The 281,264-nt window shown below is 38.2% G+C and overlaps 1 protein-coding gene across 12 annotated transcripts; it reads right to left on the reverse strand.

The window, feature by feature from the left end:
• Positions 1-55,931: 55,931 nt before the first annotated feature.
• On the reverse strand, positions 55,932-240,136 carry MEF2C (myocyte enhancer factor 2C). Of its 12 annotated transcripts, none has more exons than XM_088130273.1 (11): positions 239,700-240,136; positions 235,961-236,050; positions 168,504-168,697; positions 151,675-151,878; positions 114,829-114,972; positions 98,959-99,145; positions 93,126-93,173; positions 73,513-73,685; positions 69,546-69,675; positions 67,977-68,112; positions 55,932-61,714 (listed from the first exon to the last, which is right to left on the reverse strand). In XM_088130273.1, exons 3-11 carry the CDS (start codon positions 168,555-168,557, stop codon positions 61,393-61,395), a joined length of 1,398 nt encoding a protein of 465 aa, XP_087986399.1. In that variant the 5' UTR covers positions 168,558-168,697; positions 235,961-236,050; positions 239,700-240,136; the 3' UTR covers positions 55,932-61,392. The 12 variants fall into 12 exon arrangements, with proteins under 12 accessions (XP_087986399.1, XP_087986402.1, XP_025021527.1 ...); XM_088130276.1 differs by lacking the exons at positions 235,961-236,050; positions 239,700-240,136 and adding exons at positions 114,629-114,766; positions 227,892-228,512; XM_025165759.2 differs by lacking the exons at positions 235,961-236,050; positions 239,700-240,136 and adding exons at positions 227,892-227,944; positions 228,072-228,507.
• Positions 240,137-281,264: the final 41,128 nt, after the last annotated feature.

The raw sequence follows: 281,264 nt of genomic DNA on the forward strand, positions 1-281,264 counted from the left end.
AAAGAAATATTTCACCTATTACCCTTATAATGTCTACTTTTCATGCTATCAGTTGGTTTTAGGGCATGCTCAAACCAAGACACAGCCAATTATAACCATTATGAGTTTTCATTTCCAATTTTTAAGTGAAGGAAGCAAAAGAATTTGCAGTGAAGCATTATTGTGGCACCTCATTCTCTCTGGGCAGCAAGCATTCCAAGTGGAGATCTGTGGAGTCCCTTCAATAAAGCTCTCTCCCACCAGCTTGTTTGTAAGCTCAAACTTGTTAATATTCAAAGAGAAGCACCAAATGCCACAAACTGAAGAACTAACTGCACCAGACTTTCTAAGAAGTTATTCCTGTGATACGAATTGCTGGAGGTGTGTTTAGGGAGTAAAATGTTTACCCTGTTTGTTTATTTTCTGGATTATGTGAAGAGCAGTTTTACAACCTGAACCTCTCTACAAAGGATTACCCTACCAAACTGGGGGGTGGGGAGTTTGCTTGTCTGAAATAACTTTTAAATGAACACTTTTTAGTGGCTTTTTTGTTACGTGATGCATTGTACAGCCTAGCAATGATATTAGTTCTAGTGTGGGAAAATATTATAATTGAGATCTGGTAAGTTATTTGCAGACTTCAAGTTTTTCTTTACACTGTGCTGACATTTAGCATAGCCCCAGTGAGGAAAACAATACTGCCATTCATGGCTCTAGACGTAGGTTTCAATCGACTTAAGCGGGCACAATGAAACTTGGTCATTCACTGGTTACCCATATTGTGTTCTCAAATTTTCTCTCAGCAAAAGTATAATGACTCAGTATTGTATGGCCACATAGACAAGGGCTCAGAACAAGAGACACTAGTTTTGTCTGACGGTGTGAGAAAGTCGTGAAGGGATCTTTTCTTCCAGATGGTGTTAAATTCAGCTGCCTTTTTAACATTGGCCTTGCCCAGCAATCTGCTGCTCCCTTTTCAAAAGGAATCAGGCTTGGTTCCCACTAGTTAACATGCATACTCACGCAACCCTGGAACTTCACTCCCACTGTTTTACAATGCAATGGTATGCTAAATAAATTTGATCTGGGCTCTTCCAGTGTTAAAACTAGCCTTCAAAGGACTACTCAGATTATGTTTATACTTCTTTAGATTTAAATTGTATGTTTTCGGGCTATTTCAAACTCTAAAGAAAGATCCTGTTGCTAACAGTGAGAGACATATCATAAAATATGAACTTAATGAACTTTCCTTACAACTGCTAGAAGTTGGAATGTGTAAAATGCAAACTAAAATTATCTTAATTTGTACAAATTTTGTGGAAGAGAAATAATAAATAATAAAAAATAACATTAAAATGTATTTTATTGGTTGATACTCATGTAACATTAGCATGGTACAAAACAATTTTGATGTGACAATGGCTAACACAGAATTATTATATCATAAAGAAAAAAAATTAAGTGTGTTTTCCTTAACAAATTTACAGGAAAGACAATGATGTAAGTAAAAACTTATTTAGTAAAGTAAAAGTAATTTCACTCCATTTCATGTTTTTGGCTAAATAAAAGATTACCCTACATAATATCTTATTGCCTTAATTGAGCTTCTTGGAGAAAGAAAACCATGGACTTTGTAATATAAATGTTAATTGTAGTAGACAATAGCTCTAGGTAAACAGCACCCCTGGACGTGCAGTAAAGAAAAAGCAGAAAGGCACTTAACAATGAAAGGTTGGTTGCACAAACAGAACTTCTCAAGTAAATAAGCAAGAGACTGTTCTCTGGTGTCTACAGTAGCAAACTCTGGCACGTGCAGAGCTACTGTGCTTCATGGGACCTTTTATCAGCGGAGTGCCTCTCCAGTTCTCTTCAAAATTCTGTGCAAAGAATCACTATCTAAACTCCTTAAAATTTAGCTGCTGTAAGATTATTGATATCTGCAGGCCTGGTATAAAAATAATGTTTTTATGTCATTTGATATAAAACAAAAAGATAAAGTGCATCTCATTAATGTAACCTAGCCATTTAATTCTTCCTCACCACATACACATACACATAAGATTAGACATGTGTATGTTGCATCATTTCACATGTACCTTCTGTTTGGAGGGAGACATCAAACCAAAGTTGTGTTAAGATGTCAGATCAGTGCATGTTTGCTTGGGAGCAAGAGTTCCTCAGTAAATATGACTTATGAGTAGCTCATCAAGTAAAAGTTCGATTGAGCTGAGTTCAAGTCCTGATGGCTTCGCAGACTGAGGTCTTAGCCTACAATAGGGTGGCTCTGAGGAATCTGCATTTTCATCTGTGATAGATGAGGAATTTACAGTAACTGTTCGCTTTGAAATCAAAATTATTTAAAAGTTACATTTATTTACCACTCACCTACCCCCAAATTTCAGCAAAGTATAACAATTACAATAACAGGTTCTGTATAAAGGGAGGGACTGAGGGTGGGAATGCTGAAAATTTCCTAGGCCAAAACCTGTGCTGTGAATTTAACCAGGAAAAATATCTTTGCTTTTCACCAGTTCTTTGCTTTCTCTTTCCTGAGCTATAGAAAACATCCACGTGAGAAGCAGAGCTATATTTTATTAGGAGAAGCTGAAAGAGTGGTGATGGAACTAACAGGAACAGTCTGCAGTTCCAGAACAGTTGGGGTCCCTTTCTTGGGTGCCTGCAGATGGCTGTGGGTGGGAAATGCCTCTACTTTCTTAAGGGATGGAGATGAGTCTGTGGTGCACTTGATGTTTTTTTCATAGGGAGCCCCCAGCAGGGCTGTCTATCATAGGCTGCCGGGCCATAGCACTGCCACTTGCCCCTGAGCGTGGGAATGGGAGCATCCAGCCGTTCACATCTCAGCCATTCCGTTTAACAGAATCAATTAGGCAAGACCAGACCCTCAGATTTCCCCTCCCCCTTTCCTTTTATTCCTTTTTTTTTTTTTTTTTTGGTCAGGTCTATATACGTCCTAATTATTTCAGTTAAGGATGCCAAAGCAGTTTCCTGGATAGATCTGGCCATCCTTAAACAAGAAGAGAGGAGGCGCACACACGTGGGTTTGGGAGTTAATGTCACTTTCATTTCCAATGCTACCCGCAGAATAAGACACAGACTACTTTTTAACATTTTGACAAGGGGGGAGGCAATCGCGTCTCCATCACATCTTTCTGCTTCAGTAGCTTCCTCAAGGAAACCCTCTAGGAACAGAGAAGCATCTGTGCTTGAATTTTGAATAGGAGACCGATTTCCTTTTTTTTTTCCTATTTTTTTTTTAAATCAACCATAAGCTTCCTCCAAGCCCCCTGTAACATATACACACAGAAACACACATCTCCAATTTTGTGGTAGTCCTCCAAATCCTCAATAGATATTAATGTCACCTAATGCCATCCAAAAAAAATGTTGTGCTTCCCCATTGAAATAGCAATACTCCGAGCAATACTCCCAAACTGTTAAGCACATCTCACATAGAAGAGGAACACAGACACACATCTATTCAAAAATTGTTAAAATTATCTCAGATTCACACCAGGCCACAGCTTTATATTGCAAAATGCATCCTTGACATTTTAAAAGTGCATGAAAGGCTTCAGATCTATACAAACACCCAGAAGTAAGCCTCATTGCACTCAGTGGAACTTACTTCGGAGCACTCATGCATAGGATTGAGTGGGAAACAATCAAATTGCACTTTTAAGCAGGATCACCTTTCCCCACCCCACCCCTTCCCCACAGAACAGCAAAAACAAGACAAAAACAAAACTTGCACATGCATTTGTTTACCATGAGTACAATATCCTCTTTGCAGCGTATCGTTTATTCTTCACCATCTTGTGCCCTGGTATCTCCTACAGATATGTCTATATCGATACACATGTACATATATCTTTGGCACAGGCATGTCACTTGATTCTCTTTCTCCCTCTCTCTTGCCTTGATCTGCAGAAATGGGCCATTCAGTTAGCATCCTTGTTAGAGCTGGGTCTTTTATTGTCCCTTGCTGGAGACTTTCTCACTTCTTGAGCAGCACGAAGATCATGAAGGAGTTTTTACTTTCGGTTATCTAGCTTTATGAAGGCCAACACACTCATACAGCTAGATAACCAAAGATAACAACTCGCTTCCTCATATAGTCTGCAGTGCTTTCTGCCCTTCCTCACTAGAATCCAGACTGTTTCCACAAATAGACTTTTCCAAGACGACCTTGTGCCTTAAAATGCTCATCCTTTTAAAGCCATTGTGACCTGCTACAGTGCATTGGAACTATGTGTGCGCATCCCAAAGATATTGCCTTCAAAGTTTTACTCCAAACTTTCTTTCTTTCTCCCTCTTTTTCCTTTCCCTTCTCTCTCTCTCTCCTGCGCGCGCTCTCTCTCTTTTTCTCCTTTCAATCCAGTAATTTCCTGCAGCGATGGACCAACTATTCATCTGTTAATATCAGAAAATAAAACCAGCTATTAAGGTGCATCAAGCTGTTAAGAGTGTGAAGCATTCATCCCTCCACAGGCCTCTATTTGCATTGTAAATTGCTTCATTCTCAGGAAAGGGTCTTTAGCCTCTTATAAAGATGTAAAGCCATCGGCGATTTCCAGCGCAGAGAAAGGAAGAAGACGGGGAGGAAGGGAATCCCATTTCAGCAGGATTGGCAAGATGATGGTGCTGGTGCCGGCGCGGGTGGTGCGAGGATTCAGCTCTCCCTCCTGTTCCTTTTTTTTTTTTTTTTTTTTGGACTATGCATCACAGCGCCCTAAACATTCTTATTTTAACCAAATGGTGGCAGCAAATATCTTGCGGGTTTGGTTGGGGAGGGCTGGGGGGAAGCAACCTGGCAGATCCACGGTTTCTCCGGATTCCCAGAGCTGGGCATGAGAAGCTGCAGTCTTGCTGGCTTGCCGCTGCTGCTGCCCCCCGTCTGAAAAAAGGAGAAAAGGGCTATCATTGGAGGGCTTGAAGTGCCCAAATGTGGACCAGCCCGGCAAGGTCAGAGGTCCTGGACAGCAGGGGACCAAGGTAATGATGTCACGAGAAATTTCAAGTACACCCGGTTATTGATATGCATGAGAGATCAGCAATCTGACCCTTCCGCGCCATCAGTGAGAGCGGCGGCGGCGGCGGTGGCGGCGGCAGCATTTGGACCCGTTTACCTCTCCTCCCAGCCGGCGCGGCATCGCCTTCTCTAGCGCTACTGGGAGAAGAGAGGGTGGAACAGACAGAGGTTTCTATACGCCCGCGGCCTTTTACCTTCCTGGTTGCTAACGCAGATCGCTCTAACGTCCAAAAGACTGGAAGGATTTTCTCTCGCTCGCTCGCTCGCTCGCTCGCTCGCTCAGGATGGATACAAGCATTTCAGGCCGGGGGAGGGGGCAGAGAAAGAAGAGAAGCGCCTTTGCCTGCATTTCTCCTCTGACAGACTCTGCATGTGCTGTTCACGGAGATGTGTGACTGAACGAGGCTGTCCTTGGGCCTGCATTTCAGGGATTGGGAATTGGCGCTGCATTACGCAGCGAGTCCGGGTGTCACTGCACAGAGAATTCGCCCGCCTGTTCGCCTGCATCTCTTGCGCTTTTTAAATGGCTTTACTTCTCACTCCCTTTCCGTGGCTGCGAGCCGCCTCCGCGAGTATTGCGCCATGGCGCGCGTGTGCAACGGAGCCAGCTTGGGTGGCAATTGGGCTTGCTGCAAGCAGCGGGCTTCTCGTGCTTGGCTCCAGCTCTCCCTTTGCTAGCTAGTCTCTCGCCCCCCCCCCCAGACGCGCTGCTCTCGCCTGCCTCTACCCCTCCCACCTTAGAAATGCAACACAGGTAAACATGCGGCAGGGGGGAGCGACTAGCACTCCTTTGCCTCCTACTTCCATTTGTAGACGTGTCCTTAAAAGCAAAGCGGGGGAAAGGGCACTTGGGGTGGTTTTTTCAAACTTCCTAGGGTAGCTAGAAGCAAACCATGATGCCCTGAATAGAACTGGTGGAAATAATTAATATTCCATCCTCAGTGGTGGAAATGCCTTCTGTATGGTGCTTGGACTTGCTATTATCACCTCCTAATTTCTTAAAGGTTAAAAAGGGGGGGGGGACATCATCCTATGAATTATTTAGCTACGTATTTGGGATACGATTTTTTCCCCCAGTGTAAAGCACAAACATTAAGGCCTGTCTTGGTTATATGGGAAACAATGAATCTTACAACAAAGATTTGAGATATTTACTGTTCAAATTAATAAATGCACTGGAACGGCTGGACAATGCTCCCAGTAATAAATGATGGACATTTTAAAAATTCAGTAGGGCGATGCCTGCTTTACCTTCGTATAGGAACTGCACCTGCTGCCGCCACCATATCATAACAGAGACAGTGTGAAATCTGAATTGTTTAGAGGACATTTTCCTTCAGTGACCTACACTGTTTTACACCTGCACAGATTAGCATTTTCCTCCTCCAAGTATACCTGTTTATCACAGTCGGCCTTAGTCCCCCTTAACATATTTATGATATGTTACACGATATTTATGGAATTGCCTGTATATACTGGTATCTCTCTGCAGTTCTGCCATGAACTGCAAAGTAATCTCATTGAAGGCTGAAATATAGGGGTGATTGTGGAAGGGGAGACAAGCATTTCCAACACATACTGTTAAAAAGAGATAAATAAAAGTGGTCTAATTACTGTCTAAAGTTGGATATTGTCATATTCAGGGAAAAGCAAAGCAAAACAAAATTATGATAGAACAAGGTTCCATATTAATAGTTGAAAATGCTGTCTAAATGTTCCCAGGATGCCAAACAAGATGCTTCATAATCAATATGGAGTCAAAACACTGCTGTTTTTATAAAGTGTCCTTCCTATCTTGTTAATTATACACAGTGGAATGTCTGTCACAGATAAACCTGGGTAATGGCATCACTCTCATGTTGTGTAAGACTACATGAGATGCGAGGCTTGTGTTTTCCTATAGTACCATCTATAGTTGCATAAGTACTACCAGGGTTTTGACCAGCTGCTGGGCACCAATATATGGAAGAATACAGAAGAACACTGATCACATGGGGCAGTCTAATGAGCATTTCTGAAATGGTAGATACCACAGAACAAAGTCTTTTTCCTTCTCCCCCCCGCCCCCGCCCCACCCACCCTGTTATTTTGAAAAAACAAGAGGCAGGAGTATGAATGATCAGGCATATATTACATAGACCAGGCTTGGAAGATGATGGGGAGGGGAATGGGAATATAGTCAGCTAACATGTGGCTCTCAGTTCTTATGTTTATATGGGCATACAAATCAGCATATCCAAATGTGAGTACATACAGAGTTAATTATATTTAAAATAATTATTGTTCAAGAGGCAAGTCTAGCTTTACTATTTAATTTTCCTTTCTGATCTACTACACTCAAAGGGGTGGGGGGGGGAGCTATTCTCTTCCTGTACCTCCACTGTTTCCTGACTTTATTTGTTTGTCTGCATTTGTATAAGAGCCCCTCCTAAAGACAACTCTCATACCACTGGGGATCAAGACATGGCTCTTCCACATCTGCGTTGTTCTGCAAAGTAACAGATGTGATCCTGGTCCTCATGATGTGAAAGCAACTAACCTCACAGGTATGAACTTGCTGGTAATGAGTCTCCTAAAGGAAAGATTTTACTACTTCTTACTTGGTTGGCAACAGATCTAAAAGATCTTCACAAGGCCAATGGCATCTCCATCCTACATAAATTTACGATGAAGTCAGTCTATTAGTTTCAGTAAGATGGCCAAACAGGTATGTTCAGGACACAGGTATAAGTCAGAGTAAAAACATGTGATTTCTTGGATGTTGAATACTTTTTTGGACATATATTTTGCTTTTCTTTTTCAGCCATAAATACAAGGAAAAGGAGCAGCCTTAGTTAGGATGCCTTGACGCTACTAATCTAGTTGATGAAATTGTTATTATTATCAGAATTGCTGGGAAACTTTACTATCTTTAAAAGCATTTTTAAAATCTCACTGAAAATAGTGGCACGGCCATTTATAACCAATCGGCATTGTTGAAAAAAACTGCATCCTGAGAATCACAAGCAACACGTGCCTGTTCATCTCTCCAATAAAATTCTCTTAATGGTTTGGAGATTTAGATGTGATTGCCTAGCTTGTTTTCTAATCGCTTTACAGGTGTCCAGATGATCTTGACCTAAAGGCAAAGCATCCCATCAAAGCTTCTTTGGAATAAACAAGCCCTCTTATAAGAAAGCTGTTCCACCAGCTCCTCTGGTGGAGGACCAACATTCAGAGTTCAGGACGAACTCCTCTGCCCTCACCAACACTGCAGGAATGGTGGGGAAAGCCTGTTTCTGCTGCTGTCAAGTTGTTCTAATAGTTACAAGACTGATGGACTTTTTCACCCCTCCCCCACTAAATCCCAAATTCATATTTGATTCTTTTATATATAAACTACAGTCTAATGTTAAGAAGCCTGGCTATTTCTTTGTAAAATACATAACATTACATATATTTACATATCCCAATGTGACTGCTTTAAAAATAATAAACAAAGAAAGAACAATTCTATTATTTCTTTATGTGATTGCTGTTTCTGCTCTTTCTTCTCCAGTAGATCCCATCTATTCCTGCAATTTCCTGACACATAATAGCAAAGGCAGGATGCATGTGAGGAGCTGAAAATAAATGTATAATGGTTGCAACAAAAAGCCATTTGCAAAACATCTCTAAGAAGCAAGTATTTTGCTCTTTTTGTTGTTAATTACATGGAATATATATGATTCTTGTAGGAATATTATGCTTGCTATTTTAAAAAGAAATTACCTTTTTGTGTGATTGTCATTCCATGTGATTATCTCTGGATGTCTGCCTCTAAAATTAGATTGAAAGAAAAAAAAGAAAGAAGGGAATAGTCATTACAAAACAAAAACAACTAAAAAAACACACTGAAAAAAAGTCAATTTAAAGGAAAATCTCAGCTTTGTTAGAATCTATACCCAAGACCAGAATAGTAATGATTATCATAATAACAAAGACAAAATTAGTAACAACTAATTGGCTAAGTCTTTGAAAAGAACTATCAGGAATTTCTCCTGCACATCTTCAATGGAAATTAAGTAGCTGGGCAAGGTTATTACCCTGATGTCCTAAAATGCTCCTGTTCATTTTGACAGGTTTTAGACAAAACAATTTCTTCTAGATTGTGCTCCATAGCTCTTATCTGATAACCAAAACAGAAACTAGTGTTTATTTAAGATATCCGATCTTTCGTACAGTAAAAGAAAAAGAAAAAAACTCACGCATGTGTGCTTTTTTGTGTTTTGGTGCCTGAAGAGTTAAATGTTTCATTTGGAACATAAAATGAATCTTCAAAAGTAAACTCTTTAACTGGGATGTAAAGCTCAGAAATTGAGGATAGAAAGATCAAATTTGCTAACTTAGATTATGAAAATGCTTGGATATTGTGGAATGGTAGCCTGGAAAGGCCAAGGAACCTATATTTACAGGTTGAAGGCAGGTAGTTCTTGAAAAAAGGTCGGAGGCTCCACCTAGCCACCACTTTCAAAATATGCAAAATGCTTTTGCTCAGGGTTTTATGAGATCAGATCGCTCCTATTTTTATGGAAGGGTGTTTGGCTTTAAAGAGACAGAGGCTTGTCCCAATTATCTTACAAGAAGACATAGTGTTTGTGCATAGCATTTATGTGCCCTTCAAAATGCAGTTCACTTTTCTTCTCTGCATCATAGAACTCTATTACTAACAAATTTGTCCTAAGCAATACCAATTCCATTCAAAACATTCTTTTAACCTGACCATTTTCCTTTTGTCCGTGAACACTGAAATTTCATTTCAGCTTCCTCTCTCTGTTTTTGAAAATAAATCCTATTGCATAAGTGCAGTACAGTATACAGATTTGCGTAGCACAAAATCTGACAGTGCTTATAATAAGTCTTCTTCAAGGTAGGAAGAGATTGACTGCCCAGAGAGAAATTGCAGAGACCGCCTTCTGCTGGCCTCAGCATCAACCTGTTCGTAGCCTTCAACATTTGAAAAACCTGAAATGCTGACAGTCCATTCAGACTGACTCCTTTGAGGTTCAGGTTGATTTGGAATCCAGCCCCAGTGGATCTGACTTAATTCGAGCAATTTTATCAGTTCAAGTCAACTAAAAACAATTATATTGGCTTAACTACTTAATAAACTTATTATACACCTTTCTGAGCTTATGGGCAGAAAACCCATGCAGGCATTCCAGAGCTGACAACCTGAGTTGGCAATCTCACCCAGGGCTAATAAAAGCAATAAGAATATTGTCATTTGCTTCCAGAGGAGGAGATGGACTGCTGTTCCTTGAAGTTGCATGCAAAAGTAATAAATAATACCAATGTAGATTGGCCTGCATGTACAGTAGGCGACAATTGCACATTGTCATTCATCTGTTATTTTGTGAGCACCTCGGTGGGTGGATTAAAGATCTGTCTGCATCCCAGCCTGCATTGGTGGGATGCCCAGGTTAAGGTTTGGTTTTCTTACTGGGAATTCATTGATTGATTTTCATCAATCTATACTTTCTAAAAGTAGCTAAAGGATTATGATAACAACTTTGACAACAGCCTTTTCCTCATTGCTAATGTTTCTGTACAATTTAACCATTACCTTAAAAGTCAGAACCAAAATGGTCAAACAAGATCTGTAGATTTTAAGATACTACTATAAACTTCATTCAACTCTCATACAGCAAATAAATATGCACTGTAGGTTATATTTCCACGGCAGATATTCCTGTCCCAGTTATTTGCTGTTCCTGCTCCCCAACCTGAAGTCATTTTGTATGCTAATTAATAGTCCCTCATCCCAAAAAATGGCCAACAGGCTTCAACAGCACAAGTTCAAAACCATCCATTAATTACCAGAAGATCTCAAGTTAATTCATAAAGCTCACCACTTCTGTTAAGTCTTTTTCCCACTCTCCAGTGGACGTCAATGAGAGGTGTAACAATGCAACCTGTTTAGCGGAAACATCTCTCTCCCAAAACCTGACACATGGAGTTCACGTTCAGAGGGAGCCATCTCTCATGAATCAGAGGAACAGCTGTGGCATGAAGTTCTTACAAAGTGCATACACTTTCTGTCTTCCTCACTCGCCCTACTCCCAGCTCTGCCCGTATAACGACGGCTGATCCTGAAAAGTCGGCAGGACTACTTACTTTTCCGGTTTCTTCTCGTTCCAAAACAGAGCAGCACAGAAGGGGGAGGGAGAGTTCAGGAAGGAGGAATAAAGAGCTTTGTTTTGTTTTCTTTAAAAAGAAAAAAGGGAAAGGTCTGATTCCAGATAGAGGTGGATGTTGTGGAATCTTCGGCAGGCAGCAAAAACAAAACAAAACGAAGAACACCGCAGCCAAAACTTCCTGTTAATGGACATGAAACAGTTTCAAAGTCTTCCAAGAGTAGCACCTTCCTTTTTTCTTCATCTCTATTTGTCTCTGCTTGCTTTAATTCCATCGTCCAGCACTTGCAGGATTGATTCTAAAAATGCATCTTCCACCCAGCAGAAAATGAAGAGGGAATTTAAACCGACTCGTTTCGCCTCCTAATACGGCGTGCACAAAGCTCCAGAGTAGAAAGTGAAGCATTGTATGTGAGGCTCTCTGCAAGTTTTTTTTGGGGGGGGAGGGGGGTTGTCCGAGGTCTAGCCCAGCCCTCTCTGGTAAAGGAGGACGTGCTCTGAAATTCAACCAGTTCCCCAGCGCTTTTGTCGCTCGCGAACTGAAGCTCTATTGTTCGTCCATTGCCACGGTCTTTTTCAGTTCCTGCTATACGTTATGCGTTGCCAGAAATAATGAATTTGCATCAAGCCCTCTCTCAGTCCTCTTCTGACAGACGGAACAAATTAGAAATGTCTAGTCTAAACGGGAGCAATGGCTACATTTCCTATGGCAGTAGACGAGAAAGATGCATTTTGCGTGGATTTTCTCTCCCTTCCTTTCTTTTTCACTGCCCTTGTGCCAAAAGCAGCCTTTTACTTTTGCCCCCTGCTTCTGGTTTTAATATTTGCTTGATATATTTTGTTCTTTTCTTCCCCAAACATGTTTGTTTTATTTCTACTTTGAGGCGTCTGAGCTTTTATTATTTGTTCTTCTTCGTAAATCGCTAATTTAATGTGACTTTCTTTCCAGCAAATCTGTGCAACGCTCAGTACCGAAACTTGGGCGGATTTGATTGCTCCTATTTCTACAACAGTGATGTGTGCTCAATGGTTTTCGATAAAGCAGATAGCACACACGTCGCTTGTTGAGGGTTGGAGAGGGCACCTGTCTTATTCACCCAGACAGTGGAAACAGAATGAGCAACAGGGGAGGAAAGTGCAGGAAAGCCAGCCAGGGCAAGTGGCATGCTCGCGAACGCAAACATTGTAAATGTGTGTAAAATATGCAGCGTTGATTTTGTGAGTCTATGCTCCGTTTCGAGTGTCGAAGTAGTGCAGTGGGTATTTTGCGAGGGCAGAGGATGATCCCTCGTGTAAATTTGGTGCTCCAAAGATCTTTTGAAAATATATTAGCGTGAACTGGAAGTGATAAGGGTTCCGGGCCTGTAAAGAAAGCCAATTCGTTTGGCTTGTATTAGGTCGTTCTGTGGTGCTCTCTTTTAGAGCCCGTTGTGGGTCAGTTGTAGGTGTATCCTGAGAAGTCCGTTGCTGTGGGTTGGAGATGAGTGTCTGCGGGAAAGTGGGAGGCTGGCTGGGAGGAGCCTTGTAAAAAATATTCAAATAAACCTTTCGCATGGAAAGATGATTGCTGGGGGTGGGGGGTGGGGAGGAGAGGTAAGCTGATAATGAGAGACTGGGAGGGGGAGAGACGCCGCTTGGAACCTCAGACCTTCCTGCACTGGCGGGCACTTTCCCGCCAAATTTAGCCTAAGGAGACATTGGCACTCTGGCCCCTGATAGCGGCTTCCACCGCTCCCTCTGCACGTCTCCATCTCTAGAGGAGCATCCTGGCCGCGAACTTTCTGCTCCAGCCTAGAAAGGATGTTAGCACGGAACAGAGATAGACTATATTATTTGGGGGCGGGGGGGGGGGGGAGAGAGAGAGAGAAAAAAAAAGCGAGCGAGCGAGCGAACACCAGACACACCTGCACCGAACAAGCGCAGAAACTGAGGAAGAATCTAAGGGCCGAGTTTTGCATTCAGATTCAGGATTTATCCCAGTTACCTTTTAACTTTAAAGGTTCTTTCAAGCTAGTGACCCAGATAAATAGCTAGATTCTGAATTATGGAAAGAGGGGAAGGAAACGAGCTATGTTAGGTCTTGAGTTATTTTGCGCCCAATTTTGCTGGTAAATTTTGTACGAACGTCATGGATACATCAAAGAGATGGAAAAGAAAGCAGGTGACACTGACCGGAGGGTATCTCCAGCTTCTTTTGAAAGCAGAACCGGATAAACGCCAAGGATGCACCCAGGCTCCTGAATGAAAACTCGCCAATGCCCAGAAGCATAGCCATCTCTACAGATGTGTTGCAAGATGAGAGGCGGAGGGCGGGAGGAGAGACAATTTGCAAACCCCCTTCTCGCTACCCCTACCGCGCCCCACCCCACCCCACTTCGTTAGTTCCATTCCCTTTAAGCAAAATCCTGAGCGATTAACTACAGAAATCCTGGGTATCTTTACACTGAGTCTCTGGCACCGACCCTAGCCAGCTGCTTATGACATGTCCCGAAAGATGACCGCAACAACAAGCGACGGATACATCGGTGGAGAGGCAAAATTTGCGAGTCACTGGCCGCACCTCAGTGGATCATCTGTTCCTTCCCTCACTTTCTCTTCTCCCTCCACATGCGCAGAGTACCACCGGCTGGCTCCTCATCTTCCCCAGCCCCGCTTCGTACACTCAGCACAGGCATCTCTTTCATTCTGCCCAATAACGCCACCGCAGGCAGCGCGCGTGTGCTGGCCGGGCAGGCACCTACGCGGCCACGGTCCTGCTCTGCAGCCCCTTCTCTTCGGGAGAGAGAAGCCGCCGCCGCCGCCGCGTCCCACTTTCAGAAAGGAGAGGAGGGTGAGGGAGAAACGACGAGCTCGGCTCGGAGTAGTCCCTCTCCTCCCGCCCCCCTCCAAGTGTTGCATTGGGAGTGGGGTTGCCAAGTTATAAGAGAGTTAAACGCAAAGGTTTATTTTATTAGAGGGAGAAGCAGATGTTTTGTTCGGGGCTGTAGAACCGAGCCACATCCGGCAAATAAAGAATCTTGGATCGGGTTGGTATCTTCTCCAGACTCGTTCCTTGGTTCGGTTTTGGTTTTTTCCCTCCAGGCGGTTTCGCCGGCTGCCTTCGCCCCTCCGGTGCCAACAGCAGCGGCAGCCTCGGCTGCAGCTCTGCCTCGCCTCCTCCCTCCCCCCCTCCCTCTCCCCCCCCTCCTTTTTCTCTCTCCCGCTCGCTCGCTTCTCCGCTCTCATCCCAGCTTCACGTTCAAGGTTTAGCAGCGAGGTCACGTCCATTGACGTCAGCTTGAGTCTAACAGTACGTCCGGCTACATTTACATACATCAAGGAAATTAGGGCATTAAAAATATGCAAATCCTACTGCATGAAGAAGAGACTATAGATTCCCGGAGCGATCGCTTCCTTTCATGGAAGGTTTTAATTAAAGGAACAATTTAAAAAAAAAAAAAACGGGCGGGGGGAGAAAAAAAGCAGAGCTGACCAAACCGAGCCTTCCGTCCTAAAACAGCAACAACAACAACCCCCCAAAAATCAAAGCCAGCAAAAGCCCAAATGACCAAGATCTGCCAAGCACAAGGAAGATTTCTGCCGATCGGCTTCTGCCGCTGAAGGAAAGCGGCCGGCCTGCAGCGCTGCGCGGAGAAGAACAGGTGACAGGCAGGCGGCTTCAGCCAGACGCCTCTCTCTATGCATAATCAACGCCGCGCCATTCTGCTTTCCTCCTCTTGCTGCTGCTGCTGCTGCTGCTGCTGCTGCTGCTGCTGCTGCTGCTGCTGCTCCGGTTGGCTCCTGCATGCATTATTTTTAATACTGATGCATATGTAAAGGTATATTTGCATTTTTAAAACGTTTACTGGAAGTTAAGGTTTTTAGATTTCTTTTCTCTCTTCATATTTTTTTAAAAGCAAAACATTTATATTCATTTGTTTCATGTTGGCCTTTCTACTGTGGCGCTCTATAGATGCAGTTTGCTTTTGCTTCCTGCTTTTTCATTCTCTGCAGGGTTTTCAAAATATGTTTGGACATGGTTCCCTAACACAATGTCAAGCGTCAGAATCCTTTGCTTCGTCTTAAAAAGAGAAAACTCGCGTGTAATTAGGGGGGTGTGTGTGTGTGTGTACATGCATACATACATACATACATACATACATACATATATATATATATATATATATATGCATGTTTTGTTGATCAACTGTAAGGGCAGCAACTGGAGATTCAAAAGTTTGATTATAAATCTCATCATAGGCATAAAAATAAAAGAGAGGGCGGAGCATCTGGAAGCTTGCACAATAGGAATTGTTTAAAACGCTCTGGACAGTCTATAGGCACATTCTCCTTTGGCTTCAGAAGCCTTTCATTTCAAAATATTTTTTTAGAGATGTGCCCACACTGAGGGAAGAGAGATTTCTGTAAGGAGGACATTTTCAACCATGTTGTATATTGCCTTCTAACTGCGGTATATTATTATTGCATTTCATTTCATTTAAACTTGCCTGGCTTTATGCCAAGTACTACTTCTTGAGCGACAATGCATCTGAGATCTTGTTTATAAAATCAGTGTTTAATACGTGAGGGGAATATATACATACATACATACATACATACATACATATATATATATATATATATATAGTCTCCAAGGAAATTTCCATCTATACTGAAATATCATGTTGTTTGAGAAACATTATTTTGGAGGGTTTTTTTTTAAAAAAAATAGTAATTTAAAGTCACCCAACGTTTGCTCCAATTTAAACATTACTGTGTTTCCCAAGTCGTGTTTCTAAAATAATGCAGGATTGACACCCAGGAGAAAAAAAATGAACACACACTTACATTACATACCTATTTAAGCCAAATAAGTGCAAGCACATGCATAGGTCATTAGGCACAGCACGAATTACTTACCTGCACATATGCATAGGGTAAAAGTTAACTCTCCTCAAAGCCGACCACATATAGATTTTGAGAAAAGCCCAAGAGAGTGATTTTCGCTTTGTGTTATGCCTGTATTCCAATCTGCTCACTTTGAGCTTATGGTACATTCAGCCTTACCACCATCTCCAGTTTTACGTGCCCTAAAGTGCTCATATGATATGTCACCCAATAAAAAGTGGTCAGATGGCTATACGTAAACCATAAAGAAAGGGGTGGGAGAACCACATCTTGGTCTTCCATTAGATTAGTTCTTATCACATTATGTATAGAACAATACATTATAGGAAAGTATGCATGCGTGCATGTATGTTGTATGAATTGTGGGGACTCCAGCACTTACTACTCACCAAGCTGGCCCTCTCCACAGAACACTGGGGACATCTCGTTGATGGAGACAATCCCAACCTTCTCTAGTGACTAATTAAACCACGTGAACCATCTTAGCTGCCTATAGCTCTAGCCATGCACAGATCTAAAGAGGATAGTTGCACACGAGCACACTTACGTGGGAGTAATGATGTGTCTATTCGGGAGCCCATATGATATCATAGGCATTTGTTTGGGCGTCTACTCCATCACCCCCTCCTCACACCTCAGTCTAGGTGTTGTGCGATGATAAGTGCCCTAGAGATGCTTTGCTTATTGCTAACCGTAGCTCTCTCTCCCATCCCTGTCCCTTAGTCCTGGATTGTGTTCCTGCTTACCCTGGAGACGACAGCTCAGCTCGGTGGATGCTGGCGCTGCAAAAAAGATGCGCAGGGTCACCCGCTGTCCGTAATTCTTGTGCTCTATCTGAGCTTAGCTGTCTCGCTAATCGAGTGCCTGCTCCCCCACACCAACACACTTTCACACATACAACACACCCACACCGCCCTCTGTCCAGCTGAAATTACCATATAGAGGCCGCGTCCCGGCGAATCACAGCACCTGCGGGCGGCGATTGAAGGAACTCAGCAATCTGCACAAATCCCAACTCCTTCGCACGCTGCTCTCGCTGTGAAGGCCACTTCCTCGGCCCTCCTGCATCTCGCAGCCCCTCCCTCATATCCGCGTCTCCTCTTCACCCCCACCCCCACTCCACCCTGCGATCAGCACCTCAAGTGCTTGTGCCAGAGGGAGATCAAGGGACAGCTGCCTCGTCTAAGCCATATGCCACTTAAATTGGACGGCCATGAACAATAAATATCAAGTCACCCATTATAACGCATGGCAAATTGCTCACATCTAACTCTGTACCTCAGATTTAAAATATACAACTGTGTGATATCCATGTGTAAAAGTCACCCAGTGTTCATCCCATTGGTAACACCTTTCTCCCTTCATTTCTTATGACCAGGGACCACTTACTGGGAATTAGACATTGGTCTGAAGAAACAGAAACTAACCTATTAAGCTTTCATCTGAAATTATTCATAGGGGCCTCCAAAACAAAACCAAAAAACATTTTCATCTTTCAGGAGATTTCCCACCCTTTAAAACTATAATATTCTTAAAACACATTCAGCATCATATGACCCATGGACGCACAAGTTGTGTATTAACATACATTCCTTATAAGATTTGTAGGATACATTACTTTAGATTACAGCAAAAAAAGGGGGAAGATATCATTCTAGGAGCACACGCTGGGGTGGGAATAGGGGACCAGCAGCATTCCTAGTCCATAATGATGCTTGTTCTTAAGAACAACTAAAATGAATTATATTTTGAATACAAGCATACTATGCCAATCACTTTAACCCTACTTTGAAATTTGTCTCACGCTTCCTTATTTTCCTGTTCATAAATTGGAATCTCTTTTGCAAAAGGGACAATTAAAACACTTTATGAGATGTGAAGCACCTTCTAGGAATAATCTTCAAGAAATCACCCCAGCCTCCTGTTTAATAATAATTGCCACATGACATCTCAAGGCAAAATGCAAAAGGAAATGGGAGACGGTTTTCAAGTCTCTAGAAGTGAATCTAGATTTCTGATCCTTGAGAACTCACCAGCATACCAGAGAAATTTGGGAGGGGGAAAGTGTAGATGTGAACAAAGCTCTTTGTTAGAATTACATTTTAGTGAGTCAATAACATTGAGATTAATCAAAACATTTAAGGATAAGGTAACATGTATAAAGTGATCAATGCGGTTTTGATTGCAACCCCAACACTAACAGAAGAGGCGTCATTGTACGCATCTCTCCCTCTCTTTCTTTCTCTCTTTGTGTATTTGTGTGTGTACAGCCATCTATTGTTTCCTGGATTTCTGCTTTTTTTTTTTCTTACCAACCACCTAGCATGCTAAAAGAGGACAAGCACAGCTGAATTTAGAGAGAGACGGGGGCTCCAATGATGGTTCCCCCCCCCCCCCCACACACACACTAGCCTTCTGTTTCTCCATATATCCATAGCTGGGCTCACCCATAGAAGAGTAGGGCCTCCAGATAATGTCTCAGGCAATGAACACAACTTGTCCTGTCCTAGCAAGATGGTCAAGTGCCAGAGGTGAGCTCACTAAAGGCGATTTGCCACCTTAGAGGTAAGCGACCATACAGCATTCCTGGCCCGGTGAATGGCTCTTGATTACCCTATTCTGGCCAGCAGGGGGACAGCGACACCTACTGGCTGTCCATATAAATCATCTAGGCACGGATGGGAAAGATGAGTGCGTTTGACTAATCAAGGGAAAACAAGCGTTTAAATAGTTAATATCATCTTAGACTCCTAAGTATATCATATCCAACCAGGATGGGGAAAAGGAGTAAAATCAGCGCTTGCATTTAACAATTTCCCAACAAGATTTCAGTTGATCTCAGTGATTAAAACAAAAAAAAGCCATAGCATGTAATACATCAAATAACACCCAAGCTGATTGAGCCTCAATCAATTGTAACCTTGAAATACTAGATCTTTTGTAAAAACAAACAAGTAAACTAGTATTCAGGCAAGCAAAGCCAAGACAGGCCCCTGAATGTTAAAAGTTGTTCTCTTCCTTCTCTAATAGCCCCGAAAGATATGAGAAAGCCATTCAAAACCCTTCACTGTGCGGAAGGTCTCTCCGACGGAGGTGCGAAGGACAGAGTCGAAGCGCAAGGCGAGGAGGAGCAGACTCTGCAGAGCATCCTTGCCTCGCCCTTTTCGTGTGCTTAAGCTCACGATCTGTCCGGGCAGAACCTTTAGCGCGGCTTTCGAAACCGCGGGAAGTAAAAGGCAGGTTTTTCTCTTTAAAAAGGTATTTTCCCTGGGATTTTTGAATAATATTTCATGAGCTCGGGGAAGATAACATTAATATGGAAACTGTCTTCCTGTTCTCTGCTGGGGAAGTTGGAGATTCTTTATTGGCTCTTTCTTGCCACATCTCTGGAATAAAGGGGCGAACTCCTATTTGAAAGGCCGTCTGTAATGTTAGTGACTAAAAGACCGGCGAGATAATTGAGTAGACAAAAGGTCCTTAATACCTGGGACTTGCAGGAATACCTATGATTGGAACGTCTCTCTCATATATTTATTTTAATAGTTAATTAAACGTGTGTGAGGAAGGTGCGAGGAGACAGAAAGTGCCTCTAGGTTGGATAATAAATTCGTAACACAAATCCTTTTTTTTCTATGTCCAATTCAGTTTTCTCTAGGAGAAAATTTAAATCTTCCTGCACTCACAGTTAAGTGTGTGTTTAATTTTGGCTCTTCTAATTCTTTATCATTCTAAGGTTGAAATCTTAAGACACTCATAACAGGAATTAAATCTCATTGATACCAATGGGACTTACTGTGAGTAAGCATATCATAGATTTTTCTACATGTGTTTAAACTTGGATTTCTCCAGTTTACACTTGTGTGTGTCTTTACAGTTATATAAATGAAATATATGACAGAGAAAAAAGCCTATGTTCCACTGTGAGTATTGGGGTGTCATTTAATTACTTTTCATGCCTGTGTATGTGATCTCCTGCCATGCAGTCCTTTAAGGCATATGCTTTTTATTTGTTTGTTTGTTTGTGGGAAACATATCAAGGTGGGCTGATGATGGACCACATGTTCCAAGCAAACGTGCTTAGGATCACATGGAGTTAAACTGCTGAAGCCTATTGACATTAGGCAAAGAACCTTTCATTACACTGTGATTGTTCTAATGCTGTTCTTCAAGGGTCATTTGTGTACAAATCATAAACTAATTGCCCTTACTTAGACAAATGGAGAAATCTGATTTGTTGCTTGTCATATTGGTATCTGATCCTAAACATCTTTGGGTGGAAGAACGACTCCCTGATTTAAATAGTACTTGCTTGCAAGTAAATATATTTAGTAAAATATTTTAATTATTTTAATCAGTGGCCTAATTAAACTCATGTCAGACAGAAAGAAATAGCCAGAGCATTGTTCCCTTGTAACTGAAAAGTCCTGAGTACAGATGACTAGTGGGAGAAAGGTGACTGATTTCCCTGGAAGTGCCCTTTAAATTGAAGCAAACACACTGACTCCCAGAAAAGAATATGTTTGCACTCAGTTCTATCCTTTGCATATTTACTAATAATTTTTGCACAAAAATGGGTGAACTTGGCCTCCTATACCAGATTAAATTGGTTAAAATCCAAATGGTTTGCTTTAGATGGGTTTTTGGTGTTACTGATTTATACATTCCCTGATTTTCTTTCTAGTTAGTTAGTAAAAAATAAATAATTCATAATCCTTCAAAAGGAATATTGATTAGTGTTAGGAGATATTCTAGAAGACATTGTTTTAAAAAGATGCACTGTGTTGCTTTGAATTCAAAATTAACAAAAAATAGAAAAGTATCAATCTATTTCCATATTATAGGTTTGTGTAATCCTTGAAGTTTTTTTTTTAATTAAATATCTAAAAGTTGAGAAAGTGTTTTAATAAGAATTCCTCTGCTTCCTGATTTACACTCACTTTATTGGTTTAACAAGGAAACCACAAAGTGTTCAAGAGCCTTTACCCTAATAAGATGTCACCTTCAAAATCCACACTCTTTGTATGGGGCAGATTTCTCTCCAAGCTTTCAAATTGCTAATCAATGAAAAGAAACGAAGACAGACGATTACTTAAGAAGTGGTGGTGTATCAGCTCTCCCTGCTGAGATTTGCTATATGTAGATACAGCCCCATTACATAACTCCATGGGAGTGGCCGGCTCTTGCAGCCATTTTCAAAAGGCATCTCCTCCCTCTTTCCACAGTCCACCCCCCCTCCCCACAATCAATTCCCTGATTGTATTCTACCGGTGCAACCGATCCACGAATCAAATAATCCGCAATATTTGGGATTGCCTCTTCATTTTCAGCAGGCACACTTGGAGTTAAATTTCACTGAAAAGAAGCGAGGTTTAAAATTGACGTCGAAGAGCTGTTCAGCTTGTTTATAGCCTACTACCTTATGCATGTTTTCTCAGAAGTTTAATTGTAAGCACATTTGCCAAATGAATAGGCATTTAAATTTAAACGAGAAGACGAAGAGAGCAGCCCAGGCCCAACTGATCCGTGAATCACAGCGCTCCACTGAATACTCAGACGAAATCCTGGATTCCCCTTCTTTCCTTCAACTCACAGATTCACAGATCAAAGAAACAGCAATAACTGGACTTCAATGTCATCAAGAACACAGAACTTTCTCAGGACCAAATGGGCTTAAAGCCAGCATCCGAAAAGAGGACCATTTGCAAGCCTTCACTCCATGACACGGTTATCCATCCACCAACCCGGGACTCTGGCAGGCCAGCGCAGTCACTAACCTTTGCTCAAATGTCCCAGCGAGTTTAGGCTCCGGCCAAAATCACTGCCAAACCAAGCGAGAGTTTTGCGATGAATGACATCCATCCTGGACTCGAAACGAGGGATAGTCCTGTAAACTAGGCCAGAGAAGCAGCAAATCCGAAGGCTGCTTCCTAAATCGAAATTCCTGGCCTCTTCCCCAGGCCTGGCTGTGTGAATGCGCCGCTCCCGGGATGTGTGGTAAATAGCGCACGTGTTTGTCCTTAGAAAGGGAACCGACTCGTCCAGCCCGCAAATGTGGTTTGGTGGATTCCCCCCCACCCTTTCCAAGCCTATGATGAAGTTGCTACCGGCTGATCGCGCTTTGGAACTACTACTACGACTATTATTTTTATTAGCCATTCAATTAAAGAGTTTGCATTTCATAGCAAACAGGGTGAAAAAAACCCCACATTCCCAGCTTTCGCGAAGAGGAAGGAAGGAAGGAAGGAAGGAAGGAAGGAAGGAAGGAAGGAAGGAAGGAAGGAAGGAAGGAAGGAAGGAAGGAAGGAAGGAAGGAAGGAAGGAAGGAAGGAAGGAAGGAAGGAAGGAAGCAGTCACCCTTCAAGCTCTAAACCTTTTCCTGGAATTGTGGCTGCGCTGGCCAGTATCCGGGCCCACGAGAGAGAGTGGGACGGACGGATGGACCGAGCCAGACTAGGAGGTCCGGGAAGGAAGGAGGCAAGCGAAGGACCCTCCGCCTCGCCTGCTGTCGCCATCCTCCTCTGCCACTGCCCGGTTCTCGCCCGGAAGGCTCAGCACCCCCCACCCTTCTCCCCTTCCACACCGAGAAACCTGAAGCCGTCCCGGCTGCTAGTTCAGGCTGGCGCGGAACCAGAGCGAGAGGGCGCAGCACCGCGCCACCGTGTACTCACCTAGGCTGCAGCACTCGGCAGGGCCGGCATCGGCCGAGGCGCTCTCCCGAGCTGGCGGGGTGGCTTGGCGGGCGTCTCCTCAGCGCTTCTCTCTCTGACACCCCGCCCCCTGCGCCTACTCGGGGGGACTGACTTTCGCGAATCGAGCGCCGTTCATTCAGCACGAGCCAAGAGCCCGGTGTGCCTGCGTGCGTGCGTGCGTGTGTGTGTGCAATGCGCGCGAGAGCCGGAGCTACGAGGGAGGTGGCTTGGGGGCTGCCCCTCAGCGGGTGGCTGGGATATTACGCCCCTTCAGTAGCCCCCTCCTCGCCGGCATAAAATAACGCTCTGGGGGGGGGGAGAGAAAGGGAAGCAGCCCCGCGCCCAGTTTGAAGGCCCTCCAGAGCACGGGCGTGAGTGAAAAAGAGGATTTCGGAGAGTCTCTTTAAACGCCGCCGCCCCGCCCTCCTCCCCGCCCTGGCCTCGAGGCGCTCAGCCCCCAGAACTGAACTCCTCCAGCACGGCCCAAATCCCACGGAGGACTCGCCCACGTGAGTTGCGTGGAAGTGACCTTCGGCTCTTCCTTGAAAGCCGTCTGCTGAACAGATAGAACTTATTTTGGCGGTTCGCTCTTTCCTTTGCCCAAGCCAGCACGCGACAGCGCGGGGGCATCGAACTAAAGGCCAACTTCACCGCAGCCAGCCAGTATTTCCCGCCAAGAAGTCGGCTTCCCTCTCTCGCGTCGGTGGCGCCGCATCCGACCTTCTGAAGCCCCTTCCTCAGTGGTTAACCAGAAAAGGCGTGCTCTAGCAGGCCCGGCCTCTCGCCCTCCCTGGAGCCGGTTCTCTTTTTTCTTTTTATGGAAACGACGGCGAGGTTGACGCTGTCCTCGGGGCAGAACGCAAACAAAACCACGTTCGCATGTAGCACAAATGGGGGTGGGGGAGAATGGCATTTGGGGGGAATTTTCATCAGCCTCAAGTGACACCCCGGTTTGTGTCATTCCCCGGAATGTGTATATCTATGCGCGTGTGTATTTCCCCACGAGCGAGTTGAGAGGACGGCCTGCTTTGTGGAGACAGTTTCCCCCACCCCGAGGTGACTGAAGAGGGAGCCCTTTCAGAGGACCCCGCTACCACAGGTGAGCTCTCCCATCCGGGGTTGCTTCAGGATGGTGGCATTCAGACAACCGACCGTCCAACCTCAGCTTGTGTACCAATAACCTGCGTGGTCTAAACAGAAAAGCTCCCCAATCAGCCCAGGGTGCTCTTAATTGCCACAACTGGGCTTCCCTTCTCGTTCTGGACCAGCGAATTTGCGAGAGGCTGCTGGGCTTCCAAGGCGTCTCTTCTGGGGGTCTCAGGGCGAAGCAATTTCCAGAAGTTCCCCGTGTCTCTCCTTCCCGGAGCCCCCGAAATTTCTGCCCGCTTTGAGGAGCTTGCAGAATACACCCAATCTTCTTTCGAGTCCCTCCAGAAGGAAGCCCGGTGAGAAAACGGCAGCAGGAGGGATAGGTGTGAGAAGGGGAACCGTTTCACGTGGGGGAAATGGGCCTTCTGAACTCGAGGGCGAGCTTTGCGTCCCGCCTTCCTCCTGCCCTTCGCCCACACGTACTGCGCAACCCAACCCAAAGGTGTGGGGCACAACGCCCCGCCGATCTGAATGACCCCCCTCATTCATTCAGTTCAGTGTTAGGTCTTGATTGCGGCCTCCAATCAAGCCGGGCAAGTGTGCTTAGGATCCTGAAGCGAAGCCAGTCCGGCGGCTTGCTTCTCAGAAGGCAAAGGGTTGCTAGCCTTTGGATTGGAAGCAAATGTTATAGTGCGATCCTAGAACTGCGGGTCAGTGACTTTTTAAGCCGTAGCAAAGGGTATATAGGATGGCAACATTCTCTCTTTATTTTACTCGATCGAAAACGCAGTTGGAAAAAAAGTGAGAGCGAGCGCTGATAGGAGCAGATCCTATTGGTTTTTCAGATTCTCACTAAATCCTAAGGCATTTATAGTACACAAAATGAAGCTCTTAGCGGGAGCTTTCTTGCTTCTCCATGAACACCAACAGGCACACACACACCCAACCCTTTAGAAAATAAGCACAAAAGCCTCGCCTGTGTAGACACGTTAATTGCCTTTGTGATTTTCTGCATGAACTGCAAATGAGCGGCTAGGTTTCTACAGAAGATTAGTAGGCGTAAAAATACCTGCGTGCGTGCACACGGCAAGGCTTTCATGAGGCAACTCAAAATTTGAACATAACGCCCTTTCCGTAGTGGTCACTGTTACATCTCCCACAGTCTGTCTGTCCACAGTTTAGCCAAGAAAGGTGCATTGGGTTAATTCTCTCCTCTCTAATGTAAACTTTGTTTCAGAACAACTGTTACATTTGGCAAGAACGAGACGGTGGCCGGCATGAAGTTATGTTAGCAGCAATATTAGGTGTCGAAGGCGTGTGAACGCGTGCACGCTGCGAGAAATGTCAGTGTATTTCACGCTCAGATTCTAAGCGTATTTGCGCATGATTCCCCTTGTAAGGATGGGAGATGGGGATAGAGTTCAGTAGATTTTACTTTTACTTTCAAGCACAGGTGCTTCAGCCTTGATATCGCAGTCCCCTGAGGCTTTCTGACCCATCCCTTACAAAAGGGAGCAGGAAAACACCCTCTCCTCATCTCTGATTTAGCGCCACCCAGGCCCCACTGTGGCGGTACTTCATTGCTGCGATAGCGATAGAGTGCTGGTTGGATGACGCCAGATGACACCATGAAGAGATTGGGCCCGCCCCGCCGTGGTTCTACTTCGTCGTAAAAACGTTCCCTTCACCGCATAGAAGCAACCCTGACTTGGAATGTGCCATTTGTTTGAGGACCCTCCAAGAGAAATCCTCCATATGCGATCGTGCAACAATGACCTAACTCATTTGCATTGCACATATAACTGGCATTTCCACTGAATTACAGCTGAAAGTAATTCCCATGGATCTCGAGTAATAACATTGGGTTGCTTGTTACATCTGGAACATCTATTTAACAGCAGTTATTCTGCAGCAAACATGGTTCATTTCTATTATCAACCCAAAGTGGTTACACTGATTTCAATTTAAAAAAAAAAGAGTTTGGTTTTCTATAAATGGTTGGAGTACCCCCAAAAAGTGGAAGTTTTTGGCTGCAATGATCCTGTGTATATATTTCCTTGAGAATAACTCCTATTTAGCTCAAAAGGCCTTATTTCAATATAGTGAATAAAAAGGTTCCAGTGAACCCATGACAGTGGGCATTGCCCATAATACTTCCATTTGATCTTGATTTCTACATGAAAGTTATATAACCATGTTGCTGTTTCCTATCACAGTGTTACAATGCATTGTGAATAATAAAGTTTTGGAGACCTTTTTCTAATGCTGAATATCAGCCTGTGATTTGGGACCAAAAAGTCTATGCCAGAGCATATTACCTGGGAATAGGCCCCATTTAATACAGTGGGGTAAACATAGACCAGATTGTGCTGAGTGCGCAGTGACTTAGAAAACCTTCCACAGAAAGCAGGTGAGGTCATCTCTCCACAGTGCCATTTGAGCCGGAAGCAAAGTGTGATCCTATGCATGCTTTCTTTGGAACAAGACCCAAGTAAGTTGGGCCTTACTCTCAAGTAAGAATCCAAGAGCAAAAATAACTATTGCCCTTATTGATCTGCCTAAGGCTACCAGAAAATTAAATATTGAGAACTGATCCTGCCTTTGTTTTAGGACCCCAAAAGCCTAAATCTATCCCATAAACACCATTCAAATGCTAAATAGAAGGTGCCTTAAATGGACTGTAATTTTAGCAAGCAAAATGCTTTTGAGAGTGCAGCATGCAAACAAAAATGTGCAGTTTATTATTATTCAAGGACATAGTGCATGCAAGTCTCCTTAAATTTAACCCTTTGTGTCAATCCAATTAGCACTATAGTCCTACAGACAGGAACATTCCACTGCTTTCAGTGTCATCTACTAATTGGTGTAGCAAACTGGACTGCATGCAGCAGAAGGCAAGAAGCAACCCAGGAATTAGGAAGAGAAGATGCAAGTTTCTAGTCCTCAGTAATTTACGTAGAAATTTATTCAGTTTTAAGAAGATTCTAAAGTTGCAGTGAGATTGTAATCAGGTTTACTCAGGTTGTTTGTTTTACCATAGGTAGGAATTAGCCTTGCTTAAGAGGGCAAGAACTTACAGTCCACAAGACTTGTTATCTGATAAAGGGTTCCAGCATGATTAATAAAATATAATTGCACTCCAGCAATCTTGGTATAAGAAAATGGCCAATCTTCCTTTAATATGAGATTTGGAACATCTGGAGTAGGATGAATTACTTTTCATGGGACCAGTGCCTTTATTATTGCTCATACTGATATCAGTTTTTCCTATAGTAAATTATTGCTCTACTTTTCTTGTGTCACAGATTTTCCTAACTTCGTACCCTTATAAATGCATTGGATTCCTACTCTTTCCACCCCAACCAAGGGCCTGAAGATTGGAGATGATTGGCGTAGTAGCCCACCATACCTAGAGAGTGCCATGCTGTGAGTTGCTGTCTTTTCCAGAAGCAGCAGATTGGCACTAAGGGAAATGGACTCTGCATTAAATACTGTAGACCTTTGGTCTGATCTGAAAGGGATCTTCATGTACTTGTACATGCATGTGGAAAGAGTGCGTGGTGCATAGGTGTGAGAACACATTTGCCAACTGAAGGTTTCTTCCCAGAATGTTTATGTCCCAGCATTTTCTTCAATTTATTGTGCACTTCCTGCTTCTAAACTCTCTGGTACACCATTTCAAATGTTTTATTTTAGCCTTCACCAACCCAGTATTACCCAGATGTGTTGAGGCCAGAACTGAGACATTTGGCTTCAAAAATGGGAGGGACTGAGCCTGGGGTGAAGGTTAGTGAAGGTATGAATCACTGAAAAGTTGTTAAATGCAAGTCCTACTCATTTTAATGGGAACTATGTAGAACTAACAGAGGATCAGATGTTGTGCCTATCACTGTTGGCATAAATTTGCTAAGCCTATATATAAAATGTGCAGTATTTCTGATTTTATGCATAATTAATTTTATATATACTTTGCATAAAACTACACACACAGACACATGTACAAACACACACACACATACACAACACACGGTAATAATGAACAATTTAAAATGTTCTCCCTAACTTAACACGCTGTATATCAAAACATGTTATTAAGGCCAGATTTTTCTAAATTAATTCAAAGTAAACTCAGATGTTATCCTGGGCCTCTCAGGAACTTCTGAGAAGCAATATTGTACTTATTGCTTTACAATGGATCATAATATAAAACATATTAAAAGTTCAGCCCATTTTATTCAAACCTTGAGAATCAGCAGAATCATTTTTCTTTCTATTGTCCATAAAATTGCCAAATAACTAAATTAACTTGACTTCATACTGTCACCATCAATTGCATAATATTTCACTGAGCTGAAGTTGCCTTCTTTTTTAAAAAATGTCCTCCAAGTTAATTTTTCCCACTCTAGACTTAGGTTATTAATTGTCAAAGTACAACAGCAACCAAAACATGGGAAGTATCACATGTTCAGGTACCAGCCAGTTGATACAAACTGCTTTAAACTATTAAGAGAAATACTCTTGTTCCAATAATCACAGATTGCTAAACTGGTTCCTTTTGAACTGCCATAGGTGTGAAGGAGCCAGTATGGCCCCTATCTTCAGGCTAAATTCTTTGATTCCTTTTATCCCTGTTTGGCAGAGCAAACCTATTTACAGATCTCCTCAGACTGACTTCAGTAGGACCTATTCTCAGGTGAGTACTTATAAAATAAAGATGCCCCTCCTTAAACTTGACTCTTAGCTCAAAAAGTTATGCTGGATCAGATGTGGTTAATATTTGGAACAGAGACCACCAGAAAATCCCAGAACTGTAGTCTAAACCAGGTAATTGAAAAAAATCTGGCAAGAAGGCAGTACTTCGTTATTATTGCCAAGAAAAGTTAATGGAGGCGTCTATGAAGTCCTTAGGAATCCAGCTTAAATCAAAGGAGATGACCTCTTTCACAGAACATGTAGGTGGCAGCCTTAAGATGCCATCCTGAAACCACTAAGCCTTAGGGGGCTTCCTTCCAAGCTGACTTGTACAGAGCTGCCCTGTTTGGAGACCAAGCTACAGTTTCTAATAAAACCTAAGAAGTATTCAGGCAAGAATATTTCTAAAAGAGATTGACCAAATCATATTTTAGGTTTAGAATGACATTGGCAAGAACGTCAGGAGGAATGTCACGGTGAAAATATGTCACTGAGCCAGTGCAATTTATTTCCTTTAGAACTACTTATATAACTACAGTTATGTGAAAAAGTAAGTACCTCATTGAAATTTTGGACTTTTTCAACATAGTTCGACATACAGATATTTGATCTTCAATAATATTGATAGACAAAGGGGATATAATATAGCAAATGTCATGCACCATTTACATTTTGTAGCCCATTGTGTAATTTAAATAAATATAAATGCAAATTTTGCATGTGGAAAAAGTAAGTACACCCCTATATTGATCACTACCTCAAATATCTAAAATTAGAATCAGGTGCACCAGATCAGGTGCAAATGATTAGAACATCATTAGATAGGGACTGGGAGGAACCTGTCTTAGTTCAGACATTTAGTTTGATTTGCTCTTTGTTGTTGAAGTTTGTGTTATCACCATGTCTAGATCAACAGAGCTCTCTGAGCCTTCAGAAAAAAGGTTATAGCCTATGAGTCTGGGAAGGGATTTATTGCCAAACAATTGGACATCAATCATTCCACCGTCCAGGAGATCATCTACAAGTGGAGAGGATTTGAAACAACTGCCAACTTGCCCAGGTCAGGCCAAGCCATCCCAGCAAGTTCAGCCAACAGCAGAATGCAAGATGCTGAAAGAAGTCTCTAAGAACCCCAAAATTTCATCATGTGACCTATAAATAGCTGTCACCACTATTGATGTCAAAGTGCAATGAGTCCACCATTAGAAAGAAGCTGCACTTGGGAGGTGTGCCAGGAGGAAACCTTTGCTGTCCAGAAAGAACATCAGGGCAAGACTAAAATGTGTTTGTTAACACCTAGGCAAAAACTACGAGTTGTGCTCTTCTCAATAAGGCAAAGATTGAGTTATTTGGCCACAGCACCAGAAGATATGCTTGGTGAAAACCAAAGGCAGCATTTCACCAGAAGAACCTGATGCCAATTGTAAAGCACAGTGGTGGAAAGGTTATGGTTTGGGGCTGCTTTGTTGCACCAGGGTCTAGGCAGCTCACCAACATAGAACCCACTATGAATTCTTTATTGTATCAGAGGATGCTTGAGGATAATGTGAGACCATCTGTCAGAAGATTGAAGCTCAACTGAAAGTGGATCTTGCAACTTGACAAGAACCAAACATTCCAGTAAATCCACCAAGGAATGGCAGAAAAAAGTAAAGAAAAAAGAGAAGAGAAGAGAAGAGAAGAGAAGAGAAGAGAAGAGAAGAGAAGAGAAGAGAAGAGAAGAGAAAGAGGGTTCTGAAATGGCCAAGTCAAAGCCCAGATCTAAATCCCATCAGACAGGCTGTGCATGCAAGAAACCCCTCAAACATTTGACACAGCTGAAAAAATTCTGCATGGAGGAGTGGGAAAAAAATTCCTCCCAGTCAGTGTCAGAGACTGCTGGACAGTTATAAGAAACACCTACTTGAAGTTGTTTCTGCCAAAGGAGGCAATACCAGAGCCAAGGGTGTGTTTTGTTTTTCCACAGAAGAAAATGGCATATCTGTTAATTTTTGTTGAATAAATGATTGCAAAGTAAATTTTTCATAGTATTTTATTCAATTACATCACTTTTTGAATGAATACATACTGTTTGAATGAAGATAAAATATTGACATGTCCACATATGTCAAAAAAAGAAAAAAAAACTTTACAGGGGTGTACGCACTTTCTCTACATGCAAAATTTGCATTTATGTACACAGTGGACTACAAAATGTAAATGGTGCATGATATTTGCTATTTCCCCTTTATCTATCAGTATTGTCAAAATGAAGTTCAAATAATTGTATGCTGAAATATGTTGAAAAAGTAAAAAAAATTAAATGGAGTCTACTTGTTTTCATATGACTGCAGTAAAATCAGTCCAATTCACCAGTTAAATTGAGTAATTACTGTTACAATGTACATAGTAGGAGATCATCTGAAATGCATATGCTTCAGATAACCTCGGTTGGTTGAGGTTACTTGACAACTGACTTCACACAGAATACATCTGGATTAGCTGAGAAAACACTGATTTTGCTGAACAGCCCACTCCTGAAGGCTTAGGTCCAGGTGTGAGGGAAAAAGCTTCACGATAAAAGTGACCTAGGTTCCGTTTCTACTTCTGTCCCAGATTTAATTCTTTAACAAATTGTGTCGATGAAATTAAAATAAAAAATACATAACATTTTAAAATATTAAATTAGAAAAATAGATACCTGGTTTCAGGTGGACTAAAAGACACAATCCGATTTAGAGGTTCTCCTGCTTGAGTCCCACTGAAATTAACAGGAGCTGCGCAAGAACCGCAAAAGCCGCTGGGAGAGGGCCGTCTGGCACGCACCCGCTTCATTTCAGTGGGACTCCCGCAATAATCGCGCCCATGGCTTACCATCACCCCATATTTCCGAACTTCTTCAGATGGTCCTCTTCAGCCCTGGATCCGGCCAGACGCCTCGGACCTATCTTAAAGTCCGCTTCCACCGGGAGAAATATTAATTAGGGTCTACTAGAACTAGAGGATGAAATGCTTAACTCTGGGGGGGCAGTGAGAACGAGAGGATTGGTAAAAGAGCTTTTAATACCGCAAACTCCACTTGCAAGGTTTTTAAAAGTTTCCATGGGGTGGAGTAATTAATCTATATTTCCTTATTTATTTCTAGCGAAAAGCACATTTCTGCCAGCCTCGTAACAGTTTTCTTGAGGACACGCCCTTTTCCGTCTTCTCCCGTCTCTGCGGTTTGGGATCATGAATAAACGAGCTGTGTCCTACGGAAGGGAGCATCTGCTACGGTGCGATTCTGTTTTGTTATTTTTCTCACTTCTGAGACTGCGACATTAGGCTCGCTTAGGTAAATCTCATTAATTCGATAGAGCATATATCCTAAGAAAAAGGCATAGGATTGAGGTGGTTGTTACTCCCTCCCCAAAGAAGACGAGGCCTCTCCTCCGTTCTCGTTCTGCGCAAAGTTTCCAGTGTGGACACTGGTTCTCCTCCTCACCCCTCTCCCGCCCCGCCCCTATTAGCCGAATCAACGCTGCTTTTAAAGTCCCTAGTCAAAGGTTGTCAAGTCTCAAAGGGTTATTATTAAATCTCAAATAAAGGGGCCGCGATTTATTAGCCTGCATTTGATCGTTAAGTTTCCGAAATCAGTTTCATGTTAGATATGCATATGTCCCTCAACCATCATTAAAACAAAAACAAAAAAGAATGCTCTCGCGCGGTACATAAACCGGTTTAAGGTCTGGTGCACCCGCGATCCTCACCACCTACAAGGATATCCCGCTGAGAAATAGAGAGCTATCCAAAGAGCAACCTTTGAACTGCGTTCATTTTTGAGCTCCGTTGAAATCAGCGTTACATTGGTATAAAATGCATTTAAAGATCAAGGGTGACGTCATTAGAGTTAGCTTGATCCGTGTTCGCGGACATCCTTTGAGGCATCCGTGTTACGGATTAAACACTCCGGTCCTCCTTTGGGAGGATCGGATCCCCTGGCACCGGGGTTCTAAGAAGGTGCGTTAAAAGTGCTCCAGGGGAGTCGCCCGCCCGCTTTCAAAGGGGTGAAAATGGTGAAAAGATGGCACGAACCAAATCAAAGGCAGCAGATCTGCGCCCAGTTTGTTCTCCCTAGCAACGAGTAAAGAAAACTACTTCGGATTCCAGCTCGGTCAATATTGGTAGGATGGCGAGCTCGCATATACACCTACAAATACGCTCTTTAGGACTCTAGCAAAAGAGAAGGATCCAGGACCCTTATTTCCTTCGGCAGTTTGGGGACACGCCACCTGCGATATCCCCGCGTCTAATCGGCGACGGAATCCGGCGAGGCCCGAGCGGCCTTAATGAGACGGAGGAAGGTGTAGGAGGCTGCTTGCTCAGGGCTCTTGCGGGATCCAGCCCAAGGGCAAAGGCGCGACAGAAGGCAGGGCGGGTGTGGCTCGCGTGCCTCTCTCTAGCTCGGCTCGCCAAAGTGTGGAGGGGGCGGGGGAAAGGCAATTCCCCTCTCTTCACCAGACGGGCGCGCCCTAAGAGGCGCATCGTGCCTTGGTCGTGGGGAGAGGCCTCCGGAGCCCTGTTGCTGGGAATCGGGGAGCCAAACCCTTCCATCAGGCCCTGATTTGGGACTTCCTTCCCCGAAGAACAGCATCAGATGCCCTCAAGGCTTTCCAGATAGAAAAGAAGTAAAGCCCGGGGGCGGGGGCCGAGAACAGCCGGAAGCAGGCCTCGCACCCCGGCCGGGCTGCTCGCCTGACGCCCTTAAGCCGATTGGGAGGAAGCCGGCTCCTGGGCTGCCCGCGGGCGGAGCGGAGGGCCTGTGCCGCGGAACAGAGCCCAGGCCTGCGGGTGGGCGCGTTGCCTTGCGAGGGGAGCAGGGTCAGGGCGCAGGGAAACTCCGGGCAGGCTGACATCTGACCCCAGAGGGCTTGACCCAGCCAAGGCGCCCTCGGTCGGAGACAAACCGCGCCGGGCGGCTGACAGCCGGATGCCTTTGCTCTCGGAGGGAAATGCCGATGAATTGAGATCGAGCAGTAATTGACCCCGGGCCTCCGCCGACCCGCCCTGGGGACCGCCGCCCGCTCCGTCAGCGAAGGGGCCGCCGCGCTGATGGAGTTCCATTCAATAGCCCACGGCGCTGAGCGCCTCTCCCCCCGTTAGCTCCCGGCCTAGCGGAGGGAGCGCTCCGTCGAGGCTCTGCTTGCACATACACCCACCCAGCAGACAGGGAAAACCGCCGAACATGACCTGGCTGTGTCTCGGGCGGCGAAAGCTGCCAAGGGCGAAAGATTCGGCCGGCGGTTCTTGACCAAGTGCCAGAGACATGGTTTCCGAAGGGCCGGAACAGAAACGGAACCGGTGGCCCGCCCGACCCCACCCAGGACTTCGAAGCGCCAGAATTACCGTGACTGACTGAAATAAACGCACAGCTCCCCCCCCCCCCTTTTCCGGCTAACTACGAGCTTCCCGGCCTCTAGCGCGCACACGGCCTGCCTCAGAGCAGATGGAAGCTCGTAAGAGAAGGCAAAGGCCCAGAAGTTGCGAGAGAGGAATCGCCTCTGGTTGCTCTTCATCGCACACAGGCAGAGGGAAGTTTGGGGTTGGCCGGAGGGGGGCTTAAAGTTTGGGCGTTGCTTTTAATTCGAAGCTCGCTCGCTGTATCGCCAGGCACTGTAGGGAGAAGCAGCTTTTGCATCACCCCGAAGGGTCAGGGAGAGGCAAGCTGTCAGCAACGGGAAACAAATCCTGCCGCTTGGATGTTTTATGGAAGCCTTTTTCGTAATTAGAGTATGGAGATTAGTCGTCGGCCAATTTTAATGCGCGTCAGACGCTCGGCAGTTTGTGGCCTTTTTTGCAGAAGAGAGATCGAGAGCCCCCCTCCCCCCGCTCCCTCCTGCCCCGTCCCCCTCTGGTACCTGCGCCGGAGAAGAGAACTCGACGCCAGTAAATAAGCCCCAAAGTTAAAGACTGAGGAAACTGTACCTTAGTCAGTCAGACGCTCGGCTCCCGTTTTGTGAATGGCGAAGGATTTTTGTTTTTGATGGCATTTGAAAATTAGACGGGAATTAGTGTTTTTCTTTGTTCTACCCAAACCTTGCGTTTGCCCTGGGCTGAGAAACGTCGATTGATAGACTACGGCGTTAATTAATACGGTGCTAATTTGAGTTTAAAAAAAGGAAGGAGGTGGCACTCGGCGCAGGGAGACGGTGGTGGGACAGTGACCTCTAGTGGCCGAATCTGGGCTTGCAGGCCGGACTGGCCGCCGAGGTTCGGGAAGCTTTTGAGGCTTTTCCCAGCAGCAAGGAAACTTATAAACTCGGGAGAGAGAGGAAACTACGCAGCTCCGAAGAGTTTTAGCCTTCGCCTGCTTAGTTGCCACTTTTAAGGGGTCTTTAGGCGAGAGTCGAGCGCGTATCACACAGCTCTGCCGTAGGACAAACCGGCCCAGAACGCCGGGCGCACGCGGGCTCCAGCGACCTCAGAGCGAGGTCGCGTCGCCCCGTTCATTGGCCAGAGGCGGGCAGGCGGGGGCGGCCGGTGGCTTTTCCGGCCCAGGCGGCCCAGGTTCGGATCCTGCCATCAGCACCTTGACTTGGACCTGGAGGGGCGCTCCTTCACGTTTCTGCTCAGAGCGTCCCCGGCTCGGAGTTTCTTTTTCCATCCTAAGTGAGGATGAGTCTGTCTGAACTCCAGAGGAGGTGATTAATCTGCGCAAGACCGCGCTAAAACGCCTTTGAAATCGGAGAGCCGAGCCAAGTGGAAACAGGCACCCGCATTTTATTCGGTTTTATCTGGATTCCTAAACGTTTGAGGATTCGGGTGCTCAATCTAATTTTTGTATGTATGTATAAGTATATGTGTATGTATGTATGTATGTATGTATACACACACGCGCGCGCGCGCAAAGATACAGTTTTAATGATTGGGGCCCGCAAGGTGGTATTTATGCCAATTTGTTTTAAAATTAGAAAAATACAGCGCGAGGTTGATCAGGGACAGGCTTTAGTATTTCCCACTGAAGTCCACGGAGTTTCCTTCGGACACTGGCCGAGTGTCCGCTTCTCCTGAGAGAAGATCTTCGGGGAAGCGTATTTATTGTCATGGAGCTTCCTCCTAAAAAGGGCTGGATGCCGTCCTGAGAGAAGCGGAGGTCTTTCCGTTCGTGGTGCGGTGTCTTGCGATGTCGCAACGCAAACTGGTTTCTTTTGGGTCAAGATCCAGAGAAGTTGCAGCACTCTGGGGTCTCCCCTGGAGCAGCTGTAGTCTGTCAAACGTTCCCACTGGCAGACACGAGGTTTATCAGGGATTGTTTGGATTATCATAACCCGTTTGGCAGGCGGGAGGTTCTTAACTTGGAGGGGATCGAAATAACATTTGGAAAAACCAAGTGGTGATACAGGTTATTTTATCATTTCCATTATTTATTTTCGATTCCTCATGCATTAAGTTTATTCTCTATTTATATCTCCATCCACACGCACATGTGTATCCTTGTGGGTGTGTTTGTGCATGTGTATGAAAAAAAAATACCCAGCCACTTGTAGTGAAACGATTCTTTTATGAAATATTTTTTCAACCTAAATTCGCTAAGTTTCTCCGAGCCCTGAGGCGTCCTGCATCTCTCTCCTCTATTAGCGGAAGGCTCCCCCCGCCCCCCCGGCCGTCCTTTCTGGGCCAAGGGGTGCCTAGTTTAACCACGTCAAAATAAGGGTAGGGAAATGTGACTGACAAAGAGAAGGACCCCGATTAAAAGTAAGCAGGGAAGAAAAGTTTCAATAGTTCAGCACAAATTTATCCTCATGCTTAGTGAAAAAATTCCAAGTGCCTAGATCTCAAGCTCCAGTTTGCTGCACCTCAGGTCAATGGCATCTTTAAAGGATGTCATCCACCAGAACACCTATATCTAAAAATTAAGCATCCGAAATCCGTGGCAGTTTTCCAGATAATTGAAGCGAACGCCCACATATTCCAATTGCTTTCCCAAATATTTCCATTTCTAACTATTGGATCAATTATATAACTATTTGCTCTTAAAATGCATCTGGGCTGTGATTTCTTTGCAAATAGTCACAACAGCACCATAAATACTGATATCCTAAGGTCATACTTAATACAATAGTTGAGTTCAGATGTATTTGGTATAACCTTGGTTCAGTTTATTATCAACAATTTGCACAATATAACGTGGATTTGATGATATCAAGTATGTATATTAGACTCACATGGGATAAAAAAATAAAGTTGGGGGATGATATTGATCAGCTTGTTCCCGAGTGATATAAAACCGCTCATCACGGAGTAGGTCCCACTAAATTCAGTCAGGCTTGCTTTTGAACAGACATGCCTAACATGTCATTAAACGCGTATTGTATAACGGAAAAATAGGTCGATGCCTTTTCAGGCGGAATGCATCTTCTCTGAACATTAATATAAGGTGTCTGTGCTATAAAATATCTGTAGTCCCCTGGAAATAAAAAGAGGGAGGTAGACAGGCCTATTGGGTGTCAAAAACCGAGCGTGTGGACTGCAAGCAAGTTTCTACCGGAAGGAGCTGAATTAACGAGCGGGGCTAAAGGAAAGGAGGGCTCTGGGTGCAAACCGCTGGAAGATGGGGGCAAAACGTCAACGGAAGCGACCCATGTCACGAGCGCTAGGATCGATCGCCATTCCTTCGCTGACTGAGCTTATACTGGGAGAACTAGGGCTTCCTCAGCCGCATACTCTGCATTCCCACGACCCGGGAACGCTAAAGGCTGGGCTTGCTGACCGGGCGAAGCGAACGTGAGCCCGGCTGCTTTGGCTGGTCGCAGGTCCCTTGTGCCAACCCATCAGTGACAGCGAGTGGTGGGATTGCTTAAGGCAGCAGAGACCCGAAGACCCGCTTGCCTGGGGGCGGCGAAAGCTCTCTACTGAGCAGTAAGGGCACGTTTGGGAAGAGGCTGGGAACAAGGGCAGGGAAAAGCTGAAGCCCGAACTACTTTTTAGCGGAAAAGTCAAATCCCTCCTGCGCCCCCGGCCTCCCGCAGCTCAGGCCCCGCGGAGGCAGGAGCGAGGACGCTTTTATTCATCCTGACCCCCTCCAGAGGAGCCGAGAAGAGGATGCTGTGGGGCGCCTTCCAGAGAACTTCCTGTCACCCCAAGCCCTTAACCAGGGAAGATGCAACCTGTAGTCCAACCATTGTCCTTGAAAAGCATATTATTAGGACCATAAGAGCTGCATTGATTGGGTAGGGCATGATCGGATGAACTCATTTGGAGGGCACTGGGGTTGTTAAGGCTTTTCTAGGCCCACAAAAGATTTCAAGAAAGTGCTCTCTCTTCTGGAGAGCTGGAGACATCTAGCCACCCTGATGGCGACCAGCTGGCTGAGCCAAAGTCTAATGGCCAGAAATGCCAAAGTCAAAAGAGAAGCATGCCTGGAATTGCACAGATTCTCCAGAAACCATTGTGATATCTGGGGATTTGTTTTTCTCACTCACCTGAGACTAAGAGCCAATGAACATAGTGCAATTTAACTTCTCAGTGATGGGGATTGAACTTCTGAGTAAACACAATGCTCCAAACTTTGGAATGGGTTGCAGGGTGGGGGGGAATCGAGTTTTGCTGAATCTGATCTTGGGACCCATTAAGGAGAGAGATGTTGCCAGTTCCAGCCTATGCATGATTACTCAGAGGGTTCACAAAGGTGACTGCTTGGTCAGCTTTAAAATCCAGGTTGAGTTACACTTTGAGTATGTCAATTCAAAGTGACAGGATGAAGTGCACATTTGCAAGGTCCCCAGAAACAAAGGCAAAGGGTGGGAGAAAAATAATTGCTTCTTAACCAATGTCCACAGGATGTAGTCAAAAAAGTAAAATGGCAGCTTTGATCACATCATCATGGCTACCATCTTGACTTTTTTGATCACACCTTGTGGACACTCCTGTTCTCAACTCAGGTATTGACCTTTCATGACATTCTACAGATGGAATGGGGAAATGGATGACAGTCAGGCATTCCAGTTTTCCGGGGTCAAGGACTGGGAGAGTTTCAGGTTGCACCATCTATTCTCCCAAGGGCTGCCTAACTAAGATCAAAAGGGTGGTTGATCCCCCTTTTGACAAAAGTGAGTAGTTCCTTAGAACTGTCTGCAATCTTAGGTTGAAATACTTAGGTAGATGCAACATAGGGGTAAAGAAAATCCCTATTTCTCTTTCTCTCCCCCTTTCCCCAACATTGAGGATAAAATGGAAGAACCAGATTTTCAGACTTGTTCAAGAAATCATTAAGAACACACAACTGTTTTCCTCCCGTGCACATGGTGGGATTGATTTCCAGTGAAACTCCCATCATATATCAATGCCATTTCTTTCTGCCTTTCTCTTCAATGATAATTCAGTTTGATAAAAGAGGATTTGCACTTTCGAAGGAGAACAGCCTGCTGAGAAGTGGGTTTGTACTGCTGTTCCTTAATTCCAAATGAGGGTTGTGGGTGTGAAAGTCCCATCTCTCACTGTATCAGCTTCCCTCCAATGGTCTGCATTCTCTGGCTTTCAGTTCTTCAGTTTAATCACAAAACAAGAATCCATGACGAAATTCTTTCCATTGTCATTTTTGGATTGGGGTCTATGGGCAGCCAGGGTGGCTTCAGAGTGATAGAAAAAGGTACCGAGAAAAAAGATGTGGAGTAGCATTTCTGTATTTGAGCTACCAAAAAGAGAATTGCCAAGTTCCCAAAGTAATTCTCAAAAATGCAACTAAAAATAATTGAAATAAATATTCCAGCACTCTGAGAATAAAGTAGAAAAATCCAAGCTTGTATCAAGGGAAATAATGTTTTGGGGGAAAAAATGGCAAGGTAGATTCTGGCACAAGTTTTCGTAAGTGTCTTTATAACCATTGAAACCCAGAGCTGCTGTCCAGAGAATGCAAATACATTGCAATTGATGAGAGCCTTATGATGTTTTTTACCATGTGTTTATTTTATTGTTTATTTGCACCCTATTCTCTTAGGTTGCCTTCCATTATTTTCCAAAGCTGCTGCCTGTGAGATATGTGGGACTTCATTTCCCAGAATAATATAAAATTGTACACCCTGAACTGCAAAGTGAATGAAACGAAATGTAAAAAATAAATGCAGAAACCCATGCCCCCCATACCAGGCACCCTGAATTCTCCACTAAGACAGGTTAGATGTGGCCGGTATAAATTAAAGAAATTTAGTATGGTTACTATTTTCAGGAAAGGCAAAGAACTTGTCCAGTCCCTACATTCCTGCTCTACATCCAGGGGAAATCCTCATAAGTCACTGTCTAATTATCTCAGTATGGTTTCTGGTATTATCTTTATATGATCATATATTAAGTTCATATATTAAATTAGCATCCATAAAATACATACATTTTTTTAAACTAAAGCTGCAATTTCAGGCAGGATACTTATCCTTTTGTTCCAACAACACTTCCTTCAATACAGTATAACTACATTTAGTTCTTAGTGAAAGAGCCAGTTTGATGTAGTGGTTAAGGCATCAGGCTAGAAACTGGGAGATGGTGAGTTCTAGTCCTCCCTTAGGGACAAAGCTAGCTGGGCAACCCTGGGCCAGTCACTCTCTCTCTGCCCTAGGAATGAGGCAATGGCAAACCACTTCCAAAATCTTGCCACGAAAACTTCAGGGACTTGTCCAGGGAGTTACAAGGTGTCAATGCTGACTTGAAGGCACCAAGAAAAAAAAAGGTTTTATTAAAATTTTATCGAAGTATGAAGCTTTGAAGCTTTGAAATTAAAACTAACCCTGTTTCTCACCCATCATAACTTCCAAATGGGTAGATTTCAACTTCCAGAATTCTCAGCAAGGGCCATGCTGGCTGGGGAATTCTGGAAATTAAAGTCTCAGAACTTCCCATTTGGAAGTTCCCGAGACTGAGAAACTCCAATCATTACTTATTTTTTCCCTTAAATAATCTATTTTAAGTAATTCAAGGTATTTCAGCTCAGTTAGAGAAAAGTACTTCCATTTTATTGCAATTGTAGGCAATCTTTTGCAGCTGGGCTTGCATTATTTATTGTTGCTTGCACAGTCAGTCAGATGTTTAGACTGGATTTGGCATTTTTATCCACCTATTGAGTCCTTCCCAAGGACCTGGGATAGGTAGATGTTGTTTGACGGTGTTAAAGGTATCGTCACAGGATGTAAGCTGTTCCAAGCAAAGCTGCCTTTTGCAACTGACTGATGGTGATTTTGTCAATGCCAATGGTGTTAAGTGGTGCTCCCGATGTTTTGGAATTGCACCCAAGGCACCTATTATGATTGGTACTATCTTTGCTTTCTTTTGCCACAGTCATCCTACTTCTATTTGCAGGTCTTTATATTTGTGTTTTTCTCCAGTACTTTCTTTTCTATTCTGCTGTCTCCAGGTATTGTAATGTCCACTATCCAGACTTTTTTTGTCTTTCTTATCAACAGTTTTTAAGTCTGGGGTGTTGTGTGACAGGTGCTTGTCTGTTTGAATTCTAAAGTCCCAGAGCACTTTAGTTTCTTCATTTTCTATTACTTTGTCTGTTTTGTGGTCCCACCAGTTCTTGCTTGCAGGCAAATGGTATGTATGTATGTATGTATGTATGTATGTATGTATGTATGTATGTATTTATATTTTAAGTTAGTCTCTAAAGGCCATGGGGTATTGCAATGACACAGTGATATTCCTGGTGGCAAAGTCTTCTGAGCTTACTTTGAATACTTTGGAATTTGGGAAGTATGTGTTAATTTTAGCTATATAACAATGTATATTACTTGCTATTTCTTTGGAAAGCCCCTTCCCAACCCCACAATTTGAGCAACCACATTTCTGCATGTTCCCACTGAATTTCAGCAGTAACATTGCTCCTGGGAGTTATGGCTCTGTTTTCCTGAGAACGTATTCATAGTACATTCATTTTAGTGGGACAACCTGCATCTTAGGGATTCCTTTCTGTGACACGAATGCACTAATCTAGTAGCAAGGGATCTACTTGCTCACAGCAGAATATATGGACATCCTGGGCTTCATATTGTTCAGAGCTTTCTGCTTAGTGGGCATTAATTCTACAGGATTCCAGGGCAGAATCTTTCCCATTCAGCTGGTCTTCTCAGAACCATAAGCTTCTGTGAAAAGCCTTCACCACTGAAGTACAGCTCTCCCTACTAACAGAGATGTGCCTATAGATCTAGAGTCATACCCTGTAATGCTCAGAGCAAGACTTTGGATCCAGAGGCCATACTGCCAATTTATTTTGAAAACCTGAAGCCAAAATGCATGCCACATTTGGTTGCTATTCCTTTTGAAACAGTTGTGGGGGATCTGTGGCCCTCCAGAAGTTATAGAACTACAATTCACAGGTTCTGTCATTGTAGGCTCTGCTAGTTGGGATGCTGGGAGTAATAATTCAGCAAGGTCTGGAAGTCCAGGTGAAGCCATTGTTCATATCATAAGCAGGTTGTGATCTGTAGGTTCCAAATATTTAAAATAGATAAATACTGAGTTGCAAATATTTAGCCTTCATTCTTGGATATATTTCAATTTGTTGTGCTTTGGTATGCTAGGATTTCAGCTTTTGTTGTGTTTAGTCTTCAAACTTTCATAGGGCTGATAGAGAAATGTTCTGTCACTGGAGTGGTATAATTCTTCAACATGACTGTACCTTTGTTCATAAGCTATCCAATGAAAAAAATCACATGCTACCATCTCAAGACAATGACAACAAAGAGAGTACAGGTAGTCCCCGGGTTAAGAACGCCCAAGTTACATACGACTCATAGTTAAGAATGGGGCCTATTGTAGCAAAATTCAAGTTAAATGCACAGTGATTCAAGTTAAAATCACAATGGTTTGAGTTCATTACACAATACTACTTATATAGTACAGTATTATACAATAATATTGTTCTGGTTTGCATACAAATTTGACTTAAGGACAGACTTTGGGAACAGAACTCATTCTTAAACTGGGGACTACCTATACAAAATTAGAAAAACTTCCAATGGTAAGAACACTTTGACAGTGGAGCCAGTTGTCCAGGAGAGTGGTGAGTTCCCCTCACTGGCTGTGTTCACAATTCACAACCGTCCACTGAGAATGCTTTAATTTGGATTCCTAACCAAACAGAGCACTGAATTTAATGACGTAATTGGGTGCTTCTAATTTAATGTTTCTATGAAAACTAAGAGGGGTTTGCACATAGTTTAATAGATTCAGGGATAGAAAGCAGTTCATATGACTCCTAAAAGACTTCTTCTGAATCCTCTGGCTATAGAGGGGTGGGGAACATGTGGCTTCAGATGTTGCTGAACTCATTTGCAGCAGCCCAAGCTGGCATGGCCAATGTTGTGCAATGGTCACAGTTGTAATTCAGCAACATCTTGATGGGCCAATGGTTCCTCACCCAAGAATATAGATGACAGGAGAAAAGAGTTTAGAGAAAAGCTAGTCTGACTCTTTTCAGAGAACCTGCCATGGAAACACATTGATAATGATGCTCTAGCTAATAAAACAAACCATCAGTCTAAAGATCAAGCTAACAAGAGGTTTTCAGTAAGCGGATGGATTCTTCTCCATCAGCCTTCTTCAACCTGGTGGTTGGAACTACAATTCCCAGAATTCCCAAACAACACGACCAAAGAAAATCTGGGAATAGCCAGTCTCAATGTATCTGGGAGGTAAGAAGTAGGGAAAGACTATACTAGATGTTACTATTCAGGGAAGTATAAGTGAAAGCATGTTCTGATAAGTGTCACTGAGTCATGATCAGGTTCCTTTAAAAAAGGAAACAGGCTGTTGCAGTCCACATAAGATCTCGCAGAAGACATTAAAATTAATTGTGAGTTACTGCAGATATTATTTATTAGTTACTGAAAGTGTCAGTAAGCAGATCCTGTTTTATAAGTTAATACAGTTATTTACTACAACCAAATATCTCCCTTCCTTATTTACCTTGAGAGCTGGGTCAGGGATAATTGTATTACTTCCAAGAGAAAAAGCCTCCTCTTTACAAAAATAACATGCTTTGTGTTCCCAGTAGTATACAATATGGATTCAGTGGTCAGGCAGCAAAGTACATGCCCTGTTAACGATGACATCCTTTTTAACAACTCTTGATCATTTGGGGAATGCCACTCTCAGTTCCAGGGCTGTTATTGTTGTTACTGAACCAAGCTCACATGCTGTATATTTAAAAACTATGAAAGTGAATTCTGGGAAAGGCACAATTTCTCAAGATTGGCAGGGACATTGTGCATTTAGAGGCAAATGGGCAAACTATGGTGGGCTTTTGATGCTCTAGTCATGAATAGCAGTGGGATTCCAAAGGTACCAAAACAAGGAGTCGAACTGGGCAGAAATGGCCTTTTGAACTTCACCACATTTGGGAGCAGAGAAATTGGGAAGAAGAATTTTCCAGCTACTTGTCAAAGACAGAATTCCTGCTGAGTGACAGTAGCACAATGACACTAGTGCTGTTGCTGATAAAACTCAGTGGGAAGAGCTCCCTAATAATATCTTATTTTCCTTTAGGATTTAATTGAAGCGAAGGAAGCCAGAGAAACTGCAGACTCTAGAGACTTGATTGTACAATGATATGATATGCATCCTTGGTCTCCTTGCAAAGAATGCTGGAACGCAGTCATCCACCCCTGAGGATTTCTCCCAAATTCTCTTCTTCAAAAAAATCCTAAAGCAAACTTCTTTCACTACATTTAATGCAAACTGGTGGGTAAAAATGCAGGAAGATGTATCTTCCTGGCATTAGTGAAGAGCAATTGCAGGGACTGGATCAGCCAGAGATGAGGCATTCAGTCCATGGGGAAAAGTCATGTGTTGAAGGGGAGCAGATGTCAATAGAGACAGCTTGTCTGGCTGTTTGGATGCCAAATGTGTGGCATGAATCACTGGAGTGAGCTTGTCAACCAGCCTGTGAAGTTCAGTTGCATCTGGTTTGATTGTTTGTTAGGGAGAGGTGACATTTTGCTGTAGGCTGTGTTTACTGAAGAAAAAGAAACACTGCCAAGAACGGAGTCTGAAGCTCAGTTTTGCCCCCACTTCTTGTAAAAACTGGTTGCTAAGAAAAGATTTTTGTAAAATTGAAAATCCCATTTTTCTTTACAGACAAGTGGGGAATGCAAGCATGACAAAGGAAACCAACTTGATTCTCTTATGTAAGAAGAATCATGTTTCCCTTTAGAGGAGGTGCCCATCGCTAGCTGGCAGAACAACACACAATACAAAGTAATCAGAATTTATGGATTGAAAAGGGTTTAATTTCACTGATGCCTACTGAAAGCTAACTTCAATGCAAAGGGTTTGAATTCATTGGGTTATTTTATATGCTCCTGTAAATTTCCCTAATCTGATGCCCTCCAGAATTGTTGGACTAAGTCTTCTGTTATACTTCCAGTGATTCAGTGTGACTCAGCCTATGTGAATAAGTTCTGACTGAATTCAAATTGGAGACTGGAGTTTTGAAGAGAGTATGCTTTGCTTCAAGGTTGTGACTTCAGTGGTAATTCAAGCCAATTCAAGATTGGATCTGAAGTAAGATTCATCCAAGCTACAATGGGAAAATTTCAAAACGTCTTAAGCTACTTAATTTTTGGACAGAATGGAATGAGAAGATCAAACATGGCAGAACCTTTACAGGATACATAGCTTCAAAGGTCTGATAGATATATCATTTTAAAATACCCCTCCAGCCTTTCTTTTAAGGCTGAGAGAGTGAGGCAGAGAAAAGGAAAATGCAACAAGCCAGGGCATCCTGGGGGTGGTCAAAAAAGTCAAGATGGCAGCTGTAGCCATGTGATTGAAGCCCCACTTGTTTTTAAAATGCATCACATGCACACCACGCTTTAAAAGCAGGTGGGACTTTGATCACCTTATCGTGGCTTCCATCTTGACTTTTTTCTTCTCTGAAGATGCCTCTCCAGTACGCCAAGCCTCCAAACTGTCTGTCTAGCAAACCACTTCTGGAGACGTTGGCTGAAACAGTGCAGGATCATATTCCAATTTAAAAATCTACACTTGCACATCCACTTTAACAAATAAACTCTTATGTGTTTACTTTCTGTTCTGGAGTACCACAGACGTTTCCTTTGCTCTCTCTGAGCTCTGGGTTTTTGGGACTGCCATAAGGGCTGGCATAGCATCTTGGCAAGCTTGGCTCCTCATGGGAAAGATCTCTTTAATACCGCCTTGTGTTGGGCAATGGCACACTGAGTGGGGCATGCTGGCAAAGTTTGGCTTCATATGGCCGGAATTTGGAAGAATAAGAGCTGACCTGATCTCGTGGGCTTCGCTGCCTCTGATCCTGTTTGTCTGGGGTGCAAGGAGGGCTAGCATAGTTGTTTGGCAAGGTTGATCCCTTCTGGGAAAGACAGTATCAGGATTCAGATGTATCAAGTTGTGGCTTACTGGCTATACTCTATGTCAGTTAATTAGCAAGGATGGTGGAAACAACCAGAAAAGTAGGCAGTTTGTAGAGAAAGAAGATGGCATCAAACAAGTGCCATTCATAGACCTGCACCCACTCCATTCTTAAAAGCAGCAACTGTTCAAACCAGTGCCTATCATTGTAAGCTTGGGATTACACATTCCCTGTAATGTGAAAAAGCTTCAATTTGCCAGAGTCATGTAGAAAGCAAAAGTAAGGTTTAACTCAAGAATGGTGAGCTTGGACCCCATATTTGGAATGTTAAGAGCTGAGTTAAATGCCCAGGTCTGTTGGCAGGACCAGCACAGAGCAAGTGTAGCATTCTAATAGGACAAGACTGGGCAAAGCTGAGACTATTGATATTAAAAGCTGAGAAAGTGAATGAAGGCCAAGTGTATATTAGCCCTGCCACACCAAAAGAAATCTGATAAGCCAAGAGTTCAAGCGAAGGGAGACATCTCATTGTCTGTGTGCTCATGCCAATGTCAAACTGTCACACCATTCCATCCCACCCTCAACCAACTCGACACATGGAATTGGTTGCAACACTGTGTTGTGTATTAGAATCTCAGTGGTAGCAGAAAACCCACCAAATCTCCCAAATGCTTTGGAGCCTTCCAGTTGCAATTTCTTGCTTTGAAGCAGGTCCCCATTTTGATGTCTGGATATGCTTTGAAAAGATAATTTGATCAAAGCTTCTTAAAATAGAATTGCCAGTATGAAGCATTACATAGCCTTAACTAGCCTGCCATAGGTAATGGGAACTGCAGTCCTTCTAAGACCGCAATACTGGGAATAGAAGGTTGTATTTCTGGTAGAAAGTTGACATTAATGTAAACTTTGAATAGTAGTTGTTGTGAGTTCAGTTTGTTTTTATTGTAGATACAAGCTCCAGATATAGATTTACCTGAGTGAGCAGAAATCCTATTTTGTCAGGCATGAAGGTATAGACCAAACACATTTGCCTTAATCCTGGATAACAACTGGTGAAGATAACTAGGCTGAATGGGTGAAAGTTGCGTGTCTCTCATGTTTTCTTCACTGAAGTTTCCTTCAACCTGATGCTCTATAGACCTTTTTTCCCAACTGCACTGAACAACAGCACAATTATTGTTTGATAACACTAATACTTGGAAGGCAACATTTGTATTATGTCTTTTCAGCTATAGGGACATTACAAAGTGGCTGACTATAATTCAGAAAATAAAAATAAAATAAAAAGATAAACAACTCTTAAACAACTACATAGACCCAACCATGCAACGTCTTTTCAGCACCAAAGGAATATGGTTTTTTAGGATTCTCATAAAAAGTGAGGTTGTCATCCTAAGTCCTCTGGTTCTGCTTAGCTCAGGGCAATTATAATTATTCTGCAGGAGGTATATTCAGTATTGAAAACTTACAGTTGTTTTAATGCGGTGAACAAGTACAGTTCACCTCTGATGCCTTTTGGCTTATAATCTTGCTTCAGAGCCATGATGCCACCCCATCAACCACCTCCTGTATCCTGATCAGTGCTGTACAAGCCAAGATGGGATGGTCTTTGTAGGCAAAAAAGAAAAGGGATGAGTTAAAATGGTGAAAACACAATGATGATTTTGAGTGTAGTCATTCTGCCTCATAGAAACCAAATTTAGGAGACCAAGAGTAGAATGGGCTTATTAAGATTATTACCAAGTCTTGCAGATCTATCAAAACAGAAGGTCATTAATGTAACAGCACATGGAGAAAAGCGCATGATTATATTCAAAGCAAATCACAGCATTACTGCAATGCTAAAGGTGTAGATAATGCAAACAGTGGAGTAAGGTCACAACAGGCACCCCAATCTTCTAGACTGGCAGTATTCCTAGGGCTAAAAAGTAGTTTCCATTGCAGCTTCTCAAGCTAATCAGTGAGATTCCCAGAGGAGGAAGCAATACAAAATGGTTGTTGGAGGCAGCAGTAGCTCTGGGAAAATGGAAATCCAGGATAGGGTCAGTTGAATGAACAGCAAGATGTGGAAATGGTTCCTCAACATTTGAGAGGTCCAGAGTTGTACTAGCAAACTATGCTGAACCAGCAGGAAAATACTGTGCCAAAATTTGTCTTGCAATTTCTCAAACTCTTTCCCCCCCCCCTTGGAAAAACTATATGTCTATTTTTATACTGTATTTTCTGCCTGCTGGAGAATTTCTTTGACATTTTTCTTAGCCACTGTATTGCTGCTGCTGCTGGAGGTGCTAAACCCAATACTGTTGCCTGTTACATATCTTTCCATTACTGCAACACCTCCCTGCCTGTCCAGTCCATTGTCCCCTTTCCTAACAGAAAGTCAATACGGAGCTAACTCTTGCTTCCCTTATTTCTAAGTTCTTCTGTGCTATATAAAGTAGGGCTCCCTTCTCCTCCTATTCACTAATTAGGATTACATTTCAATATTTTGCTGGGTTAGCAGTACTTTTTTATACTCACTAATGGCTGGTTATTTGCTTTAGTTTCTAAGATCCTAGAATAGTGATCTATCTAATAGTAAGGATTCTTTTTTTTTAAAAAAAGGCTTGTTCAAGGTTTTTATTTATCACAGATCTTCTTTTAGACATCTTCCTAAAACTTACCATGTGACAAATCCATCTACCCTTCCCAGCACACATCTTTGGGTGAAGGAAGCAAGTTTTTAGAGGCCTCAGATGAATGGGATCGCCTTAATAAAATTGAAATATAAAGGAATGTGCAGCACCCTTGAAGCTGACTGGTTGTAAAGAATTTATCCAACTGGTGTGAACGGGGCTGTTTGTAAAAAGCCTCATCTCAAAGCCTCATCACAAACATCCCAATATACAAGGCATCTGTCTTGCAGTTCTTCCTGGCACCTTGAACTAACTTGTTTCTTCCCCTCAGGAAGGCTATTGTTTTCCTTGAAGATAATAGACAAGAAAAGGGGCAAATCCCCAAGGCATCTGCCTGGAAGGAGGATGAGATAAGAAATGGGGCAGAAAGTAATTTGAGATCTCTTGCTTACTGGCGTATGCCTGCATCATCACATGAGTATGTATGTATGCATCTTTTCCCCTTCCCCTTCTTGTAGAAATGTATAAATATCAGGGTATCCATTTGGCCTGCAGGGGAGTGTCTCCCTCTAACCCTTGGTGGGGTCCCCTCTAGTGTGCACTGTCTAACAAACACCGCAGTGAAGCTTTGATTATTTTCATTTGAGTCCTGTGTTTTGATTCCACAGAAACTGGTGTACCAGAGCTAGATGGCAAAACTCTGAATGACACCAAATGGCAATAAGCTTTCCTTGCTGCCATCTGATGCTCGTTCAGATTTTTGCAGCCCAAATCTGGAAGTTCTGCTATTCCCATGTAGCAATTATATGGGAAAGTAAGCACTGGCTTTGGAACCTGGAGTAATCTTGAAAACTGCATTTGTATTTCACTTATATCTCAGCCTGTGATCCTTCCTGTTGTTAACTAAATGACATATATCAAATATCCCGTGGCATCTGGAGCAAATCACACTAATGCTCAAATGATGACAGGCATAGAGGGACATCAACATAAAGGACTACTAATACTGATGACTATGAACTCTTGAATTATAGATAGTAAGTCTTATAACCTGATTACTAGGAAGCAACAGTGTAAGGGAGTTATCATCCTTCAATCCAGGTCTGTGAGCTTCCCAAATGCATTTAGTGGATCATTATGTCAGTGCTGGATTACATGGGCCTATGGCCTAAATCAACTGGACTCTTCTTACACTCTTATCTGGACAATCCTGAGCCTCTCCAGGGGATTATAGGATGAGAACTAAAGTTGACTTTTAATCATGAGTTTTTTTTTTCATGAGTAAAGTTTTTTTTTTTTTTTACTGATAATTGTTTTCTTTGACTATCAATATTTAATTCTAACACTGTTAATTTTCTGGTTTATTAGCCATTTTTTGGTTTTTGTTTAAAGGTATACATTCAACAGCTTGGAAACTCAATAAAGAAAGGCAGATGAAAACAATCTTTTTCTTTAGCTAGGCAATATGTATTGTGTGATAATATTGTATCAGTCCATTGAAAAGGGCAAAAGGTTGAGATTTCACTGCTATAAATATCTTCCAACTATTAGTTGGTTCCTTTGTATAGGTTCATACTCCCATAAGAACTCCTTTAACTGAATTTCTGAAAATGCCAGAGCATTTCTTTGCATCTTACTGCAGAACCTAGTTTTTAATTCTTATTGTTTCCCTCAATTGCCTTTGGATTTTTATTTCCTGATTAGATGGCACATCCTCAAGAATGGTAGTCAGGGGAAACTGGGAACCCAAGAAATGAGCAGGTATTGTGGAATGAAATGACAGCAACAACAAGGAATGGCCACTGAAGCCCAGCTGAGCAGCAGTTCAGTATGGAAAACAATGTCAAGTCAGATGCAGTATAATGTGATGGCAGGATTCAAATCAAAGAGGTATGGCAGGGCCATGTGTTCCAACTACAAAGAACTAGCAGCAGCATTCAAGTAGTAAAGAATTGGACAACTTCAAGATGAACAGCATGGCTGAAAAACTGATACAAAAGCAGCTGTATCAGTAGTTCATCTGCCCAGACTTGTAGAGGCTGCTATAGCTTTTCAAGAATATAACGTACCAAGTATAAAAGCATCTTTTTTATGTCCCACTGTGCATCCTGCAGCAGGCATTAGCCTCTTTAATGGAAAGTGTGTGTGTGTGTGTGTGTGTGTGTGTGTGTGTAGGTGTAAGTGCCTTATTTATTTTAAAGTGAAATGTGTGCTTCTAATGTTACAGTGTCCTGTGACTATCACCTTTGACAGGCTGGCAATTGTTTCCACATTTTAAACCATATCAGATCAATGTAGGCCTAGTAAGAGATACAAACCATCCTTGGCCTAAACAGGGCTTTGAGATGAAAGAATGGGCAGGCGTAGGTGCTGATGGTAGGTGCATGGGAAACTTGGGGCTCTAAAGTAGGGTGCCCATATGTCAGGGAGGACAGGGCCCTTACAGCTGTAACTGGGGTGGTGGGAGGAGGAATACAGAATTCCTTATGAAGCACAATGATTTGTAAATAACCTGAAATACGGGACAGAAGGCTGTGCAGCTAAAATGGCCTGGAAAATTATTGCTACTGTTCACAGGTGAAGATAACAATTCTAGAGTTATTTAGGCATTATCCCTACCCCCACCCACCATGCCAATATTAGGGTAGTTGGATAGAGAGAGTAGGAGCCAGGATGTCCATGGGGGCGGGGGTCAAAATGGTGTTCAGATCCCATGATTGCAGCCCTACCCCCATATATGTGCTTTAACATCATCACTTTTTTGACTACCTCATGGATGCCTCTGGTAGGGTCACATCTGCCAGGTCCATTCTGGCTGTTACATTTATACCGGTAGCACTCCCAGTTGTCTGTATTTGAAGAAAAATCTGTGTTCATAGGTTCCTGGGTTCTTTAGATTTCTAAATCATGGGTGCAGCCAATGTCCAAGACTATGAACAAAAGTTAATCCTAGCAATGATACCTTATTCATTTCTACAGTTCAGTTTTGGGTCTGCCCTTTTATGCATTTGGCTACTATGCACTAACTCAAGACAAATAAATTCTCTTCAACTTGGCTTTATCCTTTTCCTTCCGAGTTTATTCCTGGACGTCAACATAACTGAAAGCACTTCTTTAACCAGAATCAAACATTGAAAGATTGATAATTTATCCTCCTAAATAATACTACAGAACATGAAAATTCTCAGTCCTCAGAACATTTCTGGCTTTATAGAAGCTTCTCAAATTTTCCATGCGTTTGTTTCCCTGGTTGAATGTTTTTAGTGATTCACTACTGTAGTGCACTTGATGCAGAAACAAGAGGAGTGACATTGTACTGTGAAAAGAGTAATGTAATTCAGATAGAAATGCAATGTACATGGCCAGGAGATGTATGTGCCAGTTGTTGATGAACAAATTTAGGGATTCTTTCTTACAATTCTTTGTTTTTAGGCCAGATTTAGCCAGGATAGTCTTTCAAGCAGAGTACTATCTTTGGTAAAAATAAGAGATAGGACCATTCTGGTTCCAGCTGAGGCCTGCTGTGGAACAACACATAACAGCTTATTCTGTAAGGAAGCCATGCAACCCAAAATTTGTATAGAAAGTTGCATTGGCACCTTAATAAGACAGCCATTTCTATATCCTTCTCCATGAAGGCTGGTGGTGATAGGGAAAGCCCGCTACTGGGTCTGCAATTCTGAGATTTTGCCAGGCATTCTTGTAGCCGGTGCCTATGGAACCGTCAAGCTATTAAACCCATAGTGAACCATGGTTTATGGCATAAGCACAGATTTCTGAGTTTACTGATGTACAAAATCATAAATTAACTTGAAGGTTCAGGTCTGTAAAATATGGTAGGTTAAAATACAGCTGCCTGGTTTGTGGTTCAGTGTGTCATGGAAATGCAGCCTGTGTGACTGATCAAGAATGGGAACAATGTGTTGGTTGCCTTGTTAAGAATAGAAGCATTTGGCTGCCTAAGGCAAATCAACAAATATAAGGCTATCATATATGAGCTGCAAAAATCTGGCAGCAAAGGATTTACAAGAGTTTTCTGTAGGTCTTTGCTGTCATGCAGTGGTTATGTGGATTTCTGCACCTGAACTATGGGAAGAATTGTAAAAAATAGCACCCTTCAAATTTGCTGCTTTTCAACAACAACAAAAAGAGTACTTCATATGGTTTGGTTCATCATGATGAAAAATTGACACCTTAAATAAAAAAAGTGAGGAGGTTACTTTTCTCTGCCTAATATCAAAACTGCAATTTTATACTCACTTAGCCCAATTGAATTCCAGCTGTTTCTGTAGAAGTCTCTGCATGTCTGAACAGAAGTAACTCTCTATATTATTTCCTAGTAAAAGTGCTTAATATTACAGCATTTGAGATTATTGAGCAAAAACATGTTTGCCTGACACACATGAAAAAGGGGCAAAGTGTTAATCATGTAGTTGCATCTGCCATCTTGATGTTTTGACCCCTCCTCCTGCCCTCTGCAGATGACCCTGCATGTCTTGCCCTACGTTTAAATGTTCAGAACAGAGCCAACAGCATAAGATTCTAGAAACTTGTTCAGGAACATACATTAATCCTGTTACACTAATGTGGTATAGAGGTGTGCTATTTATTTATCAATGATTGTATCTCCAATTGTTGCAGCTTTCTGCTCAATTACAGTGTGACAGTATATTGGAGAACCAGAGATTCAATTTGCCATTTAGTTATGATGCTTCATGAGTGATAGCAGATCTATCAGCCTACTTTACAATGCAGGATTATTGCAGGATAAAATGAAAGGGTGGGAGGGAGGAGAAGCATATATTCTTCTTTGAATATTCTGGAAAAGATATAATTGTAATAAATACAGAGAATGCTCTGTACCATAATGAAGATTTCTGATGTTTTCTTATGGGGATTACCCTTTTCCAACCAGAAAGCCTGTAGATGTATTGATGTGGACTTCTATAATTTCTAGCCAACATGCTGAAGACATCTAGTTTGTAAAAGATTCTCTCTGTTCTTGTTCAGCTACATGAAAGATAAATTTACCTATTCAGCAAAACAAGTCATAAAACTTTCCTTGAGTATTTTAGATGGAAGATGAACGGGGCTGTAGCTAACATGCTGTAATCAGCCCAATCTGACCAGATCATTGACATAATACTTAGGTTATGGCAGAAAAGCAGCTGATGGAACCATCAAGCTATTATGTATTGAACAGTGGAAGTTGCTTAGTTGACCGTTCCCTCACTTTTTTAGAAAGAATTGCCTATAAAAGTGCATCTAATAAATACTGTAGCTATATCCCTTCTCCTAATATGCCTTTCTCATTCCAAATATGTACAACTCATATCCCCTTGTACCCTGAATTGGTTCTGCTCAAGGAAATATTTGTCATGTGTACATTTGATATAATTTCTTGATTATGTGCTCAAGGCCTGGTTCTTTAGCACCAAGTAGAATTACAAAGACTTTCCAAGATCCATCCAGGGCATATATGGTATAGTGTCAGCCCATACTGGAAACTACAGATAAACTATGCATTTATTTTTGGGTGAATGGATCCAATTCAGTTTTCATATATTTCAAAATTAATGCACAGTGCTAAGAAATGGATTCTCATTCACAATATTCTCTATTTTTTTTTTTTTTGATAAAGGGTGTGTTTCCTGTATAGGTGTGACAGCAAAACATTGAGATCAATGGTTACTCCTAGAGACTTAATTTTTCTAAATTATAATCTGACAATGAGATATTTGGGGCCCTGCGGGGCTCTTCCCATTAAGAATGTCTCAGGAACATGCAACAGCTAGGACACGCGGTAAAAAATGGCAGCCAGTAGGAACCAGTTGCTTTTACCACCGTTATTACACACCCACTGAAGATGGTGAGACAATTCAAGCCAGGTGAAATTATAGCTTGAATGAAACTATTATATTTAATGTAATTAACTAATTAGTTACTTTAATAACTAAAGAAATAAAAATGACCAAAAAGAGCAACAAATACTTGAACCTCAGATCTTGGCTACTGTATGTGGGGAAAAAAAATCACAAGAGATATAGGAAGGAGAACTCTTGGGGAGAGATAAGGGGAAAGAGGAAATGGAAGAAGCAAAAAAGGGCTGTATCATAGAAGTGTCTGGTGGGAGTTGCAAGGTGCAGAAATATTTGGCTTCTGGTCTATTGCCTCACTAGGCTTCAAAGCTTGGCCGGCCCACTTAGGATTTCAAGTAAGCAAAGTACAGATCTCTGGAAAAATTGCTTGCTTTCTATTTGCTGCCAGCCAGTTTGTCAAAACACTATGGAGTATGTTTTGAAAAAGTGTGTTTTAGGCAGTTAATTACACATTAGCCCCAGAATTATCTGCACATTGCTGCCAATAACTTCCTGGGACCTTATAAAAGGGAAGCAACAGAAATGCCTGTTGGCCACCTTGCTTGATCTCTTGCTTGATCCAGAAAAACAAGAGCTTGAACTTCCCCAACTCTAAGAGACTCTGTAGTATTTACTTGCATAGTGAAATCTCTGAGTAACAGCTTCCAATCAATTTCTAGAATCTGTTGAAAGTACCAGTCTTGATCTTTAAAGTATTAAATGAGACCGGAGAACTTCAAGGATTGCTTTTCCTCAGGTATAACTACTTGGATGCTGACATCACCTTCAAGTGCCCTTTTCTAGATGCTTTTCCCATGGAAGGTGTCAGATGCTACTCGGAAGTCACTTTTGATAGACTGTTGCAGACTCTCCATAGAGATTTACAGTACACTTACTTTGCTGCCAAAGATCTTAGAAAAAAATATTTCCCAAGACATTTACAGCTTTTTAAAAATTTTAAACATCTGTTTACACTTTCTGGTGTCATTTCAGAATCAGTTTTAATAGACCTTGATTGCTATAACAAGTTTAACTGTTGATTTATTTTAATATTTAGATATTGTAATGCTCTGAAAATGTATTACATTGACAGGGTATTAATATTGCCGTTAATATTGGATCTTCCAAATGAAAAATGTTGCTGCTATTATAGCTCATTATTTCTTTTGGAAAGGTAAGAGCAGATTATCTCCCAATATTGTATCCACCTGCAGATCAATTTTCCTATGGCTTCATTGCTGCAGACCAGTAACTTAGCCCAAGTTATTAAGAAGTTATTGATGTTTCCATCTTTTTGAGAATAACACAACGATATATTTTAATATTTCTGTATTGCCATCACTTTTAAGATAGCATATCACCAGAATAGATACTGCCACCCATAAAGGTCCTGTCAGCAGAGAGTTAATATGATAATGGAGAAAAATGCAGGACAAGGGTCGCTCTCAGAATTATACCGTATCCTGTCTGTACATTTTAAACTGCAGGCTACAGAAAAGATCTCTAGGTCTGATATGTGACAGATGTCTAACTGAGGCAAAGACTACTTAATTCTTTAAACAAAAAATGCACCAGAGACACTGTATCACTAAGAAAGCCAGTAACTTTACTGATTTGGCTGCAAAATACAAATTATACCTTATGTCCAGCAGGAGAAACTTTTGAATTTTTTGCCCATTTATTTATTTATTGTTCACTACAGACAGCTGATTAAGTCTCTTGAGATACACAGGTGTGATTTTTAAATTTGTTATCTTGTCATCTAGTGGCGACAAAGTCCAGCTTATGCCGCTGCGAGCTTCTAAGCTTAATATTTCTTGCAAAATGCTTGTATGTGCCCATCAGCAGGAGGATATCACTGATTTGATTAAAACAAATTCCCAGGATTAAAATAAAATAAAATAAAGCAAAAGCAAATCATCTGAAGCAATCCAAGTCAAATATTTTTAGGGTAAGCGAGTTTCATTTACCACCAGGCTGACATCTTTGAATCAAATTGAAGTATGGGTCAGTTTCAGGTACAAACAGGGACAGCAAAACTAAACAACTTGGTTATGCTCATCATGTAGAGAATTTGATACAAACTGTGCAATTCTATGCTTGGATTGCTCCACATCTTTGGTTAGAATATGTTCACAAAAGCCTGTTATTAGTTTGAGAGTGAGGTCTTCTCAACTGACACCAATGTTCCACTAGCCGTTCGAGGGACCCACCGTGTCAGAAAATGGAGGCCGCAGATGTGAAGATGTCACTGCAGATGGCATAAAATGGGAACAGATGAATATGTTGGGTTTAGGCAACAGCGTTTATTGAGGTTTCAAGTGGCTTTTTGGGACACAAAGACAAAGCATTTGCCTTCTAGAGGCAGGAGGAAAGAAAGAAAAGAAAAGAAAACCACACTGTTGCATCTATTAGGAAGATGGATAAAAAGCTAAGACAAAGGTAAACAATACAAAAAGGGGTTTTTGACATTCTTGAAAACAGCATAGCAGTTGTTTTATTCTTGCATTTTAGCTTTGTTTGAAAAAAAAAACTCTTGAGAAACAGCAGATATCACTGTATTATTAAAAATTTTAAATTCCACTTCTGGGAAAAATAGAAATCATTTGGTTACCAAAAAAAAGAAGAAGAAGAAGAAGAAGAAGAAGAAGAAGAAGAAGAAGAAGAAGAAGAAGAAGAAGAAGAAGAAGAAGAAGAAGAAGAAGAAGAAGAAGAAGAAGAAGGAGGAGGAGGAGGAGGAGGAGGAGGAGGAGGAGGAGGAGGAGGAGGAGGAGGAGGAGGAGGAGGAGGAGGAGGAGGAAAAAAAAACCCTTTGATTAAGCACTGAAATGATTTTAAAAACTCCTTTTCTGAGAAAGGCATCAATGCATACAATATATAAATGTCTGCAGATTGTTCTCCATGAGCTTTCCCCAACCTAGTGCTCTTCACATATGGATTATAAACTCCATCCTGCCCAGCTAACATGGCCAATGTCTATTTGTTTTAGGATGGGAATTGTATTGTGACACTATATTAGAAAGGCACCAGATTTGGAAAGGATGGTATACATCATACTACTGTCATCAGAAAATAGGCTTTATCCCTTCATTAATTAGCCTTTTCCAAATAAAGATCAGCTTGAGGGGAGAAGGCATCCTTTTGGCTATTGCATGTTGCCTTTAACTTTGTCCTGCCCAGGTTGAAGAAAGCCTCAATCCTTTTTTGGGGCACTGCCCCAAAACTGCTTAAATATAAAAGAATCACACCATAAGTCCCCCAATAGTAGCTTAGCCATAAATGCTTTAAGGTATAGATAAAAAGAACAGTTAAGGATTGACTGCTAAAGCTTCTAGAAAGCAACATCACCATTAAACATTGTGCTTTTTTATTAATTAAATCCATTAACAATGTTCAATTAAGCCTAGCTTTTGTGCCCCTGTATTTTAGTTTAGCTCAGTAGTGGAAAAAGGAAGAAACACTAGTATCCATTCTTGCACAATTTAGCTCTGTGTCTGTGTTCAGGGTCACAATGCCTGGCTGAGTGGGAGGAGCCTGTTTCCACTGACTCACATGTACAGAACCCCTCACTTGTATAGGCTCAACAGTCCTTTCAGGTGTGCATGTATATGGCTGTCGTTCTGACTCTCACCCACTCACATTGGCAGACTACTTACAATCATACTGGTAAGCCAAATGTTACTTCCCCCCCCCTTTTTTAAAATGACCACATACATATTGCATATTTAATTCATGTTGAAGATGAGTGATCTCAAGTGGTGATAAATGTTAAGGTGAAGAAAATCATTTGGAACCCTGATTGAAGTTAGGAAAATCAAATATTGGCCCCATTCTCACTTTCTTTTAATGCACGCGTATCTTTTTAAAGTCATTGGTAGAATTAATGCATTATCAAAGCAGTTTTTCTGTTATCTAGAACATAAGTGCAAATGACATGGCTTCAGCATACTCCCAAGGTTTTCTGTACTAGTCAATAAATGCTTAGGATAAGACAAAGCAACCGATGAGCCAGCACGAAATCATAAGCTATGACACCACGCCTGTGGTAGTCATTGCATATGGAAGTGCAAGTGTACAGGTATCATTATTATTGATTGCTGTTAAAAATGAACAAAGCTTTATACCTATATTTGGTTGGTATCCTTTCACAGTTTATATCCTTCTGTCAGACATATTCATCCATGTTAACATTTGTCAAAGTCACACAGATTTGCTAATTTTTGTTCATGATTCTGGAAAGGTATCACAAGACTAATCAGCAACTGGGATTAAATGAAAAGTGAATAGCCCTCCACATTCTTCACTCTGCTTTATCCTGATACTGTATCAAAATGGTGGTAGAGCAATTATAAGAACTGCATCATGAGCTATGCTTTGCCTGTAATGTGTTAGAAATTACTCAGATTTCTTCCATCTTACATTTCTACCCTGCCCTTCTCTCCTAAGAAATAAAATAAGCTACATCACTTGTAGAACTTACTCTGACACCCAGCTCAGCAGGGTGGACAACCAAGACCTAGTCTGCATGCCAGATCTCAAAGCTCCAAGAAATATAAAACATTTATAAAGAATGAAATAATCTAAGTCATATACAAAGGGACTCTCTCACAGCACTGGGAAGCCAGATATACCTTTCACACATCTTTTAGTATGGAAAAAATACTTCTTTTCAAGATTCAGTCCCAGTTTGTGTGAAGGAAGGAAGGGTTTAAAGCAAATGACATAACTTTCATGCATTTCTATTCCTGTTAAATTATAAATAATATGTGTTAATGTCAAAGATAAATTAGATATCCTGTTCAGGCATAATTTTATTCTGATATTATTCCTGATTAAAATTATGGGTAGGAACTGTGGATAGGGAATGGGCCTATTCCTGCTCAAAGCAACATCTGCAAGTTACTTTCTCCAGTAAGGGGAAAGTAGAACAGAATGGATGCTATTCTGTGATGACCAAACCTTTTAGGTTAGAAAATTATGATGGCCAATTTTTATAGTAGGACTGATTGCTCAAAGGAAGTATAGCAACACTACATTTGAATGTAACGGTGGAAGTCAGCTCATTGCTCCATATGATGCACGCGCTTCACATTTTAACTGTCATACCTACTAAATACAGATGTCAAAAATAAGCACAACACTTTTTAGTGGAGTTGGCCCACACGTTCAGCCATAAGCCGTCAAGTGTTGCATAGCAAAATACTGCGTGGACCTATATTCAGTCATTTGGAAATAAATCCCTTTGACCTTAACAGGATTTATTTCACAGCATACCTGTACATGACGGTGTTATAAGTAATGTAATGCATGTATAAATCCATCCCTGGTCATAAACAACTCAACATTTATGGCCAGATTGAAGTTAGAATTGGTGATCTTTTGCTGCTATGCCATCCAGGCCACTGAGGCCACTTTTCTTCAACCACATTTGAATCCAAATCTGCCTGTACTTCTGGGACAACCTACTGACTGTTAGGCACAATAACTGCAGTTAGGGTATCAAATTTGGGGTCCTTGTTGGATTATAAAATTATATTCACTTTGATGCTACCCCAGATATCCATTTTGTTTGGGAATGTGCAAGCCTTCTGAGTTACCTCTTACAGCAAAAAGACTGTAAGTTTTGTTGAATTTATAGAAACAGGACAAAGATGAGCCACATTGTGATCTGAAGGGCAGAAAGCCTCAAGATACGCAAGACATAAATAAGGTAAGAAGAGGGCCTTGAACATGGTCATAGATATGATGGAACTACTCAGATGCAAAATTGACTGCAGATGTATTAGAATTATATGGGCTGCTTTAGGAAGGGAAAATCCTAATCTTTTGCAGATTAGCCTTCAACAGCTGAATGATTCTGTAAAATGTATTCCGATTAGAAGAAAAACTGAAAGGAAAAAAATAGTTACTTAAATGTGCAACTGCACAAATATAATTCCCCCACTATTAAGGTAACAAAAACTTCTGCTATTACCATAATTATTATATATATTAGAAAGCTATACACAAGCATGTTAATTTCACAGATTTTTTTAAAAGATTCTTAATATTTTATATAATTAGAAATACACATTTCAAAAACAAAATTTCTGCAAAGAGAAAACAGTTACCTTGGTTAGCAAAGCATGGAGTTCTTCATGGCTTAGGGTAGTGCTTTCTATACAAAAAGTCCCCCTTTGTTTCCTTCAGGGCTGTTTAAAATATTGGCAAAGCTATGAAGGGGAAAACACATTTTGGCTTATGTAAACTACAAAAAGCCACAATGCTTTGCAAACTCTGTCTTACTTTTTAATATGAAAATAAGGAAAATGTAATTTACATATTTTTTAATATTTTTATTTAATAAGTGATCCAGACCCAGAATTTAAAAAAATTAAATAGGTTAGCCCTCACACTAAAAAAAGAAAGAACCCAAAAAACATTTTTTTTTTTACAAGTATGGTCCTCTTTTAAATGATTTTGATCCGTTTAACTGAGTGCCATACTCATACAATATGCCAACACATTTGTGAGCATTTTCAGATACATTAAGTGACCTAAATTTTTCCTTCTTTTCTTTTCTTTTTTTCCTTAGTCACCCGATTTCTGGGTCTCCCAAAACATCTGTACATTTTCTATATGTTGCATAACAGCCGCTTTCTCTCAGTAAAGATCTGCCCAGGGCTGGGCAAATGCCTCCTCTTTTTTTCTGTTTTTGGCTATTTACATGTAAATAACGTTGAACCTGCAACATGACACTATCTATTGTAACATACATTTTGCAAGGGAGCACAACAGTAAAAAGAAGTTAACCTTAAAACCTATTTTGTACAAGTGATCTGTTGTACAACTCAAGTGCGAAGCATCTCTTCAGCATTGCTGTTTATCTTTTAATATGGTATCACTGAGGCAATTTAAAAGTACTTTTACAAAACAGAGTACCTGACTTTTCCCCCCCACACACAGCACATATAATGCATATTGACCCCCCTCCCTCTTTCCCATTAAGGTATAGCACACACACGCACTGCAAGGAAAAAAAAAACCTCTAATAGCTAGTAAAGTTATCATGTTGCCCATCCTTCAGAGAGCCGCATGCGCTTCACGGAGGGACTTTCCCTTTCGTCCGGCGAAGGTCTGGTGAGTCCAATGGGAGAGTGGAATTCATTTCGGTGATCTTCCCTGTCGCTTCCATCGTAGGAACTACTACAGCTGCTCAAGCTGTCAACAGGGGATCTTCCTGCCTCGTGGCGCGTGTGCTGTGGATATCTCGAGGGCGTGGTGGTACGGTCTCTAGGAGGAGAAACAGGTTCGGACTTGATGTTGAGGCTTTGAGTAGAAGGCAGGGAGAGATTTGTATTCTGAGATAAATGAGTGCTAGTGCAAGCTCTGTAGGAGGAAAGGAAACCCAGTTACAGACGGAGGAGGCAGAGCCCCCTGAAATGCACACTTATACAAAACATCAGCTAAGAGACTGAAAACATCATCCCTGCACAAAGCCAAGGAGGGTGTGTGTAGAATTGTCTCTGCAGCTGTGGGACATGTCTGAATGGATGACTCTCCTAGTGTGGTCCCTGCAGTTTGTTCTGTTGATTGCCCAGAACTGCAGCCAGGATGATGTTCATCTCAAATGTAAATAGTGGCAGTGACACATACTGCTGTCTTTAAGCAGTTTCTGATTTCTTAAGGTATGACTCCATGTGTGCATACACAGAAAAGTAATTTAGAAAGATGGTAAATTGCCATATGGCAGACTAGCACAGATTGCTTACACCTCAGCATCCCAGAGCAATTTGGGGCTGATCTGTTCAGCACCTTTTGGTTTTTCACGTGGTTCATTTTTCTGGGCTCTAGTGAGTGTCCGGAGGTGTGTCCGAATGGCAACTCATATTGGAAAGAGGGTTGGGCAAAGATTCAGGACATTCCCTACCCAATTCTATATCACCCTAAAGGTACATAGAGACTAATCTTCATTTTTTAATACAAACAAAAAGTCAATGCGAGATTAGTTTTAGAAAATTCTGATTTATTCTAAAGCCCTGCTAGGCAAAGATTTAGAAAAAGTTGCTGCCACCAAAGCATGATTTTGTGTTATGTATTTAAGCAGCACCAAGTTAGTAGTTTGTCTCCTGTATTTTTCCCCTCTCTCTTCTGTTGGTAATGAGGAAATTGAAACAAGAGTTTTAGTGATGGCCAAACAGATAACAGCAGTTGCTGTTTGATGAAATAAGCAAAAATAATAGGCAATAGGTTGATAATGGGTTATTTTCAATATAGCATAATTTATATCAGTGTTTCTCAATCTCATTATCTTAAGATACGGAGACATCATCTCCCAGAATTCCCCAGCCAGAATGCTGGAAGTTGAAGTCCCCATATCTTAACTTTGTGGAGACTGAGGAGCACTGATTTAAATGAATGGCAAACCTGAGGGTAATTTATATGTAACTGAACCTCTGTTTGAATCACGTCATTACATTAAGCTGAACTCATACTTTCAAAGCAGTGCTTCCTTACTGTGACAATATAGATCTAACAATACACACATAAAGGTAACGGGATATTTTACTGTGAGTAAAATGGTTTAATAATTTAAATTGAATTTGAAAATCTAGGAAATATAAGATCTAACTTTTGAAGATTGACTTCAGGAAACAAATTTGGATTTGATAGCTATGTGAAGTTTTTAAATTAGAGCAAGGTCTAATGTCCTTTTGACTACATTAAATGCTCCTTTAATGTACCTGTTTAGATACTCCCTGATGTGTTCAACCAATGTGTAATGGATGAGCAGGACTGCTTGTATAAGGTGTAACAATGATGCTGATACACCTATTGACCCGCCTACCTTTCACAATTGCATGGAAGATGTAACTGCAGGTAAGAAATATATGTGGCTTTTTAAACAAGCCATAAATCTGTTGGCCCAGGTCTATGCATTTATATTTGCACATTCTTTCTATGCAAATCCTTTCCCACAAATACTGTGTTCAGTTGCCTGGGTGGGGTCACCAAGAGTACTCCCATTCAAAAGTTCATTAAGTGAGACTGTTCATCTGAACAGCTCTAAGCAGTTTTAAAATGTAATGATAATGGTCTGAAACCATATTCACCCTGTTAGTGTAAAGAATATACAGGTAGTCCTCAAGTTATGACCATTCGTTTAGTGACGGAAGTGGCGCTGAAAAAAATGACTTGCAACTGGTCCTTGCACTTATGACTGTTGCAGCATCCTGGCAGTCATGTGATCAAAATTAGGATGCTTGGCAACCAGTGTGTATTTACAACGGTTGCAGTGTCCTGGGGTCACGTGACAGCCATTTGAGACCTCCCCAGCCAGTTTCCCACAAGCAAAATTAATGGGGAACTGTGTAATTCATTTAATGGCCATGGTGATTCGCTGAACAACTGCTGCAAAAAATGTGAAATTGGGTGTGGCCACGTGTTGCCTTGCTTAACAATCTTATTGATAAACAACAAATTTTCCGGTCCCTATTGTGATCGTAAGTTGAGGACTACCTGTATGTACCTTCATCATGCTGAGGATACAGCATGATTTCACCCAAACAGAGGTGAAATTAATTCCCACCATGCACCCATATTTGAAATAAAACATCCTATCCTCTCTCTGTCCCAGGATGCAAATCTTACAGACAAAGATAAGAAAACTAAGCATGACTTAGTAAGTTTATTTTCGTTTTGTGCATGAGATAGATAAAAAATAAAAAGAGAACTGAAGGGGCAGCAACAGGATAAACTAGCCAAGCACCTCTTTTGCATGAGGCTTAGGAAGCTGGCTTTATAGATGCCTTAATAAAAATAATGCAAAACATGGAAGATTAAGCCTGCACTTTACATACCAAATACTGGAAACATTTTCTCTCTTATGGTTCTACAATAAATTCCCTAGTGTAACAAAGCAATGCTCTTTATGGATAAGGCACTGATAACATATTGTAGGGAAATCGTAGTAAATCCCTGATTGAACTGAATTTACATCTTGATCTTATAAACATCAGATATAAACTTGTTGTTTCTGAGCATATTGGTCCATATCCAGGTGAAAAAGAAGTCAGTCTGATTAAACCATGGTCTACTGAACTGGGAACAAATTATGTGCTTAAATGCTCCATCCCTCCTTGTTTGCTCCTGATGAAAGTTTGCATCCAGAAAGATATACTGGCTTCCAGATCCACTCTCCCATCCTGTCTGATCAGGAAAATGAACTTTCAGGTTATGAAACCAGGATTAGATCTCTTAACCATGATTTAACCATGATGGAAAAGTGATTTAAAAATCCAAGTACTGTTGCTGAAATCACATGCATTGGGAAAAAGGAAAGGGGATGGAAAGTTAAGGCATATAAAGCTCTTTCCCTGCCCCATAAACCATGATTTATCAGATAAATCCTGAACCAATGTGGTGTTCAAAATGTGCTAATTGCAATGACATGAAATGTCCTATTCAGTACAACATTTCAACTTTGTTACAGCTACACATAAACTTCTGACATATATATGATAATGTTCAAAATGTCTATTATGAACTACTAAAATGGGTAAAGTAGACTGGTTTTCTAGAGTAAGAGGAATGGTGATGAGAAAGGAAAATGTTACGTACACAATTTCCTAAGTTTGTGAATACTTGCCAACCGTGCATGGAAGATGTGTATCACTCAGAGTTGATATGGCAGATTGTAATGTTCCACTGAGGGGACTGGAAAACTATGGCATGAAGGATAGAGTTTACACATGCATTGGAGCTGCGTATTTTGAAAGACTGGACAGCCCATGTGCTTAGCCCTAATCCTCTCAAATCTTTGTGGCTGGGCCCAAAATGAAGGACTGTGCCCAATTCTTCTCTAAACTCTGCAAAAATGCAAAACAATGCTTTATCTCACATCTATCCTTGGAATGATGTGGCAATGCTTTTATCATTAATTGTCACAATGTTTAATAATGAATGGCTATTGTTAGTCAACAAAGAGGAAGAGAAATGCTGCATCAGTAATTGCTTTCATCTGCCCCGCATTCAACTGATTTTGTTAAAATTGGTGCAGTTATTTTCCTAAAGGGAACGGACAAGCATGTTGGCCCTACAGTTGCAGTTGTGTGAAAAGCAAGCAAAAGGGCGGAATTCTCTGATTGTACATTCTTGGCAATACCTGAAATTAATGCACTGCCTATAGTTGGAATCTGTCAACTGCAGGAAATTAGTTCAATCTGCCATGTAATGAACATCTTTATTCACTGAGAAAACTAGAAGTAGTGCAAACGTAGCACTGACTATGAATAAGTTAAGGTCACACACAGAGTGGTTTGTTGATTTCTAAAAAAGTAAAAATGTACACCCCTAGAGATGTTCAGTCCAGCCTGCAGATTAAATTGGAGATAGGATAATAGTTCTTCTCTTAACTCTGTTCTTTCTTGTGGTTATTTAATTTCAGATTAGATCTGACTTATAAGGTTTACAGGAGGCATTGCTAACTGAAATATATATATTTTAAATTTTGCAGTTAGAGTTCCAATTACTTACAAATGTAGAATAAATACTGTATGCCATGTATTTTATGACTCAACTAGAAATAGATGATAGTGTGTGTCAAATCTATGAAGGTTTGCTGATAGTTTAACATTTAATTATGACCTTGCTTTCTTTGTGAAACAATCTCATTATATGTTATGGTGCACTACTGAAAACAATTAGTTCACTTTAATACTGCTTAGATGGGGCATTTCCTATTTTGTAAGATTTTTTTAAAAAATACTAAGATTAATGCACAAGGAATATTATTATGAAGGTTATAGGAAATGTTTAATAGGGCTTTCACGGTAATACAATTTTCAGTTCTTACAGACAAAATAATTGGTATAATCCACTTCTCACTGAAGTGAATGGCAGCATGTTTAATTTAAATGGGGCTGAGCTACTGCTTTCAATGCACCCTAAAAGAAGGGCATCTCATCTCATCAAATGGGCACACAATGGCCTTTTATTAATTCACTTATGTCTCCAATCACTGAAAAGACATCCAACCCTCACTATGCGCAATTTAGATCATAGGAATAGTGAACATTATGGTGCTGCTACTTTCCCTGTTCCACTGGATTTGTTTATATTTAATCTTTTACAAAGAGTTTTTCGGCTTTTGCAACAGCATATATTATTATGGTTTTTTTCCCTCCTGCATTTGCCACTAGAGGGCAGGAATGCATGCCCTTTCACTGGGAAATGAATACTAGATCTGCTTGCTGGCAACCTTTTGAACATGTAATTTATCACGGTATAAGGGAAATAAGTGAAATATATGTGCCCCTTCTAAAATGCATGATGCTCAGGCAAACGTGGATTAGGATTGGGTCAAGTCGGTAGGTCAGTTGGTAACACTAAGCAGATAGGTATTGCAAAGGATGCAGTCTGAATGGTTTAAAGCTCTGTTCAAAGCAGAGAAGAAAAGTAAAAACCCTGGAGTTCTAATATCACTGTGTCTACAAGGGTATGATACAATCAGTGAAACAAGCTTATGTTAATAGATTGGGGAAAACAGATGAGTTATAAATGAATTGCTTATCTGTTTTCAAATTCTGAATTTTTCAGATATAATTACTAGACACAGCTTGAGTGAGTAGTAGGTTAACATTTATGGGAGCTTTCCCCCAGAAATGATGGAAACATGTCTTCTATCAAATCATCCACAAGATTTTAGGTTTTCCAGTCATCTGATATCACTAGTGATGCTAGGTATTAAAGTCTCTGCATGCAAAATAGGGGCTTTACCATAGTCCTTTTTTCATCAATTGCAAATGTCCATAGTAAGATAACATCCTAGTATTAACCATATCTGCTTGCCTTTCACTTGGGACACATCTACAGACTGAAAGAGTGGTACTGTGAGAGGAACACTTATCTCCCCTCCCTACCTCTGGAGGTGGGCTACCTCCTGCTGTTTTGAGGCAGGTCAAGAAGGAAAGAGGAGGAAGGAAGCCACCTTCAAGGGAGAAGATGGTTCTGGCAGCCCCTGTGCCTTTGGGGTAGCTGAATTTGGGCTGGAAGGTTATTTCCTTCCCAGCCCAAGTTCAGGTGAATTCAGCTGCTTCTATCCTAATGTAATGTAGCCTGGTACAGCTAATGTTGAAACTCCACTGCCAAGACAATTCAATCACATAGACCGTCTGTTGCCTGATTTCACTCAACTGCTCTCCTCCCCCATGTGAGCTAATGACAAAAATGCTGCACTGCAATCTATCCATATGCATGACACATCTATCACTGACATACTGGAGGCCTGCCATTTATTACATGTTAAACTTGCCTTTCACATCAATTTCTACTAACTGACAACCAGCAGAACATTATCTAGAGAGGAAGGGACACAGGACAGAACTACATGGAGGCAACTCTCCTGGGTTTATTGTAGCGACCGAAATCACAATTCAGTCATTCTGCCAAGACTAGAGCCTTGGTTCCCTTCAAGGTGCCTCAACTCAGGATACTAGAAACTGTGGGATTAATTCTCCAGACACAAGACTGGGTGTTAACTTCTGTTACTCCATCAACGAGGGAAAAGCTTTATAACTGAAAACAGGATTATTTGGGGGAAAGATAGCTATGGTCTTTTCAAAATAATATAATACTTTGAATTCTGACTTACCCCAATTGACTGAGGGTAGATGGTGGCATGTTGTGTAGATGTTGCTGCTGCCAGCCAGTTACTGAACCCAAGTGGAGAGCACTGGCTGTGTTAAAGCCAGATAATGATGACAGATCTGCACTACTTAGCGAATATTCTGAATGCAAGAATAAAAAACACAACAATTTCAAAATTAAGGAGAAAAGAGTTAAATAACTATGAGCATATTTGTTCATGTTCCATTAATTGAATGAATGAATGAATGAATGAATGAATGAATGAGTGAATGAATGAATGAATGAATGAATGAATGAATAAATAAATAAATAAATAAATAAATAAATAAATAAATAAGGTATTGCAACTTCTACTGCAGTTGTGGTATTCAAGACATGCCCTTCTCCTCCCCATTTCACTGCAAGCACAATATGTGGATGCATACACGGATACACAAGTGTGTAAACTCAGCTTGCTATCTTAGGAAACAAATGCTAAGATTTTCTGGTTCCTGGTGAACCTTCAGCTTGTGACGTTTTGTAATATTTTTAGCAAACGTTTATCACCATCACAAAATGCAGCCTACAAAGGGATCTTACTTGCAAGGAATGGGAAACCTACGAGTCTTCAGATATTGCTGAGCAACAACTCCCAGTTGCCTGGCCCTGCAGGGCAATGGATGTTGGGCACTGTAGGTTAGCACCTACTGGAGGGCCACAAGTTCCCCATTTTTATACTGAGTATGGGCCAAATACATGAGCCTTAAGGAAGATTACTATGAAGTGCAAACAAAATTAGATTAGCCTTGGATTCTTGGAAATAGCAAGCTTAGGCTTTGGGGTTAGTATTCAGGTCAGTGTGTTCCCATGGACTGTGAACACACATTCGAGCCTTTAAGTGCAGAAGAGAACAAAGATGCACAACTGAGCTTCTGCATTGTGAAGCCTCCAGACTAGCCAGGCCCATGTTAAGTTTTAGAGTGCTAGTCAATGGAGAAGGGACAATATTCAGGGCTTCAGCTTTTGGGGGGACCCTGAACTGGAAAATGACCCCCCCCCTTCCAGATAAGGATTTGGGTGCAGCCATTCATGTCTCTGCCAGTCCCTGACCACCATGCAGTAGATGGTTCCTGGAGTGATATGCCCTCTGTCATCATTACTGCTTCATATCATGCCTTTCTGATGTACAAATGGATGCCATATGAGTGTGCAAAACAGGCACTATGGAGCCTACAGCTCAGGTAGGTATGGAAGCATATTTGTTGTCTCAAAAATGTATGATGCAGGTAAGTTACACCTAGACTGTGTCAGCAGGCATCAATTAATTATGAGAATCAGAACCCCACAAAGCACATTCTGATAAGGGAAATTTAATTGGATCTTCAACTGTCAAGTATGAATTAGTGATTTCTAAGCCACTTAAAAGTAATTCTTAATATGATGCACAATAAAAATGAGATGGGATTCTGAATATTGTTTCATTTCACGTTACCATGAGCAGCAATTTCATAGCTACTTGGGCTATGTTGTGTGTGAGTATCTGGCTTTTTTCTCACTGTAATCTACAAGGCTCAGATCTTATGTGAAAACTTACCGGTACCATATGTTGTTGAAATGGCTGATGGGTATCCTCCCATCCCTTGCCCTGGTAAAGTAGGAGTTGCCACGGAAACCACTGGAGTAGCCAATGACTGAGCAGACTGAGAGTTATTTATCCTTTGATTCTTTTAAATGAGTAAAATAAACATATTAATGGCAGGGTGGAAAACAGTTGAAACAAATTATATTTAGAGACTGAATTTGTTCATATGGTACAAAATTGCATACAGACCTCACTACATTAACCATTTATCATGCCGCTTTTATGAACTCTGCCAATCCCATGATTTATCATTTTTTCAAGAGACCACTTGTCACCATAGTAACTCATTACATCAGAATCTCCTAGGTTACCAAACATATAAGATTTTTCCCCTTTCCCCCCACGTATACATTGGTAGCAGTCAGACTATGAGGATAAGAATGTTTAACTTATAATCCTTTAGTTTTTTAAAAATTTGCCTGGGAAATACGACCAAAAGGATGATGCTAGTCCTTCATCCCAGTTTAGTTCCAGGTATGCTTAAAAAAAGTACCAAGAATCATTAGTTGTGCCAGATGGTAGAAGAGGACTAACTAGTGAAAGCAGCACCATGGCATGCACATGAACACGCATGTTCAACTTATCTATGGTTTCTGTTCCACCTTGGGACATGTGCAGAAGCCTGCTTCCATACGCAGACCTCCTTATGAACTGGGTGCCTATGGTTAAAATAGCCAATCTACCTGATGAATATGCAATGATGCATGTTCAGTTTTCCCCAGCAGATGGTGCTAGGGTCACTTCCATTCTTAAAAATGCTGAAACTTACACGAAGGATATTATTAAATGTACCTTTACCCTGTATTTTCTTACTGTGGGATACTAACACGTACAAATCAAGATGGGAAATTTAAAGGCATGGGGATCAGATGGAAACATTAAGTTTGGGCATTCAAAAATGACATTACTGGAAGAACATTAAATCTACCTTTTTAAAATGGTGGCTTTAAAGCAGTTAAATACAAAACTTTTAAACATCTTCCAAGCCTTGAAAGATAGATGGGGCAGACTTCTGAATATTTTTTTTTTAAGAAAAGGTTCAATTGTGAGAAAGCTTCCTATTATTTCAACTGTCAACTCAGTAGGGGAAAGCAAATGAATTGTTTCTGCATGTCTTCAATAAACATTATTCTCACTTACCAAAAGCAGATCAACATCCTCAGACTGATAGCATGAGAGAGGAGGATGAATAATTAGCAAAATCAGATATTCTAAAGTGTTCTGCTTTCAATGCAAGAAGGCATAGCTTCACAACAGTACACAGTAGAATTGGCTATTAAGCTAGTGATATACCCTGGTATAACCTCATTAAACATTATTTAAATTCCTATATTTAGTACATATATCCCTGCTTAGTTTCTTCCTTTTTTCTTAGAGATGAGGATTAATCTAAGGGTATCACATCCATGTTTTTACCTTCCTAATCATTACTTCATCTGCAACTCATACTCAACAACATCACAGTTGCAAAATATCTTGCCAATCAGATGATATCTTGGAAAGTATTACTTAAAAAATAAATCATTTGATGGAGATGCTTTCTGAAGGTCAGCCACACAAGTGATTGAGCTTATCCTATTCCTTCAAGAAGAGATAGTTGCACTGATGGGGTTTTATCCAAGTATCCAAGTGGATATATAAATGCATCAGGCTAGTAGTTAACACAGAACTGTTCAAAATGGTTGTCAGTTTACTTTAGACAGAGCAGTATTCTTAGCGTTGCTTAGCACTTCTCATCGTTTTTCGAGTAGTCCTATTTTTAAGGATTACATTTCTCATGGAAAATCGACCTCCTATATGCTTTCATAGAGAATAATGAAAGATACACAGGTTTAATGCACTTCAGAAAATTCAAGGATATCTTAGCTGTCTAACATGTGGACATGGACATGATAATCATTACTAATGAAGAAAAGTTTTAATTAAAAATGCTGTTTATAATTATTGTAAAATGTAACTTTTTGGCTGCAGAGTTGCAGAAGTACAGGCTCACTTCTTTAGGTTATTACTTGGTGGGGCTCAATGAAAACTTAAAGTACTGTCTTTGTGTGATGTCAAAGCATAGCTTCAAAATGCTTCTAAAGACAGTAATAAAAGATACTATGAAATCACAGAGAACACCAACCTTTTTAGAATATAACTGAAAAAACTGTGGGGATAGGAGCAGTGGCAAGTCACAAATTAAAATGGTATCAAAAATCATTATTTGAACATGAATTCTAGGTTCAGACTAGTGCTTTGTTTTGATTTGGTTATGATATGATTCTTGTGCAATTCAGTAGAATTCAGTTCAGTCCTACCTGGGCTAAATCTTATTGAATTCAAGGAGACATACTCCTAATTAAGTTTACAAGGAATTGCAGCTTTGGTTTGCTCCCTTTGTAAAGGGTTGCCTTTCTCCTAGGAACAAGCCAAAATTTTATATAAAATGGGCAACTCTTGAGAACAGAAGGAGTAATCAGCAAGGCAACAACTTTATAAAATATTAAATACTGTGTTTGAAAACACTTAACAACATTTTGGTGAGTTTAATTCATTTATTGCATGTGCTTTTAAGCTGCTTCCATCACTTATATCAGGTGCCCTGCACCCCCCACCAATAAAAATACATAAAAGCTTCTGGCCCAAACATATGTGACCCAAAAAAACCCCTAATGGGCCTAGTTCAGTCAGCACAGAAACAATGAAATAGTGTGAAATGGACACACTGATGTGCATTCTCCTAGCAAGGGACCAGAATGCACAGAGGAGCTAACGCACTTCCTCTTCTCATAAGTTCTAGAAGCAGAAGGAAGTGTGAATCCTCTCTCTCCACTTGTATGGAAAGTACAGCGAGACACCAAGGTTTGCTGCAATTGCTCTGAGCATGCAAGGCAATGAACTGTGCCTCGGTTGTTCTTCTGAACTGTGGTTGGAGATCGTGTCTGAACCAACTAATGCTATAAAGCCCATTAAGTCCATTAGGGGCAACTCTTTCTCCTTTTTAACTTAAATGTTGGAGGTGTGAATTTCACATCCTTGAACTGCCATTATGGCACAAAGTACACCTACACAATTCTGAGGTTGATTAAAAGGGCAATAAAAGCAAACAACTGAATAATTTATACTTAATCAGTGCTTCTGTGGAAGCCAGTCTCCCCTATCTGCCAAATGGGTTAAAATAAAAAAAGGAAAGGTCCATAGGACTTTTTAAAAGGAGGGAAAAAGTCAGACCAGAAGGTTTTTACTCTTTTAAAGCTTTTTCTTTTAAAACCATGACATTGCTGTTTGCCATAAGTCTCCTTAACATTTTAAAGAAATAAGTATAATCTTAGACTTTCTGAGGAATTTTTGGTTGAAGGAAGGATGAACACCAGCAGGACTCTGCCTGTAGCTAGTATTCACTCTGCCATGAATTTATCTGGAGCAACACCTCCAAATCTCATCCCAGTGAATCTACTGGAGAATTGCTTCCCATCACCATAGTGCACTATTAAGAATCTTATCAAACCATCCTGCAAACTGTCTGCAAAGAATTTTAATTTAGTAATCCCTCCCTCTCCCAACTAGTACTGTCAAATTATATTTGGATTGCAAATCCCAGAATTCCCAGCCTTTGGCATGTTGGCTAGAAATTCTGGGAACTGCAATGTCAACTTATATCTGGAGAATGACAATTGGCAAAAGCTGTTTGGTAAATTTTTAGAGAGCTCATTAAATTAAGGAACAATCTATATTTTCATCAGTGCAGTGCATTAAACTATTCATCTTTGAATTAAATCTGGCTGGAAAGTCTTTCAGTTTAAGGACAAGGACCTTGAACAACGTTCTTGAGCGACTGATAGAGCAGATAAATTCCTGCCATTAGGTTAATCTAGGAACTTAAAGCCTACTGGAACCTTTGTACCTTTGAAGGGAAAGGAAGAAAAGAATGTGTTACCACGGATGGCATGGTGTTCTTGCTTCCGGGTGGGATCAGTACTCGGAGGTCTGGTTTACGATTATTCAGTCCCAAATTCATGGGTGGAGGAGACTTTGCTTGCATATTCTTGTTCAAGTTGCCAGGTGAGACCAGCAGACCTGGGGAGTTTCGAGGGTTGCCATACCCGTTCCCTGTTCATTTTTGCAAAGAAAGCAAAACGAATGCAGGTTTAACAATAGATTCCTAGGTATGTAGATTAACCCTGAAATACACTCAGGGGATATTTTTCTTCTTTTCAATAACCTCAACAGGTATATACCAATTGTTCAGAAGACCCAGATCAGTATTCCCCAAGCTGGCTAAGATTTTTTGGGAGTTACAAGCCCAACACATCTGGAAGGTGTGGTATCTGATGAACAAATGGGATGGAATCTTTAAAATAAATAATAGTAACAATAAGGGTAGCAAAATAGAAGACAATTGATCATGACAGTCCCTTGAATAACCTCACTTGATATCATCTGGCACTGCATAATACTGAGCATTTGTATTGATTTCTAACATCCTAGGTAATATGTATTTTTACTTCATAGATTGTAATATTTTAAACTTAAACTTGCACAGGTAATTAACACACCATTATAGTAGTGTATGTTAATTTTTATTTGTTACTTTATCTCTGTTACGCTAGTATTTTATCCTTAGACTATTCTTTTTCAAATGTGTATTTTGATAATCCACTGATTAAGCTGTACAAGAGGAGCGGGCAACCTTTTGATGCCTTTACAATTTTTTGGATGGCGAGCTCTGTAGTGGGTGGTATGATATGCAAACTGAGTACAACTCTATCATGCACATGGGCAGATTAAAAAAATATCCTGGTCTTGATGAGTTGGGAGGAATATTGTGGGAGTTTCAGAACTAGATTACGCCTATTTTAGGCTTTACATTAAAGCTTTCATTCCTCCAGTTTTCAATCACTGTGGTGAGAGGGGAATCTGGAAACAAAAGAGAAGGTCTGAGGGTTGCATACTTCCCTAGAGTCTCCTGTTGCCTATCCTTGCTTCACAGGTAGCATCCAAGTAAGAATGACAGCAATTGCAATTAAAATACCAAACAGCCAGCTTTTATAAGTTGCACACAACATTTCGTAATAACAGCAACAAAATAGTGTTCTAACCAAATCAATTTCCAGAGGATTCCAATCCATTTCCCCTGCTCCAGATTACTTTTCTCCCACCAGTCATTGGCCTATGTTCAATACTGCTTTATTGGGTTGTCCTGGTTTCTGCACACCCAGGAATTTTTGTATACTTCTAAATCTTGGATTTTCCTTACACCTGTCACTAACTACCCCTAATGCTTAGATGGTGCAACTTTGGTTACATAAGAATAAGGACTGGGAAAATGAGCTTTGTTTGTATGTGTGTTATATAAATAAAGCCTGATTTTTTTTTTAACTTGATCAACGTTATAAGCTAAGTATGCCGCATTTATTTTCCTTTACACTGAGGCACAGAGCACTAGTTTTCCCTTCGTATGCTATGTCTCAAAAAAGATCTATTGCTCTTGTATCTTTCTATATCCACCAGACAATGTGAATGATGTGTGTGTGTGTGTGTGTGTGTGTGTGTGTGTGGAGAGAGAGAGAGAGAGAGAGAATGAAGGATGTGCAGGAGAACCAAGGCATCTAAGTCCAAATCACTACTTAGCTATGAAGTTCACTCTCTGAATCTAACCTGCATCACAAGTCTGTTGTGCAGATGAGTAAGGAATACATATGCCCCTGTGCACACTTAAAAAAAGAATGGGATGATAATATAAACAATAAGACTCCTTCACATTGCTCTTTTAATATTTTAGGCTCCTAACAGGAAATCTGGTGACCTTGAGAAAATTCTGAGCTACCTGAGGCAATGGGTTGATTGGATTCTGTAGGCTGGTTGTAACGTATTGAATATTTAACTGGATATTACCGAATGCTTGTTACACAGAAGAAAGAAACTGATGTCAGATGATATTGCTGGGGAGGTGGTGGTGGTGGGAATAGAAAAAGAAAGAACAAAAGCAAACCACAGTAAAAGGGGCTGTTTTATGGACAAATGCAATAGAATTCTGCTTAGCCTGACTCACTCCCCCCCCCCCCCCACTTTAGGCTTTTTTGTTTTGAAACAAAAGAAAGTGCAGCAAGGCTATAATTTCCAGAAAAGAAAGAAGAAGGAAAAAACAAACCGGAGGAGGACTCAGAAGCCTCTGAAATGCTTCACCCTCCATCCCTTCCTCCCCTGTCAGAGCTTAATCCTGAATGCTGAGTTCAGCAGGAGCCGGTTCTGATTTGGAACACACCCCTTCATGTCATCTCTGCACTTGTAGCTTTACATCCTGACATTCAGGCATCTTCGCCTTGTGCTAATTTGGTGCTTTCAGAAGCAGTGCTGCTTCCCTTCTGAAACTGCAATAATCACAATGATAATGCTGGCACAGCACTGCAATTAGCAGCCTCTCTCGGCACCAGAGGGAGGAGGAGGAGGAGAGGAAGAGGAAGAGGAAACAGAGGGAGCTACCGAACTTATTCACCCGGGCAGTGGCTTCTCAACTCTCTTATCTGAGAGGGAGTTTCATTCTCCCCCAGGGTCAGCAACCAAAAAAGGCACCTGCTATATACTGACATCGCGGTAGCTGGCTGGAATCCTTACATTTAAGATCCCATTTTTAAGGCCGCTGAAATAGTCAGCCTTTAGTGATGTGGCTGAAGCATGCAATACCAATAGAATTATGAAAACAAAACATATATAAAAAGTGGCGTGAAATCAGCCATAGATGCAGAAATAAATTCTCTCTCACTGGCTCACAGACTCACTGTCTCACTGGTGTACACAAAACTTGCGAATAAATATAAAGCAAGACACAATAGAGTTGATTCATTTTTAACTTTCTAATAGTCAGATATTTAATTTTCTAAGGCTACAGTTGTAAATGCACTTTCTAGGAAGCAAGTTCAATTCATCAGAGGAGGACTTACTTCTGAATACTGTAAAAATAATTAAGATTATAAAACGTTAATGCTTTTAGAGTTGCCTAATCATATAATCCCTGCATCCAGTGATAGTAAATGGCACCATGAATATTTAGGAATTAAAGATGGAGGCCCAAGACTCCAAGAAATTCTACCTTTATACAACATATATTGTACATAATACATAAAGTAACACATGCAGTAACATTTGCATTGGACTGATTGCTTTGCTATAGGAAATTGAAATCCTGTTTTGTTATATCATATAACATGCTTGCAAGAAAAGTAGGGTATAAATCTAATAAATAAGTTTACAAAATGACAGTCAATTGTTCAGTATAGAATACGGGATTCTTTCTTACATGCATACAAACATACAACTGATGTTTAAAACGCTTGTCTGTATGATCTAACAGTCAGACTTCTATGTGTTTCTTTTTAGAAAAAGGAAATGCAAGTGTGTGATGGGGAAATATTTTTTTTCCTAAAAACAACAACAACATTAAATCGAAGCAATTTGTTTAATAAAAAAGCTCAGCACTGGCAATGCCTTCCCATCATTTTTAGACTGTGCTACTTAGACACCAATCATGTACTTCTTTATGTATTTACCTACTATCGTAAAATATTTTGAAACGTGATGACATTTCCTGCATTTGTATTTTTAGAGCATCAAATTATTTTAAAGAGTGATTGCAATCTTCTCTTTACTAGTGGATTTCTGCTGTTCTTGGCTCATTGTGCCAACTGGCAATTTGGAGCCATATAATGACTGTTTCTCCTTCCAGCCACCAAATCGTTACGCTTTTGGCAGAAGATGGATTCTGGAATGTAAGACTGTAGACTCAAAACCCATGATATATAAACCCATCATTTGAAAATCTATGATGAATACATGCATGTGGCCTGTAGCAGAGGGGAGTCTGCATTTAATCTGGATGCTTAAACCGCATCCTCTGCTTAAAGGCTCTGGCCTCAACTGAGGCACCTTAAAGTTAAATGCCCTGAAAGTCTCTGTTAAATTCAGAGGCAAAGGAAAACCCAGCAGCAACAAAATCAACTCAGTCCTTCTAATATAGAGATTAAACCTTTCTTTAGCTTGCCCTTTAAAATTACACTTTGCCTGGACAGTTATCAATTTAAATGCAACTGTGTGCAGAATGCTATGTCCCGCAAGCCACTAGAAAGAGGGAAAATTATATGCCATGTACGGATGGATTTCCTGATTATAAATTAGGAGAAAATAAAGACCAGATGGAACGGAGGACTAGTTTGCATTATATTTTTATTCGATTAAAAGCCATATATTTGTTGAAATGGAATATATTCAATGTTATGTATATCACTTGTACTGCATAATGATGATGACGACAATAATGGAGAAGTAAAAGTTTGAGAGGGACATATATTTCTCAGCCAAGGTGCTCTGAAAACACCAGGGAACGCTGAGCATTTCTTTCCCCAGACCCTTACAATAACTTACTTTTTGTTTTATTGATTTTATTGAGTAAATGGTGTTTAAAAACAAGAAGCAAGACTGCTAAGTGTTGCACTGGAGCAAATAACCACTTTTCCCTTCAGTGTCCTAGGAGCCCTTTGTAGAAACCAGAAACACTGCAGAAGGAGACATGAAATGGAATGCTGTCTAACACCTTTTTTCCCCAGTGAATGCTTCTGCCTATCTCATTTGGAGAACAGATATAGGGCTTTTAAAAGGAGTTTTTGTTACGTAAGGGAGCAGTACATTCTTAAATGACATAAATTTCTTTCCACTCTTCCAGAAAAGCCCAATTGACTTATTCCCTGAGCTTCTTGACTGGGAGACATGGAGCTCTGAGCCTCCTTGGAAGCGTATGTAATAGTGTACATAAGAGAAGGTATGGCCTATATAATATGCACACACCTGCATGTGCACACATGCACACACACACAGCAAAAGACTCTCCATTTTATAGAAGAGAGTTCTTAAGGTTAAATCCTACAAAGAGCAGTTAAACGTACTTGGTATGTTTAGCCTTAAGAAGAGAAGGCCAAGGAGAGATATGATAGTAGTCTTCTGATATAAGAATGAATGTCACAGGAATAAGGTGTGGATTTATTCTCCATAGCACTTGAGGGTAAGACAAGAACCAATGGGTAGAAGCTTAATAGAGAGATCCAAACTTGAAATAAGGAGAAATTTTCTGACTGTGAAAGCCATTAAGCAGTGGAACATTCTGTACCTGCCTCATAGGTGCTCCATCACTGGAGGTTTTCAAGAAAAGAGTGGACAGCCATTTGTCATGGATGGTGTGAGGATTCCTGCACTGGCAAGATCACCTCCAAGAGGCTTCCAATCTACGACTCTCCCAAACAGGAAGCATTGTTAGGTAAATGAACTGCAGTTGTATCTAGCTATACAAGGATGGTCTACATTAAATGTCGCCATGTGGTACATCCATGTTCAGGATTCTGGAGAATCTAACTTGTTCCTATTTCCCTATTCCAAAACACTAGACTATTTGGGATACAAAAAAAATCCTTTAGGTAATTTTTTCTTCTCAAGACTGATTTGCAAAACGTGGGATTCCCCAAATTGCTTGAGGGAAATTGCTTGTCTTTTCTATTTGGATAGTGCTGTTTTGTTTTGGTTTTCTTTTAACCTATGACACTTTTAGGCTTAACATAAAAATGAACAGAAAGAGTGAGCCACCTTACCAAACCAACCAGAAGCATAAAAGACAACTGCATGAATTCCTGGGAGAACAACTGGCATCAAATGCTAGATGCTTATTATTTTTTCCACAATGCTCTTTTATTTAAAAACAAAAAGCAGAGTAAAATACAACAAACAATGTTTTGAATTGCAAAGAAAAACAGCAACTACAACCCAGGGCAATCCAGAAAACCATACAATTTCTGCAACCTTAATGCAACTTGTCGTCCCCTACCTCGCTGCTAAACTAACTGAAGCTTTCTACTATGTATTACATCTCTTAAGTATATCTTAGTACATTACCTTGGCTGAGTGGAAATGGCAGAGGAAAGCCCAAGTGGAAGCATACCCTTCCAGAAAAAGAAAAAATCTTTAAAAAGTAATTTCTGATCCCCGCATTATTGCACTAATGGCCTTTCAGTGCTGCGTTTCAGGGAGCAGACTAAGTCAGGTATGGCATAAAAGATATATTGATGGAGTAAAAATAATTTTGTGGGACTTGCATTCAATCACAACCTTTGCATTATTGAGCAATGTTAAAGGATGTATTTATTTGTTGTTTGTAAGCTAAGTTTTCTACAAGCAACAGCCTTTCATGACAAGAGGATAGAGAATGGGTTAGATCCATTTTGCTAGGAAAAAAAATTACCTCAGATCTCATGAAGTTCTGTTTAAATAGACTATTTATTCAACGTGGCTGTTACGGTCCTGCCAGTCTTCCGTACACTATGATGTCAGACATCTTCAGTCATGGGACAACAGCTAAACAGAACTTTGGAAACAAGTTATAGTGATGACTGGCCGATGTATCAGCTCTAAGCAGGAGTCTCACCGCATCATGCAAAGGCATTTAAATTGCACAGCTAAAGCAAAATCAGCCTCCAATAGTTTCATCTGTAACATCTGAAGAATAGATGTGGTACATGTGCCCCTGGAAACAGATGCTAGCTGAGATTTGGCTTCATGGATTTGTCATGCTTTTAGAGATGCAAGCAATGGCTCTCCAATGTTACTTTTCTGGCTTGTGGAAATGATGAACAGAATATTGTAAAAAACCGTGGCTGAAGATTTACCATCAATTTTATTAAAATAGTTTGGCTTGCAACAAATGCTGTGCAGGCCTGTAGTCTGTCAGCTGATCTGGGTTGAGTCCACCCACCTCTCCAAATGTTCTGTCCCTACTCTGACACGGCATTCAGTACTCCATTAGAGGATTCTTTTCACCACATTTTGGTTGTTTTTTCTCCCAGTGAAAAGAGTGACACTGTTCTGGTTTTATTAGGATTAGCACATATTCATTTACTGAGTGCCAATCCTTATGCATAGGATCATTTCAAAATACAGGAACTTCCCCCAAATAGCCCTGCACCTGATTTTCAAACACTTATGAGAGAACAATGAGCATGTTTGATATTATTTTTAAGCATTAGACATATCCATTCAGTGCGTTTAGTCCATGTGAATTATCCTGGACCTACCCTCTGTTTATCCATGTCACTTACCTGTCTGTACAACAGACAAGGAAAGTTTGTTTGAAAGACAAGGAAAGAGCCAGTTTGGTCTAGTGGTTAAGGCACCAGGCTAGAAACCAGGAGACCGTGAGTTCTAGTCCTGCCTTAGGCATGAAAGCCGGCTGGGTGACTTTGGGCCAGTCACCCTCTCTCAGCCCAACTCATCTCACAGGGTTGGTGTTGTGGGGAAAATAGGAGGAGGAAGGAGTATTAGGTATGTTTGCTGCCTTGAGTTATTTATAAAAATAATAAAGGTGGGATAAATTTTTTTTTAAAAAAGCAGATTCTAAATAAAACATAACATGAGAAATGCTGGTGTAAAAACCAGGGCTGTGGAGTTGGAGTCGTGGAGTCAGAGTTGGAAGCAATTTGTGAGTTACTCGAGTCAGAGTCGGTAAAAATGTACCAACTCCGACTCCTAATAAATTTAAATTGTATATAATATAAATAATATGTTAAAATTTCCTATTTCATAGATCATAATTTAACCTATTTTTTTCAGGATATATTTTAATTTCAAGTTCTCTGCAAATTTCAAAATATAACATATTTTGGAAATCTATAATAGTATATTTATAATTTATTTCTTATATCGATATATAATTAAAGGAGTTGGAGTCAGAGTTGGAGTCAGAGTCGAAGGTTTTATGTGCCAACTCCACAGCCCTGGTAAAAACATCATCTTATTTGGTAACAGTACAGAACAGGTCTTTGCAGAGACTGCTAATATTAGAAGCATTCAAAAGCAAATATACTCATACCTTAATTGCACAATCAGGACTCTGTCATTTTTTTAGTTTTTTTCCTAGAATGGATGTTGCACTGAAGTCAATATTAGCTCCTCAATCCCTTCACATAGGTTATGAAATTTATGTTTGATAGTTTTTTAATGGTATCTGATTTGGGGAAATTTACAAATATATTGCTGTGGTGCAAGAAAACCTGGTATTTCCTATATCTCTACCACAAATTGTATTGATTTATTTGTTCCCACTCAGCAAAAAAGTTTTGTACTATATCTATCATATTATCTTGTTTATCCTTGGCTCCCCCTGTCCTCTTAGCCAGTCAACTCAGCAATTACATTTTAATTAATTAAACAAGGCACTTAGAAGTATTAGATGCTGATGTCCACTTCTGATTTTTGTTTAATGGCTACAGTTTTGAATATCTTGAGGATCAAGGTCAAGGGACTGAACACTGGTGCTCTGCTCTAAGGGACTGCAGCTTTACTGCATGGTTAAGCTTTTCTGTTAAGTGTAAGGCCAACTGAAAAGTTGCAATATATCCAATTAGGTGCTCCCCCCCCACCCAAAAGACAAAGGCATGATGCCAATCTCTTCACTTGTTCTTTCTTTCTCCAAGTTATATGCAGCCAACATTTTCCTGCATATGCTATACAGACCAAGTAATGGCATCTATCTGTATGCAGCTTATAGGGATTGGATAGCTTTCATGAGTTATATATAGTCATGTTCTAGGTATGCTTGTAGGGTGTGAAATGCCCTAGCTAGGAGCACTGGAATACAGAATTTGTGGGCAGTGTTAGTCACTGTAATACATGTTCTCTGGTCACTGCTCTAATTTTCTTAGTGTTTAGGGCCAGCATCCTTTCTGAAAACTAGAACACTCTGGAAACTGTTGTCTCTACTTGTAGTTACATGCCTGAAAGTGGAGTGAACCCCTAACTTGACATTACCGTGTCCTGCTTTGCTTTGACTGTGATATCTGAAAAGGGGAGTCTATGTATGATGGGAAAACAAATTCTACTCAAATTCTTTATTTAATGAGCTAATGTGCTTATCATTATAGACATGAAAGTACCCCTTTTCTGATGGCACACCAAATGCACAAGTATCAGGACACAGGGCAGTGAAGCCTGCACTTATATCCTGTATAAGCTAAATATACTCTTTCATATTGTTTCAGTGTATAGATAATATGCCATGGTTCAAAGCTGCTTAATAGCAGACTAAAATTTTTTTTAATGGATATTGTTGTTGTTGTTGTTGGTCGCGGTCAGCCAGATGTTGAGACTGGATTTGGCATTTTTATACACCTGTTGAGTCCTTCTCAAGGACCTGGGGTAGGCAGATGTTGTTTGATGGTGTTAAAGGTATCGTTGCAGGATATGAGCTGTTCCAAGTAAAGCTGCCTTTTGGAATTGGCTGACGGTGATTTTGTCAATGCCGATGGTGTTCAAGTGGTGCTCCAGATGTTCTGGGGTTGCATCCAAAGCGCCTATTACTATTGGTACTATCTTTGCTTTCTTTTGCCAAAGTTGTTCTACTTCTATTTGCAGGTCTTTGTGTTTTGTGATTTTCTCCAGTTCTTTCTCTTCTATTCTGCTGTCGCAGGTATTGCAATGTCTACTATCCAGACTTTTTTGTCTTTCTTATCAACAATTGTTAAATTTGGGGTGTTATGTGGCAGGTGCTTCTCTGTCTGAATTCTAAAGTCACAGAGCACTTTAGCTTCTGTATTTTTTATTACTTTGTTTTGTGGTCCCACCAGTTCTTGCTTGCAGGCAAATGGTATTTCTTGCAGATATTCCAATGCACCATTGTTGCTACTTTGTCATGCCGTTGTTTGTAGTCAGTTGGTGGAATCTTCTTACAGCAGCTAACTAGGTGGTCCACTGTTTCTTCAGCTTCTTTGCAGAGGTGGCATTTGCTGTCTGTTGCTGTCTTCTCAATTCTGGCTTTATAGGCATTTGTTCTTAAGGCTTGGTCTTGTGCAGCCAGAATTAACCTCTCTGTCTCTTTCTTCAACTTTCCTGCTCTTAGCCATTGCCGGGTCTTGTTGTTATCTACTTTGCCTGCTAGTATTTTTTGTGTACTGGCCATGTAATACTTTGCTTTGCCATGTCTCTTTTCTATTCTTCATTTGGTCTTTCTTATAGGCCAATTGGTTTCTTTGGTATTCAGTAAGCCTTCCAGTACTAGCTTCAGTAAGCCTGGTGTACTAGCTTCAGTGCATCTTATTCACTGTCCTTCAGATATTCTTCTAATATCCTTTTTTCTTCTTCAACTGTCTGATGTACTTGTAACATTCCATTACCTATGCTCCTAGGTAAGTAAAGTCTGTCAATGTCATTGTGTGGATGAAGGGCACGATTCATTGTCATTTTTCTGATCTTCCTATCCAGGGCTTTTAGTTCAGCTTGAATCCAGTCCACTATTCCTATATTTAATGACTGGAATTGCCCAGGTGTTAATCACTTTGATGGTATTTCCCCCACTGAGTTTGGACTTTAAGATCTTCTTCACTCTCATAATGTGTTCATTATTAACCTTCTTCTTGACTTCAGGGTGCTTGATGTTGTCAGCCTGAAGGATGTTCAAGTATTTGTAGTGATCTTCTTCATCCAGACTCTTGATATTATTTCCATTGGGAATCTTGATTACTTCAGTTTTCATTATTTTTTCCCCTGTTGATGGTAAGGGTGGCACATTTGTCCAGTCCAAACTCCACTACAATATCTTGGCTGTATATGTGGACAGTGTTGAGCAACGATTCTATTTCAGATGGTGTTTTTCTATACAGCTCGAGATTGTCCATGTAAAGGAGGTGGGATTACCTGGCAGATGTTGTTGATGTTTGATAGCTATGGCCTGACTTGTTCAGTATTGTTGACAGAGGACTCAATGCAATGATAAACAGTAGTGGTGACAGTAAGTTTCCTTGAAAGATTCCCCTCTTGATGTTACCCTCTCCCAGTCTATCACCACTGACCAGCAACTGTGTCTTCCATTGAGCCACTGATCTTTGCACAAACCTTCTGATGTTTCTACTGACTCCTGTTATTTCTAGGCACCTGATTACCCAATCATGTGACAGGGAGTCAAATGCCTTCTTGTAATCAATCCAAGCTATATTCAGGTTGGTCTTCCTTCTCGTAGAGTTTTCCAAATCATCTTGTCAGTTAGGAGCTGATCTTTTGTCCCTCTGCTGTTTGGGTGGTTTCATTCTGCTCAGATGGAAAGAGCTTGTTTTCAACTAGATGCTTTTGGACTGCATCAGCTACCATACCAGTTAGCAATTTGAAAGTTGTTGGTAAGCAGGTAATTGGCCTGTAGTTGCCTGGTGCTCCCCCTTTTGCTGGATCTTTCATTATTAGGGTTTATTACAAGTTCTTTCATTTCATCTTCTTTTTTATTCTTATCCATTTCCTTTTCCAAGCTGCTTTCTTGTTGTATTTCTTTGGGTTGTCCTATAGCTGTGCCCAGAATGTCAGCTGGAGGGAGCACTGATTGCTTTATAGTGTCTCTTAAATACTTTCAATGTTTTGGGTTCAACAGGAGTGAGACAACTGCACAGCTGGCTTCAAAATACTTTGGAGGGATTCAGGAGTAGAAGCAGTGCCCACTGTAAGTATCCTCTTTCTCCCTTAACAGAATATATAGGCATCAACAGAAGAAGCTGAATTGTGAGAGACTATTGATAGATAAAAGAAAGTAATCCTTCATAAAGCCATAGGGTAGTGCAGACCACAACTGAGGTGGCTTTCAAAGGGGATCAGTTCATGAAGGATCATGCATGCATGCATACAGAGAGAGACAGTATCAGCAGCAGTTTCCAAGGAACATGAACATCAGGCTCATAATGTACTCAAGACTTACTGTGAGCTTCCACTAGTATTTAGCTGGTCATGGTAGAGTCATTGTTGGACTAGATGTAAAGCTCTCCTTATATTATTGCATTATAAAGAATAAAGTTAGGATACACTGATATTCCACACTAGGTCAAAGATCTAAATGGTTATTTTACAGAAATATGCAAACTTCTCTGTTTGTAATTCAGGAAGAAGCATACTTTTCCATGTTCTTGCTTTTCTACATCCCAATGGTCTTTTCTACCAGTCTCTGTTCTATTTTCCTTTTCCTCATATCTTTTCCCCCAGTCTTCCTAACCTTTCTGGATTTGGAACCCTCTTTTCATGGCAAACAACCTCAGAAATGGAACAATTAAACTAATGGCAGAGAGCCTCTCTGTGACAAGCAGACAACTGAACTACCAGAAGCCTCATTTCTAACCATACAAAATATTTTAGAGTACTACAGTTGTAGATGTTGAATTCTAATTTATTTTCAAAGTTCCAAAGGTTATGGAGACCACAATATAATGAGAAATGTTTGGAAAATAAATTATGTCATCCTGAGATTTTGCCATTGCTTTTAAAATTTCTCGTACTTTCATTGGCAGCAGAATCTGCCACTAGTTGCCAGTGAAGGGAGCCTATGCTATGGCAGGCTTGAATCCAGCAAAGCAATTATGTAGGTGATTAATTCATATCTGATCTGCTCCATGGACACCAACCCTTCAAAAGATGCAATTTGCATACAGTTAGAAAACTACATTTAACTTTTTTTTTTTTTTAAATGCTCATTGCCCTTGAACATTAAATCAAGCAACTTAGTAAAAATACTCACCTGACAAGAGAAAACACCTTACTGGAAAATTTAATTCTTTTAAAAATCATCCTAGGAAATGCATTGCCAATTTGTAGATCATTGCCTTGCTCTTATCCCCACTCAACTGCCTGAAAGCCTTTTTTACCACTGGGAGCTATTCGTTTATTTCTAGCGGTGGCTATACATCAATTGTCTTTCTGATATAAAGTCTTATATTTCTTTTCTTTTTAAAACAGAAGCCCAGGCTAAAATTAATCATGTAAATAAACCCTGGTCAGACATGCACACAAAATTGCCTAATTTCTGTCTATTTTAATCTAGTTTTTCCCTTAATGGAAGCTTTAAGAAGCACCAAGAGGTAGGCTGCTTGAAAGATGTAAGGCATTTAGAAGCCAGCTAGCTAGATGTATTTAAGGCAGAGCATGTTTTAACTTTTGGGTTTTTTTAAAAAATAGAATTGATTTAATTGCACACCGCTTGGAGATTTTAGAGTAAAAGCTGGCCTCATCACTCCAAGGAGTTAAACTCATGGCTTGTTTTACATTCTGAAGTTAATACATTGCTCCATTCTAAATCCAGGAGCTTTAACTATCTCTTTCAATACTCATGGGTATGTTGAAATCCAGATGTTTGCTGATTTGCAATACTTCCTAATACTTTTTCTCAGAATAAAAGGACAGATTGTCATATGCAAAATGAAAGCATACCACAGTCACCTCAACATCAGCATGGGAAAGAACTGATTGCAGCAACTGAAAAGTTCTTATTTGAGTGTGGGTTTCCTATAAGAATATACTTAATTGCTTGTTATTTAAGAAGAGAGAAGTCAATCATCCTTTTCCCCCCCTCTTCCCCCAAAAAACCACCTTGGAAAGACTATGACTCATTTAATAGAATAGATTCTCATTACTGGCTCTGTGATTTAGTCTTTCAATCCGTCATTATATAGAGATAAATATTGAGACATTATAAATTAGAGAGGATAAGATTGGGAACACTTTTAAAAAAGGAATGGCAAACAATGTGGGAACCATGGCAAGTGGCAGATTTTCCCAAAGCAGAAGTTAATCTTCCCTAAAGGTTTTGAGTCCTTGCATTTGCATGCAATAAAAACAGTTATTCTGTGTTTAGCATGTCCACCTACTGAGGGCTCAAATTAAGTAATCAGTTTAAAGAAAATGTTAACTTCTACCAACAACCCAATACAATCAGCTATTAAGAATCTATTTATAAATATATAAAAATGCAAAAATTTCACATATGAATTCAACAAACATGCAGATATATGTAACACAGGGGAAAATTGATTAGATATGTACAGTAGAACTGGTTGGCTATGCAGCACCAAGCTTTGCTTTGTATAATGTGTTGGCTTTGGCACCATCCGATCCTAGCAGATTTCTTCTAAGCATGAGGCTGGTGATGTGTTACTTCTCCTTAGTAAGGCAATATATTTATATGATTCTCCATAGTGAAAAGTGGGTGCTTGCATCCAGACCATGGACTATGCCTCTGTTATTTAATGGACTGCTTTACTATCTGTGTCAGTTGCTTCTGGTGTATCCAGTGACTTTATGAATATATACGAACTTATTTTGTATTGTACCTTATGTGTCACTGGAGCTAAAGAAGTGTTAGTTGGCAGTAAAAGGATGTTAAGTCACCTATGGTGTTTTTTTAAGTGGATGTTTGTTTTGACTGGCTATTGCCAGGGCACAAAAGGGAATGAGGTGTACATTCCACTGATATTTATGAGTTTGGGGTGCCTGTTATTATTTTAGGATTTGCTCAACGACTTACTACTGATTGCTTCATACTCTGCTTGTTTGGGATAGGCTTATTTGGGCATGCTGCCTTCTTTTTTCTTTGCAATTTTTTCCTTTAGCTGTATTATTTTGAAAGCATGCCCAGAATTCCTCTGACCAAGAGACCCATAAATTATAAATAGCTATTACCTACATTTCTATTTAGTTTGAAATGCTAGAAGAATATGTATAATAAATTGACACGAAGCCCATGTGTGACCAAAAGCAGCAGAACGAATGGTGTAATATAAGCATGATATAATCTCGCAGAAAGACTCAAAGTTCTAGCTGTCCAAATCTGACGATTATTGTCACACTGAACTGCACATTCCAAAAGACCTCAGGACTTTCTGTCCAGTGACACTTTCCAGATGATGGTGCAATGGAAGGACATTTTCTTACCTCCTGGATCTCTGGCACCAGTGATTATATAAGAGAAACATCTTTCCTGTAGCAATGCCTGCTTTTATCAGAAACTTTTATCCTTCCCCCTTTCAAATTTTAGTTCTAAGCTCTGTAATCCCCACTTCTGTAACCCTGGAAAACATATCTCTTCTTTACAGTAACAAGTTTTAAACCTTGTCTTTGAAGCATAGCAACATGCCTTGTCCTGAGCCAAAACATGAGTTTGTTTAGTCCAATAGTGCTTAACGCTGATTGGCAGCAGCTCTCCAAGAAAACAGAAAAGAGACATTTACAGTGCTACTTGAAGTTCCCAGGAAATTGAACCTGGGATCCTCTGAGTATAAAGCATGTAATTCTGCCACTGAGGTACTGTTTTTCATAACATTGTGGGAATGGAGTAGCATACCACTGGCATAGGATATGGTTATTACATTTTTTTTTTTTGTCTTCTAGGAAAACCCAAACCCAAACCATGTAAACTGTAGGCCCATTACAATCGATAGGCTTTAAGTCAAAATTAAAGTCAAGCCCTCCATTACATGTTGTTTGCAGACCTCTGTACTTGGTAGCTTCAGTTATGAGATGTGTGGTGAAAGAATTTGAAAAGAATGATTTGAAGAATAACACAAAAAATAAAAACAAATGGCACAATAAAAACAAATGCACAGAGAGCACAGAGAGAACTGCTCCTGTCTGTACTCCTGCACTCTGAAGATGCCGGTCACAGGTGCTGGCGAAACGTTAGGAAACAAAATTTCCAGAACACGGCCACACAGCCCGGAAGACCCACACCAGCCATCGTATGCCGGCCGTGAAAGCCTTTGACAATACAAAAAGCTGATACTCATATGTAATATAAATAATAAATTCAGCTTCCATTTAATTTCATTCCCTGTAATTTGATGTAGCTTGATATAAGGCATCAGGCTAGAAACTGGGAGACCATAACTTCTAGTCCTATCTTCAGCACAAAGCCAGCTGTAACTTTGGGCCAGTTCCTCTCTCTCAGCCCTAGGAAGGAGGAAATGGCAAACCACTTTTGAAATCTTGTCAAGAAAACTGCAGGGATTCATCCAGGCAGTTGCCAGGAGTCAATACTGACTTGAAGGCACATACACACACATAACTGGGAAAAGGTGGCTTATACCAGCTGCAAGGAAGAAGAATCCTGCAGTTAAACATTATAGCAAACTTCTGGTAGCCAAAAGTTTTTGGTCAAAAAGTTCCTTTTGAAGGAAAAAATCAGGTACAGAATGCCTCCTGAATAGAATATGGCATGGCTAGCACAGGGTAGACAAGATGTAGCGGGTCAATGCTAGTGCTATCTATTATACTGGTAATGGTACATATATGTACAACCAGACTGGAAGTTGCAGTCCTATTCATTCTCGGCTGGGAGTAAGTCCCAGTGCAGTCATCAACAACTCTTCCGATATTATCGTCCCCAATTAAAGGTAGCTTGGCTGCTCTACAGGTGCAATTCTCAGACAGACAAAATACAGCGGATCAAATCTCCAAGTCAGTATAAAATAGCTAGTCCCCAGGTTAAGAACACCCAGTTTAAGACGACCCATAGTTAAGAATGGAGCCTACTGTAGCAAAATTCAAGTTAAATACACAATGATTTGAGTTAAATACAGAATGGTTTGAGTTCATTATACAATACTACTTACACAGTATTATACAATAATACTGTTCTGGCTTACATACAAATTAGACTTAAGGACAGACCTTGGGAATGGAACTCGCTCTTAAACTGGGGACTACCTGTATTTGGAAACCTTTAATAAAGTCCAAGGCATTCATTTAAAAATGCAGGGTAGGCCATAAAAGCAAAAATAACTGAATAAAATGTAAAGATAAATAATACTCAGCATTCTCAAAATATTCGTCTGATATTTTAATATTTTCTCTGACTTTCAATACTAGTTTGCTATTATCATAATTACAATCTGAATTCAAAACACACTGTAAACCTAATACTTGCTTCTTGCTTTATTGCCCATATTTAAAAAGATGGCTATTATCAATGTTTGCTCCTTTCAAAAACAAGACCTGCATCTTCTACAGGTTAGATGTCAAATATATTTTTCTGCATGTAAGGATGAAGGATGTAACTGTAAGACTGTTTGGCTCAAGGGCATATTGGCTTAAGGTCAAGAGTATCTTATTCTTTCCCTTCACACAAGCTTCTGGTTTAAAAGAAAGTCGCCAAACCCATGGCTATATTTATAACTTAGCAACTCCACTAAATAGGAAGTTCTCTTTCATTCTGTTGGCAACTCTGGCTGTCACATGGCATAAGCAATCCAATTGGAGAGTAGCTTTGAACAAATTTAGTCTAGCAAACCCAAGATAGCCTTGGGTTTAGTTAAAAATACCACTTCTGGTATTTAATTGTGTGGGATAATAAAAAGTAGTCAGTATTCCCAAGTTCTATTTATGCCTTGGGTAGACACATAAAGTAAAACGGTGGATGATTTTAGAATTATTATTTAAAATGATCCAAACTGGCAAATTAGCACATTTCAAAACACATGTATATATCTGACCTAAGAAGATTTCCTCCCTTCTATTATTTCCATCTTCTTGCAACAGGGTAAAGTAATGCAATAACTGATGGCTTTACACTAGCAATTAGAAGTATTTTAATTTTATAATTACTACAGTAAATCTCTCCAAAATCTACATTTCTGTTTCTTTGTTGCAAGCAGACTATTTTTAGATGCAACAGGAAAATGCAAGTGCATTAAAATTCTAATTTGACAAAGATTGTGTACCCTCGCAACTTCAACAGCAGTATCATCATATTATTCTCGAACTTGGCAACAGGAAAAGACACATGGGCCTCTGTTCCCCATGAAAAAGTGGTAAACAAAGAACTTTTGATATTTAAGAGAGAAAGAGATGATTCTCTAAAATAGAAGCATTGTTGAATTATGGCACTGTGGCAGACGTCTCAACCTTATAATGACCTCTCATCTTCGTTCTGCCCTACAGCAAGTGACTCTTCTTATTACTCCACATTTAAGACAGAAAGAATGCACATCTGCAGTGAGGTCTAAACTCAAATTTGTCACCAAAGGAACCAGAGTTCTGTACACAATTGCATTTTTATTTACCAATACCCATCTTCTACAGAATTTTTTAAAATCCTTTACTAAATTTCCAACCAATATATTACAGTATATATTTTTTACAAAGAAAGCAATCACATTTTCTCATCATTTAATCTTAAGCCACCAAGATTCTTTCTGGCAAAATGGGTGATGCTTGTGTTAGATCTGCACTTAAGAAGCACTCATTTCACATGCGCTGAAATTTACATTGTTCTAAAATTATGCGTGGGTGGGGGGATGGAAATGGATTTGCTTTAAGAAGCCAGAAGAGGGCACTCATTAGTAATCAATCAAATTCCATTCAAATCTTATAATGGAAAAAGTCAAGAATCTTAAACGGATATTTCCAAAATGAAACAGGATTGCAGTGACTAGAATTCCAGAATCAAGAAAAGTAATATTTTCCAAGGTTTTATAGAAGTGGGAGATACTAATGAATGTAAATGGCTGCAATCTACATGTTAAGGCCACAGAAATAAACCCATTTTAAAGTATCATGCTAAAGTTTGTAAGCTATAACACATTTTTATATCATCAAGCCCAAAACAACAGTACCAGCTCTTAAGATTTTCCTTTCAAAAAGTCAAATATGGGAGTAATTATGTCAATACACAGAGAAGATTTTCTTTCGCTTTAATGAAAGTATAAGTCTTGATAATAAACTAAAACTTGTTTTTTTAAAAGTATATTTTAGTCAGTGGTATTGTGGCAAGTCTCCACTGAGTCAAAATCCTTTTCCTTGGTAGGAAGGGAAGGTGAGAAACATTTGGGACTGTTTGTAGTAGATGAAAAGTGAGACTAAAACAGAAATTGGCAGTATTAGTTAAGGTCTACCTATGTTTGTTTAGGCAGATGACTTAGGTAATTTTTCGGTTAAGTGTGCATGGTTTGTTGTCTAACATTATATTTTCCTTGTAGAATCATGTGTGTGCATTAAAATACTGTTTTTGTACACTTGACTGATCTACTCATAGAAGGTTGCCCCCTTGGGTACCACAAGAGCAGCTAAGCTTTTCTAACATAGCTACAAATTTGGAAATAGAAAGGGAAGAGAGGGTTTCTGTTTTGCCCAGGGAGGAAGAAACTTGCAACTAAAACAGGTAATGGAAGCCCATCCCCACTTCACCATGGAGGAAATTGCTGCACCAGAAAACACTTCTGAGTACTCTTGGTTAGCATCTAGCTTGGAAAAGTACTTAGATTGCCAGAAAGCCAAGATAAGATTTGGGATAAAAGTAAGAAGTAGAACCATTATGTCCTTGATCCACACATAAAGTGGAAGGCAAATGATCCACTTGTTAAAAATTCCTGAAGCACTTCCTGGAATAACACCAAAAACCTCTACACATTGACATAATATACTTGCATGTGACAATTTCCAAGAAAAGTTTTGAATCAGCTCTTTGATTTATCTGGTGTACTTCCTTATAAGAGTCTGCATGACTACACATAAAAAGATTTCCCTTTTAAAAAAGACTGCTTAAGCGTAAGGAAGTTGGGAAATCTCAACACTGAGAAAGCGCTTGTGGATAGGATTTTCAAGGAATAACCTAATCTGCTCTTAATCACATTATACAGAGTTATTTTAAGACTGGCCTCATGCTAACTCTCTGTTGTGGAGTCTGTAACCATTTTAATAAGGTACATAAAACATTCTTCTGTTTACCTGCACTGGTGCCTGCACCGGTTGTGAGGTCCCCACCCATCAGGCCACCTAGGAGAGGACAAATAAAATAGTCAAACTGAGAGAGGAGCTGAAGAAACCACAAAGGTCAAGCAGCAATTACAGTTTATTCCTCAAAGTAATGTGAGCCCTAGAGGAGTTTTCACCACCAGAATTTTCATAAAGATCAGGCTGTTTGAGCCACCCTGACTCCTGTCTATGTACAACACGATCCAATTCCTCTTTCAAAGCATAAGCATTATTTAGTGGCTTCAGTGGGTAACAGCTCAGGACAATATTGATTGAATTTGTAGTGAATAAACTGTTATTACAATAAAAGATTTCACTGTCAACTTTTGTGATGACATTATACACAGTCACTAATATTTCACAGATTTTTTCCATCACCTTTTCCAACTTGGTGACCCTCAAATGTGTTGAAATGACTTGTCCCTTCCACACTGATTGGAAATTCTAGGAATTGTAGATACACGGGCAAGAGATTGGAGGAAAGGTGGTTTACTTTCTACTTAAAAGGAATGAAACTTAGCTGAATCATACTGAAATATTTTAAAGCACTGCTTGTGTTTCATATCTTATGAAATAAGTTAAGTCATATGCCTTTGAAGCATATTCACATTCTAGTAGTATATGCAGTGTAAACAGAAACCAACTTCTATGACAATGTTCTTGCCTATACCACAGGATACCAAATATTATTACTGCACCTTTGGTTTTTTTTTCACCCCCATAACATTTTAAGAAACAAATCAGGACAGGACCATCCAATGCTGCCAAAGTACCTGCTGCGGTATCAACAAAACAGTGAAAACAACAGGGTTACTGGAAAGCAAATTGATGAGATTGTTCCATGCCTTATTCTCAAGACCTCTACCAACACTGTGTGGTCCTTTGTCTTTTTTCCTTGGCAAGTGAGCTCATTTACAAAGAATTGGGCTGCAGTTACTTGCCATCCCCCCCCACCCTGCAGAACATCTATAAAGCCTATGTGGAATCAACAGTCTTTTGGGGGAAAAAGACAATCTGGACACCATTATTTGCTTTGCTACTCTATTAGCTTTCTTTTCAATTTTGTGTAAATTTATAATGCATCAGGAGGCTAGGAATCCTCAACATGGCATTCATGGACACACTGGTGCCCATGGGTGGCATTCTGTAGAACTGGCTAAGGTTAATAGTTTTAGGATGCCTACCACATGTCAGAAAAGGGAATCAAAATAGCTCTTTGTGAGGCACTAATACTTTTCCATGTGTGCTAAGGCCTCCCATGTCCTTACCTAATTTTGCTTCAGTTCATACTTGTAAAATTCATCTGCATTGGAAAACAATTTATGAAACGTAAGATAGTTATCAGAATGAGTGCATGGTGATAGTGGGGAAGTATGAGCAGATTTTTTCTATTCAAGGCCAGTACAAATTACTGGCCCTTTGTTAAGTATTCCAATGTTTGGAAGCCAACAGTGCAGGCTGCTTCAATTCAAATTGCTTTGCAGTCATGGGGTCTATGTGATTTGCACAGCTGATTCCCCATAGTTACCATGAGTGTCCTTCAGGGGAAAGTTGGGGCCTTCTCTTGGGACACATCCTAGATACTTCATTGCTCATAACAGCAGCAGAACAAAATGCTAATGGAGTGAATAATATTAGGAAACCACAGGGGATAAACCTGTATTGAGTACATGCTAGAGAGTCATAACACAATTTCCTCCCTTGAATATTTCCAAGAAATGTAAATGTATTTTTGGGTAAATATGATCCTTAGGATAATCACAAATACTACATTATTTTTTAAAAGTCATGTTCCATATACTAGAGATCTTATTTAAGTGTGTGACATGTTTAAAATTGATTGTGTTCAGAGTATATAAAATAATGTTCCTAATCCTTGTATGTTCTGCTTTTCAAAGCTGATTTTGCGATCAGATGAAAGGCAGCATCTTCTGTACAGAGTGAGATCATATGGATCTTCCCTGATGGTCACTGGACTGGTGGTTGAATCCCCCCTCCACCTGTTGGTATTGGGGGGCTTCAACCTCCGTGTGTGTGGGAGGACTGGGGCTAGGGAGCTCCTCAGTGGCTAGTTCCAACTGGTGGTAGTAGGTGGGAAGAGGTCATCCTGGTGGCTGCTCCCTTGTGAGGTGCTGCAGGATCAGTTCTCTCCCTATTGTTAAATATCTAATGAAACCACTGGGTGTCATGCCATACATCAGTTTAGGTTTTGGATATCTAGCTTTATATGTTGACCATAGGCCATACTGGTGAAGTCTTATCCTGGTCTGCAGCTGTGAGGGTCTAGAGAGGGAGAAAACAGCCTAAAATAGAATTCTAGGAAGACAGAGTTACCATTTAAGTAATCGGACAGCTCTTGTGATATTTCTTGATGGGAAATCTCTATCCATGAAGGAGGAGATTCACAACTGGAGGTTCCCCCTAGACTTGTGGCTCCTGCTGGAACAGCAGGTGGATGTCATGGCAAAGGGCCCCCAGATCTGGCTGGTGCATCAGTTGCAGCCCTGCTGGCGTGAGAGAACTTTCCTACAGTGACCCATGCCATTGTCACCACTTGCCTAGATTATTGCAACAGTCTATGCAACGGTGCCTTAAAGACAACTTGGAAGTTTCAGTTGGTCCAAAATGTAGCGGATGATGTATTATCTGGCACTCTCTGGTGGGAGTATATTACATCTTATTATTGTCCCTGCACAGCCTTCTAGGTCCAATTTAAAGTGCTGGTGTTAACCTAAAAAGCCTTTTATGGTTTGGCACTGAGCTATCCTCAGGACTATGTTCATCGATTAGAATCAGCTTGCCCTATTCGATCTTTCTGGGAAAAGCACCTGATGATTCCCCACTTTCGGGAGCTGAAGTGCAGCAGTACTGCTTTTTTGTAGCAGCATCAGCCTCTGGAATCACCTCCCACTGGAACCTAGATTAGCTCTGACTTCAGCCATCACCTGGAACCAATTGAAGATGGAGCTCCTCCAAAGGACATTTGGGACTGTTTTTGGATTTTCTGGTTGCTATGTTTCAGGTTTTACATAATGCTAACTGGACCATGGATGTTTAATTATTTTTGTATTCTGCAAAGCTGCTAGGAGTCCTGTGGGATTCAGGTGGGGTATAAATGTAACAAATAAATACAGCCTTCAGATGGAAATTTATGTATGTCTGAGTGTCTAATGATGCAACACATTATTCTAGAAGCTGCATTTATTCACTTGATTGCAGATTCAAATGATCTATAATCCCTTTAGTTATGTTTCCAATTTTCTTCTCTAGCTTTTAAAATTATGATTATATAAAAGTAGGCCTTTTGCATTTTTATGATGTAGAATAAAAGCTTACAACTTCACTTTCTAAAACAGTTTTAACTGAGATTTAACAGAGGAGAAAATGGATTAAGATCAGAAATTAGTAGATATGAGCTACTGGGAACCTTTTTCTGCTGCAAGTCTCACTTTCCTCCTGAACATGCATGTTTTCCAACCGGGCTTGCATAATAGCATCCAGGAGGTTGAATCCACTAATTCTCATGTTTCAAATATAGCCTTCTTATATTATCTACCTCTAGTCTTCCACAGTATTTAGAGCCTTTTAAAATATATCTTATTTAGTTGTAAATACTAAGGCTGGATTATCATCAGAAAACATAGCATTTTAGGATAAGGGGCTATAATCAGTTTAAAGGCAATGAGAGAGAAAAGATTTGGGATGTAAAAAGAATTTTGCCAAAATTCCTCTGGGTATGGATTTTGGGGTCAATGATCCCACAACTGGAGAACCTGTAGCAGGACACATGTTAGCCACTAATGAAGTCCACATAGAGAGAGAAAGAATACACATACAGTGGGGCAAAAAAGTATTTAGTCAGCCACCAATTGTGCAAGTTCTCCCACTTAAAAAGATGAGAGAGGCCTGTAATTTTCACCATAGGTATACCTCAACTATGAGAGACAAAATGGGGGAAAAAATCCAGAAAATCACATTGTCTGATTTTTAAAGAATTTATTTGCAAATCATGGTGGAAAATAAGTATTTGGTCACCTACAAACAAGCAAGATGTCTGGCTCTCACAGACCTGTAACTACTTCTTTAAGAGGCTCCTCTGTCCTCCACTTGTTACCTGTAGTAATGGCACCTGTTTGACCTTGTTATCAGTATAAAAGACACCTGTCCACAACTTCAAACAGTCACATTCCAAACTCCACTATGGCCAAGACCAAAGAGCTGTCGAAGGACACCAGAAACAAAATTGTAGACCTGCACCAGGCTGGGAAGACTGAATCTGCAATAGGCAAGCAGCTTGGTGTGAAGAAATCAACTGTGGGAGCAATAATTAGACAATGGAAGACATACAAGACCATTGATAATCTTCCTTGATCTGGGGCTCCACGCAAGATCCCACCCCATGGGGTCAAAATGATCACAAGAATGGTGAGCAAAAATCCCAGAACCACACGGGGGGACCTAGTGAATGACCTGCAGAGAGCTGGGACCAAAGTAACAAAGGCTACCATCAGTAACACACTACGCTGCCAGGGACTCAAATCCTGCAGTGCCAGATGTGTCCCCCTGCTTAAGCCAGTACATGTCTGGGCCCGTCTGAAGTTTGCTAGAGAGCATTTGGATGATCCAGAAGAGGATTGGGAGAATGTCATATGGTCAGATGAAACCAAAGTAGAACGTTTTGGTCTAAACTCAATTCATCATGTTTGGAGGAGAGAGAATACTGAGTTGCATCCAAAGAACACCATACCTACTGTGAAGCATGGGTGTGGAAACATCATGCTTTGGGGCTGTTTTTCTGCAAAGGGACCAGGACGACTGATCCATGTAAAGGAAAGAATGAATGTGGCCATGTATCGTGAGATTTTGAATGAACACCTCCTTCCATCAGCAAGGGCATTGAAGATGAAACATGGCTGGGTCTTTCAGCATGACAATGATCCCAAACACACCGCCCGGGCAATGAAGGAGTGGCTTCGTAAGAAGCATTTCAAGGTCCTGGAGTGGCCTAGCCAGTATCCAGATCTCAACCCCATGGAAAACCTTTGGAGGGAGTTGAAAGTCTATGTTGCCCAGTGACAGCCCCAAAACATCACTGCTCTAGAGGAGATCTGCATGGAGGAATGGGCCAAAATACCAGCAACAGTGTGTGAAAACCTTGTGAAGACTTACAGAAAACGTTTGACCTCTGTCATTGCCAACAAAGGATATATAACAAAGTATTGAGATGAACTTCTGATATTGACCAAATACTTATTTTCCGCCATGATTTGCAAATAAATTCTTTAAAAATCAGACAATGTGATTTTCTGGATTTTTTTTCCCATTTTGTCTCTCATAGTTGAGGTATAGCTATGATGAAAATTACAGGCCTCTCTCATCTTTTTAAGTGGGAGAACTTGCACAATTGGTGGCTGAATAAATACTTTTTTGCCCCACTGTATGCATACGTGCACGCATGCGTGTGCGTGTGCACACACACACATAAAATGAAAGGCTTGAGGAATGGCCTTCCCATGGTCATTCAAAGAAATTCCATTCTAAGAAAGAGATGAGAAAACATGTGTCCGTCAAGAACCTGGTGCTGCTATAAGTACATTGGGCTTGCTAAAGGCTGGAAAAAGCTGGACAAGATTCTGTGGTTGTTCCATTTTTTTTTCAAAAAATGTGGGATATTCATATTGGCAAATAGTCAGTAGATTTTTGGGGAACCCAAACATTGTTAGAATACTCTTGCTTTGCAAGTTACAATGGGTAGATGCAGAAGCACTGTATTTGAAGCAAAGAGATGGAACTGGATAAAGCCTACCTGTGTTACCTGCACTTGGTGGTCGATGTGTCACCCCAGGAGACATGCTATTCCGCTGTAAGGAAGGGTGGGCCAGAGGCAAAAGGTTGGGGTTACCCAATGAGCTAACTGGGTTGCTGTATACCAAGCTGTTATGGTTGGACACCGGGATAGAAACTGGCATCTCAAAGTTAGGTGGTGGAACAGCCTGTAGTAATAATAATAAAAAAGGGAACAAAAGACAAGAGTAACATAGAGGTACAACACATTCAGAATATATTATTCTATATCTAGATCAGATATTTTATAACTTCTGGTTAGAAAAAAGCAGAAAGGGGTTAGGAACATATATTGTCATTGCTGGCAAAAATTCATCCATTGCAAATCTTTTAAAAATTGGTAATGCATATGTCTTCTCTATCCTGCCTTGCTACAATTTCTACATTTCCTTTGTATTAAAGGGATTGGCCGGCTGCTTGGTTGGGTGTTTCCTGCCCCACTTATTTTTCAAAATCCTTGTTTAAGCTTTCTTCCATTCATTGAAATCATTATTGCTTAATAGTGGCATTCTAATATAGTTTCACAGATGAAAACATATTGATTTATGATTATGATGGCCTTACTATATAAATAAATATCAGAAGGTGAAAAAATTCAAAAAGAAAGCATTAGCTTTCAGCATTATGAGCTTCAGAAGAATTGTGAATTATTTGGTGAAAGGCAAACTGGCTGAATGTTGGTTTCTTTGCAAAAATTGATTATCTCAATTGTTTTTCATGAATGTATCAGGACCAAGACCAACTGTGTTTATCATATAAACTCACAGAAATAAATATGACTTGATCCCTACTCCCTGAATGGACTTCTGCTCACATGGTGCTTTCAGTCTTTGACTTCAGGGAGGGAAGAACCTGATTTTCTCCTATCCTTCATCCCTTCCATTAATTCCTATTCCTCCTTTTTCTGAAAAAAACTGGTTTAAAAATTTGAAAGAATTCTCCAATATAGTTTAACACAGGTGGTCTTCAGAGAATGTGTGTGTCAAAAAGTCAAATTGGCAGCCACAACTGTGTGACTGAAACCTTGCCCCTGCCTCATGTTGCATCACCTTGACTTTCTGACCCCTCTCCCACTACAAGTGCCCCTAGTTAGGGGTTGCACAGGAAAGGGCAGGAGGAAAGGACATTACTTCTCCCCGTTTCTACTTGGAAAAACCTTTCTGGGTCAAAAGCCTTTTGCAAACATTAAAAAACTGACTAGAACCATTACTACTGTGCAATGCCAGCTTATGCAAATATTTGCAATTGTCACTATTAATGCAGCAGGTGAAAAAAAATAGAAAAGGTTTGATTTGGTAAAACAGAACTCTTAATCAGACAAAATCACCGTCAAAACAGCATTGCAGAAAAGTTCATAACTAGATTCACACGTTATATTTGGATTTTGAGTATTTCTTAATATAGGTAGAAGCAACCTGGTTGAAATAACTACTATGAAACACACTGTGCAGCTTGCAATCCAGTAGCATGATGAAATTATGGGATAAGATTGACCTCTGGCATAGCTTCCAGTTATTTATTTTTTAAATAAGGCAGCCATTTTGAAAAGCTACTGAAAATTACTATTTCTTTAGTAATATATCATAGCATTCTTTAGGTTCTTTTGGCCTTTAGTTATTTAATTATATTCATTCACGATTGTCTACTTACTTTCCTCTGTGCTATTGAGTGTAACATGACTTATGGAAGTGAACTTGGGTAAGGAAAAGAGAAAACGTATGGAAAGCCTTAATACTCTCAGCCTCTGGGATTCTACTTTTCAGCCATTACGTTATCCCATACTAGATCAGGAGCAGAGCAAGGACATTTTTTTAGAAAATATATTTATGTAGCTTGCATGCTTAGCCTGTAAAAAGTAGTTTGCTGAAAACTCTCCATGTAACATTCCTTACTTGTGAAATCTAAGATACCAAGAAATAGAACCTCTTAAAAAAGTATCAACCAACAATGCAAATCACTTACTGATAATGCTTTGATCACTGAGAGGATAATTTTTCCTCATGAAACTGTTTCCACATGTATTTTATATGAAGTAGCCTAACAATTTCTTTTAACCAGGTGCTACCAGATCAGCGGTCAATAGAGGTAATAGGTATTTGACCCTAGGTCAATAGTATCTTTTCAACTGAAGGCACTCAGATTACAATTTAAAGCCTCTCTTCACATTAAACAAAACCCTGCTATGTTCCATCTCTGTTTTAAAGACAACACTATTACAAAGCATTGATCCGGAACAAAGTCTATGGAAAGCATCATGTGGAAATCACTTGACACAGTCTCTTCATGCAGCAGCTGTAACTTCTGGAATTTGCTTGCATCTTCTTGACCCCTAGTAATGTCAGGTAAACTATCAATCTGAACATATTAGTTTCAACTTACATGCTAACACGATAGTGTTAAAGGGAAAATAACCGCTTCTGTAAGCATGGTATATTGGTAGTAATCCCAACCATAGGAACCTGTGATCACATGGTACTTTCCATTCTTTTGGTACAGCTGAAGTATCTGCTAGGGTTTTGGCTGACAAACGTGACTTTTACAAGTTGCCACTACAATACAGTACCCCACAGCAATCTGAGCTGAAAAACAGCAGACATTCGCAGTAAATGGTTGCAGGCATAGCTTATATTCTCCTGTATATATCCCTTTTTCTAAGAAACATTACACAGCTCTTGAGCAGTATACTTTCATGATCAGGATAATACTAAGCAATGACTCTGAGTCTTATTCACTAGAAATGATTTTAATTTCATGGGCTTTTGCAGATAGATTTTACTGTGATTTACCTATTTTAAAGTATTATCTACTTTATACTGATAATTACTTATTGATATTGTATTTTATTATTATTGTTTCTGAGATATGCTTTTAGCTGGGTTATATGAAAACAAGACACAATGTGTTACTATTATCACCACTATCACATCAGACTGTGCTAGGCTTTTTAAAAGTCACAATATAGAACTCTCTGAAGATGCTGCAGGAAGCACAGGTGGTTCAAAATGCACTGACTAGAATATCCATTTATTTATCACTGCATTTATATTCCCCCCCCCATTTCTTTTGGAAGCTCAAGGCAGCTTACAAAGAAGGTGTCTGAATTACAGTCCAACGCTCCTACATTATCTTAGCCCTCTTAGGGAAGCTGGGTAGTCACTACCTGTCCCACATCAGTTGCTAAGAGACAGGATTTTCTCAATGTTGCATCCTAATTTTGGAACAGAGATAAACCCTTATCACTGCTGAATCTTTAAAAAAACAAAAAACAAAAAGCAAGCAAGGTAACAAAAAACTCTACAGGGACTTTTATTCTAATTGGTGTTTAGCTAAACTGTTTTTGGAAAAAAAAAAGCTGCTTCAATATTTTTTAATTTGAAGTTTTTGCGTTAAAATTGTTGCATTTTTATGGGTTTTAAAGTTTTGAAACTTCTCTGTGAAAATAAAACAAAACACAAACTTGTAAAGCCCATTTCATAGAGATGAAAGTGAGAATAGTGTATAGAAAGAGTCATGAACTCGTTAAAAACCGTCTCTAATTCTGCAGGAAAATCTGAGGAAGTTCAAGTGTCTTGCACATCCTCTGTCCTCCATTCAAGCTCTTTTAGAATGTCTGAAAATAATCTAAATATAGTGAGAACCATTGTTATGTGGCAAATGAACTTGTTTAAAAGCCTACCTTGACTTTCCTTTAGCCCAAATTGAAAAATAAATTTTAAAAACACTTCTGCTTTCATGATGTATCTCTGTTGGAGGATGTTTTTCAACACATATACTACAGCAAAGGAAGAAGCATGAGTTATGATGAGGCTTAGTTTCTTAGGAAACATGTGTACCATATAATTTGAAATATCATACAATTATGTATCCAAGTATAGAAACACAATGGGTGAAATTCACTCTTTAGAGCTCAGAGCCCAAATGTTGGGATTATGTAACAGGAACTTTTGGGAACTTGTGAGCTAGGAATAGAATCTAATCTTTCTATTATGTAGGGAGTTTCAATAACTCCCCTTCCAGCACAAGTCTCTGGCAGTCTTGGGGTCCTCCTGGAGCAGCACAAAACCATGAAAAACTTTCGGCTGTACTCTCCATTTAGGAAACTTTAGCATCAGAGAGTACAAATCCAAGCAACCAATTGGTGGGGAAATGGGCACCTAGGGGCTCAGAAACAAGGGCTATCTGTGAGTATTAGCACACAATGCAATTCTGAAATCCTGAAAATTGACTACAGCTGTGCTTTGGGCAAGCCTCTGAGCCCAGGCTATTATAGAACTGTAAGGTTGGAAGGGATTTTTAAAGGTTGACTCTCCTGCTCAGTGGAGGATCCATTAAAACACCTGATACATAACCATCCAGCTTCTGTTTGAAATCTCTAACCAAAGAGAACTCACCAGTGCGGCAGCCTGTTTCAGAGTTTCAGTATAAAACTCTCCAGTTCAGGCTTACTAGTTGCTTGAGCTATATCTGTAACCAACTATCAGCTTTGTGGAACTTTGTCATCTGGCTCTTTCCTGACCCCTTCTTGGACCTAACTTTCTTTCAGTGTTTAGCTCATTTCTTCCACTAAATTCTTGATGTCAGATGTTCATGACACTACTTTCTGATTTCAATCTTGTGCCTTTTTAATTTAATCTTGGGTCCACCTAGCCAACTGCAATAGGGATTGAGTGATTCTGAACAAGGCAGGACAATGCTATCAGAAGGATTTCCCTCTTCCCCTAAGTATTTTAGGGAGTAGGCTTGGATTTTGCTCCATGGTGTCTAGATTTCTGCATACATACTGTAATACTTTGTTGTTATTGCTGTTGTTGTTTTGAAGTAGACTCAGTTAACTTAAAAAATAAATTGTACTTTGAAAAATGCAGCATGGTGAAAAAAACTATATGAACATAATTTATGTCATACAAAATCTTGACAGCTATTTCCTCATTAACATCTATCAAAGTGTCTGCAACAATTCCACTTCCAACTTGCTTAAAGCAATGGGGCAGTTTGAAGCCAACTGATCTGGTAGAGAGTTTAAAAGTTTCAAGAGACATCTATATGACCATCTGCTCTCATTCTCTCCCTTTAGGATCAGCATAGCATATAAAGGTTTCATAATCATTTAACTTACTATGCATACAGGGAAATTATGCAAACATACTCCTCTGAAATGCTACTTCATTTCATCTGCACAGAAGATATTGTGAATTATTCCCTACTTTTTAAAACAGTCTGCATTCTGCATTTCATGTTATGCTGTGTGCCTTTGCAAGTTAAAATGACTGAAATGGGGAGAACATAAATACTACTTCTGTATCTGGTAAGATACTTCTACAGATTGGTAGCAAACAGTATATAGCAGATAATCAAAATTTCCCAGAAAACTGGAAAACTCCTAACTGTTATACTAGAGGAACACTAAATTTGCCCATGAATAACTGTAATTTGTTCTTGCATATCAGAAACAATTCTGAATCCACTCTGCTTTTCACATTACATTAAATAAACATATAAACAAGTTGACACAAAAAAACAAACAGTTCCCTGAAAGCAGTGAAAAAACCAGCCAGCTCTCTAGTAAATTTCATGTGGACAAACTCATTTGCACCTCTTTTGAGGCTAATTAAGTCAATGGAAAACTCTTGTTCCAATGGGAAACTCTTGTTTTCGTGATGTCATGCTCTATAAAAGCAGATATGGTCCTTTAGCAATCCAAGATTGCTTGTAGTGACTATCATTTAATTGTTGTACATATTCTCTTTCACCTCGGTAGTGCTTATGAGATATTCCCAGTGGAATCTGTCCATTATTCCATTGTCTGTCTTCTTCTTTGTCAAACTGCCAGAGAACGATAGCATGTTCAAATGTTCAATTTGCCTCAGTCTCAGAACTACATAAGAGACCAACTGTGAATTTGTATGTTTTTTAAAAAAAATATTGAAATACTGGCCATTTTAGGAAATACACTCCCAAAATATATTCCAATAATTGATTCCAATATTGAGTGCCCTAGTGATCTTACCAATTTTGACCTGATATGATCTTGAAAATTCTGTTTGACAAAGTGACTTCCATATTTGCTTATAGTTTGTAGCATGCATAAAAGTAGGATTGCCATAAGATGTTTCCACTCAGATACATTTAAGGCCTTTCAAAACCAACCAACAAACCAAACAAAACATTTCTTAACCCTTATTCCTTCAGGAATGAATATGTGTCTTTGTTCTTTCCTTATAAGTCTAGGAAAACGTTTTTCCACAAATTATTTTTAAATCTTTATTACTTCATTAATTTTCTTTCTTCTTCAGAGTGGTGCAGCTTTGAAATCTTTGATGATCCTATCATCAGAGACACCTTAATCCGCTGTGAATCTATATGTATATCTATATTACTATATGCTAGGACAAGCCATTATGTTTCATTTAGTTTGGCATTCTCTACTTCAACATGTATTTACTCTTCCAAATATCAGGTCCTATATGAAATCTTTTATATCTGAAGACCCCAGGACTGTCTGGTATTTATAGTAGCAGAAATTATGCTTCTGTGGGTTACAACTCTATCCTCATGACTGCATTCCTTAAGATTTAATAAGACCTGAGTACATTTATTTTTTTCACATACTAAAAGAATTCCCTCTGCCAACAATGGCAGAAATATTCAAAAGCATTACTAATTTCAATAATGGATTCCTAATGTTTCCATTTCAATGGCTTTCCCATACATATTTTTGTAAGAAAACAATGAACTACTCATTTATTCTGCTTTGTAAATCCAAGGATGCTGCTAGATGACTGCTTTAACATGCATTCCCATAGTCCTTGAACCTTCAGAAATGTATGCTAGCATAATATTTGCTACCCAAACTGCCCCAGTAATGCGTCTGGTACTGTCTGTAGAGTTTGATTCAGTTTTAATGCAGGACAAGTTACGGCAGATTCTCCTGGCTTCATTTCTTCTCCCATCAAATATCACCTGTGGCAAGAAAACATCCTTCTATTACTCTCCTCAATGTGGGCTAGGTTGAGGAGGAGTTTTGAGAGATAGCTAGACTAGTTGGATTAGCAATCTGTCAAAACCTGGTATAAGAGAGATCCAAGTAGCTCCTGCTTCATCAAGCAGCCCTACAGAGAAGGTCAGGAGCCAACTCCTTATCTCCTAGATCTCTAATCCTAAGAAATGAAGGGGATTGGTAGAGAAAGAACCATCTCTTTTTTTGAGGAAAATCCAGTTGAGGATGAGTGACCAAAGAAGCCAAAGAGCAATCAAGAGTGTATGAAAGTGAGTGAGAATAAGTGAAAATGATTGAGAGTCTGCTAGCGAATAAGAGAGCAAGTAATAGTAAGTGTTAAAGGAAAATATGTACTTCATGACACAAGGTGTTAAGGCAGCAAGATTCACACGGACATTCTTAATGAGTTTTAGTGCCAAAAAATAGGGATTAGAGAATCTTGAAAATTTAGTTAGGAATCTTCCAGCCTTTCTTTATTACTGAGTTTATTAAGGTGAGATCTCTTTGAAGTTTTTCATTTTCTTTTTCCCAGGCTGTTTGCATGAAGGGCTAAGAATCCATTTGATAAGTAAATAATAACCTCTCCCATTTGCATCTGGAGATACTCGATCTTTCTTTCTAAAGTCTCAGCACAATCTCTCAAATAATGCTTGTTGTGTGCTTCAGGAAACACTGGCCAGGCATTACAAGGGAGGCTGCCTCTGCGGAAACTTGGTCTCCCCAGCAGCCAAAATGGACATGGAGGGCAGTGCCCAGCAATTAGTGGGGAGAGGGCTTGCCCACAACAGCTTAAAGTAGCCAATATGAGCAGGGCAGATTCCATCCTTAGCCATGTCATCAAGGAATTCATCAGTGAATTCATGTCCAAAGCAAGGATTGATTCAAAAGAAGAGGGAAAATGCTCCTTTAAAACTGGAATAACTAAAGCCAAATCTAGGTGGCTTCAGCTATGGTCTAGAGTCAAGATGGAGGCAACATTGTGAGGGTTAGGGTTTAAAAATGGTTACTGAGAATTTTCATACTATGGTCAGTACAAGTGGGGAAGGGCTGACTGATTTTTCTGTACTATATGAAACCTAAAGTTATTCCATTTTAAAAAGGACAGTATCCCTAGTTCTCTAAAGCAAACATCACAGCAAATGCCTTGTGGGAATCTAGCTGAGCTAAGACAATGCTATGTCGCACACTATAGCAGTCTTCAGAAACACTGACAAACCTTTGCAAAACCAGACTGCCCTACAAATGGGTTTTTCTGAGACATTATTGTAGTGCAGCAGTTGCCAAACCTTGTATCATTGTATGGCTCCTGGGCCAAAGGACATACAATACTGATTTCCACACCTGGGTATTTTGATAATGTTTTGTTGGCACTCTTACAAACTAGGTGCCCTTGAAGAGATGCAATCCACCTTCCAAGAGGAACTGGTGAGGTTGCTCTCCTAGCCAATCAATGTACTTTTGTCTCTTTATACATAGAGACAGACAGATATTTTCCAGAAAAGCACTGGGTGGCAGCCTCCCATTATTTTTATTTTTTAAAGAAGGCCTGGGCAGTTCTATGCAGGGTCCAGAAGGAGTTATATTAGCACTAAAAAAAAATGTAAAGGTGGGTTAATTGCAGGCTTCCTACTTATTTTAAAAATTGTCTTTAAAATATCAGGTGAGACTGAGAGACCAGCAGGTATCAAGAGAGATGGCTTTCAGCACATTGCTGCCCAAGGGTGCTTTGTTGCTTACTCATGAATTAATGAAACACTGACTTCTTTGAAGGGTTATTAAACAAAGAATTTAAATTCTACAAATTCTATAATATGTATAAATCAGCAATGTCCGATCTGAGTTTCCATGCCCAAAAGGGCCTATGAAAGCTTTGGGTGTGCTCTAGTTCTCCTCTAAAAGTTGCTTCTGAGTTGTAATTTGAAAGGTAGCACAAGAGGAAAATACATGGTATGTCATCATGTTAACTAAATTAATGTAAATATAAATTAAAATTCAATCAAATGTAGGTTTTCTTTTTGCCTACTTTTTGGTATGGCTCCTACCACATCACACAAACATCAAATATGGCTTTTAACTTGAAAAGTTATGCATCTCTGCTATGAATAATAAAATAAATTATACACTGTTTTGGCTGAGAGGGCATTAAAAACCCTTCTCATCCAGTGAAGTGTTTAGTTTAAGTCTAGCATAGATTCTTTACATGAGTTTAGCAGCTTCACAATTGCTTCAGTTCTACATTTTAACAGGCACATAAGACAATCATTATGTCAAAGGTAGTTACTTTGATTGGGCTTAATTCTTACATCTTTATCATTGGATTTTAAAACTATTTTTCCCTCAAACTTTTATGTCACCCTGCCAATTGTAAACAATGGAACATATGCATTTATAAACACAAAACACCCACACACACAGCTTTGTATTGGCATGCTGAATACAGTATTTTTATCCCTTCTCTTCTTACTACAATCTCTCCATGATCCTACTCTCTTCAACACAGGGAAAACACACGTGCACATGGTCACACAAAACCATCTGTGTTTTTACATATAACTGCTTTACATGTAGCACTTGAAGAACAAAATTCTAGTTACTATTCTAAGAAGGAGAGAGAAGATAGTTATTTCCAATGAAGACTTACCTTGGCCTTAAGAAAAACAGAGAGAAAAAGCTTTGGAGAGTAGGATAATCATATGTGCTACCACAAACATAATCCATTAGCCAGTGTTTTTTTCATTATTCAGTGCTGATCAGTATTTAACAAATACTTCGGAGATGGGCAAAATTTGAGATGATATATAATTACCACAAAAATATTGTTGATTTATTTTTAAAATAATTCTCTCCAAGATTGTGCTACATGCTTTTAATTGATCCAGAAAAATGTCACAAAAATCTGATTTCGCATATAGATGTATACTCTCAGCAACGATGATGATGGTATTACTCAATAATATTTAATGGATTATCTTGGAAGACAAGTAAAAAAAAAACATTACAAGGCAACATTTCAGACTCCATTATACATTGTGATAATTAGATTTTATTCCTGGTCTGCAGCATTGCTAAGATTGCAATTGCCAGGAAAGTGCTCTATATGTATAAAAGAAGTTTCGCAAGCCCTGCTTTTCACATCATTTCACTATTATCAATAATTAACAGCCAATTCAAGAAAGGTGAAAGGAAATGCTTCCTTAAAAGTTGTTTAAACAATTGACAGAATGCATTTCTTCAGGATGCAGTGTTGGACATTAAGATAGATGGTTTGTAAAAACTGACACTGGACAGCATCATAATAGCTATACGGAACTTCTAAGCTAATAAATATTTTGCTACCAAATGCAAGCTATAAGAAGTTAACAGCTGCAAAAAGGCTTCCTTATGGTATCTGGCTGGCCACTACAGGAAACAGGTTGCTAGGCTAGTCGTATCTCCTATGGTTCTTCCAACATTGTTATTATAAGAGAAGCTCCATCTGTTATTCTTTCCATCTTTCATTACATCTAGTTCCTTACTGCGATTCCATTTGAGTAGAGGTCTGAGTTTCCTATCACAAGCCTTTAAGTGAAAGGACTTGAAAAGATGCAAGTCTAGAACAGCAAAATTTCCAATGAAGAAGAAAGGTAGGAGATTTCACAAGGCCATTTAGTCAGTAAATCCTAATCGAGCAACAGTGTCAGGTTGAAGCTTAGCCAACTAAAATCACACTGGCAACTTCAAAGCTCTCTCTTCAACATATGGAATTAGGCAAGTGAGAAGAGCATGAGTGGAAAAGGAAATATGAGTGTGCATGCATTCAATTAAAAATTGCATACATATGTTAAGCATTTCAGAAAATAGTATTCTTAAGGAATATTGGTCCCATTTGGAGCTCTTCTGGCCTCTTGGGTAAAGTGTTAAATTCTCCAAGAGTTTGCAAAAGCATGACTTTTATTGCAAAGGCCAGATCAATTCTGTCAAGTGTTCTTTAACACACCTGAAAGATATACTGCCTTATGAATGCTTTTCAAACAATCTAAAAAAAATAATCTGGCAGTAATTCTTAATAGCAAATGTCTCCCATCTGGAAAACAAATCTTGCACATACATGCAGCTTTACCTATGTCAGGGTTTTTTGTTGTTACTGTTTTGAGAGCAATTTTTTTTTATTTTGCAAGTAGTCACATTCTGCAAAATAGCTTACTCACTTTCAGAAGAGTGAACTAATTTCTCTGATCATTTCTGTATGCAAATAATCAGAGCAGAGTCTTGTTTGTATTTAGCGAGACATATCCATGAATATATCTAGATGAAAAGTTATTTCTGTAGATAGAAAAGTATCTCTTTTTTGTTGCCTTCATCTCTATTAATCTTACTACCTAAAGCAATTCTAAATCTGACCCACTTTCTATTTTATAAACACCACATGCCTTAGGGTTTGCTCAAATTATTGAGCAGTTCAGCTGAATGGTATTTGACTAGATCATCCTTTTTAAGAAAACTAAGATTCCTTGAGATTCCCAACAAAATTAAAATGGCACAACTATAACTGATACCTGCTGTGAATTAGCAGACTTATTCAGAACAAAGATGAAAAAAATCCATACTTGTGCATGGATGTAAATAGCTAGAGAAAAGGCAAAGCTCTAGAGAGTGACTGGTCAAACTGGTAAGGTCTGTATCAGGTCTGCATACCATATGGCAGTGTTGTCCAAACTTGGCCACTTTAAGATGAGTGGACTTCAACTCCCAGAATTCCCCAGCCAGCATGCCTGGCTGGGGAATTCTGGGTGTTGAAGTCCACTCATCTTAAAGTGGCCAAGTTTGGACAACATTGCCATATGGCCTGTGAGCCTCATACAGCCAGCCAGGTAGCCTTGTGCAGCCCACCAAGATTTTTAAAAAGTAGTAAATTTACAACCACCACTGCCACCACCCCAGAAGACATGCTGCCAAGCATATCCAAGACTTGCTGCTGGTTCCAGCACTTCCATTGCTCCTCTAGCTGTGGAACAGCTGATCAACATTCTAGGTATTTACTAATACTAATCTGAAATAATAGTGATAATAATATAATGTATGGCCAAAGTCTAAAAATAATTCCATTTTCAAACAGTGTAAGATCAGACAGATCCTTTAACAGGACTGGTTTAACCTTCAGGCCCACATGCCTCAGAAATCATTTCAGGTTTTAATGCCTTATGAAAGGCCAAAGGGTCAGGGCCATCTTGATCTCCAGGAGGATGCTGTTTCATATGGCAGATACTCCAACAGAGAAAGTACAACTTCTAGGTCCCACACGATGACATTTCCTAACAGAAAGGACCTAGAACATGCCAACCGTGCTGATTCTGGTGGAGTGAGCAGAAATAATTGGATACAGGCAGTCCTGCAATTACCATGGCTTTCTGCCATGTAGGGCTTTATAGGTGACAACCAACACCCTGAATTGTACCCACTGGGAGCCAATACAGCTTGAAGAGCAGAGATGGGCGTATCGTGAAGTGTCCAAAACTGCCTGTGTCCCTACATTCTGAACCAGTGGCAGCTTCCAATACTCTTCAAGAGCAATCCCATGTATATAGCTGGGAAGTGACTAAGGCATGAGTTACTGAGTCGGCCCTCCTTTTCCTGAAACGGGAACAACTGGCACACAAGGCAAACCAGTGTAAAGATCCACCTAGTTACGGCTTCTACCTGCTCTTTCAGCAGGGGCCCTGAGTCCAGAAGGATTCCCACCTGCTCACCAGCTGTGTGTGTGGAGTGCTACTACATTTAGAGAGAAAGATGGAAAGTCTCTGAATTCAGGAGTCCCTCAAAATCCACAACCACATATTCATACATTATGTCTTTAGTTAGCTAGACTTTTGTGGGGTCAAAATATAAGAGGTTTAATATAGTTCCTCTTACTATTGAAGATTATGGTACATTATTTTTAGGAAATAGTATTTTGATATTTTTTCTTATGCTAAATTGATGCTATGGGGTAATCTAGATCTCAGACCTAATTAAAAATTATATATTTTGATAAGTTACTAAAATTGTTTATACTTGTGATGAAAGGGGAAGTCACTTCTTTATATATTTCTTTTCTTTTTCTTTATTATATTCTTATTTTTTCTTTTTTCTTTTTTCTCTTTCTCTTCCTTTTATTTTTTCTTTCTTTTCTGCACCTTCTATTTTTTCTTTTTATTCTTTTTCTTTGTATTTGTTTTTACTGTTGTAATTGTAATCTTTAATAAAATATATGTAAAACTTGCATGGAAGCTGGATTTATACTTTGGATCAATTAAGTGAAAATGATGATTTTTAAAATCTTTTTTCGCTTTAAAGGGCGAATACTATATACCTAGTACATCTCAGAAACAATATTTACAATTACATTTATTGACATCCCAATTAGGGCTTGCAGCATTTTCAGTCTTGGAAACACCTAAGTGATTATTAAATCCAATGACACAAAAAACTCTACAATTACTCTTTATATAAATTCTGTTAGTGATGAATCATTTTGATATGCAAACTGTAATGGTTGAATGGAATAAAGAATGAGAGATTCTTAGTTTCCCTAGACAATGGAAAGAGGTGTTAATATCAATTCCAGATATTTCAACAGATCTTAGGTTACATTTTATTCAACAACAACAAAAAAATACTTTAGACTTACTGGACTCCATTGTGTTTATATAGAAAAGGCTGGGTAAATTGTCATGGGGTTGGAGATGTAGTCAGATTAATGCTTCATGTAAACATATGTTCATACAGTATCTTATAATTGCTCCATTTTGGGAAGAAATTGTTACATGTATTAATATGGAGACAATATTTAATATTGTCACATGTTCATATTTTTGAACTATATTCCTATTGCATGGAAACTGACATCTGGATAAATTAAGTTAGAAAAGATCTACAGTATTCTACAGCCTCGGAAAGATATGACCCCAGCTACTCTATGGTCTGCTAGGTTGATTTAATGCCAAGATAGGAATGAATTAGTTATTGATATAGATTAGTTTTGGATAATTATAATAAAATATGAAATACAGCTAACATTCATTGAAATACTTACGTAGAACTTTTATATATGTACATGTCCGCATGAATATGTGTCCTGTATGTTTTGTTTGTTTTTACTGTTTTTGGTTTCATTTTTCCCTTTCTTTATAACTTTTCTGTACTAATGCAATGGGCTGTACGAATAACCTTGAGAGACAGGAGGAAGAGGCACAGCCTAGACAACGGTCTGATATGAGAAATCTGAGTCCAAAGGTGGAATGGGGGTGGAGAAAGCATTTCAGAATTTCAGAACGTAAAGGCAGGGGAAGGAGAAGCGCTTTCAGACATGCAAGATTCTGTTATTTTGAACTTACAATAAAGGTAGTGTTCGTACTCATGGTTTTGGTTTCCTGGTCTGGACTACCTTGAAGGGATGACAACTGTTTATTTTTTTTTCTGTTTGCTTTTTTATATTCAATTGATAGAAGTTCTTTTAAAAAACCTAATTTGTAACAAATTAAATACTTAATCTATAAACTTAAAGAGCAATTCATATAACTAGATAAATGACAGCCATGGTAAATGATAATCAAGGTTGGACTTTGTCTCCATACTTGGTTTCCATTGCTAGGTTTTACCCTAAAATGAAAGAGATATGAACTCAAGTTTCATAGGAAACTTAACTTACTACAAATGAATTCACCCTAATTTTATTCTTAAAACTACTGTCACTTTATCAAGATGAGATGTTAAGGAACTTTAAAATATTAAAATTTCCCTAAGAATATAACAAACCGTCTGCCAGTTTTTAAAGGATTCACATTTAGGGGAATACAAACTTTTTAATGCATCAGTATTTATGAGCAATACAGTTGTTACTTTTTTAAGTGCCAAAGGACTATTCTTTTGATCTAGACTAGATAAAAACAAATGCCCATCTGAATACATGTAATAATACTAACCATACTATGGCAATACTTGTAGTATTCACATACATTTTCCCCTTTTATGTCTAGGCAAAGAAAATAGCTACATGCAGAGTTATTTCTCTTAAGTATCTGGCAAGGCATATGGCTGTTAGAAATTTGGTTGTGGTTAAAACAAAAATTTAGCACTCATTAAAGCATTAAAAGAAATGCTGATGGAATCAAAGCAAATCGTCTGATAAAGCTGTAAAGTTATCCTCAACACACATAAATGACTGAATGCTACCATTAGATTCTCATGCAGACTCTTTTCCTGCAACTAGCAAGTAGCTACGTAACCCTTCAGTGTGGTAACTGAATTTAGAGCAGAGTGAATGTCAGCCTCTCCACAGCATGTTTTACCGATGTTCTCTAAATACACTTTGGGGTAGCTTAGTGTGGTAAACCAGAATTCTGTAAATTTACTATACATATCGTCCACTTTAAAAACTTCCTTCTTTAGGTTTTGTCAAACACATCTCATGAAGGAACTTTCCACACTTCAAGAGTGAAAAAAAGAAAAAAAAAAGATAATGGTATCATATTTCCTCTCTGCAATTTGGTTTTCATGGGTGCTGTCAAAATATGTCCCTCACTGAATATGCCTTTTTGGAAGAAACCAGAACTGAAAGGGTTAGGGTGTGTTACTGCAGTAGTTATCAGCAGACAGCCATCTAACCTTTGGTACTTACAGGAATTTTATGGCTCTTGATCATATTATCAAACTCTTCATTAATTTTTTTGTATTTTTCTTCAGTGTGTGGGGTGAGGGCATAAGAGGAGTCTGGATCAGGGCTTTCACAGCCTTTGTTTTCTTTCTTGTTCAATGCCTGCCAGGTTCAGAGAAATATCAGAAAGTAAAAAAAAATGAAAGGGAATTCAGAGTACTTACACATAATCTTTGCCTGCTGATCATTAGATCAATATCTTCATTAATTTTCCTGTACTTGTCCTCAGACTCAGGGCTGTGACCTACTGAATCGTCTGCATCAGGGTCTGGGCTGTCACAGCCATTAAGTCCTTTCTTTCTCAATGTCTGAAATACATAATTTGGAAAGTTGAAGCCTTGACAGAGGCTGCAAGAGCGATCCAGGGCCTTTATCACAGCATAGACTGGTTGAAGGCAACATTTCACATTACTTTTGAAACAAGATATATTAGGTCAACAAACTGCAGCTTTTGTTACCAAAGAGAGCCACTGAAACCTGAATCTAGAATCAGTCAGTACATGAAGAGAGCATAAAATCTAATGAAATGTCTGTATTACCATCACAGATTTTCTCTGGAACAGAAACATCAGTAGGTTAAATATTTCAGTGTTCACCTTTTAAACATACACAGGGTAATGTACTCAATCAAAAAGGAGCTACTAGCAATTCATAGTGAATAGAATGACAATCCTAGTTTTCAACATAGTACAGTATTAAACCTACAGTTGTTCTACAGATGTATCTTTCCAGCTAATGCTCTGTAACAGAACTGAATCGAAACAGTTAAGTGATGATGGCCATGTAGTTGTCAAGGGATTCTGACTCTTACATGTAATATCATAACCTGAGATATCGCTAAAAAACCCCAAAACCTCTTTTACATCAGTTTCTATAAAGTAATGCCTAATATAATCACTTGTCTAGCATGATCCTCAAAATTAATGAAACACCTTGATCAGGATTTTTCCCTTCACACACAAACATATTACAACCAGAAGAGAAACCGATGTAACTACTTATGAATCACTTATGAGAAAGGAACCCAAGCAGTCCAATATATCTAGGACTGCCCTCTGAGCAGACATACGTATGTGCACACACACGTGCACACGCACTACCTTCATTTATCAAGATCTTTTAAAATATTCATTTGATTTAGATATTATAATTATATATCCTGCAGGAGCTCAAAATTGTATACATTCTCTCCAACTTTTAAACTACTGAATGCCTCATTATTAGCCAGTAAATTTTGGGATGATTTGAATATGGATTTCCCCTGCTCTAGTTTGATATTCTAAACAATATACTATACTAGCTCTCCTCGTGTGATCAGATGAAGGATGGGGAAACAATAGTACAACAGATAGAAATCAGGTTACAATTACGATTTCACATTCCTATCGTCTTACTAGAAGTTTTATCAGGATGTTGAGACAAGTCAACATTATCAAGTTCTGAGTTTTGGATTTTACATTTGGGAATTAATACATTTTTAGCATCTCATAGTATTTAATATTTTTTAAAAATCAACTCTTTTGAATCCAACAGAGTAAATTCCAACCAAAGGACATATTCTATTCAGATTTCTGGGGTGTCAACATTCTGCACAAAAAAGCCAGAAAGATTTGAAATACAAAGAGGAACAAATTCTCATTTCTTTTTGCTGTGGATCTCAAATGTCTTTCTCTGTCATTGAAGACCAGCCAGGTCTTATGCTCCTTGCTCCCATTAGGAAGATTTATGTCTTGAGTAACTCAAGGAGGCAGAAATTTGTTCAGTATATTCCCAGTCTAACCCTACTGTGAGTATAAAGTTTGCCACTCTATTTGGCAGTGCAGAAAGTTCAATGAAAGTGCTAGGCAACATTTCTGAGTGTCAGCTATTACTCATTCTCAGTTTAAAAATTAGGGAATTTTTGATGTAATCATTATATATACACACACACACACACACACACACACACATAACTTTTTATTTTTACAGTCCATAGTTGAAAACCCAGTGATAGGTTGGGAAGATTCAGTCACTTTAAGGATGCTAAGAGTTATGCTGGTGGGAACTGGAACTCCTGGGAAGGTCATCCTTGCAGGGAAGATGGAAAGGGGAGGAATTATGCTAAGGGCAATTCACAAAGTACATGTAGGAGAAGGAGCACCTAGGAAATGGCAATGACAAAAATTGTCTGTATGATTGAAACAAAGTTTTAAGGACATGACAATAACATTTAGATGAGTTTGAGCAGTTGATGATACCTGCAGGACAGAAGCCACTCATCTACTTACTGGGGAAGACTATCGAACTTTTAAAAGTAGATCTTGAGATAATGACAGGGCCAGACAAAAGCTACAAGAAAGTCTGGTCACTGATGGTGCTAGTATTGTAAAAGGAGTTTCTCATTTTACAAGGACACATGCAACTGGAACATGGAAGGTGAAAAGCATGAACCCAAACTGTCTAGGCACTGGATAAGGAACCACGACAGTTTGTAGTCTCAATACCACTGGAGGGTGCCAGATTGGAAAAAGATGAATTAATACAATCCAGCTTATATACAACTTAATTAAGTAAAAGCCAAATAACAATTTCTCTTGAACAGAACGGTGGATACACAACTCTTCCACCAATTTACAGAGATTTCAGCATGAGACATTTTTGGAAGTCCAATGCCCTGAGGCCCTAGCAGGGCTTAAGTTTAGTCATCTAGGCATTCACCAATAGCCCATAAGGAGAGGAAGGGGTGAATGGGTGCACTTTGACTGATCTGAAAAACATGCAAGTTGGATTCTTGTTCCATGAGAGCTCAGCACTTTACAATCTGACATAAGGCTACATCACTAGGCATCAGCAATCTTACGTATCCTAGACATTCACACCTGTCAGCAACTCTGCACCTGTTGTCTGCTTAGGCAAAGACCAAATGACAGCAGCCAATTGTAGCAGCTCCTGCTGCAACATGGCCATACATGGCTTTTCTCAATCATGTTTCTGTGGAGTAAGGCTGCTAATCTCTGTGGATTTCAGCAGTCTGCTTTTTGTCCTTGTAATGGTGTCACAGTTTTCAGTTCTTCACTGAGTTAAGCATTAAGAATGACACATTCATGTTTCTTATACAAGCTCCCTTCCCACAATAGCTCGCAAATGGATTTTAAATTTGTTTATATACAAGTCCAGATTACTCCCTCAGTGCCATTTTTAAAAATGTCATTTTCATTTGAAGAAGAAAATCCCTTTGCTTTATAGCAGCTCATCAACTCAACTTTCTATAGGGAGGCACTCTGGGCAAAGTCACAGAAATGTAATCATTTTGAGTATTATAGTAAAACAAGGATTTATTGATATTCGTCTAATATTTTAAGATTGAATCCAAATAGTTTCTTCTAGATGAGTAAGGCTTCTCCATTCATATGTTAGTTTACATATACCCCATTACTTGGGTAAAGTTAAATTCCTACATGTTCTGTTTTTGCCACCTTTTACATAGGGTGAAGTAGGCTACAGAACGAATCTATTACATTACTGTACAAGTGCCTGGGCTAAAAACATTTTTTCCTCTATCCACTTCTGTTGGATCCAGGTTTTGTGCTTTCTTTACAAGAACAATATCACCAAGTGAAACATTTTTTTCTAAGTTTTATTATTTGAGCAGATCATTTCCTGATATTAGTAAAACAATTTCACGAATGCAATTATCTAATATCTTCTCCCCCCACCCATTCCATGCTCATCTGAAGGATTTTTTAAAAACAAAACAAAACATTTCAGGTATTATTTAGCATTTACTTATTTAATATTAGTAATATTCGGATGAAAGCATAAACAATCTAACATGAATTTGCATCAGGTGATATGAAAGTCGTATCTTCAATGACTAATCTATGATTTCTCACAGATATATGCCCAAGGCCTTAGTCAGAAACAGACAAATGCCTTCACTTGCCACTTCTGAAGTTATACAAACCCCTAAGTGACTTAGCATCGCTGTCTCTGTCTTTGAGGGAGGAGGAAAGATCAGATAGGATAAAATATCAGAAAAGGAAAATAGAGGACATCTGGACAGCTGACAAAGCTGAATTTAAGATTTAGGGGACATACCTGCATGACTGCCTGATATGAATTCTCCTGCATCAACTTCCAATTTTTTCAACTATGCTACCCCCATCCTATGTTAATATTGTTTCCTTCAAAGCTCAACTAAATGGCTGTATTCTGTTTAGCAGCTTGAGGAAATCTTTATTAATGTCAGACTGATGTCAAACTGATGTTGTGTGTGTCAGTGTTGCTGTTACAACTAAGATATCCTTGCTCCCAAACCCAGGGTTAATCCTGGCCAAAGCAGTGATTAATAATTTTCATTTAGCATCTATTTTAGCTTATTTATTTATTTTTAAAGCATAAATATAATGTAATCTAAGCAATGTATATAAAGACTGAAAATAGAACTTGAACATTTTTTTTAATTTTAAAAATATGCTTGCAATATCAGGAAAGCAAAATGGTACGTGCTGGGACTAACTGCTGTTGGAAAAAGAAAACTGCCAGGGATAAGTGAAGCTCAGTACAATAAATAGTGGGGTTTTTTTGTTTTTTTTTAAGATCACAGAGAATTCAAATCTTACAGCACTTGAAGTAAGGGCCAAATACTCCAAGTGAAAATATGTATACAATAAATATATGGTGAATCCATTTTTGATTTACTAAGAATACAAAAGGAGACCTAAAGGCCTTTTAATCCAGCATTTGTTTCCACTGTGTATAAATGGGACCTAAACCATTATGTCAGTTCCAGTGGTGTTACTCTTCTGGTTAGAATATTTATTTCAGCTATGCATGTTTTACAAGCTGTAAACAACTGACTTTTTCCCAAAGTCAACATATCAATTTTCTACATATATATCTACATGATGACAGATCCATGTAAAGTGCTCTGACTTTCAAGACATTTTCTAAGAAGATATTCCATGAGATACATGCACACAGGGAAAATTAGATTGCCCAGTGAAGGCCAGACCAAATCTGATGAGACCACTATTGATTAAGGTGTTCTTTCCATTCATATATAAAGCACTGGGAAAGGACAGACTTTGTTGACTTCTTCCTCTGTCCCATGTTCAATCTCCCTGCACTTGATTGCTTCAGACACTGTCTTAAGTGAAACAGGGTAAGGTAAAGGAGGATTCAATACTCCTATCTCAGTCTCATCCTCTGTTTTAAATGAGAAGCTAGCAGATATGTGAAATTTAAAAAAGTGTATCTGTCCCTTACCTACTTTGGCCCTGACTACACATCCAATCTGGCTCCCAGCTGAATATGCCAGTAGGATACACATGCTTGCAAACACATATGTGTAGAAGTCCCCTTTACATTTTTTTGTGTTTAGAAGAAAAACAACTGGAGTACACAAGCACCTGAAAAATGTAATATGTGTAAACCTATGCCTTAAGCTTTACAATAAAGAGCTGAATGTTTATTGTTAATTTTGTTTACTACTATTATGTCCTATACATGTATTAAGATTAATTGAAGCAGTATAAAATTAAAAAAGAAACTGACAAATTACACTTTATGTGGTTGCATCTAATATACCCTACCATGTTTTGGAGCTTTTTTGTTCTCTTATAGCAGCCATCCCTAGGTTGGAAACATCAAAATTATCCTTTACCAGTAACTATTTTTAGGGCAGGAAATGATGTGTGACGCAGCCAGCAGAAATTGAATGATAGAATATAATTACTAGAGGCCAACTTTTTCCCCCGGACTTTAGAACCAACACAGGCATTCTTGTATAATAGGCTGAGGAACTTAAGCAACCGATCTTTTGGTTTTGCATTTCATCTAAAAGGCTGCACTTCCAGAGGTGGCACTAAAGCAGAGGCTTTGCAATGATGACTCAACTGAAAACACACCACCAACATGCTAGCTATCCCATATTTGGCAATACTTACTAAAGACGCTTAACAAGCCCTCCCCCAACAACCGGGTAACTAGATAATAGGATGATGTTTTTGTCTTTAAGGTAAGTATTTTCAGATTATATTTCAGCATTCCGTTCATTAATAATAAAGTTAATATGTGCAAGTACAATGAAAGACTTAACATATTTATTTCATTAAAAAACAAACAAAAGCTAAATAAGAGCAGAAAATTATTAGCTAAGCTCCCTTTAGTGACATCACTGTGTCAGAGCCATCCTCTTTATTGCCCTTGGAAGCAGAGATAGTTAAATTTAAAGTATGCCCCCCCCCCCAGTCCTCCAAGTTGCCTGCTTCTGGTTTAAACTGTCTACTAAATTATAAGCAGCATACAAGTAATAGATTAAGAAACATAACATCATTGGGATGTGTACCCTTTGAACATGATTCAGAAGAAGTGTTCAGAGATTGCACAAGTACAGTTTCTCTCCTGTTATTGGTTAAACTATCTTTTTCAGGCTTCTAGACAAGCCAGAAAAAAAAATTGCAACTGCTTTAAGGAGTCAACTCAGTGTGACTCTTAAATCAGCCACATATTTTTTTTCAGATTCATGTGGAAGTCTGGAAAAAGACAAGCTGTAGAGAAGTGTTTTGCTTGCATAAGGTCCAAAGATTTCTGCCTTTCTGGGAGGCATCAGAGCTGCTGGATCTTTGCATGCGTGAAACATACACTTAGATGCTAAGAAATGGTGAAGTCCCATCACAATTAATTGTTATTTAATAAACAAAGTTGATATTCTGACAATAAACCTACCTAAATTTCCAAATAAATGATGGAAATTCTGCTTCAATGGTGTAACTAATGAGGGCTGTATGCTTATAAAAACATCTATCCACAATGCATATCGATTTCATTGTAAGTCCGAGGAAGGAGAATTCAGAATCCAAATGGCACAAAAGGAAACATATGGTTTCTGAATAGTTTTCAAAATCATCAAAACAAAAAAGGTACTGTAACACCTATGTAACTATGTAACTCTATGGCTACATGCAACTCTCAAAAACCTTGGATATGGCCTTCAAAGATCCAAGTTGTTGCGGCAAAATAGGGAATAGTATTGAATTCATGATTTGAGACTATTTGTATTAACCATATTTAATTCTAATTAAGGACACATAAAATCACTGTACATTTTGCTTTTGAAATGTGGTTCTTAGTCAAGAAAAAGTGTGTATCATTGTTACATTAAATTTTCTTCATGATGCCTGGGAAAAATCTCTAACAGTAATATAGTATATATCATGAATATACAGAAGTACTCAATTTCAATCCTTGGCAATTCAGTTTAAACCCATTCAAATAGAAGAAGGGTTTTTTATGGAATACAAAACTTAACAGTGACAGTTTCTGATCCATATCTGTAACCAATTTAAAGTGCTGGTTATTTCCTTTAAAATCTTTCATTATTTTGGGGATATCCTAAAAACTATCACCTCCCATATAAACCTGTTTATACATATATATAGTTCACAGGAGAAGCTCTTCTCAAAGTCCTACCACTTTTCAGAGGTTTATGGTAGTTTTATCTATCAGAATGGTTTATACAGTCCACTTTCCTTTAAAGTCTCAGACAAGAGAGAGATGGATGTTACATTATGACATGTGCCCATGTATGGGGTTTTACATGATTTCCACCCTTCCTATTTTTACCCAGTGTATATCCTGTGTGGTATTTTCAGTTACAGTGACCACCTGCCTCCTGGTGGTTAATCTAATTGTAGTGGTTAGAAGAGGGCCTTCTTTACTCTAATTGTGGGAAAGTTATGTAATTCTTTGCTTTAAAAGATCAGCACTGTTCACCCCGTGGTAGTGATTAGACACATCCTAAAGATTTTCTGTATCTGTACGTCTCTATGTGTACACATAGAAGAATATATATCCACGTACAGCTATATTTTTGTCTAATTTGGATATATCAAGCTGGATTCTGTTTAAAGGAGAAGGAAAAACATCTAAAGAGTTAAAACCAGGCTAGCCGAGACTGAATAACAACAATGGGGAAAAAAAAAAAAACCAGTCACTACTATGGGCACAAAGGAAAAGGGAGCAGTTTTCTGGCCAAAGCTGCACAGCATTGGGTGTATCCCAATTTATATAGTTCTGCTCATACAGATCAAGGCTTCAGGGCACAATGCTATCAGATTTAAAACATTCCATCACAAGGAAAATAATTTCTCAGTAATAACTTCTTATAACAATGTCCTGTCACAATTTAAGAATAATGAAGACTCTACTCCTTATTCCAATAGGATGTCTACCACCATTCTAATCTGGATTAATACATTTTTTCTGATTAAAATATATGATTAAAAAAAAACAAGTGAAAATGATTTGGAAGACCTTGTTGTCAGATACACATTGCTGTTATCAAACAGAAATGTGCACTTAAAAATCTGGAGTGTTTTCACTTTTAACATTACATATTATACCTTGGTTATAAAAAAGATAACGGTCTGGATCCTGAATTGCTCCCTGTGTTTTTTAAAACAGAAGTGACAATTTCCACCAACTCTTCACTCTGTTTTCACCCTCCTTTCCACATTTTATAGGGCTATACAAAGCCATCGAACGAGGTACTTTGCAAGGAAGCTGCTCTCTTCAATTTTAGAGACAGCTAGGAGCAGCTTCTGAAACTGCTCTATGAGGTACTTTATTAATGCTCTAGCACGTTGTGAAGTATCTCCCTCAAAGGTTTTAAACAACCCTAATGTTTCATTCCCAACTGCCCCCAGTCTATGAAAGAAGATTTTTAGAAACAGAGGCAAAAAGGAGAAAGAATAATTCCATCCTGTGCATGAACACAGCAATTCTGTTCACAGAAGACAAACTAGCCAATGTTTTGCACAGATTATATATGTTATAGCACTGCTGGTTGTCAAATCCTATAGGAATAGGGCTTCCATACCCCCTGCTGTTTCTCACAGCTTTGATAAGCAACTGGAGAGAGAAATTAACAGGATTTTGGCCAATTACACTGTTGTTATTCAACTCCTGGGACAGCTGTGAAACAGTTAAGAATCAGGCTAATTGTCATGTATTTGCAGTTATAAGAAAGAAGAGCAGCAAGAGAAAAATGAACTGAATTAACTGAATGAGAATAAAAGAAAATGAAGTGATTCCAAGCTGCTTCGTGGAGATGGAAAACAATCCATATGAAATAAGTATGATATGAAGCTGTATATTTATGGTGCAACATGCTCAAATTAACATAAAATAGTTAATCTCAGAGAATATGCTGTAACTACGTGCAAGTGCTGAAAACTAGAAGACTTTGATAGTCACATTTATACTGGATTTAGTATACTAGATATGAGTTCATAAAGGTAGTCAGTACAACATGTTCAGCACACCATGTTTAATAGGGATAGATAGCATACTGCCAATGAACTCCAATGTACTCGTAGATACATTCCTTGATGTCAACAGTCTCTTAGCATCATCTTTAGTTCTACAATGACTCTGGTTCTCAGATCTCAGAGGAACAGTAATGGTAGACAGATACAGCTCAGAGTTGTCTTTAGAAGTGTGCCAACCTCACTTAACAAACAAAGGTAAGCTGAGATAGTCTTTCTGTTGTTCTGTTATTCCAGGACAATGAGACCCTAAAACATACATAATTGTTTATTCCTTCACTTCCCATTTCTCCTTTATGACACTGACTCAGACAATGGCAGTAATGCTTGAAATCTAATATAGTCAGGGTTCAATATAATTGTGTGAAAAACCTCTGCATTACATATGAGCATCCAGCTTATCCGGCAGAGTCAATGGATCATTGGCTATGCAATTCAAGGATGGAACACAACCAAACAGGCCCAACTTCTGATACTTTTTAACCCTGAATGTGGGCTTTTCTTTTAAGGATGTATATGAAAGTTCAGATCACAGACTCATCCTGCTCCTTAAGTTACACCTTGTGCTTAAAATCTGTATTTTGATACAACTTGTTGTAGTTATTTCAGGAATTTACCTGTGGACAAAGTAAACAAATTGCACAGAGAAGTGACTATAGCTCTCTTAAACCTGGCCTCCCATCATAATGGAATATACTCACAAACTCCTACAGCACATAACATGAACAAATAGCTATGCCACTTTGGGCACATTTGAAGCAGAGTTTTAAAACTCCATTACTACCAATAGCAGGAAAAGGGTTAGCCAACTGTCTCTGGTGGACACTACTGTGTAGTGTTAGTTAGTTAGTTAGGGGCATTCTGGCTCATAATTCAAACACAACTGATAGAAGGTCTTCATCCAGTCCTTTCTACTGTCCTTAGCCTACCACCCCAAACCAGGAAAACCTGTCATCTCGAGTCAGCAGCTGACCTATGATAAAAATTTTCCTCCACCACCCAGGTCAGCTTTAAAATAACTTCCTGTTCTGGCTGCCTATCACAAAAAAATGTATCACAGCATTGGAAAAGTTACAGAAAATGATAATCAAAACCAAAAATATAAAAATAAGAACAACTAGAATGACTGAAAAATAGAAGCATCTTCAGTAGAGCTTTTTAATTTTAGATGGTATGAAGAGAGTTTTTTCTCCTATCTTACAGTATTAAAAATCAAATCATATACTGAAATTGTTCACTAGAAGGTTCAGAAAATGCAGCACTATACACTGTGAATAGTTAATATGGAATTAGCTGCTAGAGGATCTAGAGCTGGCACTATGAATATCAGGTCAGAAGCAAACACTGGAAAGGGGAGAGGGAGAGAGAGATTATTTTTTATTGCACCTTTCTTATTTTTATAAATAACTCAAGGTGGCAAACATACCTAGTACTTCTTCCTCCTCCTATTTTCCCCACAACACCAACCCTGTGGGGTGAGTTGGCCTGAGGGAGAGTGACTGGCCCAAAGTCACCCAGCTGGCTTTTGTGCCTAAGACAGGACTAGAACTCACAGTCTCTGGCTTTCTAGCCTGGTGCCTTAACCACTAGACCAAGCTGGCACTATCCTGGTTTTAGGCTTCTCAAGGCCAGTGTGGGGAAGTGGTTAAAATGCTGTACTAGGACAGAAGAGATCCAAGTTCTCAACTATGAAAACTCATGGGATAATTTGGAGCCACTCTGTAGAAAGTAGAGGGCATGGCCTTGAAGGACAGTTGGAAGAGCTGCTACCAAGGCAACTGTCAGATAAAAGGGACCTGAGCCTGGGCCAAGAATGTAATGTGAGTAAATGGCTCTGGCAAGCCCCTCCCTAGTTTACAAGAAGATAAAGGGAGGGAGGGGGGAAGCACATTCAGACATGCAAGATTCTGTTACTATTGCTGTTACAGTAAGAGTGGTCCTGACCTACATGGCATTGTTTTCTTAGTTTGGTCTACCTTGCAGGGTTGACATAATCTCAGTCCTGTCTGTCCCAAAAAACTGTGTGGAGAAAAATGGGAGGAGACAATATTATGTACCTGAATGCTCTGAAAAAAGCAAATATAAATCTAACCACCCAGTGAAAAATTATAAATTGAATGTTGTTGAAAGTATGGTGTTGGTCTAGACAACATTTCTTCTTCATGACATCCATGTTTTCTGAAGAACTTGAAGGTATTAATCAGCATTTTCAAAAATACTATCTTTTATACACAGAGCTCATCATGCTAGTTCGGTTCAGGTCATAATGACACAACACAGAAAAATAGTAACAAATAGTAAGCCAAAGGAATTAAGACACAAGATTAAAAGAAGAAAAGAAAAAGAAAAGCAGCTAAATCTAATTTAAATCAACACCATTTAATATACCTCTCCATATCATTCTGTCTTTGCAAAATATCCTTGTTTCTACCATGTCAGTAAAGCACTTCATACATTGCCTTTTGTTGTTAATCTATCTAACCTTCTCCCTCAACATAATTTTGTGAAAGTACATTTTCAGCACTCACTAAAACCAGAACCAAATATGGAAATACACTGAATGTTTATTCCAATTCTATGAGTTTAATCAATTTCACTCCATGTATGGTTGGAATACACCACTCCTTCAAGATTTCTAATCAATATATTAAATATAAGAGGGGAAAATATTATTAAAATATGTTTTATTTCAATATACTTATTGAAATACACTTACATAGTGGTGTTCTGTGATCTTGAAAAGTTTAAGCAGCACCGGCTGAGACTAGACCTCTCCTATTCTTAGGTATTATTACGTTGCAACGTGATTTATTTTTTACCTTGACTGAATGGAAAAGCTTTGTAATCACAGAATCACAGGGCTGAAAGAGGCCAATTAGGCTACTGAGTCCAATCCTTTGCTCAGTGTAGGGACCCAATTTATAATATCCCTGACAGATGACATTCGAGCTTCTACTTGAACACATCCAGTCAAGGAGACCCCACCAGATCACTCTGTAATTGGTTTTCCTACTAAACCGCTTTTATTGTTAGGAAGATTTTCCTAACATTCAACTGGAACCTGACTTATGGTAACTTATATCCGTTATTTCACATCCTGTACCCTGGAATGATGAAGAACAGGTCTTGACCTACTTTTGTGTGACAGAGTGCTATCATATCTTCCCTTCAGTCTTTTTGTCTCAAAGTAAACACTCCCAGTTTCTTCAAAGTCTTTTCATAGGACTTGGTTTTAGCCCTTTGATCATCTTTAGTTATTATTTGATTTATATCCTTCCTTTTAACTTTTTCCAGTTTGTCTGACTTCTTAAAATGTGGTGCCCATTATTGGACGTAATGCTCAAGGCGGAGTCTGACCTATGCAGAATAGAGTGGAAATTTCTTCCTGAGATTTAGACACTATACTATATATTGAAGGCTGCCTTAAATTTATAGCTACAATGTTTGTTAACAACATTGTTTGGACAGTAGCATTTTCAGCTTCCAAGACACCTGAGATACTAGAACAACTTGTTAAATCCTTTGGAACTAAAAAACCTATTAGTTTTTATAGATAAATTTGTTATCAATAAATCAATTTGATATGCAGATGTTAAGGGAGTGGAATAAACAAGTAAAGGTTTCTATATTGCCTACACAATGGAAGAGTCTCTTAACTTCTATAGCAAGAGTGTCAAGGACCTTAAACTATGACTTATATAACAAAAAATAATATTTATAATTTACTGGATTCCATTACATTTGTATAGAAAAGGATTGTCAAAAACAGCATTTTGTTAGAGATATAGTAAGGACAATGCCTCTTTAAACCATATGTTTTTACAATGTCCTATACTTACTAAGTTTTGGGAGAAAGCAGTGGACTATATAAATATGATTGTGCAACAAAAGCTAAAATTTTCAGAGGATAATATTCTTTTGAGTTATATACCTAGTACATGGAATTTGACATCTGGACAATATAAATGGATTCTCTGTGCCCTTACTATAGCCAAAAGTCTAATATTGCAGCATTGGAAAGATAAGTGTATGGCTCCTTTCACTCAATGGATTGAAGACCTGATTGCACTTGCCACTTACAAGTGGATTGCCTATAGACACAGATTTTGCATGGACAAGTATAATGAAATTCGGGACTCATACAAAATATAGTAGGTTCAAAAATGATAGTCACGTAAATGTATTGGAAATATATATGCATCTGAATAATATTTGCATTAGATAAATATACAGATAGATTTGTAACTATTTACTGTTATAATGGTATAGTATGCTAAGTTTTTTTTCTTTTGTTGTATTTTTGTCAGTTTTTTGTAATAGCACTTTTTTTCTTCTTCTTCTTGATAGTATATTATTATTTTTGTGTTGTCTTTTTTCTCTTTTTTATTTAAAAAGTAATAAAAATTTATATAAAAAAAGGCTGCCTTAAATTTTATTTGGTTTGTTTGTTGTCACAACCCTTTGCTGATTAATTCTCAGTTTGTAATAAACTAGTACCACCATTTTCTCCTATACATATCATACATCTGAACTGCTATAATCCCTCAAGAGTTGCCAGATCTGTTTCCTGAGCCAAATGGCAATAATTGCCTTTCTGATTATCATAAGGAATCATCTTGTCCAAAATGATCCTACCCATTCTATGTGATCACCTAGGGCCTGCCATGTTGTGGAATATGCTGGCCCTGGAAATATACAAGGTTCCTCACTCCTGACCCTGGCTCCTTCATTTTGAGGATTTTAATAGCTAGTGGTGAAGGAGGATGGCCATCTTACTGTTCTTGATTATTTCTTGTGTTCACTGCATTTTGAGACTGCTCAGCTGATTGTCTCTGTACCACCCAGAGTTTAACTGAAACAGAACAGAACTATATAATATTAGAGAAACAAAAATTCATGTTCTTGTGACTTCCTCCTACCTGCCATTTGAACCTCACACTCCCATCTATAACTTTCTAAACCACTCACCCATTTGCTTCTAGCCTCAGGGCAGCTAACAAGAATGCCCAAATTCTCATCTTGTTTGAAATAGTATTTGGGAGATTGCTAAGTGAAAAGTTTTCAGTTTCAGATTATGTGTGCTTGGATAGGAAAATAAGCTCTGTCAGGTTCATTTTATTTTATTTTATTTTATTTATTCAATTTATATAGCTGCCCATCTCAGACCAATGACTCTGGGTGGCTAACAATAAATAAAACAATCAAACAAGTAAAACAATACAAAAAAATATAAATATAGCCAAGTGATCTTAAAATAACCATCGGTGTCAGCACAACCATGAAATAGGGCCCTTTGCACACTCAGGGCCCCAGCCCCAGGCATAAAGCCAGGTCTTCAAGGCCTTCCGAAAAGCCAAAAGAGTCGGGGCCATCCTAATCTCAGGAGGGAGGATGTTCTAGAGGGCAGGTGTCACAGAACAAAAGGCACATCTCCTGGTCCCTGCCAGCCAACATTCCTTGGCTGACGGGACCCGGAGCATGCCCATCCTGCCGGACCAGATTGGAAACAACTGGGAAAAGATGGTCCCTAAGGTAACCCGGTCCCAAGCCATGAAGGGCTTTAAAGGTGACAACCAGCACCTTGAATTGCACCTGGAAACACACCGGCACCCAATGCAGCTCATTTGCTGTTGTGGCTCTTGTAGAAAAATTTTGTTCTTGCACACGGATATCTGAATGGTAAGAGCAGCAGCACTGGGCATGATAACTATAATTTGCTTGTTTTTTGAGAGAGAAAGGGAAGATCAAACTATGTGCTACATCCATAGTTAGATCACACACAATTCAACTAAAGCAAGGAGGAAAAAAACAGGATGTTTAACTCTTTCTCCTTATTTCCTTATCACTATTTTTCTAATAAAAATTATACCTTACCTGGATACTTATTATCTTGCAGGAGAGAAAAATACTGTATTTCCAACTGAAATGGACAAATCTAGGCGAATGGCAGAGTTAACTGATAAAATGGGAGAAGGAATTATTGTTTCTCATATATTTAATAACTTCATCTTTTTCTCACATTAAAATTTTCAATTCAGCAGAAATCTCTGGAGGGATTCGGAATCTACATCTAAAGCAGGGAGTGGGCCCATGCAATCTTGGACTCAGGTTGTGCATCTCTGCTTTAAAGAAACTAAATTATATCCTTGTAAAGTTTCCTATTCATATTACTGTTCCACATTCCTACTCAAGTTGCTATTGAAATTCTTTTTCAGCTCTGAGCAAGCTCTGGGCGGGCATCATTCTCAGCTAATTTTATTTTGGATTATTGGTTCAGGAAGTTGCGACTTCAGTCAACAACTGTCAAATCCTGTTATCTGCAGGGGGCCTGCCAGTTCAAGACTCTTGCTGATGAAGAAAATTAGGTGAAACTGTTTATACTTGACAACATTTGGAAGCTATAAATGGAGACATCTGGAAATAAGGACATAGGGAAATTCTTTTTAACTCCCTTGATAAATCTCAGAAAACACTTATTTTTTTTTATACAACTGAGGAAGATTTTCATTTAACTTGCAAGCTTGCACACTGTACTGTGTTCAAGTCTACTTTAGTTTTTGTTACAATTTTCTATGTCTACAGTTAGAACATGAAATATTTTCCTTATTTCTTAGAAAGATAATTTAATTTTCAAAGCTTAAGGTACAATCAAGGTAAGAGTCAATTTATTGTAACATCTGTATAAAAAAGTTTCCAAGATCCAAGTGTAAAAGCGACCTTATTAGTTTTATATGGCGTTTATGGTGGAAACTGCATATATCATTTTAATCTTACTAACTTCAGCAACTTCTGAAATAATCCCTTCTCCTCACTGTTCGCTTGTACTGGATGCTGAACAAAATAGTTCTGGAAAAACACAGAACATTCTAAACTTGCATGATTACTTTTGGTCTTGAGGCAAGCCACCATCATGACCTTTCTATCTCTAAAGTTCTCTTGCCTTCTCCATCCCCACAGCATGCATTGCTCATAACTTTTCCTCATTCATTTATCCTCAGGCTTTCTCTATATTTTGTTACTTAGCTGTCTAGCTCAGCAGTGGAAAACCTCAGTCCTGCAGCCCTTTGTGGCTCATGAGCTCTCCATGTCCAGCCCACCAAGACCTGGCAAGCTCCTTCCAGAAACCATGCTATCTCTTTGCATTTATTCCACAGAGCAGAAGATAGGAAGGAAGCATCATTTTCCCTTCTCCTGAAAGAAGGACGGACAAATGTAGGGCAGTAAGGATCATAGGGTTAATTCCATATTTGGTCTGATTCATTTCCTTCTCTATTTCATCTCACACCCTTTGCTCTGATACTTGGTTAACAAACTGCCTTCCTCAGTCTTCTGGACACTCTATGCTTTATTCTTCTGACAGCCTTAGCTCCTTTCCCATGGAGCTCTTCTTAATCACCTTCCTTTGTGATAATACTACTTAGCTTCTACTGTGTGGCAGTTTTATTCAATATTCAATAAACTGTTCACTCAAGCTAAATTTAAATTTAAGAGTGACTGAGTGCAAGTTATACATAAATGGCAAAAAAAAAAAAAACCCAAATAGATGAATTTGTGTACTTGGTAGAATGTTTATTAAAAATGGGAAAATTGATGGAGAAATTTTAAGATGTGCAAATGCTAGTAGAATGATAGTGAAAAGTATGTGGTCTGTGGCACAGCACAGGTGTTTATTAAAAGAAGCAAAAATGGCTGTGTATAATGCCTACTTTGTTATATGGGAAGAGTCAGATATGTTAGGAGAAACATCAAAGTAAGTTGGGTGCAAAGTTGTATTTAAAATATATGCAGTAAAACAAGAAGACATACAATAAAGAATGAAAAGGTGCTGAATGAATGTGGATTGAATACAAAGGTGAGTGACCAATATGTTGAGCTGATTTGCCCATATAATAAAGAATGAGGATTAAATTCCAATACAAATGTATGAAGGAAGAGTGAATGGGCTGAGAATGTGGTAATTGGATGGAAATGATGAGATCCTGAAAAAGAGAGAGATGAGAAGTTTAAAGAACAAAGTGTAATATGTGGGCATAATAGAAGTGAGGATGATTTACAAGGATAGAAACTTATGGAGAAGTACAGTGAACAGTGTTCGTGTGGATTTGTTATACCTAACTTTTCTTTATTTTTCTTATTGCATGCCTTTAATTTCTTTGGCTTATTATTTCTTATTCCTTTTCTGCACAACATTGCAAATCTTGAAAGAGTATGCCATAATGGTTATGTATACATGTAAATCTGAGTAGCTTAAGGCATAAAAATACTGTGGTATGGGAAACAGCAAATGCACATCTGCAACTGTCATTTAGAGAGTTCTGAAATGCAGTGAAATCCAATCAAGAACATCTATTTAATACACAAAGAATGGGTGTAAATTATACAGACGTTCACAAATAAATAATTAACATTTAGCTTAGGTTTTGCCAGAAATATGTAAACAAAGGAGAGATTCTAAGAAAACTTAAGAACAAGTTATTTACACCGTATTCAGCAAACCTATGAGAGAGTTTACACTGAAGAACAGTTAAACATTGCATATATGGGAAGGGCTACATTATCAATGCAGCATGGTGGACCGGTGCTAAAACACCTCTCCTTCCTTCTGATCAGTAGTCTTTGTGATTGGGAAAGAAAAGCCTGAAATACCTGAATTTACCTGAGACTTTGAGCCTTGGGCCAGGACCCAAAAGATTGATTCAACTTGTGAAAAATAAGTGTATGTCCAGCTGGTGTTTTGCCTTTCCTTTTTTTCTGGAATAATTCCCAGTATCACATAAGCTTCTTTTAAAAACTGCATAGCAACTTGTCTCTTTACTGCATGACAAAGACACAGAAAGTTATTAAGACAAAGCCTCCTTCATGTGCCTCTTTCCCCATAGAAAGATAACTATAGTTTAGATCCTGACAATTGTATTTTAGAACGATGTCTCCTTAAGTTTTCAAGTGCATTTGAGCCCCCATTTCCTCCTCACAGGACATTGCCTTTCAGTTTTTGAGCTAGTTATCAATTTACATATAAAACAGGTTTTTTACACTAGCCAAAACACTAACCGTAGCAGGTTCAAAGGAGAAAGGGAAAAGATTGCCATATATCTATAACTATTATCTAGGAATTTGTCAACATTATATTTGTATACAACTACTGTTGTTCATGAGTAACAGAATACTGACAATTAATAATATGTTTCTAGGGATTCTACTAATACATTCATATACTTTTGAGTTAGTAGATGTGGCATTATTAGGCTTCTGATGAACAGAATTGTAAAAGAAGCTGGCATGAACAAACAAGGTTTGCATCTATCATGCATATAAGAGTCTCTTAATGATAAGAATGAAAAATGAATTTGCTCATAAAACGTTTGTCTCCCTGATAAAGCAATAAGTGGATTACTATCTAGGCTGGAAGGAGTTGCACAGGGTCAGGCGTCCTATTTTTCCATGCAAGATGTAAAGATACAATATGGGAATTCAGCCTTGGTAATTACTAATGCACCACACAGACACCATCACACCCTGTTTACTGCATAAAGAGGTCACTTGTGGTCTGCCTCCATCACAAAAAGCATTTGCTAGAGAGTGGGGCATGCTGAAACGTGCAGTAAGACAAAATTCCTTATAAGATGGAAGAAGACTAGAAGACTAGAAGAGTTAATGTCGATAGATACAAGGCCTCTAATTCTTCTGGGGTGATTTAAGTCCTCTCTCATCAATTATTGTTCCTTGTCTTCAGAGCCTTATCACCAGTAGCATTACAGGAACTGAGCATAACAATAAGCATGACAAAATAACCTCCTGAACTTTACAGAGGTTTCTGTATAACCAGCTGTGTAAGACTGTTTTTAATTTTTAAAAAACTCCCCAAAACTCTCCTGCCTAAGTAAAAAGTAGCAATAAGACACAGAGACAGAGAGCTCATCCATAAACATGCATATAAATGTGCTTCTCAGTCCATTTTTAACATCTTCATTTATTGATTAATGTTCATCATTCATTCTATGCTTCAATAAAGTCTCCTTAAAGTAGAGCTTAGTCCTGATAAATACACGAACATAGCCATAAGGTTTTCTTGGCAGCAATATGGAAGTGGTTTGCTATCGATCTGTCATTAACAAAACCAAAATAAATCAAAACTGTATTTCCAAAACAAGAGCTTTCATGAACCAAATATTCTCTGAAGACCTGTGACTTTTTAAAAATGAAAGATGAAAACCAAATGTAAGCACTATAAGAAATTTAGATGCTCTGCTACCAAGATGCTCTGCTTAGTGCTCCATTAAAACTGAAAGTGTACATTTAATTCCAGAGAATCAGAGATTCCTCACCTTCAGGATGTTGAATAAGAAATACAGAAAAACAACTGAAGACACTGTAAGAGTTAACTGGGATATTACAATATACCAAACCACCAGTTTAAAAATGTAAAGAACATCATTTCTCTGTTTGGGTGATCCTTGAAAACAAACCCTAAACACAACTGCAATAGTGAGGTATTAAATTAAATTATAAAGTATTAAGTTGTATCCTTACTGGATACTGTTAGAAAATGCATTTTTAAAAAGGAAATAGCTTCAAATCCTGTGGAAAGTGAAGGAACCCACAGCTGGAGAGAGCTGGGAAAAGACTTTAGGAAAAGCCAGCTATTTTTGACAGCAAGTTAGCTGCTGTGAAACAAAGCCTTGTCTTTCATAAAATGTTTACAACTATGAGAAAAAAATATATCCTTGGGCTAAAATGTTTATTGGCACCTAAGAGTCTGAAGAGAGCAAGTGAGGCCTTTTTTTTTGCAAGGCACTTTATCATCGGCTGCATTCTCAAAGGGATCTCTGAATGAATAGAGCTGGATTACTCAGCCTTCAAGTCCACGCCCATTCCTCTCCATTTTCCTTGGCAAGACTGAGAGCCAAGCTATTTTTAGTTAGGTGGCTTTCTATTTTTAGGCAACTACCAGTTAGAGACATTTGTTAGGGAAAAAAATATCAAAAAATCAAAATAAAAAAGGAACACAAAAAGGGAAGGGGGGAGGATGAAGCTTCCTTTCTCATAATGTAAAGCAAGCTTTTCAACCTGTAACTCCAGGCAGTTCAGCTGCTTCCAATCTTGGAAAAATAAAAGAAAATCCAAAAGTTCAAGAATTTAAAAATAAACCTAGCCTCTGGCAAACAGACCAAAATACAACAAGCTGTTACTATGTGAAACAGTGACTAAAAAAACAAATGACTGGATTAGGAAGGAGGAGGGGGAAGCCAAAACAAAACATTAGAACTATTAGGTTATAAGAATGTTACACAGATATGTGAGTTCTTTCTCAGCTTCTGAGCTAGATCTCTTACATCTTAAAGAAAGTGAAGTAAGACAAACAGGGCACAATACTGATTTGGATCCTTCCCCCCCCCCCCCCATTAAGAGAGAATCAGTTGTGAATCAGTTTTAAAGCATTTGCTCTGCCTTTCCCCATTTATAATACTGGTCTGCTATGATTTTTACCACGAAAATATTTAGACTGTGGTTAACAGGAATGGAAAGGCCAGGGAAATTAAAGAGGCCTTGCCAGATTCAGAGCAATTTGCAGTAGCAAACTATACTGTCACTCAACCATCACAGTGAGGATATATGGCCTCTCTACATTTGTGATATGCTGCTACAGCAATGGATATATGATGCTATATATGGCTTGCCCAGAAATGCTGACAGAAATCTTATCCCATCCACTGAACTTAGGGCAAATTTCCATCTTCAACCTGCCTAGTTGCTTAACACTTGTTGTTATGTTTGGGGTTTATTTGGCTTTCCCAGTTAACAGCAACATTCTCTCTGTAATCTCCCACCCAGGTATGTGTTTTCTCCTGCACTTAAAACAGAATGATAATCATGCAGAGAAAATTAATTAAACTTGTTAAGTAGAGGCTGGTTGGCATGCCTATTAGTGGATCCACAACCAGTTTAAACACCGTCCTGAAAGACTGCTCATCCAACTGGAATCCCGTACGTGGGAAGGCACAAAGTGTGATCCTGAGGGCAACACACTTCACTGTGAATGAAAAAATGGCAGGAATGCTTAACAAAGTTCTGCAAGTCACAACACTGGGTGGGAAGAAAACAAAATTCAGAATGATTATCAGAATTGTGGACTGAAAGTACCAGAATACAATTTGTCAATAAAAAACAAATTCAAAGTTACCTGGGAGTCATTTTATCAAAAGATACAAAGTTCTTCACTTAGGAAAAAAACTCAAACATGTTCCACAGCTATAAGATAGGAGTACATATCATGGCACACATATGACTGAAAAGGATCCTGAAATTGAAGTTGATTAGAAACTGAATATAAGCAGTGAACCATGGCCACTAAAGATGCATTGGCAATTTTATGCTGCATCAATAGAAATGCAGTTTCCAAATAATGGTTCCAATAGTCAGACCCCACTTTAAGTACTGTGTTTAATTCTAGACTTCCAGGGGAGGTATTGTCAGTCCTCCCAGGTAAACCAGATAGGAAACACGACTAGGTAAGCTAACTCTACTTTAGTGTAAGGCTACATTAACAGAATTTTGCAAGTCTGAAAGCACAAAGCTCCCACTCTCCCTATTTACTGCCTGAGTAGTTAGGTTGGGTCCTTCCTACGTTTCTTTTTCTGGTCATTACTCTGTTGCAGACTGCTTTCTCTTTTATCTAATAGTTCCCTAAGTAGTATCTCTTCCCCCAGTCTTCCAAGGTCTTCCTCACATTCCATAACAGGTAGATGGCTCTGTGAAAGCAGAGCCAATGACTAAGGAACTGGCGAGTACCCTGATTCCTTGGAACCTCTCTGGATAAGGAGAGGACAGGAGATCACCCACATGTGCTCTGGATGGCTGCTCCCTGTGAGGAGACTGTAGTGCTGGGAGATGGACTTGAGTGCTGGGAGATGATGGGATTAGCCATCTTGCTTGCAACTGTGGCAGAGCCTTTTAAAGGACATTAAGTTCACAAACTTCACTTTCTAATCATTTTTGCTCATTAATTATGTCTAAGCTATTAGAGACCTTTGGAATGACAAGTCTGAAAATGCCAAGTAAGTCTGCCTTTAATCCTGAATGAAAGAAAACTTTAATTATAAGCTTAAGAATTTAAAGAATCTGAAATAAATAGCAAAAAGCTAAATAAAATTTTGATCTTAGAAAGTTATAAATGGACTAAGAGTCCAGATAAAATTGGAACACTAAAACTTTTACAACAAGACTTTGGAATTAATTATAAATTACAAATAGCTTCTTGTGTAAAATAAATCCTATTTTGGTTTTTGCAATACACAACATAAATAAATAATTTCATGATTTCAAAAACTAGGCAGAGGAAAGATATACAAGCCTGCAAGATGGTTATGAAAATAAAAATACTGAAGGAGATTTTGAAGAATAGAATCAGAAAATAGTGGCCAGAATATCAACAATGTCAGTAATGATGTCTGCTTCTTTGGATAGACTATGGCCAAAATATGTTATTGATGAAATGTAGAACAAATTTTATCTGACAAGATAGAGGAGGTACTGAAAGTGGATTTACAACTGACTGGCCAATGATTTAGAAAAGGATGTTTCACTGGATATACAAAAGAAACTGGCTGAGATATTAACATTAAAAAGGAAATACAAATAATAAATCAAGATAGTGACCTAGATAATTATTTCCTACTGGATTTATGAAAGAGACTTGCTAAAGCCTTGAAGAACTCTGTGCGATGGGACAAAGGAGAAATGAAGAGAAATCAAATCCTATGACAATATTTGAACAAACTAAAGATTAAGACTGTTAGAAGTAAAAGGAAGGAATATAAAGTTGGTTTATTTGATCAAGGTTAAAATAAGATATGTTGTTATTTCTGGCTACCCTTTTTGGACTTTCTGCTGATATCAGGACTGAAAAGACGATGTTTTATGGATTTGTTTATAGATAAGAGATGGGATATGGGATAAAGAGCTAAACATTTGTAACTTTAGAGAGGATGAAGAGTTACTAAATTTGTTTATACTTGTGATGAAGGCTAGAAGTCACTTCTTTATATATTTCTTTTCTCTTTATTATATTCTTACTTTTCTTTTTTTCTCTTTTTCTCTTTCTTTTTCCTTGTACTTTTTATTTTTCTCTACTTTCTTTTCTTTCTTAGTTTGTATTAGATTGCACTATTATAATCAAAATTCTTAATAAAAATTATGTATGTATGTGTGTATAGATAGATAGATAGATAGATAGACAGATAGATAGATAGAGTAATGTGTCCTACATTTTAAGAATGTTTCTGACAATTTAGAGCAAGTGCAGAGAAAGACAGGAGGATTATCAAGGGCCTGGAAAATAAGTCTTATAAGGAAAGACTGAGGGAACTAGATATGTAGCTTTAACAATATTGAGGGGGTTATGACAGCACTTTTCAAAAGTTTGAATAGGAGTTGCAGGGATCCATTTTCTATCATCCCAGGGTACAGTATTTGGAATATTAGGAAAAACTTTTTAACAGTAAAAACAACTTGACAGTGGAATGAATTGCCAACTTAGATTCTTGTGCTGAGCAAAACCTTGGACTTGATAGCCTAAATAGCCCATTCCAATTCTATGAGTCTGTGACTAAATGTGTGTAACTTTCTTTCAAACTCTTGGCTGTAATACAGAAATCAAGCACTTCACACTTTTTCTGCCATAGCATAATAGGTTTCAAATGGACTTTTGTAAACCTGCCCTTAAATCAATTGGGAGCAAACGGCAGGAATAACCTAGCGTACATTCTATGTATTAGGGCTGTACAAACCATTCAGAAGGGGGACTTGAGAAGCAACCAAATTACCCTATGAACTCACTACATACAGAGTGTACTTCTGCTTGGCCTGCCACTGAAGCAAAATGGCAGCATTGATTTTTCAACAAAACACAGCATCTCAACATTTTAAGCAGCGTATCTGCACAGCCTCATTACTTACAGATCTCAATTATTCAGCAAATAAATTCCATGGAAAATAGGAATTAGACCTCAGATTTGTATGTCAGGCTTATGAAAACCAAGTGGAACAAATGCCTAATTCTAAACATGTTTCCTTGGAAGAAAACCCCATCGGTTTCAATGGAACTGACTTCTTATGTCAGGACACGCTAGTTGCCAAACCCAGTGGAAATACTGAGGATGGTGGGAAAACATACAGGGAAGATCAACACTAAGAAGCCCTTCCTTCATGGCCTGAGTTTGCCTTGAAAATATCTCCCCTAAAGCTAGTTTGTCTTTATATTTGTACACTTCCAGGTTTAAAGCCTCTTTCACAAGGGGTCAACACAGACAGCATCTACAGGAGAAAACTGATACAAGTAGGTAGCTAAAATATCCCCTCCACTTCCTGAATTATTACTGCCTTCATGTATTCATCTCACATGTTTTCACTATGAGATTTACCATTATGGAATTGGTAAGCATAGACTCTCCTTTAAGCATAGCCATTCATTAGGAATGCACATTAGGAAGGCATAAAGCATCAGGGGAGGAAATCAAAAAGTTAAAATGCTTATGTGTAGGAGTTAAAATGCCCAATACAGAAAGGGATAAAAGGGAGGGTTGGTTTATTTTTTTTTTCCCAACAAAACCGTCCTACAGCATAAGATAATTTCAGCCATATTATACCTGGGATATCAATTTTGATCTACTAGAATTCTTATTTTGGGGGGAAATGGGGGAGAAAATCCTTCGAATATGAGGTTAGTTTTCATCTTTCTGAAACTGCTTAAATTAATTTTTTAAAAGATACTTTCAGAATTTTGATTGCTTTATCATTTCTCGCATTTGCATTACTGGATCTTTGAACCTTGTGGCTGTAGACTCCCAAGGTTGTTTTTCTCTAATTCTTGAATCTGTTGCTGCTTACTACTAGTGTGATAATTTTTGTAAGTGTTTGGAGTTCTGCACTTCAAAACTGAATCCAAACTTATTTGTGACCTTTGTTAACAATCAAATGAACTTAGGCTAAATTATCATTGATTCCAATATCCAAGGTAGGACAAACCTTTGCCACCAATTTCCTGAGGTAGTTTCCATAGTCTTCCGTAATTGTCATTTCCGGATGGCAATTACTGCCTTGAGAATAAAATTTACAACAGTTTGCAAAGACTTATAAATCTGCTGAATTTGGTATGGCAAACAAAAAATTACTTGATAATGCTGCTGATCCTTTTTAAAGAAACAGTAGACTATTCCTACCTCTTCAGGTCGCCTATTAACCTTAGAATCATCTTAAAATTGTACAATCCAGAAGATACACTTGATTGCCAAATTGGATCCAATGACTTGCATTTTTAAATTAGAGTGTTTTCTGCTTGCTAGCCCAAGTTAATAAATCCTGCTAGCAATACATTCCACACAGCTCTTACCATGCCTTTAAAAATTAGGTAGGATGAGGCAACCCAAAGCTATCAGCTGCGATGGTTGTAAAGGACATCCAGGTTCAGAGGAATTCTGTCTCTGAATGCCAGTGATTGGGGAAACATTAGAATAGAGATATATCTTTTAATGCCAGGCAATACATATGCATTTTTCCTACCAATTATCATTCAATTTTAAGAAAGGGAAATGATCTTAGAAAGTCTTCAAAGGTGAAGACGATTTCAGAGAAATTCTCATGGATGGAGGAGGCTAAGGTATACATGTGAATGACCTGTCTTTCATTTCACTGACTCTCCAACAGTCTGCAGTTATCTTGGCTTCATATACTTCAATCTTATCCCCCAAAAACCCAATATGATGGAGCTCTTCACATCAGCTTTTTCAAGGTGGTATTACTGATATAGCAAGGAAGAATCCTACCTTTGAGAAACTGTTGGGGAATTTTTCTTTTCCACAGATAAATAATCTCTTACAAGATTATTGTGCCCAACTGTAATGTCACCTGTCCTGCTTGTAGGATTCCTATTCGACTAGTTATTGTGGGAATTAGGGTGCTCAGTCAGTTGGCCTTTAAGATTTGTTTCATTTATAGAAATCTACTTCCTGAAAATGACTCTGCTAAATCAATTTCTGACTAATACCATAGGAGGATGCTTACTCCATTACATGTGAAATTGACTGACATAGTGATAGAGACATTCAAGCTCTGAACAGACCATATCTCTATGGAAGGAGCATCCATCATTTCTGTTTTAGATGTGAATGAGGAAAGATGGAAACAGGATGTATAAAGGCTTTGCGCTTAATATCCCTCCAACCCTGCATTTATATCATGTCTAAGACTACTCAGAGTAAGTGAATAAAGGTTCATAACATGAAATAGTGAGAGGTGCTTATTTATACAGATAAGAGTCTTAATTGATATGAAAAGCTTTTAGAATCTAATTAACCTCCCAGTTGATCATTAGTGCTGTGACCTTTAAAAATAATTGACAGAGAGGATTTTTTCCCCTTTCAATGCATTCAGAACTTCTCACCAGGTAACTAATCTTAGGTATGCTATAGGATCCACTACAAGAAAGATTTGATGCAATAATGTACAATAAGAAAATCAGCAAAATGAGACTCTGACATTTCTTTCAAACTAAAGGTATCACTTATGCAGCAGTGATGCACATGAACATATACTCTCTGTACAATCTGAATAAGATTTGTGCCTAATTGCTTCCATGTTTCAAGCATACTCAAGCTACCACAACTACTTAATTTTTAAGACCCATCATGATCCCATATAGATTTTCCCAACAACTCATTATTAGTACCACAAAACACTGTTTGGATTTGCAATAACACCTGGACAAAAAAACCTACCTAAATCAAAGCCAACTAATCTTTGAAGAAATGTCTATTGCGCATGGACCTTATTTTCATATTTCTTTAAAAAATATGGTTTCAGTATCCGTTGCCAATAGATGGTCTTGCAATTTGCTCTGATCACACCAAATATGTATGAGCATATTTTCACTTAAGTTATAATATTAGTGGCATGGCTTTGGGGCACTCATTTTTTGTTGAAAAAATATACCCACAAGCAACCATTCTTATTTATTTATTTATTTATTTATTTATTTATTTATTTATTTATTTATTTATTTATTTAAAAGTATTGCTATTAATCCAGACTGGGGTTGTTAAGATGCTCTTACCACCAAACACTCTTTACATGAGTTGGCTGGCAGATGAATGAGTGCTAATTCCTATTGCTGAATGTATATACAGGCAATTCCTCTAATCAATGGTGCCCCTTAATTACTGGTGATAGTTATCACACTGGAATCTCAGATCTAGAATTATATTACTCTTCCACAAGTTATTGGAACTGTATAATTTATTCATATATTTATTTCTTAACTATAATTATCAACTGCTAACTATCTAGAAAAACTTGTGACTGGTTACAATGTATAAACATCAAATGCAGCTGAAGTTAAGAACATTGTTGGTACCACTCATCTGTGACTAATGGTATTTGGTCATATACACAGAATCACAGACATTGGGCTGGAACAGGGCTAAGTCATACTATAAAACGTACATAATGTCTAATAGTATATGTCCCACCCCCAATAATTATATAATGTATGTAAAGAGCTTTTAATGGTAAAATGAGCAAGACAGAAAGAAGCGGTGAGGCATCTGCCAATACTGACTTTTCCATCTGCTGCTGCTTCTCCTACTATCTGCAGTAAATGGTCTGATGTGATATTGACTCTACATGACCATGATCACTCAGCTGGCAGCAAATTTTGCAGAAATTAGTCAGATTTACTGTCAAGTAAATATGTTTAGAAATTGGATGTTTTATCATTCATGAAAACATAAGCATGAGATAGAAAGAGCATGGAGTTACCCTCACACTACATATCCATTTTAATTTAGATTAGTAGCTTTCAAATTCCTGCCTTCAGGGAACGTGTCACAATGATTTATCTAGAAGCAACTCCTGTGTGTTTGTCAAGGAATAAAGTGTAAATATTCTGTAGAACGTATCAGAATACATATTCAGTTTATGAGATGCCAGCTAGACTCACAATGGATATCAACAATGGAGCTCTTCCATTGTCTTAGGGCTGTGCAACAGTTCAGATTTGTTCTCTGAAAGGTGCATGAACATAGCACCTGTCTGCAACCTGATAAAGTTGAGTGTGAAACTAAGAAAAGGAATAGTTGATTTAAAGTGCTCTGGACACATGCTACATTTATGCTCCCGTGCACTCTGAAGCAGTTTTTGGAAACTGATTTCAAAATATTGCACAACTCTACTTAATATACAAGCAAAACTTTCTTAAGGGTATGAATAGGAAAGATTGGCAGTGGTGGGCAAACTGACTTTCTTTTCACTGAAATTTCTTCATTACGCTATTACTCATGTTCTTATTGATGAAGCTATGATGAATTTTCTGGATGAAATGGAGACTCATTTCAAACTCATGATGGCTGGAGTTGGAAAACGAATGCTATATCCTCAAATATTCTCTGATTTTAATTTTATATCTTAGCTATAGCTTGTACTGAAAATAGAGATTAAACCACACTTTTTTAGTTTAAATGTAAGATTGAAGTAAAAAAAGTTGGTACACAGGAAGGCAGGAATAATGGAGCATATGAGTGGCATCGTTTATTACACCAAGATTATTAGTTTGACCTAGTGTTACTTCACTAATCCATATAGCAACTCTGAAAAACAGATCAGTAATGTTATCGCCATGGCACATTGTTGGGAGGTATTTACATGGTGGGTTGGTGAAGGCCACCTAATAATCTGAGGGCTAAACCTATTTGACCTAGGAACATTTTCCTAATGCTCCATTCTCTTAGCTACTCGATTATATCAATTCTCAATTCAGCAGTGCTGTAACAAAAGAACAATGTTTTAGAGTGTCATCGTTCAATGTTTTTCTGTAAGTTCTGCAATGGAATTCCATTAACATCATTTAGATACCTGGCACTGATTTCAGTGGGAGTTAGCCTACAATCATGGAGAACTGCACAATAAATTTTTATTATGTTCCTATGTTATGTTATGTTATGTTATGTGAGTTACAAGGATCTGAATTTAACCTGAAATGACTAGATTTAGTCTCTTTCTAAAGAAAGGTCTAAGACTGAACAAAGAAAAAAACCTATTTTTCCCCTTGATTTGAGCCAAACTCTGGTAATTGAATTAACATGCCATCTCTTATTTGCCCCCACAAATTCTACCATGTCTTAGCTCTAAAGCATTTCTCTGGAGATTCAGAGATCTAAGTCTTAGGGAACCTGCTAATTTTATGCAACCTTTTTTAGTTTGATGTTCTCCAGCCTATCTATCATTTTTATCCAGCACAGCCACATTATAGTAGGTAACCTGATATTTCAGATATTTTAAAGCAATACCCATTAGTCTCAAGTAGCATGACTAATGACAAATCTATTTCATTTTTCTTGTTAATATATCTGAGACATTAATACCTTCTAAGGTTATTCCTAAACAGTGAAAAGTTAAAGCCCCATTTGGTACACAAAATTTTCCACAGGAGTGGGAATCCTAATAGCACAGGTTTTAGAACTGTGTGGGTGCCTTTATATGTGAAATCTTTCTGTTGCAGACAATTGTGTATTGTGGAGACTGGCTCTTTAGCAGTGTCACAGTATGACTGCACAGAGAGGAAGGACCGATTTGTAAACTTCTTTGTAATGCCAATAATGATTCAATTTTACTGAAGCTTGGTTGTTTCCTTTGCAAGAATACAAACAAAAATTGCAGTACAGAAGATCCAGATCCTATTGTGTAAAGTTATGGTTTAAGTAATGAAGATTTTAATATTTTATAACTGAGCAATTTGGAGAACACAGTATGAGAAAAAGAAAGTTCTGGCGAGGATCAGAACTATATTTAGCAAAAAGCAGTATGATAAAATCTAGCAGAGTCAGATCTTTGAAGAATGAAATTAAGAGGACAGCTAGTAAGGTTCAAAATTCAGAAAGAAAGGAAAAATCTGAGTAAAGTAGGTTAACCTAACTATAAAACAGCAATCATTGACAGAACATAACAGGCTAGTGAGGACAGAAAAGGATGAAACATTTAAGAAAAGCAGAGTAGTAAAAGATTGATGGATTTAACAGAGAGGGTGAGTGATTGTCTAGGGGACACAGAAAAGCAGGATTTATGCAAAGAAACAGAGATAGTGGAAGGCAAAATTACACAGGCTGTCTATAGGACTTGGAAAAGATTTGTGATACTCTATGTAACAAGGAATGGAAATTGAGGAGACATAATTAAACAAAAACACCAACTAGATGTTAAAATGTTACAGCTGAGCAACCCTTAAGAACATGAGACAAAATAAAAGATAGCAGAATAAAACCTTATGTACTAAAAACATTATCTTGGATTAAAAAAAACTCATGTATCTTCTCCCCAGATGCTAAGCCTTCAATGAATCCCAAAACAAATTCAGTTCAAAAAGTGACCAATTATTTTACATTTTTGTTTAACAATGTTTGGATAAAACATGCAGATTCCAAATTTGCATTTTGATTCATAGAAGGGTTATGATTCTGTGTTAGCAATTTCAGTAAGAACTGCGGTATTGTTTCATTTGCAATAATAGCTTTTGCTTTATCATGTTCTGACCTAAATCTGCTACACAGGACTGAAATAATCCAGCAATGTAAGCAAGGAATCCTGAGATAAGAAAAGAGAAGGAAAAAAATAAGCAAGAGAAAAGCAAAACTGTCTGTGATATTCAAAAACAAAAACTTGCTTCATTTTCTATTAGAAAACAACAAACAAGTGAATCAGACAATTGAATCTAATTACTATATTAACATTAGAATATTACCTTCTAAGATTGATTGGTCTAATGATTCTTAGTCAAATTCACTGCACTTTCTTTAGGGTTGTCTGCTGGTAAATTGCAGATCAGAAACAAATGTGCTGATAAAAATAAAGTTTTGTGAACTCTGGCAAAACATGCAGTTCCTTATTTACTTTACTGAGAAATTATGATGAGAGTCTTTTCTTTGGTCCATTGACTTTAAATTGTATTTTGAAAAGAACAAAAAGGTTATTATGTAAATCTCTCTTTCTCTAAGTTATTGGTCAGGAAATGGATTGGGGGCTAATGACATTTATATTTTTAAAGATGTGGGAATCTTTTTTCTTAATGACAGACAAACTGACACCCATCACATTTTCTGACTCATGAATTTAGCCTACAATCCCTGCCTTGAGATTAATTTGAACAGGTGATGGCCATAGCCAGGAGCACCTTTCCACAATCACATCTTATGCACAAGTTGCGCCTATTCCTAGATCACGATGCACAGTTCATGATTTTGATTTGATTATGTGCCATCAAGTCGTTTTTGACTCCTAGAGACCACATAGACAGATTTTTCTCCATGATGATTTGTCCCTAACCTGATCTTTCAGGTCTTCTTCTGAGTCCACCGTAACAGTCCATCCACCTTGCTGCTTGTCATTGTCTTCTCTTTCCTTCTACCTCTCCCAGCATTAGAGCCTTTTCCAGAGAGCTAGGTCTTTGCATACTGTGTCTGAAGTAGGATAATTTGAGCCTAGTCATTTGTGCCTTGCGTTAGAACTCTGGGTTATTTGTTTGATCATCCATTGGTTTTTTTTTTTTTGGCTCTCCATGGTATTCTCAGGAGTCTTTTCCAACACCAAAGTTCAAAGGCGTCATTACTCCTCCTATCCTATTTCTTTTAAGTCCAACTTTCGCTTCCATAGAGTGTCACAGGGAATACCATGGCTTGCATGATTCTGATCTGTGTAGGTACAGACACATCACAGCATTTGAATATCTTTTCCAAGGCCTTCATGGCTGGTCTACCAAATTCTAGTCTGCGGCGTATTTCTTGACTGTTTGTTCCTTTACTGTTCATGGTCGATCCTAAAAGGTAGAAGCTATCCACCACTTCAATGTCTTCATTGCCAGTTTTACGGTTAGTTGTTTTACCTGTTGTTATTAGTTTGGTTTTTTTAATATATATATTTAATTTTAGTCCCTTTTTTTCACTTTGCTCCTTAATTTTTATTACTAGAGCCTGCAGATCCTTTGCATTTTCGGCTATCAGGGTAGTGTAATCAGCATAGTGCAGGTTATTGATGTTTCTTCCTCCAATTTTAAAACCATACTCATCTTCCAGTCCAGCTTCCCATAATATATATTCAGCGTATAGGCTGAAAAAATAAGGGGCGAGTATACAGCTTTGTTGCACTTCTTTCCCAACCTGGAGTCAGTCTGTTTCACCATGTTCCATACTCATGGGTCTGTACAGCATTCAGAAGCTTCAAATGGTCCAGAATGCAGCAGCATGTGCAGTATTGGGTGATCCATAGTATGCCCACTTAACACTGCTGCTACATAAGTTGTGCTGGCTCCTAGTAGATTTCGGTGTACAATTCCAGGTATTGATTGTCACCTTTACAACCCTATCTGACATGAGGCCAGATCACCTTTTCCGAAGGTTTCTGCCATCTCACCAGATCAGGCAGAGTGGGCGTGGTTTGAGTCGCATTGGTGAAGCAATGTCACTTGGTGAGCCCCTTGTGTGCCTTCTCCATCATGCTGCCTCTCTTATGGACAGTCTCCCCCAAGATATCGACAGTCCTGACCCTGCTGGCCTTCTGGAAGGCTATGAAGACCTGGCTGTTAAGACGTCAAGGGAGCTGTGGTGTGGGCATGGACATATCAGTTATGTTGTTATTGAGATCTATTTATGGGCCACAAATTGTATTTTTTCTCTGTAATGGATTGTGACTTTCATTCTATTTTTATTTTTGTTTGGAGTGCCTTGATAGATGGGTGGCCCAATAAATATGCTAAGTAAATAATCTTTGAACTGTAGACCCTATATCTGCAACATCTAGCCTAAATTCTGAACTTTCCTGCATTTTTCTCATTCCTTGCCTTTTGTGGAGTACTGATTAAGAGTTCTGGATAATTGAAAAGCTGGGTCATTCTTGTGCCGTTATAATAAAAAATAGGTTTAATAAAAAAAATATGGATATTGACAGACCTATTTGTTGGGAACAACTGAGCTTGGAACCAGACAATTAAAAACATATTTATTGTTGTTTATGCCTAATCCCTATGTGCAGTTCCCATACATGTGGTTTGCAGTGGACTTGCACAAAGACACCCCACAAGGCCATTCTATTAAACTGTTCACACTAAATTATCAATTTAATACTTTAGAAATAGATGACATTCACAGGCTGATCAGCATGTATGCATTTAGCCACTTGAATCCTACAGAAATTAAACCTATTGATATAAAATGTTTATCTGTAAGAATGCAGAAGGCCAGTTAAATAATCACAAGATGAAAGTGATCCATTTTATAAATACCACCACACTGGTGAGCAAATTTCTGCTGCCTTGAAAAAGAACTAAAAATAAAAAATCCACCCTGCACAAGAAAAATACCACATTCTTAATGTGAAGAATAGTCCCTTTATTTGATGATGCAAGTTGCCTTAAAAGGCTCATTCTTAAGTATAATTGACAGAACAAACCTAAAGCGCAATTGTAGCATCCTGATAAGGCTGAGCTTCTAATTTCAACTGGCAAGGCAGCAATGAAGAAATAATCTTCACTGTGCTTCCTGTTGGTTCCTTTTCCTTAGACAGATCTCTTCCACAATGGCAGTGAACATGCTTAGGCCAGGCCACACATACGTTTTTTCCAGGCTATAGCTATGGTAGAAAAATATCCCACCCTCCTTTCTGCCTATCACCCCAACCCCACTTGGACAGGGTCAGCCTTAAAGCTGGAGAGGGAAGCAGAAGGGGAAAATCAGCAACTGATTACCCTCAAAAATCTGGGTTCCATTTTTTGTCTTGGAGGGAGAAATCTGTAATAGTACAGCTCTTAATATGTTAGCCTAACAGCCATAGAACTGCAACCCAAGTTTGTATCCAACCCTGGGATTGGCAGTACAGAGTTTTCTCTTTAAATACATCTTTAACTGATGTATTTAAATATTGAAAAGATGACAATTCTTTGTTCTACACCAAGACATGTACTCAGATACTTTCTGTGTGCAAAGCTGCCTGCCTCTTCAGCTTTTGTTTTCTTGCTTCATTGTACTGGCAACAGTGATGCTAATTATCAAGTAAAACAATATAATTATACTGAAGATTTTTTTGGCTAATGTAAAGATTCTTTTTTTCCCTAAACACCCCCACACACTGCAGAACTATTTCCTCTGACCCTGAAACAGTGCTGAATCCGGAATGACCTCTGCACTCCATACTTCAGTCTGAATATAGAAAATCACATCCTTTCAAGTTAGTAAGCTATTTTAGCAGCTACCAAGCCATATGGTAAAGAACAATACACTAAGGCTTTTGTATCTCTTTTGTGTGATTACTGCTTAACTATTTAAATATTCTAAAACGATCGCCAATGTGTTCCTACAACTACTGCTTTTTTGGTAATAAAGAGTCCAAAACTTTTGCTGACATAAATTAATAAACAGCCACAGCTACAGACACACAGAAGTGTGTATTATACATTTGCCACTAAGTAAGGATAACATACATCTTTTCTCAGGAAGTACTTCTGTTTATCCATGGCCTTTTCCCAACATCTTTACTTCTCACATTTAACCATTTTTTCCCCTTAGAAACCAAAAATTCCATCAGCTTCAGACAAAACCATAAAGAGTACCATAAAGCAGGGTTCCTCAACCTTGGCGACTTGAAGATGTGTGGACTTCAACTCCCAGAATTACCCAGCCAGCTGGCTGGGGAATTCTGGGAGTTGAAGTCCACACATCTTCAAGTCGCCAAGGTTGAAGAACCCTGCCATAAAGAAAAGTAGTTGGAGTTATCACTAAGAAAACATTATCCAATAATTGTGGGGGAACATCCACAAATAGGGCTTGTCTGCAGCATTAAAATTCACACAGCCTGCAGTAGCTGTGACAGGGTATCTGATGCTAGAGGGAAGCAAGAAAATAAAATAAAAAATGAAAGAATCTCTGCATCAAATATTTCTGTAACAGGTAGGGGGAGATTATTAGAATTCAAGAAGTCTAGGAGAACCAATCTAGATCTAGTGTAGGGATTTTAAGGAGCAAAACTTCTATTTTATAGCTTAAAGTGATTTTTGTTCTGTTCTAGGGACTTTTTGTTGCTGTTTGTTTATTTAAGTAGGAAGTTTGCAAAAAATGTTTCATGAAATATCCTGTAACAATGAAGAGTAGAACATATTAATAATTCTACAATTGCTCCCCATGTATGGTGGCATGTTTTGTTTCTGCACCTGCACTTCTATTTTGAAACTATTCAGTATAACTAACTTCAGTATTTCTGATCGACTAGGTGTTTCACACAATAGTAACAATTCTTTGTAGTGCCATAAACACCTTTTATGAAAGGGATTTCTTTAACTGGTCATAAAGCAGAAACAAGGGATGGAGATGGCAAACTTGTGCAGTCAAAGAATTCATAATAGAACATGTCAAGCCACAGGGAAATGCAAGGTGGGCAAGATAGGATTCCTGTTAGATCAAAGTGATCTACTCCATCAAGAGAGATCGTATTGTTTTATTAATAAGCTTTTATCAAGGAATTCCACAAGTAGAATCTTCTCTTATTTGTTTTTTATCAAAAACAAAGGAAAGAAAGGCACAAGATAAATGTATTTTAATGGTCTGCTGTAAATGTTAAGAATAGTTTCTAAACATCCATAGGAAGGGCTATAACCAGTAATTATTCATATCCTTTTTCTACCAGATGTTTACTGAAAGTGTAAACTAAATTTATTCAACTTTACCTAATCACTGATAATCACTTAATTTTTTAGAAGTTACTCTTATTGCTTAAGCACATTCTCTCTGAATTTAGTAGACATAAGACATAGAATATTACGTTGTATTTGCATTGGGATTTTTGGAAGTTTGGATGGAAACTCCAAAACATATGGGATCTGGACAAGCCTTAATGCTACCTTGGTCATAGATCAACCAAATGCTATCACTGTTGGTACACGTACTTCAGTAAAGGAATGGGTAAACATTTCACTTATTTTTACTTTTTATAGGATTATGCACATCTGTATTTGCATTAAAGCGCAGAATCAGAAATACAAGTAGCCACCAGACAGTCATGCACTTAAACTCTGTCTCCACTGAAATCAGCAGCAAAATTCCTTAAGATCGTTACAGTGAAGTATGCATTTGTTTAAGAATCTTATGGCTGGCCGAGGTGGCTCAACTCTCTGTTTACATATTTGTTTAAGACACAGTCATAAGAGACCAAAGTGAATTGATGGCAGCAAGCAAAAAATTAGAACACATTTGGAAATCAATGCTATTATTCTCTGTAAAGCAACAAAATAATATACTGATCAAGTTATATTAAGGAACATGTATGAGGTAAATATACCAAAAGCTTCCTTTGCTTGCATGGTTAGACTCATAAATTATATTTCACTTGCCAGAGCATTACAGAATATATTGGGTGACATGTCTTTAAATATGAATCCATGGTTTTATAAAAGACTGTATTTTAATAAGAATGGAAAGTTTCTGCATTTTAAGAGAAGTAAATTCTTTTACAAATATAAAACAGAAGCCAAATGAACTAACAAAAAGAATGCAACTAAACTAGGAGAGGGCTTTATCATGAATTGAACTACTTCAGGTAATCATCACACAGAAAATGAAATCAGTTTCAAACTAGTATAGTATATTATAGGGAAAACTCCTTACTCACTATAATTCTTACCTCAACAATATCTGAATTCGTTCGACTCTCATGTGGCTCATTGTATTCTGTATACTTCAGCAACACCTTGTCCATATCAGTGCTGGCATACTGGAAGAGTTTATTGGTGCTGTTGAAGATTATGAGAGCAATTTCACAGTCGCACAGAACACTCAACTCATAAGCCTTCTTCATTAACCCAAATTTCCTCTTCGTAAAAGTCACCTAAAAAAAAGAAAAGGCAGAAATCAGGTCTGATCCTTTCTAGATTGCTTTAATTCGGGGACTCTAACAAGTTCAGAAGTGAAGTGCGTAATATCACTGCAGGGTACAAATATATTTAATGGTCAACTAATCGAAGGAAAGCTAGAATGATGTTCATTAATCTGGACCTCATCTTTATAGATGCAAACCAGAATGTTCTATGTAATAATGCAATTCAAAATATACAATGTCTTCCTTACATCAGCTATTTCATATATTGTCAGTTTCACACACTTTTTATTTTCATTTACTACAATCTAGTTCCTTGCTTGCAAAGCTAGCAATATTTAACTTTGTAATTCAGTGTCCTCTAACCAACTGCGTATTAGATAAAAGACCTGTATCAAAACTGCTTTCTTTCTTGTGTCAAATAACTGATTGTTAAAAAGGACTGTTTTCCAAATAAAAAAAACATTAATTAACTTTTTCTTCATCAGGCATTGATACAAATCTAACAGGTTTATGATGTAACTAAATCAAAGCTATAATGCTATGGCTTAGGAACTAGCGTACATGCTTTAAGGCTATTTAATTAGTTCTAGTTACTATCAGTTCCTTAATACTATCAATAAAAATATCTGCATGCATTTCTATAAAACATAAAACTCAAATATGCATTAGTCATAAAGCTGTGTTTTAATCTTCTTATAGGCCTAATGCAAGCTAACACAACTGCAACCTGCCATAAAATATCATTTAACCATACCATGGAAAACGTGACATTAAATCTATTTAAAGTCACCAGCCAGCCCATCTCAAAAATGTATCTAGATCCGTGTTCTCTGCAAATTGATATTCTACAATATAAACAAGCTATATTTGCATATCACAGGTTGTTTCAATTAGATTTTTTTTATCAAATAGCTGTAGTAGGAATCTAAAATAATTTACAAATGAATTCATATACTACTACTACAATGTATTCATCAGCGTGCATGCATACACATACACACACACACTTTCCAGGGCAGCTTTATTTACTATTCATTAAACCAGAATGCTAGCATTTAACATAATTTACAGTCGCAATCTTCACTTTAACAAACTTGCTGAACTGCATCATATTAGTAATGATCTACAAGCCAACAGATATACAGTGATCTGGGTATGTATCTGAGTAATGCCAGTGGAATAAATCGGCATAACTCTGTGAGATCTGAACTATTTATTTCAATAGGATTCCTTGAAAATAGGTTCTAAACAATAATCCAATGCTTAATGCAGAGATCCCCTGAGCCAGCTTAAGGGTCATATCTGGATGCCTGGAAGCAGCTAGATTTGGGTGACTCTACATGAAGTTCAGTCCAACAACGGATAGAGTCCAAGAAAGAAAATGAGCTGTCTCCCACAATCTAGCATAGGTAAACATAAATAACTGTACATATTTTCCCTACTGAAATAGATATATTTAAAAAGCAAATCTAGAAGCTAATGAACTATGCCAAGTTTAAGAATAATTGGTGCACTAACATTCTATCCTTTTAAAATCTGAGATGGACAGAATGTGAATAATGTGCTGAAATCTGCAATGATAACATCCTATTCCATGAAGAGCACTGATACAGGTTACTATATAAGTGAACACCAATATTTCAAAATCCTTGTGCCAACAAAGAGCATTGAATAGACAAGCACTGAATCTGCTCATAAATTGAGAAGAAAAGTATGACTGAATTGGGTTATCATTACTCCTTATTTGCTGATCTTGATTTGACACCCCCAAAACACTTGAGCTCCTGAAACCAAACTGAACTTGGTCACTGGAATTGATCAAATATAACCATGTGATACCAGTGTGAGTGTTTTTAGGCATTTTGAACTGTTATTTCAAGCTTGCCTTTGCTTTGTAAGACATTAAAATATTTTTTTCCAAGTGATATGAGTTTGTCTGTGATTTGTTCTTTTTTAAAAAAGGGAAAGGGTTTAAAGCCTAAAATATGGATTGGGCTGGATATATAAACTGCATAAGGTATATTGCATTTGAAACTATTTTCAATGAGACTTGCAGACCACAGTACTGGAAGAAGTCCGTCTGTATATAGAATAGTTTTTGTTGAAGAAAAACCTCAGAATTTAGCAAGTTACAGCTTCTCACCATCAAAAGTACACTTTGGAACAGAAATATCTGTAAGACCACTGTGTTTACAGCTAGGTGTTTCTGAACACCGAAGCCGACCACATGAATGTGCTACACAGCACATACTAATTTTCATGAGATTTGTTGCAGACTTTTGCAAATGATTTCTTTTCATTAAGCTGTAACTTAAAACAATGACAGAATAACTAAAGCATTTATTTCATTTTTTAAAAAAAGATTAAAATGTAATCCTAATTGCTCAGAATATGATTCATTAGCATTTTCCCCAAGTGCATTATATGATGATATTACCATTGTTCACCAAGATATAAAACTGGTTTTATGCATCACTGTTTCTAAAGTGAAATAATTTTTACTATTCATTTAAAATATGCCACTCACAGTTAAAAATTTCAGACTTCTCTGCACTTAGCACAGTATCATCATAAATCATTAATCTCTTATACTTTTACAATAAGCTGTCATAGGAATGAATCTATTCTTTTCATGATAGTGAAAGTTCAAGACTTAAGAAATTATTAAGAGCATCATGAAAGGTATTTAATTTTTTTCTTTTTCATTATTCATATGCTAAAACAAAGTATATTAGGTTTTTAATGTATGTGATTTATAAAAACAAAAAAACAATATCATATACTTTTAAATAATACATTGGTCTCTCTAGTCTGCTATATTAATCATTCAACTAATTAATTAAAATTAGTCTCTTGTCTCAGTTCAAGTCACCTTGATTCTGAAGATATGTGATTTTGTCCTCATTAACAAAGTTTTAAATAATTGAAACTATCTGCAGGCATGAAAATCCTGAAATATCTTGCTAGCTTTAGTGATACCTTTTTCTACTACATTTGTCTGTAGTAGCCAGTTCCACAAACAAGTCCTAACATAAATGACTATTATCTAATTCTACGTAGGCATGTTGGTGCTTAGAGGAAATATTGCAATGGTAACCTTTCTCATTGCCCTTGATAACAGATGTCCCAGGACTGAATCCTCAGCATCAGAGTTTGCTCCATGAATAGTAAACAACTGCTATGGTCTTTTGGCATTAGCTGTGCTGACCAGGGTGGATGAAAGTTGCAGTCAAAAAACATCAATGGCACCAAATTGCTTAACCCTGTTACAGTATAGTGTGTCTGTGTCTCTGTGTACGTGGCATGAAAATGGGTTCTTGTACTTTTGCCTTTGCAATGAACAGCTGTTCTTTTTGGTGAACAGACTATAGATACTTATCCAAAACATACATGTCCAAACAGCAAATAGGTCATAGTCCATTACTGTTCAGTGATTCCAAAATTTGCAACTGGGTTGCTTATTCCAGCATACTTCTTGTTCCACTGTTACTATTGCTGAGCATATTTACACATATTTACACAATTATCACTGTGGACATGCTGTTATTCTCTTTTCAGATTCCTTTCATTGCCATCCACCAAATCAGAATGTGTGTGTGTGTGTGTGTGTGTGTGTATTTGTATATTGCATGCAAAGTTTCCAGTCACTGAGAAATAAAAAACTAAAACGTCATAGCCTACCAATACTGGATGGAAACAGTAAAAACAAGTTCTTGTGACAGTCAATCATGGCATTTATCATGATATTTCCCAAGGTTGAAACAGCTAAGAACTCGCCTTGCATTTTCTAGTAGTTTTTCAATGTGAATGAAAACAAATGGCCTAGCTAAAAAACTAACTATATGTATAAAAGAACCTGAATTATTTTTTTTAAAGAAAAACAGCTTTCACCTATTATAATTACGTATTATAATTTATCAATACCTCAGTTCCAAATTTCCTGCCTTGATGTTGTTTTATTATATAGAATGGTGGGGACAACACACAACACCCCTTCTCTGTGCCTGCTCCCATTGCCTACAATGCCTTGCCTGAAAGGTATGTAATGTTTGAACCTCCTTGATTTTGGGAAATTGCCTAAAATCTGGCTGTTTAATACAGCTATCTATTAAGTAGTTTTTTTACACTAACTGCTCAGGATTTCATCGTATTTCTTTTCTTTTTGTTAACAGAGTCCTATCAAAATCGACATTATATAAAATCATGAGATAAATAAGCATTGGCTATATTTTGTAGTTAATTCTGAATTCCTTATAGAGGTCTATCTCTAATCCTTACAATCTTATTCACTGTAGCTGAAATCCAGGCTAACAACTACCCAAATAATATTGCTTTACTGTGTTTTGATATTTCTCCATCCATTTTGAGAGACAATCCATATTTTGCTTTTGCAGACTTCTATCTGCAACTATTTTTTTCTGTATAAAATAGTTTTAAATTATATTTTTATTGTCTTAACAGGCGTGACGAGATGGGACCTCATTGGGGTTATTCATGCTTTCATGAAGATTAGCTAGATTGACATGTACTGAAGCCCACACCCTAACAGGACTTCCACTATTACAACTCCTGGAACGCCACGTGTATCTTCTCACTTATTGTTCATCTACCTTCTCTTTCACACTAGAAGAGTAAATTAATGAATGGTGGAATAAGGACAAGAATCAGATGCCACCACCTGTTTGTTCAAATATATCCACTACAGTCTACTATCCACTAATCTGCATGTCCATCATCTATGAAGAGGCACCACAACTTTACCTTTGGAACTATTAAGATGACAGGTGAAAGCCAATTTGATCTCTACATAAGATGTGTGTAGTTTCCATATTCCCAGGTCAGCCTGAGGCCACATTGGTGAAAATCAGTATAGGCAAACGTGCTCAAATGTCAAATGAATGACTTTTGAGTGAAAATAAAATGCAGGCTGTCTCAAAAAAAGGAAGCAGGAGCAAGTCTTTCTAAAATATAAATACAGATTCAGATACACAAAATGATCTTACTTGTGTAAGAATTAAAAAAGGACAAACTAAAATGTTTATTTGTAGCAAAGGACATTTCATTGTTTTCTAGTCTGATTCTCTGACATATAACAGAACTTTGTAGAACATGACAAAATTGACTTCTTCCACCTAGAAGCCATCCCATCAATTTGTGGTACCAAAAAAGGAATAGCATTTAGCCATTGTTTATGTTTAACTAAAATTATAGCTGAAATTCTGTGCCACTCCTAGCTGTAAATGGCTCAGTGTAGGAGCAAAAATTACGGGTGGAAGGTAAAAGCCACAAATCCACTTACTACGTCATCCACTCTTGTGGTGATAAATTATGATACAGAACTATGTTGCTTTTACTGCTGTTGTCCCTCCTCTTCCCCCTTCTCAGGATATTTTTGTCTCTCCTTTAAAAATTTAGTAAGCTGGCAAAATAATTATGACCATCCTATAATAACAGTGTTGGTGTCCACCACAGATACGAAGGAAGAAAAAAACGTGCTGTGACCCTTATATTTCACCATACTAACTAGACCTATTATTTAATTTTCTTTATCCTGGGATCTTTTAGAAATCCTAACCAAAATGGCTATGCATAGTTATTTAATGCTAACACATCTACAGAGCCCCATATTGTGATATGCTCCATTGTTCCATTGCATGTAGAAACCAAAGTTAATCAGATTTTTTAGTCATGACTATCTGGGTCCAACCTATTATGTCTAAACTAAAATATCCTCCCACAACTGTTTGCAGTTTTTATATTCTTCCAGTTTTCCAGCCCAGAAAGGTTAGGGTTTCTGCACGTCTTTTTCTAGAAAAGTATCCAAAGTTCTTAGGTACAGTTAGTTTCCAGACAAAGCTATCCACAGATTTCTTGTAGTAAAAGTCTCTAAGCCTGAATCTATCTTTCTTTCTCTCTTCTCTCTACTATTTGTGTGTTTCAAATCATGTTTGAACAAAGGGTCTCTTGCATCCAACTTTATGATTACATTCAGTAGCAGTGATAGGCTGAAGCATCATTGGAGGGTTCTCCCTTGACAAATCCTCTTTTGTGTCACAACCAGATAGGACCCACTGAATGAAAGGACCTTTAAAAAGAGCAGCCAAGGACACTTCATCAGCCTCCTGCTATGTTCCTTATAATCTTTCAGTATAATTTACAGGGACAAGACTGAGAGAAACTGCAAAGAGAACCATTGTCCTTGACAAAGCATGCTGATCCACAACTGGCTAAAATGGAACTGCAATAAAGATGCTCTCAAGTTGTGGCTCTAATGTGAAATACCCCCACCCATCCCCAATCAATCCAAAAAAAAAAAAAAAAAGGTGGAATTTTAAGATGATTGAATATCTCTAACTTCAGTGGAATTGAACGTACTTAAATTTAAATATGCCAATGAACTCTGCTGAGGATTAGGAAGCAGACTATAACAGAGCACAGTTTTCTGGACTACCATAATTCAGTTACAAAAAACTCACATTCGTTACTTTCACTCCCACCCCCCCCCCCCCACACACTTTGTTATAACAACAGAAGACTAGTAATGAAAAAGAGGGCTAATCAAACTGCAATTTTATTGTAATACTTTTAACATTACAGGTCTTATGCTTCAAATACAGGACTGTAGATTTTGTTAGCACATTTGCTTTTAAGAAGAGCAGAAAAAAGGACAAGTCAATGATATGTAAATTGGCATTGTAAATGATTATATGATTCATCAATATTTAGCATCCCTTTTCTTGAAGGCATCTAAAAGAATTTTATTTCTTTGCAAGTTGGATAGATGAACTTAACCCAGAACAGCAGTTCTGAACTATACTGCGTGATAGGAATATCCTTGATTATCTGTCATTTTGTTTCACCCTTTGCACTGCAGCCTATTATACTTAAGAGTAAACATGGTGGATATTTTTGAGAATCATACCAAAAAACTTTCTTTTTGCAACAAAATATAACCTGCCTAATGTTACATGATATTGCAGATGAATTTGTCTGATGCATTGTAATAAACGACAAGGCTACAATTTAGCCTCATAATACTAAGACACTTTGGCAAATATAAATACATGTTTGGGTTGAAAACATGTTTACTAGTTAAAACAAAGCTAAAATGTTCATGAGGTAAAGGTCAGAGAATATTTCATTCCCTACCGAGCAAATGGTCAGGAAGCACATTTGTCTCCATTTCCTGTCAAAACAGGAAGAGTACAACTTCTTCCTCTACACAATGACTTTAGTTTTGCTTCCCACCTCCAGCTCTTATTCCCCGAGGGCCTTCCAAACGAATCCTTAGAAGATAGACATAATTGTTTCTTTTGCCTGCTTGCTCTAGTTTTTGACAACTCATTGACATGGTTTGCTGTTTGCTTTTATTTACTCGTTCGTACTCAGAATTAAGAGCTATGTAATCTATATAAATAGTTCATTCTAAAATTATGCTTCAGGACAGTTTATCAGTCAAGGACTCCTGACACTAAGCCCCAAGGGTCCTTGTATCAGTTAGCATCTCCTTTTTCAACACACAAAATTCCCCTACCTCAAGGAGAACACTTGGAATGTGGCTTAACTGGGCATAAATAAAGATGTTCAAATGCAAATTTCAAACAATGAAATGTCTTGTTTTTTTTCCAAGAATGTCTTAAATTTTCCATATACTTATCTTGAACTACCATTGTTGTTCAAATACGGGGAGGAACACAGAAATACTAGAATCAATGGCTATAAGATCATATTTTTAAAAACCTCAGTGCCAACTGTGCAGCAGACTACTACTGAGATTTTTTTTTTCTAAAAATTCTTTGAAGCAAAAAAAAAAAAAGTTAAAATTCTCACCTTACATTTAAGTATAGTCAAGACAACTATAAATAACATATTTTTTCAAGAGAAGAGAAAAGTGTGATTCTTATAAAATATGGAAACTTTGTAATATATTTTGCTAGCATGAATTTTCATATATAAGAATACAGCCAGCATAATTTGTGGCAGTACACTGACAATGAAGAAAATGAGTTTGATGTATCTGTATGAATGGCTAAACTAGAATCCTTTAGCATTCTGGCATTCTGCATGTGTGTGCATTTGTGTGTGAATGACCAAATGTGCTGGTGCAAGCTGCTTGATAATTTCATGTTGCTTAACTATTACTTTCAAAATCTCTCACTATTTGCCATGCTGGGTGGGTCCCTAGGAGTTGTAGTTCAGCCACATCTGGAGAGCCACATGTTCCATCTTGTTTTACAGCCTTCTATTTAACTTGCAAGATACTACACTTATGAGATTTAATGATTTTAATTTCTAATGATGTAAGTGTACAAGTTTATTATTAAAACCAAAAGCATATATATCAAACCTATCAATGAGATTGAGTTTGTATCAAATCATGATACGAATAAACCACTGCTCTGAAAAAATAGTTCTTCACTTTTAGATTGCTCATATATGTTGAATGAGTCCTCATCTTCGAAGGCACATTATTTCATGCGTAACAAGGAATGACTCTTTTAAAGGTGGCATTGCCCAGGTTTCTAGATTCTTGTATTTAAAATAATGAAGGGGGAGAATGTGCTGCCTGATTAATTCAGAACCATCTCTTCAGTCCTGTTAAAAAGATTTCATTGATTGCATGAAGAAAATTAATCAACTAAACACAGCAGCTAGTGTATGAACCATTGACAGTGTAGATTATATTATTCAGTCTTATAATAATATTATAAAGATACATAGGTACACCTGGTACCATGGTTTGCTGATCGACTTTATCTCTGAAACAATCTCCCAGTTTGATATCAGTATAGCAGTCACAAACAGAGGTTTTCATTTCATTTTTGTAAGCCACCCAGAGCCATTGGGAAAAGGGAAGAGTTATACATTTTCTAAATAAAATGAAATAAAATAAAAGCCAGAGGAACTTTTTATTTTTTGTCATTATAAGTTTTTTTTAATTTCTTTTTAATTTCATAGCCTTGTGTTTGACTAGACTGAAGCAGAAATAGAGTGAACAGAAAAGTTGGTGTTTCTATTTTGAAATAATGCACATAATATTGGAGCCAGATTTTAGCTGTAATTTGTTAACCCTGGGAAAAATTCCAGATATCATAGGATGAACTGGAGTACCCTCTTCCAAATGGAGGGAGACTAAGATTTTAGATTAGCAATTCAATATCATATTCATCCTGGCCCTTAAGCTATTTGTTTCCCTTTGCTACTGACTTAAAAAAAAATTATTATGGTCTTTAGGTCAGAGGACACTACAATAAAAATATATAAACCTATTGACTTAAGATCTCTGAGTTTCCAAAAAAAGAAAAAGAAAAAAAAGAGGCAGGATCAGAGACTACAGCATGGCTGGATCAGGACAGGAAGATCCAGTTAATCCATATTCACAAACCAATGGGAAAAAATCAGGTCCTTTCCTAGTTTTAATGTTACTCTTTGTGCACAATGGGAGGGATTTCTTTTTAGAGCAAGAACAGCCGAGAAGAGCAGCAAGCATGGTTCCTCCTTCATTTCCTGGATGAGCCTGACAGATGTTGGATTTGCTAGATACTGACATTAGAGCTAAAAAGACTATGCAGCAAATTAATCAAACTTATGAATGCAATTCTCTACAGTTGAGAAGGGGAGAGAATCCAAGCAAAGGGACCACAACATTTGGAGCCTTTTTGTTTTTAATCTCTCTAATTGTGGCCAATGGCAGATGATTAATTAAGCCAGCCACAGGCCTGATATTGTTTTATGATTTAGGGGAGTATATAGGGAACCTGCCGATTAAAGGCCTTCCCGGATATACACTGTTCCTGGCTGTACTACACTTGCAGAATGCTCAACATGAGAATAACAATGAGAGAATGTTCTGCCCTTGCTTCCAAGATACCTCTAGAAGCACACATCCCCCTATATGACACCACGGCAATTGTTGTCAGAGTCATAGGACATCCAAGCCTCACTACAATTCATGGAGGGAGTCTGTCATGATTCATTCAGGTTCCATTGCTTCACTGGAGCTAAAACGAAACTAACTTGTCTATATCCATCCCAGAGTTATTTGTACTGTGTCATCAAGGCCAGATGCTCTCCAGGACATGAGGCCTGCAACTTGTAATCGTTTGGGTCAATGTATGGGTCCAACCTTGTATTTTCGAATATGTTACAAATATGATATTTGCATATGCTTAGCTTCCAAGAAGGATCAGAGGGCAAAAAGGTAATTTATGCCTCTCTTTACCTACCACTTCTCCCTGTAGTTGCTAATCTCTTTTAGTATTCTTCCCTTTCCAATCACATGCCTGAGTTTTAGAGTGTGGTTTGTGGTTTCATTGTCTTATGAGGCATGCTTGGTGGAAATATTTATGAGATTTTTTTTAATACAGCAACCTGTATTAAATATATATAGAATATATAAGAAATATATAATATTTTTCTTTAGATCTGTTCCACCAATGTCCGAACCGTTTTTGTTTTAATTCTCTGCCACTCTACTGTCAGGTTACAGAGGCCCTGGAATCAATTAATAAAACTGTTAATCCTCCACACTTCCAGGTTCCAAGCAGTCCTAAACCACAAGTGTGAATTGCTACATATATAAATCCTCTTCCTTTTAATTTACAGAAACACTGAAAAATCTGTGTGGTTTTCATCTTATTCTTACATGATTGGAATGACTACTAACCAACCCATAAAGTGATGAAGATTAAAATCATCTCACAATATGCTGTTTCAACATTACTTTTTAATCTCCAAAGGTTTAGCCCTACAACCTATTCTTTCCACTGCTCAAATAAATGTAGAGGGCAAAACTCCTTTATTTTACCTTTCATAACAGGCAAATTATATATTTAATCAAATATATAAACCTGATAAATAGATACATAATTTCCTTAATATCATTGGTAATGGTGTCAGTGATCTCAGACGTTTACAAAAATTGTTCAGAAACCTGAATTTTGAATATATCTGTTTCTCCAGTTCCAAACTTTGTTATAAGGAAGCAATTTCAGTAAAATAATAAATTATTAAGATGCCCCAAAACAATAATACATGGTTGTCATCATCATCATCATCATCATCACCACCACCACTTCAATATATAGTGCTCTAAAACGAAATCAATGAAGCATGGCACAAAAATCTGATAGTTCTGAAATTCTAAACATCTTATGTTTATGAGGCTAATACACAAAGGTGTCTCAAAGCAGCTGAAAATCTAGGTCAGGCAAGGTTATTATACTTCATATAAAATCCAGCAAACATAGCATTATTTTAACATTTTTTTTTTCTACTGATATGCCACTAGCTAGGTAATTATTTAAGAAAATTCTGGCTTGGGTTGGAACATTAAAACAAAGAAACCAGAAGTTCTATCAGCATTTCTTATCCACAAATAGAGGTCTTGAGTTTTCCACAAACAGCACTCCTGAGTTTTCAAAAAAGACTCGACATTTCGGCAAGAATATGACAGTGACCCTCCTTCCTTCACTTCATAATGTAGCAACGTTGAGGAACAAAAGTAAATGTAAATTTACATTAAGAGTAAGCTGTGATCACATGATGCCCACATATAGTTCCAAATGCATGGATTTATTTATCTACTGACATTTGTATGCTGTCATGCAGCTCACTATATCTCTATCTGCGCGCACACACACAAACACACACAAACAGACTCTGGCAGGTTTTTATCCCCCCCCCCCCCAAAACAGTCAGTAACCTTTTCAGGAAGCAGGCACCACTCTTCAATGTCTTACAATATGCAGGTGCAAGAATAAAATAAATAATCTTTTAAAAATTAGAAAGGGATCTTGTAGAATTTGGCTCTTTCATGAAAATTTGGCCATTTTAAATATGTGTGTTTACACACACACACACACACACACAGATATATACAGACAATGGATGCCATCTAGTGGTATCATGGTCACCATAGCACCCATGGGTGCTATATTGCCAACCTCTGGTCCAGATATACAGACAGCCTGGGATATCAAGATTGCAGAACAAAATGCTTAGGCCTCATATTTTGGACAGTCCAAAGAAAGAAGGAAGACAGAAAGAAAAATAAAGGTGCAATAGTTGTAGTGAATTCAGTGGCAGAATTCAAAGCAGTAAAATGTTTTAAATAACTGTTCTGTCTGTCCTGCTTAGTTCTGAAACATGATTACTGTGCATAGAAGGCATAAGGCAGTTATGGCAAAAAAGGCTGAAAGACTTTTTATAACTAGTAATTCACAATTCATATTACTCTGTTATGCTTGTACAACTACAGTTTTACAGTGTGCATGTGTATGCACACACAAACACATGTAATGATTCTTTTATTTCATTACTTGCTATCACAACTGTTTGTGTAAGTTTTGTACATTACATTGTGAGACTTACATGAACCTATTTGGTTAGCCGAAACAATCAAGGGTCAGTATGTTTCTTTCCAACAGAATATTGTAAATAAATTATGTAAACAGGTTCGGCCTCTCTCTGTCCATCACCACATTAATACTCTAAAACAGAGTAGAATAGAAACAAATTCATTGTAGGTGGAGAAGCTGGCAAAAGAAAGATCAAGATGAAAAAGAAAAAAAGAAAAAAGTCCAGAAAAATTACCCAGTGCATTCCTATGGAGTGGAATATGGGCAGCATTTCCAAATGTGGTTGACTCTTCCAGTCTAAGCCCTCCTTCATCCTTCTTTTGAAGTCACATGATTGAGAGCTATTATTAAGAGGTTGCAAAGAATTCCAGAAGCCATGTTCTGCATGTTTTTCTAACTTACTTCTATCTGTATGTTTTGTTTTGGTTTTTTTTAACAAATGGTATGTTATTTACATGGGTTTCTTGGAGTACATTTGACTCTAATAATGGGATTATGAAACCCATTGATTCTGTCACTATTTAACGTATTAATTTCTTGCATTTCTACTTTAGTGGCAGTGGTGGGAGAGCAGATTTATTTACTATTGAAAGTAAACTTGACTGCATTTTGGAATTTATTTAGTTGTGCTAATAATGAATGAGTGCCATTATTTAATTTCATTTTATAGGGAGAAATGGCAAATATTTTTGTATAACTACAGTAAATGATAACAAATTAAAAAAATGGAACATGGACATACATAGAGGAGATTCATCTTGCAGGAAAATGTCTCAACACTTTATTTTATATACTACATTTTATTTGTATGGGTCCTCCAGCCTCTGTATTATATCAAAGGCAGCATGAAGTTGGGAATTTCTAATTCATTTTTTTACACTCCTTACTTGAATTATTCTCTACACCATCTCTATAACTGCTTTTTCACTAGCTGCTGTAACTAACAGCTTTTAAAACTTTATAAGACATTTTTAGCATGACTAAAAAAATTTCAGTGAGCACATGATTTTTAAGATTCTTGAAATACACTGGAAATCTTGAGATTCTCAGATTCTATTTAAAAACTAGTCAAACCAATTCTAACATGCATATCTTAAGAAAAGAAAAAGTACAAGAACACAATACTGAATGGAGGACGATAAATTATAAGTGTTTAAAAAAATACTCTGAACCATTTTCATGAGTTGAGGAAATACTGGCTTGTAATGTAATGCACTTGAGCTTTGATGGACTAAAGCAAAAACAGCAAAATGCCCAACTGGTATTTTCATTACAAAACCACCAAACATATAAATGCCTTGCAGTTCATAATCCTTCTGTTACAGAAAGAAGTATAGTCTTTTCTAGGTTGACAAGCAGGAACCAAAGGGAAGGAAAGAATTCCAAATTTTGTCTACCAAAGTCAATGCAATAATATTACACATGCATTCAGCCAAATGTATATTTCAGAAAAGGAAATTAAGCCATCTCATATTTCCCACAGAACTAAATGGGAATTTAAAATCCTGATTTTACACCAATCATGTCCTGTGTATATTTTCTTATACAAATTGGAAGGTGACTGAAAATGCAATGATAATCTGATCCCTTCAACACTTATTACTTTTAACTATTAATTCACTCTGCAAGTCTCCAATACTAGCATGTGCAAATCTTTAACACTCTTGTCTATTAAATAAAAAGCTATGCAACTAAAGAAAGTTATGTATCTAAAGAAAGTTCTCACAACTGCATTCCACTGAAATCAGTGTGGAAAAATTAGCCATGACTAACCTAAATCCTACTAATTTCATCAGGAATTAAGTTTGGCAGTATTGTTAATATTATGCATCTAATATTTTTGAAATAGATACATAGTGTATATGGAAAGTAATAGGCACCCTGCATATGTATCTTAGAACAACGATAGGTTGGATCCAGATATGCCTCTGCTAAAAGATGGCTTCCTGGATCCAGAGAAATTCTCCATTGGAGGAACAAAGATTTCTACTGAACCAACCGGGCTCCAGCTCCACTTTATACACTATTCTGTAGGTTCCTTCTAGAAGATATCTTCAGATGCATACAGTCTCTAGCAAAAGTTTAGAATTTAGTCCTATATTTTAACTTCTCACAACTCTTGATTTAATCCATTCACTACTGTAATAATTTTGAAACAATATTTAATTGTATTTTCTGCATGGATAAGAAATAGCAAACCTAACAGGGCATTAAAAGTTTGCCAGCTCAGGAAACTTAAAATAGTAGAATATTCACGTTAGGTCTTCTAAGCATTTTCAAAAACCAGTTCAACAACAGAAAGTTGCCTCTATCAATTATGCCATAAGTACTGTGCAAGCATTTTAACAACAACAAAGAATAAGACAAGAGAGATGTTTTGGATAAATCAAATGATAACAAAATAATTAATATAATTAATATAATGCCCCCAAACCATCCAGAACATTTTGCATGATTGAGCCAATGTTCAGCTCTTTTAAATTTAACTGATTTGAAATGCAGTGGCTTAAATCTCTCCTACTGAAATCAGCGAGACTTAGATATGGCTGGATCATGCCTCTGGTCATTCATATTTGTGAAATATGAGATTCTGATTTCTTGACTAAATCCTATCTGTATTTTGAATATACAGAAGTTTTTCAATAAATTCAGGAACATCTATTCTTAAAAGTATACCATCATGAAAGATTGACAAGACTGACTAAAAGAAAAGTATCCTATGTATGAGCAAGCTATAACTTCAGTCCCTTAAAAAAATAAATGGACATTTAAATTTCCTCCATCTTTAAATTTATTTTGATATAATTTTAAAGAGGGTGGTAAAAGGCTCATGACAAAATTTACCAATGCCTGCATGCTTAATGCTGCTGCTATTTTATTTTTAAATTTAAATTCCAAACAATAAACAATTAAAACACATACGGAGCTTAGCTATTGACAAAATTATTGCTTTCTGGTTTTGCCCAGAACAATAAGTAATCTAGAGTGAAGGATTTGAATTATCACTGTTGCCTTTATTTGAAACTTGAGTTTCTGCCATGAAGAGGTCAAGTTGTGCTTGTAATTGCAGTATTTTCAAATTTCACACAAGACTCACTTGAAAATCAGAACTATAAATTATTCCTACATTGCATCATGTTTATAAAAGGCATGTAACTGATCAGCAAGAAGGATTCAGGCAAAAAGCTGCTTGTTAGTCGTGGATACCCTGGTTGCAATGGAATTTAAGAACACCAGAGGGATCTCCATGGGGTCAGATAAGATTATGTCTTCTTACTGATCTAGCTATGAAAACAGGAATACCAATACTTAGAAATCCTGGGTGTTGCTATAATGGGAACAAACAATTACCTATAAACCTGATCTGCCCAATCAATGAAAATGAGTTAAATGGATCAAGTTCCCATTTCCAAAACCCAACTATGATACTAGCAAGATGCAGTATATTTGCATAGCATATCTGAAGAGGCATGGAGTCATATACGTTGTTACTCTAGTTGGCTGGCTTTAACTTTGTTTTCTTTTTCTTTTGGCATGCCTGCATACAGGTGTGGGCTTTTAATTTTTGTTCCTTTGTTTGTTTCTATGCATTTCTTTTTCACAGAAAACAACTGCAATGTTATTGCAGTGTAGCCTTAACTTTAGAATAACAATAATTCAAACTTTTCAGAAAAAGTAATTTCTGTTTAGAATTACTGTATTGATGCAAGAAGTATTGTTAACATTTCAGAGTTCTAACAGACATTTTATTATGAAAACACTCATGCACAACAGATTTCATGAAAGGAATTTTTAAGCAAGAGTAACATAATTTTTGCAAGTCCTCAATATGCCATCATTTTATGTTTTACATTAGAAAATAAATACTATAACTACCAAATATGAGTCAAGTCGGTTTCTATTAAAAACGGTAAGAGTTGTATGAATTATCATTATCATTAACTTAATCCATATGAAGATATTAAGCAGTTACACAGATGACAAACGAAGTGTGTTTTACTTATTTTTAAGTTCTACTGCATTAGGCACCAATCACTTTATGAGATAAGGAATTCTGAAAATAAGTTTGCTTTTACAAATATGTGTGCATATTAATAGTTTCAATAGAAGGTGAAAAGTCTACACACGAAACATGTGTCAAAAGCGTGTTCAATTTTACTACCCAATGACATTATTTTATATCTCATTGATGCAATGCAGATGTGATATTTATAGCCCTTATAAGATCTTATGAGACAGGATTTTTAAATTTGACGAGTTTATCTGTAAACCTACCTGCCTGTTACGTTCATCCATTATCCTCGTGATCTGAATCTTTTTTCTCCCCATAGTCCCCGTTTTTCTTCTGTCGTTTGTTCCTACACTTCTGTATTTTCTTCTTCTCTTTCCTTCCTCTTTCCTGTTTCCTCAAACCAAGACTCCTTCTTCAGCACTTACACAATTCAATTCACAGACCCCTGCATCCGTTCCTGCCAAGTACACAAAAGAAGTGAATAGTTAAAGAGTTACTCAAACAAAATCTCAATAGAACTTGATTACTTGTGATATTTTACCAAGTGGCCTGACTGCATTTAATATGTAGAACTGCTAAATAAGCAACTACATTAGAAATGAAGTCAAGAATGGTTAGGCATTATCATTATTAATTACTGACAGATGGGTTGTCAAGGTTTTTCTTAAATACCTTTGGCACTCCAGTTCTACAGACAATTATTCAGAAGACATATTCATTTCTCTGCATAACATTCATCCATACAAGAAGATATTCAAAGTGTAAGTGTTGGAGAATCCTTTTAAGGCATCACTAAAACAATTAAAGTGAATGCTCCCCTACTTCTCACGGATGCACATTTTTGTGTTCTGTAATACTTCGTCAGAAATATGAAAAATTACCTGAATCAGAGTTAATGAAGCCTTCTATACCTGTGCAAGCTAACTAATCAAGCTAATTCACTTCTGAACGAAAACAGAAGGGATGATAATGTTTTTTATTATGCAAATAGGCTAGACCATTATTTTATTAAAGTTTTGTTTGATATATGGGAAATGTCAGCTGATATCTAAATCTTTTAACTTATCTTGCATTTAAAAAAAAAGAATTCAAAAGAAAAAAATATCCTTCCTTCCATCATAGCTTAATACTTATATATTCCCTAAATATATTTGTATATATCTCCATCTACAGGAAATAAAATAAGTAGAACAGTTATTGATATTACGTATGTATTAATGTATTAATCCTACACAGTGCAAATGAACAAAGAAAAATCACATTGTAAAAAGTCATAATTGCGCCAGAAAATCCACAAACATATGTCAGTACTTCTTATATTCCTCCACAAAAATGCTAGAAGCGACAAAATTAATCCAACCCATTGCAAAACATAAAGCTAAAGATAAAAGATATATTTATAAATTAAAAACTAATGGAAATTCACTATATATAAATATATAATGCAAATTACATAAAAGCTAAAGGGAGTAATCTGCCAGTTGCTTATCATAATCCTAAAAGTTAGCTGTAAATGTCATGAAAAGATTTTAAGATACATGGAAGAAACCAGTTTTTACTATATTGTTATTTATGACAGTAAAATCCTATCCCTGTTAGTCAGACTTTAGGTGAGTGAGCACATAGGATTGCAGCCTTAATATTTTACACACAATTCTGGTATAACAGAATTATTTATTAATTAAAAATAATATAGACATGTAATAGTGCAGACTAAGTTTTTTCTGGTTAACTGGAAGCTGGTTTTTCTTACAGCCAACCTGAATAATTATGTAATAATGATAAATTGAAGCAATGGTTTATCGAGGTACTGTTTTTCGTGCAGAAAAACTGATCCTCATTTTGATGTCCACTTTTTTCCTCTTTTTCTTAGTAGAGATACTTGGCTTCTTAAGAGAAATTGAATGGAACATGTGTTACTTCACACAAACTCCATATTCTATACACTATGAAGCTGCAATCTTAGACACACTTTTCAGAGAATAAATCTCTTGTAATTCACTGGGCTTACTCATAGTTAGACATGTACAAGGCTATACTGGAAATCAGCGTTATATTTTATAGTGTTTTCATAACAAAACTGCTGGCATTATTACTTTATAGCATAAAACCTGCCGAATTGATGTTTTCTTAACTATCCAAATCAGCTCGTGTGTCAGTGAAACAGTTTCATTTCTACAATTTCTGCAGTTTTAACTGATGCAACTTGACTTGTTCTTAATAATCCAGAAAGAGAAGTCAAACAAGAAGAGTAGATTTCAAACCAGCTCTCTAAAACTATACTGCATACCATATACATTTGAACATGTCATAGTCCCTTAGAGTTGTTGGTGGTTACAGTAACATGTTTATTTTCAAATGTTGTTGACTGGGCATTTTCTTGGGAGCATCCCCCTTAGTCTTTATCTTCCGCCCCCCCCCCCCGCCTCCCGTCAATACCGAATAGTGATTCTTACCTCTGATTTTAAAAAGCCAGGTAATTCTCATGTACGTGATGAACCCAAAGAAGTTTAACAGGCTTTCTCCACCACAGTACACTCATAGACTAATCCACAGCAAATGCATATGGGACAATTTCCCTTCCTTTCATTCACTCACGTGGAGCCAGAGGCACCATTGGCTTACAGCCCTATGCCTGCCTAAACTCTTACTCTGTTGAGGGTGGAAGGTCAGAGTGGACAGATTAAAGAAGTGGTGACAGAGTTAGCCAGGATGAGAGTTGCTTTACACATCCAGATTCTGAAGCTGCATGAGAAAAACCTGGTGGGGGGGGAGGAGGAATGGAAGGGAGAACGGGAAATCACTGAATGCTGACACTCTTGTCTGCAAGAACATGTACGCAGAGCGGGGGTAAAATAGCAGCATGATGAGCCCCTCCCACACAGCTATCAGTTCCACATTTCATACCAAGCTTTCAGAGGGAAAAAAAAATTATAAACAGCCCAGTGTCAGGAACGTTAAGTATTCAGCAACTGTATAAAATATTCCAAAAATAGTTTCACAAATACCTCTTGGACCTAGCAGACATAAACCCACTACAGAGATTGAGGGAACACCGAATTTGCATCATTGTAATTTAAAAAATGAATCTGAACCATTGTGCCTTTTGCAGCAACAATTTGTTGACAAGTTGTGGGGGGGAGTGGATAACCCTTGCAGTTTAAAAAGGAAGCATTGATCCCATTTATTACGTTGCTGCTTCTCAGATACAGGAATGTTGAGGAACAAGAAGCTGTAACAGTATGTTCACTGTTTCTACCCGTAAACACTCACTAATTCACACATACATGTGTGCACTTACACAAGCACTCAGAAACATGCACAACATGATTTAGGGATACAGCAGTTCTATCAGTAATAAAAGACAGAGACTAGGAATAACTGTTTGCTCAAAAGTAGCTTTGTAGGATTTTAGTTTTCTTCAACTGAATTACAAACCCCCAAGAAAGATAGCAGAAAAATACCTCTATAAATATGCTCATATGCACGCATGAACTAAGAATATACATTACAGTTTATATACAGGAAAGATTCAAAACTATACAGCTAAATTATATGGTAAAGAAATTTGATTAATATATTGTGGAGTAAATTTAAAAGCATATTCAATTTATGAGCCACATACCCTCCAATATTTTTAAAGATCTATGTTAAAAGACTATATTCACTACCTGCTTCTGAAACTTTTACAAGGTCAACTTTCAGTGGTTAATTGAATACCGCCTTCAAAAACCTACCATACATTTCTAAAAAAATAAATAAATAAATTGTAGAACAGCACAAGCTCTAGGCTGCCCTGAAGAATGTGCACCACACAAAACTAGCTATGAATTAAATTACTCCAGAAACCCTGTCAAAATAGGTCTACATTAAAGAAATCTTCCAAAACAATGATAGAATTATATGTAAACAAATGCATTAAAAATGTTGATGTTACAGTCTTCAAAATTACTGCCTTCAGCATTTTCCCCCTTTTGGAAACCCAAGCACTTACAAAAAAAATCAGAAAGTTTGCTAAAATGAGGAACTTCATTTTGGTGGGCTTCTGTTCGCTTTATAAATGTGGCAAAAGCAGAGATAGCTGAGGGAAGAAGGATCTGAGTTCCAGTGGACAAATCCACAGACTGCAATCTCTTCTCTGCTTGCTCTCTCACACATTCTGTCCGTCTCCCACTCAGTATCACAGCAGAGTCTTGACAGAATGGCAGGAAACACGCACTGAGTGGTCAGGGAAGGAGATGATGTCAGCAACCACGAACAATAAAAGGTGTAAAGGTGCTTCCTTCCTTAAACTGTTCCAGAAGTGCAAAATGGGAACCAAAACTCTTCACTTCCTTCTCCGAACAGAAATTTTTGAATCTGTTCTGCTGCAATACCCCAGATAGGGGACCCTTTGAACAAATCAACCAAGGGGCGAGAAGGAGAATCAAAATGGAGGAGTCTGAATGTTTAATTTATAAATAAGGAAGCAGCTAGGAAAGAAAAGTCAATGTGTGTTGTGGTGATGTAAGCTTTTGTTTTTTTGTTTTTGTTTTAAATCTGTCTGTATATTAAATTAGATCTAGTCACTGCTGTTCCCTCCCCATGCCTTGTTTTGACTTAATTGCACATATCATCAGCTGCCTTTAACCATGTGCATGGGAAGAAATTTGATTTAAAAAATTATTTGTTTTTAAAGATGTACTTAGAGCCTTTCTTCTACTCTTTTCCTTTGGACATACCAAGAAAAACCAACAACCTTACATGTGCATTGATGCTAGATGATAATGTTTCATGCATACCAAAAGAGGCAGGGCAATATGATATAACAAATACAGGCAAGTTTAGCTAACGTTCTTCAGGAAAAGCTTTATATTACTGAGATTTTGGCTTATGTGGCTGTGAATTACAGCAGGTATTGTTCATTTCAACATGCAAAACTCTAGCTGTGAAACAGAGTGTAATAAGGATGCTGACCAAATCTAATATATGGATTGACATGGCATTTAATTTACATTGTTACATGAATCTGCATTTCCCGTAAGAAGGGAATTGGACAGCCCAAACCCAATTCAATAGGACTTAATCATTACTAAGTCTATAAATCAGTGTCTTGTAAGATAAATCAGTCTGAGAGAGGCACAGACTTGCCAAAGCCACAAGTTTCCTTGCTGAGTATTAATCTCAAATGGAAATGACCCTAGTTCTACTCTCTAGACATGGCACAAAGAGTAAGTGCTTTATAGACAAGTCTGGTGTACTTCTGTTCGACAAAACACTGAGCCGATGAATGTACAGGCCAGTGCATACAGCCATTGTCAAATTAATTTTCCCTGGCATCCCTCACATAAAGCTTAAACCAAAACATGGCCCTTTAAAACCACTTCTTCATTATACAGTTATACACTAGATGTCATTACCGCTGCACTAGAACACAGAGACAGCATGCTCTACTATAAAGAGAGATCTAATTTGAGCAGAGAGTCATTATTAAGGAAAAGAAAGAGACTCCAGATCCCTATAAGATTCCAACATCTGTCCCAAAGATTCCAGTGCAAAACTTGAATATAACTTACATTTATATATTTTCATTTTATGGCTAGACAGGCAGATGAAAAGACAGGGAAGGGATTTCATTTCAGAATTCATTTTAAGATAGCATACATTTACAACAGAAAGTTTGCCATGGATGTTCTACAAGAGCTATAGCCTAGCCTAGGAACTACACAATTTGATCAGCAGTAAACAGCAGTCTAGAAATATATTTTTTTAAAAAAGTTCTTAATCTGAACCTTAGAAGTGTTGGATTAGTGTTTTTTTTTAATTTGGTCTCTTAATCTCCAAAACATTGGATGACTAATTAAATGATGAGCATCAGATGTGGCTATAAAATTTTGTATGTGCTATGTACAGATTCGCTTTTATTGTTTGTTTTTCTATTTTTGTACTAAAGATAAGATTTTTCAATCCCATTATAATTACAAAGTCAAATCTTTACAGATGCACCAGCCTGTAGCTTCATTCACCATCACACTTATTATTAAGACCTTTTTGCTAATAGTACCACAATCTGTCTCTTTTACTCTGCTTTACTCTGTTCTATGCCACTGAGTATTTATTATTATATGATATACTGTCATTTTTTACTTTTAATGTCACTCCAAAAATGTATTTTTTTTTGTCTCTGTGTTTCTTCTTTTCCATCAAGTTTTAATGAGTTTTAACTATATATCACTCAATAGATAGATAGAGAACATGAGTTATAAACTCATAAGGTTTCATACGTTAGTAGGTAAAAATAAATAAAAAAATACAGCTGCTTAAAGGAAAGTGATGTATTAATTTAATACATACATTAAATCTTTGATTTAATAATCAAAGATATTCACCTACATTTGAAACATATTTATTTAACTGACCATAAGAACTAAACACATGCACTAATGTAAGTTGCTGGCAAAACAGCAGGCAGATTCTCCTGCAATCGAAACCCAAACTTTTCTAAAGCTTTACGGTAGGTGTATTTCATAGTTTTTGCCCTGCATCAAAAGAAAGCAACCTTTTAGCAACATGTTTAATTACACTGATTTTATTTAATCGCTAAATATCATAAGTGAAAGGTTGTTCTTTTATATCACGATACTAGTTATTGTTCCATTTTCTCCTAAAAAACCCACTGTGTATGTGGGCTTACACAAAGCCAATATTTCAGTTATATATACACACAGAGACAGATTGATAGACAGATGATACAGATATAGATATAGATAATAGTATGACTGGTTTTCACTAGCAATGTCCATACTGTTCTAAAGGGTATCTATCTATCTATCTATCTATCTATCTATCTATCTATCTATCTATCTATCTATCTATCTATCTATCTATCTATCTGCCAAATTTATATAGCTGCCCGTCTCACACGAAGTGACTGGGCAGCATACGATAAAACCCTCTATTAAAACACACTACAAAACACATTAAAAACAATGAAAACAATAAGCATAAACAGAAGACTAGAAGCATGAGAATGGTTTGTGGGAGAAGGCTGTGAGGGTTAGGGCTAACCTCACCTCGGGAAAGGTACTGTTCCAGAAGGCAGGGGCCATGGCAGAAAAGGCTCATCTTCTAGGTCCCATCAGAGGGAACTCTTTCGCAGATGGGACCTGCGGTTTGCCTCTCCTGCTGGACCTGACGGGATGGGTAGAGGCAGTCCCTGAGATAACCTGGCCACTGCTATCACGCTCAAAATGTTATTAGTTATAAAACTGAAAGTTCCTTAGCTTATCATTTAAAACTTGGTATCCATGATCTGCCTGACAACTCCACATTTTAAACCCCTTGTCACTGATGCTGCAAATTAAAAAATAACAAAGATTGAGCCCAATTTTTCCTTCAAGAATTTAGATAATTTAAGAGCACAGCTCAATTTCATTTGCCATCTAATTCTTTTTTTAAAAACAGAAGATTTTTGGGTAGAGATGCACAGGCTAACCCAGGTGCTGACTTCATGTGATCCCTGAAAGTCTTCACAGTAGCTTTCAGAGACAAAATCCTGTCTACAAACTATTCAAAAAAGCAAACAAAGGCCAAAGGAGGAAGCAAACAGCCCAGGGCACATCCCCCCTTATTACACTTCTAGCAATCAACACATAGCTAAGGCAGAATCAACACAGTAGACAGAACAACCTTAGATGAAACTTTGTAGCCAAGCAAGCCCAATAGGCCCATCAGAAACAGGCACACAAACCACAATCCTGATCAAGACAGGTAGGGCAAGTTGTCACACACAAATAACCAGCAAATCCCATTCCCTTGTGTCAAAATACTATACCAAAATACATTACCTAGTTTGATAATGAAACATTTACAAGAAGTAAACCAAGTACAGCAAATGCCAAGATCTCCAAAATCTTGTCAACATTCAACTCAGTGTGACCAAACTGCCCCTGCCAAATTACACATATAGCTTGGCCATCATATCAATTATATTTAATTTTAATTCAATGGAAATGCCAATTTAAATTAAATATTTGCTTTTTGATCTAGGCCAGTGTTTCTCAACCTTTTTTCACCTGTGGCCCCCTTCTGACTTTGTTTTTTGCCTGTGGGCCCCTGTCCAGATCCCATTACTGGGTATGAACATGGGATAGTAACTGGTGCATTTTCTGGCATCAGCAACAGTATTTTCAGTATAATACACTTTGGTTTTCTATGGCATCTTTGGCATATGTTGTGGCCCCCCATTACATGTTTTTCACCCATGGCCCCCTTGAAATATCCCAGGTCCCGGGGGGGGGCATATGGCTGCTGCTTGAAAACCACTCTTCCAGACTAACTTATACTTTTTGAAATATGGCTCTCAACAGACTCTAAAATAACAAATACTCAATTGTCTACAGCTGTATACACCAATGCTAATCTAGGAAATGTTCCCCTTACAACATGCATTCAGCAACTGAATTCTAGTTCTTCTTCAACATTTGGCAGGGGTTTCAAAATAACACCAACAGGCAAGTTATTAAAAAAGGTACTATACTGCTGACCTTATATCTAGTTGGCCAGGACCACAGAATCAGATAAAATATATTTATTCCAGAAAGTTCTATAATAAATGAGGCCACACTGCAAAGGTAGCTATCTGAGTTTGCGTACAAAGAAATAGGTATCTAAACACTGCATAAAGCTGCCAGTGGTATGGCCAGAAAGAATCTCTTTTGGAAGATGAGTTTCATTTTGGCACAAAACTATAAATACCATACTTTTCCGACTATAAGACGATACTTTTTTCTAAAATCCTTACACTAAAAACTGAAGGGCGTCTTATTCAAGGAAGTCAGCCAAGGAGAGAACTGCGCGGTTGCCAAACTGCCCATACTTTGTCTCTGCAAAGAGGCTTCCTCCTATTGCTAGCCTCCAATCACAAGTGAAATAGCTTGAGTCTGCAAACAGACTTCCTCCAATCACGAGCCTGATGTAACTGATGTCAGCTGATGCTGAACAAACCAATTGGAGGAAGTCTGTTTGCAGAGACAAGCTATCGGCAGTTTCACTCGTGATTGAATGTAATCAGTTATGCAAAAGAGCCTGGAAATAGAGCTGCAGAGAGACGGTTTGGACCTCCTCCCACCGAGTGTATCAGGTCAATGTTACCTAATTACTAAATAAAAATGTGTTCTGCACTATCTTTAAAATATTGATATCTTAATTTTGGGTTGGAAAAGTGGGGGGGGCGTCTTGTACATGGGGGTGTCTTATTGACAGAAAAATACGGTACACTTAATTTACATATATAAATACTGTTGTCACCCAAATTTTGATACTGCTGCTTGGATTTAACAACCAAACACTTGCTAGGTTAAAAATCTTTGTCCCTGTGGAAGAAATCCTTCCTTTTTCCACTTCAGGGATTACTGTCAATATTTTTCATTTTATTATTGTCAGAGGGAGTACGCTAGGGGGAAAAATAACAAAATCAATTGGAAGATACATTAGCTAATCTTTCAGCGGCCTTCAATTACATTACATTTCCCCAGAATTTTTTTTCTAGCCTATTAGTATACACAGCAATCCTTGACAAAAATGGTTCTTAAAAGCAATAAAGTGTGATAAAAATGATGAAAAATATTCTTGTGCAGGCAGTTTGAACCTTTGACACAAAAGCAACTAAGATTACACTTAAAAAACCAATAGATTAGCTTTGAAGTTTAAGCACTGGTACAATATTTAAAGTAGAACCTCTTTCAGTTATGATGGATTGTTGGATTGATCTTTTTATACTTCTCTCTGTTCAAACCTTATTTAATAGGAAGTAAAGTGTACTGAACTGAAGATGCTGATGCTTAATACAGACAGCTGCTCACAAAAAACAAAAACTAATTAGATAGAATAATCAAGGACACAAATTCCAAAATGCAATTCTTTACCTCTCATGGATTACTCATATTTGATTCTTGTATATAAGCCAAACAAGAACCAGAAAGCTCAATAGAGTGAGGAATTTGTTCTATTTCCATATCTGCCATAGCATGTATATATTTATATGGTTAATTTATATGATCGCCCATCTGAATAAATGACTCTGGGAGCTAACAATGTTTAAAAAAATAATAAAACACACACATAAATTAAAAATACCCAGTAGCCAAGAAAAATCACAACAACCAATAACATAGCCAGGAGATGGGCTCTTTCACACACTCGGGACCCCAAGCCCAAGCACTGATCCAGATCTTTAAGGCCTTACAGTAAGAGTTCTCAGGAGGCAAACTTTATCAGATAACTGATCTGCAGCTGTTTTGGCACTCTGAAGCACTAGAAATCTAAGCTGAGCACATGAGAACAGGAAGCTCAGTGCTCAGAAAGATCACTTGATGGCAGAAGACTCCCTCTAGGACAAATAGACTAGTTTTTAAGGGGAAAAAAAATATGATGTAGCACAATATGGAATGTCTGTCTGTCTATCTAAGCATAGCAAGAATTATGTCTTATTGTGATACACCCGGAAAACATGCAACATACCATCATGAATTGGAACATTCCAACATTTAATTTATTTATTGAATTGGAATCAGAGGCCATTCAACTCCCGAATGACTCTGGGCAGCTTACATCTCAAAAGTAAAAAATAATGAAAGAAAAAAAAAGATAACAGCTGGGAAAAAAACAACCCAACACACCAGAAAAAAACTAACAGAGGCTCAACAGTGTCGCTAACCCTTTTTTTACTCTGCATGACTATCTACTCAGAAGTACAACTAAGTTTGATAAAATTTATTCTGAGAAGATGCACATATAATTGCCACCTAACATAACTAACAGTAAATCCTTTTTTATTACATGGGACTCACATTGGAATTCTTTTTTATGTCTTAAACAGCCTGTAATTCTGTAATTCATTCAGATCTAAATATGTGATAAACAATAAAAATACTTGCATAAATAAAAAACTGCTGTTGATGGGTAGTATAGCAATGTATTAATAAACTAAGTATTATCACACAAATACATACACAGTATAAAAGCATTTGATAATACTACTACACAAGGTTCATAATAGATATCACTTTTAGATTTCTTTCTTTTGTCTTACAGTAGCCTAATCAACCTAATTAAAGCTTTGTTCATTTGGAACCTTAAATGACAATTTGCTTAACTCCATCCCACTGTGGTACTTGTATAAAGAGAATTAAATTCGATCTTCTGACAGCAATTATTAAATGATCCCAACTGGCCCCAATTAAGATGCACAACTCACAGGGTCTTCAAATCCAATAAAGTGATGAATCCTCTCACTTGTATATCTTTCTTTACTTTGGTCTATTTCTTTAATACCAATTAAGTTTCTCTGATAAGTGTAGTTGGAGACTATTGTAAAGACTAATTCATGATAAGATGTATTCATCTGCAAAACAGCCTTATTCATGTATCAAGTACGTTTTCTTAAAATCAGTTTCACTAAGTTACAACATACATCATATGACAGATGCTAAATGCTGTGTGAGAAAAGGACAGCAAGACAGAAGTTCTTATTTATTTAAGATGCCTTCAGAATGATGAAAATATATAAAACATCATGGGAATGGACAAATCCTTAAATATATTAGAACTTTTATCTTTGGCTTTTTAAAAAATTCCTGTTCTTAATTTCTTAATTTTAATTGTTCTTAAAAAATAATTTGGAAAGCATAAAGTCTAAAAGTATATGGGATCAGCATGTTAATACAGGTAGTCCTCACTTGCCAACAGCAATTGCGGCTGGCAACTCCATTGCTAAGCAACATGGTTGTAAAGTGAAAATCATGTGACAACGTCCGACTTATGACATCAGTTCTGGCTATGGTCATCAAACAAATCACCCGCAGTTGTTAAGCATGAGTCACATGACTGGAACTTGCAATTTCCTGCCAGCTTCCTCACTGACTTTGCTTGTGGGAAGCTGGATGTGAAGGTTATAAATGATAATCATGTGACTGTGGGATGTTGCAACCATCATAAATGTGGACTGGTTGTCAAGTGCCCCAATCGTGATCACGTGACCATGGGGTCACTGCAACAGCCACAAGTCCGAGGACCAGTTGTAAATCTTCTTTTTCAGTGTCATCATAACTTTGAATGGCCGCTGTAAGCAAGTATTTTTCTTTTGGTCACCTAATAAACTTGGTAGTTCTGCAAGATTTTTGCTTTTGTTGAGTAGTACTGAAAGAAAAATGGTGCAAAAAGCAGTCTAACAGTGGAACCACTTATCTCTGGAAGTAGTGGATTCCACTTTGCTGAATGAGTGCTAGCAGAGGCTGGATGGCACTCCACCGAGCATGCTTTAATTTGGATTTCTTCTCTAAACTGGGGATTGGACTTAATGGCCTAAATGACCTCTTTCATCTCTGTGATTCTGTGAAATGAGAACTACATGAGAAACAAATCCCCAAAGACATGGGGAAAGCATAATAAAATATATCCTTACATTCTATTTTAAAATGTTTTCACACATATGCAGTATGAAGCTTTGAAGCAACATTCCTATCCCTTGCTTGAAATACAGGTGTCCTTAGGATTTAGGACTCAAAGTTTATGAAGTGTACTAGAATATAAATGAAAGAATGAATGATGAACGAATAAATTTCTCCTGAGATTTAAAGTACTTTATGCATACATTTGGCTCTTCTTAATCTAAACTGTAACACCTGTCTGGGAATCTAGCCTGGGTCTTTTCCTTTGAAGTACAAACTGTATTGATTTAACCCCAGTCATTTTCTTTACACCACGATACATTACTGTGCTAAATTTATTGCAATATAAGTGATATTTCCTTTTTGTTCATTCTACATTGTAAAAAAGTACATTACTTTTTAAAAAGATATTGTTACAATAGATGATACTCCTTGATGGTAAGCAAGTTAGAATATGGATCTAAGATTATCCCTAAATAATAAACTGAACATAATTTAGGCATATCTTTTATTGGATTACTGTATGTAGACCACTACAGTTCCATGGGACATGTAGGCCTACGAATATATTTTCTTCAGTCCATACAGTGGTAACTCAACAATCCCATTACTAATTTTTCTTAAGGCATCAATGAGCAATCCTCCACACCTATTCTTCTTTTATAGTCCCAATTAGTCCCAATCATATTGGAAAGGGGAAAAAAAATCTTCTACCCATGTGTTGTATTTCTTATGAAGGTCACTTTCCCTCAACATATGGTACTGTACTAGTGACTAGGCAAGGAAACCTTGATATATAACTTCATGCTACTTGGGAGCATCTAGTCCAACTTCAGTGTAGAAGGTAAACTTATGTTTCATAGTGCTAGATTAAGATATGTAGATTTTAACAATGCACTCAATTCCTCAATATACAAAACTGAAAAACTAATCTAGAGGCTGTCATGCAAAATATCACAAACTTTGCTGTCAATGCAAAAATTAAGGAGCACTTTAGAAAGAGACTTAATTCCAAGATGGTGTTGTTAAGAGAATTCAGTTACACTCAAAAGGGACATACATCTAAGAAAATATGTTATCTTACATGGGTTTTATATGTTTTCAAAAGCATGAATTCTTATATTTCTATATACATATCCTCAATATCAAAATTATAAAAGTACTGCAGCTGTCAACAATAACACATGAAGTGCATTGTCATATTTTCAATCAGTGGCTCATGAGAGGTAGGATTATTTACCCATTCTCATCAAAATACCACACGAAAAATGGTAACCAACAGAATATGCATACATTTATTTATAATTATTTATATTATTGCACAAAGATAGGGGGACTGCTCCTTGTTGCATGAAAAACATACTCAGACACAAGGGCCTTAACTAATGAAAGAAGAACCACAGAGTGTAAACACAACTTAATCTAGTGGTTGAAAGATACAAGGTTGCAAAGAAAAGCACATTTTTCCTTTTTATTACAGTGTCATAAATCTTGATACATTATATTGTTTCAATACAGTGATGTTTATATGATACGATTAGAGGTTACTAACATTTTATTATTTAGATAGCTCAAAATACTGAAAATAGAGAAAGGAAAAGAAAAAAAATCTATCAATATTAATTACAATAGGATGTCAATACTACAAGCATAAAATTATTTGGCTTTTTCATCCAAAGTTAAAAAAGAACTGCTGCAACTCACATCAAAGTATTGGTTATATGATAATAGTTTCAAATTTAAGCTAATTATTTAATATGATTTAATCTCCATTGTATTGTTACAATACATATAGATGGATAAAAGGAAAAAAAAAGGTAGAAGCAAATTTAGCAAAAGTTAAAATACCTAAAAAGTTTTTTAAAAAGAAAGGAAAAGGAAACAATAATAATAAAAAGAACTATTGGTTTCTGACTTCCTCCATTTTATATATTTGCTAATTTGTGATATTTGTGGAAATTTGGTCCCCCTTAAAAACCTGACTGTAAGTAGTCATGCTAAGTGATGTGTTTCATGTACCAGAACCATTCTTGCTTACATTTACTTAAACTTCTATTGTGTTATTGTTCTATATTGTTAGTTTTGCTATTGCTGTATATTCTCCAAGTTTAAGTTCCCAGTCAAATATTGTTGAGATTGCGTCTTTCTTCCAGCGTTGAGCAAAATTACCCTAGTTTCTCTTCAGTTCGTATAAATCTTTTTCCTTTTACAAAAGTGTATTTCTTTTCGTCATGAAAATACAGTTCCATCAAATGTATTTTGATTATTTTAAAAAATTTGCTTAAAAAAAAAAAAAGAAATTCATCGTGGAACACTTAAAACGTCAGCTTAGTATTAAGTTAACTGCATTACGCTGGAATAGTGGGTTTTATATATTTTACTTTCTTCTTGTGCTATATATTAATATATTTTACTGTTTTCACCATTTTATTCCACAGAGAGTATTGTAATCCATCCAGAACTTTGGTTATTGGATAGATGAAAAATATAACAAATTAAAATTATTATTAATTCATTAATTAGTAGACAGATATGAACAGTTATACCAATAGTCCCTCTAACTTCTAGAGGAATCAGTGCACTGCTTTCAGCTTAGGAATTCATAAACTATTCTGGCTTGGTCTAAATATATTCTTTCTGTACAATTTCTGATTAACTCCAGAAAGGATAATAATTTTAGAACATGCTTTGCTTATGAATGACAGTTGCTAAAACAGAATGCCCAAGCAGAAAATATTCATTCTACGTATACATATATGTGGAAAATCACTAGGATATCAGACCAACACAAATTCTACCATTTGTCACACTAAAAAGACACACAGATGTTTTTTAGTGGTTTGAGATAGAAACTGTACATTCTCACCTCCAGCATGTTTACAACTAAATGTCATCAAAGTAAGCCATAATTTGTCCACTGAAAAAAGTCAATTAACACATGTGCATGGGGGAAGCTCCAGAACTAATAACATATTAGCCAAGCCAAGCCAAGCCAAATAGAATATTGTACTTTTAAGAAAGAAACATCGAACACTTTGTTATATGAACTGACAAAGGTTTTGAGGATTTAAAAACAAAACAGATATTCTAGTTGGTAAAAATGAAATCACATCTCTGAAGAAGTAGTATAGCAAAATATCATTAGGAGGAACAGCAAGATATTTGTTAATTAAAAAAAAAAATCATTCTACCATGATTCAGCATTTAAAATGCAGACCATCATCTGACAAAGTACCATGCAACAAGCCATTTTGTTTCTAAACACATTCTGACATCTTTTTAATAAAACGTATATGTGAACATATAAAGTGTAATATAAGGCACTGTTGAGAAAAACACTCCATATAGTATTTATACAACGGATATTCTTCTTCACTGTCATTGATAGTACATTGTCACAAGTATGTAAAGTTTACTGAAAACTATTACAAAGAACATTTCTTCATCACAGAAGGTGAATTGGAATGGGATGGGCTGGTTTCATAACTCTTCTAGTGATTGATATGATTTTATCAAGCACCAAAACAGAAGTGAAGTCCTACCAACTTTACAAACAATAGGTGAGCAGGCTGAGACAACTACTGAAAGTGGTTTTCTAGTGCTATCAGTCAAAAGTCTGTATACTGCTATTATACTGCGTCTTTCTCTTCTTAATTGATTGTTTTGTGAAAGGAAAGAATATGGAAGAACCAGGAAGAAAATACTGAATTTTGCAAATGGAAGGTAATGTTGTTTAGGCTGTGCTAAGATTCAGCATTTGACAGCTCTTTCTCTCTTTCTCTCTCTACACATACCCACACCCACACACGGGGGCGGGAGGAGAGAATTAGGAATTTGAGATTCACACAGATTTCAGAAACAGTTAAGCAAGTTCTTAGCATCTTGCTCTAAAAACAAGGAATTTTTCAGCAAATTGTTAAACTGTACACCAATTCTTCCCCATTGAAGGGAGACAATAACAAATAATTTATCAATTCAGAATCGTTTGATATAAAGATCTGTGAACATTGCTAGCAAAAGACTAGTGGAATAATTTCCATGGGATTAATTTTCACTTGTGCAGTTTTTTCGCATAAGGTGTCATAGTTATAAAGTTTTCTGAAATTCTGCAGACTGCTATTTATATTATAATCGTTTTAATAAGTTATTTCACTGCATGGTGAAGTGGCCTCTATATTTTTTAAAGACCCTTTGCCAGCCTACTTCTGCATCAATGTAGTTGTCCAAAATGCTTACGTTTTTAAAAAAATGCCTTTCCCTCAAACCTCTTCCTTCTCCCCAAAAACCCAAACAGATTTTTTTTCTTGTAGAATACTAAGAGTACAATCTATTTTTAGCTACCTATATTTGATAATATAGCAAAACCTTAGCACTAAGGAGAAAAATAAAATAAAAAAAATACTAATGTGTCTACATGAAAAAAGAATCCATGTGGGAATTCTATGTATGCTATCATACATCATGAAATGGTTAGGTGTAATTTAGATAAATAAGTCAATCAATTAATATGCAAAAGGATGCTCATTAAAAAAGAGATGTTTAATACTTGCTATACATCTCCAGCCTCTATTTATATCGTATGTACATGTGTGGTATTCATTTCATGGAACATCACATGAAACATTTTGTCCCTTCCATTTTATCACTCACAAATATGTTCAGCCACAGCATCATTCCTGAGAATCCTCATGCCTATGCTGTACTTATAATAAATATTTCTATGGGAATAAACATTCTCATTAAGTAAGATTTGGTATAAAGATCAGAAAGTAAACAAGGATGCCCATGTGATTAAAGCTGCATTCCTAGGCACACTTATAAATAGGAATAATATGGTCAGGCATACTTTGGAGGAAGCATGCACAGGATTGCAATGTGGTCCAAGTTAAAGTATTCTAGGCAACTGATAAAAGAATGAACAAACTAATACACAGACCAAAACAGTAATTTCAAAATAAGGGTAAATTCATATGATCAAGAAAAGATACAGGTTGTATGGAAATCTGGTTATTTGCTATATGCAAAGGTACAAAGTAATATTTACTTATTCAAAAGATGGATATGGGATTGTTCTGCATAAGTTTGATATATATCTGGAGGCCACAATTCACCTCTGGGAGGATGGTGGGCGATACTATGATGTCATTGCTGGGTATGGCCAAAATTTTCAGCTCAATGGGGCGAGGGGAGTTAAATAGAAACAGATGTATTTAGTCTTTCAAAAGTTTAATGCATTCATTTCTATGCTTTTTTTTTAAAGGAAATATAGCAAAAAACACATTGTTGAAAAGTGCCATTTTGCCACTAAATTGAATTAAGCCAGGGAACTGGAGAACTGGAGAACTAGTGCCAATCCAAGTAGATAATGTTATTTATCTGATGTTACATTATATTCATATCCTATCTTTCTTTTCTAAGCATCAGCACCAAGTCTCCCCTCATTTTAGTTCCAAAACAATAGTCTTGTGAAACAGATTGGGCCAGCCACAATCTCTCAGCCCCAAAGTTCCATGTTCAGATGAGACGTTGAACCACAGTCTCTCAAGCCCCAGTCCAAGTTCTAACCATTGCTGCACTGGCTCTCTACTAGGATCTGACCCTGTATAACACAGCTTCTTCTGATAATGATGCAAAATGAATTATTACACTACATGAAGGCCAATTATCAGATGTAAACCAACCCTAATTGTCATTAAGTTGCCTTCCAGTACGTTGGACTTCAACTCTCAGAATTTGTCAAGTCAGGGATGCCCACAGCAGGTGGGTCAAAAAAATCAAGACTCCTATAAAAAAAGGGCAGGGCTTCAATTATATGATTGCAGCCATTATATTGGCTGTTTGATTCACTTCCTGTTGACAGCCCTGTCGCACATCTAACACATCTGGAAGATAACAGATTGGAAAAGGCTGCAATGTGTGATCGGAGTTAACTGCAACTTCAGTTTCATCATATAAATAAACCATACCAGGCCAAAACAACGTATTTGGTCTGGCATATCACTCCTTGCTTTTTAGCCAAATTGCAATCCATGCATGTTTTATGATGGGTTACAAACAATAAAGGTTATGTTGACACGTTTTAATTCAACTGTTTTATAGAGATTCAAATAACTGACAGCAGTTTTTATAAAGACCTCAGCAAAAATTTAAAATGCCAAAATTTCAACTTAGCTAACTTTTCCAATACTGCAGCCTGTCCCCAATTAATGACAGCAGCACGTAACCTAGTGTGAAGTAGCTTCAGCTCTGGAATGAACTGAGAAACGTAAGGCGGAGCACATTTCAAAACTGACCTTGCTGCCAAGAAACATAATTCTTCCCCTTGAGATTTTTTGCAAAGATACAGTAAAATTCATTTAATGATGTTATTCAATTTTATATTGAGTCCCATAACAAATGTCACTAAAGAATTATTCGGCTAGCTTCCTACTACTTAGTCTGCTTAACAGATCCTTTAAGGAAATGAGTCTACAAATTTGCTGTTCCTTCTTTCTATTGAAATATGTATTTTAGAACTGCCAGTCAGAAAAGGCAAAAACATACAGGGCAAATATAAAAAACCTGGGCTGAGATAGCACTTCACCATTCAAGAATGGTGTGCAATCTGTGGGTCTTCCTGGACTCACAGATCCTGCTTGATGAGCAGGTGGCAGCTGTGGCCTTTGTGCAGCTTCATTTGGTGCTCCAATTGTGCCCTTTTCTAGACAGGGAGACTCTTCCTTTGATTAAGCAGTGTCACTTATCAGGACCCCAGAAGCGTGCCTTCTCTGTTGTGGTGCCTGCCCTCTGGAATGGGATTCCCCCAGAGATCTGGATGGCTTCCACCCTGATGGCACTCTGGAGGGCTTTAAAGTCCCAGCTCTTCTCGCAGGCTTTAGGGTTAAAAAGAGATAGAAGGAAATGATATAACTAAATTCCTAAGATATTCTGAAAACCCCTCCCAAACAACCATTATCTTCAGCAATATTAATCTAAATATTGGGATTTCAGCAAGTGTATAATAGAAGTGACATGTCTATATATGTTGTTTTGTTTTATATATATTGTTTTCTCATTGTCATTAAGAAATCTGTTGGCCTCAAAATTACCATTTATGTTAGTAGAACTAAATCAGAATCCTATGCATGGGTATTCAGCAATAAATCCCACAGAAAGTAATACAATTCATTATATAAATGGCAGATTTAAAATATGAAGTTCTACTTAGCTATTTCAGATATTTTTAAAAAAATTGCTCTAGAGCTAAATACAAGTTTTCTTCTTAAACTGATATTTATGTTGTACACAGGATTAAAAAGAATGTAACCTTGAAATTGCCAAAATTACATTAATCTGTACAATCCAGTGGCTAAGTATCACAAACAGGCCTTTCATCTCTATAAGTAACATCACTGACAGGCCAAATGCGTTTTCTCCCTACAGCCTCCCACACACAAGCCATGTCTACTGTGGAAGAAAGATTTGAGAAGACTTCTGGATCATATTTATGAGACATATTGAGGCTTGTAAGAGAAAAAAATGAAAAGGGAAACATCCACTACAGAAGTCTACTCACACAGCACTGGATTTAGCCATTTAGTAAAACTTAGGGGACAGATAATTAAGTTTAATTTCTTACTGTTTGGGTTAATTCCTAAAAGCAAAAAATGCACATGGTCAGACAACAGTAGGCTTGGGAACCTCTAATGAAATTATGGTAAGGAGGGAAAATGGAAAGGAGAAAGATAAAAGGTTAAGTATCTTCCAATAATTTTTGCCTTGCAGTGGATTTCACATGCACTTTCGTAAATATCATTTATATACATTACAGCCTTCAAACTTTCCATCTCCTTTGCATGCACATGTACATGCTTATAAGCCACATCATTATACCTGTGATGAATGTGAAGATGAAGTGGGGACTGATACACAAAGGTCTTGGAACGCTATTACAACTCGTTTATCAAAACAAAATGCTCTGTAGTAATTTTTCAAGTCCTGCGTATACAAAGACTATACAGTAGCTGCATTTAGACACATGGCATACAATTAGGTTTGATTCTATAGATTTCTCCATGCAGAGTCTTGTCAGTGTCAATTACAAGGCTACACATATTGCTTGATACCATGACGTATGTCCAGACTGTGTTAATGAGAAAAAAGAAATGGAAATATAGGCCTCATTTCAGTTCTAATGCTAAGATGCTTTTTTAATCTTCAGTCATTTCCAGTATATCATTTTTTTTGCTTGAAGAATAGTAAATAAGTCTACTTAAGTATTTTTAACAAAATAGTCCCATTAACCCAAATACAGAATGAAGAAATGATTTACTGTAGGGTACTCTGGCATTCAGGAAGTGATTCCCAGTTTGAAAGGTTTCATGGAAATACTTAGCAGATTTCAGAAAAATGTATCTGTGGTAGTACTTGCAGAACTGCAACTGGAAGTTACAAATGAGTTTATACAGCTGTATTTGTTCATTATAATAAAACATGGAGACTGCTAACTCCAACCTGAGGCCAGTTCATATAATTCATTAAACGCACATGAGAACATGGGATTAGTCCATTCACACTGTGGTTCAAGCACCCATGTAAGTGATTCAGTTTGCAGTCAACACAATGATTGCTAACAATAAATGTTCTGTTTGCTCCACAAAAAAGTCTTTCCGTCAGAAGTGTTCAGACAGCAAAGTTTTATTTTCTGGTCTGAAATCATCTATTAAGATGATACTCCTGAAAATAATAATTGTTACATAGGAAGGAACCTATCTTTCAAAGAGAAATGTAAGAGAAAGCGAAAACTCACTCTACACATCTACTTACAATGTAAGTAACAAGATAAAGTGGTAGTATTTTTGCCAAAGTTACAAGACAGTATAAGGAACCACTAAACTCTGTTTATCTGGGTACTAAAGCAAATAATTCTATAAAGCACTACTGAGCAATCTGTAGGAGTTCATGAGACTGAACAACCAGTCTTTAGTTTGAATTTATCCTCTGCCATGACTTGATGTCCACAGGCAAGTGAACAATGCTTCTGCAATCTCAATATGATATTCCAGACTAAGTGATCTCTTGTATTTTGAAATATCCACAAATGACTGTGTCAGCTTAAGAGTAGCCAAGCTAGCAGCAGATTGGCATCATTCCTGACAGTTTATGACAGTTCCAACTTCCAGTTTGATGTATGAACTCCTGGTAACCAATTTAGTACAAAAGGATTTAATTGGGGAGCTGTAAATATTGACTGAAAAGACGGTAAGTGTTGTTTAAAAAATGGAAAATGAATGATGGAAGTTGTTCTTTTTGCAGAGGCAAATTGAGCCTAGCAAATTATTCTGGGAAACCAATTATGCAAGAGTGAATTTAATTTCTTGTTGCCTCTTTCTTCTTCTTCATCATCATCATCATCTCACACATTTTTCTCCAAGGAACTCAGAATGGCATCATTTATTCTTCTCCTCTCCTTTTATTCTCACAAGTCTCCTGCAAGGTAAATTAGCTTGAAAGACAAGATAAAAATCAGCCACTGGTCACTCAATTTGTATTGTTTCTAATGTAGAGTTCAAGTCTCTTGAGCTGGCATCTAATGCCCACACAAGCTAGGCTTATGAATACAGTCTATTTCCTTACCATAGCCACTTGTATATACGGAGATTTGTTTTAATTTGTTTCCATTCTGTTTATGAGACAGATTTAGACCCTGTTTGCTATCTGTAAAGAGTTCTTCCAGAAGAGGCTTTTATTGTGCACTCACCCTGACCTATTCACAGAATTTTTACATGATGTGAACATTCCATTTGAATCATTATTTTCCATCTGAAATACATTCATGATTTTCTGTTGCTGCTTCTTTTTTTTTCTTTCCACAAAAATTAGCAAAATAGAATAGCCTTTTACTGGTAATGCCAAGAGCCTTCTGCCTGGAAGAACCAGGATACTTTTATCTGAGATACGAGAATGCATTTCCAGGCACAATAGCCAATACTGTTTTAGACAGACTAAAACGTTGACTTCAAAGAAGGCAACCACTATGCTTACCTTCAGAATAACTGGGAGAAATATACTGCATATCACATGCAGGTGAATGGCAAAATGTTTGTCTAAACCAGTGTTTCTCAACCTTGTCAACTTTAAGCTGTGTGGACTTCAACTCCCAGAATTCCCCAGCCAGTGCTGGCTGGGGAATTCTGGGAGTTGAAGTCCACACAGCTTAAAGTTGACAAGGTTGAGAAACACTGGTCTAAGTCCTCTAGCTAAAGTTTTTTTACGCTTCCAGACTGAGGGAGTGGAGTGGGAGTGGAGAGATGTCTTATCTGTCCTATTTCTAACGAAAAGAAACTGTCTATAACTTTGAGTGCCTTCTTTGTTAATGTTCTTATTATTTTTAAACTGAAGTACTATGTTAAAATATTTTACATTTCTTTCATATATTGGTTTTAAGTTGTTTTGTAAGTTTTCCAGCACTGTTTTAAAAGTGTTTAAAAGAATATCTTAATGCATTTTATATTATGACACATCTACATAACCTGTTATGCCATAAAAGATGACTTAGAACATTTGCATAAAATAAACACTAAAAAAGGCAAAGAAGATAAAAAAGACCCTGATCATAAGTATGTGCTTTGTGCTGTTTACAACTACTTCAAGGGCAAACCCACTCATTTCCAAGGCTGAGATTCAAACAACTGTTGCCAATTGCTGACATCTTGATTATTTAATGCTTGCTGCCAATGATAACATTTCTTTTTCACTGACCTGATCCTAAAAAATTCACCTTTCAAAACATTGCAAGTAATTAAGCAAAGAGAATCTAAAACAACATCTTCCATTTTCAGTGCCCTAGAACTGCCAAGACGTTTAGGTCAGATGAACAAACACAAAATATTATTAATATGCAAGATATTTATCTTTCTTACACTTCAATGTAATGCGTTTTTTCTCTAGCAGAAATCTGATTAGTTACTGACTTACATTCTTTATGTAGTACATAGCCAATGAAAGCTTTGTGATATGAAAAAGGCGCTGATAGAAATTATAACTTGCCTTTATGCCAGGTATTATAAGGGAAATATTGAAATAATGCTGTATGTTTGGCACCAACATTTACATCTCATTACATGCCAATTTCTATTTGGGCAAAGGACTATGTTCCCATATTTATTATTCTTAAATATATTAAGGATAATAAAGACTATTGTTAATATATTCTGTTACTTATATTAATAGTACAGCAAAACATCTTCCAACAACAAAGCCTTTGAGTTACTTCTGAACTTCCATTAGTGCAATAAACTAATCCAAATTTAATGCCAGCAACACCACTCATGACTACAAGTAAAAATAACTGCAGAATACTGTAACATTATTTTGAAGACTCCCAATGATCAATGTGATAAGAGACCCAGTGTGGTGTTGTGGTTAAGGTGTTGGATTGGCAACAGGGTCCAGCCTACCTTAGCCACAGAAACTCATGATGTGACTTTGGGCCACTCACCCGTGCCAGCCTAACTAATAGAGTTGAGGTTGTGGGGGAATAAGGAATGTATGCTATGTATGCTGCCCTGAGTTCCTGAACAAAAAGCAGGATATAAATCTAAAAAATAATAAAATGTAATTCATTTCGAAATGCAACCTTTTTCAAAAAGAATTAAGTTCTATTACATCTTCACCTAAAGTTATAAAACTGATAGAACAAAATATAGTTCTGGAAAAATAAAGATTGTGACTCCTTTTTTCTGATATTTAATTCCTGTGGACAGTATTATTACATACAAGACTGATAATTTATTAAGACAAATGCATGAAAAATGCTATGAATGATAGGCTCCCTTCATTGTTAATCATCTTGAAAATGAACATACAAGGTCAAGCTTGTATAGGTATTGATGAAACTAAATTCAAAGTATGGCTTTTAATCTTTAAAACCCTAAGGGAGTTTGAAGGCAGATTCCTTGAAATATCATTTCCTCCTATGTATACTGTACTTTACCTACCATCCAAATTGGGGGTCTTTTCCAGATATCCTCATCAAGCAGAAGAATTTCAGCTTGTGTCAGGCAGAGAAATTGTCTTGCAATTTTTCCCCCCAGCTCCCATTTAATCTTTGCTAAATATATTTTTTTCCAAAGGACAAACACATTCAGAAAATTCTCAGTGTTCTTAAACATATTTACTTAAGAATACAATACTTTTTTTCGGGTTGTTTGCAGCCTCCCTGATGTCTACTCTTCAATTAAATGCTGAGGGACGATATCATGAAGAAACTCCCATCGGACTTTTTCTGCTGTCACAGTACTTTTATTGGCAAGAGGAGACCAGCCCTTGGCAAATTGTTGGAAAACCTCCCATCTAATTTTTCTTCTCCCGAATCTGGCAAAGTATCCTAAAAACTGTGCCCAGCTCTAATTCCAGCAGATAACTACTTAATAGATCCCTTAGCAAGAGCACTCTCTTGTGATATTATCTCCTCAGAGAGGTTTACCTGATGCCTTTGTACTCATTTCTGGTGGCAGAAGAACACTTTTTGAAATTTTCCCTAGCTTGTAAGAGCCCTCTATAGACTCAGCAGGTGTGGCTTTTAAGGATTAAAATACTTGTCTTATACTGACATAACAATTTCCTTTCAGCTCTGTGATTGTGTGTTTGTATATATAGCAAAGCAAAACAGAGATATTTTGCTTTGGACATGAAATATAGAATGTGTAAATGGTAAATGCTAGAATCTCAATATTCAAGGAAAGTATCACACAGCATTCTGGCCTGAATTTGTCTCATTCGTTTCCATTCAATTCTAAGGAATTGCGTACTGTGTAATTTTATAAACAGAGTGCTGCACAACTGAGATAAACTGATGGCTTCATTTCAGATAGCCAATAAGCTATAGGTAACAGGAAAGAATAACTCCTGACATTGCCCTTATCAATAAACCTAACATGTTTTGAACATCTTCTTAAGAGTACCCCTTGAATAAATATATGCTTAGGGCTGAAATTCATTTTCAGACACAGTTGCTGACTATGACCACTTAGGCTGAGATGATGGTGGTAGATCCTCTTGATTGGATTATAGCATTAAGGCTTTGATTCTGACTTTTGCACTCATTCACATGTACTTTGGTGTGACTCTGGCCCAGAATTTTATGCAATAACATGTGTGAGTTTGATATAGAAATATGATATACATAAGGTGTATATTATTGCTGCATCCTTTTCATACATGGGATCAAAGTGAATAGCTGAAATAATACAATTGCCTTTGTATTAATAAGAGACCATGTTTGGAATAAGATTAGAGCCAGGTTTAAACTTCCCTGCACTGCAACACTCACTTCATGACCTTTGGCCTGTCTTTCTGCACATAATCTACTTTGCAGAATATTGGAAAATTTGGGGTAGGAGGGAAGAGAGAATTGTGTGCTCTGCACTGCACAATTTTAAAAGAAAAAATATGAAATATAAAATTGATAACATTAAATTGAAATTAAAAATACATTATTGTTATTATTATTGTTGTGTGCATTTCTACTTATTTGTAATATTATAAATTAAAGTGATGGATAACTGAAAAAGTGAAAGAATACCAAAAAGAAGTTAGTATGTGCCCTTCATTGATAATAGAAAGACCTTTGATTGTGTCGATCATGTCAAACTGTGGAATGTGCTTAGAAAAACGGAAATCCCAGAACATCTCATTGTCCTCCTGAGAAACCTATGTACAGGTCAGGAAACCACAGTATGGACAGAACATGGTGAAACAGACTGACTCCATGTGGGCAAATGAGTGAGATAAGGCTGTATATTCTCCCCTTATTTATTCAATCTATACGCTCAATATACTGTATATTAAAGTACACTGAATTAAAAGAAGATGAGCGTGATTTTAAAACTGGAGGAAGAAACATAACTTGTGGTATACTGATGACAATTGGCTTCTGGCAATGTGCTTTATGATGCTCTTTCAAATCTTTGCACAGGCCCAACAGATACAGGAAATATGCTCAAATGATAGTGATTGTGTATGTTAGGTTTATGGCATCTCTCGTGGTGAACAATGTACCACAGCTTTCCATCATTCTGGCTCAAAATTATGGAGGATGCAGTCCTCTACATCTGGAGGGCATCTGGCTGGAGAAGACTGATTCATTTAAGCTGACACTGCTGAATGACATATCAAGAGAAAACAAGTTGGCAAGATGGAAATTTGTGTTCCAAACTATGATGTTAAGAAATGGTCTGAGGTTTCAGTGTTTTGCAGACATTTTGATTCAGTGCAATTATGGACTACCAAATCCATTTAAAGTTAGTCATTAAATCCATATACACAACTCGGAAGGATAATATTCATATACACAAATCAGAAGAGAAGAGTACATAACTTTATTGATATGAATGCAGAGATGATATACTAACACAGCAAGGAAAGTATTTCAAGAGTCCATAACAGAGAAAGCCATTGTTATTAAAAATGCACCATGTTTTGTCTGGATGCTTAGTATGAGGACGTAGAATGATTTATCAAGAAATGTATACTTATCTGATATAACCACTGCCTGATTTAATGTCAATCTCAAAAACATTACAGTACATGGGAATCTATAACTTGACCTTCAACTTCAAGAAAGAGAACTAAAAAGTATGTTCATTGTCCAGTCTGTGTATCTTGCCCAAAAAATATTTTGAAGCCACACATAACAAAAACTAAAAATACTTTCACAAAAATTTTAGGTATCTACATCAGCTTCTCCGAATTTTTCAGTTTTCCCCCCCCCGTAACTAATTTTAAATTTATGTCATTCACAACAAGCATCCTTTGAATTATACAGCAGTGGCTTATTCATATTATTCTAATTTTACATTATAGCAAGTATTACATGATAAATGATTGCCAACAATTTTTCACAATGTGGCTTCTACTAAAAAGGCTCGGTGAGGATGAAGCTCTGCCAGTTCAGAAGATTTGTCTGAACGAAAAATCTGTTTCTGCATAGATCTGTATTCAGTACCATACTTCTGGATTTTTAGACCTATCTCACATCAAAAGCTCTCATAATCAGTGGGTATCTTGACTGGTTAGATATGCATGTACTGCACCTACAACCAGGTTGTAATTCTCTTTTTAAACTCCTAGATAAGAAAAAAAAATAGCATTTTGCTTTGCTGAAGTTCGTTTTTCTATGACATTAACACATATAATCCTCCAACTTTCTTTAAATCAGCAAACCCTTGATAAAAGCAGTAAGTTTAGTAAGAAAAACAGCATTTTAGCAAAAATAAAAACAAGAAATAAATACAAATGTACATGAGACTGAACTGTTGTATGGCTTCTGAAGTAATGAATGATCCACATTATCCTTCTACCATTCTGGTGTGTGTGTAGTTGTAAATATGTAGCAGTTTGTGAAGTCCTTTGCTGAAGTGAAATGTAAAAAAAAAAAAAATGTGGATGAGAATAACCTTTTATTGCACAAAATGCTTGATTGCTTGCTTATCTCACATACAGTGAAAAGAATTATAAAGAGGACATGGTGTGCCTGAATAAAGTTGCCTGCCAAAACAAAGTTCAAAGACAGTATATTGAAAATAACCCAGATTCATACTGTTGTGGGCCCTTGAAGGCCACAGTCCAGCCTTAAAATCAAACCAGTGCTTCTAAGCATTGTAAAACTAACATTTTTAGGTTGAACAACCCTTGTTCAAGCCTGTGAGCATTCTCAACAGCCTGAAATTGACAGAGCAGCACTTTGAGAGGGAATTAAAATAATCCTTTCTCTAATTCTAAAAAGGCATGGATAGCACTGTAAGGTCACCACAGGATAAATAAGGACATCGTTTGTAATAGCCTTCCTCAACCTGGTGCCCACCAGATGTTTTGGGGTAACATATCCACTGGCTGAGCTGGCTAGGACTTCTAGGCACAAACTCCCAATAAATCTGGAGTGCACCAGGTTCAGGAACTGAACCCCCAAACACCTTTGAAACCCTTCCAGTTCTCAGATTCATTCAAGTTAATGTGGATATCAAGAGTGGGTGTTTTTGTTTCTTCTAACATTTGTGTATCATCTGGTAAAAGCTTTGTTCTCCCCAAAGTCAATTTGTATCTTTGAGCTGTGCCTTTTTAGACTGTAGATGGAAATGAATAATACAAATCAAAAGCATAAGTCTCCAAGCTAATGCAGACTGAGGAAAAGAAAGTACCTTTCTTTGCTTCCCAAGATAAGGAAGTGGAATGTACATTTATTTAAAGTAAGAAATTATAAAGAGAAAGGAAAAAGCCAAGGAGAAAACCACACCCCCACCAAAACTGGCAGAGTAAGCTTCTTGTATATATACAGGGAGCGAACCCCACACTCAATCACACAAATGATGTTACCTAGTTGGGTAATGAAACATCTGCAAGCAGACAACCAAGCTCAGAGAACACCAAGGACTCCACAGTAAGAAATTATAGACAAGACTGTATAGTAAACAGGTCTGTGCTCTTAGTTGCCCACTGACCAGAAACCACCCACATGAACAGTAGCATATATTAGGGAAATCAGTACATGTACAGTAAGCTGTGGAATTCTGGAGTTGAAATCCACACATCTTAAAATTGCTAAGATTGAGAAACACTGCTTTAGAGCATAGAGATAAACATCACTTATTAATGTCAACATATCAAAGACACAGCTAATGGGGCACTACAAAACCTGGTAACCCTGATCTTGAATGCTTGGTTTAGAATTTTTTGCTTACAGCTCTTCATTCTACCCAGTCAGATAGCAAGATTGATACCTGCCAAGCTAATTTTGGCATGGCTGCCAAGCTTCAAATAGAACTGCTATTAATTTCCTCCTTGACATAATAAAATATTGTTGATAATAATTCTGGCATGAAGATGGATAGGCTGGTAATGTATACTATTTACACCTCTTACACATGTGTTAGATTTAATTCCTTGACAAAGAATTAGATTACTGTGTGCATTTTTTGCTTTTCTAAGTAAATTTAGCTGATCCAAAAATACTGATGATTCTGAATATGATCCAGTTAGTATAATCTGCCAAAAAATTTCAGTAATCCTACACACACACACACACACACACACACACACAATACTAATGAATAATAAATTGACCCAAGACAATGGAGTTCATATTCTGACTAAGCTATGGATTGTAGTTTTTTTCCAGTTACAGCTCTCTTTTATAAAGAGGCAGGCTTCATCATTTCATCATTATGAATAATTCCAAACTATCACAACAAAAAACAAATGACCTTCAAATTTATGTTGGTTCTAGTTCTCCCCATTCAAAGTTTTCTTATTGGACCAATAAATATAAGTCGTCCCTATCAGAACTCATGTCAAGGTAGGCAACTTTTATTTCTGTCAGGTGCCACACTTCTGCAAAAGTAATAATGGGAGACTACTACATGCCAATAATGGGAGACTACTACATGCCAAAACTGAATGAGCCAAAACGAAAAGTCAGCAAGACCATCCATTCACTTCCTAACATTATGTTTTCTTTCCTTCTTCCTTCTCACACAGTAGGTTGCTGAGGAAAGATCAGATCAGTGGTCTCAATTATTTGCTTGCAAAGGGATTCTAAAATTATGCTGAGGACATGATTTAAAATCCCCTTTTTCCTTCCAGAAAGAAATTGGAAGTATAGAGAAGCTACTGGATCAATTAATTCTTTCTGGACATTCTCCATCTGCTTGCTTCACTGGAGGAAAAACAGCAGCCAACAGATGGGATGAGGTACTGCATCCCCAAATTTCACAGAAACATTTGATGGCGTTTCACAGAATAAGAACTGCAGGGCTTCTTCTCTTAGGAGGAAGCAAATTCTGAGATTCTTGGGAGTGTTATGTTAGCTTCCAATAAGAAGTACTCATCTTCCCAATTTCTTCCCTTTCTTAAAATTCATCATTACCTGTTCTCTCTCACACGCAGACACACAGGCTCGCACATACATTCATATGATATTTTTCTACAATTTAAATATTTGAAATGCAGCTGAGAAAGCTATGAATTTGCTTTCAGTTGAGGTGGTGAGAAGATTATTTAACCATTTCCTTTCTAGTTTATGATTTGCCTCACATGGGGAAGGGAGAATATAGCAGCATAGTTGAGACACTGTTCAGAGATGTGGCACTGAACCCTCCCACACATATAGACACACTCTGACAGTAAACAAGTCCAGAAATAGTCCCAGTTTTTTTTCATTTAAAGAGTCAAAAACCTATTCATGATACAGATTTAGGCGTTAGCTTTTGATCAGCAGAAACATATTTCATAAAGAACCATTTCTTAAAATAAATGCATTGGTCAAAATGAATAATCAAATGAAAAATTCCCAAATGTAAGATTCCCATATGACTAGGGCTACTGGGCGGGTCCAGATTTGTTCCTTTCCACCTGCACCTGCTTTTATCTTGGTTTGGCCTAGTTCCTGGTGGAGCCTATTGTGTGGGAAAACACAGGAGCCAAGAGAGGAGGACACCAAAGGAACAGCAGCAGTAATTGGCCAAAAGGGTAGACATGGCAGGAAGTGGTTGGATCCTCCCCAATGCTTCAAGAGAAAGCTAAGAGTAAGCAAAAAAGTGTTCAATACTGAAAGAGGTGGCAAGTGGCCTCAGATGGGCAAATGTATGAGATGCTTGGGTGGACCAGGAGACACAGCAGCAGTGGCAGTGGGAGCCAGACAGGCAAGGATGGGAAATCTGACTATGCTTTCCAGGAAACAAGGCACCCAGGAAAATCAGCAGTAGTTTCAAGCAAGTGGACATCCAGAAAACAGAAAGGCATGATACGTGGAGGTCAAACAGGAGGAAAGCCCGGGAGACAGAAGTGATGGCAAGCAGGTGAAGAGAGTGAGAGACACAGGTAAAGCCCAAAGAGGATGCCATTAGGCAGATCCAGAGAGGAAGGAGGCAGCCGGCAGCAATATTTGCAGGGTATTATTCTAAGACATCAACCCAGTGAGGAGGAGAAAGGAGCAGCACTTTGACTGCCAGCTTATTGGGAGTGAAGGATGGGATGAAGTAGCTTTCCCCCAGGGTGGAGGGGTGGAGTGGCATTCTCCTATTCAATCCCCTTCCCTGTTTCTCATGAGACATTTGGCCCTTCCCTTTTCTATACATTTATTAAAGTTATAGAAAGCTTATCAGGTGGTAGCCCTTTTCATGGTTGACTGGAGATTGGAAACCTAGTCTTGCAGGTCCTAGAGTGAAATCCTAATGGTATCTACCGTGAAGTAAATCAGTGGTGCTTAATCTAGGAAAGTGACATTACAGTTGCAGTTCTAGACTGACCCTCTATGCAGCACTAGTCTGGCTCTTCTTGTACAGCACTGTGTTGGAAGATTTTCCCAAACGTTTAATATCCCTTAACTTTTTTCCCCTCCAGTAGCATTAGCTTCGGAATGGAAAGAGAAATGCCACCTAAAAAAGAAAGCACCAAACTACATATGTTGGTGCTCTAAAATGATCCGTTTTCTTTGAATATCCATTAAGTGAACTGTACTTGTGGTTTATACATTCTTACATGAGTTTGCTTGACAAAGAGACCTTGAAAAGCAAAAAGGAAAAATTTCAGAGGTTAAAGTCGATGAAATGCTAAAAGAAATTACACAAGAGAGAAAATGACCTTCTTTTCTGGGAATTGAATTATAACAAATTTATGTAATTCAAATGAATCAAAGGGCAATATAAATGATTTTATGGAAGAAGCAAATCACTTCTGTGTAAACCGTAACAACTATTTCTGATTTGCCTTATTTAATAGTATCACTGAACATTTTTCTTGGATGATTCTGAACATACTTCCAAATTAGGAAGAAATTTTTAAAAAACTATGTTTTTATTTAGGAGATAGCTAATCGTATCTGTATTGATGATGGTTTTAATTAACCAATGTATTCTTTTAAGAAACCACCTAGAAAGTGATTTTTAAAAAACAAACAAATTAAATGGGTTTGTGTAATGTGCAAATTAAACAGCCCAGTTTTGGAGCCTGGAATATGGTAACTTTATCCACATCTAACCTGTTCAAATTAAATTTTAATATTCCTTCTGAGATTGAGATTTGATGCATAAACGTAGTACTCTACTTCAAGAGTAAAGAACTATAAATATACCTTAAAAGACTAGTTTATAAATATCAAAGAAATATAGACTGTTGTAACAGCGCTGATTTTTTTTCTGGATCAGGGCCACACTTAGTTTCTGAGTGGCATATCAGTGGCCATGTACTTTTAAAAAAAGTGGGCCTAAGAAAAAGACACAGCCATGGTCAGTTAAGTTTTTTGTTATTTCTGTTTCCCCTACTTTAAGAATTTTCTGCTTCTGTCATATTAAAAATTATAAATTAGTGGGCAAATTTCAAAAGGGATCTAGGTCCATACCCAAGGATTATGGGGGATGCATACAATTCTTGGGCTGCTGACTATACAACTGTACCCTATGTCTGTTTTATGTTTTTAATATTAACAGAACAATTATAAACTTATATTATGCCAGATGAAGAGCAAGCAGGGCTCAAGATATACACAAAACATAGAGGCAGCAGAGGGTCAGGGCACATTTATGCTAATTTTTATCCTCCAAACTACCACCAAGCCTCCATGGACTGTGGAAATTTACCATAATTTTTTACTTGGCAGAAAGAGGTTTATTTCTCATTGACTACAATGAGAGGCAAAAATTAAAATAGCTGAGTATCAATCAAGGATATATAAATCAAGATGAAAGCCAGAGAGAATGAGGCCGCTACCCAAATAAAAGATTGTACAGCAAAGCTTTATACCTCTCTAGCCCCACACCACGCACACTCAAGGGAAGGGGCAGGATTTTGACAATGGAATTCATTACATAAAAATAATATTTGTACAGGACACATGTGAGCTAGCATATTGCTAACACCTTTCTGCCTAGAAACTTACTCATCTTGTCATTTTAGACATAAACATCCAATAGCTACTACAAGTCCACTCAAACAATAAATTACCCAGCAAAAAACCTTAGCTGAGATCCCTTCCACAGCTTTCTTAATACACTGGTGTATCCTGGTTTGTAAATAGAAATGTAGATCCTCAACAAGTAAACCCTGAACAATGGGTCTGAGTCCTAAGGTTTGTACAAATCAATAAATACAAAGCAAACCCAGGTGGCTCATCTTAAAATGAACATGTGCCCACAGTTTAGTCATTAGTTCTTCTTGGTGAATATCATACAGAGAGAATGCATACAGATATGGACAAAAAATATATATTCTTTTCCTGCCTCAGTTAAAATAGAGTCTTAAGATGTGTGTGTAGTGGACTGATCTTAAAATTCTAACCTATCATTACAACTATGCCAAGTCTTTCGGTAGGCTATAGTCCATGAATAATACATATGTTGGGGCAGCTTCACAAAACAAGCTGTCTGTACCCAAGAATGGCCATGACCAAGCCAGCAAAGAGACAGATCAACATTTCACCATTAAAGAGGGTGGTCTCTCTCAATCAGAAACAGAGGCTCTGGCAAGGCACTGCACGGTATTTTAAGTGCAAAATGCCCACATTTGTTCTATCTTGGCTGTACTGAGAGAATTCTATTTTTCCTCTAATGCCGTTTCCTTAAATTTTCATGGTATAACCACACAGAAGAAAGCGTTTTTATACAAAATTGCAAGCATGAAAAACAATATTCATCTAAATTAAAACTTAAGGAGAAAATGGTGATATTTAAAACTTGAAATATATATATTTCATAAAGCATACAACTGCATTAAGGAAGAAGTTGGTTCCAACCATATTATTAACATTGTACCTGGAGCAGTTGCATGGCAGGAGACAATAACTTTCAGATTGGTTTTATGATTATTAGATATACTGTGCCTATTTAAAGCTCATCTCCTGTAGGTCCATAAAGAATGATGTGGAAAAGAAATATTCTATGCAAGGAGAAGGAAGAAATTAGTTTGAAAAGGTATGAGGCAAGAAAAAATTGAAAACATGTAAAATGAAACAAATTGAAATTATGGCTTGAGATATTCCCATTTTTAACATATGACACACAGGTTAATGTCCCCCAAATTATTTAAATAGACTCTACTACTGGGCAACTAGTGATAAACTGGGCAGCTGTGCCCATATTTCCTCTCCTTGTATCTGAGACTATCAGAGCATTCTATTGAAGAGAAAAAAATGATGGGAAGATGGCAAACTCATTATTGATACAAGCAGATACTGAGAATTTTAGAGCTATTTCACTGTATTCACAAAGAGATGGACAAATTATTCTGTTATACCCACGGCACAGAACCTTGGATTTTAATTAGCATACTTAGTCTTTAAAGATAAATAATGAAAAATCAATAAATTTTTTACAGCAGTAGAAAGCAATATGCTTTTCTGGTGGGCTTTGGCGGCCACTGCTGTGGAACAAATGAGTGAAGGATGAAAAATAGTCTGTGCCATAAGCCATCACCTACATCAACAGAAGTGTGTGGGTGCTGACTTGCTGCCACTGCCCCTTTATTTTATTTATTGTTTAAGTGGGTTTGACTCAGAGAAGGGGGAGAGGAAAGCTGAACTGCTACAAAATAGTTATTTGAATCCTGGGAAAGCAGAGAGCATGAGAAAGAAACTCGAAACAACTTGGCCTTGATCGGATTAGGTATAAATTGAAGTAGAGAGGGGCACTGAATAGGCTTTCAAGACTCTGTTACAATACCCTAACCACATTAAAGTACATTCCAAGACTCTTAATTACTGCTGTTTCCTAATCTTGCTTATGTCAAAGGGCTGACATTTATATAGATACTATTATTTAATAGATATTAGTAAGGGTCTACAAAACTTTGAAAAGATGCTTTACTTGGACAAAACTTTAAATGAAGCACTCTCTCAAAGTTGCTTCATGAAGCAGTACTGATCCCCACTTGTAAGACCACATTGTTGCCTTGTTTCGCTTCAAAGTTCATTCCAGTGTTCTCAAACAGAATTGGCAATACAGGAGAAGGCTTAAAGGTGCCTTCTTCAGTCTAGCATTTTAGTACCAGGTTCCTCTCAGCCTTCTCCTGCAACACAAACCCTCTGGGAGAAGGACCAGAGGGATTTTCAGGGTCTTGCAGACTAGGTAGCTTCAGCATGAGCTGTATAGAAACTCACAGTGACCCATTAGAAGCTCGTCAGATGTGCCAAATTGTCTCTCAGGCTGGACTGTTTCAGCTTGCACTGCAGAGAATCCTCCAATGAATTGAGAGCCCAGCAGTGCACAAAAATGTCTGTTGCAGCATTACTCTTCAACTGAGCAATGAGAGAGGCCAGAGTCAGGAAAGGTTGTATCATTTCACACAGCTTGCCATTTTCCTACTACTGCTACTGGATGAAAAAGGTTAGTAATGTGGACAAGTTCCTTTGGAACCACTGGACTTCCCCAACTGCTCCCCAGCTGACCAGTGGTTCAGCGAAGTCATCCAGAAAAGATGTTCCTTTCATGCAACTTGCCTACCACTAGCTGTAACATCAGTAAATCTCTACACTCCAGAAACAAAACCCAGCATTTAATAAGCTAACAGCAGAAGTTTCACAGACTCAGCATGGCTGTATAAATCTGCTTTACTGCACGCAAAAAAGAGATCATATTTATATACAAGCTTTGCCTGCTGCTGAGGACAGAACATGTCTGTGTGTGAGAGAAAGAGAGAGCACCTTAGGTTTTAAATCTTAGGCCTTTTCCTCTTGCCTTTTCACATCAATGGACTTCTGGTCATTATTTTAGAGAATCACCTGCTAAATGTTTACACATTCATTCTGTCTAGCCACAAAGTTTCTGTCTCACCAGGTTTAGCTTTTATACCTTCTGATCACTGCTGCCAGTGGTTGACAGAGGTCAGCAGTGCAGGTCAGCTTTTGCATTCCTAGCTTCTTCCATCCACTTCCCAGCTGACCAACCCTGGGAAAGGACTGAAAGATAGACTTTGACGAACCTTCTTCCTCACAACTGGCCAAAATCTCCCTAAGCTGGATAGTGCTGAAGGGACCCAGCGTGGAGCCCACTTAACCCATGCTACAGATTTTCCAGACTTTGATGACTTCAGCAAAGGCTTCAGACTGTTCTTATGCCACCCAGCCTAGAAGCACATTAGTTAGTAGTGAGGAGAAAGCTGAGAAGGGCTTCTCCTAAACCACTGTCCAGATACGATTTAAGCCCACCAAACAGCTTTGCCAAGATGAATCATAAGGCCTTTTTGCTTTAGCAAGGCAAATCAGGTTGAAGCAACTCTGTGTCATGTCACAAAGATATAAGTAGTCCTGTGCAATAAAACTTTCTAGGAAAGTATGAAAAACTATATATGTCAAAAGTGAAACAGCAGAAGGAAATCAAATATTACAAAGAACCAACAGAGACTTCTATTCAGAAGCAAAATTCACTGAATTTTCAGCTTCCCTAACTCAGAAGCTTCCACAGTGGATGGGGAATTCTGAGAATTATAACCATAACATGTTTAGTGGGCACCAGGTAATGGAAATCTGGAAAACCTTAAATCCCAATCCTCAATATAGTTACTTGAATAAAAGTCCTTTTAAATTCAACTGAACTTCTTGTAAGTATGCTTACGAGAAAGGTCTAAAAACTAAAGTCAACCAATGTAGCTCCACGAGAGTGAAGTCCCATTTGGTTGGGCTTAACCATTTCAGATGGTAGATAAACTACTGATTAGTTATTTGCACACACACTCGAACCATTTCCCATAGGTAATGGATTAACTCAATTTTCCCCCCAGTTGTATGTGTATACCAATCATATTATATAGAATATATGGTATGACTAGAATGTTTATGATAATTTATTAGTCTTCCCTCTTTAGCCTATTTAAGCTTTATGCAAGGATTCCAGATGCCAGTTAATACAAAGAGGATTTTTTATGATACCTTAATATACTCATGAGAAATACTCATGAGAAAGTATAGTTCATTTTGTATAAGCCTAGCACAGTGATTGCTCGGCATGTCAAAAATTTGCCTAACTTGCTTTGCTGGTGTGTCAACCCACACCCCCACTCCGAACAAAAGAGAAACAATTCTTTTCATATTCATTTATTTTAAAAAAATACAGTCCGATCATCTGTGGTGCTACGCATTATATAAAGAAATGTCAAATAATTACAAAAATTAAATATGAGTAAAACAAACTCAGTTTCTTTGGTAACTCAAAAAGGGAGAATAGTTGATGTCAGGTGTTGGTGGACGTTGGCATGTCATCCAAAATGTTGAAGTGTGTTGTGTTTGACATGTGTGTCATAGGTTCGCCATCACTGGCCTAGCACATAGTACTAACCTTCTACAGAACAGAACTGGCAACCTACCAGTGTAAGAAAACACAAAACTTTGAATAAAACTTTTCTTTCCAATATATGTATTGGAAAGGGTATTGCTGTCAGAGGAAAACATAAAAAGATACATAAACATGTTTTTGAACCACAGAAATCACAGTCCTATGCGTGCTAATCACAGGTAAATGACATTAAGTACAACAGGTCTTGCTCAGAAATTATTTCTAAGTGAATAGGCAAAGAATTGCACTATAGCGCTGCAATACAATGCACTTAATTGCACTTGGGAAAAAAGTCATTGAATCCCACTGGATTTATTAACTAGTCAATCTGGATGACTGTACAGCAAGTAAGATTTACGTACATTGTTCTTCCAAGAAATTTAAAGAGTAATTTACAAGCATATGAATATTGATTTAGAACACAAATAAGCAACATATATTTAAAAGAAATAGTGCTTGTAAATGTCCAATATTACCAGAGGAATCAAGCTTTTTTGTTTTAATTCCATCAGTAGCTGGAAATTTTATTTGCCATATTTCCACTTCCTCAGTTGAGGAGGGAATGAATTTTTTCTGAACAAGCGAAAGGAGACTTGTCAGAGTTATTTTGGTGGGTGCCAATATACTGATGGCCCTTTTGTCTCTGATTTTCAATGACTGGTTGTATGCTTGTGCTCAAAATGTAAAGACACTACCCAGATCTAACCATAAGTCTCTGCTTTCACTGAACACCCTGCTGTATCTCAGCGCAGGGTTTACTTTATTTTTATATTTATCTACTATTTCTCATCATTAGCATTGTAGGCTGTATAGAGTCCTTTAAATCTCCTGTACAGAGCTGTTTAATTTCAGTTGAATTTAATAACAATTATATAACCTTGTATTCTATAAACAATATGCAAACTTGAACCAGCATTATTGTTCTTACGCTTCCAATGCAAAAGACAAAATTGTGAGCAGTTAATTTTCCAGAATTTCCTGTTCTTCTCTGAGTAGTTAAATACTACAAAGAAACACAGAGTTGGAATGCGGAATTTAGTTTACTGACTCCAATTCTATGATCAGTGCAGAAATCCAAATTAAAGTATCCCTGACAGATAGTATCTAGCCTCAGCATAAACATCTATATACTACTAAACCTCGTGTCTGTTTCTCTGTTTATAACCTACAGCTGGGTGAAACGGTGCATCGTAGGGCAACAATTTTTAAACCAAAGTATTTCAAATGGGCTAACTTACAGAATGCATCCAAAATCCGGGACCCATTGCTCCCGTGGGATCTGTCAGGTTTGGCCCAAAGAACTCCTTGAGGCAATGCAAATACAGTTCTGTTGTGTTTATTAGCTTCCACCTCAAGACAGAATCTCAGCAGACTGAACCCAAGTTCCCAAGCCAGCCAGCCACAACACCATGAATTCCTTAGGGAGATGCCAGCCTCATCTTTCTGAACTTCCCATGCTCCTGTTGGGGGCTAAGAACATGCTTATCTCCCTGAGCATTCATAAGTCCATTCCATCACAGGATCCAAATTTAGCAAAGTTGTGGCTGCTTCAGTGCTGCTGTGCTGCTGCCACTTCAGCACTGCTGCACTGCTGCAGTCAGCCACAATCATGTGATCATTATTTCCAACACTCCCTGACAGCTACCCACAAGTCAATGGGGAAGCTGGCAAGAACCCTAAACTTGATTATGATTGCTTGTTGCTCCCTGCCAGCTTCCTGCAAGGAAAGTCAGTGGGGAAGCCAACAGGAAGTCTCTCCCACTTTTACTACTTTTTTGCCTGCCTGTGGTCCAAGGCCAGCAGGTAGGTAAGTTGCTGCTGCTGGGTGGGGGAGGAAATGAAGGGGTGCATGAGAGGCGTGGCACAGATCACGGAGGGTGTGACAGGGTGCCTGAGAGGTGCTGCGAGGGTCAGGGAGGATGCAGTGCTGGGGCTTGGCACAAGTTGGGGAGGGTGCATGAGGGTGCACAAGGGAGGGAGGGAGGAAAGAAAAGGGAGGAAGGGAGGGAGGGAGGGAGGAAGGGGAGGGAGGAAGGAAGGAAGAGGATTGAGGGAGGAAGATGGAATGAAGGGAGGGAGGAAGGAATAGGGAGCAAGGGAGGAAGGAGGAGGGAGGCAGGGACAAAGGAAGGAAGATTTCTGCCACTCCCTGCCAGGTTCCCACACGGAAAGCCAATGGGTTAGCCAGCAGGAAGTCGGAAGTCTCTCCCGCTCCCACTACTTTTTTGCCGGCCTGTGGTCATTCTGTTTCTCTGTTTAGGTAAGAAAATATCTTTGAAATGATGACCCAATAGGTCATGGGTTGTCTAGTATCCAATAAAGATGCCACCATTCTTCTGAAATTGGTCTCACTCTCAAAATGCTTACTACTTTTGAAATTGAACGTTTTCTAACATTCAATTGAAAACTGACTTCAAGTAATTTACACCTGTTGTTCTGTATTCTGTGGTGATAGAAAATGGACACTGATCACCATCTTTCAGAAGTTTGTAAAGGACTATCATATCCCTCTTCAGAGTTTTCTTATGCTTAAAGCTACCCACCTCCTTCAATTTCTCTTGATAAGAGTTTTTAGCTTCTGAGGATCCTCACATCCAGTCCATCCTGAGGAGATGCTAATTTAATCCAAACTTTGAATCAGCAGTGAAGATTCCTGCCCATAGTCATATGCCCTTTTCTTTGATCTAACCACTCCACTAGCCCAACTACTGTAATTCCTGCAAAGCAAAACACACATACTCATAAACCTAGCGTAAGGCAGATCATATATTGCTGAACTACAATTCTCAACATCTGTCACTGGTCACGCTGGCTGGCAGTTACCGAGACTTGAAGTTCAGCAAGTTCACTGTGCATTGTCCATACATTCTCATGCTACCTAGCCAGTTCAATCAATTATTAACCATATGATTAATGCATTACAAAAAAAAAGTATTTTTGATTATGGATCTTTCTGTGATGTGCTGTTGCTACTTGTTTCCCCTACATTTCCTTTGTACTTTGTACTCATATATGAGTACAAAGCCTTCTAAAGCGTGTGTATGTTTAAGTGTGCGTGTATAAATAATATATTCAAATTGGCAGGCATACATTACTTCAAAATATTGTAAAACTGCTTCAAATTCCTCTTTTCTCAATGTATCAGTTTAGCGATTCGCAAATTTAGCAAATAAAATTTTTACAGCGTGCTAGCGTCACCAACACTGTAGTCAATGAAGATACGACTATCTATACTGACTAGTATTTCAAAGTAATACACACACATACCCTTTATATATTCAGTATTTTTGAAGAAGCACATACTGTAGTACCTTTTTGTCCTGGTAACTGAATAATCCAGTCTTTAAATTAATGACAACCAATCCTAAAGTAGAACAGTATTTCGGGGGGAAAAACCCTCTAAAAATAGAGATAAAATTCTTTAAATACATTTAATTTATGTAAATGTATATTGCAACTACTTTAAATTCAGTCAAGACACTAAGCTCATTAAAACAGTCTTTGATTTTGGGAATTAATGGAGCTTTCCTCTGTTGAAGAATTAATTTTTTAGTTATCGAAAATACCCAAAGAAATCAACTCCTATGAAAAAAGGGCAATTCAGAAGACATAAGTTTTATCATTAAGGATAAGAATAATAGGATTCTGGGTGACATTAAGTTGTAACACTAAATCTGTTCTTCAGTATACATGCATTATGTTTTTATATTTAATGTTCAACAATTCTTTCTTTTTTTAAAAAAAAGACAATGGTTTTTCCTAACAGTTCATCTTTAGACCCAGAGACAGCACTACATGCATACATACAATCACACACATATTCACAAATTTTAATGGAAGCATAACAGTAGTAATTCCTACTTTCCTGTTGCTGCCTTCAAATACAGGCCCAGATCTCGCTTACCATAGGTGTTTTAATCGAGCTATCTTTAGCACAAGCTCTGTTTCCAAACATTTGTCAGGCTGGAGCTGCTGTCAAAAAAAAAAGGGGGGGGGGGAATGAAAAGACAGCCAGAAGCTAGCTAGATAGCTCGCTCCTGCCTGCCTGCCTGCCTTCCTAAGATATGTCAACATTATAAAGAAAAGTACTTTTCACCCTTTAGATATTTATTTTCCTAATACTTTTATTAATCACTCTCATTTAATTTGATTGAAAAGAAACTGCTTCCAAACATGTCAAGATTCTGACCTTTATGTTAAGTTAGAGGGGTATATGTAAGCATCCAGTTTTTCCACTCTATAATCATCTCTGCAATGGTCTGCTGTCTCCATCCATCAATTAAATATCAGGAGAAGATATGATGATAAAACTCTTCCTTTTTTCAGGCGAAGAAGCAGTACAAAGAGAGGCTGCAGAATTATATTTACGGTAGCTACACCTCTGCCACTTCACTGTCATTAAACAAGTTCAAAAACATTATCAGAAGAAATGATAAAGAAATTTAAAAACATCTGGGAGTACGGTGGAAAAACAGAAGGCCTTTTTTGTCAGGGAAGAAAATTTGTTTAAAAAAAAGTTGGATAAATTTCATTTCAAGGGCTTACCTGTTGAAATACTAAAAGAAATTCAAATCAATATAGAAAACAGAGCCAGCAAATTTTATCTGTATGTAGGTATGTTATGTACAGTACATGTGTGTATGCAAGAACAAGATTGGAGTTGTAAAATGTAAAAAGAATTCAAGCTGTGAATCACCCAGAGTTCCCCCATTGGGGGGAGATGGGTGGTTGAAAAATTTAATAAATAAATAAAATAAAATAAATAAACACCAGCAAAGAGGGGTCATCATGATTCCAGCTGGCCATAGAGCTCACTGAGTGACATTTGATCTCATCTCTCTCACCACATCCAACTTCTCAGGGATGTTCTTGTGATGAAATTAGAGCGTAACGTACCCGCCTGCAAAAAGATTTATTGATTAAATATACTAGTTATGTTGCAAAAAGAGAGTACCAATCTGAAGACACTCTGAAGAGGAAAAAAAGACCTTGCACTTGGGATTCAGAAACTTAACAGCTCTTCTGAAGAGCCAGAAAATAGAACCTTAAAAACCAGTGGCCAGAGTAAACTGATGTGTGTGCTGGCAGTTCTTCAGATAAGCTAGTTCCTGTCTGGCAGAATGTTGAAGATTAAAAACAGCACCTTAAATTGAGTCAAGAATCAAGCAAGTAGTCCATATTAAGTGCACTAAATGGATACCATGACACCTGATGGGAATGCTGGGAATTACAGTCCAACACTTCAGGAGAGAATTGGGTTGGGGAAGGTGGATCTACTTCTACCTACATGCCACAAGCTGCATTCTGCACCAGCCTTTAAGAATTACCCAGGGTGGCCCCAGAGAGAGCACATTCCTGTTATCTAGTCTGGCAGTCATAAAGGCATGCATTACAAAAGCAAGATGTGTTTTCTCTAGATAAGCTTAAAAAGGAGACATTTACTTATTAAATCTGTACTGCCTCTTGAAAGGAGTCCCCAAAGCCTTGGCCAAAAAAAAAAAAAAAAAGCCTCTGGTAACAGACATTATGTGTATTCTCAGTAAGATTCAATTTAACTGTTAGTGGTATGCAGTAACAGTCTATTTGCCAATGAAATTATATGTGGATTGAAGTTTTAATTCCATATTGACATTCAAGGAGGGATAGAATATAAGATTTTATCTACCCTCCCACCACCCCTGGCAATATGGAAATGAAACAGCAGCTCTGAAAATTCTCTTTTCTCCAAAGCAAACTGTAATGATGGGACACTGAAACTGCAATCCCCTTAATATGCTCTAAATATATTGGGCTGAGTCCATTATTAATGAGACTGCCTCCATGTGAATCTTTCCCAGAAGCAGCAGTATCACAGACCACAGCACTTTCCTCAGTACTCCGGAACTGTTTTGGTTCATCACATCCGTCTGACAAAGGAACAACAGTGATCTTAATGCATAGGACTGTAATGCACAGGACATTAAGAAATCTATACTTTTTTATCAGGACAGCATGGCAGTGCTATGAAGAAAAAGATATCATATCATTTTCATATCATACTCCTTCCAGTAATACCGCCATAATGGCTAACTAATAGCACAACACTTGTTTCCGATCTCATAAGAGGTCTATGCAATTGCAATGCCATTTCTGTAGTATTGTAAGTATGTATTCTGTTAGTATTTTGCAATATTCTTTTAGTCAGAGATACAGGAATCACGGAACTGTGAAAATGCCAGATAGTTCAAGGGAAGCCATCTATTTTCAACAGTTATTAGATGTACTTTTTACAAGTTGACACGTTTTTCATAAGAATTTGATTTTTTTTTAATATGGAATGTTTAAATTGCTCTAAGTCTATATTATTGTGTTTTCTATTTTAATGGCTTTAGACAACATTGAATTTTACCATACACTACTTCAAGATCTCTTGGAGATACAGAATGGTATAAAAATTGATTAAATAAATAATGTGATCAAGGTTTCCATCTGAACAATAAAATTTAGTCTTAAATGAGGAGCTGGCTAGAGGCGCTATTTATAGAAGATGTTCTTTCCTTGAGTTACTTCTCTTCTGGAACATTTTCCCTCCCCAAGGCCCATCTAACATTTTAACCCAGCAAGAGGAGGTGCCCTTAAAGATATTGGCACCCTAATCCTTGTATGTGTAGTACAAAATAGAAAGTTGATTAAGCAATTAAGAAAGTTGATCCAAAAACGTATCAACATAAAAACTTTGATCTGACCACTAGTCTAATCTTTTCAAAGGTTCCTGATTCAAACCTCCTCTTGTATTATGATATTTTGAAGTATATAATCAGAAGTGTATTCTCCCCTTGATTATTTTATGCTACACAATTGCAAGAGAAGAAAAGTTTTTTGTTTTTTTTATGTAGAACAGCCGAATGTTCTAATATCTTCAGAAACTTCACCCTATTTAGTGACAGGAGAGCAGATTGCGTGCATCTGCTGAAGATGAAACAGGTGATAACAAAGAAATACACATGGACAGTTTGGCACAGCTACCATAAAAGAAAAAATAGAGTAGGTTAACATTTTAATTAAATTCAGTAGCACATTATACAGAGAATATCTTACTCAACAACACATTCGCACACAGGTCTCTCATATATACTTTCCTTATTTTTTTAAAGGAAGTTATTTTTTATCCTTTCTGCTACATGTTTCATTGAAAGATCAACCAAACTAAAAATTAAGGTCATGCAGCTCTGCTATTTAAAGGACAGACTGGTCTATATTTGGGCTCACATACATACCAAAGCACCTTTTGGAATCTGAAACCTTGCAGCCCTACTAAATAGAAGTAAATCAACAGTTTTATGTTCAAAATGCTTGCAATTTTTTTTCCTTGGGCTACAAATAAAACAAAGTCAAAGTTTTGCAGTGTGTTAGCTTGCCTGCAACAGCTGCAGCAAAAGGAGAACATTACAACTGGTGATTAAGATCCATTTCCCACTAATCATAACCTTGCAACAAGGTTACTGAATAGGAGTAGAAGAAGGACAGATGGGAATAATTCTCTGAGCACATGGGTTTTTGTAAAGAAGGAAGACTAGAATTCCCTTGTAAGGCCTTTTAAAAACGTATTTCATTTGAAACGATGGTTCTTTTTCATGGAGTATCTTTAGATACAGTATTAGAAATTAACTGAAGGGTCTCAGGCTGAGTAATAATAATTTACTCTCTGCCATTCTTTTTGCTCATTGGCTGAAATGATCTATAGACAAAGGAAAGTAGAACTGATCACCATAAATATCATAGAAGACTTCACTAAGTAGACAAACATCCAAAGTGTTGCCCACAATCAGGGCTTCAATGCTAGCTATTCTTCTCTGTCTATTTAAGGCATTCTATTCTGTAGTCAAAATGAAAGTATTATCACAGCTTGAACTTCTGGATTTATTTTTGTTTTTTCAAGATGTTTCTGGTTAGGCCAACTGAGTAATTACTAATTTTTAGTCTTTCAATACAAATTATTCAACACCTCCAAAGATCAGATTCTATGATGTGATATACTGTAAACAGAGTAACTCCATCACAGTGGTTTTAAGAACCAAAAGTGTCAGTGAGTTTAGGACCTAAATCACAACAGCAAAATTACAATTAGGCCCCCTGAAAGGATCCTGTGATCATAAACAGAAGAAGAAACCATGAGTATTCCCTAAAATGAAAGATGTGGCCACAAAGACAAACCAATTTTCTTATCCACATACATCTTTCTTCACACAAGTAAGTAAAATTACTGGCTTGTTTTGATACATGAACCTAGTTTGCAAAATTTGTTGCTGAAAACAATAAACTAGACTTGTGTGGAGGAAGGAGTAAAATGAATGAGCTAAATGGCTCAATTCAGTGACAGTAAACCAGGACGAAGCAGGAAACTGGCTTACGGGTTATAAATGCAAGCAAAGCTGATACGCTGTGCAAATTCACTTTACTGTTAATTTCTGTTGGATTGCCCCAGTACAGAGAAAAAAGCTAAAGCAAAGAAAGTGACCCCCCCTCCCCACTTATACAATCATTTCTGAATCGTACCCTTCAGTCCTAAACTTCTATATGATGCTTTAGGGATATGATGAAATATCCATCTGAGAAAAATTAGAATAGTGTATATTGGCCAAATATTTCTCTGGAAACCACCTGGATTTCTTCCCAAGTACAAAAGAGTACTCTTCTTTGTCTGTTGCTGTGATCTGTATTTTCCACATCCACTTTAATTCTTAACATCTTCATTTGTACATTGCTTTAAAAAAAAAAAAAGACATGCATCCCACAATGTTGCATCCTGCATTTGATATTTCCAAATGCCTGCATCTCATTACATTCTATACCTAACAACTCCAAGAGATAAAGTTATAGGCATTTTGGGTTATGCGGCCAGCAAGAAGCCCTGCTTTATCTCACTGACACTACAGATCCTTATGATCCTGCTTCAGAACAGGAGAGAGTGACAGAGAGATAACAAAAGGAACAGCAACAGGATAGGGATTTTGCTAAGTTAAGTCTACTTGAAATGCCTGCCACAGGCAACCACACCAGATGCACCTTCGGCCCTATGTGCTTCCACAAATGAATAGTGGCAGAAAAATGAGGATCCTTCTCCACAACACTGAATTTAAGCAGGCTTTCTGTTGCTGTAGCTCTGCAAATGAGAATTACCAGAGAACGCCAGCAAATGAAAAATCTTTACAATTCAAAAATTAACTAATTGATACTGAATCTTTCTGCTTACTTAGGTGTGAGCCTCACTGAAAACACTGTGACATACTTCTGTGAAAATATATGTATGACTGCACTAACAATGAGCTGAAGCAACGACTAGCACTGACAACAAAAGAAATAACTAGAACAGTTTGAAGACCTATTTATATAGGCTCATTTTAAAAGTATACAAGTTTTGAAGTCAGATAGAGAATAGATTATACATTTGCTCACACACATATGTGTAAATACTGCAGTAAATACTACTGTCTAAAAAGTTGTTTCAAATTTTATTGAGTATGGAATCAATTGTGTTTGAATTTTTAAAAAACACTGAAGGTAATCAATCTTTCCTTTTCATATGCCATAAATACATTTCTTCAATCTTATCACTGTAAGTATGCTTGGCTACAGGATGCCACTGTCGCCCATTCTGCATTTTTTCTTTTTGATATCAAGTAATAATAATAATAGTAACAACTATGATAACAGTTTCAGTTAGTGCAATCCTACCTGCATATTCCCTCAGAAGTCCTACTAAGCGCAAGTGCAGTAACTCCAGCTATAAGACAATAGTGTTGTTTGATTATGGACAAAGCTGATGTTGAAAGATATATTTAGTAATTGGCACAGCTGCCTAGCCCTAAAGCTGGCTCAGTAATTTTGCATTGTTGTTGATGACTGCAGCCAGGAGTCCAAAAAGATTAAAAAGGCCACCAAAGGACAGAACAACTTCCTAAATTATCATACAGATCCCTTTCATATGTCTTACAACACAATGGATCCAGTGGATTTGTGATTAGAAGCTAAATTAGCTGATACCAACCAGAGTATTTTGAACTTACAGAGTGTCGGGAACACTAAAATCTAAACCCTGCCACTTCAGATGCTCAGGAGTTTACAGAAAGTGCACAGTGGCTGTGAATGTATATGAGTGTGTCACTAGTTCAAGGGGTAGTATTGGTAGAGCCCAGTGTGGAAAAGTAGGAAGAACTACAGCCATTCCAGTGTGCCCCTAATTAAAAATAAGCTTTTTAAAAAAGTATGAATAAACACAGCATTTGATCTCAGAAGACGCTAGCTTGATTTGGTCATAAACTACTGTATGATTCAATGTTATGTGCTGAAGTCTCTGCCTCATACACTCAATCCCTCTTCCATCTCATCTTTCTCATTATGATACAGCCATGAGGGGGGGGAAGTGTTTTGCCTTTCCCTTGACTACCACTTTTTGAAATGTTCAAACCCCAAACAATGATTAATCTTACAACTAAATTTTTGAAATTAAGACAACCTTCATAAACCATGGTTTAGCTCAAAATGCACTTCTTTTTCTAAGCCACAGATAAGCCTAACCAGAGTTTGTCTTGATTCAGACAAAACAATAAACTGTAACTGGCTAAAAGCATGGGGAAAGCTTCTATTTTCACCCTTACAGACAGACTAAAGGGGGAGAGAGATGGTAGTGATTGAAAACATACTACATGTCAGCCCTGGAACATACAACAGGGGTAGCTGAGCTGCCTTAGTCAGCATTATACTGGCATATGTTATCCCGTGTGCATACTCTACCACATTATTGCCAACCTGATGATCCTACACAGTGGCTAAAACAAGCATCAAACACTCTCATTCAGAGACCCTGCTTAGTGGTTGAGGTATCAAACTAAACACCTGGAGGTCATGATTTCCAGTCCTGCCTTAGACATGAAAGCTGCCTGGGTGACAACCCAACCCATCTTTCAGATTGTTGTGGTAAAAACAGGAGGCAAGAACATTATGTATACTGCTTTGAGTTGCACAGCAATAAAGGTGGGATCTCTCTCTCTCTCTATAACAACAGTATTTCTCCTGTAATATAATTAACAAATACTTTTTAAAAACAATTATAAAGACATAGAAAGCTGAAGGAAGAAGAGAGTAACACACTAGCAGAATGAAACATGTAGACATATGAGAAAATAAAAGTGGGATAAAAGTCTAATAATAATAATAATGATAAATAAATAAAATGAGTATTATATACAGTATCTTGTTTGTCAGTAGTAAAGGTTAACCTTAAGAATGCATTTCTTAAAGTGAGTGATTTTACAGTGGCAGAAATTAAGTCAAAATGGAAACTCTGAAAGCTTCAAACCATGAAGCATGAGGATTGCTAGTCAGAATAACAAGAAGTACAGATTAAAGTTGTTTAATCTGGTATCCACTGCAAATAAAAGGATACCAACACTGGTTTTTCTGAATTGAAAATTCCTATGTTAAGAAAAATACACAAATAAGAATGTAATCCTGCTCTAGATATTACTCTCAGAAAATCCTCATGTGTAAGACTTAATCAGATTTAGGCAAAGATACAGTCTCAGTTCAAGTATATATTCATTGAAGCTTTCCTAGCTGCATATTTGATTGCCTATTAAATTGTCCAGTTTCCCTCTAATGATTAGTGCCTTTTCAGTAAAATGCAAGATTAAATTGTCCTCAATTGCCACACTTTTAGTTTTAATAATGGTATTCAGAGCCTGGAATCACTAGGTTATAAAATGCCTTTTAAGGAAAATGTTTACTTCTTATGTATATTAATGAAATACTGTTTCAGACCCATTAAATACTAAATAGAATATCAGGTTATGATACTTCATTAACATTCATATTATTATGATATAAACATACGCATAATTCATTTTAGGGTTAAGTTTACTAGCTTCATGTATTGTTAGTGGCAAGGATACTTATTCTGAGAATTCTAAATTGTGAGATTTAGAGCTGCAGTGTACATCTGAACTGGCTTTCTGAAGACTGTAAAGAGACTGTTTCCTTTGTGTTGTACCTAATACATTAGATAGCAAAATCTTTGTGTACACATATTTATCCATTTTTCATTTACTAATCTTTTTCTCTGATAACTGAACCATATAAAGCAAAAACTGCTTTGAAGTACACATCACCATATGAAATAAGCTGAAAACACTGTCCTTAATCCACATATCTACACACACTGATCTTTATTCTATGATTTTTGTGTGATGTGTGTGAGTCAACTGTGCAGTCAATGAAAGTTGGCAGAAACTGATTAACCATACTAACTTTTCTCATTCTGGTCTCCTGGCCATTTTTAAAAATTATGAATATATAATTTGCATAAAAGGGCAACATTATGGTGACAAAGTATTTGCCACAGGCCATCTGAAAACTGGTTTGAAATAAGCAAAGAATATAAATAGAACAGAGTAAGTAGTAAACAGTAAATAGAATATATAGAATACAGAGTATATAGAAAACACATACATACATACATACACATAGATATATAAGAGACAGGGTATATAGAGTAAATCAAAGACATGAACTGTTAATTTAGGAATACTTCAATCTTCTTGGCTCCAATACAAAAACTTTCACAATATGCATAGTTGAATTCCAAACATGTTCACCCAGTCTTTTGTCGAGGGAAAGTGAGATCCTTTGCTTCATTGCACTAGCCATCTTTATCTTTTATCTTTTATTGATTTTATTGTAATTTCTTGTTTGATTGTTGTGAGCTGCCCAGAGTTGTTGAGATTTGGGCAGCATACAAGTTTAATTGATTATTATATTGTAGTCCTACCAAATAGGTGACTTATTTTAAAGGGACTTATTTTATAATAGAGATCCGCTTAAAGCTTTGTCCTAATTTTTCTGATTACCTTCAGAGCTCTTCTACCAGTAGAATACAATTAACAGTACAAGAATCTATAATAAGTACACTTACCACCTAAAACTTCAAAATTTCATGAAGATAAAACAAAAGCAAGCAAGCAGAACTACCTAAAGCTCTGATTCAATGTTACAGTTTAGATTAGCCTGCACAAGGACTTTTTTTTTCTCAGAAGATAGCTGCATGTCACCAATTGTGAGGTACAACTTTTCCCACTTAACCGTGTAGAACAAAATCATGCTGTTCATCATTGGTGTAATCTGCTTTGCAGTTATTACTAACATTCCACTGTTTCAAACTACTAAAATGAAGAAAACATCCATAAAAACTATATTGTTTCTTTGTTAAAAGGCACCATTACCTATAGATTGTCTTATCTGTAAAAACTGTTTCTCTACATTTTCTCTCTAAGCAATTAGTCCTCTCAGTTCTTTGTGCTAAGTCTTCGAACTGCCCCCCATGCCTTTTAACAGGTATTGATTATTTAAAAGCCAGCACTGCAGTTTAATTCAGGCAATAGTTGCACACCACAAGTGATGTTCATCCTGCTTTGTTTATGGAATCAACTACAAATAACAGTTGTTTGAGTCTGCATCTCTGATATAAAAGTATTAAAACCCTGATTAAAAATATACTCCAGATAAATTCCTAGACCAATATATAAATTTAACATTGCAAATGTTAACACTCCGAAGAAAAAGATCAAACTCGCTAGATTACTGTCTCTTTAGTTTGCAGGGCACCCATTTCATGCACAACTTTCCTTATTGTCAACTTCTGGACCTGCTAAAACTCTCTATTTCTGGATGCTTTCATCGTTGAATCTGAATCCATGACCAACTGCTTTCCTGTTCTTACATGAAGATGTAAAACAGTGCTCTAAAAGAGAACTTTAAAAAAGAGTCTGTTTTAAAAAAAAACAGCAGAGTTACCTTGGAAAAATAAAATTTACAGTAAAAAAACAAAGAAGGATACACATTTTTCTCTTTTCTGCTTCATTTTTCCATTTCAAATTACCATTTAATATATTCATAACCTGCAGGGTTTAATTTCAATGTTGGTGTGTGGGCGTATGGGGGTATATTTGTTTGTTTGACACATTTATATAGCCACCCATATATGTATATTAACCTCATATAGGAAAAAAAACCACTTGAGGGGACATTTTAAGCACATAAACTATAAACAGAGGATTACGCATCCCCTCTCCTATTTTTCTTTCCGCTCTTAATTTCTCCTTCTGCAGGCATTCTGGTTCATTTTTAAAAACTAACTAAAAACTAAAAAATATATAATTTAAACTTTTATTTCTGTATATTCTACTTAACTGGGAGTGCTAAAAAGCATAGGGAAAAATCATTTTTAAAGAAGATTGTCCATTCTTTAAGAACATCCACATGACAAAGAATTTTAAGATCATGTACCCAAGCACCACTGTGTCCTTCGCTTACCCAACATAATTCTGGCACTGCTATAGATCAAATTTACCAAAATCAGCAAAAAAGTCGAGAAGGCAGAAGGCTGGCATGTCCAGAATGCCATGTGACTACCACACCGCCTTGTTGCAACAGATTTCCAGGCCATTAGGAAACTGGTTAGCTCTTTTTTCCCCCACTTATACCCTAACTGTATCCCAGGAGCTGCCTAGGCAAGTAACATTTGGTATGTAGCTGCTCCCTCTGCAGCTTGCAAAAAAGCATCTTTAAGGCTCTTCACCCACCAGGCAAGACATTGGCCATCCAGAACAGGAAGCACTGTATGCTTCCTATTTGGACTAGGACCTTACCTGGACAACAAAATCCTCCTGTCTCTGCTGTGTTACTCTGCGTCCTTGTATCCAATTCCTGGGTTCGTCCTTCCACTCTGATTTCACAGCTCATTTCGTGGCACACTCAGATGACTGCCAATGACTCAGCCTTGACCATATGTCTGGATTCACATGGTCTGTTAAGGCAGAGCAAATATTGGCAGAATTATAAGCCATAAACCTTGATTTACAAACCACAATGGCTGGGTTACATAGCATATTAAGCCAAAACCCATATTATGGTGTAGTATGATGTGAGAATATGTCATTTATTTGTGTTCACTATGCAACCTAGAGTAACATTCAGTCTATACTGTCTTTTGCAATGACTATAGAAGGATGGGACTAAACATAAGAGTGAGAATAGCCAAAGAAAAAACAACACAGGGTCTATGTTATTCTAGGTTTGGAAGTGGTATGAAGGAACGTGTACAATATTGTAAAACTGTGTGGCAAATTGAGAGATCTTATTCATTAAATGGGTTTGACAGGTATGAAAATCTGCCGCAATTTATGGGTACATGGTGACATACGCAGACAAAGACAACTCTTATCTATAATAATAATAATAACCATTTCATTATACCCACAAACTTACTAAGCATGTATTATATACCAGGCTGGCCCTTGGCAAAGCAGTGAAATGGAACATTAAATATTCTGAAATATCTCCAGTCAGGTGTTCTATTTATTTTAATCTCAGCTGTAGAACTCTATGATTAAAAGAAATTGCATATTTCATTGCAATGCACAATCTTCTCCCCTGGAAAAAATAAAAAGCTTGAAATGATTTCTGTGCCCACATGTTTAATAGAAATACCTAAATCCATGTCTTTCTTTAATGAAAAGTTCATAGCTTTAAGAGTTGCCCTCCATTTTCCAGGAAAAAGAAAAGTATGTCAGGTCATAGGAACATGTTCAACACATTTTTCTTTTACTGAAGGAGGAAAGCCTGTAATATATTTTGAAATATTTCCAGCATGAATATATTTAACCAACTATTAAGGAATTGCAACAAAGCCATACTAGGAAACTCGTGGACACAGCCCATCAATGTCAGCTATATTCTGCTAGCAGGATAAATGACTTTCTCTGCAATCTACTTGTCTGTGCTCCCTCCCTAACCCTCCCATAACCTTTCTGGAAGCAGGTAGAGAACACAGTATCTTGCATATACTTATATTTATACATGTGGGAGAGAAGGGGGAGAAAAAGTTTCAATCTAACTGCAGTTCTGTATACAATAACTCTCTTTAAATCCCACAGGCTTTAATGAAAATTTAAACAACATAAATTTATATGAAATTGTACCCAAACTCTCTATGGCATTTGAACAATACATAGTGGCTCACATCAATAGCTTTTTATTTGATTCCTATGCTAAAACTCTTAATTTGATAGTGAATGTTATAAGCAAGTTGCGTTTTCATTCTAAACAGCATAAATAAATGGCATATTCTAGAATTGTATCTTACTAATGTAAACTTAGCAGATATTTATATGGAGAGTTTTAGATTAAAACCACTTGATACTCTTGTTCCAAAAATAAGGTACAGGTCATCAAGAACAGTAAACAAAGCACTGTGTGTTGTGGCTTTAGAATATATGAATATACCTGTGGCTATAAGTTCTAAAAGAAATATCTAATATTTATCCAAATTTTAAAACTAGTTTTACAAATTCTAGATAGATGAGAAAATAGTTTTATTATCCTCCACATTTTTAATACAGGCCATAAACCACATTTATGGTAGTCCATGACATGTTAGTTCTTAGTATGTTGAAAAGACATGGTGTATTTATTATACCATTAATAGATTACATTTTGATTAAGTGTACACGTAGATTATTGATTGGTATCTATAAGGTTCTCCAAAAGTTGCCATTTATGAAAGTTTATTCAAAATAATTATTCAGTCTTTCTAGATTACATATAGTTTAGGCACGTAAGAAATCATGTGACAAATATTTTTTACTAAATTTTTGCTAAGTGGTTCTTTCATCGCTACATGACTGATTTATAAAGTTACACTTTTGTTCAGCAAACAAAAAATTGAAAACTAAAATTGTCGCTCAGTGGCTCATCCCCACTGAAACTAGTGGCTACCAGAGAGGTTTACAGATTGAAGACATAATCCCTTCTATATGGCTAAAATATTGCATATGAATACTGATTTTATAAATGTATATTTTTACATGTATTGAAAACCTAACCCAATTTCAAGAATGTTATGGCAAGCTTTAATGTTTCATTCTTGATTATTTATGGCAAACCTCTTTAACTACATTTAATCCTCAGCAGCAACTATACATTTTTATTTGACTTATTTAATAACATTTGATAAAGTCCACATATAGTATCACAATAGTATAACATTTTTACCATCTAAACTTTCATTTTATAGTGCTATGAAATGCTTGCAGTATGCAAAATGGACTGTTACAGGCTTGTGTATTTTATCACGCTCAAACTAAGGTAACCTTATCAGTGTTATTTCTCACACTTATACACCCAATTTAGTTATATCATAATGTTTTGATTTATGTTGACTGACACCCTAATCTAACTTACCATTTCAAAACAAATTCTACTAGCTCTCGGGGAGTTTACTTTCAAATAAACATACATAGGAACCTAGCACTAAGGTACTTCTTTGCAGAGTGACCGGTATCTCAACTCTATATGCATTTACTTTATACCCTACTGAGTTCAATGGAACTTATTTCCAAGCAAATATGCTTAGGATCAGAGTGCATAAATCCAAATCAGCTTATGAACCACAATTTAAACTGTGAATCCTGTAAATAAAGGTCATATGAAATTGGGAGGGGGAGTGAGTGAACACAAAAATATCACAAATATCAAGAATGTGTAATTGAACAAGTGTAATTAATTCTTGAATAACTTTTTCTAATTTAAAAATACATAAAATTAATAGAAAATTTTCTAAATATTTTAGAAATCTTCTCCATCACCGGCAATCAAACACAGTATGTATGCTTGTGGCTGACTTACTAATGCTACAGCATGCAAAACAGTATCCATTGTGCTTTTTAAAAACAGTATTTTGTTTTTAAAAGGTGAGAAATACTGGACAATTAATCAGCAAGGCGATTCAAAGCTTTTAAATGTTATAATGAAAAATGCCAGTTAACTTTCCAAATACAGCACGCAAACACAAAATAGAACTGAATACTCCATCCTAAACATAAAAGTCAAAAGTTCCTGGGAATAAGACAGATTGAAGGCAATACATTTTCTGATAAATTATCAAGTCAACTGAATTCTTGCAATTCTGAAATAATGTATTTACTAGCAATCCCAATGATTTCAGCAAAAATTCTCTGAAAAGGTTTGGATGTACTTTGCTTTTGTTTGCAATCTGTTGTATGTATGTATAGTAAAAAAAAGGACCACACTTTTGGAATAATCTTATAGTACTTGGGGCACGTGCCATTTCACCAGGTATTGTAGTTTCATAAAATAGAACTTTCTAAAATTTTATAATCACTGCACAGTCTCTTAAAACATTGTAACAACATATGCTGCGTTCTGAATGAGTACATCTCTCCCAAAAACACATATTCTGATTGAAAATCTGAACTCCCCATATTTCCAACTGTATCTTAACCATGATTAAGCAAACTATAATAGTCCTTACCTAATAAATAACCAATTGAAAATGAAGTGTGCCTTGGCATGCAGCAGCAATCAGCTTTTATCTCTGTCCAATCAAGTTGACATCTGAACTGCCTAATCCTCCTTTTTAAGGCACGTAAGACTTTGTTGTCCCTGTTGGTTTTGTGAATTGTCTATATAATCTGCTCTGATTTCCTAAAGATGACAGATCCCAGCAAATAGCCATGCTTTGCTGCACTGCAGTCAATGCAACAGATAAGATTAAGGTACAGGATAGAAGGTAGTAGGATTTAATCACACCTGTCCACAAGTACCATATTGACTGACAGCCCTCAGAAGATTAACTTAAATCAGTTCAGAGCCATAAACCAATCATTATAACCCCAAAATAAAGAAATGTGCTTGGGTATGTGCACACTTTACATACAACTTCTGCAATATGTTAATCTGCTCTAAAGTCCATAGGCCCTTCTTTATAAATATTATAAATGCAAAATTATAGCAACAGCCATTGAAAACATAACCTACCATAGTTCAGTTTGACTTTTAACAATACTGCACACGGTTGTATTTCTTTGCTAAATTTGATATTTATGTCTCCATTTTGCCAAATACCTAACATGAACATTTAATTCAACTACGAGATTGAAGGAGGTAAAAGAATATACATCAGACAGATACTTGGGATAAATGCTCACTTATAGTAGAAATGATGAGTGAATTATTTTTGTTTCCATTAATAGGACTTATTTATGCTCCATATATAAAAATATCAGAGAATTTAAAACTATCCCAATCTATGTTTTTTTTTTTTTAAAAAGTGACTAAATGGCATAGTTGAAAAGTTGGTCTGTGTCCAACAGGTTTAAATCTTAACATTTTTAATGTGACCATTTTTTCTGATATTAACATGGAATTATGATGCTCTGAAATCACTAAAAAATGAAAAAAAAAAACCCTGGGGTAGTCAGGGAAGGAAGTAAAAATGCCATTGTCTAGTTTGTTAAGCGCTTAAAACGACTGTTCCATGTTTTCCTACTTTGAAAATAATATTGCTTACAAAATATTTAAACTCTAACCCTCTGTTAAAAAATGCATTTCTCAAAGAGTCCTATAAATTTTAGTATCCATGTGTTTTAGACTGTGGGCTTATTTTTTGTCAGTATCAAACAGAACATACAGGAGTTAAGCAAGTTTGCAGTTCAGACATGCTAACTGTTTAAAGTTTATTTCTATTTACTCACCCAACAATTGTATAATAATTTATATTGTGAGGCAAAAATAGTTTTCCTCTCGAGTCTTTTTTCCCCATGAGTATACACTTAAAGTACAGAGGTACTTGTTTGTATATTTGCATGATGTTAACAAAGTCTGCTATCTTCTTGGTATTAGAAGACAGCAAAGAAGTACATTTTAATTATTAGTAGTAATACCATCATTATTATTTACAATTTATTTGTAAATAAACATCTTTAAATTCAATGTTTTATGATTTCATTATTGCATATGTAAATTATTCTAGAAAAGACAGTCCAGACATGTTACTTTAAATAACATAGTCTAATAATAGGTTATATAGTCTTCTGTGCCATTTTATTACGTCCTAATAGGGTATTACTCAGCTTTGAATCTGGGATATTCCACTATTACATTTCTAATTTAAATGCAGTTATATATCACCTGTTACACAGATGTGACTTTAATAATTTAGCATACTTTAAAAGAAAATCTAAGGGAGTGTAATCAGTTGGCAGTCTACACTCTTTAGAGCATGCTTCGTAACAACCCCAAAGATACTTGTTTCTGATAATGAGCTTCATTTCATAAACCTTCACTCATTTATACGACTGTCATACAAGGAATTCTCTGAGACTTAACTCATGTAAATGTTTATGTGTTTCAAAACTAATAATTGAACATACAAGAGCAATTTATTTCTATAAGATTTAAAACAAAGTAATATACGTTATCTTCAATAATTCTGACAGGACTTTCCAAATCCTGAAGATTTTAGTCAGTGCTTCTAATGGCACTGAATAATCTTTTGCATATTAAAATGAATGCAATGGCCATTCAACAATAACGGGAATTGCTTTAATACTTTCTAATTACATAAATTGCCTATAACCTCTTACAGTATATTAAAAAAAAATACATTACTTTTATTATTCTGATAGTGAGCTGCAGCTCACCAAAGCCTTGTAATAAAATCCGTTAGTCTTAAAAGATGCTCCCAGACTATCTGATACAATGCTGAGTACATCTTAGAATCTTAAACTGAAAAAAAAAAAATCAAAGTAGTCCAGTTGTACCTGAAACTGCTCTTTAAAACAGAATTATCAATTCGCAGGTACCCTGCTTCTGCTACGCCTCAGGGTTTAGTATTATTATACTACACGCAGGTATCTATGTTATGCAATCCCTACTGAATGCAACTTAAAGTAATACAGATTTCATATATATATGACTAAGACAATTGGGCCATGGAACATATTTATATATTGCACTAAAACAAGTATACAGGAACTGATACCATTTTAAGATAATGACTTTTATGTTTCATTAAAAAACATTTCTTCTCAAGCCAAGAATCTTTAGTTCACCTCTGAAATACTGGCAGATTGCCCTTATGCTGCTTACTTATCCAACAGTAGCAGGTATAAAGTACATGCCATAAGTATCTTATTTAAAGACCAATCTGTGCTACTTAAAGATGAGACTGCACAACATTTGCAAGTAACATCAATATTAAAGCACACAGTTCTATCATTCTACTATATCTTAATAAACAGCATTATTAAAAGCAATTTCTCATATCCATTGCCGAGTCTGTTAGGAAGCCATTAGGTCCTAGGAAGAAAATATAATCACTTTATATGTTTACAATGAAATAGTATCCTCAATTGACTTCCCTTGTTCTTTCATACCCATCTTCAGCCTGAAATTTTAATTAATAGAACAGAAAATCAGGCTGCCAAAGTGCAAATGCAACCTCGCTCAACTTACAGTTAAAGTTAGAAAGACTGCAAAAGTGGGACATCACTTGCTTTTCCATTCAAATGTTCTCATTTCCTCCATCTCACAAGGAAGCCTATAAAGGCAAAGATGTGCTGGGAGAGATGCTGTGATGAAAACCAAAGCATGAAAAGAAAGTGATGTATTGCACACACAACGAAGTTTAAAAGGGCATTTGCTCTTATGCCAGCTTATTTCTTCACTGCACTGTTTGATAATTCATGGGGCAAGTACTCCAAGGTCATAAGCATTTGGTGAAATGTTAAAAGACAAACAACCCTAGCGCACTTCACAATACCAAAACACACCAATGACGTGAACTAACTTCATGAAACTTTAAACACTCAAGCAGCAGATAGAGGGGAAGAGAGGAAAGAAATCCTCAGCAACTTACCTAGGTGACTTAAGAGTGTGACATTACTTTAAAGCCACCTACTGCTGGATGAATTGACCATCCCTATGTTCCCAGGACATCTTATTTTACTGCCACATATATCACAATGCCTATCACTAGACATCCCAGCAGTGTCAACACAGCCTGACTTCTAAATGGAATTGCACGTGTACTTACATCGCAAACGTTTGGATAATCAGACGAGTCCTTGAGATATTTTTTTTCCTCTTCTTGAGAAACAAGAGAGAGAAAGAGAAGTAATTGAGTAGAATGGGGGAGGAGGAGGAGGAGGAATTGGAGGAGAAGGAACGGGGAAAAAAGCTTTTAGTTCTTCCAGCCTTGTAAGATGTTCCCCACCTGGTCCAACACGCAGCCTCCTTTAACCACACATGCACACGGGCGCGCGCGCGCACGCCCGCGCGCGCACACACACACAACCTTGAAAATCAATCCAATGAACTGCCAGGAGCTCTGTGGTGGCGCTGGCGGCGGCGGCGGCGGCGTGTGCCCCTCAGCGTGCAGCAGGCGCGAGTGCCCGTGCTGCTGGTCGGATTAAAAGTAAGCGGACTCGTCCTGAGAGCGTCCAGGAAGGAAGTGACAGGAGGCGAATGGGGAAAGCACAGCTCACGGGCTTTGTAACATCACGGATCGCAGGAAGGAGGGGAGGGGGAGAGAAGAGAGGCAGGGAAGGGAGGATTCAAAAACTCCACGCCCGGCGAGGCTTCTCTTCCTCCTGTCTTCCCTCCTCCTCCTCCTCCTCCTCTTTTTCCTCCCTCTTTTTCTCTCTCCCACAATCCCAAACGAAAGACTCTCTCTTGTCGAGCTGGAGAAATAATCAGTTTCGCTCTTGAAAAAAGGGGGCGGGATCACATCCCGAACGCATTTTAATAAAACAAACAGAGAGCAGAGAGCGACCAGCTCAGAGCGGAGCAGAGGCGGCGGCAAAGATCCCTCTCCCCGTCTCTCTCTCTCTCTCTCTTTCCGCCTTCCTTGCCCCTCTCTAGTCTCAACGAGATTGATAAATTACTCCACTACCCTACTTTAATTATGTATATGGTATGCAGAATAAATCACCCAACATCAGGCACCTCAATCAAGCACTTTTTAAATGATAATTGCATCTTGGCTGAATCAATCTTGCCATGCCTGACATTTTGCTAATTTTAGTTTTTTACCGCCGGGGGGGGGGAGAGCGGGGGAGGGTTGGTTAGTGGTTTAGGAGAGTTGGCAGAACGACATATGCCATGGAACAACCCTAATGACAATCCTCTATTATTACACGCAGCCATAGCGATCGCGGCAATAAGGCGGGGAGTCACATCCCTCTCCCCCCTTCCCCCCTCCATGTGAGATGATAGCGTTTTAAAATTGGGCAGGGGGAGAGGGCAAGGTTGCTGCTGGAAGAGACCCAGACTAAGTAAGTCTTCTTGGCCAGAAACCCGAGGGGACTAGGTGTTTAAGAGAAAGGGCGCCCGCGGTCCTCCAGCAGCAATCTTTTTAGAAAGGTTGTTCGGATGATTAGGGAGAGATCGGGGCTGGAAGAGCTTTTGCTCAAACGCCGATCAGTTTGGCCATCTCGTTTTGCGCAAGCCCCATTGTTTCTATCCTGTTCAGCTCAGTAGCGAAATCTACGGACTGATGCGAAAGCGGCGCCGCAAGAGCGAAGCGGCGTGGTCCGTTCGGGACGGGCTGCGAGCCAACTCCTCCGGCTGAAGCGGACTGCGGGTCTGACGGGGAGAATCGGGAGGCTGCGCCGCTCTTGGCGGCGAAACGGAGGAGAAAGCCGTGCAAGACTAAGGAGTCCGCCGTCTTCCACCAGGGAGGCTGTGGCAGCGCTATCACAACGCTCAGGCCAACTTTCGAGGCACTTTGGAAACATTTTTCCGACCGAAGCCTGGCAGGGATGAGATTCAAGACAGGCAGCGAGTGCGGCTCCCCCCCCCTTTTTTTTTAATCAACGCCGTTGACATTTCCTTTCTCCTCCCTCTCTCCCTCCATCTCTCTTCTGCACCTTTCTTAGACTCTTAGCCTTGGTCTGCAAATCAGCTTTTAGTTCTCGTCCGGCTTCCGCCTCGAAGCGCGAGGCTGCCGCCCTCACCCCGAGGCTAAAGTTTTGAAGGCGAGGATGGAGAGAGGAAATGCAGATAAACACACCCGCCCCGCTCTGCAAGGACGGCAGCGCGCTAGATAAAATAACCGACCCGTTCTTTCCCTGGCTCATTCCCGACTTTTAGGCGCTCTTTTGAGCGGATTTGCTTTTGCTCGCGGGAGTGTACGTATCTCCCATATAAACGCTTTGCCTTCAGAAAGTCTGCTGCGCCAACTCACCGCTTCAGCGTCACGAGGGAGTAGTGCAAAAAGCAAGAGTGGCCTTCGCTTCGCCACCGCAGGCTGCAATCCTATACGCGCTTTTGCTTGGAAGTACTGTAAGGCCCCATTTAGACTGACACTCTAAGTGACCTTCCAGAAAAGGGATGGTCCTCGGGCAGTACACATTAAACTTTACAAGTCTTCTGTTTTGTTTTTTTCTTGTGAATACTTGCGGCTTGCCATTTATACACCCACGGGGAGAGGTGGGGATCAATACATACAAGACCATCGTTGCCTTTAATACAAAAGAAGACAATAATTTTAAGGATGATGCAATCCATTACAAGGGAATGTTCTTCTATTATTATCGCTCACAGCAACTAAAATGTTGTGAAACTTTGCCCTTCTCCAGAACTTTGAGCAGAATGTAAATCGCCACCACCACATGGGAGTCAAGCAAGGTAGGGGACTAGTGAACAAGACCCCATTTACTTTGTAAGGTATCTAGTAATGCTTTCTTCTTTACCCTCACTCGTTTGTTTGTTGGCTTAATCTTCCTGAAGAAGAGTTTCAGAGAACTTGGAAACTTGATCACTACTATGAGGCATTTTAGTTAGTCCTACTGAATATTCAATCTTTCAGTTGCTGAAATGAAGATATTGTCCCAATATGGATTCTAGAATGGCCAACATGATTACCTTGGCTTTTAGTATAATCCTACTTTCTCTCTTGTTCTCTTTTCTTCAGGTATCAATGCAGCCTTCTGCACAATTCTTTTGCAATTTTTGCATCAAATAAAGTACTTGTAATTAAATATTCCAGTGCCAATGTAAAGCAATTACATTTAAAAAAAAAATCCACAATCTCTGAGAGGAAAGGAAAGATAGCAATTGTTTAGAGAGGAGAATGGAAGCAAAAATTCATCAGTTAGATGAGGGCATTCTTGTGTAAATGCAAAAATGATACTCTGCTGATGGAAATAGTATTATGTCAGTGGGACTACACTTAAAACACTGGACATTTCTCAACCCAGCTGCAGAAAGCTCTGACACTTCATTTGTGTTGGAGCCAAGAGGAGCATCTACATTTTCCTGATGTAATTCATGAACTAATGAAACCTTCTACCAGTCCCAGTAACCGCCCACTGGTCATAGTGAAATGGCAGAGCACGGGACATGGTGGTTCCTCCACAAGTAAGATGGGGTTGCTTTGCCCCTTTATCAATTCAATAAAATTGATATTGCTTTATCATTTCTTTTGGGTGACCAGCTTATGTTCATATGGAGGATGGAAGTTTTTATTATATTGAAATGGTTGACTATCTTATAAGATAAACTTACGTGACAGATTTCATTTGTACTAAGTTCTTCACCAGGACTTCATAAATACAATGCATATTATTTGAATCAAGTACCATCAAAGTATCTTGTGTACTATATTCTTTAGGTCAGATATCATTTCTAATGTTTTGTACAGCCTGAGCACATAGATGGCACTATAGATAATATAAGGGAGAGCTAAATTAAGGCTCTAGAGAAACCGGGGATGAGTGGAAATCTATGAAGGTCAATTCTTTGTTTAAGATAAGATTATGATTTCAAGCATTTTTTTCTGTAGCATTTTTCTATAATTCCCATCCCATACTGTCCTTTTGTATTATGGAGCATGGGTGTCCACAAGAGACGATTAAAAAAAGCCAAGATAGCAGTTACAATTGTGCAACCAAAGTTGTCATCTTGGCTTTTTGACATGTCTGCTATCAAGGAGCTTTGTTAAAGCATTATGCGGTAATGCAAACCTTCAGTGTGAGTGTCTTGTGTTTACATCCAGTGCTCTGGTCCATATTTCAGATGGAATGGAGAATGGATGATGTCTGTCATTCCGTCTCATTAAAAAGAGCCTGATTGATGCAGTGGCTAGAAACTAGGATACTATGAGTTCCAGTCCTACCTTACACATTAAACCAGCTGGGTGACTGTGGGTCAGTCACTTTCTCTTAGCCCTAGGATGGAGGCAATGGCAAACCACATCCAAAAATATTGATAAGAAAACTACTTGGATTTGTCCATGTAAGTCACCATGAATCAGGACTGACTTGAATGTACCAAAAGAAAAGAAAAAAAAGGGACTATATTCTAAGTATGCCTAAATATAAATATTTATATATTTTAAAGACTGTTTATATTCTTTTTTCCTTTACTTATTTATTTGCATTTTTTTTCTTTCTTTTACTTTATATTTTGAAAAATTAAAATGGATTCAGACAGATCTGTGACCTTCCAGAGCTGAGGACACAGAGATGAAAAAAGTGTAGAATCATTCATATTATTTAAATAGAATATGTTGTGTGTCCTTTTGACAGTATCACTGCAGAAAACAAAATCAGAGTAGAGCAATACATTAAGAGCACATTTACATATTTTATTCATTATGGGGTAGACTTGCTATTCTATTATTTCCACAGTCAGACATTTTCCTGTTGGCAAAGATATAAAACATGAAAAAAGGCCCTAAAATTATCTCAATAACTGATTGGCATTTTCAGAAACTTTTATTGAAATTTTATATTTTAAGTTTTATTTACACATTAGGAGCAAATCTTTGTGAACCAGTGATTAAAACAATGGAGAAATCTAGTAGCATCCAAAACCACAGAATCACACAGCATCATTACTACAGTTCTGGTCTAAGAATAATTGCTATACACTCTTATTTGCACTAGTGCTGTGAACTATGTCAATCAAAAAGATATCACTCAATGAATCCCAATGGAGTGTGGTACTCTGCCTCTTGAAAAGTATTGTGCTTTACATGAACTAGATTTGATCTGAAATGACTTCTGTTCTGATCCATGGATCTTAAAATCTCCTAAATGTTGTTGACTGGTACCTATTCTTTTCTCCACATCAATCCTGACAATAGCCCTTAAAACAGATGACTCGGGTTTTACTAGAGAATGTATCTTGTAATAAAACAGAGAATCTCCTTTCAAAAAGGAAGGGAATATCTCTTTCCTTCCCTAGAGCACAAACTATCCATTGGCAGTTAGGATGCCTTCAGAGGGATAATCTATTTACACAACAAAGCAGAGACTTGATTCTTGGCTCTTCATGAGTCTACTTTAGATGGTATTAATGTACCTCTCAATAAATAAGCTACATACATCTTATCTTGGTGATGTATTAGCCTTTTGAGGTAGGCCAGACCGGAAAACAGACTCCACAAGGACTACTGGAACTCTATTGTTTCAGGATATAATAACAGAATTTTGAAAGCCTGGCAGAATATATCTCTCTCTACTCTCATACCAAGGAGAATCAAGGTGGAGCAATCTTGAGTTTCCTTCTTCTTCTCTCCTCCCTTCCAGGGCTGAGCTGCTATTTATGTAATGGCTGTTGAATTCCTTCTTCAAGGCCATCTCCATAATGCTCTGCATGATGCCACAATTCTAGTAGTATATATACATAATCCCTAGAAGGTGGGCTCAATAAAGAGAATTTAGGAGTTGGCTTTCATACGCTACACTGTTTAAGCCTCAATTTTTGTTTATATAATGTGGATATGATTGCTGAAGATTTTTAGCCACCATTTTGATAAATAAAACAGAAGTGGGGATTTCAGATGTTGCTTGAACCATAATTCCCGACTCCTTTCACCCACTGCCATGTGGGAATTGTAGTTCAGCAATATCTGGAGGATGAGTTTCTCAACCACTAGGTAGTTAAGATTACACAATAACTGTTATACAGTCCAAAATCTCCTAAGATCGTCTAAATTAAAGATCTCTTAGTAGGATAACTCAAATGAGGGTATTTAAAAGTAATACTATACAGCAATACACATATATTTTGAAAAAGAAACTGCAAAAATAATTTATCACTAGATATATGATTTCAAACAGACAACAGAAGGTAGCTTTGAATGAAGAAAGATAATAATACGAATATAATTGAAGTGTGTGGAAGTGAATAAAATTCTATGCTAAATCTTAGCTACTGCCTTTCTTTGTATAAAACTTGCAGGAAAATGGTGAATTTTAAAAGCAAACCTCTATGCAGGACAGAGAAAAGGTTAGCATGGCTTTGACTTAATAGCATGAAATAAGAAAATGACGGCATCAAAATAAATGCAAATTCTGTGGCCCTGTGCATTGTCTCCATATTTACATTCGATAAAGTGTCCTTCAAATCAAGCTGGATTCCTGGTTATTTCATGTACATATCCATACAATTCTTTTGGCAACAGCTTGGAAGTGTTAACTACTGCATTCATCCAGGATGTTTTTTTGTCTTTTTAATTTCCTATTTTAGTTTAGCCTTGGGATTTCCTAGTAGTTTCCCATTCAAGTGCTAATAAATCCTCAACCTGCTTAGCTTCTGATCCACATCAGGTCAACTAGGTGCATATTAGTTTTCATTATTAGAATCCCTCTTTAAATAGTCATGACTTTATACTAAGACTGACACTCAGCAGTTCATGCCAATATTTTTCAGTCAAAGCAAAGATCCTCAAGGCAATGAGAAAGGCACCTCTACCCTTTTTTTTTTTAATGTTGCAATCCCTTGTAGACAAACTGTAGAAGCCAAATAGTTTCTTTCATTCTCAAAACTCAGTAGAGAACATTTTAGTGAACAAGTAAAAATAGCTCTTACAACACCTGTGGAATCTTCCTGTGTCATTTAGAATTCGATATAATTTACACTGAAACGTTACCTCCAGACCATATTTTTAAAACATGTGTTACAAACAGCCAATAATTGGCAGCAAATCCCCTCTGGATTCCTTCCAAAAAGGTAAGATTAAAGGTTCCTGTTAGGCACAGGCCTGCTGGCAACAGGAAACAGAAATTTTGCACTGTTTCCCAGCCTTCCACCTGAAACTTACATCTGAATTAAAAAAAAAAAAAAAGGCACAACAGGAGGTGTAATTATTGGAATAATCAACCCTTCTATAACCTTACTGAAGGGCTGAGGTGTAGCCAAGTGTCTCTTTCCCTTATGAATATGATTATTTCATGGTGATCTCAGTTAACATCCTCTTTCAGTAATTATCCAAGTTCTTTCTCGTTTTAGAATGATAGTCAAATGTTTAATTCTTTAACAGAAATGAGCCTGCCAATTTACACAGTAAAAGTGACATTTAAATTACAGAGAGCCAAGGTTATGTTGAAAATAACCCCACAGTTTATGCATCCTAACCCTGGGTGCTGTGGCTTCCATTTTCCATCCAGGGTCCAGCCCCACCCTACTACTCTTCATACCCTACTTCATCACATCCACCCAGTCTTAAAAGAGAAGTTTGCTGAAACACTTCTCGTATCTGCCTGCTTTTAAGCATGACCCACAGCTTTTGATACAGCTTTTGAAGTTCGCTTTATAACTCTTTCTCTGTCTCTCTCTTACACAGACACACACACTTACAATTAATTGAGGTAGGTGCCAGAGCAACCTACCCTAAAAGGAACTAAGGTACAGATTAATCTCCCTCTCAAGATCAACAATACTTTATTTGTTTTCCCACTCATTCTGAACATTATTTCAATCTGTATTACTTTTATAATTTCATATAACTTGTAAATTCCCAGAATCTCATTATAATAGGATATAGATTCCAGAAGGGTAATTTAAATATTTCACAGTCCATAGGGGAGAAAGAAAATGTATGTAATTTCTTGGAAATGAATTAATTGTAAAATATATTTTCAAAGCTAGGTGCTGAAGAGTGACACCTGAATATAAATTGCATGCCACAGCTAAAATGGTATAATGCACAATAAATTGTGATTATAGAAAGTCTTTGTCATTAGTATACCTTTTAATACATACTACTGCAGGGTTTATCCTATGCTCTAACTTTAAAAATGTAGAGAAAGGAAGTCATAAACAGAGCTTTTTGCAATATTGAATGATGGAAATAAAAAAGAATATAGCACTTACCACGTCCACCCTCTTTATTTTGAAAATCATTTGCTTTACTTAATCTGTTCCATGGTAGTTACTTCACAGTTTACAACTCTTAGTCGGCACCTTGAATGTTTAAAAGCACAACAGTAAGAGATTATTAAAATACAGGTCTCTTATTAGCAAAGCAATTTGTATGAAAACCTTTGAAAATAATTCCCTTTATGCTTTAAGCAAATAGTTGCTATGACTTAGAAACTACATATTAGCAAGCAAGTTTTAAAGATCAACCATTTTTAGTGAATTCCATCTGAATTCTGACTTGGAAATGCTGAATTATAATAATAATAATGAGCCAAACCAAGTCTGGAATTATCTGAAATAAATGTAAACATAAGAGGTGCTCTATACTTGGTTTAATTTTTAACAGAGTTTTTAATTTCTCAATAAATGTATATGCCTATTTATTGACTTATTTATCATGCTGAATAAATTAAACTAGAGTGATCATGGCACCATTGCAGATTGTACATTTAATGGAAATATGTTCAAAGAAAGTCTTTGTCAACAGGGTACCTTACGAGCACTACTATTACCATTACCTATCCACACTTTTAGTTGTGTGTTAATATGTGCATTACACATATTATGTACATTACCAGAATAAAAAAAAACTCCTATGTGGGCAATCTTAACAGTAGATATTAAAATTAATCTTGATCCATTGCTAGATCTCTTGATGAATTTCTGTAGATCAGCAAGATTGTGAGGTTTTTTTTAAACCACAGACAAAAATGATGCTTCCATGCTTTCTACCACTCCTCCCACTTCTATATTTTGATTAACTGTTCATGCACCATCAGCTTGGTGTTGACTCTTAGCAACCACATAGATAAATGTTCACCATGACAATCCTTCAGGTCTTCCAGTGGTGCACCCGTTGCCACAGTAACTGAGTCCATCTACCTTGATGCTGGACTTCCTCTTTTTCTCTTTCCTTCTACTTTTCCCAGAATCAGAGCCTTCTCTAGAGAGCTAGGTCTTTGCATAATGTGTTTGAAGTAGGATAACTTGAGCCTGGTCATTTATGGCTTGACTGAGAACTTTGGGTTGGTTTGTTCAATGATCCATTTGTTGCTTGCTTGGCTGTCAATTGTATTCTCAGGAGTCTTCTCCAACACCAAAGTTCAAAAGTGCCAATACCATTTTCATCAAGCTTCTTCAAAGTCCATTACTGTACTTGTATATAGAATGCCCCTTTTTAACACCTTGCTAGACCTTAAACCTGTATATTTTGCAACAGGCTCTACTAGACCAATTTAGAATTCTGGTCCCTTTTGTGCTGTGGTCTCTTGCTACAGATCCTGTGTCTTATATGGGAACAGACTTGGTTCAACTGAAGATGTAGATCGGTAATGATAATAGTAGTAGTAGTACAGTACCATACTGATATAAGGCCACCTTTTCAACATCTTTCCATTAAACGTATAATCTTCCCCCTCACTTAAGAATTTTATACAGCCTGCACCTAATATTGAAAAAATGAGAAGTATTTCTGATGAATAGCATATGGTGACCAATGACAATTCCAAATCACTTCTTACTGTCTAAAGGCTGGGAGAAGCACTGTTAAACAGTTTAAATATAAACAAAATAGGGGGAAAAATCTGAGAAGGATTTTATTGGAAAAAGTTGCTATATAGTTCATATCTTATAATCATAGAATATGACTAAGCAATTGATATTGTTTAGTGAATATTACTGCCTCTCATACTAATTGGTCCTCATATGCTATGCTTAAACATTTGTAAATAAATTGTCTACTACAAACAGCATAGTAAGTCTCTATTATTCTCTTTATAAAGGAACTGGGGGAAGTGGCACATGAACACCCCAGCCACATGCAACACATAGATTTTCCTACTGAATTGTTGGTATTTGAGGTATTATTTTATTCATACTGCACTAAGTTTCTAACAATTCAAATTTTTGCATTAATTGATAAGTCCTACTATGTCCCATGGTTTTACTTACAGGTAAATATGATTACCTTGCACTCTGACCTTTTTGCTATTTCAGACATCTTCCTCCTCCACCTGCGAGGCCATTTCAAAGGCTTGCAAATTAACAAATTCCTCCTACATTTGATATAACTCTACATGCACAACATATGTACAGGCATTTTCATAGAGTGATTGGTCTCTCATATGTTTGGCTATGCAGAATTCTCTAAGTTTATTTTGACAGACCAAGATGGTTTAGCTTTCCCTTTCATAGGCACTGTGCCTGACACACATTAACCAAGACTCAAGGTCTGTTTAATTAAGCAAAGATTCAGGGTAAGTTTTAAAGAAGCAGAATCCTAAAGTGTATCTCACCTTTCTTTCATGCTGCTGGTCTACTAAGAAATTTGGTGACAACTGTGCACATTCCTCTAGAGGCATTTGGAAGTGTGCTGTGTATGTTGGAAGATATGTCATTTGAGAATGAATTATGGCATAGTTTTTATTAAGACTGCTGTAATCCTGTGCATATTTTCCTGAGCACTTTTTTCACTGAACATTATAGAATTTATTCAGGGTAAATATAAATAGGATTAGATTACATAAGTGGAAACAGTAAGAAGTTTTGTGTATCAGTTTAGGAAAGAGAGAACTCATGAACATCAAATATATAAAACACAGCAAGTTCTAAGTCTGTCAAAAGGGCTAGAAAGCCTAAAACGTTAGATATGAAGCAAGGTTGCTTTGTACACTTGTGTGTCTTTAAGAAACGAGGGAAGAATGTCAAAGTGTTGCATCTGTGGATACTGAGGGAAGAAGAGAGTCCATGCCTTGACCCCTCAAAAGCATATTATATTGTATATAAATGCAGCTGCTTATATTCATATCCATTTATGATAGATCAGCTTTCCCCAACTTAGTGCCAGCCAGAATGGCTTATTAGGACTGTAATTCCCAGAATTCCCCACCAACATGGCTGTTTGGAATTCTGGGAGTTGCAGTCCCAACACAACTGGAGGGCATCACATAGGGAAGATTGAGCTAATGGGATTATACATGTAAACTACAACTGTCCGCATATTATTAGGAGGAGCGTATTGCCTATAATGAAGTCAACTTGCAGGTCCCTCTAGTCCGTTATTGCTGATACTTTCAGGCTAGACTTTTCCCAGGGCCGAAGCAGGGAACATCCGCATGCCAAGCCTGCGTGCTCTGCCACTGAGCTACGCCCCCTCCCCGCAGAACTCCCAGGCTGTTAATAATAGCACAGCAGACAGAAATTTGAGAGGCGAAATGTTTCCCCAGGTATGGAAAGGTTTTGAAGGGAAAAAAACTTCCGTTCCTGAAATTTTAACCGTACCAGGTTAAAAACACAGGAGCGTTGCCAGAAAAGAGGAAAGGGAAACGGTGATGGCAACCCTGCTCATTTCACTTTACCAGCTTGCAGTAATCAGATACGATTTCCCTTTCCCCCCGCTAATCCTGATTTAGAATGTCTCTATAGGAGGGAGAAGCTGTCCATTTAAAAGCAGAAAATCGACAGGTACTGCAAGGAAAGGGGGGGAGAGACGCGCCGAGAAATCCCAAGAGGAGTCAAGGAAGTCCCGTACCTTCTGGAATCTGGTCCCCCCCAATCCACTCAAAAAGAATCTTGCTGGACTCCTAAAAACTAGCATATTTATTATCGTATAGGCTTCCGTGGATCACAGCCCACTTCCAGAACTACGGGCTCCACCCGCCTACAAGAAAAGCAGAACAAGGCTGCGACCTACGCAGGACCCCTGGCTTCTAAAGTGATCTCACTCCCGCCGTTCCGAGCCAAAAGCGTCGCCTCGTCGGTCTTCGGCCACTCGCAAGAAGGACCTCAAAGAAAGGCCGCTGCGCGCTCCAAAGGGCGGCTTTGTTGAGTCGGAGAGTCCGCCAGGTCATCCAAGCCCCCGCCTCGAGCCTTCTTCGGTGTCATCCAAGCCACGCGCTTGGCAGGCAGCGGGTGAGGGACGGCGGGGAGCCTGGAAGGCGAGGGGCTACAGCTGTTCTTGGTGCCGACTTGCTCCGCCCCTTTGATTCCACTCAGCCGCGCCTCAGTTGAAAGGGTTAATTTGGGGAGGGGGATCGTTGGCGGGATTCGTGTCGCTTCGAAAGAAGTCGCGCATTTTGGAAACGGGTCGCTCCAGAGGAAGGCTTCTGTCAAATCTCACCCTGCCAAACGACTTTTTTGTGTCTGTCGCCGGCTCCCACGGCATAGATCGGATCTCTCCCCTTTCGGCTCCCAGGGCAACGGCAGCTCTTAAGTCAGGACGAAATAAGCAGGATTTGGGGGATATACAGGCAGCACACGAATTTACAGATTATCTGCTTGGCCGTGGGGGTGGGTGGATTCATCCTGTTAAAAGGGGGCTTTGGGCAGCACTTGGTGTCCTTTCCTAATCGTCCATGTGTTTCGGGCAACACTTTAAACACAGGGCCTGTTTAAGAAATTTATTACCATTCAGAGCACTGAAGATACCATTCCAGTGTTCGTAATTGTGGCAAATGAAATGTCATAAATCAAATATTTCTCTGCCCTGGTTGGAAGGTGGATGTCCTGGAAGATCCTGGGAAGGTGGATTACCCAGGACAGTTTAAACCATCCTCCTCTTTTCTTTAAAAAGGGCCCTTTGGAAGGCATTACTTCTTCAGGAGATGACTGTATTTCCAAAGTATATGTCCCTCTGTGATAGCAGTAATCCTCTCTTCTGTTCTTACTGGTGTAGCTAACCCGATTAGGGTTTTTTCATAAGGCAAGCTCAAAGATGTTTTAAGGCTTGCAAACCTCACTTGACATATCATCCGGATACCATGTGGTGGAAGGCCCATACATGCAATTAGGGGAACCAGTGTTTTCAGTGCAAGGACTAATCCAATGAAGAATGCTAAATTTTGTGCCCCTGTTTTTCATCATGTTCTTTCCAGTAGTTAAAAAAGAAAGCAAAATAATTCAAAATTATATGTGTGCATGTGCGCATAATCTCCAACATTGCTGCACTATAGATTTCAGTAATACAGTCACAGCCAGTGCCAAAGGCTTAGTCTTCAATTTATTCAAGTCTAAAATGCTCATTTTGAGAGAACTTGCTCTTGTTACTTTTTAAGTATTTAGATTTATATCCTGCCTTTATGCAGTTCAGGGTGGCATGCAAAAGGCTCCTTCCTCCACACCCTCCATAACAATCCTGTGAGGTAAATTGGGCTGAGTTGGGATTTTGGCTGGCCCAAAATCACCCAACCAGCTTCCATGCCTAAGGGAGGACGAGAACTTCCATGCCTAAGGGAGGACTAGAACTTCCATGCCTAAGGGAAGACTAAAACTAGTTTCTCAACCGGCACCTTAACCATGACACCAATCCACCTTTTGACAGGTACACAACATATTTTACTTTTTATCTGAAATATAGTTTGCATTTCTAAGAACTGTAGCCTGAAACACAATGGAGAATGATCTGTCCTATGTTCTGTCCAAGTGCCACCTGTTTTAATATTTTAAAATCACAGTGTTATATAACAAGTTAACTTCACATTAATTTAATGAGATGTATAAGGAAAACTTGCACTTCTTGTCTCATATTTCGTAAGAGCTTCCCTATATTAATAGGCTAGATTCAAACATAACTCTGAACTGTAATATTGTTTATTTGGGGCTTAGCATGTCATACAGATCTAACTGTTGTGATCTGTGGAGTCCTTGGGGTTCTCTGAGCTTGGTTCTTTTCTTGCAAACGTTTCATGCACTGAAGATGTTACCTAGCTGGGTAATGAAACGTTTGCAAGAAAAGAGCCAAGCTCAGAGAACCCCAAGGATTCCACAGTTCAACCCTGAGCTACACATATTCGTCTCCATTGCTGTTGTGATCTGTTAACATTTATGTTTTAGCTTGTTCTGCCAACTTGGCAGACTGTTGTTTATTCTAGAAACCATAATTAAACCATGATGTATAGACCTAGTGAAAAACACCTATTTTCTTCTCATACATGTACATGATTAAAGTAAAGTCCTTCCAGATCAGAGGCTAGCACCCATCAGTGCTAGCCTCTGATCTGGAAGGACTTTAATCATGTACATGTATGAGAAGAAAATTCAACTGATACTTTGTCAGAGACTTGTATCCTCATAATGAAGAGCAGGGAGAGAGGCAATGGACCCAGAATGAAAATTAGACTGGAGCTTTACTGAATAATAGCCTCAGAACAGTTTGCCATTAAAAGGGTAATAGCCTTAATATTGCAGAGCCTCATAATATGCTGGATAATCAGTGCCCAGCCTTTTTGATAACTAAAACTGTATAAGTCATCAGATGATGCAATATCATCCCTTGCCTTCTGGTGCAGTTATTACCAATTACTGGAACAACTGTATAGCTCAAACTCCTTATTTTGGGAGGGGGGCAGCTGCCATGTATTCCCACCTCCCTAAATCCTCTAATCAGGAACTCCTTTCTTATAACAAAGTACCCATTATAATAGCTTATATAATGGATAAAGGTATAAGAATGACTTCAAGGAAATATTTTTAAGGCCACTGCAAGCAGGCATAAGATCTAGCAAAGATTTCTTTCTGACTTGTTTTAGTGAAAAGGGGAAAAAATGTATTTAAGAAAATGGCAGTATGAGGCAACATTCAGACTTGAAGGCATTTTCTAAATGGCTGCATTTCCTTTTCAAAACCCAAGTTGGACTGGAAAGGAGGGGTCAGTCTTCACATGTCACTAGCTGTGCTGTGCTGGGCTATGCCAATCAAGAAAGAGAGATTGTCCTTCCCTGTTCTAAGAGCCAACAGGGCCTGCTTGCAGGGTTAAGTCCTGGCACTGAAAACTGATTTCAATCTGGAAAGGAAGATGTTAAACATAATAAATAACCCTGGTTACTTGTGAATATGAACCTGCCTTCCTTCTGCATAACAATAAAAGTAAAAAAAATAGAAAATTAAAAAATGCTACAATACAGAAATATCACCTGAAATGTTCTCCAGAAAAGCTAAGTTTTAACAACTTTCTGGAAGCCATCAAGGAGGGGTCTAGCCTGATCTCTGAGAGGAGATCATTTCCCAGCATTGGTATTGCCACTGAGCAGCAGTGCCTTTTGGGACTGGCTCTGCTCAACTCCCAGAAATGTGGGACCATGAGGAGTTTCTCCCTCAGTGCTGTAGTAGAACAGACTGAGGCAGTTTGGAGAAGACAGTCCTGCTCCCAGTACCAAGCCATAGACTTTATACTGTAGGTTAAAACCAGGACCCTAAATTGTATCCAAAACTGAATCAGTAACCAGTGCAGCGTCCACAACATCAGTGTTACATTGGATGCTAGTAAACACAAGTGTCTCTGCATTCTAGACCAGTTGTAATCTGAGTAATCTTTAAAGGCGGCCCCATGTAAAGTACATTGCAGTCATCTGTGTGAGTGATTATGAGGACATGAGGTGCACAGTCAGTGCACCAGTCAAACCTGAGCAAAGGCCCCTCTAGCCCAGGTTTCCACCTGCTGTTCAAGCAGGAGCCATGAGTTCAGAAGGACCCAAAATCAGGAACTTGGTCCTTAAAATGTAATGTTTGCCTGTCCAGAGATAATTCTGGTGTTGATGGAAAACCTTGATGTACAAATAGCAACTGTCTTGCTTAAGTTAAACTTCAGTTTATTCTATCCCATCCAGACCCTTACAACCTCCAAGTGCCAGAATGGAATATTGACACTATCTCCCCTACAGCCCAGCCCAGGTGGCAGTGTATAATTGAATATGGTGTATAAATCGATGATACCACATCCTAAACTGTCAATTGAGCCCTAGTGATTTCATATGGATGTTAAACTGTAAGGGAGAGAGGACCAGCCCCTGCAGAATCCTAGTGGCCGCAAGCCAACTTCTTATCCCCCATCACAGTCCACTGAGGAAGCAGCAGAACCACCATAAGACAGTACCTCCTAGTCCAAACATCCATAGGTAGTCCAGTAAGATACCGTGGTCAATGGTATCGAAAGCTGAGAGTTGTGAGATTGTGGCAGTATATAAATTAAAAAAATAGACTCCCAGTCTCTTTCCAAGTGCAATTCAAGGTGCTGGTTATCACATTTAAAGTCCTACATGGCACGGGGCCAGGTTATTTGTGGGACCTCCTCTCCATGAGGATATCTGCCTATTCCACTGTTGGATAAGGTGGGTGCACTCCAGGTCCCTTCCCTTAAATGTTGCCATCAAGTGGGATCTAGGAAGCATGCCTTTCCTGTAAGCAGACCTGTCCTGTGAAACACCCTTTCCCCGGGATCCAGCAGGCCCTGAGCCTTTCAGCCTTCCAAAAGGCCATAAAGACCTATCTTTTACCCCAAGGTTGGGATAGGGTGAGGTTGGAACCTGGGGATGGTTTTGCTGGATGTATTGGAGAAGGATGATGGAGGTACCAAATTGTTGTTTTTATTGCTTTTTGGGTTTTATTGTTGTAAGCCACTCACAGCTGTGTTTCTTAAGATGGGTGGCCATGTAAACCTTTCAAAATAATATAATAAATAAATCTGGGAAGTAAGGCAACATGCATAGAAAAAGTCTACTTTAGCTCTTAGTCCTATATTGTGTACTCTACATTTTTCTTTTCATTCTTGGCGGCCTTTCAGTATTAAATTGAGGGCACGAGATGGCTCTCTTCTTGTCATATGATTAAGTACGCAGCTGCCATGTTCAGATGAATGGAATTTGAAAGGAGTATGCCAGAAAGGGAGTGTATATAAGTCCAGCCTACCTTTTCCATGAGGTGCTGTTTTATGACAAACTGCTGCTATGGCTGGTACAGCCCTGTTCAAGGGCTTGTTAAACCTACTGCTTAATCCAGCCAAGGAGACAGCTGTCTTTTAAAGCAGTATAAATTGCAAGACAAAATACCAGTACTGTTCCCTGGTTTTGTAAGCCACAAAACTTTTCAGTATTGGTTGATAATTAAGTATCAAAATAAGTCACTCACTGGAGACCTTCAGTAGTAGTGCATGATACAGGGCCTGGAAGAAGGAGAGCCAACAGTAGATAGAGACTGTAAGAAAATTCCAGCAATGCAAGAGGTTAAGCTGCGTGTTCGAGCAACTGTGATACATTAGAATGGTAAATACACAAAAACTCTTACTACAGTTATATAGGAAAAGGCCTCTACAGTATTCTATGGGCAGAAGAATTGTAGAGGCAGCAGGGAAATGTGTGCTGGGCTCAGATGTAAAAGGATGGGAGGGAGCCGGGGACTTTTCTGTCAAGCAGGGTAAAACAAGCCTGCATTTGCTGACTTGCCAGGAATAGAATCATACTTCAGCTGTGCTACTGTGAGTCCAAATGCCAAGCCAGTCAGGAACCCCAGATGTAATGCCTTCCTTTAACCTTGCATTTCCCACAACAGCCTTCTAATGCCTAAATTTAAATATGTGACATGGTAAGTTAGAAATCATTCTTTAAAAAAAAAAAAAAAAAACAGAAAAGCACCCCACATTGAGCTATACCATCCACAACATTAAGCAGCATGTCAGAACTGTATTTTAATGTACAATTTAATTAGCTTAGATTTAAACTCCCTTTGTTTAGTCATGCAGTATTTTTAATTATTATTATTTGTATTATTTTCCATGTAGTTATCAGGATTGGAGTTGAACTTTGATATTACTTGGGAGTGCATCAGTGATCAGCACAATCCTGTATCATTCAGGAGATCATTTAATGGGATTTACTTCTCAGTAAGAATTACTCTGTAATGTCTCTTTTCCTTGTGTGCTTGCTGGCAGATAAACCACAACCTGCATCCTTCGCAAGTTTTAAAACTGTCAGTTGTTTTCCAGGAGTATGAGAAGTCAAGCAAATTAATAACAAATAATTTTATTAGAAATAAAAGTAGCATTTCCCTGTAGCCCTTTGCATCTCAGAATTACTCAGAAGTAATTTCCATTGTGCTGAATGGTGCTTACTCCCAGACTGGAGGGTTCAGTACTGGAGCCCTTGTCTCCCAAATAAATATTGCCTTTTCATAAATAGAAATAACCACAGCCCATGTACATATGGTTCCTAATGTAAATAATTGGTTTCATCATAAAACTAAACTCAGAAAATGCTGTGAATGCAATTCACAGGCACAGGATTGAAATACGTAAATGGGAGGTGTAGACTTCAGTGAGATGTGGTTCCCCTCTCCCTGCCTGAGATTCCTCATCACTCTCTGATGCTACTTTTATTTTGCTTTCTGAATTTCCCACTATCTGCAGATTCTGTATTTACTTCTGTTGGGTAAGCAACAGAAAGAGAGCATCAGTCTGAGTCCTGTGTATTTTCTCATAAGCTTTATTCATCAGGGAAAATAGCTCTGGAAGAATGAATAATATAATTTAAGTGATATGCCATAGAATGGTTTGCTTTGTAGGTTATTTCATCTGGCCAAATTTCTCCAGAAACGTTTGTATGTTTTCAGATGATTTGGGACATTTCGCAAGTTCCCCGTGTCACAGAATCATGAAGAATTGGGGTCTAAATGTCCATGACTGAAATTCAGAAAACTATAATTCATTACTGTGCTTGGAACAGAATAAAGCTATGTTCTTTGTTTATTATCAAACATAGAAAATTATGTGACTGAATGAGGATACGGAGGTTAAAACTTACACATTTTATAGATCTTCTGTTGACATAATAAAAATATTGTCATAATATGGATTTTTTTCCCATGATTGTTATGGCTTAGTTTTATGGGTGGATTTATGGATACTGTAGTTTTAAGGGACTAGTGAGGCAGGAAAACAGCCATTTTCTTCGTTTATAAAACTTATACAGAATTACTGATTGTTCAGTAATTTGAATGCTTCTTTAAAGTGATGTTAAAAAAATAAGGAAAGCAGGAAAGAAAAAAAATGGTTCAAATGATAAACTGTTGTAATAGTTCTTCATAGACAGTCTCTTCAAATAATTTTCTAAAATATGAACAATTCTGGTCAATTTTTTTTGAATAGAGTATTACTTTCATTATTCTAAATTAAGTGAGCAACAGCAACACTGGGGTGAAGTTAGAGATATATTGCACAGTTATTTACAAATTTCCTCTGAAATCTGATTTTTTTTTATATACCACTGAGATTTTGAAAATAATATTTTTGAAGAAAATAAACAGAATTAAGCAAGAGAGAGAAATTGTGCATGGTTTTCTCTTCAGCAGCTTTAGAAAGTGTAACTTCATTAAATTCAATAAGGCTATTCTGTTTTTTTGCACAGAATAGGAAAAAGGAAGGAATGAAGGATTGTTTTGTTTTGAAATCATATGACATGTTCTTGCCTTACTATGTTTAGAACAAAGAATAGCATATGTATATCCATTGAATTTCAGTTGCAATTAGGGACCATATATACATACACTCTAGAATAACTAACCCTCGTGAATTTACCATTTATGGTTAAAGAAAAACATGTAGTAGAAAACTAAACTAAATTGCCACTCATTATGTGTTTTAAAACTACAGGAATGGATGATAAAAATTCTACAGTCATATCTGGAAAGCCCAAAGGACTATTTTTAGAAAAAAAAAAGTGGTCTAACATACATAGTTTTTCAATATTTAAACAAGTGTGCTTTGAGAAGTTGCCCAATGAAAATTCCATTGAAATGAATAGGACAAGCACAAGATATCTTTTTATAAGGTTTGCCCCAAAGAATTCCCAATATATTATGTCTTGTATCTTCTCCTGTAGCTACTCAGTGTAGGATACCGAGCAGTGTGTTACAAAAAAATAAATATGCTTACTGCCAGAGTTTTAAGTGGAGTCTATACTGCCTTATGGAATGGGAGCTGAACATATGTGAGAAAATTCACCAATATTAAGTTTCTGCAATTCCACATGCATTCAGATATTAATTACAACAATTTAAGTTCCATTTACTGCTAAACATATGCTTAAGGAAGGACTTAGAATAGGCCATGGTGTAGTACTAATACTATCTTATTAATTAAGATGAATTTTAAGTAGTGATTAATATTTTAGAATGTAGGCTCTATTTACCTGGAATATATTTAAAACATTAATCTGCTAATATTTTGTTATCACATTCTAAGAGTTTTATGTAATATGGTAATAATGTCTAAAGTTGGTAATTAAGTTTAACAATAAAAGTAAAAAATCTGGCAGTATGATTTTGGTGATCAGGAATATTTATTGTATAAAAAGTATTCATTTGCTTTTTCAGTAGTAACAAAATTATTTTTGTTAAAGAGAAGGAACTTAAGAGAAAAGCTCTATCAGGATTTAAAAAGACATTACATTAGCAGTTGTTTGGGTTCCTAGATTCCATAAAGAGGAAAATATAATTTTTTTGTCAAAAATATTCAAAGCTTAGCATTTTTGCCACTGTGTTATGCAATTATTTGATGATACCTAGGTTGCTGTCTCTCTCTTTTTCTTTCTTTACAACTTTATAGAATTAATTGTTTTGCAGAATATGGGGATGGTAACATTTTTGAAACAATATATTTATCACAGGTTAGTAATGAACATGGTATATTATTTATGTAGATATTGATCTATACATTCTAAGGAGCTCTATAGTGCACTGCAGTCTTCCGCAATGTGTTCATTGGCTCTTATGCTGAAATAAATATGTAAGCAATCATAATAAACCTATAAAGCTTTAGTTCCTTTGAATATACAGCTTTATAAATTATATTATCCTTTTCTCCTGAATATAATTTGTACCATTGTATAAAATTAGCAACCGTTAGTAATACTTCACAAATTGTTAAATATTATTACAAATGTCCTTGGCATTCTGCTGGAGCAGCTGCATGGTTTTAACAGATATCAAGACAAATCAGCTGTTCTGTGTGTTTGACTTAAACAAGAAAAAGAAGTCAGAATGATGGAGAGAAAGAGACCAAGTTTCTTGCATGAAATAGGAACCATGGAAATCAATTGGATTGGCTTCCAAAAATGTATTAAATCTGAGAAGTTAAGGGTCCTTCTCTTTTGAAAGCAATATCTTGCACAGGGAAACATACAGATATATTGTGTATGAAATATCTTTAAAATAGTTGAACAATACTGGCTTAAAGATGCATCTGATACAAGAACAATAATTCTGAATTTCTTAAGAGAATAACTTAATGTGCCAAATTAATGTCATAATTTATCTATCTGTTGTTCTGTGCTCTTTAAACTTGTGTGCCAGACAGTATGTCAGTATGGAATCTGGTTGTTAAAAGCCATTTCATATGTTCATTTTGTATATAATCCTAGTCTTGGACTAAAAAAAAAAAAATCAAAACTTGATTACTTGTTTACAGAAATGCTTTCCATTTGTTTGACAGTTTGTAAGAACTGCTCTGAAGCATAGTTAAAAGCACAAGCTTGTGAAAATAAAAATTCATCATAAAAAATTCTGCTCCTCCCCAAATATGCCTTAGCATTTGATCTTTTTTCCCACATCTTTACTGTAATTAAAATAAGATTGCCTTTTAAAATGTTATCCTTTGCAAACTGCTTGATGGTGTTAAGACATAAACAGTTGTGCACATTGCATTTTCTTTGCAAGTAATATGAAAGCACTATTATATTCCCAATTTTTTCCCCATAATCCAGCTTCTGCCACTAATAAAATCAGCAAACTTTGTATCTGGCTGCCTTTCAGATTCCCTTTAGTGTAAGTTAACTCCAGTGCTCTATTCATAATTCTACAGCATTTTACAGGTTGGACAAATTTAATGGTATAGGTATAACATGGCTGATGAAATGCAATTTCTCTCTTTCACTTTTCACTTCAAGATTAAAAGGAAAGTATTGTTCAGGGGTGAGGGAGCCACTTTTCTTTCCTTTTTCTCCCCACTGAATTGTTCTGCATGAGTATGTATAAATGTCCTCAGCCATTTTGTGTTCACCAGTCCATCTGATCTTTAGAGGTTGAACTTACTCGTCAAAGAAGTAACAGGCACTGAATTTGCCTGAGGAAGTTTACCTTGTCAGAGTAATTATTAGAAAAAAAGCACATTTGTCATCCAATCTCCAATGGGACATAACATTTGTAGAAACTCACCTGTTTTTATTTCCAGGCATGGTTTTATGATGGAATTATCAGGCTGACAGCAACTAGGCATTAATATTATCAATCTATCTAGTAAAAAGAAATTATGAAAACTCACCAGTGCCCCTTCTTCTCCAGGAAGTTATCCCCGTCAGCACCTGCTGAGGGCTTTGTTGATTAAACTGACAGGTAAAAAGTCCTGTAGAATAAAGCCAGACCAGCTGGCTTTGAAGAGAAACCCCCCAGGTTGGGTCCTGTTTGCCTCACTCACCCTCTGCACCGAAGGCAGGAGCTTTTTCCCCTTTGCTGTTGACCTGTAAGATGCGTGATTTCCATGCACAAGTGTCTGGCAGGCCTGGGCCCACCTGCTCCTGTCACTCTGGAGTAAATTTAGCTGTAAAAGGTATCGCTGTCAACCAGACCTTTGTCAGTTCTGGCAAAAGAACACAGAATTACTCTGTCCGCAAAGCATGCTGTACATTCAGTTGGGAAATATCAAATCAATAGCGTTACCCAAAAATCACTCCTTTGGTGGATATGAAATAAAATGGGAGTAGTTTTTCTTTACAACAGTGTAGATATCTCATTTCCAAGCATAATTTAAAACAAGGCAATATTTTGTATTTTTAACTGCAGCTAGAATGCAACTTTTTTTTTCTGGAAAAAATGCTCATATCTTTTATGTTTAACCACCTAAGTATGAAAGTGGATTGCTTTTTTTTTTTTTACACTCTTACTTTAATTCAAAGAAATATTAGAAACTTAAAACTTCTCAGAGAGAATTTAATCATATTGCTCTCCAAATTACAAAATATGTCTACTGAAAGATTGCATGTCAAAACTAAGCATTTATGCCATGGAGGATTTAAAAATATGGGAACCAGGCTGATATCATATTTGCTAACATCCAAGGAAGCATTTATTCCTTCAAAACTCATTTTGAATTTTATGAATCTTCTGAATTCCATCTCCCCTGCCTGACATTGTTATTTGCCTTTCCTGCCCTCCTCCTCCCACCCTCTCTGCAGTCTTACAAGTAGAAACGTACTTAACACTGAAAAGGAAACAGATACTTTTTTTTCCCTGAATATCTTGTCACAATCTATGAAAGGTCATGTCAGGGGTAAAGTGCCAGCCAATGGAGTTGCTACTTGAATAAGCAAGTCCTGTTCAGCCTGGGTTTGGCAGGAAATTGTGCAAAGTGGTTCATGTCACAACCCTAATCGTATTGTGTTAAAGAGGTATGGGAGAGAAAGAATGAGGGGTACTTACAAAAAGTGTCTAGGTCACAGGCCTTTTGTCAGATAAACAAGCTTCCTATTTACTTACTACATATAAACAGCTACTCACCAAACTCTATTTCTCTGCAGGGTACCACTTTGAGATGAAAACAGGGACCTGATTGGCATCATCTGGTATCCATGGAAACATGGTAAGTACCTCTCCCTGAGTGAATGTCTCTTATTCAAGATTTAAAGGCTGAGTACTGGGTAAGTGAGTGTTTTCATTTAATAATTATATGGGAGAAACTTTTTAGAAGCTTGCTAAGGGGAAACAGGTTCTTGGTTGTTGCGTGCGCCGTAACAAAGCCCTTATGTTTGCATCATATTTTTTTAAAATAATGTGTTTTGGGTTCAAACCCTCCATCATTTCTTTTTTTCCCCTAAATACAAACAACCTTCTTAAAGGCCTAATGAATAGGAATTCAAAACTTTTTGAAGCTCCATTAGTCCTGGAAAGTAGTAATCATTGTTCTTTGTTTTATTAGTACTTAAGGCAGAGTTTTCATTATAGTACATTAGATTCTGCCCCCTTTCCATCAGCTAAATAAAATAGACCATTAGAAAGATTGGAAAAAAAAAGTACTCTTATTTGTAATGTTATCCTGGTAACATGAAATCTTTGAATGGAAAGAGAAGCCAGGATTGCATACACTATGTCTGAAATTAAAATTTAAACTTCAGAAAAAATGGCTAAACTGCAGGTGTGTACATGTGTATAGTCTGTAGTTATTGATGCAAATTCTTAGGAAATTACTAAGAGATTATATGTCAGCCGTTCAAGATACAGCAGATTAGGAAACCAAAATCATGCAGGCCAATATTCCTTTTATTGTAAAGTTATAGTAACAGTAATCTTGCAAATCTGAATGCACCTCTCCCTTTCCTCCCTTTATCTTTGTGTGAACTAGGAGGGACCTGTCTGAAACGTTTATTTACGTTTCTGTCCTAGATTCAGGTTTCTTTTATCTGCCCTGGCAACAGCTCTTCCCCCTATCCCTCAAGGCTATTCCATCATGACTACAGCCTTACAAGTTTAAATAATGCAAATTAAGCATTTACCCAGTGTTATTACCAGTGATCTTGGTTCTTCTAAATTAATATCTATTAGTGACTTTGGGAAGCAAATATCAGTAAATCAACTTATGAACCTCTGTGTCTATTAAGGATATATGGCCATGGGAGAACCAAATCCTCCTTAGTCAGAAGTTCATTGTTGTCCAATGTTGTCCAGTAGTTTTAGAATGTCTTTCTAAGGGAACCTTTTTTACTCCTTGCAAATGTGGAGTATTCAGAACATGTATGTTACTCAAGTGATATCTTTTTCTGTCAAAGCAGAGAAGCTTTCACAGATACTAGGGAACCCATTTGGCCTCTAAGTGAGCTGTAAGTCCTGGAGGAGATGGAATCAACATGGCTACCCACAAAGGCTTCTCGGCTACAGATACCATTGTGAACGTTATCAGCAGGAGTTATGCAATGCTCCCTTGTGTTGAATGCTCTACATTTGTAAGGGGTAAAGAGGACTGGGAAATCTGCCTAAAACTCATTATTTAGAAAGAGAATAAAGGGAGAAATTTGTTTCATGTTTTTGAATTCAATTACAAGTTTTAAAAATTAAGAATAGTAGTCTTTTTATGACATTATTTTACATTCTTAATATAGTCTTTGCAATTATAGTCAGGGAATGAAAAACTAGATGATACATTTTAACTATTAGCAGTAAAATAACCTAGTTACTGCAACAACAAAATCCAGTGACATCTTCAAACATTTAAACTATCATAAGGCAGGAAAAAATGTATTACTTAACAGTATGAGGTCTTGCAATTCCATATGCAAGAGGTAGAACTATTTCTTTCAGAGTTTCCAGTGAACTGACAGTTATCAATCTGTCAGTTTTTGAATATGGAACATCTGTTGAAAATTACATTCATTTTGCAATGAATCCCACTGACAATAACATAAATACTCCTGAATTACAGCCTCGGTTAGGTAAACAGCATTTTCTCAACCTGTACTAGGTTCTTACATTCACATTTCATTTTATGTAACCACTACAAGGACATATTTCTCTATAGAAAGATCCAGTGGAGGTAACTGAAATCCAACTGGTTTAGAGTCCTGCTTTGCCTATTTTTATCACTCTGCATATTATTTTCATTTACTTTCTTTATTGTTTTTATTTGCTAACTTTTCTCAGCAACCCGTCCCTGCTGAGTGCAGATGGCATGAATGATCTCACAGATTCTCTGCTCAATAAGCCAGAATGGTATTACAGACATTCTATATTAAACTTCTCTTACTTCAATAAAAATGCTGCTTTACCACATGCCTGCTTCAGATTCTCCTCCATTCTCTAGGTCTGTGTGTGTGTGTGTGTGTGTGTGTGTGTTTACAATTCTCAGAAGTTTTCTTTAAGAATTGCAACTGAAGGATCTTGTCAACATTTATTTGATATTCTACCAGATCTTGTAGGATACTACATAATCAGAGGGCCGATGTGACATTTTTATAGTGCCCTGATGTGCAGAAACATACTAATGAGGGAAGACATTTTAGGATAGGCATACAATGCATTTCAAATGCTTGCTTTGTTTAAAATGGGGTTAGTAAAAAAAATGCCACCACCAGTACACAACTATTACCTACTCAATAGAAAAGAACAGAGCTATTAAATACTTAATGGAAGAGTATTAACAACAGTCAAAAACATAACCCATTATATCTGCCTATCTGCCTGGCTATCTATTGCAAGAAAAGAGAAAACAATGTAGTTCTAAGTGTTCCTTGGCACAAATATAAAAATTTTAAAAAGAGATGAAGCCCACAAATGTTCCTGCTTAGACGATAAATTTTACCCCGTTTCCCCTCTTTTCATTGTCCAGTATTTCTGCTAACAGCATGATAGGGGACAGGGATATGAAGATGTGGAATTTCCCAGAAGCTGTTGCAGATGACCTTTGCAAAACTACATCTATAGCTCCCTCTGCCCTCTCATTATTTTAAACAGTGCAAAAAGACAATGGAGAAGAATAAAGGGAAAATAACCTTCCTTTTCTCCTCCCAGTGCATAGCACCTCCATTAAAGTTCTTACTACTGCCCAAATTCAAGGTAAGGAAAGGAAAAGGGGTAAGAATAAACCTTTCAAGGACTAGAACGTTGGTAGAATAAAGGATAACATTTTTCTAATTCTTTGGATTAGCTACAATTTGGTTTCTTAGTTTTCAGGTCCCACTTTTTTCTTCTGGGTAACTCAGAAAAAATTCTGAGCCAATCTGAGAGGAGCTTCAGAAAATTTGCATATTTACAAAATACGCTGCCAGTTATTACAATCCTGTAGTAATTGCCAGCCTATTCTTTGAATGTCAGTCCTTATGTAGGCAAAGTCTATATAAAATCTATGCACAGAAACAAAAATATCAGCAAAATTAGATGGCTGTGAAAATTAGCAAATGTAGATCAAACAGTTTAGACCAGTGTTTCTCAAGCTTGGCAGTTTGAAGATGTATGGACTTCAACTCCCAGAATTCCCCAGCCAGCAAGGTTGAGAAACATTGGTTTAGACAAAAGAGCTTGGTGAATATGAAGTACGGTGACTTTTGCAGCACAGAATGGAGTATTCTGAAGGGAACATTCTGAAGAGCCCTCCAAATGGATAAACTCCAGACGGTAATACGATGCGGTTCTATTTGTTATAATAATACATTTATTATACTTCCTGAGAATATTTTAGGCAGTGTAATTGCTGTTATTGCTCTTACACATAGCCATAGACATTCAATAAAATGCAGTAACATTCAAAAGAGAAAAAGGAGAATACAGTTAAAAGAGACAGAATGCAATAAAGGCAGGCAAATAAGTAGCTAAAGGAAAGACATCAAACAAAGCATATATCCGATGAACAATCATCTTAAATAGGAAGATCTTCATTGTATGGCAGAGGTTTTTTGGGGGAGGGGGGATTAAATATGATCAATGTATAAAACAAATGTATATGTTTCTTCTGCTGAAAGGTGGCTTTTCATCTTCCCTCCTCCTATATATGTAACAATATCAAGGCTGATGAACTTCAACAAAGGAAGAAGAGGTAAGAAATGTAGACATAGCAAGCCGGCTCTAAGTTTGCAGAAACCATTGAGTTGTTAGGCAATAACTTGTACTCTTTGTAGGCTAGGTGTGATTTGTTTCCTGATGATGAGACAAATTGACATTCTTCAGGCAATGTTTGTGGTTTTTGCAAGGAAAATGTATGGCTGGATTATGTGAACATGCAGGTTTGCAAGCTCAACTGAGTCATCCCTGGCTAAATTTCAAATGTCTCTTCTCAAGGAAAAACAAGACTACTTGAAATCAGTCAAGGCAAGCCATTTATATGTTTTTGTTTAAACTGGATCTTTGAACTGATACCTCCAGTTTTGCTATATTATATAAACCATGGCTTCCTATATTAAAAGCAAAATTAGGTTTTGAAAGTAGATTATTCTATGCCCAGGAAATTCCTAGATTTAACAAATATAACACTGCTACAATGGGAAGGGGAACCTAGTGTGCAGTAAAGGTGATTGTAAATGGCTATTAAATGTAGACTGGAAGCTGGAAGCTGGAGCTTGAAATGAATAAAAAAATCAGGGAGGAACAGAATACAGTGCCCTGAAAAAGCAAATGGCTAATTGTTGGAAGAAACATGCATTAAAAAAGGATATTTCACACTGCAATATTTTACTACACATTTTCTTGTCCTATATTATATTAAACAGTTATTCTGAAATTCATACTGAAAGGGAATACAGATTGTGTGCCCGGTAAACCTACCCACAGGCACCCATTTAATTACAGATAGATGTAGTCATTGTCTGAGCATTATCTCAATAAACAAACAAAACAAGAAGGAAAGGATTTAATTATTAACACTTTGAGAAGGCCATTTTGTTCCCTTTTCAACCACATAGGCCAGGAAATTGCTATTATTCTCAGCCATTTTTGAGACATATTTTGGAGGAAGAACTTTTAGACTTTGCCTACAAAACTTCTTAGTTCAAACCTTTACTATTTAACTCAGTGGAACTTAATTATCACTAGATATACAGACAATTGCCATTTAATCTAACCAATGTCTGCTTTAGTTGCCAAAGTGAAATGGAATGGGCATTCATTTGCTATACATAAATATACACCCATCACATTTCAATAATAAAACGGGCTCTAATACCTTTGAAGTCAATAAAATCCATAGGGAAACTGTACTGCTCCATGCCCAGTGATGATTCCGTCCTGTGATCCATGCAAGTAAATAGTGCTTTCTTATTTTAAAATGTGGTTTGAGATAGAAGGAAATGTACATCTTCCCCAGGTAGCACTTTTGGAAAAAGGATAAGCAACTGAGAGCTCATAATCAGAATGTACATGAAAACAAATAGGATTGGGGAAGGAGACAAGAAAGAATACATTGATCATCTCCATCAACTAAGCTTCAAGGTGAGTTTAGTTACTGGGTAAGGTAGCCACAGCTCCAAACTCTGTAAAAGTATAATTTAGGGACTTTAGGTCAAATAGTTATTTAAAAATATAAATACAAAATTACCAACAATAACTAGTATGAAAATACTAATTTACATGTTTAATCAACCAGAGAGGTTATATATAAGACCTTCAGGATGTGATAATTGAATTCCATTCCCAGGATGACAGCCCCCTTTCTGTTAGGAATAACTAGGAGTTTTTTGTTTCCAGTATAAGGGAGACATTCTTGTAGGATGGACCCAATCCTTGGGTGATGCACCCATATCCTCTTATATTGAGATGCTCCTCTGAAAGGCGGATGGAATTGAATAGTAGCTGATTCAACACAGAGAGGTGGTTCTATGAAGAGTGTGCAGAATGCATAATGACTTGCCTGCCTGGTACAAACATAGACATCATGTACCATCTAGATAAACTGCTAGGTAGGGCTGGGGAGGAGATAGTGCTCATGGTCCACACTGACACCAACAACATTAAGAAATCTGGAGTCCTGGAAAACAAGATTTAGATTTCTAGGAAGGAGATGGAAGTCCAGGATGCTAAAGTAGCATTTTCAGAAATGATTCCTGTTCTGTGCACAGGACCATTTAGACAAACAGAGCTCAGGGATCTGAATATGTATAAGAGACAGTGAGTGAGAAAGAGGGCTTTTAGATGGGGAATGTGTTGAGAAAAATAGAACCACCTGAACCAGGTTGTTGGTGCATAATATGAAAAAGGTGGCAAAACAGTTTTTAAACCGAATCCTAGAGGAAAGCTGATAGATGCTGGCAGCATCCAATTTGGAGGAGTGCATATTTATTTATTTATTTATTTATTTGGCTTGTATGCTGCCCATCTCCACCACGGGTGACTCTGGGTGGCTCACAATAAAAAAGAAAAAACACAATTCTCTCCAAGATGGCTAAAAACTATAAATAATTAAAAAACATATTAAAAATGCCCTAAAAAACCTCCTCTAATTTTGGCCCTATAAAAACCTGTAAGATGCTAGGGGGGACAACCCATCATCCCACCAGCCATCTCCACAGGTGCGGGCCCCCCTCTGGCCCCCAGGCCTTCTGGCAAAGCCAGGATTTAATACCTTTCCTGAAGGCCATGAGGGAGGGGGCACACCGGACCTCAGGAGGCAGGATGTTCCATAGGGCGGGCGCTGCAGCAGAAAAGGCTCTCTGCCTAGACCCCACCAATCAAAATTCCCTGACCGGTGGGGTCTGCAGCCTGCCCCCTCTGCTGGACCGAGTGGGACGGGCTGAAGTGACCAGGGCGAGGCGGTTCCTCAGATAACCTGGTCCCGTGCCATGAAGGGCTTTAAAGGTGATGACCAACACCTTGAATTGGACCCGGAAACAAACTGGTAACCAATGCAGCTCACGCAACAGCGGTGTTATATGTGCCCTCCTAGGGGCATTAAGAACTGTCTGCGTCGCTGCATTCTGCACCAGCTGTAGCTTCCGGATACTCTTCAAGGGTAGTCCCATGTAGAGCACATTACAGTAGTCCAACCCAGAGGTGACCAGGGCATGAGTGACTGTGCGGAGGTCCCCCTGATCCAGGAAGGGGCATAACTGCCACACGACACGAAGTCGTGCAAAGGCCCTCCTGGCCACGACTGCCACCTGCTCTTCGAGCAGGAGTTGTGAGTCCAGGAGAACCCCCAAATTACGCACCGGGTCTGTCTGGGGTAGTGCAACCCCATCAAGAACCAAAGATGACAAAATCCTAGATCTTGAGGCTCCCCGTATCCACAGCCACTCCGTCTTACCAGGGTTCAGCTGAAGCCTGTTGTCCCCCATCCAGGCCCCCACAGCCTCCAGGCACTGCGAAAGGGCAGTCACAGCATCACTTAAGGCACCTGGGATGGAGATGTATAGTTGGGTATCATCCGCATACTGATGATACCTCACTCCATGGCGCCGGATGATCTCACCCAGCAGCTTCATGTAGATATTAAATAGGAGCGGTGAAAGCACTGACCCCTGTGGCACCCCACACAGTAGGCGCCGGGGGCTGGACCTCTCGCTCCCTATCAACACCGATTGGGTTCGGCCTTGGAGAAAGGAGCTGAACCAGCACAACATTGTGGCACCCAACCCCAACTCCTGCAGCTGACCCAAAAGGATACCATGCTCAATGGTATCGAAAGCCTCCGAGTGGTCAAGAAGAGCAAGGATGGATGTACTCCCCCCATCCCGCTCTCGCCAGAGATCATTTAAAAGTGTGACCAATGCTGTTTCTGTCCCATAACCAGGCCTGAATCCTGACTGATAGGGGTCCAGATAATCCGTTTCCTCCAGGATCCTCTGAAGCTGCCGCACGACCACCTTTTCTACCACCTTCCCTAAAAAGGGGAGGTGGGAGACTGGACGAAAGTTGTCCAGGAGGGTGGGGTCTAGTGACGGTTTCTTGAGGAGAGGGTGGACCAAAGCCTCTTTGAAAGGCTTCAGGAACACCCCCTCCTGCAAGGATGAATTAACCACCGCCAGGACCCACCCTAAGGTCACCTCCTTGGTAGATCTAACTAACCAGGAGGGACATGGATCTAAATCACAGGTGGTCGCACTGACAGCCCCGAGGACCCTGTCCACTTCCTCGGGGACAACAGGATCAAACCGTTCCCAGATAACTGGGCAAGAACGCTCCCTGGGCAACTCTTCTGGACCTACTCCACGCTTGGCTTCCAACTGAGAGCGGATCTGAGCAATTTTATCCATCAGGTGTTCAGCAAATTCAGCATTTAGGAAATGCTATAGGGTATAGGCCAGTGTTCAGAACAAGTTAATGGATGATCGTGTCAATCAGAAAGCAAAAGGAAGACAAAAATGCTGTAAAAAAAGGATCACACCAATAACATTTGAAAAAGGATATGTTGTATCCGCAGTTGTGTGCCGGTGCTAGAAGTTTCCAAAGCAAGATGGGGGAATTAAATACTTGATATAAGATAAACTGGTAGAATGGAGAAAATCATTGGGATACAGTCATTCCTGGATGCAAATTTTGAGGAAGGTGCAACAGGAGAGGTGCTACACTTTATATAAAGGAAGGAATAAAATCTAACATGCCAGAAATCATATGAACACTGGATTCCTCCACAAAATCATTATAAGTGGAAATATTAGGCCACAAAAGTAAATTAAATCTAGGGATCCACCTAATCAAAATAATGAGGGCAATCTTGAGTTACTGAAAGAAATCAGGGAGGCATGCAAAGAGACACTCTTGTAATAATTGGGGGCTTAAATTGCATTCATATAGACGGTACATTCATGCTCAAACCAAAACTAAGAAACTAAATTCTAGATACCCTAAATGACTGTGAGAACAGTTTCCCAGCTTGGACAGGAACATGACTGAAGAATATAAAGTCAGGCATGGCATGGAGGAAGTCTCAAAATACTAGATGAGGGGCCATCCAATGAAAGAGACTGAAAACAGACCAAATGAAGTATTTCTTCTCATAGCTCATAATTAACCTCTGGAATTCATTGCTATATGACATTGCCATGAAATTTGATGGCTTTAAAAGGTGGTTTGATATCTACAATTAGTCTGTTGATAGAGGCTTATCAATGGCTGTTAGGCTTGAGAACTCAGTGTTATCTCCAGGTGGGGGGAGCATACTTCCAAATGCTAGTTGCAGAAAGAAACAATGGTGGAAGAGAGCTATGTCTTCACTATCTTTACAAGCACTACAGAGGCATCTGTATGGCCACTGTGAGATACAAATGCAGAACTACAATGGGCTTTGGCCTGATCTGCCAGGGCTGTTTGAACGTTCTTATACCACCAAGAAATAAGTTGGATGTTACCACTTTTTGTTTTCTGTTATCTTTACATCAGTTTCAACATTTCAAGAACTTGACTTCTGTTGCCTTTTTTAAAAACCAGCACATCAAACAAAGTAATTTCCATATTATCTGAAACTGAAACCACTATGTTTCTTCATGCACTTGTCCTCTGCTTACGAAAGAACCTAAGTGTGCAGCAAATCTGGATTTCATATTTTCAAAAGTAGTAGAGGAATCAGCCATTACATATTTCTTTGGCCCAACAGTGCTAAGTGTAAATTGTAACTAGTAGAACCGAATCCATTTCAGTTTGTGCCTCTTCCTCAATAGTGGTTTAAGACCCTAATAGCATTTATTTCAATCCTTTTCCTTTGGCTTCCACCCGTAGGTGTCCATAGGAGCAGGCAGATGGTGGCATCTCCATCCTGATGCCATCACTGAAAGAATGTGTTTTATGTGCTTACATCAGACATGATGCAAATGATATAATCACATCATTTGTGTGAGGAAGTAATGATACACTTATCATTTTGATAACGTAATTGCTTGTAATGGACATTTGTGCTCCCACCTTATCAAACCATTGATCCTGGAATTATTAATACAAGTATTAATATAATTATTAATAGTCACTTCAACCATTGTGAGCATTAGGGAACACTGCTTTACATTATGTTTCAGTGTTATTTTCTGCTTTGTTCAGATTTGACTTTAGTATCTCCTTGCCTGTTTAGACTGTTCAGCTTGCCAAGAGTTATATTATAAAACTGAATATTTTTAGGTTAAAGAACTAGGTGTAAAAAAAAAAAAGGATTAATTAGCAACTTTTAACAAAGTTTTTTAAATTGAAGCCAAAAATTGGTTTACAATACTGGCAAAATATATGACTGTATAGCTTCCTCAATATTAAATATAGGAAATCTGAGGACTAATTTTGAATAAGAACTTGCATGAGTAAAAAAGAGATTCCTTTCTTGTTCTCAGTAGTATATCCATATGTTACATTTTATCCATTAAAATAAATTCCTGAATACAAAACTTAATCCTGGGGGCTGTGCCTCCAAAATTCAAGGAGGGTGATAATTAGGAACTGGTTGCAACTTCCTGTTATGTGCATCTTGAAGGCAAAAGATGCAATGGCTTGCAACCAGAGTTCTCAAGAGTAGATCTGTGATCATGGGAAGCTGTTGTAGGACCAAAAGAGAGGGAGGCAACTTTTGACAGTTCTCCTTCTTTCCTTCTCCCTTCATCTGTGACCAATGGAAAAAAATGTCTTGGAGGGCTGGGATGCTATTGTAAGGGTCACTTTGAATCTCACCTAATCAGTTTCACAATGATGCCATTACACATGGCATAGGTAAACAGTGCTATCCTAAATAGATTTGAATAGTAGGTAGTGATGGTGGGATTTACAGCAACTGTACATCTGCCATTCCCCAACCTCTGCTGGCAAAAAGGGGAACTGTGCATTTGTGAGGCTCAGGGCCAGTTTTATGCAGTTGTGTTGGGCATGTCCCTCCCTCCCTCCCTCCCCCCCTCCCCTTGTGCCACTCATTGCAATGACCCCTTGCCTGCTGCCACTGTTAATATCTTGCTGCTGTCTGCTCCTGGCTGAGCCAGCAACTGTACATGTTCTTATCGCCTTCTCTGCACAGCCTGAAGTGCCAAGTAGGCAACAGAGAAAGCTCAAGACAGAGCATTGTGATGTATGAGCTGCAGTAGATACTGAGGAAAGTGCAAGAATACTCTGCTCTGGCAGCCAAACCTAAGGGACACAGAGGAGGCATGCTGGCATCAGCCTAGTAATGCCTGCCAACACTAAGCTACCACCATACCATCCTGGCCAAACCCTTACTTTCTGTTTGTTAGGACTCAGGAGGGACTGAGAAATATGTTGCTCTGCTCCTGAACTACTTGCCAATGGCTGGGGTGTTGTGGGGAGGACCCTGCTACTGGGGAACCAGATTTCCCTCTTCCCACTCCATTTGTTGCCTGCTGTGCCTGGGGAGGGGGAAAGAGCCAAGGGAGGGTGAGTGAGAATGAGAACAGGTTTGTTGATAAAGGTGACCCAGTTGACACGGTATAATTAGACTTTCAAAAAGACTCTTGAGTAAGCTTTGTTGTAGATGAAGAGGATGAGCCTTCTTGAAGATAGGTAACTGGCTAAAGACAAGAAACAGAGGATAGATACAACTTTAAAAGTAGGAGGACTCCCATGGTGATGGTTTTTTATCTCCCTGTTTTCTTTGTGTAACTAAAACAGAGGGAATTGCTATAGCAGTTTGGTGAAAGTATAGAAGCAGAAATCAAGAAAAATAGCATTTCAGAAATAAAAGCATTTTCTCTCTCTCTCTCTGTCTGCCAGTGGAAGTATGTCTCTCTAAAGAAGGAGATTCTTTAAAAAAAAATTAAAGAAGCATTTAGATTTTGTGTCCAACATGTTGCTTCTAGATCCATCTTTATTTTTTAAGTCAGATTCTATGGATATTCTACTTGCAATATATAGTTTAAACATATCATTTTGCATGGATCCATCTGCTATGTTAATGTAGTGTATATGAGGGGAGCTTGTCCCAAGCAAATGATACATCGAGAGCCCAGATTCCTTAAACCAACTCCAGTGAAAATGTGTATGTGGGCACACACATATGCACATGCTTGTGAATTTAGTTCCATATGTTGTTGTAGTCTCTTTATTTTCTCCATTTCCCTCCATGGAATTCAGTGGGGGAGGGATTATTTATTCATTTAGGCCTCTCCAGTAGACATATGAGCTTTGGATCCAGGAAATCCAAGGCTGCCACAGACCCATCCTTCCTCTGTTGGAGATTCTTCTCTGTTGAATGCCATAAAATCTTACCAGCAGTGGTAGATTTGCCCCAAGTAGTTTTTGCAAATATAACTGTGACTTCTGGAGTGGATGGCTTCCCTTCCCCATTGACAGAGTTCCTCACTAAGGATATGGGAAAAATTATTCCCATTTTAAACCCTTAGATAATTGTCTAAGACATTAGGATAGCTCCACGTGCCCTAAATAATGTAACTGGTTCTAGAAACTTCATCTTACATATGCTAATGTCCTATCAGGTTAGTAGCATGACTACTACCATACACCATCTTCTCATGGTGATTTGATGATAGATTAAGTAATTTTTTGATGACCCACGGCTGCCACTTTTCTTACTTGCATTCATGATCTATTCTAATTAGTGGTTTAGAGTGCCTCTCACCACTCAGTCTGTGATATAGTATTTTGTGACATGAGTCAATGCTTTTTCCACGGACTCCACATCTCTCTGTGGACAACTGCATTCTTCTCTTTGATTTAGCTCATGCTGATAGTTGACCTTCAATAGTAAATTGAACCATGCATGCATGTACAATCCCCCTCCAGTGTAATTATGAGAAATCAACACTGAGCACATTTGTTCGCTAACATGAGTATAGCATAATATCACCCTGAATGCATGGCAAATACTGCAAACAGAAATCCCACTAACGATTCTTCTAAGCTCTCAGTATGAATTGTGGACCAAAAGAAATAGGGGTCTACATTGTGAGAAGGGAAGGAAACAGGGAGGCTGCTGCCTGTTTTCTCAATCAGATCAAAAGTTCCAGATGACCACATTCTATAACCCAAGAATTGGTAATGTTTTTTCATCCAGAACTTTTTCTTCATTTTCCCTAGCTTCTGAAGGTTGTAGGGGATGCATCTGAGGTGTTAGCAGGGCTGACGGATCAAAAGTTTAAGCCTTGTTTTCAATCTTTGGAGGTGGGAGGGGGGGTGAAATAAAACAATGACACTAACATACTTGTTTTGCTTGCTTTTTTTTTTTAATGTGCTGTGAAATTCTGGCAGGTTGCTGCTGAATTTTGGCAGTCTGATCTTGGGAAGTCCTGGGGGCTGTACAAAAGGGGCTGGAAAGTTGCATGTGATTCACAGACCATTACTTGCCCGCACTCATCTGAAACAGACCATCAGCCACAAAGATTGCTTTTAGGATAACTTGTGGAACATTCCCAATACAGAATCCAACTGGATATTCCTTCTCAACTTCCTGGAGGAACATCTGGATTCAATCAGCTTCCACTGTTTAGCTGAGCAAAATATTGGGCTTTCCCTCTTTAGTGTACCTCAGATTCAATATATCATGGCTTCTTGCAATATCTCGGATATATAGGAATCCTAGGATGGCAAATCCATGGTAATTGTAGAGAAACTGGATTCTCAGTGGTCTTGTAATAGGCCTTCCTTATGATGAGCACTTCACAGGGTTTCATCAGAGATGCCTTTTAGAAGATGTCTGTTCTGCTACTAGGGTAACTTTCCTCTCCTCATACCTCAGCACCCCTGCAGGTGATAGATCAATCAATCAATCAATCCATCAATCAAAATGTATTTACAGTCCAAGAACAAACACAGGTGATAGATAATATAATCATAAAGGGTAATATTCACCCATCCCTTCTAGACAGTAGCACTGTAGTTCTGACTCTACCCCGTGACCTACTGTTATTTACCTGACTCTGCCCTTGCAAGGAACAACTAGCATTTAGCTAGTTGTCTAGTGAATTGTGATTCATGATTCACAAGGATGCCTCTGTGGCTTGCTGCTTTCACTGGCCTGTGAGGAATGCCAACATGCAGTTTCATCATCACTCAATGTATTGGGAGTATTTTAACCATTTTTGCTTATTTTACAAGTTATTGTACTAACTGGTATGACTGTATAATTATACTTCTATAATTATCCAAGTTAGATTGTAAGAGATATGGTATAGTGCTGCTTAAGGCTTTGGACTTTGCACTTAGTTCTAGACTCAGATCATGGAGATCAGGTTCAAGTCCCAGCTTGACCATGGAACTCACTGGGTCACTTTGGGCTGATCACACTCTCTCATTCCAACCTACACAGACTGAAAAAGAAAATCAATCAATCAGGGAGATTGTCTGTAATCTGTACTGATTGTACAGAGATGTAATCTGCCTTGAAGAATATGTGGGATATAAATGTTGTTGTTATTTCGAGGCCACATACATCATTTGTACCAGTAGGGTCAAGCTGGCATCCTGGCTACTTTAGTCAAGCATGAGAACCTGTGGACCTCCAGATGTTACTAAAGAGGAACTTGTAGCATCCTTTACTACTGACCATACTGATTGGGTCTCCTCTGTAATTCAGTAATATCTCAAAGCTGCAGGTTGCCCATGCTTCAATTATTAGAGAATCTTGCATAACCTATTATTCAGGCTAGTAACGGCAAATGTGATGGTTCCCAGAATCAGTTTGTCATTACTGTTGTGCAAATGTTCAAGTGTATTACTGACAGAGAACTGTAGAACTGGCTCTACCATTTGTGTAGCACATGTCAGTTAATAAGTGACAGTACTGATTTAGTACTTTTCACAACAACTTTTTACAGTAGATAGATATGCTTCAAAATAAACAGTCCATCACCAGGTCAACCTGGTATTTTAGATATATGATTTTTACATGCTACTATCTTATCTGTTGTAATGCATGAAGCACCTCAACTGAGTCACAAGCAATATTTCAATTCATTTTGTTCTTTTTACATATGCTCAGGAAAGAAAATGCAAGATTACAAATATAAAAATGCTTTCTGGAATTACTTTTTGGAAACTCACAAAAAGAAACAGGATGGTGACAGAATCCAGAGATACACTGCCTCTGGCCATGAAGACTTCACTTAGTTATAACAATGTTTGACAGACCTATCTGCAATAATATAGAATAGCTATACTGGGAATAGACTTGTTTGTAATATAGGGAGAACAGAACTTCCACCTGGATGGAATCTGACTTAAATTTAAGCCTCTGAAAATTTCCCTCCAACATTTTTCTTATTTTTTCCAAATCTTATGACCTTTGAGCAAAAACTCTCCCCCCCATAATATGTTTCCATAATATGTTTGTTTTGTTCCTGCTGACTCATTCTGCCAGCTGAAAGACACATTACTTACTCTGTCCCCTCTCCCCCACCTGATATGAAACACACACATACACAAAACTGGAAATAAGTTTGTGGCTGCAAAACCTGCTGCAAATGTACAAGTTACATGTCTGCAAATATTGAATGATGGTGAATGTCATTTCAATGTCCTTTTATTAGATTTCGAGTATTATACAAATTTGGGATCAATAGGGCTGTTATAGCTGAAACCTGGCAAGATTTTCATTTACTACAAAAGGGTAGAATTATGATTTTAAATTAATTTAATTTTCTTAAAATGGATGTTTACTTTTGGAGCCAAGTTTTGCAGAAGCAGATGGATTCTTTGGCATCTTCAGCAGCCACAGAACAGCAATTGGACGTTGCTTCAAATTCATTGGCCATCCTAAACAAAAGCAGAAGGTTGCATTATTGAAATGTTCCCTTTATTCAAAATCTTGGGCCACCAAAGCTGGAGAAGCCACGACTGTAAAATCCCATTTCTCTCTGAAATGCTCCATGACTTCACTGCTTAATTTTCCAGTGATACCCACTTATACTGATAGTGAATAATAATGCATCCTTTCTGTTTGTTCTCTATGTCTCAAAAGACCTTTACTCATCCTCCAAAGAGCTTTGACGGGAACTCTATCTTTGGTATTCCATCATGACTTTCAGTTCTGTATAGCAGGGGTGGGTGGTTGCAAACTGTAGCCTCTCAGTATCCTGTCTGAAACTCCTGAGTGGGTGAGGTGAAACATACTGACCTGTTTCTTGGATTTGAAGGAAGAGATTAAGGGACAAGGAGACATTAATATTATTCCTTAAACTTCGCTGAAGCTTCTTCAGTCCCCAAATTATCCAATGATGTGGTGAGTTCCTGTCCGCTAGATACCCAAGTGGAGACTATACAGACATCTGTTGGGGAGCTTTAATTTGGATTCCTGCATTAGGATTCAGCATAATAGTTTAAATGGTGCCTTTTAACTCCGGACTTCTAAATTTGCTACATCTTATCTAAGACTGTGCAGACATCATGGGATGGCACGAATGCCAAAGAACCACTAAGCCCCTCCATGCTTCCAAGATCTCTTGCAATCTCATTTTAAAATAACAAGATCTTATAGATTTGGTGAAATGATCAGATTTTGGCCATTTACTTTTTTTATTATTTGTAGGGCTATTTATGGGTTTTGTGAGGTCAAGGCTTAATAGATTTATTTATTTCATTTTCCTATTAATTGAATGTCTTTTAATAACCAGTTGACATGTTTTTAAATTTTTGTTAGCCACCTTAATTATTCTTCAGGTTAGAAAGGCAGGGTATAAATCACGTGGTTATTAAGCAAATCCAGCTTCTCCAATGGATATTTTTTGCCAGAATTTGCTTAATGACCATGTGATTCACTTAACAACCACTGTGATTTGTTTAACAACTGTTGTAGAGACGGTTGCAAATCGTGATCATGTGACTGCAGGGGGTGGTGCAATGGTTTGCAATGGTCATAAGTGTGAGTACAGGTCGTAAAGCACTTTTTCTGAGGCCATCATAACTTTGAACCATCACTAAATGAACGGTCATTAAGCAAGGACTACCTGTAGAGCCCCGCTCCTTATGTTAAGCCTGGTTTTGTTAATTCTGATAAAAAAGCCACTATTGCCTGGTTTGACATACTATGCTGAATTATAAACCATGGTTTTCAGACCATTGTGATTGAGTTCACATTTTGGGTAAAGCTACAAAGAAGAAAAACATTATTGCTTAGGGCAGTAACCAGATGAAAATGACCTAGAGAAAAGAAGAGGACTTGTAAGATCCACAGCCAGACATCAAAAGTCTGATATTCCATTGATTAATGCAATTCTGAGAATAGAAAGCTACAAAAAAGGGGGGAGGGGCAACAAGTTGCCCACTCTGATTTTAGTGCTAAACAATATGATTTGCTAAATATACAGCATAAAATTACTTCCCCCCCCCCCCACAAGCCAGTGTACAATATGGAAGCCTACTTCTGATTTAGGCCGCAATACATTAGAAAAGTTAATTTGCCATTCATTTTGGAAATTCTCTCCATATTTCTTCCCTTCCATGGGAGGTGTGGGAGTTCAGAAAAAGGGGGAGGGAAGCATGCAAGGGAGGTTTTTCACTTTTAAGCCCTTGTATTGGGTTAGGAAGAAGGGAGAGAATTTTGCAAAGCCTGTGGCTAAAAAGAGAAGTTTTAAATTGATATCGATCTTAAGTTTCACCCCTTCCATGCTTGCAGAAGGGCAACGGCACAGAACATATTTAATAAATATAGTTTAGTCCTCAAGCATACTAGAACCTATTGAACTATTCTGCTTGTCTCTCTTATCCACCCTCCCCATACATATACACAGAAAAATAATTTTTACCACCCCAAGTGAAGATGGAATAGGTGGTTGCCATGGTGAATTTCCAGCATCTGCTGTACCAGGCCGCTTCTTTGATCCCCACACTTTGCACACCCCTCAGAGGAAGAGTGGAAATCTCTGAGAATGCATTTTGGTATTTTTAGTAGAGCATAAAACCAAATGACCCCTATTAAAAGGTCAAATGGCCTAAACTTGCTGTTAAAGTTATTGAGGGAGGGCTTCATACAAAAAGGGTTGCTTTATAATATATCATAGGATTAATGCTCATACTTTAATTGCATTGCAAATGGAGGGCTTGATAGGTCTGTTTTTCAACATACTGTATCCACAAATACAAGCCCAGCATTTTTTCTATGTTCCAAGTATTGCAAGGGTGACTTTTTAATACATAATATAGCAATAAGTAAGAGTACCTTAGCCCTATAATAAATATAGTTTCATTCATTTTTTTTCAGTTGTTGCAGTAGCTGTTCATTCCCTTCTTCTCCCCATTTACCATTTCTCCTCCCATGCTGTTTATTTAATATCATGTTCACCACTGCCATAATAACTGAGCATCTCAAACGCTCATTGTATTACACATTTGAGGTGTGTAAGAAATCACCCTGAAAGAGAGTAAGTCAGGTCCTCGCTCTGAAATTTATTTTTCCTTTCCATCAGGTGGGTGGAACAAAGGAGAGCAAGCAAGAAAGGTGGGGGGAGGAAAAGAGAAAGAAACACACATATTTAAAGGGTCTGGTAGAATGAGAAGACTGATCCTAAGGCAGGCCTGTGCAACCTACAACCCAGGGTTTCTGGTGGTCCCCAAACTTTTTGCATTCTCCAGAATCCTCTCCAACCAAACTGATTTATGGCTCCCCCTATTTTATGAGAAGAAATGCAAGGCCTCTAATATTACCCCCAAAAGGTAGCACAGATTTAAAAAAGAAAAAAAAATCCCCAGTGAAAAAGTCTTGGTACGATGCAAATATAAAATGCATCAGCAGTCCATCTAACACTCTGAGTTTATTCCTATACTTGAGCCACATTAGTTCACACACACCACCACTACCACCACCACCACCACCACCACCACCACAAAGCACATAATCTAGGCCGTGGAGGTGAATCATAGTAACAGGCTTACAAGAAGGCAGGCTTAGATCATAAGCAGCCTATTTTTTTCTTCATTTTTCTTCAGACAGAGCAGTTTGAAGATGTTGCAGCTTTGGTCTTGGTGTGTATACTCATACTACTTTCCCTCTAGTTCTGCAGTGAGATAAGACATGAGGAATATAAAACAAGCATTCCTCAAAACTCTTTGATTCAAAGTGGCAGTGGGAAGAAAGGAGAGTATACAGCATGGCCTGGAATGCTGTGAACGCTCCAAGGAAAATCATTCCTTACAACATTCCTCGCCTCTAGCCTTGATAGTGGGAACCACAGATGTACAGAATGTCCTGATAAATACCAGGTGAAATACTGGTCCCCACGTTTGGAACTTAAAAAAACAACAACACACTCTAGAAAAAAAGAGGAATGTAACAGAAATGTAAAAAACAGACAAACAAACAAAATTCAAACAAGTAAGACCTTTCCTTGGACTTTTTTCTTTTCTTGGACCTAAAAACAATTCTGTATTTACTCCCTGGGAGTGGCCCTGGGCTTGCTCGCTTTCTTTCTTTCTTTCTTTCTTTCTTTCTTTCTTTCTTTCTTTCTTTCTTTCTTTCTTTCTTTCTTTCTTTCTTTCTTTCTTTGTATTCCCTACAAACTCAGGCAAATTCTTTTCTGCCAGTTTCTAAATGTTGTCAGGTAATTTTTCTCAGGAAAAAGTATGAAGGCAGGCAGTCCCTTTGCCACTGGGAATGAGCAGATGTCTGGGGCATTTTAAAACCCAAGCAAAGCAAAGCAAAGCAAAACAAAAGCTCGGTCCAAGGCACGGTTATCTCTGCTGTCCCTCTTTAAATTCCAAGAACTTGCCGTCCTATTCACCCCCTCCCGTCTTCACCAAAAAGGGAATGAACAGGATAACCCAGCAACTCTTGACCCTGGAATCTATATGAACATCCCTTTCAAGGTTAAAAAACAAACATATCTGAAAAAGGCTTATAGCTCACTTTTCAATATGTTATTCAGTCTGTTACAAAATTGCTTTGGTGCACAGAGCAACACAGGGATGCTCTCAAATGTGGATAATTTCTGACAGTCACTGGCCTGCAGCTAGATCAGGTCATTCTTGACCCCTATGGTTAAGCATCGTCTGCTGAGGCCCACAGCTGCAGAATTTCTTCCTCCTCAAACTCCAGCACTGTCACTTCCTTCTTGCTCCTGTCTCATTTGTGGTTGGTGCTGCCATCTCAACTCCTGCATATTTCCAGCAGTAACCAGTGTCGCTCATAGCAGCCGCCAGTACCATTACCGTATACGCATTGCTTCCTCTGCTCTAATCAGCCCAGGCTAGAAAAGCTGAATGTGTGTTGATACACATTCAGCACAACCAATTTCTGGGAAGTAATGGAAAAGGAGCAGGAAACAGAGATGGATGCACTCTTAAGGATGAAGTAGTTACAGTGGTTGTATTGGATAGCTGCAGAAAACAGACTTTTGGATTTGGAGGAAATTCACCTTTGACACCAATGCAGAAGCTCCTCCTAATGCAAATAAAGGCTTCAGAGAAGAATTTTACTCAGAGGAAGGTTAAAATTCCATCTCTGTGCCTATTCCCTTCCAATAATTATCACCAAGCTAATGAGAGTTTCATTTGTAAAGCAAGATAATGCCACTTATAAGCAAAGAGTGACTGCTCCCTTGAGATGATGAACAGCAAACAGAGTCTTATACACTGTCAGAGCACAGCAATACAGTTTACTTTAAAAATTCAACCAGAGCTTAGGATAGAAAAAGTCCTAATAATGAAGATCAGCTACTGCAAAATATGGCCTGCTATATGTATAAAACAATCCAGGATATAACTCTTACATCTCTTTGTCCTGTACTTAAGTAATAAGGACTTCATATTGTTTGTTTGACCTTGGATATGTAAAGCACCTCCACCACATTTGGGTTACAATCCTGTCTAGTCCCAGGCTCTTTGTTTCCAGATTTCAATACCCACAATACTTTGGGCATGTGATATAAGCGGATGATGGACTATGCTTGACAGGATAGGGATAGGGAAGGAGAAAACATGGATTGGGTGGATGATCAAGAACAAAGAGATTACTGGACTGCCCTTAGAACAGCTATGTTTTATTTATTATAAGGTCATGTTCAGATAGTAAACATTTGTCCATAGATTCACAATACAGAGGTTGAACTTGAATCAGGGGCACCTAACTGATGAACTAATTTGGCCCTTAGAACTTGTATGACGGGAGAAAAATATGGTAACAGTGTTGTGATAGCAATTTTCAGTGAGTATGGATGGACCTACAGGAGAACAGATCCTTCAGAAACCCACATCTACAGTAGGTCTGCTCAAGTTTCTCCAGCTACAAAATTGCTTTGGAAGCTCCTGCTTCTTTCCTTTATCACAGGTTGCCCCATTAGAGTAGATGGAATTCCTTTGGCATAAGCATCGGGAACTTTCCTTTAACTTCAGCTGGTGCCTTTTTCTCCCCCTCCTTCATCTGAAGCGCTTTGCTAGATTGGCATGATCCCGTAGTAGTGTCACAGCCTGTAGTCATTTAATGCCTCTTCTCGTGGGGTCAGGATTCCACGCCCAAGTGCATTTAGCAGGTCAGTACAGTAATTTTAAATGTCTTTCTTTCAATCTTTTGCCATCTTCAATTATACCTTTCCACCCTACTATTTGTGTAATTTTCTTCTGTCTGAAGTCTCTTTACTGTTGTTCTCTATTGCACAGCATGACAAATTACCCATCAAGCTATATCTTTTCAGCCCAGAAATGTGCAGCAACACGGAGTCGTGGCATTATCACATGTTGTGCACTTTATTTCCTTGCAGTTCATTCAAGTGTGCCACGTTATTTTCCTGCTTCCTTTTTGTCATCACCCAGATTAACCATTTTATCTACGGTAAACTTTGGAAACAATTAGAAACTCATTACATAGTAAGCCAACAGCATAAATACCTAGTCAAGCAGGTGCAACTTATGCATTTCCTTATCATTGTTGGCCAAAAATAAAATTAAAAAATGGACCCAAATCCTTTGACTGTAGAGTTTGAGCGCTGATTATACAGCTGAGTAACCTTGGCATTGGGCAAGAATTATTTGTTGCCCCTGGCCACTAAACAAATTAACTGAAAGATACCGCTCTGTCTGACAGGGAACACAAACCTCTCTTTCTCAAGGCCAGATGTGTAGTCTACATTTAGTTCTTTTTATGTCTTTTGCTTTAACAACAGTTAAGTGTCAAGAATTCTGCTATTTACTAAAAGATCTCAGAAATGCTCCTGGCAAGTGACCAGAGGTAGGGGGAGGGAAAGGAGGAAATCAGCTTAATTACTGATAGTGTTTGCAGAAATAGTGGCTTACAACACAATGCTATACATATCTACTACTTAGGAGAAAGTCCCTTTGAGTCAAGGGAAGCAATCTCCCATATGATGATACAACTTTTTCCTGGCTGACTTATACATGACTGTGCATTGTGCTCTGACTATATTGCATATCACTTAATTCACACAGTGTCTGTGTTCTAACTAAAGTTGATTTTGATGGGACTGAAAGGATTATTTCAGAGATTAAGGCTCCTGTTGCTACCAATCAAAATATGTTTGAAAGCTATTCTGTTTCATTCCTTCTTTTAATTTGACTTTTTAAAGGTTAAATGTAGTTACCAGGCAATTGAGTCAAACATAACCAACTTTAGTGCACTTGAGCAGGAGCCAAAACATTGAGAAGGTCAAAGGGAGTTGTCCCACAAATTATTAGGGCTGTGCTGTGCCTTCAAAGATCACAAGGTATTTTGAAGCACTCAGGAACATAAACATAGTACTTTGTAGTGTCTTCACCAAATGCATCTTTTCCTGAGATCACAAGGCAGCTATAGAGGGCAGCCATGCAATCCTGGGAAAAGGCATGGCTGCTTTAAGAACTTGCAGACAGGTGCTACATTTGTATTCCTGCACACTTTGGCACACCTTTTGGCTCTGAATTTGAAACACTGCAAGCCCTACAAATTATACTTCCCAACCAGAAGCTATTAACACCAGGCCCAAGATAGAACCTGGTGGGCTGCCTTGAAAACAAAACCATACTTTTTGTTCTAGAGCTTTGCATTTACTTTAATACAATACAATAACATTAATCCTGTGTTTTCCATCCATCAGAAACACCCAAGCATGGAGTTTTCATTCTTAGTCATTCATACCATTGCTAATTAGTTTATATATTTTGTTTTGTTTTCCTCTTGCAGCCAAATTAAACAGGCAAGCTTTTTAATAGCTAACCATATTTGTATAAGACAGACAAACCCACAGATTTTTTTTATCTACACAATGGCTTTTATAAAGTGATGGGGGTGATGGCAGCTTTCCTGATTTTCAGCTATCATTGGACATATATTTTGACTTCTGTTTCTTTATGGGATAAAGTTCAATTTTAAACCCATTATGAACATAAGTAGAAAGCTATTATATGACCCCTCTGATACTATGTCAAGGTATTCAGTTGATATTTATTTATTTTATTAAATTTCTATAGTCCCAGTCATCGTTTATAGACTCGGTTATGCTTCCAGTATGGCTGCAAGACAAATTTAGAAGATGTTGGGCCAGAAGTATAATGTTGACCCTTGTTCTCAATATAGATAATCCCCAGTTTGAAAATTGCAGATAAAACTTGGGTGGGGGGAGCAGAGGGGTGGAGTTCATGGGCTAATTAGGGATATTAATACTTAGAAACAGCTTATTGTCAATTTCTAAAGTGGATATCTGTATGAACTTTGGAATTAAGAATTGGAATGCTCATTAACAAATCAGTTTAACAATATTAAGTACTATTAAGTATATTTCTAATGATCTTATGATGAGATTAATTTAACAATTTTTTTCATGTTTATTGGACACTTCTATGAATGTTTAGAAAGGAATGGCTGTCAGACTCTCTCTGCTGGAGGTGAAAAATGATGGAGGGGACACTGAAACATGTCCCATTATGGGTTTGTCCTTCTTTGGTGTTATATCCCTAAGTTTGTTACTATTATTTTAGAAAGAAGAACGGGCTTTAAAGATGCCATTATACTGAATCATACAGGGTGTACCAAAAGTCAGGCCCTACAGACAATTTATTATATAAGTTACATTAAATGTTTGAATTGGTTGCCATTTTCCCCCCTAAAAACTTCTTTACTCTTTTGGTGCATAACCTTTGAATATTCCTAAGTACAATAACGTTTTCTCTGAAAAAAAGTTATTTAATAAAATGAATAAAACATACTGTAGTTGGTCTATGGCTGCCCGACTTTTGGTATTCCCTGTATATTAATATTTTGGAATATATCACTATATGAAGAACATTAGATTTATCAAGCAATTAAGATGAATACTAAAGAAGTAAATAGCCTATCCTGTACCTGAATGGCAGTCATTCTAAGCATATAGCATGTTACCTGCCCACCCTAATGAATTACCCTTGATTTTCAAGTCTCATGGGAGTACTTCAAAATATCAGGAGGACCTAACACTTAGATCCAGAAAATCTATAGTGGGACTGTAACAAGGACAGCTTTTGTTTTTACTTTTTTTTTTTTTGCTTTAGTTTCAGAAAGTTCTTGTACTGGTCTATATTAAAGCAATCACATTAAGAGTAGGGAGAAAATGTAAAATAATAGCAGCATTCAGAAAAACTGAAAAGAATTTTCCATCATCATCCTAAAAAGAAACTGTTGGCTGCTAAGAAACTGTCATAACATACTTACAGTGTGTTGGTGGATCACTGAAGCATATTTGTGACTCTATTACTTTTGAGAGCCCAACTTTGCTACATACATAACAGATGATTAAAAGCACTAGCCCAGTACAAAATAAGTGACTAGGCCTCATGATCAGTAAGTGCAGTTAGTGTATTCTATTTGCCCTACAGGCATCTTGGGAGATTTACTGAAAAGACCAACAGGGACTGCATAGACAACATTGTGTGTTACGCAAATCCGAGGGAAAGGATTGGATGAGGTTCAAACCAGCTGAAGGCTTGAAATTACTCCAGCTGAGAATCTGAAAAACAGTGTTGTTGGCATGTCCATATTGCAATCTATTCAAATCATTTATTTTTTTCCAACTGTCAGTCAGGCAAAACAGGTAGCAGCCAATGTACCTTCAGCACCTTTTGTACATTGCTATGTTTGCTAAAGGAAACTACAGCTGAGAAATACAATAATGCAAGCTTTGCCACACAGATCACATTGTAAAAGGCTCCAAAAAACTTGAAAACATTGACAGTTGTTTTCAACAAATGGTGACTTGAGTTGCACTGTCAGAGTTGATGTCCTTGTGCAAATGTAAAAGAGCAACGTGATTAAGGCATGCTTGTCCTTGCTAGATTTCAGCCAAGTTTTCAGTCTCTCTCAGTAGCACTGAAAGATTGCTCAGCTGTTACAGATCATGCAAGAATAGCAAGTAGTTTCTGCAACTTTAAAGTAAATAAAACAAATGCCTTCAGCCTTGACATGTGGTCTTTAAGAACTGACCAACATCTCCTGGGGATCGAAGTTCTGGACAAGGTAAATTCTAATCATATTATACAGTCCACTCGGATGTATCATTCTTAAAGAACGTTCAAACATTTTTTTCTCTTTTACAAGGAAAAGAAGAAGGAAACCAGTATTTGTTATCTGGACTATTCTCATTTTAACAACATATTTTGTGAATATCCACATTCCTAGTACACTAATGATGATACATTGTTTCCAACCACATACTAGTAGTTCTTCAGAAGTCAAGTGACTTTAGAGTCAATAGCGTTTGTTGAAATTCTTTGGCTGCTTGAATGAATGAAGTATTAGGGCTGTTTTCCACAAACTCATGGTATGCTGCTGATACCACTGAAATGTGTGATACTTCAGTGTACTAGTCTACTGAGATGAATGCCTAATCCAATTGCTGCTGTTCAATCTGAAAACTGTACACTGCATTCTTTAGAACAGTTGCTTCATGCTTGTCAAATTTCTCAGTGGGACTTTTTCCATTTGGAAAAGCCATCAGCCACCAGGTCTGATACATAGTTTCCAAGGATTTAAGTATGCCTTGTACTTCTTGAATCTCAAATATTTCCCAAGAATACAATAGAGTATATTCTGATAGCCTTTGGAATGGAAAGCAACTTAGATTTCATTTTGAAATACAAATTGTTAACATCATATTATTGTGGTTGGATCTCTTTATTTTACAGTTACTCCCATTGTTACATTGAAGAATCCACAGGATTTTAAGAGCATAAAACACTTCATTGATATTACGGTCTAACAACAGATTAGTATTTATTGGTCAGGATATGATATTGCATAATTATCAGTTCAAACATGCAAAAAACGAATAATTTAAAAAAAAACCTCTCACAAATGAATTGTTTTTCATGAAGTTATTTCCATTAGCTGACCTAATTTTTTTTTTTTTGTTCTTTTAACAAGCACCTTTAGATTATGCACTAAAAATACAAGCATTTGAAGTTCAAACTTTAAGACCAAAATTACTGCCTTTCAGTTCTTTTATTATTCTTTCAGGCAGTTAAAAATATAGGTCAAGGCAACAGTGCATAATTTAGAAAGTTAACAAAATGCAGCTAATGAAAAGAAATGGAAGTAAATATAATTACAATAACCTGTAATGCTTTGTCTCCTTTCTGTTGTCAATTAAACATGTAAAGGAGGTGATGCCCTGCCCCGCCCGACCCCACCCCCAGACTCCTCCTCCTTTGTTAGACGTGTTATATTCTCAGAGGCAAAAACAGAACCAGAGTATTCTCAACAAAGCAGAGCTGTAACAATTGCAAAACATTTTGTGCCTCATACAAGAGTCTTATCAAGGTTCAGCCATGCAAGTGCAGGTCTTTTCACTGCTAGAGAAATGGGATCCTAAGCTGTGAATGGGAAAGGGAAGAGCCAATGCCTGATACAGAAAGGAAGAACTCAGAAAGAGTAGAAGTGGGAATGAGCCAGGAATAATGCCCCCCCCCCAGGAAAAAGCAAACTAAGGATTGTCAATAGTTTATCAATATAAGTTAAATACATGATTTAACTGAACATTTTAGCTGTTTTATAAAGAATCTGAATCACTGGATCTGAATTTGCATTCTTTTCTTTCTTTAAACATGTATAATCATTTGGTTAAACCTATATCACTGGTGTTAGAGTTAGCATTTCCCTCCTTATCTGGTGTCTACCCTGCTCCTTATATGACGAACCACAACTCCCTACTTCCATTTTTCCTTAATATTATTAGAAATAATCTGTGAACTCATTCCTGGGGGAGGTGGTGATATATCAATCCGTGTTTACTTTGATATAATAAAACCTGGATGTTCCAAATGTAACTTTTGACTATTGGTGAGAAAAAAATGCATAGTTTACTAGGTACATGCCATGTGCACATCCCAGTACTTGTCCATGTTGGGTATGTAGACATGTGTAGATGTGAAGCATTGATCATCCCCAGGTTCAAGAGAGATCTGTATGCTATGTGTGCATGTGTGAAAAGATATAAGAAATATCTCAGCAAATTTCTACTTATCCACACGTAAGTGGAATATATCTGTGTACTCCATTGATTTTGAGTTAAGAGAAAGTGTTTGTGGGAACAAGAAAACTTATCAAACACAGGAACTGTAATAATTGTAAACAGATACAATGAGAGAGTCTGAGAGAAAAGAAATCATGGGTGTCTGCTGCCACTTTAGAAACCCCCACCTTGCCCTTCATGGTTACAGTTTAAAGAAGTTACTAATTCAAAATTACAAAGCATAGACAGGGTAAAACAACATGAAGCTGGAAAAGAAAGCATAGGAATCTTAACTTAAAGCATAAAACTGGAAACTGTTCCAAGAAAGTCTTTGGATGACTGCCTTGTGTTCTAAGTTTCTGCATTAGACAAATTCCTCAAACCTTCTTACTTTTAACATCTGTACTGGCTTTCATTTTCAAATGTTCAAGGGCAAAATGTAACGAACAGACATAATACTGATAACAACTACAACAAAGAAACACCAGTGTGGTAGCAGTTCATTTTTTAAAAATATTTTTACTTGGAGGGAAGTCTGGAAAGACGAAACATTCTGGGGTGTTCTCTCAGCGACTGCCTTTACTTATGTTCCAGGCAGGAATCATTCTTTGGCCACGCTCACCAGACAAAAGAAAAATGTAATCATGCATCTATGCTGCCTTTTGGCTGCTGGTGCTTTCAGTAATATGGGTTCTCTCCTTTCTCATACCATTGATAAAAAATGCAGGCATTTTATCTAGGCCATGAGGAAGCTGTGTTTTACCGCTAGAGAAGCTGCGCTCTTAAAGTTTTTTTGGGAAGGAGAGGGGGAAGGGCTGCTATGATAATGAGTGATAATGCAAAGTGGATGGTGCCATATCATATACAAAGGCAGGATTGGAATTTTCTCTATATTATTCATCTGAGAAGTGAAATTACATGTAACTCCTTGACTTACAACAGCAATTGGGACTGGAATTTCCATCGCTAAGCAAGTCCTAAAGCGCGACCACATCGTTTAGCAATGGCAATCCTTGCAGCCCTTGTTGCTGTTGTTAACTGAATCCCATGGTTGTTAGGCAAGGCAACTTCCTGCTGGCTTCAAACAACCAAGTCAGTAGGGAAGGAGCAGGAAGTTGCAGCCCCAGGTGGCTTGCAGGCAGCAGGCAGGCAGGCAAGTGGCTGCTGCCAGGTGGGGGAGGTTGCAAAGGAGGTGCAGCAAGGCTCAGGAGGGTGCAAGGGGGTGCATGAGGGTACCAGGAGATGTGGTGAGGCTCAGGGAGGATGCACAGGAGTTTAAGGGAGGTGCTGCAAGGCTTGGAGAGAGTACACAGGGTTGCACAAGGGTGCGAGGGAGGCACAGCGAGGCTTGGGGAGGGTGTGTGAGGGTGCGAGGAGCTGCATGAGGGTGCGAGGGAGGCATGGCAAGGGTTGGGGAGGGTGTGCGAGTGGCCAGTGCCATGCAAGCACAGAGGGACTAGGGGAGGGTGCATGGGTGGGGGAGACTTACCCCAGTGACTTTTGACCTTCCCTGCCAGCTGCCCTGCTGACTTTCTGGGGAAGCCGGCAGGGAAGGTCACAAATGGTGATCATGTGATTGCAGGGTACTGGAACCAGTCATAAGTGAGAGTTGGTTGCCAAGCACCCACATCGCAATCACATGACCATGGGGTTTCTGGGACGGCCAGAATTTCGACCAGTTGTAACCACCAGTGGCGTCATAACCTTGAATGGTTGCTGAATGAATGGTCATAAGTTGAGAACCACTTGCATTTATTCCTTCCTTCTTTCCCTCCCTCTGAGTTTATTTTAGGCTTAAATTACTTTTTTTTTTTTTCTGTCTCAAAACCTGTCAGATTTGGCAGTGCAACTGAAGGTAGCTTTGAAAGATGCCCCCCCAAAAAATGGGGATTGGGAGTCCCATGTAGCCCTGAGGCCACAAATTGCATATCCCTGATTTAGGTAAATAGCATCAATTCCCAAAATAAAGTTGGGTTCAAATCTCCTTTTGAAATGAAAGAAATAAGGTGGATCATTACTCTGAACTTCTTCAGGAGAAGCAGAAATACTCCAAAATGTTTTAAAGGGCAGAACTTGCCCTGATTACCACTATAGAAAAAGCTGATTAGGTTACATCACATTAAATTTCATTGGATTTACTGGGTACAGGGAAAGCTGGAGAGATTGCAGACCACTGGAGAGATAATTGTATGATGAAAGAGGGACATTCATACCTCTTGGCCACCTGATAATTGAATAAATGCAAGAATGCCCCAATGTAACTTTGAGAATTTCTCCAAAAATTTCTCCTTTGAAAACATTCTAAAGCAAATTCCCTTTAATAATGAGAACTGGTAGGAGGGAAAGGCAGGGGAATTTATCTCTTCAACACCACAGAAAGTCCTCAGGTTACGATGGCAATCGGGACTGGAATTTTCATTGCTAAGTGATGTGGTCATAAAGCACAATGTCATGCGACCGCATCACTTAGCAATGGCAATTCTGGCAGTCCAAGTTGCTGGGGTAACCTGAGGACCATGCGGGTCATTAAGTGAGGACCTCACACGATCATGACTTCTGACTTCCTGCCAGCGTCCCCATTGAATTTGCCTGAGGGAAGCTGGCAGGGAATGTCAAAACTGCAATTGTGTGACCACAGGGATGCTGCAACAGCTGGAACTCCCAGGACCAGTTGTAAGTACCACTTGTTCAGCGCT

The sequence above is a fragment of the Python bivittatus genome, unplaced genomic scaffold (assembly GCF_059951505.1).
Source record: "Python bivittatus isolate LINGU-HERP-01145 unplaced genomic scaffold, Pbiv_v1 ctg000850_np1212, whole genome shotgun sequence".
Taxonomy (NCBI): domain Eukaryota; kingdom Metazoa; phylum Chordata; class Lepidosauria; order Squamata; family Pythonidae; genus Python; species Python bivittatus.

What these genes read in the sequence shown, in the direction of transcription:
- MEF2C (XM_088130276.1), bottom strand. Translation starts at nt 168,557, where the DNA reads ATGGGGAGAAAAAAGATTCAGATCACGAGGATAATGGATGAACGTAAC. An exon ending in CGGTGCAGGCACCAGTGCAG is followed by an intron (nt 73,686 to 93,125) that starts GTAAACAGAAGA and finishes AAAAATGAACAG; the next exon opens with GGAACGGGTATGGCAACCCT. An exon ending in AGAACACCATGCCATCCGTG is followed by an intron (nt 69,676 to 73,512) that starts GTAACACATTCT and finishes CTCATTTAAAAG; the next exon opens with AATCAAAGGATAAATAACTC.